We start from the raw sequence: 264168 nt of genomic DNA, 5'->3' as shown, positions 1-264168 counted from the left end.
GTCTGCCCAGCTAGCAAACTGGGGGAGGGACGCAGATGGGGGTCAGGGCTCGGCACCGGCCGGCACAGCCCCCCCCCCAGCCCCCAGCCCTAAGGTACCTTGGCGTCCGGGGCCCCTCCTTCCTCCCGGATGAGCAGGAGGTGGCTCTGGCCATCGACCATCACCTCGCGCTTGAACTGACCACCTGGAGCCGGGGGGGAGGAGAGGGGCAGGGTCCTGTGGCTGTGCCTCACCCCACGGCCTTGAACGTCCCATGGCCATGCCCAGCACCATGGCCTTGACCATCCCCGTGGCCATGTCCAACACCATGGACCTGCCCACCCTACGGCCATGCCCAACCCTATGGCTTGTCCATCCCCGTGGCCATGCCCAGCACCGTTGCCCTGTCCATCCCCATGGCCATGGCCATGCCCAACCCTATGCCCTTGACCATCCCCATGGCCATACCCAAGACTGTGGCCCTGTCCAACCTGTGGCCATGACCAACCCTATGGCTTGTCCACCCCACAGCCATGAACAACCCTATGGCCTTGACCATCCCTGTGGCCATGCCCAGCACCATTGCCCTGTCCACTCTGTGGCCATGCCCAACTCTATGGCCATGCCCAGCACCGTGGCCCTGTCCACCCCCATGGCCATGACCAATCCTATGGCCTTGACCATCCCCATGACCATGCCTAGCACCGTTGCCCTGTCCACCCTGTAGCCATGACCAACCCTATGGCCTTGACCATCCCCATGGCCATGACCAACCCCATGGCCTTGACCATCGCTGTGGCCATGTCCAACACCATGGCCCCGTCCACCCCATGGCCATACCCAACCCTATGGCCTTGTCCACCCCATGGCCATGCCCATCCCCATGGCCATGACCAACCCTATGGCCTGTCCATCCCCATGGCCATGCCCAGCACCGTGGCCAGGCCCAGCATCATGGTCCTGTCCATCCCACGGCCAAGCTCAGGCCCATGGTCATGCCCAACCCTATGGCCATGCCCAACCCTATGGCCATGCCCAGCCCCACAGCCATGACCACTCACTCTCGGTGGGCTCCAGGCCCACATAGGAGCCGGTGAGGAAGCGGTGGACGAGCGCTGACTTCCCGCTCTTGCTGCTGCCCAGGACTCCCTGGGGAGAGGGCAGAGGGGGCATCAGGGTGGCCGAGGACAGGAGGACACGGGGCAGGAGGACACGGGGACATGGTACCCACCAGGCGGATCTCGGGGACGGAGCGGCCCAGGGTCCATTCCTGGCTGTTTACCAAGGCCTCTGTGGGGAGGAGAGGGGTGAGACCATACCCGGGCACCCCCGGCACCCCCCAGCACCCCAGCCTAGGGTGGGACACGGCCGCCCCCAGCCCTGCGGCAGCGCCACCGGCAACATCCTGCGTGGGCGGCCACGAGCCGTCACCAAGCAACGGCACCGCACGGAGCCCGGCGGGGGCGGCGGGAGGGACGCGGAGACACGACGTGGCGGGGACCGGGACGTGGCGCCATGGGGCCCCGCTCGCCGTGGGCACGAGGACGCAGTGGACACAGGGACGTGGCAGGCACGAGGATGAAGCATGGCAGGAGGACGTGGCGCAGCGTGGGGACAATATGGGATCCAGGATGTGATGGGCAGCAGGACGCAGCGTGGCACGAGGACATGGTGTGGCACAGGGACACGATGGGCACCAGGATGCGGCACGGCAAGAGGACGTGGCACGGCACGAGGACACGATGGATTCCAGGATATGACGGGCACAAGGACACGTCGTGGCACACGATGGGCACGAGGATGCGATAGAGGTGGCGCACGACAACATGGCAGGCACGAGGCTGCAGCGTGGCACAAGAACGTGGTATGGCACAGGGACATGACGGCCACCAGGACACGACGGGCACCAAGGCACAGCGTGGCACACGATGGGCACGAGGATGGGATGGACGTGGTACACAAGAGCGTGGCGAGCACCAGCACGCGTGGGGCACGTGGACGGAGCACGGCACGAGGACACGGCGCGCGTGGGGACACAACAGCGCGGTACGAGGATGCGGCGTGGCACGGAGACGTGATGGGCACCAGGATGCAGCGTGGCACGAGCACCCGGCGTGGCGCACGATGGACCCCACGACGTGATGGACGTGGGGCACGAGAACGTGGCAAGCAGCAGCGCGCGTGGGGCACGAGGACGTGACGTGGCACAAGCACACGGCATGGCACGAGGACGTGGCGTGGCACAAGGACATTTCCTGCGCCCCCCACGCACCCTCCTGGCACCCCCAGCCCCCCTCCAGCAGCGCAGCATCTCCCCTCCTGCACCGTGAGAAGGGGAAACTGAGGCAGGGCAGAGACAGAGCCCCCCCCCCCCCCTCCCCGTGCCTCAGTTTCCCCCGTGCCAGCGCAGGGCTGCCCCCGACAGGTGCGCGGCAGGCGAGGGGTTAATGCTGCTGCCTGTCACCCCGCACATCGTCACCGAGCTGCCACCCCCGGGTGTCCCCGCTGCCACCCCTGGGTCCCCAGCCGGGCTCTGCCCCCGCAGCACCGGCGGGTCGGGGCTGGGAACGGGGCGGCCGCAGAGGGACGGACGGACACGGGGCGGCCGGACAGATGGACGTGGGGCGAGTGGGACAGAAGGACGGACGGAGGTGTGACGCACGGACGGAGGAGCGGACGGACGGACGGACGGATGCCGGGATGGGAGGACGGGTGAGGGGTCGGCCCTGAGCCCGACGGAACCGACCCCGACAGGGAAACTGAGGCACGGCAGTCCCCGGCGCCTCAGGACCCCCATGGCGGCCGCCCCACGGGCCAGGACACCTGGGGCCCCCCGTGCGGTGGGGGGGCCCTGCCTGGGGGGTCACAAGTCCCCAACCAGCCCCCCCACGTGCTCCAGCACCCCTCCCCCCGAATCCTTCTGCCCCACACAGGTCCCAGCCCCACACGGGCACCGTGGGCAAGTGGACTCAGGCGGCTGGGAGCCCCCCCCCCCCCCGCAGGCACTGGGAAACTGAGGCACAGCACAACACCCCCCCCAGCACCCAACGTGGGCAGCCAGCGGCACCCACCACCCCCCCCCATCCCTCCCACATCCAGGTCACCGAGGGAAACTGAGGCACGACACGGCGGCTCCCCGCTGCCCCCTCCCCTCCGTGTCCCCCCCCCCGCCCCGGCCTGGTACTCACTGGGGGAGGCGCCTCTGCCCAGGTCGGTGCTGAGCAGGGCCCAGGGGGGTGCGGGGTGCGTGGGGGTGGCCGCGGGGCTCTTGGCGAAGATCCCGCTGATGAACTTGAGCATCTTGCGGTCGCGGGTGGAGGCTCGGCCGCCCTCGCGCCCCCGTTTCAACCCCGTCTCGGCGAGGAGGGGAGCGGGTGCCGGCACCAAACCCCCCGGTCCTGGGTGCAAATCGCTGTAATCCAGGGTCTTGCTCTTGCCTTTGTGGGGGGAAAGCCGAGCTCGCGCCGGCGGCCGGGGGCCCCCCTCGGCACCCGCTTTGCCCCCCGGTTTGGGGCGCCCTTTGCCTTCGCCCTCGGGCCAGGAGAGGCGGCTGCCGGCCGTTTTGTGGGTGCCTTTGCCCGTCTTGGCGTCGGGGCCCACCTTGGCCCCGGTGGTGGTCACCGTCTTGAAGGGTTTGGTGCCGGCCAAGCGCAACCGGCGGGCGCCGGCGGCCGGGTGCGGGGAGGACACACCGGGGGCCGGGTGGGACGGGGGTCTGCCCCCCTCCGGGGCACCTTCGGGGTGACCCCAACTGGCCTGGCCCAACAGCGGGCGACGAGGGGGTGCCGAGGGCTGGGGGCACTCTTGGGGTGCCCGACCCCGCTCCCCCGCCACCTCCAAGGTGCCCTTGGCCCCCCGGGCGAGGGCGTCGGGTTTGGGGGGCACGGCGGGGGGTAACAAGGCCGGGTCGGGTTTAGGGGGCACGGCCGGGGGTGGGGGCAGCAAGGCCGGGTCGGGTTTGGGGGGCACGGCTGGGGGTGGGGGCAACAACGCCGGGTCGGGTTTGGGGGGGACGGCGGGGGGTAACAAGGCCGGGTCGGGTTTGGGGGGGACGGCGGGCGGGCCGGCGGCGGGCGTCGAGGCGGGCGAGCGGGGGCGGTTGGCGCCATGCCCGCCGCGGGGCTCGGCGAGCCGGGGGGCAACCGGACCTTCGGCCGTCGGTTTTGGGCCGGGACTGGGGGTCCGGGGGCTGCCGGGGGGCACCGGGGCGTCGGTGGGGCCGGAGCCGGCGGTACTTATCCAGAGAGCGTCCTGGCGCTGGAAAAGCCGCTCGGGCCTCTTGGTTTTGCCGCCGCCGCCGCCGGGTTCCTCGGCGCGGGCAGCATCCGCCGCCTGCCCGGGGTGGGGGGCTCCATCGCCGCCCCCCCCCGCCTGCTCCGGCTCCCCTGGGGCTGCCACCGACTCGAGCTTGACCAGGGTGAGGGAGATGAGGTAGGTGGTCCGGCGCTGGAGGCCGGTGGTCCTGCTCATGGGTGCGGGCAGGGCAAACCCCCCCTTCCCCGAGCCGGGCAGGCAGGCAGAGCCCCCCCCCCTCCCTGGGGGGTGTGTGTGTGTGTGTGTGTGTGTCCCCCCCTTTTTTTTTTTCTCCCCTCGCCGGCTCCGCGTCCGCCGGTGCCGGGAGGATGCTCGGCGCGGTCCCCACCCCCGGCCCTGCCTCCCCGAAGCCTTCCCCGCTCGCCCGCCCCCGGAGGGGTTGGCACCGCCGCGCCCCCCCCCCCCACCCCTTTCCCAAATCCACCACCCCCCCCCCCACCCCCCCCACCCCCCCCCCCCGCCTCGCCGGGATCGGGGCCGCCCCCCCCCCACTCACCCCAACCCCGGGTTAGCGACCGGGGGGCATCGTGGGGGGCTCCCCCCCGCTCCCCAGCGCTGGGGGGGGGGGAATGGAGGGATGGGGGGGGTGGGGGGGTGGAGCGGAGGGGGGGGGGGGATAGGGTTGGGGGGTGGGGGGGTTATGGGGTGGGGGAGGATGGGAGGGGTGATGGGGCTGGAGGTTTTGGGGATGGGGGGGGAAGGGGGGGTTATGGGGGGCTGAGGGGTCTATGGGGCTGGGGGGCTTATGGGGAGGGGGGTGGAGAGGGGGGTTATGGGGCGCGGGGTGATGGAGGGGATGGGGGGTTATGGGGCGGGGGGGGCCATGCCCGGGACCCCCCGGGACCGGGGCTCACGGCAGCGCCCCGATGGGTTCGTCCTTGGCGGCGGCGGCGGCGGCGGGGGGGGGGCCGGGGCCCGGCGGGGGGGGCCCTGCGCGGCCGGGGGGGGCCGGGGCCGCCGCTCTCCGCCATGCGCCGCTCCCGGGGCCGGGCCGGGGGCGGGGGCGGGCGGCGGCCCCGCCGCTACCGGGCAGGCGCGAGCGCTCCCGTGCGCCCCCCCCCGCATCCCACCCCCCCCCCCCCCCACCCCCCCCCCCGGCCCTGGCACCTGCCTGCGCTGCCCGATGCAACCCCCCTGCCCCCCCCCCCCGCCTGCCCCTGCACCCCCCCCCGGCCCCTCATCCCTTCACTGTGCCCCCCCCGACCCTCCGGCCTCCCCCTACCCCCTGACCCCCCCCCAGCCTCCACCCGCCCCGGTGTCTCCCCCCCGCTCCATCCCCCGCCCCGGGCAGCCCTCCAGCCCTCTCCCCATCCCTGCACCATCCCTCCAGCCCCCCCCCTCCCTCTGTTCCCCCTTCCCAGCCCCCTGCGCCCCCCCCCCAGTCCCCTGGGGCAGCAGGGGGGGGCAGGGGGGGGGCCGTGGGGACCAGGGGAGATGTGGGGGACCGTGGGGAGCCATGGGGGGCCTGGGCGGCTGGGGGGGGGGGAGGCATGAGGGGCTGTGGAAGCCATGGGGGGCCGTGGGGGGCAGTGGGAGGTCAAGGGGGGGCTGTGGGGAGGTGGGGGGGGGGACGGGGGGGGCCGCAGAGACAGGGCAGGCCCCAGCCGCCCGTTTTCCAGCATTTTTAGCGGCGGCGGCGCAGAAACCCTCCGCATCCCGTTGCCACGGCAACGGCGGGGCTGGCGATGGGGGACCAGCCGTGGCACCCGCCGGTGGCACCCAACCACCTCCCCGGCCTCTGTGTGTCCCCCCCCCCCGCCTCCGTCAGCGTCACCCACCGGCCACACACGCTGCCACACCGGGGTGTCCCCGGGGCGGGGGGGGGGGGTGGAGGGGGGGAGACACACAGGGCCTGGGGTGTCCGTGGGACCCTGGGGACAGGCTCGGGGACAGGGACAAGGCCCGGGGACAGACGCGGCGCTGGGGGACGGACGCAGCATTTGGGGACACCGGGACGGACACGGTGCTCGGGGACAGATTGGGGGGGGCGGGGGGGGGGGGCTTGGGGACAGACACAGCATTTGGGGACAGGCGCAAGGTTTGGGGACAGACACCGCCCTTGGGGACACGCCACTTGCTCCAGCTCAGCAGGGCAGGACCCCCCCCACCCCACCCCACTCCCCCCCCCACCCCTCTGTGCCCACCCCAGGGTGCCCAAGAGGTGGGTGCTGGCACCCAGCGGGCAAAGACGGGGGGACGCGGCCCTGTGACCCCCCACGGGAAAGAAGCCCCCGGGGCTGAGGGGACACGGGTGGCTCGTGGGGCTGGGGGCCACATGTGTGTGTGTGTGTGTGTCCCCCGCGCAGGGTCCCTGGGGAGCTGGCACGTCTCCGGTGCTCGTGACAGAGCCGGGTGCGTCGTCCCAGCAACCCGCCCACGGCCCACGACGAGCCACCACGGCGTGTCCCCCCCCCCAGCACCTGCCAAGGATGGGGGGGGGGCACCCCCTGAACCCCCCCGCCTTGTCCCCTCCCTGTCACCCCAGACCCATGGCCCCGGGAGTGGGGTGGGGGGGCACGCTGGCCTCAGCTGGACCATGTCCCCACACCAGGCTTGGGGGGGGGGGCGGGTGTCTGACCCCTCTCAGCCCCCCCCCCCGGTGGCAGTTTAAGCCCCTCCCAGTACAACCCAGTCCCTCCCAGTGCCCCCCAGTAGCCCCCGGGGGAGGGGCGCTGTGCCCCCCCCATCTCTCAGGGGTGGCCTTCATGGCACCATGTCCCACACTACTGAGGGGGGGGGTCACGCCAGGTCTGCCCCCACCCTGGGACAGCCACGTCCCCATCCCATGTCACCAGGCCCTGCTGCCCCCCCTCCCCGTGCCACACCCCCCCCCCTTGGATTTGGGGGGGCTGGGGAGGGGCGAGTGCACCCCTGGGGTGGGGGGCACAGCGGGCAGCACCCCCCGGGCATGGGCCGGGCTCTGGGGGACACTGGAGGGGGGGGGGGGGGGGCTGGAAGGGGGGGGGGGGTGTCTTGTGCCCCCCCCATCAGTGCTGGTGGTGGGTACCACTTTGCAGGCGCTTAGCAACAAGGCATCCCCCTGCTTCCCGTCGCCACGGCAACCGCGCTGGGGAGATGCCAGCGCACAAGGGGGGGGGGCACAGGGATGCGAGGGGGGGGCACAGGGATGCGGGGGTTCAGCACTGGGGGGGGGGGTTGTACTGTCCCCCCTGTGATACCATCTCGCCACACACCCACCAGGGGGGACCATGGGGTGGGAGACACCCCCCCTCCTCTCAAAACTCCGTGGGGCCCCCCCAAAACAGCGCACACCTCCCCCCCAGCTCCCGGCAGCAGGGCCCCCCCTCAGCGACCGCCGGAGGTGAGGAAACGGCCCCACGTCACCAACCGCAGCACCGGGGCTGTTGCACCGGAAACCACCCGACGGCACAACCGTGGCAAGGGGGGGGGCAGCGACCCCCCAGCCCCCCCCCCCGGCGGGTCCCTGTGCCCCCCCCCCCGGTGTCCCCACATGGGGCCCCACGGCAGGGCTGGTGCTGCTGGGCCCAGCTGGGTCCCTGACACAGCACCGGGCAGGATCGGGCCTCAGCCGCCCCCGGGGTGCCGGTGCCCCACAATGGGGGGGACCCCGTTGGAATTTGGGGCCCCAGGGACCCCCCCCCGGGCTGGGGCAGCCCCCCCAGCGTGGCCACGGGCACGGGCCAGGGAGGACCCACGTCATGTCCTGTCCGTCTGTCCATCATCCCTCCCTCCCTCCCCCGGGCGTCTGTCCATCCCTTCAGCAGCCAGCGGCCTGTCTGTCCGTCTGTCTGTCCATCCATCATTCCTCCCTCCCTCCCCCTGTCTGTCTGTCCATCCCTTCAGCCAGCCTGTGGCCTGTCTGTCCATCTGTCCATCCATCCATCTATCCCTCCGTCTGTCCGTCCATCCATCCACCATCTATCCCTCCTTCCCCCTGTCTGTCTGTCCATCCCTTCAGCCTGTCTGTCCAGCCATCCATCTGTCCACCCACCCATCATCCATCCATCCCTCTGTCTGTCCATCTGTCCGTCCATCCATCGTCCATCCCTCCCCCTGTCCATCTGTCCATCCCTTCAGCCAGCCAGTGGCCTGTTTGTCCATCCATCCATCCATCTGTCCGTCCGTCCATCCATCCACACATCATCTATCCCTCCTCCTGTCCGTCTGTCCATCCCTTCAGCCATCCTGCAGCCTGTCTGTCCATCTGTCCGTCCATCCATCAGCCCTCCCTCCCTCCCCCTGTCTGTCCATCCCTTCATCCAGCCAGTGACCTGTCTGTCCATCTGTCCATCCATCCATCCGTCCATCCATCCATCCATCCATCCATCCATCTGTCCGTCCATCCCTCTGTCAATCTGTCCATCCCTTCAGCCAACCAGTGGCCTGTCTGTCCATCTGTCCATCCATCCACCCATCCACACGTCATCCATCCCTTGTCTGTCTGTCCATCCATCCTCCATCCATCCATCTGTCTGTCTCCCTCCCCCTGTCCATCTGTCCATCCCTTCAGCCAACCAGTGGCCTGTCTGTCCATCTGTCCATCCATCCATCCTCCATCCGTCCGTCCGTCCATCCACACATCATTCCTCCCTCCCCCTGTCCGTCTGTCCATCCCTTTGGCCAGCCAGTGCCCTGTCCGTCCATCCATCCATCCATCCGTCCGTCCGTCCGTCCGTCTGTCCCTCCCCCTGTCCATCTGTCCATCCCTTCAGCCAACCAGTGGCCTGTCTGTCCATCCATCCATCCATCCATCCGTCCGTCCGTCCATCCCTCTGTCCATCTGTCCATCCCTTCAGCCAACCAGTGGCCTGTCTGTCCATCTGTCCATCCATCCATCCATCCCTCCATCCATCCCTCCATCCATCCATCCATCCATCCATCCGTCCGTCCCTCTGTCCATCCATCCATCCATCCCTCCATCCATCCATCCGTCCGTCCGTCCGTCCCTCTGTCCATCCATCCATCCATCCATCCTCCATCCATCCATCCGTCCGTCCGTCCGTCCGTCCGTCCACTCTCCCCGTCCCGCCCCCCCCGCCCGCTCCCAGCCGGTACCTTGCACCACGCCGAGGGACGCGCTCAGGCTGGCCCGCAGCCGCGGATCCGGCACCGTCTCCACCAACCGGATCAACTTATTCACGTGTTTCTTGGCCCCCTCGTGCCTCTTCACCTCGGCGCGGATGGCGGCCAGCACCTGCTGCCGGGGGGGGCTCATGGCACCCTTAGGTGCGGGCGGGGTCCCGCCGGGTCCCCGGGGTCATGGCTTGGCCCCGCTCGCCGTCGTCTCCCCGTCGGTTCATCCGGCCCCGCTGGGCCACGCTTCCTGGCTGGCGTCACCCCGGGGGGGTTGGCGTCACCCCGGGGAGGGCGGCGGGAGGTGTGTTGGGTGGGGGGGGGGTGACACGGGCACCCGCCGGCGGGCGCAGGGTTGGGCCTGGGAACCCAAGGGAGCAGCGGGGCGGCGTGGCGGTGCCCAGCCCCGTCATGGGCGCGTCGGGACACGCCGGAGCCCGTGGGACGGCACAGCCCGGCACGCCCGCCGCCGCCACGACGGCCGGGAGGGACACGCGGCTGCTGGGACACACCAGGGACCTGGACGTGAGGGGACACGCAGGCGGGTGCAGGTTGGGGACGTGCCAGGGACACGCATGTGCTGGGGACGCAACGGGGCGCTGAGAGCTGCACCCCCGGGAGTCTTGTGCAGCCCCAGACACGCTGGGGACACGTGTGCAGCCACACGGACACGCTAAGGACGGGTGTGCGGTGACATGGACACACCAGGGACACATGTGCAGCCACAGAGACACGCTAGGGACATGTGTGCGGTGACAAGGACACACTAGGGACATGTGTGTGGTGACAAGGACACGCTAGGGACATGTGTGCGGTGACATGGACACACTAGGGACATGTGTGTGGTGACGAGGACATGTTAGGGACATGTGTGTGGTGATGGGGACATGCTAGGGACATGTGTGTGGTGACGAGGACACGCTAGGGACATGTGTGCGGTGACAAGGACACACTAGGGACATGTGTGTGGTGACGAGGACATGTTAGGGACATGTGTGTGGTGATGGGGACACACTAGGGACATGTGTGCAGTGACAAGGACATGTTAGGGACATGTGTGTAGCCACACAGACACGCTAAGGACACACGTGCAGTGACAAGGACACACTGGAGACACATGTGCAGTCACAGAGACACAGTAGGGACATTTGTGCAGCCACATGGACATGCTCAGGATGGGTGACATGGACACACTAGGGACACATGTGCAGCCGCAGAGACACGCTAGGGACATGTGTGTGGTGACAAGGACATGGTAGGGACATGTGTGCAGCCACACAGACATGCTAAGGACACACATGCAGTGACAAGGACACACTGGAGACACGTGTGCAGCCACAGAGACACGCTAGGGACATGTGTGCAGCCACATGGACACGCTAAGGACGGGTGTGCGGTGACATGGACACACTAGGGACACATGAGCAGCTGCAGAGACACGCTAGGGACATGTGTGCAGTGACAAGGACACACTAGGGACATGTGTGGTGATGTGGACACACTGGGGACATGTGAGCAGTGACAAGGACACGGTAGGGACACGTGTGCAGCCACACGGACACGCTAAGGCCACGCGTGTGGTGACAAGGACACACTAAAGCCACGTGTGTGGTGACAAGGACACGTTAAGACCATGTGTGTGGTGACAAGGACACGCTAAGGCTATGTGTGTGGTGACAAGGACACGCTAAGGCCACGCATGTGGTGACAAGGACACGTTAAGGCCATGTGTGAGGTGACAAGGACACGCTAAGGCCACGCGTGCAGTGACAAGGACATGCTAAGGCCACGTGTGCGGTGACAAGGACATGCTAAGGCCACGCGTGTGGTGACAAGGACACGTTAAGGCCACGTGTGTGGTGACAAGGACACACTAAAGCCACGTGTGTGGTGACAAGGACACGCTAAGGCCACGTGTGCGGTGACAAGGACACGCTAAGGCCACACGTGTGGTGACAAGGACACGCTAAGACCATGTGTGCGGTGACAAGGACACGCTAAGGCCCCGCGTGCGGTGCACATGCAGCCACGCGCCCCCCAGGGCCACGCTCACCCCAAAGCCCACGACCCCCCCCCCATGTCGGGCTCCTGCGGGGGGGGGGGGGGACACGGGGGCACCGGGGGCCCCTTGGGGACATTCCTGTCCCCCAGCCCCCCCCCGGGGCCAGGCTCAGGGTGCAGCCCCGGGGGGGGCAGGAGGAAACACCCCCCCTCCCCCCCCAGCGTCCCACCACCCTGACGTGACCGAGGACCCGGGGCGGGGGGGTCCCAGCACCCATCGGGGGGGGGGGGGACAGCAGCAGTGTCACTGTCCCCTGCGCCACCCCCCGGGCAGAGGCGGGGAGATGGGGGGGGGGAGGGGGGCAGGTCAAATTTGGGGCTGGGGGGACACGCGGGGGGACGGAGGGACGGACAGAGGGACGGCTGGGGACATGTGGGGGGACAGAGGACGGACAGACGGACATGGGGACGACTGGGGCACACGTGGGGGGGGGACAGATGGACAGAGGGACGGAGGGACAGAGGGATGGACACAGGGAGGGCTGGGGGACACGCGGGGGGACAGAGGGACAGACACACGGACAGACGGACACGGGGACAGACGGACACAGGGACAGCTGGGGGACACGCGGGGGGACGGACACAGGGACAGATGGACAGAGGGACAGACATGGGGACAGCTGGGGGGATGCGGGGGCACGGACAGACGGACACAGGGATGGATGGACAGAGGGACGGACATGGGGACGGCTGGGGGACATGGGGGGGACAGAGGACGGACAGACGGACACGGGGATGACTGGGGCACACATGGGGGGGGACGGATGGACAGAGGGACGGACGCACGGACAGATGGACACGGGGACAGACAGATATGGGGACGGCTGGGGGGACACGCGGGGGGACAGGACAGACGCACGGACAGACGGACACAGGGACAGATGGACACAGGGACAGCTGGGGGACACGTGGGGACACGGACAGACAGACACAGGGATGGATGGACAGAGGGACAGACACGGGGACAGCTGGGGGACACGCGGGGGGACAGGACAGACGCACGGACAGACGGACACGGGGACAGTTGGGGACACGCGGGGGGACGGACACACAGCCCCCCTTTTACCCCAGCCCCTCGTGGCCGTGCAGGGCCCCCCCGGGGGGGGAAATGTCCCCCCCAGCCCCCCCGGAACCAACTCTGGGGCGGACTGGGAGTATCTTGGGGTCCGGGGGGGCTGTGGGGGGTGTGGGAAGGGGGTAGGTTGGGGGGGGGGGGGTCTGGGGGGGTTGTGGGGAGCCCTGGGAGAATGAGGGGGGGGGCTATGGGGTACCTGGGGGGGGCTATAGGGGAGCGTGGCGCAGACTGGAGAAGTTTGGGGGGGCCATGGGGGTGCCCAGGGGTGGGGGGGGGGGCATGGGCAGCCTGGGGGGGGGGCACAGGGGTCAGGGGAATTTTGGGGGGTCTATGGGTCTGGGGGGTAGAGGGGGGGTCTGGGGGGAGTAATGGGGGGGGGGGGCTATGGGACCAGGGGGGGCTGTGGGAGGTCATGGGCGGCCCCAAAGGACCTGGAGGGGCCATGGGGGTCCTGGGGGGCTCGGGGGGGGGGGCTCGGGGGGACCAGGGTGCACATTGGAGAAGTTTTGGGGGGTCCCAGAGGCACCTGGGAGCTATAGGGGGCCATGGGGGGGCCCAGGGGTATGTGGGGGGGCCATGGGGGGGCCCAGGGAGGTGTGTGGAACCTGGGGGGTACAGGGGGCTATAGGGGGCTATGGGGGTCCTGGGGGGCCCGATGTAACCCGGCACCTATGCGGGACCTGGGGGGGGTGAGGGGGTCCCTGGGGCACCGGGTGCAGTTACGGGGTCCCGGGAAGGGCTATAGGGGTCCAGAGAGGGGCTATAGGGGCCCTGGCGGGGGCTATAGGGTCCTGGGGGGGGGCTATAGGGGTCCTGAGTGGGGCTATAGGGGCCCGGAGGCGGGGGGGGGGCGCTATAGGGGCCCGGGGGGGGGGTATAGGGGCCCTGAGTGGGGGCTATATGGGCCGGGGGAGGGGGCTATAGGGGGCCGGGAGGGGGGGGCTATAGGGGCCCTGAGCGGGGCTATAGGAGCCCTGGGGGGGGGCTATAGGGGTCCTGAGGGGGGCTATAGGGGCCCTGGGGGGGGTACCGCCCCCCCCCGACTTTTCCCGTCCCCTCCATCCGGGCATTCACCCCGGCCGCGGCCTCAGGACGCGCCGTGCGCATGCGCCGCCCCCTGGGGAGCGCTTCCGCCCTTTTTCCGCGCTGTGCGCATGCGCGGGAGGCGTGACGCGCGCAGGCGCGTGGCGGTGGGCGGGGCTAGAGGCGATGGGCGTGGTTACCAAGCGGTGGGCGGGGCGTGACGGCGCGCAGGCGCGCGGCGGTGGGCGTGGCGGCGGGCGTGGCTCCCGGCGGTGGGCGGGGCCATCGGCGCGGTGCGGCGCTGGGCGCGGGGCCGCGATTTAAAGGGGCCGGAGCGGCTGGGGCGGCGCTGCCCCCCCCCCGGGACCCCCCCCCCGCCATGGTCTGCGGAGGCTTCGCCTGTTCCCGCAACGCCCTCTGCGCCCTCAACGTGGTTTACGTGGTGAGCGGGGCCGGAGGGGCTGGGGAGGGCCCTTCTGGGCTGGGCATGGGGCCTGCAAGGGGGAACAACCCCCCCCCCTCGGGATTTGGGGCTGGGGGGGCCTGTGCCCCCCCCTGTGGGATTTGAGGTCCCCCTGCTCTGGGGGTGCTGGGATCCCCCTGATTTTAGGGGGTGGAGAGGCGCTGTTGGGTTCCCCCTCAAAGGGTGAGGGTGGGGGGCACCTGCAGGGGGGGGACCCCGCACATTTTGGGGCTGGGGGGCCTGTGACGCCCACCCCGGGGGATTTGGGGGTCCCGGCCCCGCTCTGGGGGTGCTCCTGCTGCCGGGACCCCCCCAGCCTAGGGGGGTGGGGTGACACTACTTCCCCCTTCCAAAGGGGGAGCCTGGGACCCCCGGGGGGGGGTCAGGCCTTACTGGGGAGGGGGGGGGGGTCCCCTGTGGTCGCTGGTGTGGGGCAGGGGATGTCCCACACCCACAAGTGGGGAGTGAGGTCAAAGGTCACACACACACACACCCCCCCCCGTGTCACTGTGCCAGCCCCAGCCTTGTGTGTCCCCCCCCCCCCCCTCCATGGACCCCGACTGGCCTGTGGGGGCACCCGGCCCCCCCCGATCTGGGGGGTGGTGGCAGCAGGGCTGGGGCAGGCCCCCCCCCCCCCCCCCATGGCCACGGGGACTTTGGGCTGTGCCCCCCCCCCCGTCCCTGGGGACCTCACCCTGCACACACACCCCCCCCCCCCATGGCCATGGGGACCTTGGGTTGTGCCCCCCCCCCCCCCCCCCCACTGGCCTTGGGGACCTCACCCTGCCCCCCCCAGGCTGGGTGTCCCCATCTCTGGTGGCCTTGGGGACCTTGGGCTGCGCCCCCCCCCCCCCCCCATGTCCCCAACCTCTAGAGCAGCACTGGGGGGGGTAAATGACACACAGGGGACGCCCCCCCTCTGCACTCCCCAGCACCGGGGGGGGGGGACACGGGACCCTCCTGTGAGCCCAGTTCCTCCCAGAACTGGGGGAAACTGAGGCAGGGTGACACTGGGGCGCCCCCTCCCTCACTCTAAGGTGGGGGTCCCCAAGTGACACCCCCCCCCCGCAGCTCGTGGGGCTGCTGCTGATCGGGGTGGCCGCCTGGGGCAAAGGCTTCGGCATCGTCTCCAGCATCCACCTCATCGGCGGCGTCATCGCCGTCGGCGTCTTCCTCCTCCTCATCGCCATCGTGGGGCTGGTGGGGGCCGTCCACCACCACCAGGTCATGCTCTTCTTCGTATCCTTTAATTTGAGGGGGGGGGCACACCTGTCACCCCCCCCCCCAACCCCTTCAGTGTCCCCAACCCCTTCGGTGTCCCCTCCATGGAGATGCTGGGGTGGGGTGGGGGACACACACACAGGCGGGGGGGGGGGGGGGCGCTGAGCACTCTGGCACAGCTCCAGCCCTGCCCTGGAAATATTGGGGGGGGGGCGCTGGGTACCCCTGTTTGGGGGGGGGGGGGGGGGGCGCTGGGTACCCCTGTTTGGGGGGGGGGGGCACAGGGGGGGTCCTGGAAGTGCCACCGCCAGGGACAGGAGGGGCGTCAGCCTCCGCTTCACGGGCAGAGGGACCCCTGGGGGGGCAGCGGGGTGATGTGGAGATGTGGGGGGGCACCGTCCTGTGTCCCTCCTGCCCCCCCCTCGATGTGTCCACGCCCCCCCCCTTGACTCCAGCCCCCCCCAGTACATGATCATCCTGGGCCTCGTCTTCGTCTTCCAGTTTGGGGTCTCCTGCTCCTGCCTGGCCATCAACCGGAGCAGGCAGGTGAGTCCTGCCCCGGGGGGGGGGGCACACTGACACCCCCCCAGCCCCACACAGGCCCTGGGGGGGCGCCCCCACCCCCCCCGGGGCGAGCACAGGGATGAGGTGGGGCTGCCCCCCCCCCCCCCCCCCACCCCTTGGTGGCATCTCACTGCCGGGGCAGGGGGGGGGGTGCGGGGTGTCCCCATGGTGGGGAGGGGGATGGATGGGATTGGTGAGGGGGGCGGGGGGGTCACTGACTGAATTTTGGGGGGTGTCTCTGCCCCCCCCCCGGGCACAGGAGGGGCTTTTCAGCTCAGCTTGGCCCATCCTGAGCAACGAGACGAAGACGGAGCTGGAGCGGCGGCTGGACTGCTGCGGGCTGCTGAACCGCAGCGCCGACCCCCCCGCGGCCCGCGCCTTCCAGGCCGACTTCCACGGCTGCCCCGCTGTGAGTCTGCGAGGAGCTGGGGGGGCCCCAAAACCCCTCTGTGCCCCCCCCGCCCCCAACCACTCACCCGTTTCTCCCCCCCCCCCCCTTGCAGAAGTGCAAGACCCTCCTGGGCAAAGACCCCCGCGCCAAGTGCCTGACCTGCGGCGAGAAGATGCTGCAGCACTCGGACGAAGCGCTGAAGATTTTGGGGGGGGTCGGACTCTTCTTCAGCTTCACGGAGGTAACGGAGGGGCCCGGGGGGGGGGCTCACGTATATTTGGAGGAGGGGAGGGGCCTGCAGTGACCCCCCGCCCCCCCCCCATCACCTCTCTTGCAGATCCTGGGAGTGTGGCTGGCCATGCGCTACCGCAACCAGAAGGACCCCCGGGCCAACCCCAGCGCCTTCCTATAGCCGCGGGGGGGGGGCCACGACCCTGCTGGGGGGAGGGTGGGGTGGGGGACACCCCCCCCCGCCACCACGTCCCCCAGCCACTGATTGTCCCCCAGCTGCCGATCGGCCACCCCCACCCCCCCCTCCACGGTGGCCGCATGAAGCCTTGGGCGCGTGGCAGCACCCCCCCTCCTTGTGTGTGTGTGTGTGTGTGTGTGTGTGTGTGTGTGTGTGTGTCCCAGGGCAGACAGTGGCTGGTGGCCACCCCAGGGTGGGCTGTGGCCACCCCCACGCCACGAAGGGCCACTGTGCCCAAGGAGGAGCCACCCCCCTGCCCCCTCCCCCACCAAAGTCCAGGGCACAGCACAGCCCCCCCCCAGCCAACAGTACCGCCCCCCCCATCCCAGTCCCATCCTCCCCAAACTGGTGCATACTGGTTATTTATACACCGGGAAGGGGACCAGCCCCCCCCCCCCCAGCCCCCCCCACCCCCCCCAGTGTGTCCCCTCCCACCCAGCCTGGCCCTGGGAGGGCACCCAGTGCCCCCCCCCCCCCCCCACGCTGCCACTGCTGGGGTGTCCCCACGGCCCCGTTCAATAAACACCCGACAGCGACTCTGGCTCCGGCTCTCTGTGGGGCAGCAGCCCCCCCCTCACTGCCCCCCCCCACCATGGGGCAGCACCCCCCATGTCATAATCTCCCCCCCCCCATGTCGTGATATTCCCCCCCCCCCGCCATGAGGCACAAGAGGCAGCCGAGGAGGTGGGTGGGGGGTCGGGGTGCTGCCCGTGCTCCTTTATTAGCAGAGAAGTGGGGCGCGTGTGCCCCCCCCACCCCCCCAAATCCCCCCCCCCATTGCACAAGGGCTCTGTGTTGTGTGTGTGCCCCCCCCCGGCCCCCCCTGGCTCCCTCACGCGAGCAGAGCACCAGTGCGGGGAAGCATCATCCTCCCTTGCACGTGACTCGCACGAGGATGGGGGGGGGGCCACGTCCTTTTTGCACAAGGATTGAGGGGGGGGGGGGCACGTCCTTTTTGCACGAGGATGGGGCGGGGGGGCACGTCTTTTTTGCACGAGGCGGGGGGGCCCACATCCTTTTGCCATGAGTCTGGGGGGGGGGGGGGCACGTCCCTCCAGCTTGCACGAGAATGTGGAGAGGGGGGGCTGCATCCTTCTTGCACGAGGATGGGGGGGCTGGGGGGGGGCACCTCCTTCCAGCACCCGCCTCACACGAGGATTGGGGGGGGGGGCATGTCCTGCTTGCAAAAGGGGGGGGCTCCACCTCTCGTGCGAGGTGGGGGGGTCCCAGGCACAGGGACCCTGCGAGCCCCTCGCACACCCCCAGGGCTGGGAAGTGTCTGTAACCACGGGGGGGGGGGTGGGGGGGTGGGTGCAGTCCTGGGTGCCCCCCCCGCCCCGGGGTGGCCGCTACCCCTCGCCTGCCCCCCCCCGGTCCTGGAGGTAGAGGTGCCGCAGGGCGTCGTAGGCCGAGATCCGCTTGTAGGGGTTGAAGGTCAACATGTCCTGGGGGGGACAGGGGACACACGAGCGTCAGGGGACATCGGGGGGGGGCGGTCAGCATCCTCCCCCCCCGCCCCCGCGGGTGTCTGCAGAGCTCAGGGTGCAACGTGGGTCCCATTGTCCCCTGTGTCCCCCCCACCCAGCGTCCTGCGTGTTTGTGGGTGTCCCCTGCTGTGTCCCCCCCCCCGGGTGTCGTGTGTGTGTGTGTCCCCCCCCCCCATCATCTCACCAGCAGCAACTGGGTCCCCAGCGGCTCCATCTCGGGGACGAAGCCCTCGACGGGCTGGGGGGGGCGGGCGGGGAAGGCGCAGCGGGGCAGGGCCACGTCCAGGGGCCAGTCGTCCTCCACGGGGAGCCCGATCATGCTGGGGGGGGGACACACACACGCAGGGGGACGGGGTAAGCGCCAGGGGACCCCCCCCAAACCACCACCCCCACCCCCCCCAACAGCCACCCCTTGGGACGCTGGGTCCCATCCTGCCCCTTCCACCCACCCAGGACCCCCAACCCCATCTCAGGCCTCTCCCTGACCCCCCCCCCCCCCCCCGCCCCCCCCCCAACTTACTCAAAAATCTTGCCCAGCTGATCAGCCTCCGAGTTACCACAGAAAAGTGGCCTGGGGGGGGGGGACACACACAAAAATGGGGGTCACCAGCGTGGGGGGACATGGGGACACACACACACCCCCCCCCTGCAGCTGCTGGTACCCCCACGTGAGGGGCCACCGGGCCAGCAGCACCCTGGGGACCCAGCTGTGTGTGTGTCCCCGCCCCGGGGCGGTGTGTCCCCCCCCCCCAGCTCACTTCCTCCGGAACATCTCGGCGAAGATGCAGCCCACGCTCCACATGTCCACGGGCGTCGCGTAGGTCGACTGCAGCAGCACCTCAGGCGCCCGGTACCACAGTGTCACCACCTGCCGTGGCACCTGCTCAGCTGGCCCCATGGCCACCCGGACCCACGGCCACCCGGACCCACGGCGTCCCACCTTCACAGCCACATCAGCCCCATGGCCACCCAGATCTGTGCCCACTTGGAACTCGCAGCTCTCTGGGGTCATGGCCAACCCAACCCAACCCATGGCCACCAAGACCCATAACCACCTAGATCTGAGCCCACCTGGGACCCACAGCTCCTTGGGGTCATGGCCAACCCAACCCATGGCCACCAAGACACAGGGCCACCTAGATCTGAGCCCACCTGGGACCCACAGCTCCTTGAGTTCATGGCCAACCCAACCCATGGCCACCAAGACACAGGGCCACCTAGATCTGAGCCCACCTGGGACCCACAGCTCCTTGGGTTCATGGCCAACCCAACCCATGGCCACCAAGAGCCAGGGCCACTCAGCCCCACCCTCAGTAGCCACCCAGATTGGTAGCCACCCGGTTCTAGAGCCACCCAGACCCACAGCTGCACAGATTCGCAGCCAAACCCGACCCACGGCCACCAGGACCCACAGCCACCCACATCCGTGCCCACCTCAGACCCCAAACTCTGTGGTCACCCAACTCCACGGCCACTGGGCTCTGGGGCTGCTCAGAACCCACAGCTCCTTGGCTTCACGGCCAACCCAATTCGTGGCCACCAGGAGCCAAAGGCCACCTCAATCTGTGCCAACCTGGGCCCCACAGCTCCCGCAGACTTATGGCCACCCAAATCTGGGGCCACCTGGCCCCATAGCTCCCTGGATTCACAGCCACGTGCTAAAGCCACCTGCGACCCACAGCTCCACCAAGTTCCCAGCCACCCAGACCTGTGGCACCCAACACCATGGCCACCTGGCTCTATGGCCACCCAGGACCCACAGCTCCTTGGATTTATAGCCAACCTGACCTGTAGTCACTAGGAGCCAGGGCCACCTAGATCTGAGCCTACCTGGGACCCACAGCTCCTTGGGTTCATGGCCAACACAACCTATGGCCACTAGGACCCATAACCACCTATATCTAAGCCCACCTGGGACCCACAGCTCCTTGGGTTGATGGCCAACACAACCCATGGCCACCAAGACCCATAACCACCTATATCTAAGCCCACCTGGGACCCACAGCTCCTTGGGTTGATGGCCAACCCAACCCATGGCCGCCAAGACCCATAACCACCTAGATCTGAGCCCACCTGGGACCCACAGCTCCTTGGGGTCATGGCCAACCCAACCCATGGCCACCAAGACACAGGGCCACCTAGATCTGAGCCTGCCTGGGACCCACAGCTTCTTGGGTTCATGGCCAACCCAACCCATGGCCACCAGGACCCATAACCACCTAGATCTGAGCCTGCCTGGGACCCACAGCTCCTTGGGTTCATGGCCAACCCAACCTACAGCCACTAGGACCCATAACCACCTAGATCTGAGCCCACCTGGGACCCACAGCTCTCTGGGGTCATGGCCAACCCAACCCATGGCCACCAGCACCCAGGGCCACCTAGATCTGAGCCTGCCTGGGACCCACAGCTCCTTGGGTTCATGGCCAACCCAACCCATGGCCACCAGGACTCAGGGCCACCTAGATCTGAGCCTGCCTGGGACCCACAGCTCCTGCCACCCCGCCCCCCAGCCCCTGGGACCCACACCCCCCTCAGCCACGCACCACAGGGGTCAGGGCCATCTGGCAACTGTAGATGCGGGCCAGGCCGAAGTCGGCCAACTTGACCTGCCCGTTGCTGGTCACCAGGATGTTCTCGGGCTTGAGGTCCCGGTGCACGATGCAGTTTGAGTGGAGGAAGTCGAGGCCACGCAGGAACTGACGCATCAAGTCCTGGGGGGTGACAGCGCCAGCGTGAGCAGCCCCACCCCCCCACAGCCCCTCCCCACAAGTCCTTGGCCCCCCCAGACCCACCTTGATGGTGTCGAGGGGCAGCCCGGGCGCGGGCGCCTTGTCCAAGTAGGTCTTCAGGTCCTGGTCCACGTGCTCGAAGACCAACGTCACCTTGGTCTCACGCTCCGTCCGCGCGGTGGCACAGACGTCCATCAGCCTGGGGACAGGGGGGCAGCGGGGTCACGGCTCCCCCAGGACCCCCCCGCGCTGTTCCCTGACCCCCCCCCCCCCAGTTCAGGCGACGCAAGGTCCTGGCTCGTCCCCACGGCCTGTCCCTTGTCCCTCACCCCACCACCTTGGGGCACGGCGACGCGGGAGGAGGCCACCGCTGGGCCGCGCCGTGGGGCCGCGCCGTGGGTCTCACCGGACGATGTTGGGGTGGTCGAAGTGCTCGAGGCGCTTGAGCAGGGCCACCTCGCGGACGGTGCTGAGGGGGAGCCCGTTCTCCGTCGTCTGCACCCGCACGTTCTTCAGCGCCACGAACTTGCCGCTCTGCCGGTCCCGCGCCTTGTACACGGTGCCGTAGGCGCCCACGCCGATCTCCGCCACCGGCTCGTACTGCGCCCGCCCCTCCTGCGCCATCCTGCCGCGGCCCTGCGCCCCCGGCACCCGCCGCCCGTCACCCGCAGACGGACCCGGCACCCCACAGCTCCGGCACCCCACAGCTCCGGCACCCCACACCCCTCTGGCACCCCCCAGCCGCACCCCACACCCCCAGCACCCACTGCCCTGCATCCCTCCGGCACCCACCAGCCAGCACCCAGCACCCCACAACGCCCAGCACCCAGTGCCCCGCACCCCTCTGGCACCCACCAGCCAGCACCCAGCACCCCACAACCCCCAGCACCCAGTGCCCCACACCCCTCTGGCACCCCCCAGCCGCACCCATCACCCCACATCCCCAGCACCCCACGCTCCTGGCACCCCACAGCTCCAGCACCCCACAACACCCAGCACCCAGTGCCTCACACCCCTCTGGCACCCACCAGCCAGCACCCAGCACCCTACAACCCCCAGCACCCCACACCCCCGGCACCCACTGCCCTGCACCCCTCTGGCACCCCCCAGCTGCACCCATCACCCCACATCCCCAGCACCCCACACCCTCCAGCACCCCACAGCTCTGGCACCCCACAACGCCCAGCACCCAGTGCCCCGCACCCCTCTGGCACCCACCAGCCAGCACCCATCATCCCACAACGCCCAGCACCCCACACCCCCGGCACCCACTGCCCCACACCCCTCTGGCACCCCCCAGCCGCACCCATCACCCCACATCCCCCAGCACCCCGCAAGGCCCCTGGCACCCAGCGCCCCACACCCCCCGGTACACCACACCAGCCCGCACCCAACGGGCCCCCCAGCACCCCCCATCCCCTGGCACACCACATCCCCCTGCACCCCCAAACCAGCCTGTGCCCGCACAGGCCGGCACCCAGCCCCCTGTGACCCCCAGCACCCCCAAACCAGCCCCCCCCCCCCAACCAGCATCCTCCACCCAGCACCAACCCCCACCCAGCACCCTGCGACCCCCCCCCCACCTGACAGCCAGCCCCCTGCCCCCCGCAGCTCCAACCCCCCCCAACCCCCAGCACCCCCCACTCAGCACCCAGCACCCCCGACCCCCAGCACCCACTGACCAACCCCCCCCTCCCTCAGCACCCCCCACCCCCCGACCCCCAGCACCCCCCAATCCCCGGGACGCGGCTCCTCCCCCCCCCCGCGACCCTACAATAACAACCCCGGGGTCGCCCCCTCCCCCACTGACACGCGTGGAAACGGGCAGGGACCCCCCGGGGGGGGGGGGGCGAGGGGGAGGGGCAGCACCCGCGTGGGGCGACCACGTGCACGGGAGGGGGGAGGGGCGGGGGGGGGGAGGGGGGGCCCCGGGACTCACCGCGCGCGGGACTCAGCGGCGCGGGCGGGGGGGGGCGGGGCTGGAGGACCGGAACCAACGAGACGGGGCGGCCGGAAGGGTCGGGGGGGGGGGGAGGGGGGGGAGGGGCACTCGGACGCCTCGGTCCCTCCCGGGGGGGGGCGGGGGGGGCGGGAGTCGCCCCAGGCCGGGCTCGAACCCGCGGCCCCCCCGGGAGGGACACGCGGGACCCGCGGACAGGCGCTGCCGGGGGGGGTTGGGGGGGGACACACACACAGGACACGCGTGTTTAGGCCGTGTCCCCCCCCCACCCCCCCAGCGCCGTGTCCTCCCCCGTGGGGTGGGGGGGGACACGGGGAGACACGGGAGGGGGCGGGGGATGGGGGGGGGGGGGCGGGATCCCGGGACCCCCCCGGGCTCTGTCCGTGGTGCTGAAACGGTCCCACGAGGGCAGCGGGATCACGGGGGGGGGATGGGAGTCACGGGGAGACCCGGGTCCGGGGGGGGCACACGACGCGTGGGCACGGCCCCCAGCCCCCCCCCCCCCCCGCTGTGCCCAGCCCAACCCGGGGGGGGAGGGTGGAAGAGGGGGGGGGGCCTCGGTGCCCCCCCGCGGTTGGTGTCACCGCGCCCGGCTGCCACGAGGGTCCAGAGTCCCCGGTGCTGGCGTCAGCCCTGTCCCCACGGGGGACATTGACCCCCCCACCCCCCCCGTGGGAGGCACCACCTGCGTTAACCCCCCCCCGGGGGTCCCTGTGCTCCCCCCCCCCCCCCCCCGTGACCCCACGGGAGAGCTGGGACATGGGGGGGGGCGGTGACGTGGGTCACGGGGGGGGCACAGCAAGGTCACGGGGGGGTGACGTGGGTCATGGGGGTGACAGGAGGGTCACGGGGCCCCCCCACGGGGGTGGACACCTGTGGGGGGGACACACGCTTTGGTGCTGGGACCCCACTCAGGACCCCCCACACCCCCCCAATCCCCTGTGCCCCCCCCCCGCAGTGGGGGCGCGGGGGGGCCCACGCCAGATCCAGCCGACGGCAGCGGGGCCACGTCACCCCTGGGTGCTGCCACCCCTGGGTGCTGCCGGCACGTCGAGGCAGGCACCCACCCACCCACCCACCCACCGGCACCCCGCGGCGCGGCGGGGGGGGCGCGGGGGGGGCTGAGTCACCCCGAAAAGCCGCCGGCGGGAGGAGGGGGCAGGAGCACCCCGGCAGCAACGCCCCCCCCCCAAAAAAAAAACCCAAAACCCTTTATTATCCAATAAATAAAGTTTTAAATAGAGCCCGCGGGTGTGACATAGAGCCGGGGCCACCACGAGGGCCAGAGCCACCCCGGGGGGGGACACGCGTGTCCCTCGTGGGTCCCCCCCCTCATCGGCTGAGGAGCTGCAGGTTGATGGTGGCCTCGGGGACCAGCAGCGTCCGGGTCATGGGGCGCACGCGGCCACCGCCGGGCTCGGGCCGCACCTCGAAACGCAGCAGGATCTGCCGGAGGGTCGGGGGGTTGGGGACGGTTGGGGACACGGTTGGGGACACAGGGGGTGGCTCTCACCTGCGCCAGTACCGGGTGGACACAGAGTTGGGGACACAGTTGGGGACACGTTTGGGCACATGTCTGGGGACACGTTTGGGGACACGTTTGGGGACACGTTTGGGGACACGTCTGGGGACAGGTCTGGGGACAGGTCTGGGGACAGGGTGGCTCACCTGTGCCAGCGCCAGGTGGACACAGAGTTGAGGACACATTTGGGGACATGTTTGGGGACACCTTTGGGGACACATCTCGGGATACGTCTGAGAACATGGTTGGGGACACGGCTGGGGACACATCTGGGGACACGGTTGGGGACACATTTGGGTACACATTTGGGGACACATTCGAGGACACATTCGAGGACACGGTTGGGGACAGGGTGACTCACCTGCGCCAGTGCCAGGTGGACACAGAGTTGAGGACACATTTGGGCACATGTTTGGGGACACATTTGGGGACATGTTTGGGGACATGTTTGGGGACATGGTTGGGGACACATCTGGGGACACAGTTGGGGGGACACAGTTGGGGGGACACAGTTGGGGACACAGGGGGTGGCTCTCACATGCACCAGCCCCAGGCAGACACAGAGTTGGGGACATAGTTGGGGACACAGGGTTGGGGACATAGGGGGTGGCTCTCACCTGTGTGAGCTGGACACAGAGTTGGGGACACAGGGTTGGGGACACAGTTGGGGACACAGGGAGTGGCTCTCACCTGTGCCAGTGCCAGGCAGACACAGAGTTGGGGACACGGTTGGGGACACATTTTGGGGACAGGGTAGCTCACCTGTGCCAGCACCAGGTGGACACAGAGTTGGGGACACACTTGGGGACACATTTTGGGACACTTTAGGGGACACATCTGGGGACAGGTCTGGGGACAGGGTGGCTCACTGTGCCAGCGCCAGGTGGACACAGAGTTGGGGACACCTTTGGGGACACGTTTGGGGACACGGCTGGGGACACGGTTGGGGACACAGGGGGGCTCACCTGTGCCAGCACCAGGTGGACACAGAGTTGGGGACACATTTGGGGACACGTTTGGGGACACGTCTGGGGACACAGTTGGGGACACAGTTGGGGACACGTCTGGGGACACGTCTGGGGACAGGGTGGCTCACCTGTGCCAGTGCCAGGTGGGCACAGAGTTGGGGACACATTTGGGGACATGTTTGGGGACACGTTTGGGGACACGTCTGGGAACATGGTTGGGGACACGGTTGGGGACACATTCGAGGACACATTCGAGGTCATGGTTGGGGACACATTTGGGGACACGGTTGGGGACACGGTGACTCACCTGTGCCAGCGCCAGCCGTACCTCCAGCTCCGCCAGGCGCCGCCCCACGCAGCTGCGCTTGCCGAGGCCGAAGGGCAGCGACGCGAAGGGGTGGGGGGCCCCGGAGGCGGGGGGGTCCCCAGAGGCGGGGGGGTCCCCGGAGTGGGGGGGGGCCCCGTCCCGGCGCAGCCACCGCTCGGGGCGGAAGGAGTCGGGGGCTGGGAAGACGCGGCCGTCCCGGGAGGTGGCGTAGTGACAGAGGGTGATGAGGGTCTGGGGGGGGGACACGAACACATCGGGGGGGTCAGCGGGGACCCGCGGGGGGGGCGGGGGGGGGGGACACGTCTCGGGGCTCACCTTGCGCGGCACCAGGTAGTCACCGACGCGGATGTCGCGGTCGGGGACGACGCGGGCGTTGGCGGGGATGACGGGGTACAGCCTGAGGGGGGGGGACACGGGGGGGCTGTCACCATCCCTGTCCGGGGGGGGGCGGGGGGCTGGGGGGTGTGGAGGGGGGGGGGCTGGAGGGGGGGGCGGGGGGGCTGGGGGCTGCACATGGGGTCTAGGGGCTGGGTTGGGGGGCTCTGGGTGGGGGTCGGGGGGGTGTTTGTGGGGTCTAGGGACTGGGGGGGGGTTGGGGGGCTCGGGGGGGGGTCAGGGGGGCTGTTTGTGGGGTCTAGGGGGTGGGAGGGGGGTTGGGGGGCCCTGGGTGGGGGTCAGGGGGGCTATTTGTGGGGTCTAGGTGCTGGGGGGGGTTGGGGGGCTCTGGGGGGGTGAGGGGGGCTGTTTGTGGGGTCTAAGGGCTGGGGTGGCCTGGGGGGGGCTGGGGGGCTCTGGGTGGGAGTCAGGGGGCTGTTTGTGGGATCTGGGGGCTGGGGGGGGCTGGGGGGCTCAGGGTGGGGGGCTCAGGGTGGGGGTTGGGGGGCTGTTTGTGGGATCTGGGGGCTGGGGGGGGGCTGGGGAGGGGTTGGGGGGCTCTGGGTGAGGGTACAAATGGGGCTGTGGGCCCCGTCCGGGGGGGGCTGGGGGCTGCCTGTGGGATCCGGGGGGTCGCCCAGGGGGTCAGGGGGGTGTGCAGGGGGCTGGGGGGGGGCTGGGGGCTGCCCGTGGGGTCAGGGGTTGTGCACGCGGCCTTCACCCCCCCCCCCCATCCCTCTCCTCCTCCTCATCCCCGTGTCCCCACCTCAGGGTCTCCTTCACCACGGCCCTCAGCAGGGGGACCCTGCCCAGCGCGGTGGCCCAGGGGCCGCTGCCGGTAGCCGAGGGGTCACAGCCAGTGGCCAAGGGGCCACCACCGGTGGCCAGCGCCGCCGCCAGCTCACGGTGCAGCGCCGCCTGCACCCCGGGGTGCCGCGCCAGCTCGTACAGGCTCCACGACAAGGTGCTGGAGATCTGCGGCCGGGAGGAGGAGGAGGAGGAGGAGGAGGAGGAGGAGGAGGCCGCGTCAGCGGGACCCCACAGAGCCGGGGACGCCCCCCCCGTGTCCCCTCCTCACCGTGTCCACCCCGGCCAGCAGCAGCTCGGTGACGTTGCCGTAAATGACCCTCATGGGGACCCTCTCCCGGGCCAGGTGGTCGGTGAGACACGTCCCCGGCGGCAGCTCCTGGGCCACGCGCCGGTCGATGTGACCCTTGGCTGAAGAAGACGAAGCCCCGTGAGCGTCCCCCAGCCCGTGGCTGAGGTGCCACCAGCTGTCCCCGTGTCCCCTCGGTGTCCCCTCACCGAAGGCGAACATGTAGTCCCAGGCCTCGCAGAAGCTGCGCCAGGGCCCGGGGAAGAGGCGGTGCAGGGCCTTGGGCATGGCCATGGTGAGCAGCGTCGTGACGAACATGGTGTTGATGGAGCGGATGAAGGTCTCCGTGTCCTGCGGCATCTCCTGCTCCAGGCAGCCCAGGCGGGAGGCGAAGAGGACGGAGGAGATGGCTGGGGGGGGGACGGCAGGGGGGGAAGGGGGTGAGTCAGGGGACAAGGGGCACCTTGGGGACAAGGAGGACCTTGGGGACAAGGAGGGGCACCATGGGGAGCCCTCGGAGACACTGGGGTGCTTGGGGATGGGAGGGGGAAAAGGAGCATCCTGGAGACCATGGGGAGCCCCATGGGGGACATCAGGCATCCTTGGGGACATGGTGGGGACACGGTGGGGACAAGGGGCACCTTGGGGACAAGGAGGACCTTGGGGAAGAGGAGGGGCACCATGGGGAGCCCTTGGGGATGGGGGGGGGGGACAAGGGGCATCCTGGAGACCATGGGGAGCCCCAGGGGGGACATCAGGAGTCCTTGGGGACATCAGGAGTCCTTGGGGACATGGTGGGGACAAGGGGCACCTTGGGAACAAGGAGGACCTTGGGGACAAGGAGGGGCACCATGGGGAGCCCTCGGAGACACTGGGGTGCCTGGGGATGGGGGGAGAAGGGGCATCCTGGAGACCATGGGGAGCCCCAGGGGGGACATCAGGCATCCTTGGGGACATGGTGGGGACAAGGGGCACCTTGGGGACATGGAGGGGCACCGTGAGGAACATGGGGAGCCCTGGAGGGACACAGGAGTCCTTGGGGACATTGGGGGACAGAGGGTGCCCTGGGGGACACGGGGAGACCTGGGGGGGACACAAGGAGACCCTGGAGGGGGGGACATGAAAGTCATAGAGCCCCGAGGTGGGGGGGGGTGTCCCCCAGCCCCAGCGCCCCCCCCGCCCCCCCCCACCTTCCAAGCCGAACTTGTAGAACTCGGTGGCGATGTCGGGGACCAGGTGCTGGGGGTGCCGGTCCCGCTGGCGCTGCAGCCGCCGCACCAGGTCGCCCACCACGGTGGCCACTGGCCCCACGTAGCCCTCGGCCGCCCGTGGCCGCAGCAGCAGCCGCCCCAGCAGCCTCCGCAGCCGCTGCCACTCCTCACCCTCCCTGGGGGACGGGGGACACGGGTGACACGGGGCGGGGGGGGGACACACACACACAGGGAACGGGGCCCCCTCAGAGGAAGAGGCTGACGCACCCCAGGTGCGAGCGTGGGCACCCGACGGGCCCGTGCACGTCCCCGGTGCCCACGGGCAGCCCCGGGGGGGGGAGGGGGGGGCGGGGAGCTGTGGATGAGGTGGGGGGGCTGAGCACTGGGGGGGGAGGGCTCTGCGTGGAGTTGGGGGGGGCTGCGCATGGGGTCAGGGGCTGTATGTGGGGTTGGGGGGGCTGTATGGGGGTTGGGGGGCTGCGCATGGTGGCGGGGGGGCTGGATGGGGAGCGGGGGGGCTGTAGCAGGGTTGGGGGGGCTGTGCATGGAGCTGGGGGGTGGCACATGGGGTTGGGGGGTGTATGGGGGGTTGGGGGGCTGTACACAGGGTTGGGGGGCTGCGCATGGAGCTGGGGGGTGGCATGTGGGGTTGGGGGGGCTGTATGGGGGGTTGGGGGGCTGTACACAGGGTTGGGGGGCTGCGCATGGAGCTGGGGGGTGGCATGTGGGGTTGGGGGGGCTGTATGGGGGGTTGGGGGCTGCGCATGGGGTGAGGGGCTGTATGGGGGGTTGGGGGGGCTGTAGTGGGGTTGGGGGGGCCTGTGCATAGAGCTGGGGGGTGGCACATGGGTCTGGGGGGGCTGTATGTGGGGTCGGGGGCTGTGCATGGAGCTGGGGGGCTGTATGCGAGGTTGGGGGTGTATGTGGGGTCGGGGAGGCTGTCTGGGGGGTTGGGGGGCTGCGCCCGGGGATTTGGGGGTCCCGGGCTCCCCGCCCCGTCGCCCCAAGCCCACGCAGGGGCCGTGACGCTCCCCGGGCAGTTACTCACATCCTGCGCGGGGGCCGGGGAGCGGCCGGGGGGGGGGCCGGGAGTGGCTGGCGGCGGGGTTGGGGGGCTGGGGGGGGGCCCTGAATCACGCCTGAGTCACCCCGGGCTCGCCGGGCCCTTCCCGCGCCCGCCCCGGCGGCTGCAGCCCCGCGGGAGGCTCTTCCCGGAACGGGTGTGTGGGCACGGGGGGGCGGGGGGGGGGCTGGGAGCCCCTCGGGGCACAGACACCCCGTAACCCCCCAGGGAACCCCCAGTCCCATGCGCAGCCCCATGGCTCCGTGCACAGCCCCCCCCCGACCCCTGGGCAGCCCCCCAGCGCCCTGCAGACCCCCCTGACCCCCTGGACAACCCCCCGAATCCCACAGGCAGCCCCCAGCGCCCCCCCCCCGCCCCGGACAGGCCCCACAGCCCCATTTGTGCCCCCCAGCCCCCCCTGCACAGCCCCCAGCCCTCGGCCACAACCCCTGATCCCCACGTGCAGCCCCTGGCCCACCTGTGGGCAGCCCCCAGCTCCCCCCTGCAGCCCCCAGTCCCCCCATGGCAGCCCCCAGCCCCCTCCCCACCCCCTGATCCCCATGTGCAGCCCCCAGCCCCCTGTAGCAGCCCCCAGCCCCCTGTAGCAGCCCCCAGTCGTCCCCCCCCAGCCCCCCATGGCAGCCCCCAGCTGCCCCCCCCCCCAACCCCTGATCCCCATGTGCAGCCCCCCATGGCAGCCCCCAGCCCCCCCAGCAGCCCCCCCCAACCCCTGATCCCTATGTGCAGCCCCCAGCCCCGCCCCCGCCAATCCCCTCGTGCAGCCCCCAGCCACCCATGGCAGCCCCCAGCCCCCCCCCCCAACCCCCTGATCCCCACATGCAGCCCCCAGCCCCCCCCCCCCCGATCCCCACGTGCAGCCCCCAGGCCCCTGCAGCAGCCCCCAGCCCCCCATGGCAGCCCCCAGCCCCCCATCGCCACCCCCTGATCCCCACTTGCAGCCCCAGCCCCCCATGGCAGCCCCAGGCCCCCCAGCAGCCCCCAGCCCCCCATGGCACCCCCCAGCCCCCCATGGCAGCCCCCAGGCCCCCCCGGCAGCCCCCAGCCCCACTCACGCGGTGAGCAGCCCGCAGGCGTGCCCGCGGCAGCGCCGATGATCCTTCCAGGAGAAAGGTGGGAGCGGACGGGGAATTCGCCCTCCTGGCGCAGCACCTGCTCGATCAGCTCGGCCTCCGCCACGTGCACGGTCAGGATGGGCCCGAAGCTCGCCTTCCACACCGGCCCGTAGCGCGCCCGGCCCTCCACCTGCGGGGGACACGGGGACACCTCGCTGGGGCGACCCCGGGGTGTCCCCGGCAAAGAGACCCGGAGCCTCGGGGAGACGCCGGGTAGGGGAGGACTGGTCGTGGCGCGGGGCGGGGGGTGCTGCTGGTGTCCCGGTGCTCCCAGCCCCGTTTTGCCCACCCGTGGGTGGCCCCGTCCTGGGTGCTGCTGCCCACCCGTGCCCGGAGCCCGCCCGGGGCACAGCGCGCCCAGGGAGGGGTGAGGCATCAGCACCCGCCACTTGGCGAGAGCCCAGGGCTGGTCCTGTCCCCTCCAAGCCCCAGGGATCGAGGTTGGGGTCCCCCGTCCCTACCAAGTCCTGAAGGGGGGTGGGAGCGGGGTCCCCTTGTCCCCTCTGAGCCCCAGGGATTGAGATCGGGGTCCCCTTGTCCCCTCCAAGCCCCGAGGGGGGGGTGGGAGCAGGGTCCCCTTGTTCCCTCTGAGCCCCAGGGATTGAGATCAAGGTCCCCCCTGTCCCCCTCCAAGCCCCAGAGTGGTGGCACCGGGGTCCCTCCTGTCCCCTCCAAGCCCCAGGGATCGAGGTTGGGGTCCCCTGTCCCTTACTAAGCCCTGAGGAGGTGTGGGAGCGGGGTCCTCTTGTCCCCTCTGAGCCCCAGGGATTGAGATCAGGGTCCCCTTGTCCCCTCCAAGCCCCAGAGTGGTGGCACCGGGGTCCCCCCTGTCCCCTCCAAGCCCCAGCGATCGAGGTTGGGGACCCCTGTCCCTTACTAAGCCCTGAGGGGGGGTGGCAGCGGGGTCCCCTTGTCCCCTCTGAGCCCCAGGGATTGAGATCAGGGTCCCTCCACCCCCTCCAAGCCCCAGGGCAGTGAGACAGGGACCCCCTTGTCCCCTCTGAGCCCCACGGCAGCAGGATCCAGGTCCCCACTGTCCCCTCCAAGCCCCCGGGACTGAGATCGGGCTCCCTTTGTCCCCTCCAAGTCCCAGGGTGGTGGCACCAGGGTCGCCCTCGTCCCCTCCAAGCCCCGGCGTGTGGGATCGGAGTCCCCCTGTCCCCTCCAAGTCCCAGGACAGTGAGAACTAGCTCCTGTCTGTCCCCTCCAAGCCCCAGGGTGGTGGCACCAGGGTCCTCTCTGTCCCCTCCAAGTCCAGGGATCGAGCTCGGGTTCTCCTTGTCCCCTCTATGCCCCAGGGTGGTGGGACCAGGATCCTGCTGTCCCCACCAAGCCCCAGAGTGGTGAGAACGGGTCCCCCCCTGTCCCCCACCGAGTCCCAGGGCAGCAAGACCAGGGTCCCCCCGTCCCCTCCATGTCCCAGGGTGGAAGGAACGTGTCCCCCCCGCCCGCTCCATGCCCCAGTGCGGGAGGACCGGAGTCCTCCTCATCTCTCTCAAGCCCCGAGGCAATTGGACCAGGGTCCCGCTGTCCCCTCCAAGCCCCAGGGAGGGGGGACCGAGGTCCCCTTGTCCCCTCCAAGCCCCAGAGCAGTGGCAATGGCGTCCCCCTGTCCCCTCCATGCCCTCAGACAGTGGGAACAGGGTCCCCAGGTCCCCCCCCAAGCCCCGTGGGAGTGAGATTTGGGTCCCCCGTGCCCCCAGCCCCAGCCGGGGGGGGACACATCAGGTTAACCCACCCCCCCACCCCGTTACCTGCAGCTCGTGCAGCCTCCGCAGGCCCCCGCGGCAGAGGAGGTTGTAGAGGAAGGCGGCGGGGCTGGGCCCCGGCATCTCGGCCAGGCCGCGGGGAGCCCGGGTGGTGGCGGGGGGGGGCGGGGGCCGCGGGGAGACCCCCAGCTCGGGCAGGCAGCGGGACAGCAGGGCCGCCCGGGCAGGCAGGCGCAGGCTCTGCGGCATGGCGGGGCCGGGGGGGGGGCCGTGGGGACACGGGGGGCGGCGGGGACGCGCCTCGACTGAGCCGCGGGCATCGGCCGGACCCTTATAAACACCCACGTGCAGCGGGGAAAGCCCCGCCCCCTCGGCAGGTGGTCACGCCCCCCTGCGGGCCAAGCCCCGCCCCTTCGGCCACACCCCCTGTGGGCCAAGCCCCCCCCATGGTGGCCACACCCCTTGTGCCATCAAACCCCACCCCCTCCACCTGTGGCCACACCCCTTTCAGCCCTAAGCCCCGCCCCCTCCCACATCAATTTGCATAAGGGCCCCCCCGGGCCAGCCACAGGCACCATCCCCCTCCCCACGGGCACCCCCCACCCCCCCTCCCAGTTCCACACTGGTTCCCAACACCCCCAAACTGGGAGGGGGGGGGTGATGGTGTTGGCCCCACGGGGGACAGTGGGGGGGGGGAGGGGGGGAAACAACCACACAGGCCACACGCAGCCCCCCCTCACCCCCCCCATTCTCAGCAGCCTGCTGAGCCCCAACCCCCCCCCCTCCCAGTTCAACCAGTGTCCCCAGTCCCACGGGAAGCCTGGCTAGCCCGATTCTTCCGGGGGGGGGGGGGGGGGACAGACGACGGGGGGAGGGACGGACAACAGGACAGACACACAGCGCCCCCCCCCGCCCCCCCCCCCGCCCAATTCTCGGGAATTACCGGCTTTCGACACCGGAAGCACCGGCTGTGCCAGTGGAAACCCCCCACCCGTGGCGGGGGGGGGCGGAACTGGGGGCCCCCACTCCCCCCCAAACCAAAAGGGGAGGGGGGGCGCCTCACCCCCAACGGGGGTTTTTCCTTCCCCAAGCTGCGATTTCCCTGGGGAAATTGAGGCAGAAACCGCCCCCCCCCCCAATTACCCCGAGGGGGGCAATTCCAGACACCCCCCCATGGGGGGGGATTTGGGGGGTCGCAGTGATGACGCAGCAGCGGACGAGGTTTGGGGACACGCTGGTGGTTTTATTGTGAACCGGGGGGGGGGCACGGAGGGACCCCACACCCCCCCCCAGGGAGGGGGGGGGGGGGGGGGCGCAGCTGAGACCTGCCCCCCTCGTGTCCCCTCAGGTGCCCCCCCCCAGGGCCGGGTCCTGCAGGCGGCGGAAGACGGCGGGAAAGATCCGGCGGCCACCGCGCTGAACCTTGCGGCCCTCCTCGGTGGAGGTGCCCAGCCGGGCCACGATGGGGTCGGCAGCCTGGGGGGGGGGGGAGCCCAGTGAGCCCCCAGTTTGCTCCCAGTGAGCTCCCAGTGCCCCCCCCCGCCAGTTCGGCCAGCGGCACCTCCTCGAACAGCGGGTGCTCCCCGAAATGCTTCACCATCCACTCGTGGACCTCCGCCACGTCTGTCACCGTGTACACCAGCCCCTGGGGACAGCCCCGGTGTCACCGAGGGGGGGTGGGGGGGTCCCCAACACCGCTCCCCCCCCCCCGCCCCCCCCCCCGCCACCCCTTGTGATCCCTGAAGAATCTGGTGCTTCCCGGTGTCCCCAGGGCAGGGAAATCCAGGTGGAGGAGGGGGTGGGGGGGCAGCGAGGGGGAGGTGGGGACATTGGGGGGTCGCAGGGACATTGTGGGGGGGTCGTGGACACATCGGGGGGGCCCCGGCGCTCACCCCGGGGCGCAGGACGTAGCCGTACTCAGCCAGCAGCGTGGGGCTGATGATTCGCCATTTGTGCTTGGTCCGCTTGAAGTGGGGGGTCGGGGAAGAGGAAGAACATCTTGCTGAGCTGGGGGGGGGGCAAAAATATCGGGGGGGGCGGGGTGTCAGCCCCCCACTTTGCACTGACACTCTCCCCGCCCCCTTCCCGTGCTGAGGAGGGGAAAGGAGGGGGGGGGGGGATGGCGAGGGCAGCGCTGGGTGCTGGCACCCAGGGGGTGGGGGGGTGCTGAGGCTTGGGGGGGGGGCCCGGGGGGTTGGGGTTGGTTTTTTTTTTTTGGGGTGGGGGGGTCCCCACCTGAGCTTTGCGGAAGAAGTGGGGGAGGTGTTTCATGGCGTTGGCCCGCACACAGGCCACGTTGCCGAAGCGGCCGGGCTGGGCCGCCCGCAGCGCCCGGATCCGCTCCCCGGCGAAGGCGGCGACCTTGACCCTGAGCTCCAGCCCCAGCACCAGCGTGTGCGGGAAGAGGGGGGAGAGTTCCACTGGGGGGGGACAGGGACAGCTCCAGTGGGGGGGGGACAGGGACAGCTCCAGTGGGGGGGGACAGGGACAGCTCCAGTGGGGGGGGGACAGGGACAGCTCCAGTGGGGGGGACAGACGATGACAACACAGGGGCAGTTCCACTGGGGGGGGGGGAAACAGGGGACGGGGACACGGGACAGGGACAGCTCCAGTGGGGGGGTGACAGGGGTGACACGGGGACAGCTCCACTGGGGACACACACACACAGAGGGAGCCCCAGCACCCCCACACCCACTGGCCCCCTCCTCACCAGCAGCCCCCCCCCCCCACCACAGCCCTCCCGTGCCCCCCCGACCCTGCCAGCCCCACAGCGACCCCCTGATGCCCCCCAGCCCCACTCATCCAACCCCCCCCCCGGTACCCACAGACCCCCCAGTACCCCCCCAGCTCACCCAGCAGCCCCCCAGTGGCCCCCCCAGCTCACCCAGCAGCCCCCCAGCGCCCCCCCCAGCTCACCCAGCAGCCCCCCAGTGCCCCCCCAGATCACCCAGCAGCCCCCCAGTGCCCCCCAGCAGCCCCCCAGTGCCCCCCCCAGATCACCCAGCAGCCCCCCAGTGCCCCCCCAGCTCCCCCACCCGCCCCCCAGTGCCCCCCCAGCTCACCCAGCAGCCCCCCGTAGCCGCAGCCCACGTCGGCGAACTCCACGCGGGGGGGCGGCTGCCCGGGGGGGGGCGGCGGGCGGGAAGAAGGCCGGGAAGAGCGGGGCCCAGTCCATGTCCTGCGGCCTGGCGGGGCTGCGGGACCGGCGTCACGCGTGGGTGGGGGGGGGGGGGCACCGGGAACAAGGCGGGGGGGGGGGTCCCGGTGCTCCCGGGGCGGGCGGGGGGCGCTTCCCGGTGGCGCCAGAGCACGCTGTGAGGGGGAGAGCTGCGGCCGGTGGGCCCGGGAAGGGGGGGGGGGTTACCGGGGGTGTGAGGGGGTCCCGGGGGGGGGGCTGAGGGGTCCCGGGGGGCCGCACTCACTAGCGCAGCGTGTGGTCGGCCAGCGGGTTGGCGTGTGCCCGCTGCCGGTAAAACCGCTTCTGCGGCGCCGCCGCCTCCTCCGCCGCCGCCGCTTCCTCCATGGCGGCCCCGCGGCGCGAGCGCCGGGCGCGGTCAATAGACGTCACCGCACGGCGCCGACAATGACGTCACTGCCGCACCTGCCGCCCGGGGGGGCGGGGCTTGTATAAGCCACGCCCCCCGCCCCCCCCAGTGCCGCTCCCCCCCCCCCCCAGTGCCCCCCAGTGCCTCCTGTCATGCCCCAGGGCCCCCCTCACCCCCAGTTCCCCCCAGTGCTCCCAGTCCCCACCCCACTGCCCCCCCCCCACTGCTCTTCCCAGAGGCGGGACCAGTGCCCCCCAGTGCCCCCCAGTGCCCCTCAGTGCCCCCCAGTGCCCCCCAGTGCCCCCCAGTGCTGCCCAGTGCTGCCCAGTGCTGCCCAGTGCCGCCCAGTGCTCCCAGTGCCCCCCAGTGCCCCCAGACCCCACCCCACTGCCCCCCCACTGCTCCCCAGCTCTTCCCAGAGCCAGGCCCAGTGCCCCCCAGTGCTCCCAGTGCTGCCCAGTGCCCCCCAGTGCTGCCCAGTGCTCCCAGGGCCCCCCAGTGCTCCCAGGGCCCCCCAGTGGTGCCCAGTGCTCCCAGTGGCCCCCAGTGCTGCCCAGTGCTCCCAATGCTGCCCAGTGCCTCCCAGTGCTGCTCAGTGCTGCCCAGTGCCCCCCAGTGCTCCCAGTGCCCCCCAGTGCTGCCCAGTGCCCCCCAGTCCCCACTCCACTGCCCCCCAGCTCTTCCCAGAGCCAGGCCCAGTGCTCCCAGTGCTCCCAGTCCCCACCCTGCTGCCCCCCCCCACTGTCCCTCAGCTCTTCCCAGAGCCAGACCCAGTTCCCCCCAGTGCTCCCTGTGCTCCCCAGTGCTGCCCAGTGCTCCCAGTCCCCACCCCACTTCCCCCCCTACTGCTCCTCAGCCCTTCCCAGAGCCAGGCCCAGTGCCCCCCAGTGCTGCCCAGTGTCCCCCAGTGCCCCCCAGTATCCTGAACTTCACACCACCCAAGTGGTCTCCAGTGTCCCCCAGTGCCCCCCAGTGCTGCCCAGTGCCCTCACACTGTCCCAGTACACCCAGTTGCCCCCAGTCCCCCCAACCCTTCCCAGTGCCCCCCAGTGCCCCCATTACATCTCCCCAGCCCCCCCCCCAGTCCCTCCCAGTGCTCCCAGTCCCCCCAGCCCCCCAGCACTGGGCCCTTCCCGGCACGGGGGCGGTTGGGGAATTCGGGCTGCGGTGAAACCGGGGGCGATTTCTGAGAAAGCCCCGGGGGGGGGGGGCGGGGGGGAGGGGGGGGGGCTGGGGGGGGGCCGGGGGGGGGGGCGTTGAGCAACATGGGGCTGGATCCGTCCGTCCGTCCCGTCCGTCCTTCCAGGAACGGCGACCGCGGGTGACTCAGGGAGGGAAGTCACGGGGCTGTGGCGGGGGGGGGGGACACAGGGATCAAGCCCCCCCCCTCCCCCTCCTTGCCACCCCCCCAGGGTGCCCCCGACCCCCCCCCCAGGCCCCCTGAGGCCACTGTCCCCCCGCTGCGGCCACAAGCATTAACCCGGTGACGCGCAGCGGTGACGCAGGTGGCCGGGGGGGGTCCCAGCGGGGTCCCGGGGGGGTGGCTCAGGGCAGGTTGTTCATTAGCCCCGTGAGCCCCCCGGTGGGGTCACCCCCCCCCCCACCCCGGTTACTGTTTATCCGGGTTGTCCCGGCTCACGCGGCACCGGGCTGGGCTGGGGGTGTGGGGACAGGGAGGGGACGTGCGTGTGTGTGTGTGTGTGTGTCCCCCATCACTGGGGGCTGTCCCGGTGCTGGGACAGCCGGGGTCAGGACAGGGGGGACAAGGGGACAGGGACAACTGGGGAAGAGGTGCAAGGGCAGGGACGGGGGGCCAGGGACAAGCAGGGGCCAGGGACATCGTGGCCAAGGCCACCGTGAGCAGGGACAATGAGGCCAGGGATGCTGGGACCAAGGACACCGGGGACAGGGACACCATGGGCAAGGCCACCGCGAGCAGTGACACCGTGACTAGAGACAGTGGGGACAGGGACACCGGGGCCAAGGGCACCAGGGTCAGGCACATGGGGCTGGGGACACCAGGGCTGGGGACACCACAAACGGGGACACCAGGGCTGGGGACACCATGACCAAGGCCACCGGGGCTGGGGACACCATGACCGAGGCCACTGAGGCCAGGGACACCAGGGGCAGGGACACCAGGGGTGGGGACACCATGACTGAGGCCACTGGGGCCAAGGACACCGGGGCTGGGGACACCGGGGCTGGGGACACCACGACTGGGGACACCACGACTGGGGACACCATGACCAAGGCCACCGGGGCTGGGGACACCACGACTGGGGACACCATGACCAAGGCCACTGAGGCCAGGGACACCGGGGGCAGGGGACACCGGGGCTGGGGACACCACGACTGAGGCCACTGGGGCTGAGGCCACTGGGGCTGGGCCAGGGCTGTGGTGGTGGCACTGGTGTTGATGGGACAGGGACAGGAGCAGGAGGGGACAGGGGATGACACCAGGGTGAAACCCCAGGACAAGGACTGGGACGGGGTCAGGGATGGGACTGGGCTGGCTGGGAGCAGGGTGACACGAGGACAGGACCAGGGAAGGATGGGGACAGGAAGGGGGCTGGGACTGGCAGAGCGGGACCAGGATTGTCCTGGGGACATCAGGAATGGAGCAGGGGACACTGGGATGGGGTAGGGGACACTGGGGACCAGCCTAGGGACACTGGGGATGAGAAAGGGGACACTAGGAGGGGGGCAGGGGACAGCGGGGACCAGGTTGGGGACTGCAGACATGGAGCAGGGGACACCAGGGACGGGACAGGTGACACTGGGAGGGGGCAGGTGACACTGGGAGGGGGGAAGGGGACAATGGAAGGGGGGCAGGGGACACTGGGGTGAGGAAGGGGACACTGGGATGGGGTAGGGGACAGCGGGGACCAGGCTGGGGACAGCAGAGATGGAGCAGGGGACACCGGGGAGGGGACGGGGGACCCTGGGGTGAGGAAGGGGACAGTGGGAGGAGGCAGGTGGCACTGGGAGGAGGCAGGGGACACCGGGAGGGGACAGGGGACACCGGTGCAGGACCCCGCAGGGCGCCGTGGGCGGAGCTCCAGGCCACGCCCCCATGGGGCGGGGCCGTCCCCGCTCTGACCAATCGCGAGCGGGCGCGCGGCTCGGCCCCGCCCCTCCGCCAAAATGGCGGCGCCCGGTCGCCACGTGGGGGCCGGTGCGCGGCGGGAGACGGCGGGGGGGGGGGCCCGGGGGAGAGGCGGAGGGGGAGGAGGAGGAGGAGGAGGAAGCGGAAGAGGAAGCGGAAGCGGAAGCGGAGGAGCCCGGGGCCGGGGCGCTGCGGTCCGTGTTCCCCCGCGACCCCGCGCTTCTTCGCCGACGCCTTCCCGGTGCAGCGGCGCTACCGGCTGTGCGGGCGCGTCCTCCGCATCGCGCAGCACCACGGGCCGCGGCTGGGGCTGGCGGCGTCCGTCTGGGAGGCGGTGCGTGGGGCGGGGGGGGGGCCAGAGAGCGGGGGGCACCCGGTGATGGGGGGGGCGGGACGGAGACACCCCGAGAGAACGGGACTGGGGAGATCCCGGGGGGCATTGAGGGGGGTGGGGGGATCCCGGGGGGTGCGGGAGACCCTGGGGGGGGCATTGGGAGACGGGGGGCACCGGGGTGGGGAGTCCCGGGGATCCTGAGGATGGGGGTGACCCGGGGGGGGGATCCCTAAGGATCACCGGTCACACGGGCAGGGGAATGGGGGGTATCCCGGGGGGTGCGGGGGGCACTGGGAGATGGGGGGGCACCGGGGTGGGGAGTCCCGGGGGTGGTGGGTGATTGTGGGGGGGTCAACAGAGCGGGGGGGCACCCGGTGATTGAGGGGGGGGAGACCCCGAGAGAACGGGACTGGGGAGATCCCGGGGGGGCATTGAGGGGGGGTGGGGGGGGATCCCGGGGGGTGCGGGAGACCCTGGGGGGGCATTGGGGAGACGGGGGGCACCGGGGTGGGGATTCCCGGGGATCCTGGGGCTGGGGGTGACCCGGGGCAGGGAGGGGGGGGGATCCCTAAGGATCACCGGGCAGTGGGGGGGGATCCTCTGGCGGCGGGGGGGGGGGGCTCTCCCGGTGCCCCAGGCAGGGTGGTGCCGGGGAGGGGGGCTGTTCCCACGCCCCCCCCCCCAGACCCCCCCCCCGGTGTCGTGTCCCCCCCCCCGCCCCCCCCCAGGCCCTGTCCCTGTGCCGGTACCTGGAGGAGCAGCGCTTCGATTTCCGAGGCCGGACGGTGATCGAGCTGGGTGCCGGCACCGGCATCGTCGGCATCCTCGCGGCCTTGCTGGGTGTGTGCTGGGGCTGGGGGGGCACCCATAGGGTGGGGGGAACACCCACAGGGCTGGGGGAGGGCGGGGGAGCACCAAACCCCCTCCCTGTTCATCTCCCCATTCCCCTGCCCAGTATGGAACTGGAACCGCAGCAGCGCTCACTGGTGTGAGCAGCCCTGGTGGTTATTGGGCCATGGGGGGGTTTAGGGGGCCGGGGAGTGGGGCACTGGGGGTGACTCTTCCTCTGAGCCCCCCCCCCCCTCTTTAGGAGGGGACGTCACCATCACGGACCAACCGGTGGCGTTAGAACAAATCCGGGAAAACATCCGGCTGAACTTCCCGGCGGCGGCAGCGGCTCGGCCGCGGGTGCGAGCGCTGGTCTGGGGCCAGGACGAAGGCGCCTTCCCTGGGGGGTACGAGGTGGTTTTGGGCTCGGACATCGTGTACCACCCCCCCTCCTTCCCTCACCTCCTGGGGACCCTGCGGCACCTCTGCGGCCCCCGCTCCCTCGCCCTCCTCTGTGCCAAGATGCGGGGGGGGGACGGTGGCGCCCGTCGCTTCTTCCGACAGATGTTGCCGCCGTATTTTCGCATCCAGCTGTTGCGGCGGGAGCCGGAGGAGGAGATTGAGATCTATCGCTTGACCCGGAGGGGTGGGGGGGACCCTCGAGAAGAGGGGAGAGGCGCCCCCTGATCTCAGTGTCGCTCAGGGAGGGGGCTGTCCCCACGCTGGGGGTGCCCTGAGAGGGATTAAACAGTCACCAGAGGCCTCGGATCACCTGGCTGTGTCGCATTTGGGGGGGTCGGGGGGGGCTGTTGGGATGGGGGGGGCTGGGGGGCCATGGCCAAGGCAGGCAGGGCCATATCAAGGTTTGGGGGGGGCTCTGAAGTCCCTGGGGGGTTTGGTCAAGGCTGGGAGGGCGCTGAGGGTTCTGCTCAAAACTGAGAGGGGTCTGGTCAGGGGTGGGGGGGCTCTGGGGGTTCTGCTCAAAGCTGAGAGGGGTCTGGGGGGGTCTGGTCAGGGGTGGGGGGGCTCTAGAGCTGAGGGGGAGCTGGCCAAGTCATGGAGGGCTCTAGAAGGGCCCTGGGCTGCTGAGGGGGGTCTGTAAGGGGTCGGGGGAGCCAGTCAAGGCTCAGGGGGTCTCTGTAACGGACTGGGGGGGCTCTATAGGGCACGGCGGGGACTGGCCGGGGCCAGCGGGGCTCTAGAGGAGCAGGAGGGTCTGTAGGACCCGGGGGGCTCCATAGGCCCGGGGCTCCGCCCCCTTCCCAGCCAATGGCGTGGTCTCGTCGCGCCGGGAGTAACGTCACGAGCGGCAGCCAATCCGTGTCCTGGGCTCGGCCAGGCGCATGCGCTGTGAGCGCGCCCGGGCCACTCTGACCCCCGGCGGCACCCGTAGACCGGCGACGTGACGTCATCGGTGTGCGCCGCGGGCCGGAATGCAGCGGGCGGCGCTGAGGGCGCTGTGCGGGGCGGCGCGGGTGAGCGGCGGGACCCTCCCGGGACCCCCTGGGCTTCCCCCTCCCCCCCGGACCCTTCCGGGAGCGTCCCGGGGCTCCTCCCCGCAGGCCGGGGCCCTCCCCACACACCCCGGGGCCCTGCCGGGCTCCTCCTCCGCCCTCGGGGCTGCCCCCCCCCAACCGGGCCCCTCCCGAGGCTCCTCCTCCCGCACCGGGATCCCCCCCGGGGCCTCTCCCCACCACTCGGGGTCCTCCCGGGGCTCCCCCGCCGCCCTCCAGGTCATGGGGGGGGTGGGTCCCGGTGCCGGCTCACGCCCTTCCCCCCGCAGGCCCCCCCGGCCCGGTTCTTCCGCGCTGCCCTCCCGGTGCTGGCGGCGGACAAGGAGTCGCTGCTGCAGCTGCGGCGGCGAACGGGGCTGCCGTTCCTGCGGTGCCAGGAGGCGCTGCTGCGCTGCGGGGGGGACATGGGGCAGGTGGGGGCTCGGGGGGGCGGGGGGAGAACCGGGAGGGAGCCAAGGGGGGGCCCTGAGGGCAATGGCGGAGGGGAGGGGCTGGGGAGCTGGGGGGGGGACACAGGAATCGAGGGTGGGGACGGGAGTTGGGGGATGATGGTCCGGGGGGGGGCACATGGGGACCAGGAAGGGGGAATGGGGGGGGGGGGGGGGACAGGGAGCTGAGGGGGGGAGGGGATGGAACCCAGGGGGGAGGGAACACCAGGAGGGGGTAAGGAAGGGGAATGGTGGGGGAGGAAGCGGGGGGGTGGATGTGGGGGGGAACCGTGGGGAAAATGGGGGCCTGGGGGGGGATCGGGGGGGGGGGGGGGGACGACACCAGGAGGGGGCAAGGGAAAGGGGATGGGGGGGAGGGAAGGAAGGGGGAGGGAGAGACGGGGGGTGAAGCGCGGGGAAGATGGGGGGGGGGGGGGGGGAGCAGAGACCGCGGGGGGGTCCCACGGGGCAGCTGAGCCAAAGCAGCGCTGTCCGTGGGTGGGTGCGGTCTGTGCCCCCACTGCAAGGGGATCCCACCTCCCCCCCCCATTTCTGTGCGTGTCCTCCGTGTGCCCCCCCCCGTGTGTGTGTGTCCCCCCCCCCGCAGGCAGAGGCCTGGCTGCAGGAGCAGGCGCGGCAGCAGGGCTGGAGCAAAGCCACGCAAGTGGGGGGCCGCCGGACGCGGGAGGGGCTGGTGGGGCTCCTGCGGGAGGGGCCAGCGGCCGTCATGGTGGAGGTGAGTGACACGGGGAGGGGGACACACACACGACCCCCCCCCCGCGGCTCTTCTGATGTCCCTGTCACTCCCGCAGGTGAACTGCGAGACGGATTTTGTGGCCAGAACCCCCGAATTCCAGCGGCTGGTGGAGGAGGCGGCGCTGGGCACCATGGCCCACTGCCGGGCTGCTGCCGCCCCCCCCGCCGCCTGCACCAAGGTGGGGGGGCAAAGGGGGGGCAAAGGGGGGAGTGGGCCAACCCAGCACCCCCCCAGCCCCCCCCAAAACCCCCCTTTTCCCTCTCTCCCAGCACATGCTGCAGGCGGATGAACTGGCCCAGCTCCGGACGGGGGCCGGGGGGGGGCCACTCAGGGACCACCTTGCGCTGGCTATAGGTGAGTGCTGGGGGGCCCCAAAATCCCAGTTTGGGGGGGGGCGGAGAAACCCCTGGAGAGGGACAAAAAACCCTTGGGGGGGGTGAGAAACCCTTGGGGGGGGGAGAAAACTTGGGCGGTGACTGGAGCTGGGGACGCAGCTCAGGAAGGGGGGTGCTGGGGTAGCCCCCCCGCCCCCCAACCCCGACCCCTTTTTTTAGGGAAATTAGGTGAAAATCTGACCCTGCGCCGCGCCGCGTGGCTGAGGGTGCCGGAGGGGGACGGTTACATCGCTGCTTACACCCACGGGTGGCTGCCGGCGCCAGTGGCCACGGGGCCACCGGTGGCCATGGGCACGTACGGGGCGCTGGTGGCCTGTCAGGTGCCAGAGCCTCGGCCCTCAGTGGCCACCTTGGAGGAGGTGGGGCGAAAGGTGGCCCAGCACGTGGTGGGGATGGCCCCCACGGCCGTGGGGACCCCCCAGGACCAACCCCGGGGGGGGGGCGAGGAGGAGGAGGAGGAGGAGACGCGGCTGCTGGCGCAAAGTTTCCTGCTGGAGCCCGGCCTGACCGTGGGGCAGTTCCTGGGGGCGCGGGGGGGGCCACTGGCCGTGCGGGATTTTCTCCGCTTTCACTGCGGTGAGGAGACCCCCCCCTCGGCGGGGTAGGGCGGGGGGGGTCACCCCCACAAGCCCTGGGTCAGGATTAAGCCCCCCCCCCCCCCCCCCTCGAGCTCAGCCTAACGCCCCTGGGTCAGGATTAAACCCACACAGAGCTCAAACCGCCCCCCCCCGGGTCAGGATCAGGCCCCAGCAGTGGGGGGGGGGTGTGTGTGTGTGGAACTGTGGTACCCTGACACCCCTGAGCCGGTTTGGGGGGGGGGGGGGGGCAGTGTGAGCCCCCCCCCAGCATCTCGGGGGGGGCGGGGGGGGGGATGAGGCGGAATAAAGCTGTGGAGGAACCAACCCCCCCGTGTTCTGTGGGGTGGGGATGTGGTGGGGGCCCCATTTCCCACCCTGTGTGTGCCCCCCCCCCCCACGACAGCTCCCCAACATCCCTGTGCCCCCCCCCGCCCCCAACACCCCACAGAAAACACTTTTTTTCTGTTTTTTTTAATGGCAAATCGGTACAAAAGGTCTCAAACCATGCGGGGGGGGGTAGAGGAAAGGGGTGCAATGGCCGGGGGGGGGCTGTGCCCAGGAGCCCCCCCAAAGGGAGGGGGACACACACACTGGGGGTGTTTGGGGGGGGCACTTTCTTGTACCCCTTGAGCTGGGTTGGGGGGTGACACTGGGGGGGGGGGGGGTGTCACACCCCTGGGTGCTGCGGGAGGGTCCAGCCGCAGTCCTGGAACTGGGGGGGGGGGAGGGGGGGGCGATGACACATGACAGTGGTGGCCTCGGGCTGGGGGTGACATGGGGGGAGGGCACAGGGGGGTCCCCACAACCCCAGCTCCTTCATGCCCCCCCCACGCAGACACATGAGCACCCCGTGCCCCCACAGGGGGGTGGTGACAGGAACGGTGGGGGGGGGGGGGACACAGGGTCCATGGAGCCCCCCCCCCCCGCCCAATCCTGTCCCTGCTCCCCTTGGCTGGGGGTGAGGGGACTGGGGGGGGGGGGGGGGCGAGGACAGGAGGGGGACAAGGGACTGAGGTGGGGGGGGGGGGGGGGAAGGGACAGAAGTAGCGGGGGGGGGGTGACAGTAGCGGGGGGGGGGGGGGTGTGGTGGGACACTGGGGCTCTGCACCCCCAACCCCCTTCCCCCCCCCCCCCCCGCTGTCCCCAGCACTGCCAGACCCGGGGCCGCCCCCCCCCCCCGTGTCTCCCCCCCCCCGCCCCGGTCCCGGTGTCGTCACCGGCCGCCTCCCGGGACAAGTAACCGGGAACAGGCCGGGCTGGAACAGCCTATCCTGGATTACTTGAACCGGGCCGCGGCCGCGCTCCGCTGCCCCCCCCCCGCGGCCCCCCCCCGTGTCCCCGCGTCCCCTCCAGCCGCTGCATCACCGGGCAGGTCCCGGGGGGGCCACGCGTGTCGCGTGTGTGTCCCCCCCCTTGGTGACGGTGTCCCTGGGGGGGTGACACGGGGCTGGGGGGGGGGGGTTGGGGGGTTCCTGGGTGTCGTCCCCCCCCCCCCCGCGCGGGTCCCGGCAGTGACGGGGGGGGCGGGGCCCCGGCTGGGTGGGGGCGGGGGGGAGACGCGACAGTAATGGGGGGGGACACACACACACGCGTCGCCCCGGCCCCGCACCCCGGCACCTCCCGGTGTCCCCCCGCCCCCCTCCCCGCGCCGCCGCCACCGGGGACTCGCCCCCGCCCCTCCCCCTCCCCGGTACCTGCCGCCTCCCGCCGCCGTCGGGCCCGGGGGGGGGGGGGAGGGGAGGGGGGGACCCCACACGGGGGGGGGGGGGAGGGGGGGGGCCGCGCCGCCCCGCACGCGCCCGCCGGAGGAAACGGGGCCGCGGCGGTTTCCAGGCCCCCCCCGGCCGGGCCGGGATCGGGGGGGTGGGGGGGGAGGGGCGGGGCGGGGGGCGGGGGGGAGGGGCGGGGTGGGGGAGGGGCGGCCGCGTCCGGCGCTTTGTTATTTTGTTATCGACGGCGGGAGAAGGGGGGGGGGGCGGGGGGGGGGGGCCTTGAAACGGCCGCCGGGCACTGATTGGTCGGGCGGCAGGCGGGGGCGGAGCCGCTGCGCGGGGATTGGTGGGGAGCCGCGGGGGGGCGGGGCCAGCCCGTGTTTACCTCCAAACATTCCAGGCCCGCGGGAGGGGGCGGGGCGGCGCGCGCAGGACACGCCCCCTCCGCCGGGGGGAGGGGCTGGGGGCGCCCCACGGCCACAGCGCGTCCTGCCCCTCCCCCCACCGACCCCCCCACGCTGGGCCCCACGGGGGGGGGAGGGGCAAATTTCACCGCCTCCCCCCACCCCCCCCCCAAAAGGGCCGAATTCAGCCCCGCGGCCGCGCCCCGGCGGGGGCCCCCAGTGCCCCCCAGTAACCCCAGTGCCCCCCAGTATCCCCAGTGCCCCCAGTGACCCCAGTATCCCCTATTATCCCCAGTATCCCCAGTATCCCCCAGTATCCCCAGCACCCCCAGTGCCCCCCAGTATCCCCAGTGACCCCAGTATCTTCAGTGCCCCCAGTACCCCCCAGCATCCCCCAGTGCACCCAGTATCCACCATTATCCCCAGTGCTCCCAGTTTCCCCCAGTGCACCCAGTATCCCCCAGCATCCCCAGCATCACCCAGTGCCCCCAGTACCCTCCAGTATCCCCAGTGCTCCCAGTATCCCCAGTACCCCCCAGTATCCCCAGTGCCCCCAGTATTCCCCAGCATCCCCCAGTGCCCCCAATATCTCCAGTGCCCCCAGTATCCTGAGTCTCCCAGTATCCCCAGTCTTCCAGCATCCCCCAGTGCTCCCAGTATCCCCAGTGCTCCCAGTATCCCCAGCATCACCCAGTATCTCCAGTGCCCCCAGTATCCCCCAGTATCCCCAGTGCTCCCAGTATGCCCCAGTGCTCCCAGTATCCCCAGCATCACCCAGTATCTCCAGTGCCCCCAGTATCCCCCATTATCCCCAGTGCTCCCAGTATCCCCCAGTGCCCCCAGTATCCCTCAGCATCCCCCAGTGCCCTCAGTATCCCCAGTGCTCCCAGTATACCCCAGTATCCCCAGTATCCCCCAGCATCCCCCAGCATCCCCAGTGCTCCCAGTATCCCCCAGTATCCCCAGTGCTCCCAGTATCCCCCAGCATCCCCAGTATCCCCCAGTATCCCCAGTGCTCCCAGTATACCCCAGTATCCCTGGTGCTCCCAGTATCCCCCAGTATCCCCAGTATCCCCAGTATCCCCCAGTATCCCCAGTGCTCCCAGTATCCCCAGTATCCCCAGTGCTCCCAGTATCCCCCAGCGCTCCCAGTATCCCCCAGCATCCCCCAGTGTCCCCCAATATCCCCCATTGTCCGCAGTGCTCCCATTATCCCCAGTGCTCCCAGTATCCCCAGTATCCCCCAGTATCCCCAGTGCCCCCATTCAGGCCCTGCAGGGGGGGACGATAATGATGATTTTTAGAACCCACTGAGCCGTTTTGCTGAAATTTCAGCCCCTTTTCAGATTTAAAAACTATAAAAATACTATTTTTTGTTTAACAAGAAGCAAAACGACCCGTTTTCACATTTATTTATAGAGGGAAGGCTGACACCCCCCCCCCCGATTTTGGGGCTAATTACCCCAGAATTGGGGGTTTGATGACTCCAGAATTTGGGGATAATTACCCCAGAATTGGGGGTTTAATGACCTGAGAATTTGGGGATAATTATGGCAGAATTTGGGGACAAATAACCCAGAATTAGAAATTCCAGAATTGGGGGTTTAATGACCCCAGAATTTGGGGATAATTACCCCAGAATTGGGGGTGTGATGACCTCAGAATTTGGGGATAATTACGGCAGAATTTGGGATTTAATGACCCCAGAATTTGGGGTTCAATGACCTCAGAATTTGGGGATAATTATGGCAGAGTTTGGGGACAAATAACCCAGAATTTGGAATTCCAGAATTGGGGGTTTAATGACCCCAGAATTTGGGGATAATTACGGCAGAATTTGGGGACAAATACCCCATATTTAGGAATTTAATTATTCCAGAATTGGGGGTTTAATGACCCCAGAATTTGGGGTTCAATGACCTGAGAATTTGGGGATAATTATGGCAGAATTGGGGATTTAATGACCCCAGAATTTGGGGTTCAATTATCTCAGAATTTGGGGATTATCACCCAGAATTGGGGGTTTAATTACCGCAGAATTTGGGGATAATTATCCCAGAATTGGGGGTTTAATGACTCCAGAATTTGGGGATAATTACGGCAGAATTTGGGGACAAATACCCCAGAATTTGGAATTCCAGAACTGGGGGTTTGAGGAAAATCGGGGGGGGGGGGGGGGGGGGGGAAGGGTAAAATGGTGTTTTTTAACCTGTTGCTGAAATAAATAGGGGAAAAAAAGTGTTTTTTGGGTCCCTCGCGGGTGCTGGGGGGTCAGAGCCAAGTCCCGGGGGGGGGAAATTTAATTCCTCCTCAATTAATCCCCAAAACCCGCCCGCGGGAGCGGCCCCGACCTCGTTTCTGGGAAGAAATGGGACAAAGTGGGATTTTTTTGCCCCAAAAGGAGGAGCCGGCCCTGCCGGAGGCGCCCGCTTGGGGCAAATTTGACGGTTTTTGGGGCATTTTCTGGCTCCCGGGGATGGGGCAGGTAAAGGAGACGCTGGAAATGGAAACGCTAAAAATAGAAAAAAAACCATAAAAATGAGTAAAAATCAGCGTCGGCCGCGGGTTTGTCGGGCGGGACGAGCCCCGGGCCGGGCCCAGCGCAGCCGCGGCCCCTCGTTAATTAGTTAATTAACAGGCTGCGGGGTAACGAGGCTTTGGTTCGTCATGGTGAGGGGGCGGACACGCACCAGTCACCGGACTGGGAGCGGACTGGGGTGGGACTGGGAGCGTCCCACTGGCAGACTGGGAGCACCCCAGTACCAAACTGGGAGCAGACTGAGGCCAACCCCACGGCAAACTGGGAGTAGACTGGGAGCACCCTACAGCAGACTGGGAGCATCCCACTAACAAACTGGGAGTGTCCCACGAACAGACTGGGAGCACCCCACTGGCAGACTGGGAGTGTCCCACCAGCAGACTGGGAACAAGCTGGGAGCAGACTGGGAGCAGCCTACAGCAGACTGGGAGCGTCCCACTACCAAACTGGGAGCAGACTGGGAGCAGCCCACCGGGAGACTGGGAACAGACTGGGATCACCGTGTGGCAGACTGGGAGCTGACTGGGAGTGCCCCACTACCAAACTGGGAGCAGACTGGGAGCACCCTACAGCAGACTGGGAGCACCCTATGGCAGACTGGGAGTGTCCCACTACCAAACTGGGAGCAGACTGGGAGCACCCCACTGGCAGACTGGGAGCGTCCCACCAGCAGACTGGGAGCAGACTGGGAGCAGACTGGGATCCCCCTGTGGCAGACTGGGAGCTGACTGGGAGCACCCCGCTACCAAACTGGGAGCAGACTGAGGCCAACCCCACGGCAAACTGGGAGCAGACTGGGAGCACCCCACTGGGAGCCTGGGAACAGACTGGGATCCCCCTGTGGCAGACTGGGAGCACCCCAGTACCAAACTGGGAGCAGACTGGGAGCAGCCTACAGCAGACTGGGGGCATCCCACTACCAAACTGGGAGCAGACTGGGAGCAGCCCACTGGCAGACTGGAAACAGACTGGGATCACCCCAGTACCAAACTGGGAGCAGACTGGGATCCCCCTGTGGCACACCGGGAGCTGACTGGGAGCACCCCGACACCCCCCCCTCCCCCATACTGGTGGCTCGAGCCACCGCCCCGCCCATCCCATTCTCCCTCCCCATTGGCTGTTCGCTCCGTGACGTCATTGATGGACGGGGAGGGGGCGGGGCCAGGCATGGGCGGGATGGGGGGGGCAGGAGGGGGCAGGAAATGGGGCCAGAGGGGGACGGGGGCGAGAGGGGGCAAAAGTACGGGGGGGCAGAACGGGGCTGAGAGTGGGGGACGGGGGAGGAGGGGCTGGAGGGGATGGGGGGGCAGTGGTGGGGGGCAGGATGGGGGGGCAGTGGTGGGGGCAGGATGAGGTGGGGGGCAGAGGGGGGCAGTGATGGGGCAGGATGAGGTGGGGGGCAGTGGTGGGGGCAGGATGAGGTGGGGGGCAGAGGGGGGCAGCAGACCCCTCCCCAAGGGGCTTCCAGACCCAAATCCCCCCCCCCACCCCGCTCCACGCCCCAGCCCCCCCCTCGCCCCTGGTTCTCACCTGGGGACCCTCCCCAGGAGCAGGGGGGGGGCTGGGGCTGAGCCCCACATGTCCCCTGGCTGGGCCCCCCCCAGCGAGTCCCCCCCAGCCCGAGGGGACAACGGCGGGAACAGGGGCGAGGGGGGACCCCCGGCCCCTCCCCAGCGGGTCCCTCCTGGGGGACACACGGACCCTCCCCCCCTCCTGACCACAGCGGGGACCCCCCCCAGCCCCGTCACACCGGCAGACGGCGCAGCTTTGGGTCCCCTTTGGGGCCGCCCCTTCAACAAACTGCAACTAAACCCCCAGCTTAGTTAAACCCAGTTTAAGCCACCGATCGCTGACGGCATTAAACCTCGTTTCCTTCCAAAGCCAATTCCCCGACCGCGGCCCCCAAAAATAACCCCCCCGGACCCAATTTCCCCGCGAATCCGAGGCCGGATCCCGGCAGCTCTGAGCCCCCGCGGGGGTTTAGGCCTCACCCGCGTCCCCCGTCCTCGATTTACTCACCTGAAATACACGTTACCGTGTGCCGACGGCGCGATTGGATTACGGGAAAATTAGGATTATAGTGAATTCCTCCCGGAAAAAGGGGCCGGGAACATCGGTTTTATTTCTAAAACGGGCTGAAAGTTGAACAGAAAAGGTTAAATCGAGGCTTTTCCTGGAAAAGTCTGGCCCTCGGGTGCCGCCTTCGGGAGCCGCGGTTGGGGCGTTGGGTGAAGCGCCAAGGACATCGAAACAAAAAAAAGGCTTAAATGGGAAAATATTTAATTAAACCAGAAGATTTAATTAAAGAAAAGGTGAAATATGATGTTTGAAATAATTCGCTGTGGCTCGAATCGATCAGACGGAGGGGGAGGGGTGGGGAGTAAAAAGTGCGTCGCCGGTGGAGCCTGTTGGCTTTAAGCTCGGTTTAAGGATTAGGTTGAGGTTTTTGGAGGGTCCCAGCAGCACCTAAAATGTCTTGAAATGGCAGAAAACCAGCCCCGGGGCGGGTGCGCGGACCCTGCCCGGCTCCGAGCAGGAGGGACAGAGCCTGGCGGGCAAATTAATTAAAATCCGGAAAATTCACCGTGGCTCCGGGAAAAACGCGCGTGGGAAGGGGAAGGCGGCGCCGCCTCGGAGGGAGGGGGGGGAAGGTTGGACGTGGGGAGGTTTTAGGGCAAAATCAGCCGTAATTGGGTGTAGGGAGGGCCGGGGGATCGTCCCGCTGGGCGCAAAACCCAGGTTTCTCGGTGGCTTCTCCTCGTGGTCTCGCTCGTTCTCCCTCTGTAAAATCACTAATAACGAAATTCGGCCCCTGCTCAGTTTTCCAAGCCTGGGATTTTCTCTGAATTAGTTAAAAAAAAACCAAAAAAAAGGGATTAGCGTCACACCAGCTCTACCAACCAGGCAGAAAAAATTTGAATTGAAATCAGAAAAATCTCAGCGGATCCCTCTCCCAGATCAGATCGACTATTCGGGGGGAAAAAAAAAGGGGAAAAATTGTGGCAAAAAGCAAAACCCCCGCGAGCGGCGCCGGGGCGGGGCGGGGCCGGGACGAGCCCCGTGGCCGAGGCTCCGCGGCTCTTCTGGCCGCTCGCGGGACAGTCGGACCCCGGCGCCCTTCCGCTCGCCGTCCCCAGCCCGGCTCTGGGCTAAGCTCGAGGGACGGAGGAGAGTTTTCTGCAGCACGAGAAGGGTTTCTGTTAAAACCGGGTCTATCCTTACGACCGCGGCGGCCGGAGTCATCTGGTGACGAGCATGTCTGTGTCGACGTTGTTGAGGAGGAAGAGTTCGGGGTGAGCGGCGAATCCCAGGCGGCGCTGGAAGAGGCAAAGGAGAAGAGTTAGAGCTGGGAACAGCCCAAGTTGAGCAGGGTTTAACAAAGCTCGAGTCGAGCAGGGTTTAACAAAGCTCGAGTTGAGCAGGGTTTAACAAAGCTCGAGCTGAGCAGGGTTTAAGAAAGCCCAAGTTGAGCAGGGTTTAAGAAAGCTCGAGTTGAGCAGGGTTTAACAAAGCTCGAGTCGAGCAGGGTTTAACAAAGCTCGAGCTGAGCAGGGTTTAACAAAGCTTGAGTCGAGCAGGGTTTAACAAAGCTCAAGCTGAGCAGAGTTTAACAAAGCCCAAGTCGAGCAGGGTTTAACAAAGCTCGAGTCGAGCAGGGTTTAACAAAGCTCAAGTCGAGCAGGGTTTAAGAAAGCTCGAGTCGAGCAGGGTTTAACAAAGCTCGAGCTGAGCAGGGTTTAACAAAGCTTGAGTCGAGCAGGGTTTAACAAAGCTCGAGCTGAGCAGGGTTTAACAAAGCTTGAGTCGAGCAGGGTTTAACAAAGCTCAAGCTGAGCAGAGTTTAACAAAGCCCAAGTCGAGCAGGGTTTAACAAAGCTCGAGTCGAGCAGGGTTTAACAAAGCTCAAGTTGAGCAGGGTTTCATCGAGTCGAGCAGGGTTTCATCGAGTCGAGCAGGGTTTAACAAAGCCCGAGTGGGGCTCCCCCGCTCCTGGCCCGCTCACCGGCACGTTTCCACCTGCAGAACCCAAAGTTTTGGGGTTTCTCGCTTTCCCCCGCTTAGGCAGGCAAGTGACATCAATCAGTACTTGAGCTCTTCTGAAATTAACGGCGCTGCGTAATTAAGAACTTAATTAAGCCGCAGGGAGCACCCCGGGAATCGGCGGCCGCTGGCGGCGAGGGGAAGGCGACGCTGCGCTCAGACCCAGCCGGGGCGGAGCCATCGCTCAGGGTGTCAGCTCGTGCCACACCTTCGTTAATTAGGGGTTAATTAGGGTTAATTAGGGGTTATTAAGCGACGGAACTCTACGCTGCACAAATCTTATTTATTAGTGAATCGATTCACTGTACGGCCCGACCCACCGCGACGCTCCCGAGCAGCCGAGCATCAATTTCCTTCTCAATTTGGATGCGATTTGGGGCGCAGACGAGCCCTAATTAGCACTAACTGATTACACACGTTGGTTAATTAAGAGAACACGCTGCGGCCCGGCTCCGCCCCGAGGCGAAGGCAGCCGCTGCCCATCGGGGGTTTAGCAGAGCCCGACTTACCCCGAGCGCTCCTCAGCGGGTAGAAACAAACCCTAAAGCGCTTCCCTCCTCCCCGAGCCCCGCGGCAGCTTAAAATTGATAAAATCGGGATAAAATACCCCAAAAGAGAGAGCCAAGGCTCTGGCAGCCATGGGAGCGGGAAGCTCGCGGGGGAGGCGGCGAGGCAGCGACTTCTGCTGCCCCCAGCACCTTCCGCGAAGATTTTTAAGCCACGAGCGAGAATTATTTCATCCTCCGACCTCCCTGAGGAACCCACCGGGTCAGGTGAGCTTATCTCGAAATACACAGGGCTGCGCCTAAACTCGGGCTTAGCTGCAGCTCAAGGAAAGGCTCAGGAGAGGATAAAAATCAGCCAGATTTGGTATTTTTGTTTCAGCGCGGCGGAGAGTTTGGCCAAGGAGCAGACGGGAGCGACGCGCTGCCGGGGGGGGGGGAAAGCTGCTCCAGCGCAGGGCAGGAGGGGGGTGCAGTGTCCTGGATCCCAGCAAGGAAACCCCAGCGGGGACGGTGCCGAGGGAGGGGACGGAATCCCAGAATCATCCCGGTTGGAAAAGCCCTTGAAGCTCCTCCAGCCCCACCATGAACCTTCCCCTGACCGTTCCCAACTCCACCAGATCCCTCAGCGCTGGCTCAACCCGACTCTTCAACCCCTCCAGGGATGGGGACTCCCCCCCTGCCCTGGGCAGCCCATTCCAACGCCCAACAGCCCCTTCTGCAAAGAAATCCTTCCTAAGAGCCAGTCTGACCCTGCCCTGGCGCAGCTTGAGGCCATTCCCTCTTGGCCTGCCGCTGGCTCCTTGGCTCAAGAGACTCCTCCCCCCTCTCTGCACCCTCCTTTCAGGGAGTTGCAGAGGGCCAGGAGGTCTCCCCTCAGCCTCCTCTTCTCCACACTAAACCCCCCCAGTTCCCTCAGCCGCTCCCCATCAGACCTGTGCTCCAGACCCTGCACCAGCTCCGTTGCCCTTCTCTGGACACGCTCGAGTCATTCAAGGGCCTTTTTGGGGTGAGGGGCCCAAAACTGAACCCACTCATCGAGGGGCGGCCTCACCAGTGCCGAGCCCAGGGGTCAGACCCCTCCCCTGTCCCTGCTGGCCACGCTGGTGCTGGTACAAGCCAGGATGCCACTGGCCTTCTTGGCCACCTGGGCACACTGCTGGCTCATTACCAATCCCCCCCAGGTCCCTCTCTGACCGGCAGCTCTCCAGCCACTCCTCCCCAGGCCTGGAGCGCTGCTGGGGGTTGTTGTGGCCCAAGGGCAGCACCCGGCATTTGCCCTTATTGAAACTCCCCCAGCTGGGCTCAGCCCATCGCTCCAGCCTGCCCAGGTCTCTCTGCAGACCCTCCCCACCCTCGAGATGGTCCCCGCAGGGAAACCAGGAGCAACTAAACCGGGGGCCGGAGGGTTCGGACCCCGGGGGGTCGAGGAAAGCGCCAGCACGGCACCGCACACCCCTCCAGGGGCTCGTCCCAGCGGCCTGCGGGCACCAGACCTGTCAGGGGTCTCCGTTAGAAGCATCAGCGATTCAGAGCAACCCCCCCCCCCCCAAAAAAAAAACCAGACCCAAGAAGCCAAGTTGAAAAAGTATCTGTCTTTTAATCGAAAAGGTAGTTTGTACAAACTGGTTCAAAGGCAGATACGGGGGGAAAAAAATAAAATCAGTTTCACGAGGAGCAGAAGAGTGAGAACTCGATATCCAGAGGCTCCGGCGCAGAGCTACTGTCTTAAAGTTACTATTTGAGCAGAGCAGCCAGGAGAATCTCCTCTGACACCTTCCACATCAAAAAAATCCCAAATCCAGGAAAACTGGAGGGATCGCTACAGATGACAGAGCCCCTGGGCCGAGGCCGGGCGGCCACAAAGGCGCCTCCGGTCCAACACCCCCCAATTCCCACTGGCAACGCACCCACTGGGGCTTTTGGCTTGTGGAAATCGGTGTAAAACCTACAAATGTGACAATAAAGGGGTTAAATCCCGCTGGAATTTCTGAACTTGGAAACTAGAAATACGCCGTTTTCACGCTGGCTCAGCGCGAGGGGGGGACACGCAAAGTTCAGCTGGTTTGGTGACAGGTGGGAAGAGCGGAAACGCTCCTGCCCGTAATGAAAATGGAGTTTTCACGCTGTGCTTTGAGGTTTGTCACCTACGTTTAAGAAACGTGTCCCTGGCATCGTGAAATCCCCCCAAAACCTCGGGCAGAGATGGGTAAAACGCTCCTGAGAGCGCAGAAGGGGAGCGCGCGGCCCCTGACCCTGCTGCTCGCTCCCCGCGAGCCAACGGCACACTCGGGGCTTGTTCGTACCAGAAAATAAACCCCAGTTTGAACCAACCCCCCAAAATGTCTCCGAGGATTTGAAGGCTGCGGCGGGGGGGGGTGTTTGAGAGAGCAGTTCCCTGCCTGGGACTAGAGGGAGGAACGCGGAGGAAGGGGATGGATTTCCTGAGAAAGTGTCGATGAGGGCTGGACCCCGCGCGGGGCGTCCGGACCCAAAATAAATCCCTGCTGGGGGCGGGGGGGAAGGGGGCGAAGCAGCAGCAGGAGCAGCAGAGCCTGGCAAAGCCCGAGCTGGCACCGGCAGCGCCTGGTCCTGAGCCCTGGCTGCAGCCGGGACCCGGCTCCGAGCCAGCAGAGGTTGGTGGGGACGCACCAAACCACCCGCTCCCGGCCCTTCAGACCCACAAAAGCATTTCAGTACCTTAAAAAAAAAAAAAAAATCTTTGTGGAGCTGTGCCTCAACCGTGCCGAGAAGGGAAACCTCGCGAATTAACCCCCCGGGGTTAGAGCTTCTGACACCCGATTTTCAGGGTGACAAGACGAGAACCCCCGCCCCCCGCGGGACGTGACCTCAGCGCTCGCCGCACGCTGGGAGAAACGACAAACGACCTTTTCTAAGGAAAATGTATCGTTCCCCCCACGCTCTCTATGGTTATTCGCTACCAGCGGGCTCAGGGCGCCGTCCAGGTGAAGGCTTCTCCCCCAGGGAAACTCATGAAATGAAAAAACCCCCCAAGAAGGGCGATGAGGAAGGTTTTGTAGTGACTGAGAAGCGGGGCCGAGCACGTTTGGCAAATAAAAACCTGAAGTTGTGTCACAGCGGTGACTCCCCCGCAGGAGGCTCTTGGCATCCTCTGCACGGTGACATTTTGAGCCATAAAATGGGGTTTTGAGAACTATAGTGTTTCTATTAATCACATACATAGGGAATAAACTCACAAGACCATAAATAACCAGGAATATTAGAACGTGTTTCCTTTGCTGAGCACCAAAATCACATCCCAGGCGAGGAAAAAAAAAACCCAAAACAACCCCAGTTCTACCGCTGAGGTTCCCCGTCCTCACGGCATCCCGCCCCCGTGGAAGCTGCACATCGCGGCCAGCCCTGAGAAGTATTTTCAAGTGAGGAAAAAAAAAAAAAAAAAATCAAATCCAGTCAAACCCAGCTGCCCGCAGAGGTAGACTCTGGATGCAGCGTCACCGCGTGGCCGAGCGTCAGCGGCCGCAGCGTCCTTCAAGCGTCGCCCAAAAGGTGCATTTTGAATTTTCTAGCTTATTTTTCTCCAGTTCAGTGCAGGAGCAGCAGTTCCCTGGAGCTTTAGTGTTTCTGCTACATGGATCAAAACGCTCTGGGGGGGGAGAGTCTGCCAGTTTTAATGCAAAAAAAAGAGGCTGGAGGCCCAGGGGAGGCGGGAGGAGGAGCCAGCGCTTCCCTCCGCGCCACAAAACGTGTCGGTGGCTGCGAACAGGCAGCTCCTGGGCTGCACGACCGACACAGCGCTCGCCCTGACCAGCGTGATTAGAGGCGCTCAGCAAAGGAAACATCCACCTTTTAAAGTATTTCAGCAGCAACACGTTTCCCAATAGGTACATCTGATTTTTTCTTTCTTGCACGCGCGTGTTTCGTGCGCAAACCGCACACGCGTCTGTCTCTGTTCACACGGGGACCCACAGACACGCACGGGCTCTGAGGGCTACTCCTGTGCAGGGACCCCGTGGCTACTTAGCGGGGTGAGAAGGTGACTCCTCGGTGAGCAGAGTCCGGGTGACGCTTACCGTTTTCCCGCAGGCCAGGAAGGAGACGCCCAGAGCAATGAGACACAGCCAGCTCTGCAAGAGAGAAGGTGCCGGGGATTAGAAACGCTGCAGCACCGCAGAGACCCGGGCTCTGCTCGTGTCAGTGTGATCAGGCTCTTGGTGAGGCCGCCCCTCGATGAGTGGGTTCAGTTTTGGGCCCCTCACCCCAAAAAGGCCCTTGAATGACTCGAGCGTGTCCAGAGAAGGGCAACGGAGCTGGTGCAGGGTCTGGAGCACAGGTCTGATGGGGAGCGGCTGAGGGAACTGGGGGGGTTTAGTGTGGAGAAGAGGAGGCTGAGGGGAGACCTCCTGGCCCTCTGCAACTCCCTGAAAGGAGGGTGCAGAGAGGGGGGAGGAGTCTCTGGAGCCAAGGAGCCAGCGGCAGGCCAAGAGGGAATGGCCTCAAGCTGCGCCAGGGCAGGGTCAGACTGGCTCTTAGGAAGGATTTCTTTGCAGAAGGGGCTGTTGGGCGTTGGAATGGGCTGCCCAGGGCAGGGGGGGAGTCCCCATCCCTGGAGGGGTTGAAGAGTCGGGTTGAGCCAGCGCTGAGGGATCTGGTGGAGTTGGGAACGGTCAGGGGGAGGTTCATGGTGGGGCTGGAGGAGCTTCAAGGCTTTTCCAACCTAGACAATTCTGTGATATCTTCTGTGAAATAAATCCAGCAGCTTATCCTGCCTGCAAGGAGTCTCAGCTTGAGCCAGACTTACCAAATACGCCACAAAGGACAGGTAGATCACGCTGAGAACCGCAGCCCCAACATACAAAGCCACATGGTTCAGGGCCCGGACATAGTCCACCACGAAGTACATGTTAACGCTGCAGATGAGGAGGATCAGCACGCCGCCAGCGACCTTCCAGAACCTGCCAGCCAAAGCGAAGCAAAACAGGGTGAGGCGGGGAGGGAAACGTGTGCCTGAGGCCAGCGAGACGCCGTCTCCTGCTCGGAGGCGATTCCCTTCGTACTTACAGTCCGTTGGCAAAATCATTCATGACACTGGGCAGGCTGGTGAATGTCAGGACGGGGATCAAAGCGAACGGAAGCTGGAATAAGCAAGAAAACACAGAAGAATAAAGACTGGAAATTGTTCTGATGACCTCAGCACAGCCAAACATCCGAGGTTTGCTCATATCTGACAGCATTTCCCCAAAGCCATTGTAACGTGTGTCAGAGGGACTTCCCCTGGCTGGCAGGAGGAAGCAATTCCAGACCCTGGCTGAGCCTCCCCACCTCTCCCCAGCAGATCAACATCTGACAGTAACTCGCTCTGCTCAGCTGCTCCTGCAAACCCTCAGGCACCAGAAGCTGAAATATTCAGTGTCGGATGTTTTTCTCTGAGACCTGACCTCCAAACCGGGCGCTGCTGCTCACCTGGAGGCTCATGAGAACGTTTAAGAAGTCGTTCATGCCCGTCAGGTGTTCGACGTCCTGAAAGATGGCGACGAAGAGGGTGGGGGTGATGGCGATGGAGCGGGTCAGCAGCACCCGGGCAAAACGGGACCACCGCAGGTTCAGGAAGCCCTGCAGGAGAAAAAAAAAAGCAGAGCAGCTGCTGGGTGAAAACACTACGGAGCCTCCAATGGCAGCAGGAAGAGGCAGGACCGAGAGCTGATTCGGTTGAAAGGCACATCAGGGAGTTTTATGGAGCTTCCAGCAAGAGCTGCATGTCCACGGAAGGGGCATCATCAACAAGAGCTTTAAAGGCTCAGGAATAGAGAGAACGGGGCCGCAGGCAGCCGCTAAAAGTGCTAATTACCTCCATAACGAACTGCCCGGAGTACGTCCCCGTCATGGTTGAGCTCTGGCCGGCAGCGAGGATCCCGATTGCCCAGATATAGAGAGCGGCAGGGCCGAAGTAACAGCCCAGAACGACGCCCTGGAACAGAGAGTCGCAGCCTCACATCTGAGAGCAGGAACAAGAGCGAGCAGGTGAATTCCCTTGGGACCAGATTAATCACGGATGTTGAGTTGAAAGAGAAGGAATAATCCACTTGTAGGAGAGGGAAGAGCATCCCCTGCGCTGGCAGCAGAGAGGCGAGACCTCACGGGCTGCGGTTTTACCAAAGCAGATTCAGGATCAGCAAGGAAAAACTTTGTCAGGGCCAAACTAATGAAAGAGGGAACAGAGAGCTGGGGAGAGTGGGGTCGGGTTAGATGCAGCACAGTTAGCAAAGGGATAGCAGAATCCCAGAATCATCCCGGTTGGAAAAGCCCTTGAAGCTCCTCCAGCCCCACCATGAACCTCACCCTGACCGTTCCCAACTCCACCAGATCCCTCAGCGCTGGCTCAACCCGACTCTTCAACCCCTCCAGGGATGGGGACTCCCCCCCTGCCCTGGGCAGCCCATTCCAACGCCCAACAGCCCCTTCTGCAAAGAAATCCTTCCTAAGAGCCAGTCTGACCCTGCCCTGGCGCAGCTTGAGGCCATTCCCTCTTGGCCTGCCGCTGGGTCCTTGGCTCCAGAAACTCCTCCCCCCTCTCTGCACCCTCCTTTCAGGGAGTTGCAGAGGGCCAGGAGGTCTCCCCTCAGCCTCCTCTTCTCCACACTAAACCCCCCCAGTTCCCTCAGCCGCTCCCCATCAGACCTGTGCTCCAGACCCTGCACCAGCTCCGTTGCCCTTCTCTGGACACGCTCGAGTCATTCAAGGGCCTTTTTGGGGTGAGGGGCCCAAAACTGAACCCACTCATCGAGGGGCGGCCTCACCAGTGCCGAGCCCAGGGGTCAGATCCCTTCCCTGTCCCTGCTGGCCACGCTGGTGCTGGTACAAGCCAGGATGCCACTGGCCTTCTTGGCCACCTGGGCACACTGCTGGCTCATTACCAATCCCCCCCAGGTCCCTCTCTGACCGGCAGCTCTCCAGCCACTCCTCCCCAGGCCTGGAGCGCTGCTGGGGGTTGTTGTGAACAGTCAATCCATAATAATAATTTTGCTGGTCCAAGGGCTGGGCTCAAGGATCCCCAGGGTTTTCCTCCAGCTCCGTTTCTGACGACCCCACTGCAGGCCCCGGCCTTCCACACTCTCAGAAGAAGCAGCCGCTCCCAGACAAGGCCACTGGGCTGCCGGAGACGAGGCCACCCCGGCCCGCGGGTCACTCACCCCTTTGTAGATATCCACTTCCAGTGTCTTGTTGTTGCTTGGGAAGAGCGAGGAGTGCGGGCTGCTGGTGTTCACACAGACGCTGCTCTGCAACGACACGAAGGGGCAGGCGCTTGGGTTTGCTCCCAGAAGTGAGGACAAGCAGAAAAGGCTCCACGTGAGGAGCTGGAGGTCGCAGGGTGCTGGGTTCAGACTGGTTTCAATATCAGCACCCCTGTTCGTTTTTCTCCCTTTTACACCCAGAATATAGAGGCTGTGCTTGACCCAGCTGCCCCTGGTTTGGTGGCAGCCAAGTGCCAGCCCCGACTCACCACATCCGCGTTGGTCTTTTCAAAGAAAGCCTCGGCGAAGACGGTCACCACGAAGATGTTAATGATGAAGGAGACAAAGAGCGCGATGCAGGACTCGATGAAGAAATACTTATTGGCTTCTCGTACTTCTCTCTTGTTCGCACGGTTCACTTGCCGGGACTGAAAAGGGGGTGGTGACAACAGCAGGCTTGAGAAACAGGAATTCACTATTATATTACTTATATCTGTAATTACACTTGATTAAACTGACAGTGGGACTCAGGTCACTGGATGGGAAGAGAATGTGCTGGAGGGAAGACAAAGCGAACGCCACCATCTGCACAACAAACAGCGGCCGTGCTGGCCACGAGACACACCCACGGGAAGGACACGTGTCCCAAAGCTCCCACGGCTCTCCCAGTGCCAGGGGCCCAACCAGCCTCCTGGGGGGGGGTTGCTACGTCCCCACCGTAGTAAATGCTTAAAGCAGAATTCCAGAGGGTGTGACTGCTCCAGTCCAGGAGTTCCCCTGTGCTGGGCACTGGTGGGGCCGCCCCTCGATGAGTGGGTTCAGTTTTGGGCCCCTCACCCCAAAAAGGCCCTTGAATGACTCGAGCGTGTCCAGAGAAGGGCAACGGAGCTGGTGCAGGGTCTGGAGCACAGGTCTGATGGGGAGCGGCTGAGGGAACTGGGGGGGTTTAGTGTGGAGAAGAGGAGGCTGAGGGGAGACCTCCTGGCCCTCTGCAACTCCCTGAAAGGAGGGTGCAGAGAGGGGGGTTGAGTCTCTTGAGCCAAGGACCCAGCGGCAGGCCAAGAGGGAATGGCCTCAAGCTGCGCCAGGGCAGGGTCAGACTGGCTCTTAGGAAGGATTTCTTTGCAGAAGGGGCTGTTGGGCGTTGGAATGGGCTGCCCAGGGCAGGGGGGGAGTCCCCATCCCTGGAGGGGTTGAAGAGTCGGGTTGAGCCAGCGCTGAGGGATCTGGTGGAGTTGGGAACGGTCAGGGGGAGGTTCATGGTGGGGCTGGAGGAGCTTCAAGGGCTTTTCCAACCCAGGTGATTCTGGGATTCTGTGATTCTGAGGGTTTCAGGCCTTCCAGCCTGCCATCCCTGTCCGTGCCTTCTACACGAACCAGCACAGCCGCTTACCTTGACCAAGGCAGAGTGCAGGTACATGTTGTGTGGCATGATCACGGCGCCCACGATCCCCACGGCCTGCTCCAGCTGGGGGGTGCCGCAGTTCTGGCAGTAGGGGATGAACAGCCCCTTCAGCAGCTTCTCCTGGTTGGGTTTTACTGTGATATACTGGGCACAGAGACAGAAGAAACATGGGTGTTTTTAGCATCGCCCGGTCGCTTAGGCTGCCCTTTTGAAGACACTCGAAAGCCAAAGCTTTGCTAAAATGCAAAACCACGACCTGGCCACCCTCTGGTGTTTACTGAAGCGGGGATGCTGCGCTGCACAGGACGTGCCGGTCTCCAGAGGAGGCAGCGTTCAGGACAGCCCACGCTGCAGCCCCGGGGCTGAGCCAGACGACCCATCAGAAAACACAGACCCAGCTTCAAACATTTTAAGTGTTTGCCGCCGTGTTTTGGTGCTGTTTGGGCACAGGGGCAGCGGTGGGGGGAGAGGGAACGCGTCGCCCAAGAGCTCTGGGGGAGGCGCAGAGGTGGCGGAGGTACCTCGTATCCAAACGTCAGAGCCATGATGGTGATCAGGAACCCAAAGAACGCTTCCAGTTTGCGCAAGCCTGGGAGAAGAACGAGGACCATCAGCAAATTGAGAAATGCTGAATCTCCCCATTTAGTTTCCAGAATTCAAAAGGAGAAATTACCATATTTGTCCAGGAAGAGAAAGACGAAGGTGTCAGCGATGGTGATGAGCACGCCGCCCCACAGCGGGACCCTGCGAGAGACGGGCACCAGCAGACACCAGCTTACAAAACACTTCAACCTCCTCCTCCAGTCTCAACAATCAGACTCCAAAATCTTTTTTTTTATTTAGGGCGCTTGTTTGGGGACAGAACCACATTGTCCAAGGGTTTGTTTACAGTCTGAGAAGACATTTGGCTGCACAGGGCAAGGGACCGGAGGTTTGGTTTTTGCACAGACAGCTCCCTCCCCAAATCTCCAGGGCAAATCCCGTGTCCACACTGAGAATGACAGGAGTGAGCAAGACCTTTAACAGCTACTGGGTACAAAATTGCAGCTTCCTTTTACATCTGCATTTCCAACCCAGGGCAGGGGGGGAGTCCCCATCCCTGGAGGGGTTGAAGAGTCGGGTTGAGCCAGCGCTGAGGGATCTGGTGGGGTTGGGAACGGTCAGGGGGAGGTTCATGGTGGGGCTGGAGGAGCTCCAAGGGCTTTCTGGTAGTACTTTATTAGGACTGTAAAATTCTCCAGGAAAGCTGCAGCTGAATTCTGGTGTGTATCAGTTATAGCTAAAACAAAAGCCAGAACTCACTGTTCTCCTTATAGCCAGAAAAAAAAGAAACAGGCACCAAAGGCTGAGTCATCTCAGCGAGCTAGCACAGCTTAGATGAATCACCCTCTACAAAGAGCTTATTTTGGAAGATTTATAGGAAATAAATGAGTCTCTTTTGGCACAGACAGTGTCACTTTCTTAATCTTAGAAAGGAGCACTCATTTCCTGCTGCCCTCTGATGACAAACCCAACTTACTTCCCCACAGACAGCAGGTTAATCGCGATCGCCGAGCCAATGACTTCCTGCATGTCGGATCCAATGATCGCGAGTTCGACCATCAGCCACAGGATAATCCGAGGAACCTGGTAAAGAAATATCCAAGACCATTAAAAAGAGGGAAAATGCCTTCTCCCTTTCATCTCCCGGGTGAGCACAGGGGCGTGGCGGTCGCGCGCTCAGGAATGGTCTCCTCTCCCTGGCGATGGCCACTGGATGGCTGGTCCGGAGCAGGATTCCAGGTTACCTGTGGCAATCGCTGGAGGAGGCTCCCGGGTCACTTATATAATCTAAATTACTCGCCTCGCTACATTTTGCTCGTTGTGAGAGTGAGACTGGAGGTTTCCATGTACCGAGGCGCTGGGAAAGGAGCATCGGAAGATATTTCACGTGGTCAGAGCAGTGACAAAGTCTCAGGTGTTGGATGAGACACAGCAAAGTGCCCAGGGCTGGGGACAACACGACAGCCCCACTCATCTTCAGCTGAACGAGAGGCAGAGCCCTCTCTTACACAAGCAGGGAAATTTAACAGCCTGGTCTCATTCTAAAGGACCCTTTCCCTCCTCATGATTCCTTGAGCTCACTTAACCGACAAGTATTTCAGCTTTGGGAGGCAGCAGGCCAAACCGAAAAGCTGAAATCCTGGGTTTTATCCCTGACTCTGTCTGCAATTCACTGGCAAATGCCAGGACACTCACTCCACCTCCCTCTTTCTGTTTTCCTTTTTCCAAGATGGGGAGGACACCAACGGGACCTGAAGCGTCCCCCATCTGCTCTCCTAACAGCCCAGGTTCTGAACGAGCCCTTCGCTGGTGCTGCTTCAGGGCTACAATTAAAATCGTCCTCGAAATTTGCTTTTCTTCCAACTGTGAGCCAAACCAGAAGAAACCAACTTAATCCCCCAGCTTCTGGGACAGTAAAGCAAGATGTGACGATGAAAATATATTTGGGCACCCGCAACGCTTTCTCCTGAGGAGGATCTGGCACTTAACGGGCAGCAGTGACAGCTCACGAGTGACAGAATCCCAGAACCATCTGGGTTGGAAAAGCCCTTGAAGCTCCTCCAGCCCCACCATGAACCTCCCCCTGACCGTTCCCAACTCCACCAGATCCCTCAGCGCTGGCTCAACCCGACTCTTCAACCCCTCCAGGGATGGGGACTCCCCCCCTGCCCTGGGCAGCCCATTCCAACGCCCAACAGCCCCTTCTGCAAAGAAATCCTTCCTAAGAGCCAGTCTGACCCTGCCCTGGCGCAGCTTGAGGCCATTCCCTCTTGGCCTGCCGCTGGCTCCTTGGCTCCAGAGACTCATCCCCCCTCTCTGCACCCTCCTTTCAGGGAGTTGCAGAGGGCCAGGAGGTCTCCCCTCAGCCTCCTCTTCTCCACACTAAACCCCCCCAGTTCCCTCAGCCGCTCCCCATCACACCTGTGCTCCAGACCCTGCACCAGCTCCGTTGCCCTTCTCTGGACACGCTCGAGTCATTCAAGGGCCTTTTTGGGGTGAGGGGCCCAAAACTGAACCCACTCATCGAGGGGTGGCCAGACCTGTGACAGAACCGCACTGACCCAGCCCAGGCGCTCCCCAAAGAGCCCCCCTGTACCTGCCCTGTACCGCCGCGGAGCAGGAGCTCACCCACCTTCTGGTACTGCCGGTTGCAGACTTCGGCGAGGTGCAGCCCCGTCACCACCCCCAGCCTGGCAGCCAGGCGCTGCAGGAGCAGCCCGATGATCGTCGCCAGCATCAGCACCCAGAGCAGCTGAGGGAGACACGAGGGTGGGAGTGGGTGCACGGGGGCAGCAAGAAACAACAGCCCTGCACAAGGTCCCAGGTCCCCGAGGACGCCTACGCCCCGCACACACCTTTAGGAATCCCAGGCTTTTTAAAATACACATTATTGACATTGAGAGGGTGTTTTATGTGCCTGGAACTGGCACGGAAAGGACCCAATGCATATAAAGGCAGGAGTCACTGCTGGGGAGGGCACACGAGAGCCTCACTCTCCCCTTCTCCTTCTCTGGGGTGTTTTCAGCTCAGCAGCAACAACAGCACTATCAGTACTCCTGCCCTAGAGTGCGGATGGGTATGTGCTTTGCACAACTTACAGCACTTCATCTGGAGGTTTCTGCACTGACCTTAAATCCTGCGACAGCCCCGGACTGTAAATCCGACTCGATGTTGCCCGGATCCAGGTAGGCAATGCTCATCAGAAAGCCCGGCCCAGTGAAAGCCCAGAGCTTGCGGAAACTAAAACACGAGTGCTACGGAGGGGGAGAGAGGATGGAGACATCAGCAGTCAGCCCTCTCCCAAAGCAGGGGACACCCCAGCTACCAGGCGTAAAAACCGGCAAGAGACAACCAGGGTTTGATTTTGATTTCCTCACTGCCTCGACAGATAAGATCAGCCCGTTCTTTCACCTGATCTGAGACTCTCCAGCAATCTCTGGTCCTCATCTAAAGAGTTTAAGGCCAGACTCTGGGACAGCCAAGGACACACTCATGTAAATCTGGGTGGGAGATGAATCCCCCTGTGTCTGCAGCCGAAAATGCTGCCTTGTTGCTTAATCAAAAGCCAAGAGGGCACCTATCCCCCCTGCAAAGGGGACAATGCTGGGACAAAGGCCAGTGAAGGGCGCGTGCTCCCTTGATAAGGGAAGGGAGCCAAGGTCCTCTCCCCTGGGGCTACAAACAAGACATTTCTCTTGCTCTTTCACAGATCTTGCTGCTCCAGGCTTCTCAGGAGACAAATCCTGCGTGACGAATCATTAACTCCACAGCAAGCGCAGGAGACCCTGCACCCCCTTCACCCCCAGGGGAACGACTCACGTGGGTACCGAGCGCTCGCAGATTTTTTCCGATGGGATTTTCCTACCGGAGCGAGCGCAGGGAGGGCCCAGCCCCACTCACCGTTTCATCTTCGGGAATCGGGATCTTGCTGTCGAAGTAGGTGGTAAAAGGCTCCTCTGAGGAGGCGTCCGGCGGCTGCAGCGGGTTCCTGCTGCTGGAAATGGTGCTGACGACCTCCCCGTGCTCCCCGGAGGGATCCTCTGCAGTGGAGAGAGAAGTGGAAAAGGAAGGAGGAGTGAGTGAGGGTCCCTGCAAACACAGGAAAACGTGGCAGGGGCCTGGCGAGACCCACAGGCAGAGCAAAGTGAGCGTGTTCTGCCCTCACAGCTAATGCTAATGAGGCTATTAAGAGATAATCAAATGAAAATAGTATCTGCTGCTGTAAACACACCCCAGGAGACCACATTGACTTGCCCAAACACTCCTCCTCCCCCACGGTGAGAGGAGGCTGCCTAGCTGGCAGTTTATTTATTCAGATTAATTTAAAAAGAGCCGTCACGGGGCACTGTGCGACGTAATGGCAGCCCCAGTATCACCATAATGATTAACTGGGACTGACCACGCCAGATCCAAGAGAAACCCGTGGTTGTCTCCGCACCACTTCAGAGAGCGTGACCCCAAACTCTCCTGCCCGAACAGACCATCGGCGAGAAGTTTAGTCCTGGAAGGACCCTGCAGCTCCTGCTCCTGTCCAGGAAACGCACAATGCAGCGCTTGTTCGGGAGCGAGCGGCACTCAGGAGACAGTTTTCTCCTAAAGCACGACAGGCAGAAGGTGGAGCCAGCCCCGATGGATTTTCACAACAGTTTCTAAATTTAACTCGTGAGGAAGGTGCCGGGTCGCTGCAACGCACGTTCCCACAGGTGAGGTGTTAAGCCTTGGAACGCCACGCGATTCCTCCCCTGCCCACCTCCAGGAAAAACCCCCAATACTCACTTCTGCTCTCCTTTCGTGGCATTTGGCTCCAGGAGCCGAAGAGCAGCGTGCGGTCCTGAGCACCCAGCTCCTTTGTGAAAGGAGGATTAAAACCAAGGCCAGCTCTTTTACCAAGTTTCCTATTGCATCATCAGAGTAAACTGAAGTTGCTTGCTCCTCCTTCTTCCCTGCCTCCCAAATATCTCGCAGGGCTGCCTGCCCTGCCAGCAGACCCGTTTACATAATGGATTTAGAGCGACCTGTGGCAGGAGAGATGGGTCTGCACAAGACAGGCTTGTTCATCTGGTTAAGCAAGGCTGAGCGAGCCCCAGGAACTGTAAATCTCCTGCTGGGCTCCTCTCAAAAGCCTGAGGGTTTGCGTCCACGGTAGCGGATGGGGTGGGAAACAGGCAGGCTGAAGCCTTGGGGTGGTGTTTGCAGGACAAAGGAATTAATTAAACGGAAGGTGGATGTATGAGAGCAGATCTGCTGGGCCACAGAGGGGGTCTTACCGTGGGACGCCTTCTGGGCCGTGTCGGAGCTCCCCATGGTGGAACCCTTCCAGTGGCCTGGAAACTGGTTTAGATTGGCCACGTTGCCTGCAAAGGAGAGGGGAAAAAACCTGTCAAGAGGAGAATAAAACCTACAGGAGAGGCGACAGAACCAACAGCTCCTGGCCGGGACAGATTTACTTCCGCAGCCCTTTTCCAGCTTTGAAGAACCTTGCAGGGCCAGGGGGGGAGTGATTTGCCCAGGACCTGCTTGGAAACTCCTGCTGCAGCGACACGAAGGAGGGTGAGTGGACTGACCGGGCACACCAAGGCGGCAGCAGCCAGGCTTAGGACAGAGCCTGTTGTGAAACTCCAGATAAGGAAACAAGAGTGGAATTTCCTTTATGTGTAAAAATTACATACCATCCCTCCCCTTCCAGGCACAACTATTACATCGATGCTGCATCCTCTACGGGGCAACTGAAGTTTCTTTTAAGGGCGTGCTGTACCTCTTTCACCACGGTGTGTTTTTAAACCTGACCCACGCAGGGAGGAACTGGTATCAGGCACAGGACTTTGGATGAAGCTGGAGCCCTCCGGGCTTTAAAAGGTCAAACCCCCCAAACCCCTCAAGGACAAGTCAAAGCACCACCAATATATATGTTTGGTATGTAAAGCACTTAATCTTCCCTAAAGCCTCTTGCATATTAACGGGAGATTTCCTTATAACAAGGCAACACTGGTTCAGTGAAGACATAAAAGGAAAGCATTAGCCAGGAATTCATTTTAAGTGATTTGAACCAATTTTAGGTTTTCATAGATTAATTCCCCAGTTCCATAACCAGCTCCAAAGGTGGTTTGGAACCAAGCCAGGCATGCTAAAATAATTCAGAGAGGGTTACTTTACGCAAGGCTGGAGCGACACTGTTTGTTGTAGGCAGGGTACAGTTGTTATTTATCTACGCAAACAGACTCCAGATCTGGAAGTGTTGACTCGAGGGCAACAAGATGAATAAAACACGCCACAGGAGCTGCACAACTCGCCGCTCGCTCCCACCAACAAACCTGTCAAGGCTTATTCCTGCTTATTCTGCCACTTTGCAAATAACCCGGAGTGTTTGCTCCGGACGAGCGTGCAGGAGGATTCATCTGCGCCGGTGCGGAGCTCGGCGATGAACCGTAAGATTTTCCCATCCTGCTTTTTTTTTGGCTGCACCCGGCCAGCTCTGCCTCTGCTGAACTCAGCGGCTCCACCGGCCTCATCGGGGCAGCAGAAAGCGGCTCGAGGTGCTCGCCCGGGGACAGGGGGGCTGGGGAGGACCCCGGGCTGCCCGGTCATGGCTCCTCGAGCACAACTCGAAGGAAGCGGGACGCGGCCAGACGCCACCGCGGAGAGCAGTGACAGCGCTGGCCTACGCACGGCAGGGCCCCACACAGCCCCTGCTCCTCCCAGGGTTTAATTGCCACCGACTCGCTACACACTGTGGGGAGAAACAGTGAGTAAATACCTCCTGCCACCTCGGCCCACGGAGAGGAGAAGTGCCACCTCTGCAGCCTCTGCAGCGACGGCGCTTCTGCCTCAGACTTCTCCCTCCAGCAGCTCCCACTGGGACGGGGACAACCGCAAGGCTGGAGTAAAGCTTTTCTCTGTCACACACACTATATTCACAGAGTCACGGAATCACTCAGGTTGGGAAAGTCCCTCGGGATCATCGAGTCCAACCCTCAGCCCGACTCTACAAAGTTCTCCCCTACCCCACATCCCCCCACAGCTCATCCAAACGGCCCTTAAACCCCCCCAGGGGTGGGGACTCCACCCCCTCCCTGGGCAGCCTGTTCCACTCTCTGACCACTCTGCCGGGGAAACATTTTTCCCTCCTGTCCAGCCTGACAGTTCAAAGCCGTTCCCTCTCGTTCTGTCACTAATTCCCTGGGAGCAGAGACCAGCACCAACCTCTCCACAACGTCCTTTCAGGGAGCTGCAGAGAGTGATGAGGTCTCCCCTCCCCTTCTCCTCCTCACACTGAACAGCCCCAGCTCCTTCCATCGCTCCTCACAGGATTTATTCTCCAGCCCCTTCCCCAGCTCGTTGCCCTCCTCTGCCCTCGCTCCAGCCCCTCGAGATCTCTCTGGGATTGAGGTGCCCAAACCTGGACACAACCCTCCAGGTGTGGCCTCACCAGTGCAGAGCACAGGGGGACTGTCACCTCCCTGCTTCTGCTGGTCACACTGGTGCTGGTACAAGCCAGGATGCCGTTGGCTTTCTTGGCCACCTGGGCACATGCTGGCTCCTGGTCAGCTCTTCCTTTACAGGCTCCTTTTTAAAGCACGAAGCACTAATGCTGAAGTTTAGCAATAAGCCATCTTTTCCCCGAAATCTACTTCCTTCAGGAGGAACAGCAAGTCCCACGAAACACTCACTTCATTAATAGAGGCGAGGAGGAAGAAGCTCACATGGTGAACACTTGTTATAGTGCGAGACTGACCTAAATATCTCCTGGCAAAACACACCCCAGCTTGGGCGGGAGCAAAATTGGTTCCTCTATCTCCATCGGCAGCTGCCGAGCTCGTGACACGCTCATTCACCACCCGACGCAGGAAACGCTTTCCCACGCGGGCCGGCTTGGAAACGCTGCCCACGGACCCTTCTCCCACAGAGCTCCCAGAAAAGCAGCCACTGGCTGTAGCCAGATGCGGGTGTTTCACCCGCTTCCAGCCCAGCTGCGAACCCGGGAGCTGTCAAGAGAATGATGGTGCAAAGGCATCAGAGGGATGTTTTTTGCCGGCTCTGTCTCCACGCCTGGGTGCTTTCCTAAAAGAACGGCTCTAGTGACACCCTGCTGCTGCTCTCAACACAGGTGAAAGTAGAGGATAAAGAAATTGCAGGGTAAAAAAATGTTTATTGCTCCTTCTACCCATAACCTCTGTGAACATCTTCAAGCAATTCCTCAGCACCAGGAGCGGGCCCACTGGCCACGTTCTGCCTCCTGGAGGTAAAACACTCACCGTGACCACGGCTGGGTTTGACCTTCACAGAATCCCAGAATCATCCCGGTTGGAAAAGCCCTTGAAGCTCCTCCAGCCCCACCATGAACCTCCCCCTGACCGTTCCCAACTCCACCAGATCCCTCAGCGCTGGCTCAACCCGACTCTTCAACCCCTCCAGGGATGGGGACTCCCCCCCTGCCCTGGGCAGCCCATTCCAACGCCCAACAGCCCCTTCTGCAAAGAAATCCTTCCTAAGAGCCAGTCTGACCCTGCCCTGGCGCAGCTTGAGGCCATTCCCTCTTGGCCTGCCGCTGGCTCCTTGGCTCAAGAGACTCCTCCCCCCTCTCTGCACCCTCCTTTCAGGGAGTTGCAGAGGGCCAGGAGGTCTCCCCTCAGCCTCCTCTTCTCCACACTAAACCCCCCCAGTTCCCTCAGCCGCTCCCCATCAGACCTGTGCTCCAGACCCTGCACCAGCTCCGTTGCCCTTCTCTGGACACGCTCGACTCATTCAATATTTATACACCATATTCACACTCAGGCAAGGCAGCTGCCTTCCCAGGAGTAATATTCCTGAGAATAAGGCAAAAAACCAAGAGCAGAGCATCATGAGGTTGCTCTAATCAAAACAGCAAAGACACTGGTGCTGTTGTCCAGACCGTCAACCCCCGCCGAGCGAACAGCGGATCACTCTTCCATGCGCACCCGCCCTTTTCACTGATGAAACCACGAGCCTTGGTCCAACGGGTCTTTTCTTTCCGACAGCCGGACGGGCAGCGAAGCCAAGGGGGAAGCTGAGGAGCCACCGGCTCATCCTCAGCGTGGAGACACGGGGGTTTGTTGGACAAGTCGTGTCTCACGCTGGGAGCGGTTCCTGCGATTGAGATTTCTGCGTTTGATGTCGGGCTTTGAACTCGTCTGGGCGCGCCACGATCGTTAACTCTTTTGGAGCAGTTTCAGGGCCGATGGCTCGTTAGTGTGGCATTTTGTTCACACCCAGGCACCCGCACTGGGCAGCCCTTTACACCATCACACCAAAGGGTGTTACACACGTGGCACAGGCCCAGCCCCGAGCGCAACGCACCCGCCGCGGCCGGAGCAGACGACCCCGTTCGCCAACTGCCGTCCCAAAAGGGTAACTCCTTGCCCGCACACCCAGGTCACCCCTCACCTGCTTTCCAGACACCCACACCGCTCTGCCAGCGCCGGCACTGCCAGGTCCCAGCCTGGAAAACCCTTTTCCTCCGCGGGGAGCCGGCGGAGAGTCACCCCAGGGCGGCAGCACGGCGGGTTTGTCCCCGCGGGATTCCTCCCCGCTCTCTCGCCCCGCGCTCCTGCTGATGCCCAGAGGTGATAAAAGCAGGTTGTGACATCGGCGTCGCCGTCACCGCTGAGGTCCCTGCTTGGCTGTGCCGAGGCAGGTCCGCTGGCTGACTCCTAAATGGGTCAGAAAGCTCGTTTCTTGCTAATTGCTCACCCCGTACCGCGCACCCGGTCTCCCAGGATGCAGGAGGGCCCCGAGCTGAGGCGTGGGGGGACAAGCCCACCGTGCTGAGCCACAGGGGCTCCTCGAGAGACACGGCGGGACGTGTTGAGTTCTACGGAAGGACAACACCTGGGGAACAACAGCCTGGAAGCGAGGGGCAGCTCTCCTCCCCGCCTGCTCGATCCGAAGGCTCCTGGATTTAGGAGCCAGCCCCTGCAGCTGCTCCCCATCTGCTTTTTGTCCACACGGAAAGGGGGGGGCTGACGCACACCTGAGACTTCCAAGTGTTTTCACAACTCATCAATCAAACCGATGGCAAAGTTCTACTCTAGCACCAGCCGGGAGGTTTGAGGATTAAAAACGCCCTCAAAAAACATAAGGCAGCGCCTGAGACTGCGGGAACTTTGGTTAAGAAGTGCTGTAAAGTGGGGGAAAAAAAAAAAAGAGACGAGCAGTGAGGCTGAGCCGTGGGACCACCACGCCCGCACCGGGTGCCCCAGGCCTCGTCCCACATCACACACGGAGCCGTTACGCAGCGTCCCGCTCTCCCAACGCGCTCCCACGCTCAAGAGCTCGTTTGACACCTCTCACCGCCCGTGTCTGGAGCTGTGCTCACCACAGCACAGACCAGACCCCTCCTCTGAGGAGCCTCTGCCTCGCAGTCCTGCGTGGCCTTTGGTCAGGGGGCTCAGCCCAGCATCAGCCCCCCCGGCAGAGCCGCACCAGGAGCCGCCGCTGCCCGGCCGCATCCTCCCCAGCGCAATAACCGGAGGCAGGCGCCGGAGTTTGGACCCCGAGGATGCTCGATGCGGCTCTGCAGAGGTAACAGGAGGTGAAGCACCTGGCCTGGACCCCGCAGCTCCACAGGGCAGCGGCCGAGTGAGCCGAGGCCTCGAGCCACCCTCTCAGAATCCCAGAATCGTTCCGGTTGGAAAAGCCCCTCGGGATCAGCGAGTCCAACCCTCAGCCCGACTCCACAAAGTTCTCCCCTACCCCACATCCCCCCACAGCTCATCCAAACGGCCCTTAAACCCCCCCAGGGGTGGGGACTCCACCCCCTCCCTGGGCAGCCCATTCCACTCTCTGACCTCTCCTCGCACCCCCGAGCCCCATACGAAGTCCATGGCGCGTCGCACCCTTGGGTGCGTGAGGGCCAAGGCTGGGGAGACGCGGGGCGGTTGCACCCCAAACCCCCAGGGGAGGGGATCGCGCCGGAGGCCTCACGCCAGAGCCAGCCTGCGGGAGGAAGGCAGAGGAGGGGATTTGGGGGTGTCCCACCCCCCCGCAGCCAAGCGGCAGCGCATTGGCAGGGCCAGCAGTGCCCGGCCTCGCCGAGCGCCCCCCCCCCAGGGCCAGGGGACACCCCAAGGTCACCGAGCACTCAGGGAGCCCCGGCGATGCGGGGTGGGGGCAGCGCCTGGGGTGCTCCATGGCAGCACCCCCTCGCGAAACCGACCGGGGGATCCTGCAGCACTCCCAGGGGACCCCCCCCGAGGGAGGATCTGCCACCCCAGCGCATGCAACGGACCCCCCCCCCCCCCACGGATCAACACCCCCCATCCCCAGGGATCCCTCAGTGGGGGGGATCCCCCTCAGAACACTCAGGGGACCCCCCCCGGGATCACCTGAGAGCGGGATCTCCCCCCCCAGCCCGCTCAGGGGGACCCCCCCCGCCACTCCCTGACCCCCAGGGGACCCCCCCGCCCCACTCACCGCCTCGGCCGCCCCCCGCCGGCCCCGCCGCCGCCTCATGCCCCGGCCCCGCGTTGCCGCCGCCGCCGCCAGCGCGGCCCCGCCCGAGCCGTGACGCAGCTCGGTGCGACCGGGGACACCGGGCTGGGGAGCGGGGGACGGGCCCCGGTGCGGGGGACACACACACACACACACCCCGACCGTCCCCTGACCCCCACGCCAACCCGCACCCCGCTCCTGCGCCAAAATCGGCTTATTCCACCCCAAAACGTGGGTGTGTCAGGAGCCAGGAAGCTGCACCAGGACCTCGCTGACCCCCGCAGCGCTTTTCATGGCAAACCCTCAAATTTCTCGATTTTTGGTGGCGGGCAAACAGCTGCAGACACAGTTACGCGTTAATTATTTCTGAATGCCGCCGTATCTCACCAACATTCCGTGTTTTGGGGGAGAAGAGTCTTGATTTGGCTTTTGTTTGGGTGTTTTGGTTTTTTTTTTCCAGCGAGGAATGCTGCGCTTTCGCAGAACTCCTCTTACTCTGCACATTCCCTTGAAAATTTAAGATTTTTTAAAATTTTTTTTTTTAAGCAACCCCTTCCTGAGAACTAAACCAACAGATTTAATCGGTGACACACACAAGAAACCCGCCAGCCTGGGAGGCGGCACGTGGCAGGAGCAGCACACTCTGCTCTTTATCTCCACCATCCCGACCTTTTAATTTCTTGGTAGATCACCGGGAGCGCTCGCTGGGAAGCACGACCTGCCCGTGAACAGCGAGGAGAGCGTGTGGGGATCCGGGCTCAGGGAGCAGGACACCCCAACCCACGCAGGAGAAGCCGCTCGTTAAAAATCAGACCCTTGGCTGAGCAAAGCTGCCGGCGCCGGGGAAGGCAGCTCCTCGCTCTCCCCAAACGCGGAGGTTTTGCAACGCACATTCCTTATGGCTTAAACACAAAAAAACCATGGGATGTTGTTGAAACAACCGAAACCTGGAAAAATAAAGAGGAAAAATCTGGGAGATGGGAGGCTCTGCTGTTGCAGATTTAACCTGGGGCATTGGAGAGGGAAATCAAACCCAAAGTGCGCACGGGAACGCGAGCGCAGCACCCGCGCCGCGCCGAAAGGTGCAAGAACCCCCGCAGGAGGTGGTTTGCCAACAGCTTTTGGCCTGAAGCTGGAAAATGTACATTATTCCCCAAATCCTGGGGTATTTGGGGATGAGGGTGAGGGCGCCCATTAGCAAGACCACCCGGCGGGGCCGGCGAACTCGCCAGGACCAGCGTTTGCAGGACTCACCCAATTCACAACCGGGCGAGCTCTGCCGGAGGGTGTATTTCTTGGGCATGGTGATCCTGCTTCTCGCGCGGGTGGTTTCGGGGAGCAGACAGCCTGCTCAGGGAGCCTCTCTCTATATAAGAGGTGTCCCCACCCTTCCCCGCCGGCTCCCCTCCCTCCCACCTCCGCCCGCAGCACCCACACCGATCCAGCACCGAGGGGAGCTCAGGGGACAATTCAAAGTCTCCTGAAAACAACCGCATCTGCCTCAACCTTATCGTTTATTAAAGAACGATAAAACCCGCCGAGTTAAGGGGGGGTGACAGCCCAGCCGGCCGCTTTGACGTGGAGCCTCGTCCCCACGGCGAGCAGCAGCGTCGGGCTTGGGGGGAAAGGTGGGTTACGCGCTGTCTGGGGCACGTTATCAACCAGGAGGCTCAATTAAAAGGCCGTTTGGTTGAGCATCAGACGAGCTCCGATAATTAGAACATGAGGCGGCCTGGACTCTGCTCCACCGGAGCTATTTGACAAATTAGAGGCCAAACTGGCACTAAAAAGGCATTTTCCAGCTGCCGGTACGTGCAGCGCTGATAAGACACGATCCCTTCCCGGGTTGGATCAATACAATCTATTATCAGCGATCCCCGCTGCTCTGAAACCCGCCGAAGCAGAGCGATAACCCTGGGGTTTGTCCTTTTTTTTTTCCCTCCCTTTTTTCTCTGCAAAAGGGCCCCCGCTGCCTTTTTCTGATAAGCAACAGCTGAATGCGCAACGCTTCAAGATTCACCAGGCAGGAGGGAAAAGGCAAAGGCGTGCGTGACCAGTGCCACGTGCTCCAGCTTCCCAGGGGCTGCTGGAGGGGAGCAGCGGGGTTTTGGGGTCCAGCTGGGGGGGGGGAGAGGGGCCTTGGCTGGGAAAAGCATCCCCAGGGATTCAAGGGAGGTGGAGAAGCTGCCAGAGACCTGGAAAGGGGCAACACAGCGCTTGGTTTTAGCGATGCCTGGGGGGAAGGGAGCGGGTAGACCTCAGGGCCAGGGGCAGAAGCAGTGGTTGTTTCCCGCAACACCATTTCTTCTGGCATTTAGAAAACAAACATGACCCAGATGAAACTCCCCGGGGGCAGCTGCAGAACTGGTTCAGCCGCTCAGCGCGTGGGTTGGCTGAGGGAGGGACACGGACAGACCGAGGTGTCCTGCGTGGCAGCAGTGTCCGGACCAGGGAAGCTGAGGCAGAGCAGGGGGAGCCACGGCGGGGCTCGGGGCACCCCACGGCCCCGCTGCTCCACGCCGGCCCTCACTGGGAGCCGCGGGCGGGGATTGGGGCGCCCCGCCATGGCCAGGGCAGGGCAGTGGCCGCCCAGGGGCGAGTTGCAGCCCCGCCATGGGGCAGGGGCTCCCCTCGAAGGGCCAGGGAAGGGGTTTAACCCCCAGCTCCGCTGTCAACCACCCGCTGCGGCGGGTAAAGGGGGAGAGGGGCCCCGCCTCACCTCGCCTGCTTTCCCCGGCGGCCCTAACGGAGAACCACCGGGCGCCGCTGGGGCGCCACGGGCCGGGAAGGGGAGGGGAGGGGCAGCCCGCGACAGCGCCGCGGCCCGCCCGGGCTCCCCTGGGAGCCTCAGAGCAGCGCTGGGGACGGGGAACCCCGGCGGGGGCCCGCGGCGCCGGTCCCGGGGGTTGGGGCGGGGGGCTCGGCCCGGTCCAACCCTCCCTCCCACTTCGCGCCCCGGCGGCCCCGAGGAGCCGCTTCCGCCTACGGTCACATGACCGGTCACGCGGCGCTTCTGCCGCCGTCACGCGGGCGCCGGCGTGGCAGCCAATCAGCGCTCACGCCGCCCGCTCGCACGCGCTCTCGCCCCACCCCTCGCCGTGACCTTCGCCCTTTGACCCCGCCAAGATGGCGCTGTACGGGGCTGCCGGCCGCGGGCTGCTGCGGCGCCTCGGCCCCGGCCCCGCCGCCGACCTGAGCCGCGCCTGGGGGCTGCGCCCCGCCCGGGGGGCGCCGAGGTGAGCGGGGACCCGTTTACTGCCGCTGGGGCCGGCCGTGACCCCCCCGCCATAGCCCCGACCGCCCCCTCCGCCCCCCCCAGTTACCGGCCTTGTCCCCCCCCGCTGCACCCCCCGGTACTGGCCACAGCACCCACCCGGTTCCCCCCATTTCCCCCAGACACCGCCCCCTCCCCGTTACTTACCGCAGAGCCGTTCCCCCGCCCCGTGCCCCCCTGAACTCCCCACCCACCTCCCCAGCGCCAGGCGCGCCCCCCCCATCACCGACCCTGCCCCCCCCCCGCCTGTGCCACCTTGTCCCCCTCCCAGCGCCAAGCACAACCCCCCCGGGCACTGCGGGAGCCCCCAACCCGCCCCCCCGGGCCCTGCTCCTGATCCCCACCCCCGGTGCTGCCCCCCCTGGGGCCGGCCAGGGCTGCCTGTGCGGGGCAGGGGGGGTTCCCCGCACCTTGTTCCCTCTCTGGGGGCTTTGGGAACCCCCCAGCCCAGCGTCCTGCTTCTCTGGGGGCCAACCCCCGCTTTCCTCAGAGCCTTTTCAGCAAAACACTGACAGAAATAATCGTGGGGGTGGATTTGGCTGCAGGTCCGCGGTGTGCTGCCTCTCCACAAAAGCCAGCTCCAGGTCTGTCCTCGCCGCCCTGGCGTCGACAGCGAAGCGCATCAACGGGAGGTACGAGAGGTTTTTGGAAAGGACGTTCCCCCGTTTCTACGTGCTGTACGTGACTTTCACGAAAGGTGGGTCCCAGGGAGGAGAGGACGTTTCTGCTTCTCTGGGGAGAAGGGAGGCAGCTGGATGCGCTGCCTGTTCCCTTCCCGGGGCTAAAAACTGCATTGCCAGAGGCATTTGCCTGAGAATCAGGGACCTGAAGGTGCTCTCTGTTCCGACAGGAATCCAAGCGCTCTTCCTGGAAGCCAAAGAAATAAGAAAAATCAAATCTAAAATGTCCCGTCAGAGACTGAGCGTTCAGCAGCTTCCTTACCGGGAGATGGAGAGGCTGCGGCAGGTACCGTAATGCCCGGCTCTGCCTCCCCCCTGCCACTGGGGACGGCTCCTCCTCTCAAAAAGGGGCTTGAATTCACAGAGTCACAGAATCGTTGGAAAAGCCCCTCGGGATCATCGAGTCCAACCCTCAGCCCGACTCTACAAAGTTCTCCCCTACCCCACATCCCCCCACAGCTCATCCAAACGGCCCTTAAACACCCCCAGGGGTGGGGACTCCACCCCCTCCCTGGGCAGCCTGTTCCACTCTCTGACCACTCTGCCGGGGAAACATTTTTCCCTCCTGTCCAGCCTGACCCTCCCCTGTTGCAGTTCAAAGCCGTTCCCTCTCGTTCTGTCACTAATTCCCTGGGAGCAGAGACCAGCACCAACCTCTCCACAGCGTCCTTTCAGGGAGCTGCAGAGAGTGATGAGGTCTCCCCTCCCCTTCTCCTCCTCACACTGAACAGCCCCAGCTCCTTCCATCGCTCCTCACAGGATTTATTCTCCAGGCCCTTCCCCAGCTCGTTGCCCTCCTCTGCCCTCGCTCCAGCCCCTCGAGATCTCTCTGGGATTGAGGTGCCCAAACCTGGACACAACCCTCCAGGTGTGGCCTCACCAGTGCAGAGCACAGGGGGACTGTCACCTCCCTGCTTCTGCTGGCCACACTAGTGCTGGTACAAGCCAGGATGCCGTTGGCTTTCTTGGCCACCTGGGCACACTGCTGGCTCCTGTTCAGCCACCTGTCAATGAGAACCCCCAGACCCTTCTCTTCCAGACAGCTCCAGCCACACCTCCCTGAGCCTGTAGCCACGCAGGGGGTTGTTGTGGCCCAAGGGCAGGACCTGGCACTTGGCCTTGTTGAAGCCCGGTCCCATTGGCCACCGACCCGATCTATCCGAGTCAATTCACGCGTAAGGCTTTGGCAGTGATTTGGAGAGGCCGATTCCCCTGGGCGAGGCACCTTCCCTGCCTAAAAGCGGTCTGGAAGCTGCGGCCGGGGCTGGTAATTTTGAGGGAATGCGGGGAGCGTGGCCTCAGACCCTGATTGTCTCTTCTCGTTTCGAGGCAGTTCCGCAGGGACGTGCTCAAGGCCCTTCCCATCGCAGCGATCGCCATCCCGCCCTTCGCCAACTTCTTGGTCATCGTCCTGATGTGAGTACTGGCGTCGTGGCCCCGATCTTTGCGCTCCCTGATACCTTAAATTTCACAAAACCGGGTGTTTTTTAGAGTTACAAATGCAGCCAGACGATCTCCCGTCCTCGCTCCACCTCTCACTGGAATGAAGAATGCCCGTAGCCTGACGAGCCCAGTGATTGTTTCGCAATTCCGGCTCCCGCGTGCCAGGAACCCGCCCGGGCTCTCGAACGCAGAGAAATAATCCCCGGCATGCAGGGAACAGCCCTGTGTGTGCTCGGCTGGAGAAACCTCCTTGCACAATTCCCTCCCAGCTGTCTGCAGTCCTTTGAACGTCCCTCTCCCTGCCAGCTGTCCTGAGGCCGGTGCTAAATCCCAGTTAAATCCCTGGATTTTTCAATTCTGCTCCCTGGCTTTTGTGTGCGGTGGGTGGGTGAGAGCCCGGCGCGGGGCAGAGATCTCCGGGTTGTGTTGAGCCTCGGCCTCAGTGGAGAAGCTCCAGCTGGGCACAGCGGGGACCTGATTGCCCAGAGAGCCCCATCCTGAGCTCACCCCGGCTTTGCATGAGCAGATCTGTCTCCTTCCAGGACGAGGTGACCCGCTTAACGGAGGAGGGAGAGGCTGCGGGTGTCCTTTACCTTCCCAGATCTGACTGATTCATTCATCTGCTGGATTTATTGAGCTGCTGGAGGGTGGGAAGGTTCTGCAGAGGGATCTGCACAGGCCGGATCGATGGGCCGAGGCCAATTCTGGGAGGTTTAACAAAGCTCAGTGTCAGGTCTTGCACTTGGGGCACAACAGCCCCACGTAATGCTGCAGGCGTGGGGCAGAGCGGCTGGAGAACTGCCTGGCAGGAAGAGACCGGGGGGGGTTGGTCCACAGCCGGCTGGGTATGAGCCAGCAGTGTGCCCAGGTGGCCAAGAAGGCCAGTGGCATCCTGGCTTGTATCAGCACCAGCGTGGCCAGCAGGGACAGGGAAGGGATCTTACCCCTGTGCTCGGCGCTGGGGAGGCCGCCCCTCGATGAGTGGGTTCAGTTTTGGGCCCCTCACCCCAAAAAGGCCCTTGAATGACTCGAGCGTGTCCAGAGAAGGGCAACGGAGCTGGTGCAGGGTCTGGAGCACAGGTCTGATGGGGAGCGGCTGAGGGAACTGGGGGGGTTTAGTGTGGAGAAGAGGAGGCTGAGGGGAGACCTCCTGGCCCTCTGCAACTCCCTGAAAGGAGGGTGCAGAGAGGGGGGAGGAGTCTCTTGAGCCAAGGAGCCAGCGGCAGGCCAAGAGGGAATGGCCTCAAGCTGCGCCAGGGCAGGGTTAGGTTGAATATCAGAAAAAATTTCTTCACTGAAAGGGTTGTCAAGCCCAGGAACAGGCTGCCCAGGGAAGCGGTTGAGTCACCCTGGAGGTATTTAAAAGCCATGTAAATGTGGCACTTGGGGACACGGTTGAGTGGTGGCCTTGGCAGTGTCGGGTTAACGGCCGGGCTCGATGATCTCAGGGTCTTTTCCAGCCTCAGTGATTCTCTGATTCCTGAGCTCACCCCGTTGAAGGACTGAGCGTCAGCAGCTCCTTGGGGCCAGATGTGCTGCCCCTGCTTGTGCCTCTTTTCCAGCAGCACAAAACCCGACTGCCCTGGCTCGCATGCACGGTTTTCCTTCCCTGACTCCCCGTCTCCTCTTCTCCCCAAGGTATTTCTTCCCCCGCCAGCTCCTGATCCGCTACTTCTGGACCCCCAAGCAGCAGGTTGAGTTCCTGGACGCCTACGACGCCATCCGGAGAGACTCGTACCTGGATGTGGTGGAGAGTTTAACCCTGGCAGCGCGTTCCCTGCCTGAGCTGCAGCTCCAGCAGCGCCTGCGGGAGCTCTGCGCCGAGGTACGGCGACGCTGCGGCCGGTACAGCCCGTCCTGCCTGTGCTGCCGCCGCCCCGGCCCTGCCTGCTGCTGCCTGACACCCGTGGGAGGTGTTGGCAGCACGTGCCGTGGCTCTTGCAGGTGCAGAGAGGCTCCCAGCCGCGCGTGGCTGAACTCTACGCCGTGAGAAGTTTGTTTTCGGGCTCCCCGCTGGGTCTGAACAAGCTCCGGGTGTCTCACGTGGTGAGTGCAGCTTTTACTGAAGAGTGCTGGGGTGCTAATCCACTCGATTGTGCCCCAAGCAGGGGGCTGTGCCCTAAAACCAGTTGGAGATGAAAAGCTGAATGTCAGTGGGCTCACGGCATATCCTGGGCTGCACCCAGAGCAGTGTGGGCAGCAGGGCGAGGGGGGGGATTCTCCCCCTCTGCTCCGCTCTGGGGAGACCCCCCTGCAGTGCTGGGTCCAGCTCTGGGCCCCCAGGGGGGGTCCCCCAGCTCAAGCGGGGCCAGAGGAGGCCACGAAGATGCTCGGGGGGCTGGAGCACCCCCCTGTGAGGACAGGCTGAGAGAGTTGGGAGGTTCAGCTGGAGAAGGGAAGGCTCCGGGGAGACCTTAGAGTGGCCTCCCAGGGCTGAAAGGGGCTACAGGAAAGGGGGGAGGGACTCGTTATCAGGAGTGTAGGGATAGGATGAGGGGTGATGGTTTTAAACTGAAAGAGGGGAGATTTAGATGAGATAAAAGGCAGAAATTCTTCCCTGTGAGGGGGGTGAGGCCCTGGCACAGGTTGCCCAGAGAAGCTGTGGCTGCCCCCTCCCTGGAAGGGTTCAAGGCCAGGTTGGACGGGGCTTTGGGCAACCTGGGCTAGTGGAAGGTGGCCCTGCCCATGACACGGGGGTGGCACTGGATGGGCTTTGAGGTCCTTTCCAACCCTGTGATTCTGTGAAAACAGCCCCAGAATGAGCCTGTTTGTCCGTCCTTGCTGCAGGTCCCTGACTCTGGGACCATTGGCCACACCTGAGCCACCCTACATGCCCGAACTTGCCCCGGACACCCATGTCCAGCCCAGGACAGAGCTCGTATCTCTGGACACCCGCTCCCTGCCCCGCTCGCTGGGCGTAACGAGAACTGCCGGGAGCAGCTCAGGGTTTCAGTATGGGCAGGACAATAAGCCAGATAATTAAAGGGGAACAAAATACAGGGCATGTCTGGAACAGGAGAGGCTCTGTCTGATTAAATTACACAGAATCCCAGAATCATCTCAGTTGAAAATGACCTTGAAGCTCCTCCAGCCCCACCATGAACCTCCCCCTGACCGTTCCCAACTCCACCAGATCCCTCAGCGCTGGCTCAACCCGACTCTTCAACCCCTCCAGGGATGGGGACTCCCCCCCTGCCCTGGGCAGCCCATTCCAACGCCCAACAGCCCCTTCTGCAAAGAAATCCTTCCTAAGAGCCAGTCTGACCCTGCCCTGGCGCAGCTTGAGGCCATTCCCTCTTGGCCTGCCGCTGGCTCCTTGGCTCAAGAGACTCACCCCCCTCTCTGCACCCTCCTTTCAGGGAGTTGCAGAGGGCCAGGAGGTCTCCCCTCAGCCTCCTCTTCTCCACACTAAACCCCCCCAGTTCCCTCAGCCGCTCCCCATCAGACCTGTGCTCCAGACCCTGCACCAGCTCCGTTGCCCTTCTCTGGACACGCTCGAGTCATTCAAGGGCCTTTTTGGGGTGAGGGGCCCAAAACTGAACCCACTCATCGAGGGGCGGCCTCACCAGTGCCCAGCACAGGGGTCAGATCCCTTCCCTGTCCCTGCTGGCCACGTTGGTGCTGGTACAAGCCAGGATGCCACTGGCCTTCTTGGCCACCTGGGCACACTGCTGGCTCATTACCAATCCCCCCCAGGTCCCTCTCTGACCGGCAGCTCTCCAGCCACTCCTCCCCAGGCCTGGAGCGCTGCTGGGGGTTGTTGTGGCCCAAGGGCAGAACATTCGGCCTTAGTGAAACTCCCCCAGTTGTCTCATTGTGCCTGAATGGGTCCGACCCCCATTTTTGGAGGGGTTGGACGTCCCCACCGCTGACCCTGCCCTTGTTTTCCCTCCCAGAAAGCCCTGAGCCAGGTCCTGTTTCTGACCACCCACTTACCAGCCTTTTTCCTGAGGCATCGCCTGCGGAGCCACATCCTGGAGATCCGGCACCTGGACCGGGCGATGCTGCGCCTGGGCCTGGGCCAACTCTCCGAGGAGGAGCTGAGAGCGGTGAGGCCTCCCCCAGCCCCTGTGCTGACGTTCTCCCGGCCCTCAGCGACGCTGTGTCGGGGCACGGCACCTCCTTCCTGCAGACCCCCCACCAGGCGGATCGCGGCCGCTCCCCGGGACGGGGATCTCTGAGCCCCTTTTCCCACGGGACACGATTCGCCATTGCTCAGCCCCGTGTCGCGCCGAGGAAGGATCCCGGTGCGATCCCTGGCGTTTCGTGTCACCTGGACTGCCCATCCCTGAACGTTTCCTTATTTTTTTTCCTCTCCCCTCCTCCGCAGGCTTGTTACCTCCGTGGCCTGAACTCCACTCGCCTCGGCACGTCCGAGTGCAGAGCGTGGCTGGAGCAGTGGCTGGGGCTCTCCTGCAAGCTCCAAGGTAACGGCGGCCGAGGGGCAGCTCCTGGTGGGGCGAGGGGGGGGCCCAGGGAACGTCGCCTCTGGGGAAATTTGGGGCAAACGGTGGCTTTATCCCCCTCTGGGCTGCCCCGAGGCCTCGTCCCTGAGAGGAAGCGTGACGGAACGCGCTGGCTCTCTCCAGGGCCGTGTCCGTGCAGAAGCCAGCCCGTGCCTGTGGTGGTGGATTCGAGCCCCACAGCAGCAAAACGGCAGCAGGAGGGAAACGGGGGGGCCCAGAGCAGAGCAAAAATCCCCAGGAGAGAGAGGCCGGGGGGTGAGGGGGGGACCCGCAGCCTCTGGTGCTGCGCTGGCAGCTCGGGATGAGCACGTTGGGCCGCAGCAGCGCTGCTCTGAGCCCACTCTCCTATTTTTCCAGCTTCCGAAGCTTCTCTCCTGGCCAACAGCATGGTCCTGCTGTCCCTCAACTACCCCAGGGCCAAGGCGTGAGGGCCGAGCCGCCGGCTGCGCGCCCCCACCCCCGGCCACTGCGCCCCCCATCGGGCAATGGGATCCCACGACCCGGAGTCGCCGAGAGGGGCCTCGCCGCTGCCGCGGGGGCCAGGACACGATTCCCTCCCTCCTGCGCCGGAGGTTTGCGCCGCTGCCAGCTCTTCTCTTCCCCTCGGTGTTGTCGGAGCGGGTCGGTGACTCCCCGGGGCCCGCGGGAGGTGACTTGGCTCAAACTGTGTCACTTGAACTTGGGGAGGGGAGAACCAGCGGCTCCGCTGCAGCCCCCCGGGTCTCGTCGTAGCGGGCTCCGTTCACTTTGGGTTTTGCTGCTCTCTGCCTCACCCAGAGGGTTTAGTTTCTTTCCTTACTCCACTGAGCAGTCTTAAATCTAGAAATCTCCCTGAGGGGCCAAGAAAAACCTCTACACGCCCTGTGAGTTCTTACCAGGAGCCTCGGGGTGGGGGTCCCGTGTTTTCATTCAGCTGCAGCCGCCTCCCGGAGCGTCCCTGCGGCCGCCCCTCGCCGCTGCCACCACGAAGGGGGTCGGAAAGGCAGCGCTGGACGGCACCGACGCCTTCAGCCTTCGTTAAGTTCTGCCTAATTAGCTCTTAGCCCGGCGCTTTCTGCTCGGCGGAGGGCGGTTTTGGGGCCTTTCGGGGCAGCTCCCCGCCGCAGGCTGCGCTCAGGGGTGAAAACCCGCCGCGTCGCGCCTCGCCCTGTCACTGCATGAGAAATATCCAGCTGTTGAGTGAATTTTAAACCAACTTTAAGTGTTTTATTAAAAAGACAAAAGCAAGCGCGCGGCTCCGGCGTCTCCCTGGAGGCCCCACGGCGCCTCCTGCGCTGTGAATACTCCGTGTGTCGTCCCCCCCCACCCCACACACCTCCTCCACCTGCGGATGGGGCACGTGAACGCCTGGAAAATTTCCTTTTTTAAGCGTTATTTGGGTATAAAGGAGGGGTAGAAATCACCCACCCATGCGCCAGGCCAGCTCTGAGCTCCTCCCTCACCTCTTGAGGGGGAAACCCTTCCCCTAACCACCTGCCCTCGCTATTTTTGCAGGAATTTGAGCCCCCCCCCCAGCAAGAGGAATTCACCAGGGCGGCTGTAACCCCCTTTAAAACGCAACTCACCATGCAAGTTCGAACATTTCTTTTATTTTTACACTTAAATATTCTCTTTAAATACAGCGTTATCACCATGAAAAGAACAGAAAAGGTCCGGGGAGGGGGTGGGAATAAAAGAAAAATACTCGGAGGACAAGCTTTGGATTCACACTGGAAAATTAAAAATAAAAAGCCACCTTAGACAGTGTGAGACGGGGAGGTTTAGGAGTCGCAGAGTCACTGTTTAAATAGGAGGAGGAGCCGGGGGACGCTGGGGGGGGCGGCGCTGCGGGGGGGCCGGGGGCTCCCGCCGCAGCCCGGTAGCACCAGAGAGGAGATGATGGGCTGTTTGGTTTCGTACACGGCGACGAATCGAGCAGGAGCCAGCGTTAGTGTCGGTGAGTACGTTTAAACCCAACAAAAAAATAATGATAAAAGGCAGAAATGCACTTTCATTGCACTATTAACAGCATAGTTATCTTTGTAAAAATAGAATAAATCCTATTAGTTCTTTGCTTATTGTGAAAGCACCCATCCTGGCCAGCGTCGTAGGATTCATTCTGTCAGTTGAAGGAGCCTCCACTCAGCCGGGACACGGAGCGCCGAGTCCGTTGAAAAGAAAAAAAGGGGGAAAATAAAGACTTTAACCCATTCAGGTGTCACTATTTGCTCCGGTTTTGCAGCTCGGAGTTGCTCCGTTTTGTGCGGGAGCTGGAAAAAAAAAAAAATAAAATCGCCCCCTCCGGCCGAAGCAGGGGCTGGGGAAGCGCCCGGCGAGGGGTGAGGCCTCGTCCTCCCGAGTTTAGCCCTTGGGTGCCGGCTGAGGGCAGGGGGAGCTGCCCCAGGGCTCAGCACCAGCTGGTCCCCCTCCCCGGACTGGAAACCAGCCCCTTCCCCTCCGCTCTGCCCCAGGGGGGGCTTGGTCCTGGCGGGGAGCGGGGTTAAGCCAGGCTTAAGGCTCAGCTGGAAGCGCCCCCCGAGGTGGTGGGAGCAGCAAAGGGCTTTTGAACCCCTTTAAACAACCTTTCGACAGAGGGAGGCGCTGGCCAGGAGCACAAGAAGGGCCTTAAACCACCACAAACCGCCCCCAAACAATTAATGCACTTCAGCAGACCACAGCTCCCCCCTCCCCAGTTTCCCTGCTCTCCGTTTCCCCTGGGAGCAGCGTTCCCTGCGCAGCTCCGGGGGGGGTTTTCCCAGGAGAGGGGAGGGCGGGGGGGGGGGTTGGATTGAACCCTCCGGCCGAGGAAGCCCGCGGGCAGCAGAGGGTCTTCGCTCCCCCTTCTCCATCGGATTCTCTCCATAAAAAGCCCAGATTTGCTCGTCCGGAGTCCGGAGGGGAGACGCTTCCCCTCGGCTGGAATAAGGCTGGAGCCGGGGGGAGGTTAAAGCTGCTGGGGAGGGGGAAGGGGAGCTCGGAGAAGCGTCCCCCCAGGTCCTGCCCCTCGCGACGCCGCGCAGAGACCTTCAACGGGGCCTGTTGCGGCAGGAGGCAAAAAGGGGGGGTCCCGGCCCGGCGCTGGGGGAGCCGGGGGGGTGGAAAGTGCTTTTACTGCCTGGCCGGGCAGTTGGTTGCCTTGACCATTCCTCGGGGCCGGCGTGGAGCACGGGGACGGACAGACAGACACGGTTCTCCATCGCAGCCGTGCCCTGAAGGGCTCAAGCTCTTCAAATCCAGGTGGTTAAAACTTGCCCAAATTTTCTTGGTGTTTGCAGGCCCCGGTCTTGCCTCTCTTGTGCGATTGGAGCCTCCGCACCGGCTGCGGGTCCCTCCCGATCCGTCGTGGCCGGTGGCTGCTAGGGCAGCGCCGTAGGGCAGGGGGAAGAGCCCTCGGAGGCGCTGGTAAACATTCATCAAAGGAAAAAAAAAAAAAAAGATGGAAAAAAGGTCTTTTTTCCTTAAAAAACAAAGAGGGCAAGAGGTCTTCCGGCAGCCCGGGGCTGCGGTGGGGGCAGCGCGGAGGATGGAGGACGAGAAGGAGCTGCCGGGGGAAGCGGGAGGCTCCAGGTCAGGCGTGGCCGGGTGGCAACCGAGCGGCCGCTGGCATCGGCCGAGCTGTGGAAACCGTCTCTGCCGGGCAAGCGAAAGGCTCCAGGCACCGGGCGAGGGGACGCGTTTAAAATCCTCTGTACAAAGCAGCCCCTGCTCTCCCCCCCCCTCCCACCCACCCCCCTCCCCGCAATTAAATAACCACCGGTGGCCGCTGCCAGTCCATAAAATATTAAAGTCAATAAATAAATGAGCGCCGAGGAGGGGCCGGGGCGGCTCACACGGGCTCCTCGGCCTGGGGGGGGTCGTGCGCCCGCGCCGGGGCTTGCTCCGGCGGCAGGGGGGGGGACGGGGAGCGCGGGCAGCGGGGAGCCGCCGCCGTTCGGGAGCCCTGGGGGGACTCCGGGGAGGAGGGAGGGGGTTTGGGTGCTTCCCCCTTGCTCGCAGCAGCGGCGGCTCGGCTGCAAGTCCCGGCGGGGAGAGGGAGGACGCCGAGGTCCTTCTCGGCCGGGCAGGGGGACGGTGGCGGTGGCTCCGCGGGGCTGCTGCCCCCCTTGGCCCCCAGCACCGGTCTCTGCTCCACCTGGTAGTAGAGCACAGGCCCATCGTTCAAGTAGGGCTGGTCGCCCGCCGCAGAGGCCGCCGGCTCCGAGCTGTCGGCGAAGCAGAGGACGGACGAGCCTGGAGGTAACTGGGCTTGGATGAGGATGGGGGAGGCGAGAGCTGGGCACAAACCCTCCGGCACGGCCAGGGGCTCCTCCAGGATGCAAACGCCCAAACTCTCCATGCTGGAGCCGTTGCTGGAGTCTTCCTCAGCCTTCAGCCTTTCCAACTCCTCGGCCGTTTGCAGGTGCATGACGGCCGTCTCGTTCTCGGCCATGAACTCCTGGAAGTCCTGCGTTTCGGCCGGCTGCGGCCCCAGCCAGTCGCCAGCGGCGCCGGGAGCAGCCGCCGCCTCCTCCTCCGGCGCCGGCGGGCGCCCGCCCTGACGCTTGTTCTCCAGCTCCAGCTTCATGATGGTGTGGAGGTAGTGAGTCCGCACGCGGATGGGGTTGAATTCGATCCGCCCGGCCATGTTACCGCAACCGTCCCGGGAGCAGCCGCAGGGGAAGGACATGCGATCCACCTGCCAGGGAGACGCAAACATGGCAGCTCCAGGATCCCACAGGATCCCTCCCCACAGCCTAAAATCCGCCCCGGCGCTGCCTGACATTGGCGATTTGGCGCTGGGGGAAGCTTTTCCCCCGCGAGAAGTCCCCAAAACAAGGCTGGAGCTGCACCACGGCCCCTCCAGGAGCAGCAGGCACCCGAGGGGAGCACGGGCACGGGATGAGCCCGGTTTTCCCCCCCTTCCCCAACTCACCTGGCATTTAATCCCCGCCTGGCTGCAGGCGCAGGCCTCGGGGTCGCAGTAGAGGCGGCAGTCGCAGCCGCACTCCTCCCGGGACAGGCGGATGGCCCGCAGCTCCTGCTTCTCCTCGGCGTCGATGCGGTGAACGCCGGAGGCTCGCAGCAGAGCTCGGCGGCGTTTGGTGGGCAGCGGCTGCAGGAAGAAATAGTCGTCCACTTCCACGTTCTCCACGTCGATGTCGTCGTCCGAGACGTCCTCCAGCGTCAGGCCGTCCGCCTCCTCCGACTCCACCGTGCCGTTCTTGGTGAGCTGGGGGGCAGGGGGGCAGAGTCAGCGCCCACCCGGGGGATGCCGAAGCCCGGCGATGAGGCAGGAAGGAGGGTGCTCGTTCCTCCATCCAGCTCCTGGTCCCCCAGCGACCACCCAGCACCCGGCTCAGAGCCCCGCCTTGTCCCCCAGCTCCGAGCAGGGTCCAGCACAGCGAGCTGAGACCCCCCCAGAGCCATCCCCGTGCGATTCCCCCCCAGCCAGGCTGCAGGTGGGCTGGCAGCAGTTTGTAGAAGGGAAGGGAAAAAAAAAATAATATTAAAAGAAGAATTCAGAGCAGAGAATCCCTTTTCTGTCTTCTCTCCACCACAGCGCCCTGCTAATAGTGAGAAAAAGGGAGGTTGCAGCTACTTAAAATACCAGAGTGTGGGGAAAGTGGCAGCAGCAGCGGAGCTGCAGAGCATCCCGCCGGGGAAAATGAGGTTTGAAAGCAACAGAGGGACAACGGAGGGACAACGGAGGGACAACGGAGGGACAACGGAGGGACAACGCGCCTCCCTGCTCTGGCCCTTCCTCCCCACGCACTCAAATACCCCCAAATCTTGGCACTGAGGGTAAATGGGGGTCCCCAGCCCCCTGAAAGCCGGCAGAGGCAGAGGCAGCAGACGGAGAGGTCCACAGCCTCCTGAGGAGCTGCTGGAAAAGCCTGTGTTTAAAAAAAAATGTGAAAAAATAAAGAAAATAAAGAGGCAGCCGGCTGGATTTGCATCCCTTTGCCCAGGAGCCGGGATCACAGGCTCTGCAGAGCATCCACGAGCAGAGCTCAGCCTCCGGGCACAGCCTGAGGCACAGCCCCAGCCCGAGGAGGGGCTGGAAAACAGGCAGAGCCGCCCAGATCCTGCTCGGAGACCCTGGGCTGCCCCCGCCAGCCCGGCCGCCTCCTCCCAGACTGGAATTTCTACCAGCGCAGACCTGGCTTTGGCCAACAGCTCCAAGCCCAGCACAGGCTGATGCTGCCCGGCCGGCCCTGCCCAGGGGCACAGAACCGACACCAAAAAGAGGTAAAAGAAATAAAAAGGAAGAATTGAGCGGTGCCAAATCCATCCACAGCTGATCTCAGAGTCACTCAGGTTGGAAAAGCCCCTCGGGATCATCGAGTCCAACCCTCAGCCCGACTCTACAAAGTTCTCCCCTACCCCACATCCCCCCACAGCTCATCCAAACGGCCCTTAAACACCCCCAGGGGTTGGGGACTCCACCCCCTCCCTGGGCAGCCTGTTCCACTCTCTGACCACTCTGGCGGGGAAACATTTTTCCCTCCTGTCCAGCCTGACCCTCCCCTGTTGCAGTTCAAAGCCGTTCCCTCTCGTTCTGTCACTAATTCCCTGGGAGCAGAGACCAGCCCCAACCTCTCCACAACGTCCTTTCAGGGAGCTGCAGAGAGTGATGAGGTCTCCCCTCCCCTTCTCCTCCTCACACTGAACAGCCCCAGCTCCTTCCATCGCTCCTCACAGGATTTATTCTCCAGCCCCTTCCCCAGCTCGTTGCCCTCCTCTGCCCTCGCTCCAGCCCCTCGAGATCTCTCTGGGATTGAGGTGCCCAAACCTGGACACAACCCTCCAGGTGTGGCCTCACCAGTGCAGAGCACAGGGGGACTGTCACCTCCCTGCTTCTGCTGGCCACACTAGTGCTGGTACAAGCCAGGATGCCGTTGGCTTTCTTGGCCACCTGGGCACATGCTGGCTCGTTATCAATCCCCCCAGGTCCCTCTCTGACTGGCAGCTCCAGCCACTCCTCCCCGAGCCTGTAGCCGCGCAGGGGGTTGTTGTGGCCCAAGGGCAGGACCTGGCACTTGGCCTCGTTGAAGCCCGTTCCCATTGACGTTGGCCACTGATCCAACCTGTCCAAGTCTCTCTGTGGAGCCTCCCTGCCCTCGTGCAGATCAACACTCCCGCTTCACTCGGTGTCATCTGCAAATTCACTGACACACCCTGCTGTGAGGTGGCAGCCTGGATCTCTCTCCTCCCACCTTACCCCAAGCTCCACCAAAGCTCAGCGCGGCGTTTCCCGACCGTGCCTTTCACCGGCCACACCCCCCTTCCCCGGCAATACCTTCATTTTCTTGGCGTGGAGTTTCTCCTCCTTGAGGTGCTCCCGGAGGATCTCCCGGTGATTCACCTCCTGCTCCTGGGCGAACTCGCAGAGCGTGTAGCGGCGGACGGAGTTGTGGCGCTGGGCCATGCCCAGGGAGCTGCCGCCCTGGCTGGGGACGCTGGTGAAACCCTGGCGCCGGGCGAAGTAGTAGACGGTGACTTGGTCGAAGCGGACGCTCTTCCTGCGGAGCTGCTTCTGCCGCTTCAGGATGGAGGTGGCTGCGGTGGGGGAAGCCAGAGAGGGGCTCTTAGGAGCAAAAAAATACCCTCGGGGGGTGCCACAGCCCACCCGCCCCACTGGGAAGTGGCTCTGCTGCTCCCAGGGGAAGGTTGGGCACGTGCTGGTGGCCTCCAGTGGCACCTGTAGCAAGCCCAGACGCCCCCTTCGGCCACCAAAATACCTCAGCAGGGGCCAACGCAGGATGGGGGGAGGAACGGTCCAGGCTGGGCCTTGGACAATCAATGTGGGGTCAATATCTGAATTCCCCGGGGTCTGCAACAACCTGGACTGAGAGGACTGGGGAGATCATCCGGATTGTGACCCAGAGCGGGAACAGGGGATGGGCAGGGGAGGGGCAGAACCAGCCCCACACTGGGGAAGGGCAGAACCAGCCCCACATTGGGGAAGGGCAGAGCCAGCCCCACACTGGGGAGGGGAAGAACCAGCCCCACACTGGGTGAGGGGAAGAACCAGCCCCACACTGGGTGAGGGGAAGAACCAGCCCCACACTGCGGAAGGGCAGAACCAGCCCCACACCCAGGTCCCTGGTGCTCGGGTCAGAGGCCCCCGGGGCCGGGGCTGGGGCCGGGCCCTTCCCCACCACTCACGTATGAAGCCGCTGGAGCTGGAGGGGTTGACGCTGTCGCAGCTGTCGGCGCTGTCGCTGTTGGAGATCTCGTCGTCCGAGTTGGAGCCGGGCGAGCCCACGTCCGCATCCTCAAACTTCCTCTTGAGGCCGGCGCTGGCGATCGCATCCATTGGGCCGCGGTTCGCATGGAGAGGCGCCGGGTGCCGAGGCGGGGCCGCTCTGCCCCCCACTGCCGCTGCCGGCCCCCGGAGCTGCTGGCGGGTCACCGCGTCCCTGCGGGGGGGCGAGAAGCCGTCACAGCGTTTGGGACGAGCCCCCGTCCCTCGGGACAACCCGGGAAGCTTTTCCCTGGCTCTTAGAGCGGCTTCCCCACCCCTGCCCTCCCCACCCCGCGGAAAACCTCCGACCCCCGACACGTCCCTGCGGTTCTCGGAGGCGAGCGCATCCTCCCCGCTGCAGGAGGCAGCCGCTCACCCTCATTTTATATTATTTAATTTTATTTAATGCTCGCTTTCAGTTTTGGGCAGCCCTGGAGGGGTCGGGTGGTTGGGCAGGGTGGCGGCTGCAGCTCCCACCACCCAAACTCTTCCCGAATGACCCGCCAGCGAAAGGAGACGCAGGTTTCTAAAGCAAAGGGCTCGTGTCGCCCTCGCCGCGCTTCACCATGAAACACCCGTGAAACACCCGTGAAACAACCTGCACCGGCGCCTCGGCGCTCCACGGTAAAAAAAATAAAGTTTAGAAGAGCTCGGGACACACCAGGGGTTATTCACCCATCGCTGACGTTGGGTCAGCGGCTCCGTCCGAGCTACAGGAAGGGAACAAACCCCCGTAGGATTTTGCTGTGAGTGTCTCTGGCATTTTCCTGCCCCCTCGCTGGTGCCTACGTGCTCCAAAACCGGCGCTTGGCCCACGGGAAGCCGGGAAAAACACTCGGCTCCAGCTTGGGTGAGGAATTTCTGGGAGCTGATCCTGCCGTGGGAAGAGCAGCGTCGCTCCGCGCCCGCCCGATGCCGTCGGGTCGCCCCAACCCCAGCGGCTCCCGGGGCCGCCCTCGCCCCCCCCCCCCCCCCCGGAATTCTCCCGGGATGCCCCGGCCCGGCCCGGGGAGCCCAGCACCCACCGCTGGAGCCTCCTCTCTGCTTTGTGTTTCCTCTGCTCCAACCGCCGTTCTCATGGCAACGGAACAACCGGCTTCGAAAAAAAGCATGTCAGCCAACGGCAACCGGGGTACGGCAACCGGGGTACGGCAGCCCCGGGGGGTACCAGGGGGTTTTTGGGTGCGATTCGGGGGTAAATGGGCAAAGGGAAGCTCTGCCCGCACCCGCATGCAGCTCAGGGACGGGCTCTGCGCCGCCTCCAGCGTCCTTAAAGCCAAAAGGGCAACGCTGGTGCCCTTCTTCCCCCCAAAAAGGTTTCACCGGGGCCAGGGCGAAGCCCCCGAGCAGGATGCAGTTCCCTGCCCCACAGATGTCACAGCTTGGGTTTAAACACAGCTTTTCGGGGTGGTTTGGGTTTTTTTTTTTTTTGTGGGCAAATTGTTTAATCCTGCTGCTAAAGGAGGGGGGGGAAAGCAGCTGTTGAACCAGTGTAACATCAGCCCAATTAAGGAGCTGATTTAACGACACCGATTGCACTCACGATCCGAGGGGAGAAGCAGAGGCGGAAAACACCCACTTGAGCATCGTTGGCACCATGTGTGTCCCCCCCCCCTTGTTTTACCACCTTCAATCGCCCCAAAACGGCCCCGTTTCTGTGCTCAGGAGGTCCCTGGTTGGGCTCCTGTGGGTGCTGCTTGTCCCAGGGCTCAGGCGTCTTCGTCGGCCTCGTTTAAGGAAGAAGATAATTAATGAGGAGAGTCTCCGTGGTTTCTCCCATTCCCTCCAACGCAAATCTTCAAAATATCATCTAAAACCCCTTCACTTACGGTGAGAAAAATCAGTGACGGTGTCCAGGTGGAGACCCCCACCAGCAGCATCCAACTCCGGTCGGGGACGGATCCACCGGGAGATGGTTCCTATTAATTGTGTTTCTCATAAAGCACCGACTCGCCGCGCTGGGGGGTCAGAACTGCCCCAGAGCTGGGGGAAGAGAAGCCAAACCCAGCGAGGTGGGCACCCACCCAGGGGTGCTGCCTCGAGGGACAGCTGGGGCTGAGGACGGGGAACCAGGAGCAGCGAGGAGCTTGGGGAGATGTTGTGGGGATGAAGCAGCCGGAAAATGAAGTTTTCATCTCATTTCTCCACGGTAGAAGCTCCCCTGTCCATGCGGGCATCCTCTTCCTCCTCTTCCTCCTCCATCAGCGTGGTGGCAGCAGCCCCCGTGCGACGCAAAGGCCAGTTTAATTCATTTATTATCTCAAATTACCCTTTTTTCAAAATAAAAAAATCCACTTTTGAAAATACCCAGGGCACGGAGACAAGCCCGGCAGCTCAGAAGCCCCCGGGACCCAGCACAGAGCAGGGGGTTGGGTGCCCAGAGACGTCCCCAGAGCCTCTCCGAGGAGGATGGGAGACCCCCACCCTCGCGTGGGATCGGGCTCTGCAGCAGCGTGAGGATTTTCGGCCCTGAGGTCAGGGTCTGGCTTAAGCGAAGGTTTAAGGAGAGAGAGGGCAAAGAGCTGGCTCATCCCAGGCTTATCCTGCAGGGGAAGCCTCTCCTCCTCCCTCCTCGCCTCCTGAGCCAAAGAAAAAAATAATAAATCTATTAACGACGGTGGGAAGAGTCAGGGTGGGGGAGAAAATGAAAATAGGCCGTTTGCAGGTTGTGTTCGGTTTTTAAATGGAGGCAAAGCCCCGAGGAGGGGATTGGGAAGGGCAAAGAAAAACCGTGACTCAAATACCGTGAGGAAGGGGCCACGCAACCCCAATTCCCCTTCTTTCCACTCTTAAACCACGCTGAAAAGAGCCCAACTAAAAATATTCTTTTTTTCCATGTCAGCTGTTGCTGGAATTGTCTTTGGCAGCGGGGAGGGGTTCAGGACAGAGACGGAACTTGCGTGACCAGGGATGCAAAGAGCCTCCCGAGGCAGAGCCGCTGCAGCCACGGGGCTCCAAGAGCCCGTCAGGGAAACTCGCCGGCTCGAAGCTCATCCAAGGCCTAACGAGCGCGGCCCCTCACGAGGAATTAACGCCGGCACGCTGCAAAAAACCCACGCTCCCGGTTTGCCAGTTGCTGGCTTTCAGGAGAGGAGGAAGGGCGGGAGATGCTCCGTGGTCCCCAAAATTCATTTCTTGACGCCAAGGGACGCGCCGCCCTCGGGCCAGGACCCACCAACCAGCTCCGTTTCGCCTCCGGTGACTCCGGCGCCGCCTCCGATGAGCCTCGCTCCACGCTGGACGCGCTGCCGGGCTGCTCCTCCATCGTGTTGCCCGGGTGGAGACCAAAAGAGCAATTCCTGAGCGGTTTTATTTCCAGATATTCCGAGTAATTAGTAATTACCAGGTGGAGACCCTCTGAGCATCCTGTGATCCTCCGGATTTTGTGATGGCTCCCAAAAATTCACCCATGGATCAGGACCGGGTAACTTGGAGGATGCTCAAGCTTTTTCCTCCTCGTATTTACTTCCCTCTACAAACTGCTTTAACTGCATCCCTCGAACATCAATTTTGGGGGGTTTAAGTAAGTTTCCTGTAAGAAGGAAGAGCCAAAAGTGGATCCTGACAAAGCTTCCCAGGATTTCAAGGCGTCAAATACGGGGATGGGGGATTATTTCAGCAGCCAGACAAGGAGCGGGCGGGAATGATGTGCAAGAAGGAAGAAAATAAAAATATCTATGTGTACAGGGAGAGACCCCCGGGCTAAGCAGCAGCCCAACGGACACTGGAGAAGCATCCCAGCCCCGATAACAGGCGTATTTAAGACGGGATCACAGCACGCAGGATAAAATCTAACAGAGGAATAACCGAGGGAGCCCATTTTATTCCGTTGCAGCGCTCGGCGTCTCCCAGGAGCGCAAAGGCAGAGCCAGGGGCTGGAAGGAGCCAGGCTGCAATTTCGTATTCCTCCCACCCCTGAGCTAAGGACGGCTCTCGGCAGCGATTTCAACTGGAAAACGTCTCACCCCTGGGTGAAACCCCCCCAAAAAGGGGCTTCCCCTCCGGCAGTCACCCCCCGGCTCGGCTCTCTCCCTCGTTACCAATTATGCAGCAGGATTAACATTGCTGGGGATGACACGGCAGCATCACTGCAGAGCATCACGCCGTGACGTTGAGGGGGGGGAATGCGTGAGGTGCCGAGCACCCCCCGCTCGCCGCCAGCCCCGAAAGCAACCACAGCCCCGCAGCTTTGCGGTCGTGCAGAATAAAACACCCTTCAGTGCCCCCCGGGAAGCGGAAAAGCAGCTCCCACCATCTCGCCATGGCCCCACCGGGTCGTACGGCAAAGCCCCGAGCCCACCGAGGACAAGGAAACGGGCGTTTATTGCCGAGGGAAAGCAAACGGGAACCCACGGGGGGGTCAAACCCCCGCCCCGCGCTTCCTCCAGAGAGCAAAGCAAGCAGCTCACCTCCTCAGGGACGGCCAACGGGACGGGGACCCCCCGGCGCGGCAGAAGGGCTCTGCTTTAGCTTTGGCACCGCTTGGGAAGGGTCCGGCGTGCTCGAGCGTGCGGCCAGACACAGCGGAGCACGTCAGTCCCCCTCCGAGGGGGGAAATAATTAATCTCCGGCTTGATAATTGCTGCAGAATTAAGCGAGGAGCCGGAAAAATGCTCAGATCGGGGGACGCCTCCACCCGCCCAACACCCAGCGCACGTCGCTCCCGGCCCGTGGTCTGTCAAATCCAGGTGTTATCCCAGGGCAGGAATTAGGGCAGAATCTCGTATGGACGAGCCTAGAAATGAGATTAAATAATTTCCACCTCGGTGGGGACAGAAGGGACTGGCCGCTTGGCCACCGTGAGGAGCTCAGGTCGGAGGCTTTCCCCGAGGACGCGCCTGGGAGGTGGGTGGATTCGCTGGGCTGAGCTTCAGCCGGGTTCAGCCTGAGCCCGTCCTAACGCCACCAGCACTTCGGCGAGCGCCTGGCTTCCAATTTTTCCAACAAACGGCAGAAGATTCAGCGTCTTCCTCTATGCTGCCGCTAACGAACGCAGCTAACGAGGAAATCTAGGCTACGTCTCCCACAGCTCAAGCGCTGGAGCCTGCGCTTACGCAACCGGCATCACAATCAGCGGCGATGGGTCGGGGTTGTCCTCGAGCCCCCGAATCACCCCGGGGTGCTGCCTGAGGGGGGGCAGGTCTTCCCCCGCTGCAGCCCGGCCTCCCGGGGAGGGTCAGGCGGGTGCTGCGGAAAAGGCCAGGCCCAAAAAAACCCGACTCTGGTCCCTTTTCCCGTCACCAGAACCAAGTTGTAAAGGTGGGTCCAGCCCACATGGCGCATGGTGGCTCCACGGGGCACCTTGATCCAAAGAGCCTGAAGGTTGGGGAGACCCTGGAGGTTGGGGAGACCCTGACAAGGCCAAGGGAGACCCTGAAGGCGAGGGCAGGGCTGCAGAAGGTCGCCACAGTTGCCCCACTGGTCCAACTCCTCCCAAGGGCGAGCGGGGGGTAGCTGAGCTCAGCCCTGGCTCCTGGGTGCTCTTCTCAGAGGGACAAGCCCTCACGCGTTGGCTGACACGGGCTCCTGGACTCCCTCCAGACAGTGGCCACGGCCACGGATGGCTGGAGGCAGCTGGCCCTGGCTACTGCCCCACGAGGAGACGCGGAGCACCTGAGTCCGGGGGCTCCAGAGCACTGGGGGGGGGGGTCCACTCCCGCGCAGACCCCGGCTCCCACCGCAGGAAGCTCAAGGAGCGGCGGGGCAAAGGGCGACCTTCTCCATGTGGGGGCTAGTGGAGGTCCCACCACCGGCCACCAATATCCCAGCCCCCTCCTCACCTCCCAGCACCTGTGACGGGACAAGTGCCTCGTGCAATGACCCCTCCCCACCTTCAGGGACACTGGACCAGGCCACCCCAGGACGGCTCCTCCTCCACACCACCGTGTCCCACCATCACCACCGGCTCCTTCCCACCACCCCGCGGGCCCCCCCCCCCAGCCCTGGCTCCGCCCTAATGTGACCCCCATATCCCCTGCACTGGGTGGCCCCCACCTGTAAGGTCCCCCCACACCCTCTACAGGGCCCCAGCTAGAGGACAAAGCAGCTCTAAGGGCACCCCGTGTCCTCCATAGGGCCCTTGGATATAAAAGCCCCCCCACAGCCCCCCCAGGTACAGGACAGCCCCAGCCACAAGCCCCCCCACATCCCCCCCAAACACAAGTATGTGCCCAATTCCGTACAGGCCCCCAAAACACAGCAGAGGGGAGGCCCCGGCTATAAGGGCCCCTACGTCCTCTATAGCTCCCCCCCGCCCCAGGCCCTCAGCTGTACGGGTCCCCCATATCACCTACAGGTTCTCCAGCTGGGAGGCCCCCATACCCTATAGGCCCCTGCATCCTCTAGAGCGTCCCCTCCCTCAGCTAGAAAAGCCCCCCCCCCATATGTCCCCCAGCTAGAAAAGGCCCCCCATCCCTATAGGCCCCCCACCCTCTATATGTCCCCCAGCTAGAAAAAGCCCCCCCATCCCCTATAGGCCCCTGCATCTTCCCTACGTCCCCCAGCTAGAACCCCCCCCCATCCCCTATAGGCCCCTGCATCCTCAATATGTCCCCCAGCTAGAAACCCCCCCCATCCCCTATAGGCCCCCCACCCTCTATATGTCCCCCAGCTAGAAAAAGCCCCCCCATCCCCTATAGGCCTCTCACCCTCAATATGTCCCCCAGCTAGAAAATGACCCCCATCCCCTACAGGCCCCCCACCCTCTATATGTCCCCCCAGCTAGAAAAGGCCCCCCCATCCCCTATAGGTCCCCCCACCTTCTCAAGGTCCCCCAGCTAGAAAATGACCCCCATCCCCTACATGTCCCCCCACCCTCTGTATGTCCCCTAGCTAGAAAAAGCCCCCCCATCCCCTATAGGCCCCTGCATCTTCCCTACATCCCCCAGCTAGAAAACCCCCCACTCATCCCCTATAGGCTCCTGCATCCTCAATATGTCCCCCAGCTAGAAAAGGCCCCTCCATCCCCTATAGGCCTCCCACCCTCTATATGTCCCCTCAGCTAGAAAAGGCCCCCCCATCCCCTATAGGCCCCCACACCTTCTCTATGTCCCCCAGCTAGAAGATGACCCCCATCCCCTACATGTCCCCCCACCCTCTATATGCCTCCCAGCTAGAAAAGCCCCCCCCATCCCCTATATGTCCCCCAGCTAGAAAAAGCCCCTCATCCCCTATAGGCCCCTGCATCTTCCCTACATCCCCCAGCTAGAAAATGCCCCCCCATCCCCTATAGTCCCCCCATCTTCTCTATGTCCCCCAGCTAGAAAATGACCCCCATCCCCTATAGGCCCCCCACTCTCTATACGTCCCCCCAGCTAGAAAAGCCCCCCCATCCCCTACATGTCCCCCCACCCTCTATATGCCCCCCAGCTAGAAAAGGCCCCCCCATCCCTATAGGCCCCCGCACCCTCTATATGTCCTCTAGCTAGAGAAGGCCCCTCATCCCCATAGGCCCCTGCATCCTCTACAGGCCCCCAGCTGGAAAAGGCCCCCGTCCCCTATAGGCCCCCCCATCCCCATAGGCCCCTGCATCCCCTACAGCCCCCCCAGCCGAAGAAGCCCCCCCATCCCCTATAGCCCCTCCCCAGCTGCACCCCCCATCCCCACAAGCCCCCGGCTGCAAGAGGAAGAAGAGGCCGCACCCCCCCTCCCCCCAGCCCCTCTGCGCCCCCCCAGCCCGCCGGGGCGGGGGAGGGGCAGCGCAGGGGGACCCCCCCACCCCCCCTCCACTCACCGGGTGCCCCGGGGCGGGGCGGGGCCGGGCGGGGGCGGCTCCCGGGGGCGGCTGGGCGCGTGGGGCTGCGGCCCGCGGACCCGCCCCGCCGCCGCTCGCCGACAACAATGGGGCCGCCGGCGCTGCGCCGCCCCTTATATACCCCGCGTCACGTGACGGGCCCGCCCCTGCGCGCCGCGGGGCACCCTGGGAACGCGAGTCCGGCGGCGGGAGATGGCGGCGCGGGCGCGGGGCACGCCGGGACATGGAGTGCGGGAGCGGGGGGACACCGCGGCCCCTCAGCGCCCCCTCAGCGCCTGCCCAGCGCCCGCGGGGGCTCCACCGCCTCCAGGGCTGCGGAAAGGGGCTGGAGGGGGGCAGGGGGAGCACCCCAAAGCCTCCGCCGGGGGCGCTCCAGCCCGCCGCCCCCCCCACACCCAGCCGGAGGAGAAGGGGCAGCCGAACGCTGCCCAGGGGAGTCTAGACAAGAGATTAGCGAGACTGGGAACAGCGCGAAGAGGCCCAAAGCGCCTTATTTTGGCCTCAAGCTGCCCCAGGGCAGGGTCAGACTGGCTCTTAGGAAGGATTTCTTTGCAGAAGGGGTTGTTGGGCGTTGGAAGGGGCTGCCCAGGGCAGGGGGGGAGTCCCCATCCCTGGAGGGGTTGAAGAGTCGGGTTGAGCCAGCGCTGAGGGATCTGGTGGAGTTGGGAACGGTCAGGGGGAGGTTCATGGTGGGGCTGGAGGAGCTTCAAGGGCTTTTCCAACCGGGATGATTCTGGGATTCTATAATTTTAGCAGTAACAGACCAGCTGCAGCCCCAGCAGCTTGTGCCTCACCCCGGGGGGGCTCCGGCAGCTCGGGGGCACACGGGCCTGGCCGCAGCCTGTCCCCAGCCCTCCCGGCTCGGGGGGCACCGCGGCCACTGGCTGACCCCCCTCAGAGGCAGCATTTGCCCCGCTCCATCTTCGGCCGCAGGCTCTGGGGGGGCTGCAGGCCCCAAGGAGCCGGACCAGCTCCACGGGGAGCTCCCCGCTTCAGCCTCCCGCCCTCCCTGAGACCCCCGCGCTCACCTCAACAGCCCCTCCGCCACGCTGCTCCCGGGGAGCTCAGCGAGCGGCCGCGGCTCTTCCCCCCTGGATTAGGGATTAGTTGAGTTATTAACTAATAAGCAGGTCAAGTTATAGGATTAAAAAAATCCTCTTCATTCCCCCCACTCCGAACCCTTCATCTCCCCCCTTGTTTCCAGCCAGCAACCAGGGGCTTCCACTCTCCTCCCAGAGCTGCCACGCACAACAAATCACTTTGCCGCCGTTTTCCTCATTCAACAGATCAGAATCGGCCGCACACACCCAGCAACACCAACACAGAAAGTTTACCGAGCCCACGTCACGACCGTCCAAGTCCATCGCACTTCTGGCGTATTAATGGAAAAAACAGGATTAAAAAACGCCATCGTCTCAATCACCAGAGGTACCAAACCGCGTACAGAAGGTGAGCAGCTGAACACGAGGCCCTCCAGCTGCAGAGCTCGCAGTCCGGCCGCTCCCCAGCGTTCATAAACGAGCAGAATTATTCAGTTTTTAAATGTTTTTTTTCTTGGCATCTTTATCCTTGACCGATTTATGAGACGTTGGCAGGTCAGGGCAGGACCCGTGGCTTGGGGCACGCTCACCTCTCTGCTCCAGGGTTAGGGAAGCGAGCTGTCGCAAAGCCAGGGGAGGAGATGAAGCGGCTGCCGCCTCCTCCCCGCTGGAATCACCAGCTGGTACCTTTGGCCCCCACTTTGGCCCCCGGTGCTGGGTGAACAAGGCGGGAGGATCCCGGACACCCGCTGCCAGCTGGATTAACCCTCCGGCTCCTCCGGTTCGTCTCCAGCCCCGATGCTACCCAGCCCTGGACGGGGATCTCCCGGGAGGTGATTTTGGGGGCAAGGGGGAGCTGCCACAGCCCTGAACAATGGTTTTGGGGAGCTGCTGCCCTACATCGTGCCTCCAGCGCCGGGGCGAGCAGGCGCGGAGCAGCATCACACGCGCCGGGGAAGGGAGACGGGGACACTACGGGGCCCTTTGCACCAGGACCGAGTCACAGGCAGTGGCCACGGGAGCTCGGCCAGTGCAAGCAAAGATTTGGCCAGGTCTGACCCAGCTCTAATTCGTGTTAGGTATTTTGACTGCAGCTCCAAGACAATGACAGCTGGCCAAGGAAGATGGGAACAGAATCTTTTATGGCTTACAAACACAGAGGAGCAGCTGGCATTGTAGCAGCAGGGATGTGGCCGTCACAACTCACCCCACAGCCCTCCCTGGCCTGAGCCAGGACCTGCATCGCCTGCCTGGGGCTGCATCTCGTTGCAGCTTTATTTAAAAATAAGAGTCCTGCTTTACATTGTATTTTTTCCCCCAATTTTTTGGTTCAAAATGTCCTAGGGTAGTGCTGATGGCTCGAGGCAGGCGTTACCCCGGGCATCTCAGCCTCTACTGGGGGATCTTACAGACGGGGAGTAGGATCCATCACCAGATCCTTCACCCCAGACACCTCACTGCTGTCCCGGAAGCCTGCACGGAGGCACTTTTGTCATCAGCAAGTCCAGTGGCTTTCAAAAACCCCTTTGACCCTGCTGTCTGCGTCCCCCTTCGTGCAGGCAGGGCTACGCCAGCGCTGGGGCAGCCTCGGAGGCTGGGCAGGGGGACGCAGGGGCAGAGCACGAGGCAGCAGGTAGACATCACTCGAAATTTTCACCAGGTAGCGAATTTTTTTTCCCCCTCCCTAAAACATGCAGAAAAGAATCCCACAGACCAAGCTAGTCAGCTATTTCTTTATCCAACTCTGCTTCACGTTTTGCTCCAGCTTTATACAACTAAATCTGTATACGAAGACCTTACACGCGCAGGGAAGGGCGGCACCACAACCGCACCCGCTCACACAGTCACCACCATTTTCGGGCTGGGGGGAGAGGAGAAAAACGAAGTCACCAATGTTGTCTAACAGATGCATTGTAATATTAAATGAAAGCTTAACAAAATCTTTTAAGAAAATCCCAGCCCTAGCCTACCACTCCATCAGCACAGTACACAGCGTATGCGAGACCTGCTCAGCTCAGCACGTGCCTGAGGGCTAGCTGGCTTTGCTGGGCCAGTTGAATTCATGCTCTCTTGCCAGCCTGTGAGCATCACGGGAGCTGATGCCTCTCAGAAAAGCCGAGCACGCCTGCCACAGAAAAAGCCCTCACGCAGGTCTTAGGTCCCAATGGCAAATTTCTACCGAGCGCTACACAAGAGTGCGACCTGGCAACTTCAGCCTCAGAGCTCCAGCAATTAAGCAGCACGTGACCATCAACGGCCGTTTAGATGCCACCAGAGGAAGGAGGTGCCCTGCAAGAAAGACAGCCGGGCAACCACCAGCTCGGGGTCTTTCCAGAGGGTGCCCAGGAGTTTCCAGATCTCTGCTCGTGTCCTTGTGCTGGAAGTGAAGGGTCTTCATGCGCGACGAGAGGATGGCGGGTGCTCCTCACCGCGTCCCCTCCTATTTTAAGATGATGTGGTAGCTATCATTGGTTTCAGCTGCAAAAGAAGCAAAGCTCGTGAGCCACCTGCAACAGCCAAGGAATCCGCTGGGTTGAGCGGATCCGACAAGAGCTCCCCAAAAACGTACGGAAGGGAAATACAAGACGGAGCCCGGGCATTTACACACCTTTCATGGTGTCCAGAACGAAACAGGATTCGTCTTGGAAGTTCTGTATCATCTGAAAGAAGCCACAAAAGCCAGCTCAGGCTGAGGCTGTTTTCAAACACAGCAGAAGTGCTTCACAGCCCTAAGTGAAGGCTTCGCGCTCCGCCACTCAGCGATGAGCAGAGATCTGGAGTACAAAAGGGCCAGAAGCTTCTCAGGCAGGAGCTCAGTGCTCTGGGAGGTAGGAAAGGCACCAGCCATAAATATTTATTCCTTCCTCCAGCTCTCCAGTACTGAAGGTCCGAACCAGCAAACCGAGAGAGAAACCATTGGGTTCTGGGATGCAGGTCTGGAAGCAAAGTCCGCCCGCAGCAATTCCCCTCCCTGTTTCATAGCAAAGCTAGAAGAAACCCAAGCACGAAGGAGGGTGTGCCCGCAGCCTGGACTTGCTCAGGGAGAGCCGTTCACACTTGATAGACCTCAGGGGTTTAAGCGAGGTGCCCCTGGCAGCAGAGCTGCATCCCCGAGCACCAACATCCTTGGCCCTACAGGCTTCAACGATTAACTCTGACTCTTTGGAAGCCAGAGGTGACCGAGCAGGGCCCTTCCTGAAGACCTGCCCCGGGGTCCTGCACAACCTCCACAGTGCAGCTCAGAGCACAGACACGAACCAGCTGAAGCAACACGGCGCAAGAGGTTGAAAATAAGGAGCAGCCAGAGGCTGTTACCTCATCACTGATCAGCACGTGTATCCCTGTTGGACCTTGCTTGTAAATCTGGCTGATCTGTTGGGAGGAGATGCTGAAGAGCTGGGCCAGCTTTTCCGTCAGCTCCACCGCCGTCAGTTCCTCCAGATAAATGGCGTGGTACACTGCAAGGAGAACAACTCTTACAGCCAAGAGCGGCTTGGATGCCTACAACACGGATGCAGAGGTGCTTCAGCTGGTGCCACGCACCCCAGCCCGGGGAGCAGGGGCTCAGAGGAGCGCCGCGACCCGCCTGCGCTCTGCCCGGGACCACCGCAGCCCCTCGGGACGGGACCAAGCACAACCTGCCTGTCGAGGGTTAAACACCCGCTCTGCTGCGCCCGACTCTTCCCAAGCCCAAGCACTAACTCTACGTGCAGCTGCAGCATGGCTGGGGGCTGCTCTTGCTACACGGCTGCCGCACACCCTGAGCTACACAAGCAGCAGCTCCGCAGTAACTTGGCTGTCATCAACGTCCTGCAACGCTCTGTATTTACGCAGTCCTTGCCCCAAAAAGCTTCTATTTCAACTAGCATCAGGCGAGCAGCGTTTTGTACCATTCCCAGTGGTTTTCAATCCCAGCAGGATGGAAATGCCGCCCCAGCACCGCCCCAGCGCCCTGTTCCCCCACTCCCACAAGGCAGGTCCTGGGGGGGAAGCAGGAGGATCCGAATTGGAGCAGGGCAAGGAAAGGCTGAGCTGTTTGCTCTTGCACTTGCCGCTCCAATCACAGAGGTGGATAAACCGGCGCCTGGCTGCTCCACAAATGTAGGTCACTCATTGTTGTCTGAGCAGTGCTGGATTCTCGCAGAAGCTATCATTTGTCGGCTCAGAGCAGGCAACATGCTGACAGTCAGATTCTGCAGCTGCCCATTTGGTGGGCAAGGAGATAAAAATTGGCTGGGTAGGATCAGGGCAAGTCAAAAGGGTTTGCCACAACCTTTTGGCACCTTTGCCAAGGGAGAGCGTGCAGAACCCCTCGGTTCGCGGGCAGAGCCTGCGTTAGGTAGCGGGTGAGCTCGCAGGTGAGCTCGCAGCCTCCTTGCAGTGGAGAGACAAGAATATCAGCAGCCAACACCAGGTGTAGGAGCTGAAAACAGAAGCCACAGACCCTCTCGGAGCTGCTGTGCAGGCTCAGGGGGGCTCTGGTATCGTGAGCAGCCCTGGCTGCAAGAGGGGCCTTTCGCCAGCCCAAAACCCACAGGGCAGTGGTGTGGGGACACGGGGCAGTGGTGTGGGGACACACGGTGCTGAGTGCCCACGGGCAGCAGCAGCGGGGCTGGAACCAGCCCCCACCGCATCTCCGTTTGCTGAACCCCCCCGAGCTGTTATTTTCCCCCTCGCCCTGTCGGCAGCAACCCAAGCCCGCGTACCCCCAGCCAGGCTTGGAAGCCCTTACCAAAAAAAGTACTGGTTACTGTGTCCCTGTCCTCGTGCTTCTGCTGCAGGTCCCTCAGCTGCTGGGACTCTTGACACACGTAGATGGTCAGTCTGGGCCGCACCATCCTACGGACAGAGCAGTGAGTGAACGCCACGGCATTTACTCAAGGACACCTCTAGTTCCTGACCCTCTGCTGGCGCTCTTCCCTCCCCAGCATCCTCAGAAAGAAAAGAGGAGATGGACGGACTCATCCCGAAGCAAAACCATCGTGGTTGTCCCCACCTTGCTGATGCAGCAAAGGTTTTTGTGAGAAGGGGATGAAATCGGCACGGGGACACGGTGCCAGCTGGCTACCGAGCAGCTAAATCGGACAGTTGACTCCTGAGGACAGAGCAGCCCCAGTTCAGAGCGAGCTCTGCCGGCAACACGCCGGCTCCTCCTCATTCAGAGCCTCACTCTGCAGCACAAAAGCCGGTGGCGTCTCCCGTCCTTCGTGCCCTTCTCCCCAGCACAGCGCGGCTGTTTCACAGAATCCCAGAATCATCCCGGTTGGAAAAGCCCTTGAAGCTCCTCCAGCCCCACCATGAACCTCCCCCTGACCGTTCCCAACTCCACCAGATCCCTCAGCGCTGGCTCAACCCGACTCTTCAACCCCTCCAGGGATGGGGACTCCCCCCCTGCCCTGGGCAGCCCATTCCAACGCCCAACAGCCCCTTCTGCAAAGAAATCCTTCCTAAGAGCCAGTCTGACCCTGCCCTGGCGCAGCTTGAGGCCATTCCCTCTTGGCCTGCTGCTGGGTCCTTGGCTCCAGAAACTCCTCCCCCCTCTCTGCACCCTCCTTTCAGGGAGTTGCAGAGGGCCAGGAGGTCTCCCCTCAGCCTCCTCTTCTCCACACTAAACCCCCCCAGTTCCCTCAGCCGCTCCCCATCAGACCTGTGCTCCAGACCCTGCACCAGCTCCGTTGCCCTTCTCTGGACACGCTCGAGTCATTCAAGGGCCTTTTTGGGGTGAGGGGCCCAAAACTGAACCCACTCATCGAGGGGCGGCCTCACCAGTGCCGAGCCCAGGGGTCAGATCCCTTCCCTGTCCCTGCTGGCCACGCTGGTGCTGGTACAAGCCCCACTGGCCTTCTTGGCCACCTGGGCACACTGCTGGCTCATTACCAATCCCCCCCAGGTCCCTCTCTGACCGGCAGCTCTCCAGCCACTCCTCCCCAGGCCTGGAGCGCTGCTGGGGGTTGTTGTGGCCCAAGGGCAGCACCCGGCATTTGCCCTTAGTGAAACTCCCCCAGCTGGGCTCAGCCCATCGCTCCAGCCTGCCCAGGTCTCTCTGCAGACCCTCCCCATCCTCGAGCAGACCAACACCCCCACCCAACTGGGTGTCGTCTGCAAACTGACTGAGGGGGCACTCGATCCCCTCGTCTAGAGCATCAATGAAGATGTTAAACAGGAGTGGCCCCAAAACCCAGCCCTGGGGGACACCACTCGTGACCGGCCGCCAACTGGATTTAACTCCCTTCCCCACAACTCTTTGGGCCCGGCCATCAGCCAGTTTTTGACCCAGCAAAGCCACAAGCCATCCAAGCCACAAGCAGCCAGTTTCGCCAGGTGAATGCTGTGGGAAATGGTGTCAAAGGCCTTTCCCTGCTATCTCTGGAGCCATTGGCAGCACATTAACCCCCTGAACGCTCCCCACCCCGCGCCGATGCCTCCCCGGATCCTCCCTCTGGGACACAGCCCACCCCGTGCCTCTGCCCGGCGGCAGCGGCACCTTCTGCAACGCCCCAGCTCAGATGGGGGCAGTTAAACACCAGTCCCTGCTTCTTCAGGGAAAGGTGCAAAGGGATATTCCCCTTCCGGGAAGGAAATTCCTCTGAGGTGGTTCCGAGGACCGAGGACATAAGTACTGTATCACCAGGACCTTCTGGCTTGTGGCTCGGTTCTCTGACACCCAACGAGTGAGATCATTTCTAATGCTTCTCCCCCACATGGATTTTCTTCCTCAAATTGTCTCTGGAGCAGTTGCCCTGCTGGCTAACTTATCAAATTTGACTGAAAGAGGTTCAGGAAGGTTAATGAAATGCTGTTCTCTCTAATAGCAAGAGCCAAGCAAACAGGCTAAAACAAATACAATTTACCTCCCATCCACCATCAGCTTTTAGCAAACAACGTACCGTCCCTTTAGCGCGTTGAAGAGCCTGATGCCGTCCGCAGGGCCGCAGATCTGGATAACGTCTTCTCTGGTCAGCTTCAGTAAATCTGCACCTACAGTTTTAAACATCAAAAAGGAGAGAGTCACACAATCCAGCCCAAAATGTCCAGGATGGGGTGGCTCTGGGCTGTGCCGGGTCCCCCTCCTCCCGCTCGCAGAGCTCACCCCGTTCCCAAATTGCTTCTGCCGACAACCTCCCCAAGAAGGACACTTGCAAGATTTTTTTCCAGACTGGTTTCGCAAGAGTGTGTCTGGGTACAACCCTGTGTCCTGTATTATCATTTACAGCCGGCTGCCCGGTGCCTTGGTGACCCTGGATAACAGAGGCCGTGTCACCAGGGAAGGCGAGGAAAAGAAACGCAAAGTGTTTCTTTACACACAGCTCCTTCCCCCAGATCAGCACTTCTCAGCTTGTTTTAAGATCAGGGGTTGCTGCGAGCTTTTGGAAGAGAAACCACCCCAGTCCCCACTATTTTGCCAGTTGAGAGCGAGGTGAGAAACAAAGACGACAGCTTTCAGGGAGCCACATTTTATTGTGTTACAAAAAAATACCAGATTTTTAAAAGCATTTAGATTTGCGTTTAAAAACATTTATATTTGCGTTTAAAAACATTTATATTTGCAACAGTAACACGAAGTTGGCCTCAGGAGCAAGAGGAGGCCGAACGACTTGGCACGGAGAAGGAGCAGCCACGGAGGGGATGTCGTAACCTACCTGAGAAGTTTCTGAAAAGCCGAGAAAAAGTGGAGAAGCGGTTTCGGTGCAGCCACTGCTGGGCCTCCTGGGGTGTGCTGGTGGGCAAGAGGTTCTGCAATGGAGGAAAAGAAGGGTCACAGCCTCGGAGGTGACACGGAAGCGTCTCCACTGAGGAACGAGCACAGGTCAGCTCAGTCAGTGTTTATAATCACAGCCTTAAATCGAGACCCCAGTGAGCCAGGCTCACAGCACACGCACAAGAAAGGCCGCAGCCTGGACAGGTTTTGATTTAAAAGGCTTCAGAGGGACAGAGAAAGAGGAAGGAAGCAAAGGGGAAAGGCACAGTGGAGATCAAGGCAATAAGTAAAGGTCACAGCGAGCTACAAAAAGCTTGCTCACAGCTCTGCATTGCTGTACTGGACAATTTTCACCCCATCACCTCTTTTTCCAACTAGGAGTCAAAAAGAAGTTATATCTCCCCCAAGATGTTAAGCCAGAGCAGTCCCTTCCCCAGCAAACTACAACCACCCACAAACCCGCCCCCGCTCCACCCCCAAAGCCCGTTTTCTGACCTGTGCACTGTCCTTACCACAAGCATAAGCTCTGAGGTGTGACTTACATCTGCGATTGGAGGGGGTGGCTCGGGCTGATGGTTCGGAGAGCCATTGCTGGGGGGAAGAGCCAGAGAGAGCAGAACACGAGGTGAGGGCTGCTCCTCCCCCGCCGGGCAGCACCCTCCCACCTGCCAAGCCCCAGGACCAAGATCACCGAAACAAGGACACGCAGCTACGTGGCTGCAGCAACACCGTCGTCGTTGCAGAGCAGAGCAACACTTTGCAAGAACGAAGGGCTTACGCTGGAGTGTTCAAGCGACGGGGGAATCCCAGAATGGTCTGGGTTGGAAAAGACCTCGAAGATCATCTAGTCCAACCCTTAACCTAACACTGACAGCTCCCAACTCCACCAGATCCCTCAGTGCTATGTGAACCTGACTCTTCAACCCCTCCAGGGATGGGGACTCCCCCCCTGCCCTGGGCAGCCCATTCCAACGCCCAACAGCCCCTTCTGCAAAGAAATCCTTCCTAAGAGCCAGTCTGAGCCTGCCCTGGCGCAGCTTGAGGCCATTCCCTCTTGGCCTGCCGCTGGCTCCTTGGCTCAAGAGACTCCTCCCCCCTCTCTGCACCCTCCTTTCAGGGAGTTGCAGAGGGCCAGGAGGTCTCCCCTCAGCCTCCTCTTCTCCACACTAAACCCCCCCAGTTCCCTCAGCCGCTCCCCATCAGACCTGTGCTCCAGACCCTGCACCAGCTCCGTTGCCCTTCTCTGGACACGCTCGAGTCATTCAAGGGCCTTTTTGGGGTGAGGGGCCCAAAACTGAACCCACTCATCGAGGGGCGGCCTCCCCAGCGCCAAGCACAGGGGTAAGATCCCTCCCCTGTCCCTGCTGGCCACGCTGGTGCTGATACAAGCCAGGATGCCACTGGCCTTCTTGGCCACTGGGCACACTGCTGGCTGGGAAGGCAAAGCCAAGCAGGCTGGGAGCTGAACTGCCGCTCAAAACGCAGGCAGGCTCCTCGTGCAAGAGCCCAGCTTTGCCTCAGCCAGGATTGGTAACAGTGCTCAGCTTCAAAGGGCTTTAATTTGATTTTCCCCCACTGACGCAGCCTCTTGGCTGCTCCCACCCCGCTGTACACCCCAGAACCGGGCCTGCCCCTTTCACTGCCAGCTCAGACACACCAATCGCCCGCGCGAGGCACAACTCGACAGCCGGCCTCTCCCCCACACTCACCCTTCGCCAATGGAGAAGCTGCTGTGGGAACTGTTGAAGCCAGGGGACGGCGCGTTATTGACGTACGTTATCTCCGGCCAGGGAGAACACTAGGAAGAAAAACCCAGAAGAGTCACAGGATTGCGCTGAACAAAGACAGCACAGGTTAACAGCTATTTGCTGACCGACAACCAGCTATGAAACAGAATTGAAGAGTAAAGTAGGGGATTAAAAGAAGCCAGGCCAATTCACTGCAGATGGTCGTGAAGCTTAGATTTAGTGATTCTTAATCTCAAAAGGCTGAAAAATAATCACAAAAATCAAACACAGTGAGATCTGGGATCTAAACGATTCCTCTGGCACGGGGCTGACACACAGCGCCCGCCAGCCCAGGCACCTCCCTGCAGCAAGTCCCGCCGCAGCTCCAGCCCGACTCGGGCACTGACCAGCGTCCCCAGCTTCCCCCGGGGCAGGACGAGGGCTCCCTCCCCAGGGCTGCTCAGCACCAACCCCTCAGACGGTCGCATTTTAACAGACCGACACTTTCCACTCGCACAGGGAGGAAACAACGGGGTTTTCTGCCAGCTCACAACCTCGGTGGCCAGTTGCCACGTGGGCAAAATGAAGCTTACAGGGAGAGGTAAAAATCTTTTATTAGACGATCTATTACAGTGGGGGAAAAACCATCCCGTTCCCAGGCACATGAGCCCTTTCTCAGGTCTAGTACAAAACACCTCCTCTGCCTACAAAAATTTATCTTGCTTTTGTCTTGCAGCTATCAACAACTTGGCCAAAGGTTTCACAGCAGAACAGCCAGTTCCTCGGCACCTGCGAGCGAGGTAAACCACGTCTCATGGAAAGAACGATGCCAGCCGCTGCATGAAAGAGCACCCCACCTCTGTGAGTATCGTGGTTTCGTAGGAGGGCTGGTACTTCTCCTTCTCGTGAGGTGTTCGCTTCTCCATCTTCTCCCTGTCTGTCTTCTGCTTCCGGTCAGCTCCTTTGGGCTGCAAGGGAGATATTCCTGTTAGAAGAGCAGCGTGGAAGGGCAGCAGCAGGCGGCTGGATAGATGTGCAAGAAATGCAAGAACCAGAAAAGGTGACTCATCCTTCCACTCACCCACTTGTTGCTTTACAGAGGGAAAAGGAAGAGGGCTGGGACTATCTGCACAGAGAATGTGTGGTGACAGCATCACTTCTGTAACAACCCCAATGTCCTGATCTACCCACGCCCCTAAAACAGGGCCCAGAACAAGGAGGTGAAACACTTTTCAGAAGAAACTTCTCCCGACAGCAAACGCTGGCTCTGAGGGCACAAAGGCCAGTTTCTGGTGTCACGTACCTGAGCTGCATCTCACAGAAACCCAGAACCATCTGGGTTGGAAAAGCCCTTGAAGCTCCTCCAGCCCCACCATGAACCTCCCCCTGACCATTCCCAGCTCCACCAGATCCCTCAGCGCTGGCTCAACCCGACTCTTCAACCCCTCCAGGGATGGGGACTCCCCCCCTGCCCTGGGCAGCCCATTCCAACGCCCAACAGCCCCTTCTGCAAAGAAATCCTTCCTAAGAGCCAGTCTGACCCTGCCCTGGCGCAGCTTGAGGCCATTCCCTCTTGGCCTGCCGCTGGCTCCTTGGCTCAAGAGACTCCTCCCCCCTCTCTGCACCCTCCTTTCAGGGAGTTGCAGAGGGCCAGGAGGTCTCCCCTCAGCCTCCTCTTCTCCACACTAAACCCCCCCAGTTCCCTCAGCCGCTCCCCATCAGACCTGTGCTCCAGACCCTGCACCAGCTCCGTTGCCCTTCTCTGGACACGCTCGAGTCATTCAAGGGCCTTTTTGGGGTGAGGGGCCCAAAACTGAACCCACTCATCGAGGGGCGGCCTCACCAGTGCCCAGCACAGGGGTCAGATCCCTTCCCTGTCCCTGCTGGCCACGCTGGTGCTGGTACAAGCCAGGATACCATTGGATGCCATCTCCTGCACTTTCATCAACCACTTTGAGACGCGGCCCTTCAGTGGCACAAACTGCAGCAGAACAGGAGAGCGCTCAATTATGTCCTTGCCTTTGCCATGACCTTGAAAAACCCGGCACTTTCTCATACGTAAGATGAAGATTTGACTTGCTGCCTTTATCAAATGCTCACAGCCCCAGGGAAAGCAGCGAGTGTGCCACTATAACCACCAAAGCTATCCCAGAGCTCCCCTCAGCAGAACCCGAAAGAAATTCCCTTAAAACTTGGCTGTGCACAGGCTCTGCCTGCACGCACACGTGGAAGGAACTTGGCCTTGGTGGACCAACACAGCTGCCTGCCAACATGCAGGTGCCTCCCGAGCGGATGAGCGCACCCACGGCACCGCGGGGATGCGTTAGGACTGACCACAGCCCTCCTGCTCCCCTCAGCTCCAAATCTCTTTTCCTCTGGACAGCAAAGCTGAGGCCTGAACAAGCCACCGCCACGCTCCCAGCTGGGTGAGGAGGTGCTGCTTAGCTGGGGCTGGATTAGCCAGTTTCTGCCATGAAAGTCTAATGGTTGCTCTTATCTTTCCATGGTCAGAGCTTCCGGGGGCTAGGAAGGGTCTGTGCGCTCCAGACACCGACGAGTGTGGGTAAGGGCCCCTCGGTAGCTCTTTTGAAAGCACCGAAACGCTCCCAGCTTTGAGGGGCTGAGGGGAGAAAGGAAAGAGCAGGGCAGGAGCCTGAATCATGTTAAACCCACAAAGGGCACCCTGCAGCAAACAGATCACAGAATCACAGAATCGTCTGGGTTGGAAAAGACCTTGAAGATCATCCAGTCCAACCATCAACCCAACACTGACAGTTCCCAACTACACCATGTCCCTCAGCGCTAACTCAACTTTACTCTTAAACCCCTCCAGGGATGGGGACTCCACCACCTCCCTGGGCAGCACATTCCAACGCCTAACCACCCGTTCTGTAAAGAAATGTTTCCTAATATCCTAAGATCTCTCCTAATTCCTAAGATCTCACACAGGCACAGGGAAACACAGGCCCGGTGACAAGTCTGTCACCCAAAGAGCAGCACTGACCCCAGGAGAGCGTCAGGCGAGCCCCAGGAACGGCTGAGAGCATCCTCTGCAGGGAGATCATGCCCTGCTGCCACAGCTTCACCACGTTGGGTTTTCCTGGTTCAAGGGCAGAGCCAGAAAAAAAGAAAACCCACACCCGGGCACAGAGCTGAAGCTCAGGAGAAACGCAGCAGCAGGCGCCTCGCAACCTCACGATCCTCCAGGTGCTTGTTTGGGACCAGCCTCATCCCTGAGCTCCCAACTCCGCAGCTTCAGCTATCTTGAGACACCAGCCAGAGCTCAAACAAGCCCCAACAAATCACGCTCCTGCCTTCAACACGTTATAATCAAAGAGGCGAAAGAGAAGAGAGGGAAGGGGAAAGGTGCCAAGTCACCAGCAGCGGGGGACGCTGCCTGACGCCCCGCAGCCACTTCATGGCAGAGGCGCCCGGCCAGGCAACTGACCCCGCCACGTGCCAAACACCCCCGGAGGGCGAAGAAAAGAGGAGCCCCAGACACAAATTTGGGGAGGACGGGGTAACGGAGGCAACCTCAGCGTCCCAGACAGCGTGGGCACAGCGTGTCCCCACTTATTCCCCGTGGAGCCACCCCGCGGCGCTGCTGCAGCCACGACCCTCCTCAGCCACCCACGGCAGCACAGCGCCGTCACGGCTTTGGGCTTCTGCAAACGATCTGCAACAGGGCCCGGGCGCCTGCGCCGCTGCAGGGGCTGGATGCAGACGGAGCTGCAGATGCAGACGGAGCATCAGCAACAGGTAATAATCAAGCGAGGAGTCCAGACAGACACCAAAGCTCCTTGGAGGATCTCCCAAGCTGATAAGACTCAAGACTAAACGTGGGAGGTTTTAGAGGCAACGCAACCCATGTTCTCCCTGTTCTTGGCTTACTGGTTTTGTAGCCTCAACAGCATCCAGACTTGATCGACAGAGGGGAACCAGGGAGACAGCGGCAACGCGAGACCAGAAGGACCGAGAGGCCCTTTTGTGGGCAAGCTCAGCCACGGCCCTGCACCCACGACGTCCACTGTGGCTGCAGCGCGAACTGGGACTGACTCCCAGTTTGGTTCCCAGCGGGAAGAGGCCACCAAGGGGCCGAGGTACCTTGAAGACCTTGATCTGGCAGCTGGCAGAGTGCAGGTGCTCCGTGTACTCCCCGTTCTCGTTCTCCTTGAACGTGTCTATCTGGACCCGAAAGGGAACCCCCTTCTCTCCTCCATGCTTCCGCATGGTGAACTCCGTGCTGATACAGTGCACCTGGGGGAAGGGAAGGCATCCCACCGTCAGGAATTCTGCCACGTCTGACCGACCACAAACTGCCCATTCCCCTCGTGGGAGCCGGGACAGCGCTGATGGGAAGGGCAGCCTGGTGAGAAGGGTGAAATGCAGAGCTGGGACGGGATCACAGCAAGTACCCCCAGCACTAAGGGGTTAAGGGGATGCCACAGCAGAGGTGGAGCCACATTCCTTCAACAAGTTTTGCAACCTCTTAATGTCAGGAGCAAGCCCCGGATCAGCTCCCAGCCTCCGCACGCCGCAGCCTGTTACTCCAGGCGGGAGGGCCAGACTTCTAAGAGGTATTTTAGGCAGTTGGCGAGATGTGCAAAATCATCTAAGCAAGATGGAGACCCAAATCATGAAACCAGCGGGGCACAAATGACCACAAAACGTGTAAAACAACTTATTGGTGGTCAGCTGTGCCTGTGCCTTGCCAACGCATGAACTGCTGCTCTCTTGCATTGCTTGAGGCAGGAGCTCGGGTGTATTTTAGCTGACACCCTTCTACCACTGTGGCGTCTGGCGGCTACTTCAGTGCTCTGAGTTCAAAAAAGCATCTTCTTTCCCCTCGGAAAACTTATTTTCTCCCCTAGACCCCCACAACAGGAGTTTGCCCACTTCTCTTTTACCTGGATAAACACCGAAGTCCTCTTTGAAGGATCCCATAGAAACTCCACCGTATTGAGCTGGGTTGGGTTTGCTCGAGGGTCAATGATGCCCACGGACATTGGGATATCTGTAGGGGCACATCCAAGAACAAGCTGCGGTTTGTAGAAGGAAGAGATTCACAGGGAACATACGGAAGAACCAGCCGTGTCTCTCAAAGCTCAGAATCGTGAGGGTTTGTCCCTTCAAGTCACTGGACCAGGAGCTCAGCTGGAGGCACCTCAGGCACCCACATCTCCTGCAGCCCCGGCCCCGGCGCTGCCACCGGGACTCACCTATGTCCAGTATCCTGTCCCCAGGCCTGTTCCAGCGCCAGCCCTCCAGCTGCTGGTGCTCCGTGTACTGCAGCCGCCGGTCGTGAAACACCACCCGGAAAATGCTCTAGAGGGAAGAAATGGTCAGTGCCTGGAGCTGCCCCAGGAAACCTGCCAGTCTGCAAGCTGCGAGGCATTTCCCAGTCACAGCGGGCAGCAGGGGGGCCTGAAGGCTTCGTGGAGGAGCCAAAGCAATAGAAGAAAGCTCAGACGGACCCTTGGGCAGAAGCGTGAAGGCGGCAGCTCATCCCTCCGAACGCCAAGCGATCAGCAATCGCCTCTTGGCTTGACCCCAGCCCCCACGAGACTGGCTGGACCCCACCAGCCAGGCTGGTCTCACCGAGGTGGGAGAAGGGGAAAGGGAAAGTAAAGCCCCAACCAAGCCAGACCTAACCCACACGCTGGCACAGCGGCTGCTGCAGGAACGCACGGCGAGACCTCGCTGCTGGCTCCCCAGGGCAGGGGATGGCCCCGGCCGGACACGCGTCCCCACGCATCTGCTCACCTTTACCAGTTTCCCATTGATCTCCGGCAGCTCCCCGATTTTCCTGTTGTCCAGCATCCGGATTTCATAGGACTGTCCTGAGGGAAAGACAAGGCCCCCCCCCGATTAGTCAGGGATGAACCTTCGCTGCCGCCCTTCCTCTGGCATTTTGGCATCTTTTCGTGCCACACTGGACACGCCGCTTGATCTTCCTGCCATGTTTCAGTGTGCGTGGGGGGGTCGTACGAGCCATTAGAGCCACAGCTCTGACGCCCCTCTCCAGGAAGAGACAACCCCCCCCGCCTTCCCGCAGCAGTACTTTCCAGGAATTGCCCTTATTAAGAACAAGGGAAGAAATCGATTACACAAGCTTCATCTGGCTTTGGTCGCTAACCCTGATCTTCCAGTTCTACCTGAAAGCAGCGGGTACAGCTGTAACCCCCCCCTGCAGAGCACCCCAGCACAGACACACCAGTGAACCACCTTACACCAGGCAGATTTTAATTAAATTAAATCCTACAGCTGAAGGAGGTGGCACTTCCAAAGAGGAGCTTTACCATCAAGGCATTTTCCATTTCCAAGGGGAAATTTCCAAGGGCAGAATTTTAATTTTTAAGGTGTTTACACGAGGAGCACACAGCCCGTGGAGGGCACGGGGCTTCTCTCACCCTGGTTGAGATAGGTGAGTGTTTCGTCATGGAGCTTTACGGCGGGTGAAGTGGCGGCACACAGCACGTACTGGAAGGGCAGAATTTTATTCTCGTTTTCAGGAGGCAAACTTGATTCTTCTTGCTTGAAGATGGGCAGGGCAAGGACGTCGCTGCAAAGAGATTTGTCAGACAGATTCATTTCAGCTCTGGCTACAGAGAGATGATGCGTTTGGTATTTAGTTCCTCCTCCTAGGAAGAGCTTTGAGCTTTTTTTAGTTAAAAAAAAAAAAGAACACAGACCCTGACATCTCTCTGCAGAACTGCAAAGGAGCGTTAAAGCAGACCAGGCAGTCTGTGAAGAGCACCTGACACCCGCTCTTGCGACAGCTTTTCTCAGGTTAGCCTCGCTATCCACCCAAAACACACACATTTCCTGCTTCAAAGCTAAGAGACAACAGAGTTTGTGTTTCAGACCGAAGCCCAGCTCCTCCGGCAGCGCAACTCCTGCGCCACTTGTGCGGCAGCGCAGAGCTGCTGCAGAGACAGACACATGCAGAATGACATCTGTGTCGTGCCGACAAACGCCCGTCCTCTTCCTCCTGGTACCAGCCCGCTCACCTCCACCACCAAACCGGCCCCCAACCCTCTCCCCTGCTCCAAGCAGAGCGGCCAGGAGCTCGTTTTCCCTCCACGAGAGGCTTGGCAGGAATTTCAAGTCTTGCTCAGGTCAAGGTTGCCAGTTTTTTCACCATCGCCTTCTGTGTGTTTATAAAAGCCCCCCACCGCCCCAGCGAACAGGGCTGTCACCCGAAGCGGAGGCTGAGACCTCGGGGCACACCGAACAGGGGGGACGCAGGGCCAGAGCACCAAACCCTCCCTCCCGCAGCCGTAACCTGCTGCACGACACACGTGAGCATCTCGCTGGAGCAAATCCTGCGGGCTCCGACAGGGAAAGAGCCCTTCCGGCATGAAGGCAGCAGGAGGTGCACCCCCAGCTTTCTCCAAACTCATCGACAAGCCCCAGATCCGAGAGCCCTTTGTGCCAGGCACCACGCGACCAGCCAGCCCTGACCCAAACCAAGCGCCTGGGATGGCCACGGGGGTCAGAAGAGGCTGCATGTCACGGGTGGCACAGCCCACGCTGCAGGACAAACCAGACCCAGGTTTCTGATCTGCCTCCTGCCAAAAGCCGCTGCGATTCCTGCCCGGCCGACGTTTAAGGACAGTAGGAACTGCCCTGGGTGGCCTCACCACACACCGTTAACCTGCAGCAGCCCAAGCACCCTCCGGGCTGTCAGGTTGTAGCAGATGAGTTACACGGGAGCTCCACGTGGCACGAGGCTGGGCTCAGCACCCTCTGGATGTCATCACGCTGCTCCTGGCGTTGGCTGGGAAAAGCAAGAGTGTTCAAGCCCCGTGCTAACGACTCTCCCCTGGAGAAGGATGTCTCCAGGTCTTTGAGATTACACAAAAAGCTCGCTGTCTCCACTCCCCTGCGATCAGACACTTTTCCATACTCAAAAAGCCACGTGGCAACAAGAACCTGCTGAATAACGTTAATTTAAAAACCATCAGCGATACCCCTGAGCCTATGGACATGTATTTAACAGAAATTGTTTCAGAAGCTGACTCTCAGCAGTTGTTTTGAGCCATAACAATGGCCAAGAGCAATCGCTCCGTAGCGCGCAAACCAGAACATCCTCCCACTCATCCACACGAGCAGAGCCCGGAGCAAAAGCAGAGCCTGGGCAAACGCTTCGGCACGGATGCGACCGCAGAGCTGCGGATCAGCTGTCAGGGCCACCCAGTGCCACCCCACCGCCCCGAGGTGAAGCGTGGGGACAGAGCTGTTCGGGTCCCTTCCAAGGGTGGAGCACCAAGCCCTGATGAAGTCAGGTCGCCTGCCCCTCCCTGTTACAGGCTCACAGAAGTGCAAGGAAGGAGTTAAATCAGGTTTTTTTTTTTCCTCTTTAGTTGAACATTAAAAACCTTTCCCAAGGAAAAACTGGACTTATCTGGCCAAATACCAGCTCCCACCCTAACAGGGCTTTAACCCTTCGGCCACAAGAGACTAAATACCCACCCTTCCTCCACCGCTGTGCAAGTAACCCCCATCACCGCTGCCCAGACCCGAGCAGGAGAGCCCTTCCCTGCCCAGACCCCAACGTACAGGACATTACACGGAGCTGCGCAGACACCCCGGTCTTTGCATCAAGGCACGTGTACACAATTAGGCAAATTACACAACCCGGAGGATGAACTTCCCTGCAGCTCCATCTCATTCGTCAAGGAACAGCGTTTCCTCCCACAGAAGGGTTCCTCATGCGAGCCGGCTGCCGAGGCAGGACAAAGCACGGATGCTACCGCTCGCTGTAAGAAAGCACGAGGAGGGGGCAGACCAGCACTAACCTGCTGCACCCAGAGAGACAGGAAAATTCATCTACAGGCTACGCCCTGCACAAATTCTCCCAGCAGCTGGAGAAACGCAGGATGCTCTCCTCCCGCACGCACGAGCGCTCGTTCCCCTTGCGGGCTTTGACACGGCCATACTTCAATCCCACTTCTGCAGCCTCGGGACACCCCGGTTTTTGCTCTTTCTTTTGCTTTGCGTCACACAAACACAGTCTGGGTGAGAAAGAGGCAAAGCTCGGCTGTGACCTCCCCGCGTGCAAAGCCAGCGTATCACAAACATCACTGATTTCTCCTGTGTGTGCGGAGCGCTCGGGCGATGCTGGATCTGCGTTACGCAGCGCAGCCGTCTGCTCCAACGTCCCAAAGCTGCTTTGCAGGGCTCCAGAAGCTCCACGTGGCCACTGACACCATCCTGTTGAGGACAGCAGCGCCGTCCCCGCAAAACCTCCCCAAACCCAGCTCTAGATTTTGCCAAGACCCTGCACAACCACGACACAAACCCCACATTTTATTGCAAGCTGCAAAAGGGGAAAAAAAACCTTAGGGTAGTCGCATCCCTGTCTTTCTGGAACAAGAGTCCAACCCAATTAATCAGGAACAATCACCAAGCAAACGATGGTTTGCTTTTGCCAGCAGCTGCTGGGGAAGCAGCGCTGCTTTGGGTGCCCCCCTGCAGGCACAGATGGGTTGGCAGAGCAGCGCTGCAATGTCCCTGCGCGCGGGGAGTGATCCTTCGCCGTCCCTGCGATCCTTCGCCGTCGCAACAGCCTCGGGTTTCGCCAGGAGCCCCTCGGCTGGGCCCTCCGGGCGTTCAGACGCCGTAACGTGTCCGTGCAATAGCACCCAGGTAATCGGGTCAGCTTTATGCGTTGGAGGGTGCCATAAAAAAATTAAATATTTATAGAGACAACACAGTTATAAAACAGCAAGGGAAACCTCGGCAGCTCCCGGGCCTGGTGTCTTCGTGACATCTCCTGGGGAGAGACAACCTGCAAATGGCAGCAAAACGCCGCAGCCACGGCCCGCAGGGCGATTCACAGCGGCACATATTTTGCCTCCTGCTGGTCTCCCACCCTGCTATTGCCCACCAAGTTCTAGAGATTTTGGGGGTTGTTTGGGGAGAGCCGGGAAGCTGCGAGTCCTTCAGGTACCGACATCCCACGAGCAATATCCCTGCGATGCCCAGCGTGGTCACACCCAGCTGCCATCAGATCTTTTCTTTAGACAAACTCACGCACGGTCCTGCCTGCTCCAAAGGCACCTGGAGAAGTTCCTGCAACGCCTGGGGACATCACTTGCCTTTAAAAAAAAGCAATATTTCACTGTGCAATTTAACATGCTTTTGGGGAAAGACACTGCACTTAAGGCCTCTGGTTCTGGGGTGGGAGAGAATCTCCTGGAAAAGAGGAAAAAAAGTAATTACAGGAACACTCTGCGGATGGAAGTATTCAGCCAGTGCCCTCCAAAAGTCTCCAAAGCCACCTCTGCTCTCCTAAAAAACCTAATTCCAGGGAACAACAGTAACGCCAAGAACTCAGGTTTGTTAACAAACGCAAAGCACAATCCCACCGCGCAACTCAAACGAGAAAAAGCTTCCAGCCAAGCAGCAACCCTCGTCATCCTCCACCACCTACCAGCGCTCGTTCCCGAGGTAGTAACGTGCCTCTTCCATAAGGAAAGGGGATGAAAGCAGAAAACCCCCACGGGGCAAGCACAGAAAAGCCACAAACACGCTCAAAACCTGAGGTGCCTGTTGAAACGTTTCCCCCCTTCCCGCGACACGGAAAGAAAATGTCAGATGTCAGGACAGGAAGGTCGTGGCGCTCACCTACGGGGGCACACGCTCTATTTACGGGCAGCGCAGGTCAAGAGAAGTCTCCGAAAAAGAGAGTCGGGTTTCAGGCGGCTGCAGCTCGGCGGCAGGTCAGGCTCAGAGCGGCGGCACAGCCACCGTGCTGCTGACACGCAGCTCGAAGCCCTTTTGCGGGGTGGAAAAGCTTTGCAGCCGGTTTGGTGCACGGCACGAGGGCGCGCAGAGCCGCGGGCTTGGGAAACTTTCCCTCAAACCTCCGGCGCTGAAAACCAGTGCCCAGCTGGGTCAGTTGTGGTAGGGAAAGGATGTAAACACTTTGAAGCTCGCCGCTGCAAGGTTTCCCTGGGCAATTAAAACTCTGATGCGCGGCCAAGGGGTTGAGCTCAAAAGAGGCAAGTCCGCACGTTAAGATGATCCACGACACCTTCGCTCACCCCTCGCCCAAAACAAAGGGGAAAGGGGAGGAAAAGCTTTGAAGCTTCACAACTCCCCCTCTCAAAGCGAAGCTGGACCTCCCCTGCACACGTTGGAAACTCATTCCCTCCCCCTGCGCAGGTAACGAAGCTCCTCTGGAGCTGCTGGTCACAGCACCCGGCGCTGCTCCTGCCGGGAGGGGCGATGGACGCGCTCGCTCCGAGCTCACGCACCTTTGGGACTTGGGGTTTTCCTCCAAACACTCCAATTAAACAAATCCCAAAGGTTGTGACAGATCCTAAGAGTGGTCAGGGATAATTTTGGGAAAGTGCTGTCTCTCCTCAGCCCTGGAAGGAAGGAGAGACAGAGGCTGGCTCGCAAGAGCTGCTTTTCCACTTCTCCTGGAAAAGTTTTACCCTGAACAATCTTTTTTATTTCTGACTTTAACCATTTCCAATTGCAGTCCCCTCAGAAAGCCCCAGTCTTGCATCAGTGCGTCCTCCTGGGGCATTTTCCTCCTCCTGGCTGGCTGAACTTCAGCCCCCAACCTCCAGACCTTTCCCTGCCACCTGCCTGCGTGTCCAGCTCCCGCCTCGGGGCTGCGGGGAGGGACCCATCTCATCCTCCCTCCCCCCTTCCAGCTGAGGGGGATCCCAGGATGAAAACAAGAGGAACAGAAGTCGCATTTCAACTACTAAAGCTCTCACCCCAAATTACAGCAAGGCAGCTCTCTCGCAGATGGCACTGGATCTGCACCAGCCCACGACGGAGCTAATTAATCAAGGACGGTGGCAGGGAAGCGCGTGGCCGCTCGCAGACTGGCTCGGCAGACCCTGCCCAGTCCCACACCTCATCCACGGGCTGCGCTTCCCCGCGGTAACTCACGCAGCCAGAAACGAGGCGTTGGCGGCTCTCGGACGGGGAGCACGACGCAGCACTTCGGCCTCGCCGGAGCCGGGATCGGGAGGGCAGAGCGGCGAAGCGAGCTGGGACCCATCTCCAGAGCACGGGCCGCGTCCTCGTGTAACACGGTTGGAGCATTCAACGCTACGAGGTCCCGATCCCGATCGCTGCGCTCACGCACAGGGTGTCTCACCCCATGCGGGTCCTGCTCCTCTCCTTTGCTCTCAGTTTAGCTCAGTCAGAAGGACAGAGCTAGTCTGACCTGAAAATAACATGCCGGTGCTCCTCAGGGAGGGTAATTAATTAGGGCAAAGTACTGCTCCTGGGGTGATCGCTCTGTGCTACACAAAACCAAAGCAACTGCTCATGGGCTCTTCCAACCAGCAGCAACGAAGCACAGGACTAACACAGGATCGTTCAGGCTGGAAAAGCGCCTCGGGATCATCGAGTCCAACCATCAGCTCGACTCTACAAAGTTCTCCCCTACCCCACATCCCCCACTGGATGATTTCCCTGCAGTTTGAGGGCATCAGGAGGCCAAAGACCAAGAGCACCGCAGGAGCCGCGCAGCCCCAGGCCCTCAAGCGCATCCACTCTCCGAAGCGGCTGCCCAGCGACCCCCCAAAGCCCTGAGCGCCCCACGGGCTCCTCGCAACCGCGACTCCACCCCAACTTCCAGCGGGCAGCACCACGTCCCAGGGCGGCTGCTGGAGCCCAGCACCCCGCTCCCTTCTGAACTGTCCCCTGGTGCGACGCTGCGGCCACCAAACGCGCCGGCAAGCAGCACTCCCCCATCTTTAGGCGCCTTTTGGGGCTCTTCAGCCCACCCCGAGCCCCCCGAGGTGGTCAGCCCCTCTCCCAGGTGCAGGATGGAGCCTTTCGGCACACCCCACCTACCTCATGCTGTAGGCCCCAGCGCCCAGCTCCTGGCCGATGCCCGACAGGCTGGCGTCGAAGTCCTGCACCAGCCCAGACTCGATCACCTCGTCCGCCAGCGGCAGCTTCAGAGCCCAGGCCATCCTCACCCAGAGGCGTGGGGCGCAAGCCCCGGGCGAGGGGGCCGCGTCCCCCGTGGAGGAGGGCAGCGGGGGGGCTCCTCGGCGGGCGCCCCGGTGCGTCGCCCTTCTCAGCGGAGAGGTAAGCTCGCTCCCCGGCGGGGCTCAGCTGCGCTCCCCCCTTCTCCTGGGGGCACCGAGCCCCCCCCCCCACCCCTTGGGGGACCCTCTCCTGGCGTGGCTAACTCAGGGACCCCCAAGACCTTGCTGCAGGGGACTCAACCCCAAGCCCACGGCCACCCCCCGGCCCCTCAGACCCCTCCCAAGGGGCCACACTAGCCCTGAGCACCCCAAGGCCTACAGACGCCCCCGAGGGCGCCTCGCCCTCCAGGGACCCCCAAACCCCTCAGACCCCCCCCAAGAGACTGCACCGCCGGGGGACCCCGAGCCGTGCCGGGAGCCCCCCCCCTGCGAGGGGCTGCGCCCCCAGGGGATTCCCCCGGCCCCACACCCCAAGGGGCCGCCCCCCGCGGGACACCCCAGGCCCTGCCGCCCCCCCGAACCCCGCCGGGGCCGCCCTGGCCCCAGACCCCCTCAAAGGCCAAACCTGTCCCCGGGGCTGCCTGCGGCCGCCCCCAAGGCCCCGAGCGGCCCCCAGAGCCGCCTTCCCGGTGGCTGCACCCCCCGACCCCACTGCAGAGCACCCCCCACCGCGCCCGCCCCACCGAGGGCCCCGGGCCGCGGCCCCCGCAAGATGGAGGCGGTGGCGCCGCGGACCCCCCGCCCCCCCGCCAGCGGGGCGGAGGCCACGCCCCTCCGCCACGCCCAGCCAATGGGAACCGCGCGCTGCCGGGTGACGCGCGCAGAGCGACAGCCAATGGAAAGCTTCGCGCCGGGCCCGCCGCGCGGGGATTGGTCGGCGGGCGGGGCGCGAGCGGCGCAGCGTGAAGCGCTCGGGGCCGTGCGGCGCCTCCCGGAGGATCGCGGGTTCGCGCCCCGGACCTGGCTCACGCGTGCGCTGAGTTGCGCGGGTCTCAGCCGGCAGCGGCCCGGGGGACGGCGCCCGGGAGGTGTTTTCCTCCCTCCCGGGGCTGCAGCGGGGATGGAGGGAACGTTGCCGGCCCGGCTCCATCCTCGGAGCCGCTTCCCTGAAACCTGGTGGTGTGGGGAGCCAGGGCAGGGTGCCAGGAGCAGCCCCTCCCTCCACACCCCCAGGGTTTGGGACCGGGCAGGGTGAGTAGGGACCCCCCCCCTCCCCGAAAAAAAGGGGAAAGGAAAAGAAAAAAGAAAAATACTGTTTATTTCACACCACTACATCAAGTGCATCAGTCTGCCGTGACCCCGGCGGGGCGACCCGGCGTCCCGTCCCCGCCAACCTCCCCCCCTCCAGCCGTCACCTCTCCCCATCGCTCCCCGGGTGAGAGGGTGGGGAGCAACGTAGCCCCCCCCCAACCCGCCTGGCCCCCGGGCTCGGCGTGGGGGGAGACAGGGAGGGGGTGCTGCCTCCGTTATGGGGTTCGTGCCCCCCCCGCCTCCCCCCAAACCCCTCTCGGGACGGTGGGGAGCCTGGTGAACCCCCAACCCACGGCGATGGCCCCACTGTGGGGGGGTCGCACTGAGAGGTCCCTCGCGCTGGCGGGCATGAGGCGGGGGACCGCCAAAATCAAAGGGGGGGTGAAATTAAATTGGGGCTCACCCCTAGTGAGCCATGACGCTACCTCAGAAACACGGGAAAACGGCCAAAAAATGAAAATCACTCCTTTTTTTCGGTGGGGTGGGGGGGTATGACACTTGGGGGGCGGGAGAGGCGGTGCGTGCAGGCAGGGGGGGTCCATCACCACGCACGGTACAGGCAGGAGGAGGCAGGAGGCAGGCGTGACACCCGCCTTCGGTCGTGTGTGATGTGTGGGGAAGGGGGGGACAGACACACGGACACACCTACGGGCGCGGGGGGGTGGTGGTGGTGGGGAGACCCCAGCCCCCAACCGCGGGGCCAGGGGACGAAGTCGGTGGCAAAAGTGCTGATGGCAGGAGGCCGGGGTGGGGCTGGGCGGGGGGGGGGATGTCCCTGTCCCCATCCCGGTTTAGGGGATCTGAAAGACGTTGAGTTTACTGGTGTTTTTGAGCGTCTGCCGGCGGTTGCAGAACCAGACGCGCACGACTTCGCGGTCGTAGTTGAGCTCCTTGGCGATCTCGGTGATCTCCTGGCCCGTGGGCAAGGCGTTCTTCTCGAAGTAGGCGTTGAGCGCCTCGATGGCCTGCGGCGTGAAGGAGGTTCGGCGCTTCCGTTTTTTAGACGGTTCCCCCCCGACAAATTCCATCAGGTTTTGTTGCCCCTCTTGGTTCCGGAGCTCGGCTTCGCTCAACCACTTCTCCAGCACCGGTTTCAGCTTCTGGGCGCTCTTGGGGGTGATGTCCAGCTTCTCGAACCTGCGGCGGGCACCCAGAGACCCTCAGGGACACGGCGAGGATGGGGGGGGGGGGGACGACACCGGGACGGGGCTGGGGGCGCCACTGCCTTCAGCGGGTGAGACCACAGCGGGGAGGGATGTGGGCAGCGACCCCACCCACCCTCCTTTTCTCCCGTTTTCCTCCTTTTCTCCCGTTTTCCTCCTTTCCTTCAATTTTCCTCCTTTTCCCTAATTTTCCCCTTCTCCAGTTTTTCTACTTTTCTCCAATTTTCCTCCTTTTCTCCAAATCTCCCTTCTTCCAGCTTTCCTCTTTAATTTTCCTCCCATTTTCCTCCTGTTCTCTAGTTCTCCTTTTCTCCATTTTTCCTCCTGTTCTCTGATTTCCCCTCTTCTCCAGTTTTCCTCCTTTTACCCTTTTTTCCTCCCTTTACCTTTTTTCCTCCTTTTATCCATTTTTCCTCCTTTTATCCATTTTTCCTTTTCTCCAACTTTCCTTTCCTCCCCTTCCCTATTTTCCTTCTACTTTTCCTTCTTTTCTCCCATTTCCCTCCCTTTCTCCCATTTTCCTTTTGTCTCATTTTCCAATTTTCCTCCTTCTCTCCATTTTGCTTCTTCTGACTTCATTTCCTCCAATTTTCCTCCCTTTCTCCAATTCTCCTCCCCTTCTCTAATTTTCCTCCTTTCCCTCAATTTTCCCTCTTTTCTCCAACTTTACTCCTTTCTCTAATTCTCCTCCCTTTCCCCACTTTGCCCCCACGGACGCAGCCCTTGCCCCCCCCGTACCTGCAAATGGCCGACTGGCTGTAGGCGGGTCCCTCGGTGGCCGTTAGGGCCTGTCCCACCTGCGTCTGCGTCAGCCCGAGGGACAAGCGTCGGATCTTGAAGTTCTTGGCAAATTCCCGGATCTCCTCCAGGTTAATCCCGTCCTCCTCCGCGCTGCTGTTGGGAGCCGGGGGCTCTGCCGGCAGAGGGATGCGGGGGCTGCTGTGAAGCGGCCTCGGAGCCGTTTCCCCCCCCCAGTAAGAAGCACCCCCTTCGTCAGGCTCCATAACGAAGTCTGGGGGTGCCAGCGGTCACCCCACGGACCAAGGATGCAATCCTCTCCCCATCCCAGGGGAGCCGAGTTCCCAGCAGCCCCCAATTTCCCCCCGGTATCCCCCGCATCCTCTCCCCATCCCAGGGGATCCCAGCCCCCAGTATCCCTCTTCCCAGGGGATCCCAGTCCCCAGTGTCCCCCCGGTATCCCCCGCTGTGACTCACTGGAGACCAGCTGGCTGACGGTGGGGGTCTCCGAGCAGGTGATGGGGACGGGGGTGGAGGAAGCCTTCGCTGCCGGCGCAGGGTTTGCCACCACCACGGCCGGCTGGGAGAGAGCCGGGGCCGGCTGGATGGGCTGGACCTGGGGCAGAGGGGAGGGTCAGCACCCCCAGAGCGGGGGGGGGGGTCCCCTCTCCCAGCGCCAACGGCCGCGCCGCTCCCCGCCCACCGGCTCCATCCGTGCGGCCGCAGCAGAGCGGCCGCTGTGTTGCTTTTGCTGACAGAGAAGCTGGGACAGAGAGGTGACACTGGAAACCACCCAGCTCCATGCTGGGAACGGGGCCAGGACAATTCTGTACTGGGTTTGGGGTGTCCCACCACGTGGGTTTGGGGACAACCAGCACCTCTGCTCATGCCAAGGCTGGTCACGTCCCATCCCCACTGGGAAATCTGGTGGGCAGAGAGGGCGGGGTGCCCCATGGGGCAGGAGGGGACCCGTCCTGAAGATGCTCAGGGGGTCCCAAAGCAACGTGGTTGGGTCCCAAATCTATCCAGCTGGGTCCCAAAGATGTTCTCGTGCTTCCAGAGCAATGTGGCCAGGTCTCAGAAATGCTCACGTCCTCCCAAAGCAACGTGGCCAGGTCCCAAAGCCACACAGCCACAGTTTGGAGCTCAGGTGCTCCCAAAGCAACGTGGCCACATCCCAAAGATGCTCAGGGCTCCCAAAGCAACACAGTTGGGTCCCAAAACCACGCGTCTGGGTCCCAAAGATGCTCAAGGTTCCCAAAGCACCATGGCTGAGTCCCAGAGCCACCTGTCTGGGTCCCAAGGACACTCACGTGCTCCCAAAGCAACACAGTTGGGTGCCAGAGCCACGGGTCTGGGTCCCAAAGATGCTCTGGGGCTCCCAAAGCACCATGACCAGGTCCCAAAACCACATGTCTGGGTGCCAAGGACACTCATGTGCTCCCACAGCAACACAGTTGGGTCCCAAAACCACATGTCTGGGACCCAAAGATGCTCTGGGGCTCCCAAAGCACCATGGTCAGATCCCAGAGCCACGCATCTGGGTCCCAAAGACACTCAGGGCTCCCAAAGCACCATGGCTGCATCCCAAAGGTGCTCACACGCTCCCAGAGCAACGTGGCCGGGTCCCGAAGCCACGCCGCCGTGTCCCAGAGATGCCCACGTGCTCCCAAGGGCACGCAGCTGGGGACGCTGGTAGCCCTCTGGCCCCGCGGCTGTCAGCCCCGTGCCCGTCGCTCACCTCGTTCTTGGCGGGGGGCTCGGGGGTGCCGGTTTTCTTGATGGTGGCCGCCTGGATGGCGCTGCCGGCCAGCGTGGCGATGACCTGGCCCTGGGCATTGAGCAGCAGCTGCGGTGTCACCGTCTGTACCTGCAGGTTCGGGGCCGGCAGAGTGGCCGGGGCGGGGCCGGCTGCCGCCATCCCGGGGGGGTTCACCACCCACGGCAGCGTCCCGATCACCTGGGCGAAGGGAGGAGAGCCGGGGCTGGGGGGGTCGCACCCTGCAAACACCCTTCGCCGGGGCGCGGGGGACACGCTGGGCGTTTGTCCCCTCCGTCCCCAGGAGAAGCAGCCCCGGGGCGGGCAGGCGGTGGGTTTGGGAGGGGGGGGCAGGTCCCTCCCCAGCGGTACCTGGCCCTGGGCGTTGGTCAGGATCTGGCCCGTGATGCCCTGCACGCTGGAGATGGTGTTTGCGATCACGGGGGCGGCTGCCAAGGAGCCGAGGAGCTGGGTTTGGCCCCCGAGAGACGCCGCGCTGATCTGCGGGGAACCGAAAGCCGGGGGTCAGAGACGTGGGGGGCACCCCGGGCCGCCACGTCCCCCCGCGCGCAGCCGGCCACCCCCTTCCCCGTGGCAGGGCGAGTCCTGCCTCGCCACCGTGATGGGCTGGAGTCCCTTGACGTCCTTAAATCCATCCTTTAGACTTGGCCTAAAGCAGAGCCGCCCGCTCTGTCGCTCGTTGATCGCTGGGGACAGGGAAACTGAGGCCGGGGTCTCGCAGGATCCCCCGGGAGACGATGGCTGAACCGCAGCGCGTTGTCCCCGGGGAGACACGACTTCTCGCGGCTCCACGTGGCCCCGGAAGGCTCCAGATAAAGGGCGGCGGGTGCCAAACTCGCCCGGCTCCACGCCGCGGGCTGCCAGGCTCCTTACTATGCCAGGGTTAAAGGCAAATCCGGCGGGCTGGATGGTGATCTGAGTCTGCGTCTCCAAGGGCTTGGCCACGGGTGGCGTGGGCGCTGCGGCGGGCTGTGGCAGGATGGGGGGCTGGCCGGGCGCGGCGGGGAACACGCCGGGGGGCTGGAGGGGGGGCCGGGGCTGGACCGCAGCCGGCAGCGGCTGGGCAGGCTGCACCGGCGCTTGGATGGTGGTTGTGTTCAGCACAGCGGCAGCTGCGAAGCAAAGAGACAGAGCGTGAGCTGAGGGGGAGGCAGGGACGCCGGGGACACGCTGAGCTCGGGGTCCCCCCACTGCTCACTGTCCCCTCCCAAAGGGAACCGAGTCACCCGGTGATTCATCTCCACACGCTCGTGTTACGGCAGCGAAAGGTCCCCCCAGCTCCTGTGTAACGGGCAGGGCCAAGCGCCCCCGCTACAGCAGGACTCATCCTGCCCGGCCGGGGTGCGGGGTCTGACCCACAGCGGGTGCTGCCGCCAGCGCGGAGGGTGAGGGGCACCTCCGGGTCCCCTTCTCTCCCCTTCCGCGACTCGGGCCAGGCTCCTTCCCTCGCGGGCGCTGAAGAGGAGGCGATTCCCTCTGACGGGGGGACACAAGCCCTGCCCCGGGCACGGCCGGAGGGACACGGATCCCCCCGCTCTCCTGCCCGCAGGCAGAACCACACCCACGGCAACGGGGCGCTGCACCAGGAGCCCCAAACCTAACCTGGACCTCACAACCTACTCCTGTGCGCGGCCTTCCTCCCTGTCACCATCCTCATCCTCCCCTGCCTTCCTCCCTGTCACCATCCTCATCCTCCCCTGCCTTCCTCCCTGTTGCCATCCTCATCCAGCCCTGCCTTCCTCCCTGTCGCCATCCTCATCCTCCCCTGCCTTCCTCCCTGTCACCATCCTCATCCTCCCCTGCCTTCCTCCCTGTCACCATCCTCATCCTGCCCTGCCTTCCTCCCTGTCACCATCCTCATCCTCCCCTGCCTTCCTCCCTGTCACCATCCTCATCCTCCCCTGCCTTCCTCCCTGTTGCCATCCTCATCCAGCCCTGCCTTCCTCCCTGTCGCCATCCTCATCCTCCCCTGCCTTCCTCCCTGTCACCATCCTCATCCTCCCCTGCCTTCCTCCCTGTCACCATCCTCATCCTGCCCTGCCTTCCTCCCTGTCACCATCCTCATCCAGCCCTGCCTTCCTCCCTGTTGCCATCCTCATCCTCCCCTGCCTTCCTCCCTGTCACCATCCTCATCCAGCCCTGCCTTCCTCCCTGTCACCATCCTCATCCAGCCCTGCCTTCCTCCCTGTTGCCATCCTCATCCTCCCCTGCCTTCCTCCCTGTTGCCATCCTCATCCTCCCCTGCCTTCCTCCCTGTCACCATCCTCATCCAGCCCTGCCTTCCTCCCTGTCACCATCCTCATCCTCCCCTGCCTTCCTCCCTGTTGCCATCCTCATCCTCCCCTGCCTTCCTCCCTGTCGCCATCCTCATCCTCCCCTGCCTTCCTCCCTGTCGCCATCCTCATCCTCCCCTGCCTTCCTCCCTGTCACCATCCTCATCCTGCCCTGCCTTCCTCCCTGTCGCCATCCTCATCCTGCCCTGCCTTCCTCCCTGTCACCATCCTCATCCTCCCCTGCCTTCCTCCCTGTCACCATCCTCATCCTGCCCTGCCTTCCTCCCTGTCACCATCCTCATCCAGTCCTGCCTTCCTCCCTGTCACCATCCTCATCCTACCCTGCCTTTCTCGTGAACTCCTGACACGTGGGGAGCCACAAACTTAAAACCTCGTTTCAGACCCCTCCTGGAGAGGACGGTCTGGGTTCGGCACGAGCTGGGGGAGGATGAATTAAGGAGGCTACAAAGCAGACGAGCACCGGTTACCTTGCAAATTGGCTATAGGCGGTTTGAAAATTCCCCCTGTAGGAGAAGCAGCCGTCAGTCCGGGAAGGGCAGCGACCGTTGCTGTAGGAAATGTCCACACAGCCAGCCCCTGCTGACCTGCCACTTGACCTGCAATACTGATGGGGATAAGAAGAGGTTGAGTAACTGTCCCTGCTGGAACCATTACTCCTGTCACAACTGTTGCTAAGTTTTCCTGAGTCAAGACCTGCAAAAGTAAACAAGATTTAAAAAAGAACAAAAATCAACGCCACTGCAGATAGCATCAGCGGAGCATAAGTCTTTGATAAGGGGCGCACAGACCCGGCGGCCGGGCGGCCCGGGGTCCCTCCCCTCTCAGCAGCTGGGTTCCCAGCTCCGCGGAGCCCCCTCTCCGTGGGGAGACGGGGATCCCCCCCCTCCGCAAACCGCCCGACGCGTCTCTGGCAGCACCTCGGCAGCGCAAGGCCCCGGGCGAGGGTGCCAAGCAGAGGGGAACCGCCTTGGTTCGGGGCGTAGGTCCTACACCCCGCGCCACCAGCCGTCGCCTCCGCCCTCGGGGTTCGCCTACAGCAAGCGGACGCCTCCCCGGGGGTCCCCACCTTGTCCCCCCCGACGCCGCCCGGGCCCTCTCCCCGCTCTCCCATCCCGCTCCGCGGCTGCGGGGTAGTTACCTGCGGGGTGGCCTGCAGGGCCAGCGGGGCCAACATCTGCGGCTGCTGGCTCGTGGCGTGGCTGAAGGTGCCGACGGAGGGGACGGTGCCGGGGGACGCTCCGGCCGCTGCTTTGGCTTTGCCTGGAGAAGGGCAAGAGGAGACGGGTTGGAAAGATGCTGCTGGTTGAGCGATAGCAGCTCGTCTGCACAAAGGATGGGGGTGAGGGTGGGGGGCACCCAAATTATGCACACCCGGGGAATGAACATCCCCCCACGGGTGTCCCGGGGCAGCCGCAGCCCCATGGAGCCGGCGTGGAACCCAGCGTGGGGCATCCTCGGGAGCAGGCGGGTCCCCCAGGGTGGGGTCGCTGCCCAGGTTATGGGGCGCAGAGGAAGAGCATTTGGGGCTTCTCACGGGATGTTTTGGCGAGGAGGCAAAGGAGGGCGAAGGGAGAAGTTTGGGCGATTTGGGGAGGAATGAGCGTGCGAAATAGGGGGGTTAAGGGGATAAAAAGGCGCGGTCGTGTGTAAGTGCTTTGCGGGGCTTTGTGTGCCTCTCTCGGGCTGTCGGATCCGGCAGGAGATATTTTCCTCCGTCAGCTGCCGGCTCCAAAATTAGCAGCAATTAAAGTGGTGTCAGCCCCCGAACCGTTCACCCGGGAAGGGGGAGCTGGAAAGGGAAGGGACCGCGATCGCCCGGCCAGCGCCCGGCAGAGGGGCTGTCCCCCTCTTCCAACCCTCCGCCCGAATTCACCGAACACATTCATATTTCTGAGTTATCGTGAACATCCAAGCAAGAGGAAACCTTGCTCCTAATCCATATTTATTACTTGCAAAAGACCTACTTGTTTTTTGAGCAACATCTTGTATTTATTCTGCTCAACTTCTAATAATGGCAACTCTTGTGTATGAAATCCACTTAATCCTCTTCTATTTTTGTAAAAAGAAAAACACCCTTTTCCTGCCTTTTCCTTTGGCAGAAAAAAAAGTTTTACCAAATAAATACTTTCCTCAGCGGAGAGCCAGGCATTTCTTGGGTTTGGTTCCTTGCCCAGAAATAACTACAGGTCTGCAAGATTTAAAAAAGCCTTTTTTTAAGAAATTCCCTACCAAACCCAAGTGTCACGGCCTGCTCAGAAGAGGGAGAACAGTGACTTACGCTCACAGATCCCCAACGGGGTGGACAACGGTGAGGTAAGTCTCAAAGTCCTTACATAAACATTTATTAATTTCCCACGGTGTATTAATTGGATACAGGATAATTGACTAAGCATATAACCAGTTATGGCAAGCGGTACGATATGCCTCGTGTGCCTGAATGATAACAAGGAAAGGGGGGAAAAGAGAAGAGAGAGAGACGGGAATAGAGACTGAGGTCACCGCTCCGGGTTCCCGCGCTGGTCCCCGCCAACGAGGGTTCAAGGGTGCATCCGCCTTCTGCCTGCTGTTATCCTCACCCCCCTCCATTTATACCCCTTCCTTGGGGCCCTCCCCCGGGGCACAACCCCCATCCCTACGTGGCCCATGGACGGGGAGGAGTAAAGGCGCTTCAGGGGATGGTGCAACGAGCGAGATCTTGTTAATCTTCATTAGCATATGCAGGGGTGTCAACTTTAATATGCATTTGGTGGATAATGAGGCGAAGGTCGTTCACCGGGCAGACGGCCCTGAAACCACAAGCTGCACCGGAGCAGAACCGTCCTGTCTCCACAGGGCTCCCTCCTCCAGCCCGTCCTGCGCTACCCAGGAGTTTCCTCACCCCAGAGATAAGCCAGCGCCAGCTTCAGCAGCTCATCGAGCTCAGAGCCTGAGTTATCCAGACCCCACGTTATCCACGTGTTTGAGACATTCCTCAGCAAGGCCGGGAGGGCCTTGGCCCCCCCCATCCCTTATCGTTCGCTCAGGTTTTGTTTTGGGGAGTTACAAGTCTCCTACCCCGAGCACAGACAACGCCCAGCACTTCCCAGATTTCAAAGACGGTGCTACGGGGCAGCGACGGGTTTTGTGCAGCTGCCGTGCCTCTGCTCCCCTCCAGCCTGCAGGGTCAGAGCATCCCCCAGCACGCAGAGACACTCGCCTCCTCCTCTTATCCCGGAGTCACAGAGTCGTTCAGGTTGGAAAAGCCCCTCGGGATCAGCGAGTCCAACCCTCAGCCCGACTCTGCAAAGTTCTCCCCTACCCCACATCCCCCCACAGCTCATCAACCAGCCTCAAACAAGCTACAATCCTGCCCACTTTTTTTTGGCAAAAACACGGGGATCTGGCCATGCTCTGAGTACAGCACAGAGGTGACAACCAGAGAAAAATCTTATTTTCTTTACAAGAGTGGCAGGAGAGGGGACGGGACGGGGCGCTTGCAGGCGGATCCGGGATGGACCTGCGGGAGGATTGGGGTGCTGGCCAAAAAGCAGCGAGGAATAAAGTGGGATCTCTCTCCCCGGAGGCTGATTTCCAGAGCTGCATTCCTGTGCCAGGAGGGCTGCGCCCGCAGCCAGCTCGGGGCAAGGGGGAGAGGAAACCCAAGCCTGGCTGCGGGAAAACTGAGCTCCCCAGCAAAACACCTCACGGACAAATGTCCTCCCTGCTTTAAGGACGTGTTCGAGCGCTGTCCTCCATGCAGGATGCTTTTCCCCACCAGCTCCTGAGGAGGAATCATTTCGCTGACTCCTAACCCAGCTGGGCACAGGGATGCTCGGGAGCAGGGTCTCTGCCTGCGCCGCCAGGCGCAGCTCGTCCTCCCGGCCCCGACCCGGCGGGTCCTGAGCTCAACTGCGCTCACAGGGACGGAGGGACGGGGCAGCCACGGAACGAGCCCCAGGGCAGGACGGTGTCTTACCGGCCGCCTCCCCGCTGCAGGAGCTCTGGGTGCTGGGGGGGTTGTTGTCCTCTCTGCCCGGGTGGCTGGTCTCTCTCGGGGAGCCCCGTGCTACCTCCCCGGGGGGTATTTCCAAAGCTTTCCGGTCCTCCTCGGCCGGGAGCGGGGTGTCCACGCCGACCTCCAGCACTCGGATGGTTTCATGGCTGGACATGACAATAACCTGCAAATGTGCCCCAAAATGTCCATCAGCTCTGGGTACCCAACCCTGCAGCGGTGTCCCCCACCCCCCAGGACATGCTGGGAGCGAAGTGGCTCCCCCCCACCCCACAGGACATGTTTTAGGGTGACCCTCAGAACAAACCAAGATGAGCCCACCCCATCCCCTCGAGGAGGGATCGCAGCCCCCCCAGCACCTCGCTGCTTTCATTAACCAGCAGCGTCTGGGCTCTGATGGCCCCGGCAGCACGTGACACCTTCCGCAGGGAACACACGGCTGCCGGTGGCCGCAGCACCCCGGGCAGAGCCGGCCCTGGCGCAGAGCGAGCGCGGAGCTACAGCCCCGTGGCTCTGACCCGGGATGGCGCGAACCCTCCGAACCACGACACGATTTCTCCCGTATCAGGGAGACACAGAGCGTGAGGAGCAGAGACACACGAAACTCAGGAGCAAAGATCTCTTGGGAACAGTGAGGCTGTGGGACGAGGACCTCACACCTCTGTGTTGTTAAAAAAACCCCAGACGAGGCAGCCAAGCTCCAGAAGATGGGGCTGAACATCTGCGTGCCCAAGCGTGGGGGCAAACGGGGTGCTCGTGAGCACGAGGCAGGAGGGAGAAGGTTTCTCACCCCGTGTCGGGGCACACAGTGGCGCTCCAAACCCCAACTCCCCCCGCCCCGGGGCCCTCCCGGTTGTGGGGTGCGAAGGGGATGGAGCTGGGATGCCCGTACCTGCTCGTTGACCGTCAGCGAGGCCTCCTGGGGCTGCACGGCTTCGGTGTCCATGGTGTCCCGGCGAAGGTGGGAGAGGGCTCAGACCTTCCACATGCTGCAAGGAGGGGACATGGGAGGGTCTGTCACCACCCCCGCCAGGGCACAGAGCAAACCTGGGCTCTCCCACCCCCCCTCCTGCTCTGTGCTGGCTCTGGCTGCGATTCGGGGCAGCGCAGAGCTTGGTAACGTCCCGCTGCCCCGTGCCGCGGGGACACACGCTCCTCCAGGGGAGGCGTTGGTGTCTCAGGTACCTCCCACCACCTCCAGGCCTCCTGGTAAAGAGGTCACAGCCATGGGGCAGTGTAATTTATTGCACGAGCATCAAATACACGAGCAGCAGAGCAAGGGAAGGTTATTCCAAGGGCCAAGCCTTTCCCCCTCTTCTCTCCCTTTGGGAAATGAGGATGCAATTCCTTCAGCTTCCTTGGAAAACCCCAAAAAACCAGGCACGGACCACGTGAAGCCACCTGTGCCTCCTATTTGAAGCCCAGAGCAGGTCCCCAGAGTCCCCGCGCGACACCGCAGCTCTCCCAAACCGCTGCAAGGAGCGGGAGAGACAATTTGCTCGTTTCTGAGGGGACCTAAATTGACGGGGATACTTCATTAAACTGGTGAAATGAGTCGTTCATGGAGGGAAGGGGCTCGGCACACCTGTTGGAAGGCAACTCTTCCTCTTCCAACGCCCTTCATTAACTCATTTGATCACGTATTGTCCCCTCGCTGCCTTGCAGAAGCATAATTGCCTTTATAAGAGGCTTATGAATTTTTTATTAGGAACGTCTCGGGGATGCATTTAACCAGCCAGCCTGGATGACATTCAAAATTATTCGATGCATGTGCAAAGGTGTCCTTGTTTGTGTAAGTGCTGGGGAGCCTGGGGGCATGTTGGTGTTGGGGGGTGCAGGCAGCGCCCAGCTCCCCCTGCTCGGGCTGTCCCAGACCGCTGGGCTGCGCCTGCCCCCCCCCAGCGCCACCCGCCTCTGCGCGGGGCCCGATCCTGTCCCTGCCCCCCCGAGGGACGTTGCCCGCTCAGCCCTCGGCAGCCTCTGCAAAGCTTGGAGGAGGCAGAGCTCGGGCAGAGCATCCCCGGGGCTCACAACTCATCCAAAAGGGAATTTCAGCCCCAAACCTGCGTTAGTGTGTTTCATCCATCGGTTTTTACTTCTGCCAGGGCAACCGGCGTGGTGCGGGCATCCCCTGCTGCTCTGCTCGCTGGCATCCATCGGCCTGTCACGTCAGCCCAGGAGGCACTTCCAGGATCCGGGAAACATCTCCCGGCACCGTTTTACAAGCCCTTTATCGTTTCTCTGCGTCTCAGAAGCCACCAGGCTCCTGCTGAGGCCACCGAGCGTATCCTGAGCCGGAGCCGGCATTTGTATGCAATTAGTAAACATAGTTATTGGGATCCTGTTGATCCGAAGGGGCCTAAATTGAATTAAGAGTCAAATTCTCATTTGATACTCAACAGGCGCCACGCATCTAATTCCCTCAGGCTGGCTTTTGTACACACCACTTATTATTTATTATCTGCAGTGAAGCGACGCTTGGGGTCCCAGCAGAGACGGGGCTATTTCCCTCATCAGCCGCTCGTCCCAGCTCTCCCCCTTCCTCGGCCCTGCCAGGCTCAACCCAAACATTCATGCAGGACCCAGAACCAGCCCCGCTGTCAGATTCACTGAGGACTTTTAGAGCAGCCGGTGACTGATCTCCAGTCGCTGCTGTGAATTTTTAAACCTGGCCTTAGCTTTAGAGCAGACAAACACCTTGGGATGCCGGTGCACAGTTTAATTAACAATTTATTCTAGTGCAACAGAGAACGGAGCAAGGGATGAGCGAGTGGCTTGTGCAGGCAGCTGGCATTATTAAAAGTTAATGAGCTCTCCAACAGCCACAGCCCGGCGAACGGCGAGGAGGCCCGAGCACGGGCTCCCTGTGCTGGCTGCGAGGGGCAGGCAGCGCGGGCAGAGCAGCAGAGCAGAGGTGCAAAGTGTCCTGCTGCAAGAAGAGCGAGCAAGGGCAGGAAAACGCTCCCGAGGAGCTTTCTGAACCTCCCCAGAGAGCGGCTGGCGATGGGGAGAGTTGCTGGGGGTACAGGGGGGGCTCTGGCCTGGTGTCCTAATGAATTCACCCCCCGGGCTGTGATCCACTTGCTCCAGGCAGCTGCTCTACATCACTTCTCCTTCTCTCTGCATCACCAGACCACGCCGGCCTGGATGGAGCCCGGCACAAGCAGAGCAGCCCTGGGGGGTCTGCTAACGAGGAGCAACCCCCAGCATGTTGTGGCAGCTTTTTCCTACACCTGAGCCTGGAAGAGGTGGGGAAGGTTCCTGCTGACGCCCCATCACCTCCCTGGCACCGCAGCTGTCCCAGGGATCCCCCCCCAGCTCCCCGCTACGCCTGGCACACCAGGGTCTTCACTAGAGCGGGTGGCTGAGTCCAAACTGGGATCCCAAACGGGCAGGCGAGGGCACAGAGACGGCAGTTGGAAGGGAAGGGGTGGCCGGGGGCTGTTCGGTCTGTGGGGAGACCCCTCCTGCACAACCGGGGCACAGCCAAAACCCAAAACCACTTGTGGAGCCGCCACAGAGCAGGGCCCGGAGTGGATGGGGAGCACCGGTGCTGTGTGGGGACTATGGAGCCAAAACCCCGTGGGATGGCTGCAGCGACCCCCAGGGCAGCGCGGGGAGAGGCGGCAGCCCCGGGTACTCACTGTTTGCTCTGGGGTGAAAGGACCCTCCGGGCAGGAGACGGGGCTGGCTGCTTCGTCCTGCTCCTCGGCGCGGGCCGCTGGGCTGCGGCACTCCGGCTTCAGGCTGCAGGGAAAGAAAAACCAGAGCTGTCTCTGTGCCGAGCTCTGCCTGCTCCCGCGCTCCCGGAAAGCCACGAGGAGCAGCAGGACCCCGTGCGCCAGCTCTTGGCGAGAGGGGACGACTCAAAAGCATCCCCATCCTCGCAAGTTAATTCTGCTTCGTTGCTCCTCATCGAGGAGCTCTGGGAACTGGAGCTGAAGCGGCGAGCTGCCCCTAAAGCAGCAGTTCCCAAAACTTAACGCACGTGTTGGCTCTTCTCGGAGTTTGCCCACGGAAGGAGCACCGAACCCGCTGCAACCGCCAGACCTCGCTGTCATCCACCCCCGTCCATCCCAGCCTAAGCCAAAAAGCCTCTCTCAGAACCGCAGATTTATTCTGGCCCAAGTGGGATGGCAAAAGGCTGCAGAAGGTACAACATCCCTGCTCCGACCACCGTATTTATCTCCGTGCGAACCGTCGATCTGTTCAGGCCTGCCCATGGGGAAGACTCAAATAACGTGGAGAGAAGAGGAGAGAGAGGTTTTTTTCCTCGGTGCCGTGCAAAGAGACCAATTAGTGCGCTAGACGATTAAACAGACATTTCATAATGTCAGGCTCGATGCAGTTTGGCGGCGTGCTTCAGCTTTCGGAGTGGGCTGCTTCTCCTGTGGCAGACGTTCGGCAGGTCGGCAGTACCATTTCATTTGGTTTCTTCACACTTTTTTTTTTTTTTTTTTGCAATTAATGGGACAAATAATTTGTCCAGATGGTGGTGTTAAGTGCACGCAGCAAGAAGACAGCCATTTCGCAACAGATGGTGGCAAGGAAATGAAATGCACAAAATAATAATAATAATAATATTTAAAAAAAAAAAAGAAGGGGGGGGGGAAAAGGGAAGGATAATTTAAGATGCTCCGAGTCTCACTGTGAATATAATTGCCGTGTTAATTACAAGCGCTGATGAGTCAGAGATGTAGCCACTTGGATCCCAAGTGGGTGGAAATCCAAGTTTGAACAAACTTGCCACAGGTGAGAAACCCTAAGAGGTTAATTAAACCAGAAGACATTTTGGACACGGCTACAGCTCGCTAATTACTCGCTGTCATTATCCTGGATTAATTCCTGTGGATGGACGCTCTGATCGCAGGCTGAGCAGCCCGAACGCGCCACAAGCAGACACCAGCTTCAGGCCAAGCCCGAAAGCCGGCGCTGACACCGGGTCTGAGACTCACACCCCGACGGGGCAAATGCCCCCAGACACCCCGGCACGGGCGCGGAGCGGGACAGGGCCGGGTCGTGCTCCCGCTCCCTGGAACTGAAGCGTGAGGGTAAGGGGCAGCCCCAAGCGTCCCTCGCCACCGTCTCACCAGCCTGCGTGATTTCCTTCGTCCCGTTTGGAGTGGGAAGCTCCAGGCTGGAAATGATGCCGTCAGCGGGAATTATTTGTCAAAGCATACTTGCCGGTGTCACCGCGGTGGAGAGCCGGACCCAAGCAGTTTGCAAGGTTTTTTTTTCCCTCCTCACAAATCAGCTTCCCTCTCAAAATGCCTTTTTATCCTTCTGAACTTTATGACTTTGAAGACTTTACTGCGTTTACCGATGGGGAAACTGAGGCAGGGGACGAGAGGTGACACGTTGCGGCCGGCAGACCTCGAACCCACCTGCCTCCGGCCAAGTCACTGAGCATCCCTGCGCCGGAGCTCCCCCTCCACGAGCCCGGAGGAAAAAGAAAACCAGGTGTTTTCTTCTGGTGGGGCAGGAGCCGAACCAGCCAACCCCGACTCAAACCCGTTCTGCCAAGCAGCAAAACGATGTAAATCTAATTTCTACCCCATCCTCCCCCTCTTCTTTGGTTCTGCACCAACCCCCCCGGCGTGGTACCACGGTCCCGGCACAGGACGAGGCTCCACATCGCTGAGCAGTTTTACAGCCAGCTGTGAAATTCCTGAACATCGGGGCTGTAAGGAAGAGCTGGTGGTGAATTTTTAAGACAGAGGGTTTTTTTTCCGCTGGGAGGCTTTTGGAGGAGACATGGCAGCTCCCCAGCGTTCCTCATCCACAGTGTTGAGTCAACTTCATGCCTGGAAAACCCCGTGCCAGGGCTGGGGCTGCCGAATCCCAAAGGAGAATCAGGGAAAAATCATCCACCGGCCCAACTCGTCTTCCAACCCCAGCGAGAAGGCGCAGCGGAGGCACCCGGGGGCGATCAGAAAGTTGATGAAGCAAACCGAGGGGCTGCGCTGCGCCCGGACGCGCGGCCCTGGGGAGCCTGTCGGGGCAGGAGCCAGCTCGGGAATTTGCGTTGGCGGAGAAAATGTCGCTGCCGACGCGCAGCGGGCGCTTCCCAGCCTGGATTACCCGGCTGCAGCGGGCAAACGGCACGGGAGCCGCAGGAGGAGAGGTTGGTGGGCAGCGATTTGGCCCCAACCTGCGTAAAGCTGCCGGGGACGAGCCCTGGTGCGAGCGCCGCTGGCTCCGGCACCCCGATCCCAACCTGAAATCCAGGTGATGCTTTAATCGCTTCATCCCAGCATCTGCCGCCCGGGCTGGGGGGGAGCAAATACCCGGCGGAGGGTCATGAAACCTGCTTCAAAAAAAGGGGAAAACCCAAAACCAGTTGACCAGGCTTCCCTGCCAGTCTGGCGGTTTAACTCCGTTATTTGCAAAACCCTCTTTGCACCGTTCAAGGGGAACATTTTCCTCCCAGCCATGGGGCGGGTTGCATCCTGCTCTGCCACTGCTGGGCTGCGTGGCCTTGGTTGAATCTCTTAATTTTTTGCTTTGCTTCCCACTTCCACGGGGTTTTTGGGGGCAAAAGCCTGATCCTGGATGAACCCCCCCGCCTGCGTGGCCGTGCCGAGGGTGACGGCGTTCCCCCTCTGCAGCACAAACCCTGCCTGGCTCGTCCCGCCAGCTGCCCTGGGGTGCCCGATCAGCTTACGGTGACTTCCCAGGAATCTGCTCCTTTCTCCGGAGAGACGGGGAAGTATTTTTATTCCCACTACACACAGACAGAGGAGATGACGGGGATTAAGTTCACCTCCCAAGGTCAGGCCAGAGGAACGTGGCAAAACCAGGAGCAGATTTTGGATCTCCCAAGCTGGCGCACTCAGAGCTCCCATCTGCCTCCCCCAAAACAGCGCCCGGAGCGTCAATCACTCTCTGTCCTGCCAGCGCCCCGGGACTGGAAGCTACTTCGAGGGTGCAGGACATCTCAGAGGGACAGGACGGCCGGTTTGGGGGGCACAGGACCCCCCCACTGAGCCTACAGTCCCATGAAACGCAGTGTGGGGGGCAGCGCTCTGACCCTCATCGCCCCTTCAGGGCGGGGTTCATCGGCTGAAGACCAAGCCTGACCCCGAGATGGCCGTGGCTGCGGGTGCTGGGGATGGGTGTAAGGGGGGGGGGGGGGGGGGCAGCCCCTCTCCCCCCCCCCCAGCAAAGAGGCAAACGCAGCCCCCTCATTGCATTTCTTGTCCCCCCTGATGATCAGGATCCACCGCGCCCCGTACAGGCCCCCCCACTCCTCTGCCACCAGGGCTCTGCAGCACCCAGGGAAGGTGTCATGTGTCCCCCCCCCCCAAACCGCAAACCAAGGGGCTCACGGGGGCCGTGGGAGCTGCCCCCGGGGCAGTGACCCCCCTGCAGGGGTGCACAGCCCCCCCAAACCTCACAGCACCCCATGCCCTGCCCCACACTGTGCTGGAGCACCCCAAAATGACCTTATACCCCCCCAGCCCTACTCTCCATTCACCTCCCCAGCCGCAGCAGCTCCCGCCCCACCCCCCCGGGGGTTTGCTCCCCCCCTGCAGCGCCTGGGCACCCTGCCTGGCACCTGCACCCCCCCTGCACCGCACCCCAAGGGCAGGGCCACTCCCTCATCTCCCACCCCGGGGGGGCCTTTGCCCTCCCCCAGCAGGACCCCAACGCTCTCCTCCTGTCTTACCCTCCCCAGCCCTATTTCTCCTTTCCTGCACCCCAAAACCCGCCTCCCACAGCCCCCAATTTCTCCTACTCCCCCCACCCCGAGCCCTCCCCAGGGCAGTCACCCCCTTTCCCTGCCCCGGGGCTCACCAGCCCCCTCTTTCCCCCTTTCCTGGACACCCCCAGCTCCGAGGTCCCTCCCAGGGGACCCCCACCTCGCCGTGGTCTCCCCTGGAATCCTTTAATCCACCCCCCCCACTCGGGTGCCCCCCATCTACACCCCCACTCTTAGCGTGTGCGTGTCCCCACTTCTCCCCAATTTACACCCCCCCAAACCCACTTGACCCCCCTCCAATCCTCACTGCCCCCCCCCAATCCCGATGCCCCCCCAATCCTCACTGACTTGTCTTCCTCCCCCCCAACCCGCGCATCCCCCCCTCCCCAAATCCCGGTGCCCCCCCCCCTTCCCAAAGCGCTGCACCCCGCTCTCCGCCGTTTTCCCCTCCGCGCCGGTTTCCCCCCCCATCACTCTTTATCATAAATATATAAATTATGCTAATTACGGCATTGCATATTCACCGCGGCGGGGCCCGCCGCCCCCCGCCCGGCCCCGGCCCCGCTCCGGCCCCGCACTCACCGCGCTGGGCGCTCGCCGGGGGGGTGCGGGGGGGGGGTGCCGGGGAAGGGGGGGTGGGGGGGGGGGATCCGCGCCGCTCCGCACCGCTCCGCGCTGCTCCGCGCCTTCCCCTCTGCCGGGGAATAATTAAAAATTCATCTCACAGCGGCGGCGGCGGCGGCACAAAGGGGAGGGAGGCAGCGAGGGGGGCGGCGGGAGGCGGGGAGCGGCCCCGGGACCCCCGTGCCTTGGGGGGGGGCTCCTGGGGGGGAGAGGTTTTGGGGGGTGGCGGGAGGGGAGGATGGGTTGCGGGGTGTTTTTTTTTTTCCGTGGGGTTGAGTGGGTTTGGGTTTTTTTTGGACTCCTCCGGGGGGATTTTTTAGCTGCTGCGTCATGAACATAATTTATGCGCAGGCCTTTGCCGCATCCGCGGGGCTGCCGCGCTGCCCGCCGCCGCCGGGGGCGCACGGGGCCCCCCACCCCCGGACCAGAGACCCCCCAGACCCCAGAGGCAGAGCCCCCAGCACCGAGAACCCCCAGCCCCCTGAACCAGACACCCCCTCAAACCCCAAAGTCTGAGCCCTGAGACCCTCGAATCAGAGACGCCCCAGACCCAAATACAGAGCCCCCCAAACCAGAGACACGCCCCCAGCCCCCCAAACCAGAGACCCCTCTAGCCCCCTGGCACCTGAACCAAAGTCCCCCCAAAACAGAGCCCCTTCCAGCCCCGAGACCCCCAAACCAGAGCTCCCCAGCCCCAAGATCCCCAAACTAAACCTCCCTCCAGCCCCCAGCCCTGAGACCCCCAAACCAGAGCCCCCCCAGACCTCAAAGTCACAGCCCCCAGACCCTGAAACCAGAGCCCCCCCTAAACCTCAAAGCCAGAGCCTCCTCCAGCTCCAAGATCCCCTCTCCAGCCCCCAGCCCCCAAAACTAAAGTCCATGAGACCCCCAAAGTCAGAGCTCCACAGCCCGAGACTCCCCAAAACCAAAGCCCAGCCCCTCTCCAGCTCAGAGTCTCCCAAATCCAAAGTTCCCAAACCTGGAGCCCCCCAGCTCAGAGCCCCCCAAAATCAGAGCCCCCCCCTCAACTCAGAGCCCCCCCAAATCCCAAGCTCCCCAAAGCAAGTGCACGCCAAGCCTGGAGACCCTCCACAGTCACTTCAGCCCAGAGCCCCCCAAACTGGAGGCACAGCCAGCCTGGAGCCCCTATAACAGGAGCACCCCCCAGCCTGGAGCCCCTATAACAGGAGCACCCCCCAGCCTGGAGACCCCCCAACCCAGAGCATCTCAAATCCAGAGCACTCCCAAACCCAGAGCCCCCCAAAACTGGGAGCCCCCTCCCCAAACCTAGAACTTCCCCAAACTCAGAGCCAAAATCCCAGACATCCTCAATCCCATCTGGAACACCCAGAAACTCCCAAAAGTCAAACACTGGAGCCCAAATCAGTGCCCCCCTCCAAGAGCCAGAGCCCCCAGACCCCCACAAGACTCAGATCCCCCAAATCCCCAATGTGCCCAATCCCAGACTCATCCCCCCCAGACCCCGAAGTGCCAGGACGCCCCCAAACCCCCAGCCTCCGCAGCCCGCTTAAACCCCTGACTCTCCCAACCCCGCCCCGCCGAACTTTGGGGTCACCCTTTGCAAACCCCAGGCAGCTGTGTCCCCAATTTGCCAGGGTGGGTGCTGGGGGGAGCCCCCGGCTCTGCACCATCCCCCAAGATCACGCCTGGAGCAGCCCTCCTGACCCCAGCTCCGAGCCGGCCCATCAAAACCCTAATACAGCATTTCATCATCATAAATTAATACATTAATCATCACATTAACGTGAACCACCCCGGGGCAGCACAAAGGATTCAATTTGTTGCCCTTCAACCCCCCCGTTATCCACATTCCTCCGGGGCCACGGCTTGGGATAGAGCCCCGGTGCGAACCCGCTGCCTGCCAGGGCTCGGGGCGTTACTTGGAGCGATCAAACCACCCTAAAAACCTTCCTGAGGGTTTTACAGCGGGAGCTGGAGGCAGGGGCCTGGGCGGGAACAGCGCCTGCCTTCGCCCGGGGAAGCCACAGTAATAATTCAAGACGCTCCATCTTCCCGGCATAGCATTAGCTGCAGATCCAGCCTCCCAGCATAATGTGCAGGAGGCTGAGCTCCGCGCCGGCCGCCGGCACCCCGCTCCCTGCCGCAGCGCGGGGGCCTCCGACCCTCTGCGGCCGCTCGGCCACGGGGGCCAGCGTGGCCACGGGCTCCTGCCCTCCTCAGGGCTCCAAAAAGTCCGGGAAGCTTCGGACCCCCCGCTCAGAGCTGCTCTGAAAAGGAGATTTATTTAGCAGAGGAGCTGACAGCTCCCTCACCGACACGTACCGGAGCCCGGGGCGCCCGCGGAGTCCCACGAGGGTGCACGTGGCTGCTGGCACCCACCTTGTCCGCAGCAGCGCCGTCCCGCAGGGTGACGGGGTGCGCCGCAGGGTGACGGGGTACGCAGGGACCCGGGGTACGCCGCAGGGTGACGGGGATCCCACCAGCTTCCCGCGCTCGTGGTCACCCTGAACTCGTGCTCGTTCCCCGACGGTGCCGTCTGAACGTCAAGCTGGGAGGCTGCAGGGCTGCTCTGGGGGTGAAGCAATAAACAGACAATAATAGTTCACAAGACGAGGACGTGATTTGCTTCTGGGTGTCTCCGAGAGGGAATACGCTGCCGAGGCTCTCCGAGTCCTACTGGTAATTTTAATTTCCAGGCGTGATCACACAGGCTCGGTCCCCGCGACTCGTCTGCCAGCTCCGAGGGGCTTTTTTTTGGTGGACTGGATGAAGGAGTGAGGAAATAAGCGCCGTAAAGAGAACTCAGGTGCAACTTTAACCTTGTCACTACGTAATTAAAAGAAGGAAGAAAACTATTTCTGTAATTGCAAAGCTCATTAGAAGTGCAGGTGCAATTCTGCGGCTTTTCAAGCCAACTTATGGACCAATTATAGCTTGTTTGGCATCGTTAAAAAGAAAGGAACCAGAGTATATTACTATCTTCCATTCTGTATCTTTTACAATTTTAAAATTGTAACTTCCTTCTTATCTCTTGGCAGGAAAAAAGGAGGGGAAAAAAGGACAAAACCACCAACATAACATCTCTGTTATTGACACCTCTTAAAAACAAGTGTGGCTCGATAAAGCCAAATTATTTTTCCTTCTTTCCCATCCCTATTAGCTGGAAAGAATTGCACCATCCGTCTCTCTCTGCAGAAAACGGACTAATTTAAATCCTTGCCTCATAACACACCTTTTTTGGAGTTCATCGTCAGATATTCACAACCCCACTGCGCTCTTCCGCTCAGCCGGGAGTGAATAGAACATGAGCAGGGACGTAACGGGCATCCCTGTTAAAAAAGTGCAAATCCCACGTGTGGTTCTTCCGAGGCTGAACCCATCCCACGCCCTCTCCTGCGCACACAGAAAGCTTTCTGGAATTAACGTCACTTAGACTAGCCTAGCCTCTTAGTACCGACTTAATATGATACTATTTAGTTCTGATTAGCACCCACCGCCGCAGCCTACGCTCAGATTCAACAGGAATTAAGCGAGGGCTTAACGTCTGGCCGAGGCTAACGCCGAGGAGCGAATATCAACGAACACGCAGCCAGTGCCGAGCACATTTTCATTAATAATCGAATTAGATATGTTAAAGCATCTTTGCCCCAGTACAGCTGTTATTTGAGACTGCGGCGCAATTCTGCTGAGAGCCTGGTTTGCATATGCTGTACTGTGATTATGAATATTTAAATACTTCCAGCTAGTTGAATTTCAGGCTCATTTACATACATTGGCATATTGGTTAATATAATGCATATGGGGAGAAGGGTGCGCAGTGCATTTTTAATTTTTCTTGAAGAGGAATTGATTTTATGAGTGCTGAAAAGCTTTTTGTTTTCTTCAGGAAAATAGCTTGTTTGGAGGGGTGGGGGGGGGGGATTTTTAATTAATTAACTGTTTGACAGGAATAGCTGGCAAAACCAAAACGCTGACTGCAAGAACGTGTCCTTTGTTGCAGAGCTTGCTCTGTCGGCGAGGGCTCTTGGTAGGTGATCAAATTAATATTGCAGCTTCTTGTCGGCGCTTCTTTCGCTGACTCGGCTGCTCTAATCCCAGGCAGCAGCGGGTCAGAGGAGCGTTTGCACCTGACCCTGAGCTTTCTGGCACGTCTGATTTGCCCTGCAAGGAACCTATATGCCACAAACCAGCTTATTCCAGCTGTTCCAAGAACTTAAACGGCTGAAAGTGCAGGGAAAAGCGAGCCAGGACTTTATGTCGTCTCCCGTGCTGCAAAGCAACTCCAGTGGCTCGCCAACTTCCCTGAGCCTGAGCTCAAGCACGTGCTTTTTTAAAGCCTGCAGGGGGGTTTAATGCAGGTTTGTTGGTGCTACGATAGATCCGGCCTTTGCCTCGCTTCTCCCCTTAAGGCTGGAAACAGGCTCTAAAATTTTTGTGGGATTTTTCAGGCCACTTTGTGGCGTTGGGTGAAATTCGGTCCTGGCAAAGCCAAGGACAGAACCTCCTCGATTTCAGTGGTGGGAGAAGGAAGGAGAGCGTTTTCCCTAAGTGGAAGAAATCATTGAGTAATTAACAACTGCTTATAATTATTTTTATGTAATTGATTATAGCCTTACACCCATAGGGTGCTCTCTGCCTCGAAGTCCCTCTCGATGCTGATTACTCACACAAGTAAAGTTTCACAAACATGTCTCCGCTCTTAAGGCCACTGGTATCAGCTGAATTTTTACTACTACTTTATTTTTGCCACTTTAAGTAGCAAACAACAGGTATTATCCCAGCCAGCTCTGCTTCTAATCAGGGTTCAACAAGCCCGTGTTGTGTAAATAAGGACTTTCAGCGTGGGCCCTTCGCTCACCCAAAAACACAGACTCGGCCATTTACGCTTTTATCTAGTTTGCGCGTTATGGGCGCGCCAGGCTCTCTGCAGACCGACCCCCTTTGCCTTTCAGAAGCGTCCGGCGTGGGAAGCAAAGTCCGCTGGCACACAGCCAGGCATCCAGAAACTGCCTCGACTCTCCCAGGTTTCCATTTCAGGGCCGCACAGCGCGAGACAACTCATGAGCGGATTTTTCAGAGGGTTTGACGTTTACTGGAGTTTTTTTTTTTTCTCCTCTTGGGAGTCCCAAGAGGCCCTTGAAGGAGGTAATCAGTGATAAAAACACAAATAAAAACAACCCCAAGGGATTTGAAGGCAGGTGCCTTCTGAAGCGCCCGGCTCCACCGGATGGAAACGCTTTCTCCTTGCCTTTCCCACCTCACACAGCGCTTCCACTCTTCCTTTGCAAAGAACTCTTCTGTGTGATGGTAACAGGAGAGGGGAAAAAGGCACAAACCAGGGGCTGAAGCCAGGAGCTGCTGAACAAGCTCAAGCCTGAGCAGCTGCAGCGAGCTCTGGGACTTCGCGAGGTTGGGTTTGTGAAGACATCGGGGCTCGGTCGCTCAGAAATCACCTTCCCCTTCCTGGGGCTGCTCTTCCCTTCGCTTACTTTCACCACACTTAATTACAACCCACCTCACTCCATGTTTCCGTGGGCAGATTTCAAGCCATCTTCTGTCCCACTTTAAAGGGTAAATATTTTTTTTACAGTTCCTGTACAGTTGCAAGGTGAAGAACATTTTCTAGGCATGAATTATTGATGAAGCCCTCCCAGGCACACCAGCCAACGTGCATATTCATCAGGCAGCCGGTACATTATTCATGAGGAGTTCACTTAAATAGGGACGAGAACAATGATATTGTTGATTGAGATGCCTGAAAATGAGCTTGAAAAAGAGTTGTGCCCTCAAACTCCGGCCAAAATGCAGCCTGAAAGTTTATCAAAATCACACAAAGAAAAAAAAAAAAGGAGGAGTTTTACACTTTAAGGGGGTATCTTTATTGTGGCCATCCTTATACATTATTTTTTTAAACAAGACTTTACACACAGAACTACTTGATTCCATCGTACCTTCTCCATGCACAGCTCCAGACCTCGGCCTGCATCTTCTGCTGGTGCATCGATCTTCGGCGGGTGACACCTGCAACAGATTTTTATAACAGTATTTAGGCCCCATAACTCATCAGAAATTCATTAAAGATTATCATGAAAAACCTCACTCCCTTCCTTTAACCCCACGATGTTTTTAAGCTGAGGTACATGCCAGAGCTTTGTTGAACTAAGAAGAGTGGGGACTGCCCGCTCTTGCAAATGCAGCTTAAATACAGGCAAAAAAGTGCTTGAATCAAAGAGGTGTTTTATTTTCATAAATCTACTGAGGTCTCTCAGCTTTTTGGCAGTGTTTTGGCTACACTTATGGCAAGAAGGGGAGACCACGGTCACTTCAGAGAGGAGCCAGCTCTTTATGTGCCCCATCTGTGTTGGGGGAGACCACGCTAAAGCCAGTGGGTCCCGTGGCAGGATGCTGCCCCCCAAAAGGAGGGTCTCTGAGGGCTCCCTGCTTCAGGGAGGCAGAAAGTGGGGTCCTGTGGAGGGCCCCAGGAAGGACTCAGGGCTTGTAACAACAACCACAAGGACTCGGTTTAGAAGAACCAACATAACCCGGAGCTCGGGCTGCAGTCACCAACTGTTAGCACAGTCACCGTGCTAACGAGCAGCTCTGCCTGCTGAAGCTTCACACAGTCCTTAAGGCTTAATTAAGCTTAACAATATTTGGAGGTTACCAACCATTTCCATTGATCTTTTATGCATGAACTCAGAGGCAGCTTCTTTCTCTGGGTGCAATTCAGGAGGAAGCAGGGAGAGAGCTGGGGGCTCCCTCACCCACCAGTTTCCCCAGAGCTGTCCCAGGCCCCGGGAAGGCTCTTGCCTGACAGAACAGGCAGCTGGGCTGGGTCCTGCTGGGGGCTGGGGCACCCTGCACTGCCCTTGGGCCATGCTGGGGGACCCCCACCTCACCTATGGGTCTGGAAGGGCACCCCCCTCTCCCTGGACCCTGCTTATGTCCCTCCTCAATGCTAGGGTGTATATGGGGACACCCCCCCCCCCCCCCACCCCGAGGCCCTGCCCAGGGACATCCACCTCCTCTTACACCCTGCACAGGGCCCCCTCTCAGGTCTACCCACTACAGACCCTCATTATTCCCCTCCCCAGCCCTACTTAGAGGTCCCCTCACCCCTGGGGACCCCACCACTACACTAGGCCCTACCTGGTGACACCCCCGCCCCCCCCCCGGCCCTACTCAAGGTCCCCCTCACCCCTGGGGCCTACCTTCAGGTCCCACCCAGGCCTTGCTTGAGGCGCCCCCCCCACCTCAGCCCTAGGCCCCCCTTGCCCTGCCTCAGGCCCTGGAGACCTGTACCCACCCCCCCAGGGCCCTGCCCCACACCCGCACCCTCGGGGTCTCCCCGAGCTCCCTCCCAGGACAACCCCAACCCCCCGGCCAAGCGTCACTCCCAGCCTCCCGCGGCCCCTTTAAGAACGCGCGGCCCCGCCCCCGCGCGCGATGACGTCACGGCGCGCGCCTGCGCGCGGCCCCCGCTTCCTGCCCCCCCCCGCCCCCCCCCGCGGCCCTCCCCGTCCCGCAGCGCCGCGGTGACACCGAGCAGGGAGCGCGCGGCGCGGGCAGAGCGGGAGGAGCCGCCGCCGGAGCCAGCGCCGCCCCGCCGCGCCGCCGCCATGAACGGCAAAGGCAAGGACCGGGGCGCGTCCCCCGCTCCCCCCCCCCACCATTTCACCGGCAGCCCCCCCCCCCCGCCCCCCCCCCCCCAGGGCCGGACGCGGCGCCTTTAAGGGCGGCGCCGCATCGCGTGACTGCTGGAGCGGGCGCCCAATGGGAGCGGGGCGGGGGGGCGGGCGGCCAATAGGAGCGGGGCGGGGGGGCGGGCGCGCGGGTCGCTATGGAGCCACGCGCCTCGGGCTGACCTTAACCCTGTGAGTGCCGGGCGCAGGGGGGGGGCGAGACCCCCCCCCCCCCCCCCTTCCGTGACGTAGGGGGCGGCCGTTGCCGCGGGGGGGGACCCGCGCGTGACGTGGGGGGTCCCTGGGGCGCGCGGGGAGGGCGAGCTGAGGTGGGGGAGCCCCCCCTGCTGACGGAGGGGATTCCCCCGGTGACGTAGCGGGGACCCCGGTGGGTGTCGGGGGGAGCCGGGGTGAGGGGGATTCCCCACGCGTGACGCGGGGGGGCTCATGAGGTGGGGAGCCCCCCCCCCCGCTGACATAGGGGATCCCTGGGATGACGTCAGACGGGACCCCATGTTACGGCAGGGTGCGGGAGACCCCCCCGGGTGACCCTGCACCGCGGGGGGGGACCCCGCTGCCGTGGGGGCAGCTTTGGGGGTGCCCCTGGGTGACACCGTCTGAGGCCGGGGGGGGGTGTTCATCACGGGGGGGCTGGGTCAGGGGACCCCCCAGGGGACAACAGCGGGGACAGCTGGAGGGGCTGAGACCCCCCGACAGGCCCAGGCTGGGGGGGGGGGGGCGCTGCTGTGGCCTAGCGGGCTCCATCCCGGCGGCGGGAGGGGCCAGGCCGGGGCCGGGGGGGTCTGGGGTGACGGATCCCGGAGGAAGGGGATGAACTTGGGGCTCGTTGGGCCCCCTCGGCTTCCTCAGAGCAGAGGGGGAGCCCCCCCACCCCCCCACCTCACCTTTGCCCCCCCAAACCGCACCAGGCCCCGGCCTGGGGCGGGGGGGGGAGGCATTGGGTTTGGTTTGTTTTGGTTTCAATTTAAGAATTTACCAGTTTGAGCACTGGCTGCGACCCAGAATAATTTGGTTTATTATTACTTCTTTTTTTTTTTTCCGGCCTTCCTGCCTTCTCATTGCTCCCAGTTCCGGCAAAGGATTTTTTAACTCAGGGTTTGGTTTTGCCATGAACTGCTGAAGTCTGGGCAGGGACGTCGGGGGGTCTGTGCTCGGCAGGGACGGGGGGGTTGATCACTCCTAGAGCTGATCCTCCCTTCTGCTCTGTGATAATTAAGAAACAGGGCTTTCAAAAAAAAAAAAAAAAGCTTCTCAATGTCCTGTCTGGCTTGGTTTCTGCTTGGGGCTGAATTGTTGCTTTTCTCGCAGGACAATACCCCACCCAGCCGTCCTACCCCGTCCAGTCCCCCGCCAACCCCGCCGTGTACCCCCAGACTGTGCCCCTCCCGCAGCCGCCGCCCTACACCGATGCACCTCCTGCTTATTCCGAGGTAGGCGGGACGCTGCTCCCAAGCCTTCATTTTCTTCTGGGACCCCTCCCTGCCCTAAATCTCTGAATAAGTTTATAGCTGCAATTATTATTATTTTTTTTGTGGCGGACTTGTTTGCTGCTCATATCACCGGGCAGCGGTCGGTGCCCAGATTCTCTTTATGAGCTCTGAATCATCCGCTCCAAGTTACAAAAGGTCAAAGCTTCCCCTTGAGTTAAGATGACAAATGTAGCTCACCTGTAAAACACATCTACGATGATCTGTTAGTTGGATTCTTTCAGGCACGGGGGGAAAACTGTCTCCAGCAGTGGGAAAAATGTCTTTTTGCCATACCCCAAAGTAAACGCTCAGGGAAGGGGATGGCCTTGTGCAAGTGGGGGGGTGAAAGTCTACGTGGGGGCTCGTGCTTTGAGAGCAAGGCTGGATAGCAGCTGGATACGAGCCAGCAGGTGGCCAAGAAAGCCAACGGCATCCTGGCTTGTAGCAGCACTAGTGTGGCCAGCAGAAGCAGGGAGGTGACAGTCCCCCTGTGCTCTGCACTGGTGAGGCCACACCTGGAGGGTTGTGTCCAGGTTTGGGCACCTCAATCCCAGAGAGATCTCGAGGGGCTGGAGCGAGGGCAGAGGAGGGCAACGAGCTGGGGAAGGGCCTGGAGAATAAATCCTGTGAGGAGCGATGGAAGGAGCTGGGGCTGTTCAGTGTGAGGAGGAGAAGGGGAGGGGAGACCTCATCACTCTCTGCAGCTCCCTGAAAGGATGTTGTGGAGAGGTTGGTGCTGGTCTCTGCTCCCAGGGAATTAGTGACAGAACGAGAGGGAACGGCTTTGAACTGCAACAGGGGAGGGTCAGGCTGGACAGGAGGGAAAAATGTTTCCCCGCCAGAGTGGTCAGAGAGTGGAACAGGCTGCCCAGGGAGGGGGTGGAGTCCCCACCCCTGGGTGTGTTTAAGGGCCGTTTGGATGAGCTGTGGGGGGATGTGGGGTAGGGGAGAACTTTGTAGAGTCGGGCTGAGGGTTGGACTCGCTGATCCCGAGGGGCTTTTCCAACCTGAACGATTCTGTGACTCTGTGATAAACAACTGGGTGTGGGGAATAACAAGTCTCTAAACTTGCTTGCACGGCTTTTTTCTCCCAGCTTTACCGTCCCAGCTTCGTGCCTCTGGGAGCTGCCACTGTCCCTACGATGTCTGCGGCGTATCCGGGCGCTTCCGTCTTCCTGCCCATGGCCCAGTCTGTGGCCGTGGGGCCGCTCGGCTCGTCGGTCCCGATGGCGTATTACCCCGTGGGACCGGTTTATCCTCCAGGCTCCACAGTCCTTGTTGAAGGTGGCTTTGATGCTGGAGCGAGGTTTGGGGCTGGTGGAACAGCCAGCATCCCTGTAAGTATAAATGTATCCCCAAAACCCCGTGTGCTTCAGCGTTAGAGGTTTGTAGACAGTTGTAGGGGAGAAGATGTCCTTTGGTTTCTGAGAAAAACATATTTCTTACCCAATCCATCGTCTGGCAGAAGAGTAGGCTCTTACTTTCATGCTGAGGGTTTGCTGTCTCGGACCAACCTGTGGCTCTGGAGCCACGCAGTCTGGCTGGTGGCTCTGACTCACAGCAAAACCACTGCGTGGCCAGTGCTAGCCCTGATGGGGCCTGGGGGTCTGGGGGAAGGCAAGTAGGGCTGCTTAGCGACCTGACTTTTCCTGGCCCCAAGTGCAGACTTGACCTTTTTCCAAGCTGTGGTGGAGCTGTGGGAGCTTCCTGCTCCCCCAGACTTGCCACCCGTGGCTCGTGGCCACGTGAAGATCTTGTTCCGCAGCTCACAGGCTCCTCTGCGCGGGCGAAGAGCCGGGGCCGGCCATAGGGGCTGCGGGCTCCAGAAAGAGGAAGCAGGGGTGGACGGGGAAGTGAGTGTTTCCCATCAGCCGCCGGGCTGTCGCGCAGCCTTTGCTCGGTGGCAGGTGACGGGGACATCGACTGGGAGGTTTCAGGGTCCCTGCAGCCCACGGTGGCTTTGTGCCCGCTCCCATTATGGCACTGACCTCAGCTCTCCCCCTCTCCTTTCTCTGCCTTCCAGCCCCCCCCTCCAGGCTGCCCCCCCAACGCCGCCCAGCTGGCCGTCATGCAGGGAGCCAACGTCTTGGTGACGCAACGGAAGGGAAACTTCTTCCTGGGAGGCTCAGACGGCGGCTACACTATCTGGTGAAGAAGGAAGGGGAACGGGGGGAGAGGGGGGGCTACATTTGTGTAAGGAAAGACATCACATACTGTCAGCACTTCTCACGATGTAACTGCTTTAGTCCATATTAACCTGAAGTTGCAGATCAGACACACAGCGGTGAGGTGTCTTCCTGGTTCGGTGCCCGGCCCCGCAGGCGCTTCCAAGCGAAACCAGAAACCCTGTTAATGAGAGCGGTGCCTCTGTTCGGGCGGGAAGGGGGGGAGTTAATTCACGACATGAATGTGAGCTCAGCAGCCCTGCCTCTTCCTTCCATTTCACTGGAGTAACACCGCAGCGCTGAGCTTTAGTAGCGGGCTGGGGGGGGCCAGGGAGCGGGCCCGGTGTTGCCTTCCCTTGGCGCTCGTACGGGTCCGCTGGACCCAGAGCCGCAACCCCCCGCCTTTCCCTTCCATCAACGCGAGGTGCTGGATGGAACAGCGAGGCGGGGAGGGCACCTTGGCACTCTTCTCTTCCCGCCCTCCCTCTAGAACGGATCCCTCGAAGCGCCCCGCGCTCACATTCGCCCATCGGTTTCCTCCAGGAAGGTATGCAGCTGGCGTCTGTCATGGGATTTTTTTTTATACACTCCAAGAAATCTTGGATTTCTTTGCACATTAGATCTAATCAAAGCCATGCTTTGGTGCCAGAAACACAATGCAACTCATGTTTGAACATTTCATTCAATGCTAACTAAGCTTTTAGAATGACGCTTAATAAACAAACTCCTTTTTTTTTTTTTAAACTCAACCTGGTGTCTTGACACCAAAACTCCTTAAGGCTGTTGTTCCAGCAGAGAGGCTGGTTTCCATCTGTCCGAGGGTGTGTAGCAACTGTCAATCAACACACAAATTAGCTTGGTTAATGGGTTGTTTTATGAACGCATACTTTAAAAATGACTTGGGTGTAATGAAGTCTTATTAGGGTTAAGAAGAATATTTCAGGGATCCTCAATGTTTTGGTTTTTTTTGTTTTGTTTTATGAAGAAAATTATCAGATTCAAATATATTTTATCTTGAGGTTTCAGTTTAATCTAAATCCGTGTCTTGTATATGTTGTGTTTAACCATACAACTGACTGTTATGAAAGTTCAGCATTACGTCTCTCTCTGTACACACTGTGGTGCACTTAACTTGTGGATTTTTTTATACTAAAAAAAAAGTAGAATAAAGACTATTTTGAAAATTTGAATAAAGTAGCAAATTTGCGTTAGACCCCAAATAAAACCCCTTGGCTCCTGCCCATCGCAAGCCGTAGGGTTTCTTCACTTATTTCCTCTTTGCTGCTATTTTGTGAACTTCCTCATTTGTTTGGGGTTTGGTGGTTTTGTTTTTTTTTTTTTTTCCGGGTTCGATGTAAAGGAGGAACTGCCCTTGAGAAGGGAGCGGAGGGGGAATGTCTGGAGCCGCTCCTCGCCGCGTCTTTGTGCAGAGCAGAAGCAGAGGAAAGGCAGCGTCTGGGCCGGCGTGGGGGGGCCGAGGACACAAACCTGCTCCCCAAGCCCCCTGAGCCCCCCGAGCTCAGGCGCCTCTCGGGGCCGGGACCAGCTTCCCACCTTTGGGGGCTACAATGGGGCTTTGTGCCGCTCGCGTGCCCCGTCAGCCTGTTTTACGTGCGCGCTTAAGCTGAGCCTCCGAATCAGCCATGCTGATCACCCCACCCCTCAATCATCGGCAGAATAACTTAATTGTGTGAGATAAGGAGAAAGAAAAGAGCGACTCCTGGAGTGTTTTTCACTGGGCTGTATTAGAAAGCACCGAAGAGAGGAGCTGGGGGGGGGCGAGCAGCCGGAGCGTGGCCGTGCCTGCTCCGCTCCTGCTGAAGTACCCCCTGCCCTGGCTCTGCCACGGGCAAAGCTCTGACACGCACTTTTTTATTTTTCCTTCCGTGGTTGGCTTAATAAATTAAGGGAAAAAAACAAAAAAAAGCAGCTTGTAGGTTCCCAACTCCAGGAAATTTAGGCAACTTGGACCTGAGTGCATCAGAGAGGTGTGTCTGGGCCCGGTGGCTTAGATAAAATACTCTTCCTTCTCCTTGGATGGAGCATCCTCCATCTGCACCGACACGTCGGTCTCTGCCGCTGGCTGCTCGTAGGTGAGGTAGCTGCCCTTGTTTCTGTACAGGTAGATGATGATCACCACCAGCACTGTCAGCAGCGTGAGGAACACCAGCGTGATGACAACTGCCGGGGGGAGAGGAGCAGGGTTTAGCCCCGGGTGGTCGGTACCGAGCTGCTCCTCGGTAGCTGGGGTGGAGCCGGCGAGGAGAGCCCCTACCTGTGATGACCACGGTGTTGGCGTCCTCGTGGAGCGGTGGGGTGTGAGCCTTCTTCAGGAAGGGGGTTGTCAGCTCTCCTTCATCAAACCGGGAGAGAGGGAGAGAGGAGGAGGTGAGCGAGGCTGGTCCTGGCCCAGCTCTGAGCCAGACTTAGCTGGATGGGGCAGGCGGTGGCCCCGGGCGAGGTCCTGCCGAGGACAAAGCTGTGCCGGGGCGCTCACCTGCAGTCAGAGGGGGCTGATCTCCTTCCATCGCATCGGCTCCTTCCAGGCGAAGGTCTGGGGTCCCTTCAGAACTACTAAAAAAGGAATAAAAGTGCTAAATTCACATGCACCACCCCGAAAGGCACGGCCGCGGGTGCAGCGCTAATCAAAGCAAAGGTTTTATTCGGGCTGATGGCAAGGAGCGGGCCGGGGCATGCCGGGCTCGCGGGAAGGTGGCGAAGCTGGTGAAGGCAGGAAAAAACCAGCCACCGACTCTGCAATTCGCTCTCAAACTTTGCAAATCCTCTGGTCGGGCCCGAGGTTGATGCTGCAGCCGTAACGATTCGCCCGCAGCCTCTAAACCGCCCCGGGCGGCTCTGCCCGAGGTGGATGGACCTTTGTGATGCCTCCCAAAAAATGTTCTGCAATGGCTCTGGCGCTTGGGCGCGAGTGACTCAGCGGCTCTGCGGAGATGTGCCGCTAGATGTCAGGAGCAAATAAAATTATTTATTTTTTTTTTTTTTAAAAAAAAGAGGAAGTTTAACTGCAGGAATGTAGACACGGGCCAGGAGCGGGGAGTCGGGAGCGCGGCTGTGCTGGCGCATCTCACGAGGACAGGGCGATGCTAATCCTGCCGACCACCTCCTGGGTTTTGGAAAACGGGGTGAATTTCTCAGGATCTGGCCCTGCCCTGGTTGTCCCACTGTGCCCTTGTGACTCACAGCGCTGTTGGGTGTTTGCAAAACATCCCTTACAACAGCAGGTTTTGCTTTTGAGCGGCGCTACCAGAGTGCAAACGTTCGGGCTTACAGAGTCACAGGAATTTGGGAAAACAATTTTCCCCCTTCCCAGCGGCGTGCATGGACGGTCGTGGGACCCCCCCCTCCCACCGGCCGGGGACCGGGACCAGCAGCTCTCACCAAGCACGACAACTTCCCCCTGGGCTCAAGCTCATGCTGGCACAAGCCACCAACTCATTAAACCCAGCTTTGTATTAAATCTGGTTTTGCTTTAAACACAGCTTTGCTTTAAACCCAGCTTTGCATTAAACCTGGCTTTGCATTAAACCTGGCTTTCCTTTGAAGCTCATTGGGCTCCTCTGGCAGCGATGTCTGGGTATTGAGCTACACGAGCTTTCCAAAGCCAACCACAACCTTCCCACAGAGCAGCTTGGGTGGCTTCAGAGCAAAAAATGGGTAAAATTTCCCCTAAAACGTAAGACTGCGATTTAAGGGAAAAGAAGAAAAGGTGCTGCTTGATGGAAAGGGAGCCGGCACAAGCCAGGTGCCTGCAGGACAGAGCTTCTTGGGAAGCGTTCGACACGGCAGTGGGAAGCACAAACCAGTTTTGTGCCCACAGCACCTGCAAAGTGGAGTCCTGGGACCCACCAAAGGTTTAAACCAAATTTTAGGTGGGGGAAAGACTTGCTTTAGCATCGAAGCAGTCACGAAAGCGAAGCTCCCCGTGCTGCATCCCCGGGCGGGGGGGATACAGCCTCGCCACTCCTGATTGGGATGGTGGGGAGCTGCTGGCCAAACCCAGCCGGGAAGGAGCCCCGTGCCCCACGGCCGGCAGACCGCGGGGGGTTTCGCAGCGCCGGGGTTACCTTGCTGGGCCGGGATCCCGCCGCTGCACGGTCGGAGCCTCCGGGCGTCCGCGGCGGCTGTGCCGGGGGGCTGATGGAGGGGGGTGACTCACTTCCCCAGCACGCTGGATCCGTACGGATCTCCATGTGTTTTTTAAAGCGACGCAGGGGTTGTAAAAAAAAAACCACCAAAACCCCATAATCTTCCTCATTCTTGCTCCCAGGCCAAGTTGCTCAAGAGCCGTTCCCACAGCAAAACCCTCCCCGCCCCCCAGTTTTGCTCCCAAAAAGCTCCGCCGAGTGCAGCTTTGGGGGATGCTCAGCAGTGCCTCTGCACCCCCCAGTCCCGTTCCCAGCGGATCCAGTAGGGGATGAGCAAACCGCCCCTGCAGCCTGCTCAGCCCCGATTCTCCTCCGACACCCCAGGACGGGTCCCCGGGGAGCGGTGGAGCTTTCCTTCTGGGCTTTCTGCTTTCTGCTTCTTGCCGGAGCAGGATCAGGCCTTTTCCCTCCCCACCCCCCCGACATCCAGCTGGAGAACACCCAGCTGAGAGCCGACATTTCAGCTTCTCCCCAAAACCAGCCACATTTCGGCGGCCCTCATGGCACGACTCCATTGCCTCCCCATGCAAACCCACATGCCTGACGCAGCCAAATCCCTCCACACCTCCCTGGGAACGGTGAATTTTTTGGGGGGGTCACCCCAGGAGTCGTGTCTCCCCCACCCCAGCTCTTACCTGCGCCCGCGGTGCCGGGGCGAGCGGCTGCCAGCACCATGTGCGGCTCCGAGTCTCGCCCAGGCGAAGGCGTTGCCCTTTTCCTGCCTCACCTTTCCAGTCTGGCTGCAACGATTATAAAAACCCAGAAATACCTCCCCCATTAACCCCTCGCTCGCTGGGGAGCCAGCCCATCACCGGGCACTGGGGCGGCAACACAAGCTCTTGCACCGGGGCCATGACTGGCAACGGGGTTTTGCTTAGATAAAGGGACATTTTGCAGCACGGGGAGGGTAAAACTAGGGGATTTTTTTTTTTTTTTTTTTGGCACAGCCCCACATTTTCTGGGAGCTGGTGAAACCGGCTCGACGCCTTTTTCCTGAGTCTCAGCGGTGCTGGGTGCCGGGGGGAGAACGGGGAGATGAATCCCTCCCGCACCCGGCTTCGGACGCTGTAAACCCACAGGCGGGGCCCCCCCAGCACCCCCGTGGCCCACCCAGCCCAGCCCAGCCTGTGATGGGCTTTTGCAGGACGGAGATTTGGCCCTTGCCGGCGTCGTTGCCCTCTTCTCGCCACCTTTTCTGCCCTCTGCCTTTATTTCAGACGGGGTGGGGGGTGGGAAGCGCGTTACGGGTGCAGTGGAACAGGGTTATCTGCTGGTGGCACCATGAGACGCCCGTTTCCCGCTGGGTGCCAGGCTCACAGGGAGGTGAGAGTCTCGGTGGGGTCCTGGGAGGGGGTTGCTGCTGGTGGGGGGTCCCGACTCACATCCTGGCTTGTGTCCTGCTCCTGTGCCCTGGAACAGCCTCGCTCCTGGGAGAGACGCGGAGGGGACGCTGAGCTGGGTGGGATGGAGCCCTCGTGCTTCCATTAAACCGCACCCAGGAGGGACCGAGTCCAGCCGGGGGGGCTGGGACGGCGTCTCCCCCCGCAGCACCACTGCACCCACCTGGGCTGGGGAGCTGGAGGGGGAACCACCGCCCTTGGTGCAGCCGCTTGATGCCACATCGAGGGCCAGATCCAGCCCCATCTGCCAGCAGAGGAGCGTCACACCGGGCTGGGTTTGTCCCCTACACCCCTCTGGCCTCATGTCCCCGCACCCCCCAGCACGGGCCGGGTCTCTGACCAAGCCGAGCATCCCCCCACCATCGTGGGCGCGGATACAGCCCCCACCACAGCGTCTCCCCTCCCGGCACTGCAACTTTCTCACCTGAGTTTTGGCCACCTTTGGCTGGACATCCACCACCTCCACGCTCTCCTTGGAGTCGCTGTGTCCGCCTGTGGCCCCGCCGAGCCCGCTCGGCTCCCGCCCGCCGCCCGGGGACGGACACGCCGGTGCCTCGGCTGCAGGGCTGGGGGGTGCCAGGGCTGGTGGCTCCCTGGGACGCGCCTGGCCCTCGCCGTTGGGGACTGCGCCGTCTGGCTGACGGGGGTCCCCTGCGGTGGCCGGGGCCTTGCTCGCCTCCAGCCCTGCCGTGGCTCTTTCTGGCTCCGGTGGCGCGGTGCTGGTGGCCTGGGCAATGGCCTCGGCTAAAATCAGCGATGCCAGGGAGGTGGCGATGCCCTCGGCCTCCGCCTGTGCCCCGCTGGCCACCCCCGCCGGCTCCCGACCCTGGCTGTCAGCGAGCCCGGGGAAGTCGGCGCCCGGCTCCGTGGCTGCCACCGACGTCCCTTGCTCATGGGACAGAGCTTCGGGGCCAGGGCCGAGCTCTGGGGCCTCCTCGCTGGACACTGACGCCGTCTCCGACAGGGACCCACCGCTGGCGGGCGAAGCCGGTGGCGGGCTGGGGATGGTGGCACCCAGTTCCCCGTTGGAGGTGGCGTCGATGGCACCGCTGCCCATCCCGGGGGGCCCCGCCGTTGCCTCCGCTTCCACCACGGGCTGCCAGTCTGGAGCCTTCCCTGGGCAGGGGAACATGGCCGGGGGGCTCACGGGTGAGGAGATGACCAGGGAGCGCCGGTTGCTGTGTGGGGGGAGGACACAGGAGGTTAACCCCCCCTCCTGCAAGTGTCATCCTTGGGGACACGTGGCGCTGTGGCATCGCAGCTCCGGCTTGTGGGTGATGCTTCCCAGTCCGGCACGGTCGGCAAATGACCCAAATTAATTAACCTGGCACCACCAAAGCGCCCTCAGCCCAGCGTGGGGAGGTGCTCACCCATGCCAGGGCTGGGGACTGCGTCGCCCCTCTGCTTCTCGGGGTGTTGGGGGCGATTCGGCCACTTGAAGCGCCCCCCCCCCCCCCCCCCCCCCCGCCGGAGCTCACCCGCTCGTTTACCTGGAGACGCCTTTAACGATGAAGACTTTGCTGGAGTGCTGCTTGTCCAGTTTGCTCATCACCTCGTAGAGGTCGCGGTTGAGCTGCGAGGAGAGGGGAGGGGGGAGAGAAACACATCAGAGGGCCCCCCCCCCCCCCGGTGCCACCCATCACCCAGCAGCACCATGAACATCCTTGAGCTGCTCTAAATTATTAAATTAAATGAAGAGCAGCAAGGACTCAGGGTGGGTGGCCAGCACCGACGTAGCCAGAGCACCCAGGGACGGCTACAGGACTGCGGGGGGGGCAAGGGGTGAGGTGTTTTGGGGTGCTGCCTCCCCCCCACCTTGCTCATCTCCTTGTAGAAGACGTCGCGGAGGTTGGAGATGTTCTGGAAGATGGTCACGTAGCAGGCGATGCGGCTGCGGGAGGGAAAACACGGCGGGGGCGGGGGGTTGGGGTGCTGAGCACCCAGCCGGTGAGCACCCATCATCCGGGGTCCCCGTGGAGGTGGGGGACGGCGAATAAACCCTCGGGGTGAGGACGAAGTGGCCCTGGACGTTTGTCCCTGCTGCAGCGGTGGTGCTGCCACCTCCCGGCTGTCACAGCCACCCGTGGCCGATGTCCCTCGGGGCCACCGTTGTGTCACCGCTGGGGCCTTTTGGGAGAAATCCCCACTTCTTCCCACCATGGGGGGCGGGGAAACGTCACCCACCCACTGGCGCCAGCACCCAGCCGTGTCCCGGGGCTCAGCGACCGATTTTTAGGGACCTTTTGCTCAGATTCTGTTTTTTCGAGGGGACCCCCGAGGGGGTTGGGAGGGGCTGCCTTTGCCTCCCCCCTTGCAAACGGGGGGGGGCTGTGGATGCCGTTGGCTTCTGGGCAGGATCATACCCCGGGGCCACGTGCCTGCCCCAGCCCCGTGATGTCCCCCAGTCCCTGCGACAGCCCCAGCCCTGTGATGGCCCCCAGCCCCCTCGATGTCCCCCAGCCCCTGAAACGTCCCCTGGCTCCTGTGACTGCCCCACCTCCTGTGACTCCCCCAGCCCCGCAGTGCCCCCCCGCCCATGCAATACCCTCCAGCCCCCCGATGTCCCCCAGCTGCTGTGACACCCCCGGTACCTGCCGTACAGAACCGGCAGCTCCTCCCGAAGGTCCCTATTCAGGTCTTCAAACACCGCTTGGGCTTTATTAAACTCTTCCTCAGCCTGTGGGGAGGGAAGGGGGGGCCGTGGCTTTGCCAGCACTGCCGGGGCATGGGGGGGCTGTGCCGGGCAGGGGTCCTGTGGAAGGTTTGACCTTGGCAATTTTCGCCTCGTCCTTTTTCTTGGCGCTTTGCAGAGCTTCCAGGTGATGCCGGGCGCTGTCGTAGTCCACCAGCTTACGGCCCCTCTTGGCAATGCGCTCCTGTGCCGGGGGGGGGGGAAGGTGAGCCAGGATCTGGCCCCCGCATCCCCATCTCCCCCCCCGGGCACCGACACTACGCACGGGGGGTACCTTAAAGTCACCAAACTGAGCCAGGTAGTTCTCCATCAACCGCAGGGCTTGGTCAGCCAGCTTCGCCTCGTAGTCGTCCCACAGGAGGTCATTGCTCTGCGGGGTGGAAAAAGGGGGGACAGGGGTATAACGCCCAGATTCTGCCCCCCCTCAGCCTCCCCTCCGGCTGTACGTGCTGGGCTGCATCCCCTGGGACCCCCTTGGCTCAGCTCGCTGGCCCCCCCGATGCTCGAAGGGGACCCTTGGGGACGGTGGGAGCATGTCAAGGGGCTCACATCTGCGATGGCTCTCAGCTCCTCGTGACCGTCCCAGTCGGTGCTGTAAATCTCCTGCAGTGTTTCGGCCACTTTCCGGGAGCTCTCGTGCATCACTGCAGCCCGGCCGGGGGATGCAAAAATATTATTTATTATTCATTAATTTTTGTTATTTTAAATTATTATTATTTACTATCCTGGGTAAGAAAACACAACGATGCTCAACCCCCTCCCGGCTCCTCCGTGGGTGGTGCCCCCAGGTTTCTCCCGGTGTATTTACGGGGAGGGGGGCCGTACCTTTCACCGCGCCGAGGAAAGCCTTGAGGTCTTTGTAGAGTTTATTGCCTTCATTCTGCAAAGCAACGCGGGGAGGGGACACCTCAGGGTCACCCCGTGGAAATCACCCCGAGCCCAGCAGGGACCGAGGGACCCCGGGAGGCAGCGGGGCCAAGGGGTGGTGCAGGCATGTCCCCGTGCCCCCACTTTCCCGCTCCCCTGTGTGACCTGCTGCAGATGGAAGTTGTAGGCGCTTTGCTCGAACTGCTCATCTTTGGTTTCTACCGTTTTGCCCAATTTCTGCAAAACCTGGGATGAAGAGAGATGGAGACGTGGGGAAACTCGTCAGCCCCAGGCTCGGCGCTGCCCCCCGGGCTCTACCTCCCGGGGTCGTCCCTGGCAAAAGCCCCTCTCGGGGGATGCTGAGGATCTGGCAGAGCCGACGCCGAGCAGGGATTTGGATGGGGGGGTGCAAAATTTTGGCGCATCCCTTGGTGCTTTTATTTTTTAGAGGAGGACAGTGACTTTTTGGGTACTAACCCATCACCCTACCCTATAAAACCCTATCAGTGCAGCCCCGCGTACCCCAAAACATCCCCGCACATGACTACGGGTGCAGGCAAAGCCCTGGGTGCTGCCTCGCCGGGCACTGCTGACACCGTGCTGAGGATGAGGATGGTCTGCGGCCGAAGGCTCCCTCCGGAACCACCATCACAGGAGCGTGGTGAGGCCGGGGGCATGCGGGAGGGAGCTTTGGGGTGTCCAGGAAGAGGTTGACCCCCCCGGGAAGCAACTGGAGCCTGACTCAGGCTGATACAGCCACGGGAGAACTGAATTTAGCCCTGAGCCCCAGCCAGGAAACCCGGGAGTCTGTGGGTCTGGTGGGGGGGGGGGGGGGGGGGGGGCTTCACATCGTCCCCCAAATTGGAGTCGCTGCCTGCTTTTTTTGGGGAGAAAAAGGAAAGAGATGCCCCGAACTGCCCCAAACCAGCTGAGAATCGCCCCGTTTCTGCCAGCTTCCGCAGCCCTTCCCCCTCGCTTCCTGCACGGCTGGTGTGGGTGACACCAGCCTTCCTGGGACCATCCCCACGCTGGGTCCTGCTGGCGACCGTCACCTCCTGCCAGGCCGAGGGACCCCGTGCCAGCAGCACACAGGCCCCCCAGAACCTGTGGAAGGCGTTTTGGGTGGAAAAATCCCACTTTTAGAGAACGCAGTGGCTGCCAAGGCAGCTTGGGGGACCCTGGGGAGATGCCACTGAGCCTAAAGCGATGCAGCAACAATGACGTTGACCCAGAAACGCCCAAATGAACACCGTGTGAGCACCCATGGGTGCCAAGCAGTGCCCGTTGTGCTGTCCCCTCACCGCTGCAGTGAAAAGAAATTAAAGAATAAAATAAACCAAGGGATTTTGGGGCTGGATGTTGCGGGTGGGCATCGCACCGTACCTTCTCCTGTGCCCGGCTGAAGCGTTTCTGGACCTGCTTGGCGAAAAGCCCGGCTCCCCCGCTCTTGCCCTCTGCCATGGCTGCAGCTCGTTCCTGCTCGCGGCCGCGCGCTGCGGTTTGATGTTTGCTACGGAGGAAGTTCGAGGCGAGGCAGCTGCCGGCATCCGCCGAGCACCCGGGCACCCTCTGCCACGCTCCCCCCCGGAAAGGCTCCCCCGAGCACCCAGCGACATGGGTGGGCCAAAGGGGTGACGGGGAACCTACACCCGCCTCTTAATTCTTCCACAAGCGTCTGGTTTGGGGTTTGAATTTGGCTTTTGGTGCAATTTTGGTGCTGGTGTTTTATCCCCACGCACAGTTGACACTCCGGGATGCAGCCAGGGGACGAGACAGTAACAGTCACCAAATCTGACAAACTCTCACTGCAAAGGGGGTTGGATTTGGAGGAGAAATGGAGCTAGTGACAGGGAAAAATCCCGACTGTGTTCCCCCACACCCTTCTGTATCCCCTCCGTGTTCCCAAGGAGCCGCGTTGCTGCCCATGAAGCTGATTTGCAGCCTTTTCCCCTTTTCCATTCTCCCCAGGACTTTCTGGCTGCCTCGGAAGCACAGAGCTTTTCCCCGCAGCTCTTTCCTAAGGTTCGAGGAAGAGGAGGGATGCGGCCAAAGGGATGGTCTGGAAGATGGGAGGGGAAAAGGATGCTGAGGGTTGGAGGAGAAAGGATTGCAAGGAAAGCATCCACCAGAGTGCCAGAGAGGAACAGATTTTATTGACACCAGCTACGGGTCTTAAACCCCTCCGACCAAAACACGGGGGAAGATGACGTCCATCACCCGAGCCGGGGACTGGGCTCGTCTCCTGCCACAGCTCAGTTCTGGGCTATCACCTGGAAGCAGAAGAAAGGCACCGGTTGAGCCGAGCCGGGATAGAGCTGGTACATCGGTGCAACGACAGTGCCAGGTCTCAGCCCGCGGCCGCCCAAGCCCCGCCGTCGCCTTACGTTGTTTATCCAGGAGATGTAGGCAGAGACGCGGGTGAAGACGGTGGGTTTGCGTGCGACGTTGCAGCCCAGGCTGGAGACAAAGCTGGTGACGCCGTGGACCTGGTACTGCCCGTTCACCGCGCAGTGGAGGGGACCGCCCGAATCACCCTGCCAGACCGGGGAACCCGCGTGAGATGGGGCAACGGGGACGCTGGCGGGATGCCAGGGGGGAAAGGGGGATGCCGCGGCCGTACCTGGCAGCCGGAGCGTACGCCGTCACCGCCGGCACAGACCATGGTGGGCTTGACGGTGGAGCCCCAGTAAGAGGGGCTGGAGCAGATCTGGTAGTCCACCACGGGCAGGTACGCCTGCAGCAAGACGCTGGAGAGCTGCCCGTTGGCTGCACGCAACCGAGCACCGGTTAATGCCACGTGGGCAAAGACCTGCGAGACCCACGGCCAGAAACACGGCAACAGCCCCCCCTCCCCGCCCAGCAGAGCCTGCAGCCGCCACCCAGGGCCCCCCCAGACCAACCCCATGTCGGGCATCTCCATCCCCAGAGCGAAGCCCTGTGCGATGCCTCCTGGGACCTCAAAGAGCTTAAAAATATCATTCAGGTCCCCACGTTTCCCACATTTTTGGGGTGATTTAGGGCGGGGACGACCCGCCGGCACTCACTGCGGGTGAGCCCCCAGCCTGTGATGTAGCAGGGGTAGTCGTTGGGCAGGATGGATCCCTGCTGGGGCAGGACTGCCAGCTGCACGTAACTGTTCAAGGTGGCGTAGCTGGCCAGGCGGAGCAGGGCGATGTCGTAGCTGGCAAGAGGAGGGAGAGGATGTTGCAAGGCCCCCCCATTCCCGGCGATGCTCCCCCCAGATCCCGCTCCCCACGTGCGTTACCCCGCGGCGGCGTTGTTGCTGTTCCAGGAGGGATTGATGATGATCTTGCTCACGCTGAAGACCTGCTCGCTGCCGTCGTTCCTGTTGAGGTTGTGCTCGCCGGCCACAACGCGGAAGTTCATGTTACTGCCAGAAAGGTGAAAAAACAGAGGATTAGGCCCTGAATTGTGATTATTTCAGGAGTGAGTTGATACAGAAAGATTCAGTGCGAGAAGATGCTGACAGAGATGGTCCAGGTAACCCCTTAATGGAGGACCAGCAAAGACCTTAAAAGACCGTTGCTCTCTGGGTTGGGACAGCCACAATTCCTCCTTGGAAAGGTTTTTGGTGGAAAATGGCTTTTCCAGAAGAGGAAGGTGGGGTCCCTGCTCCCACTCACCGATCCACGCAATGGGCTGCGGTCATCACCCAGTTTCTCTGGATGAGGGACCCTCCGCAGGTGTGATGCCAGCTGCCACCAGAGTAATACTGGAGGGAGATCTGAGGGGGGGGGAGGAGGGGGTATGAGACATGGGGGGGGCTCACAGCATGGTCCCGGGGGGCTGAGACCCCCACGGGATTTGCTGTCTGACCGCGGGAAGGACCCACCTGGGAAGGCCAGGCGTGTGAGCGCGCCTCGGTCCCACCGACCACCCGTTGCACCCCATCGAGATCCTGCTCGGAGCAGCGTCCTGCGGGAGAGAGGGTGCAGGGGGGGGTCAATCCCAACTGGGGGGTTGTCATCAGCCAACGAGGCCGGTGGCTTCCCGCGGAGACGCACCGCAGAGGGCGAGGGCGGCGAGGAGCACGAGCTGCAGCATCATCCTGGAGCACGGCAGCGCTTCGGCTGTGGCGAGGGCTGCGCCGCCAGCGGCTTTAAAGGGGATGGAGAAGGAGCGACGGGAAGAAAACCAGGTGACACGGCCCTATCAAGCAGCCTTGGTCCCTCTTCCAAAACACACACGGCCCCAAAGGTCAGGGCAGAAAAAACCCTGGGCGCACCCTAAATGTCCCTTGGCTCTGGACAGGCAGCCCAAATCCCCGGGGAGACGATGTCCTGCTCCTGTGTCTTCCTCTTCTGCGCATCTCAGGCAACGCTGTCATGAGCTTCTCCTGGTCTCGAGCCCTGTGGATGCCCCAGCTGTGGCTCTCACATCATGTTTATTTATGGGATGCCTCCAAGAGTTTTGTCTGGCACACGAGCAGTGCCCACATCGCCCCTGGGACAGGGAAATCGAGGCAAACACAGGGCAAGACCTTCACCCCCTCCAAAAAAACCCACCCAGGACAGCCAGCACTGGGGCAGGGACCAGACACAACTTCCATAGGACATTACAGAGTCACAGAATCCCAGAATCATCTCGGTTGGAAAAGCCCTTGAAGCTCCTCCAGCCCCACCATGAACCTCCCCCTGACCGTTCCCAACTCCACCAGATCCCTCAGCGCTGGCTCAACCCGACTCTTCAACCCCTCCAGGGATGGGGACTCCCCCCCTGCCCTGGGCAGCCCATTCCAACGCCCAACAGCCCCTTCTGCAAAGAAATCCTTCCTAAGAGCCAGTCTGACCCTGCCCTGGCGCAGCTTGAGGCCATTCCCTCTTGGCCTGCCGCTGGCTCCTTGGCTCAAGAGACTCCTCCCCCCTCTCTGCACCCTCCTTTCAGGGAGTTGCAGAGGGCCAGGAGGTCTCCCCTCAGCCTCCTCTTCTCCACACTAAACCCCCCCAGTTCCCTCAGCCGCTCCTTAGTTGGAAGTTGGAACTTCCATTAGTTGGAAGTTAAATGAGACACCAACATGGTTCGTAATAAAAGGCTGATTTCTGGCCAAAAGAGTTTTATTTTTTCCCCCTCTAAAAAGAAATTGAGGCTGTTCTTTGGGGTGAACTTGCAGCATCAAGTTTTTCGCTCCGCTGATGGAGCAGTTGCTGGAAAACAGCATTGGTGATAGCGATGATTATCGGTTCACCCTGTCAAAAAAAAATATGGAAAGAAAAAAAAAGCAGCTGCTGCATTTCTGCTCTTATCTCTAAGGAAAACATGAGATTTCATGGGGAAAATGGTCTCCAAATAATCACTTATTTGTTTTGTCAGCACAGAAGGTAACACAGTGAGGGACGGCAGCGAAGCCTCCGCCCCAGCACAAGGACAACCCAACCCAAATTTGAGCCACTTTTGGCTGTGAGGTGTCATATTTAGGGTGCAAAAGGGAGTTTCCAGGGCAAGAAGAGGGAGGGAAATTAAATCAGAGGAGGGGTGGGAGCTCAGAAGAAGCCAGAGATGGAATGTCTGTAAAATAAATCATCTCTTTATTTGAGGTTGTGTATCCAAAGACAGGTTCTCCCACCCCCATGCCACTTCCAGGGGGGGTCTGGTCCCCACTATAAATGAAATGGCAATGGAAGTGGCAGCTACAGTAGTTGGGCTTGAAGAAAACCAGGGGAGGGAGGAGATCTCGTGCCCGGGCGCTGGCAAGAGCCTCTCTGGGAGGATGCCGTGGTGTGTTCGAGCTGTGCCATCCGCGGAAAAACCCTCCTCCAGATCAGCACGAGGACGAGCAGAATCACACCCAGGAATCATCATCACATAATAATGATAAAAAAAAAAAAATCTAACTTCCCCTTCCCAAATGAAGCCTGGTATCTAAGGCAGACAGTCCAACTTCTCCCAGCCTGGCAGCAGCGACGCACGATGGCTGCAGTGCCGCGGCGGGCGAGGGCCGAGTCCTGGCACCCCCCTGGCAGTACTGGGGGGGGTTCTCTCACCCACACGGGGCCACGACGAACCACGATCCGCCCCCCCACGGGATGAGCCGCACGGCCAGTCACCATCCTCCTCCTCGCTGGCAGGTGTTTCCCACCCAGCTTTCAGGTGCGAGGCGGCGCGGCTGCGTTTCCAAAGGCCTGATGTGAATTTAAGAGTCTGTGGCTGGAGCCGTGGAGGGGAGGACGAGCAGCAGCCAGGGACCGAAGAGTGTCCTCGGGCATCTCCACGACCGCCACGTCTCAGGCTCCGTGGGGCATCGCTGGCCGAGCTCGGCTCCCTGGGTTTCCCCACTCCAAAGGCACAGGACTGAGTTCAAGGCAACTGTGAAATGCAGCATATTTAAGGCTTTTGCTTCTTAAATAAAAAGAAAAAACAGGAAGTTTTTTTGGATTCTGGTTTCCTGAGCGTGGTTAGGGACAGCCGGGGGCTCGGGCCGCTCTGCTGCCGGCCTAAGTGAAGGACCAGAGCTGGTGGGGGTCCGCCGGGTCGCAGGGAACCATCGCCGGGTGCTTCCCTCGTGCCGTCAGGCACGTACCGGAGGCCGGGTTTTTAATCAGCCGGTCCTGCCGAAAAATAAAGGCGGCATCAGCTCAGCGATGCTGGTGGGATGAAGGAAGGATGCGACTGAGGGGGAGCGGCAGAGAAGTGTCATCATGGCGGGGGATGATGGCAGCAGCCCCCTGGGTGACTCCCGGGACGGAGCTGATCTCCTCACCTGCACCAGGTCCCACTCCTCGCTGGCTGGCACCCGGCCGGGCTTCCCTCGGTACTGGCAGTCCCCCAGCTCGGCCGAGCCTGAGCCCGCCCGCAGGCAGAGCTCCTTCCCGATGTTGTGCCGCAGCTCCCGCTGGCTCGTGTACTCGAAATACTGGGGGGCAAGACCAGAGAGGGGACGTCGCACAGCTGCGCCCCGAGAGAGCAACCTCCAGGGGAAAAACAGGGGGGGTGCCCGAGGGGGAAATGCCGCGGGTCGACAGGTGCCCACCTGGTTGCCCCCCATCCCGTGGCAGGGGTACATGATGAGAGGTTTCCCGCCATGGTTGTTCTCACCGACATCCAAGCAGCTCTTGGTGCCCTCGTTTTTTATCTGGGGGGGAGAGAGGAGGGGGAGAAAGGGGGCAGGGGTGTGAGCTGGGCTCCGAGATCCCGGGGTAGGGACCCACCCTGGGTTTGGGCTTTGCGGGGCACTTAATTATCACTGTACAAACACGGTCCCAGCACCGGGCGCCGTGTCCGGGTCCCCTGACCTTTCCAGGACGTGAGGAACGCCCGCGCCAACGCCTCCGTCCCACCGAGTCAAAGGTGAGAGCCGCCCGCGATGAGGTTTCAGGAAACAAAGGTGAATTAAAACCCGGATGGGAGGCAGCGCCCAGCCCTCGCCCTGGATGTCACCACGTCTGCCGGCTGCTTTCACATCGCCCCGGCTGAGGAAGGTCCGACTCAGACCCCAGCACCCAGCTCGGAGGAAAGGGACCTTTTTTGGCAGCTCCGTCCTCAGGGATGGAGCCGTCGCTCCGTGTCCTGCCCGGCCCCAGCTCAGTTTGTCAAGTCCACCCTGTGCCTGCCAACGCCTGCACGGTGCCGGTGGAAGTTTTCAGATCTTTCGCCCGATTTAACCCAATGCCACCTCCCCACCGGTCCCCCACCCCGTAACTCGCCCCAAACCAGCTCTGCCGGATTCCAGCTCTTTCACTGTCAGCCAGAGCCCAAACCAGCCCCGCCAGGGCCCCGCCAGCCGGTGACGGATGCAGTGACGGACGTGGCGGCTGCACCAAAACCCTCCAGCACGCCGGTTTAAATACAAAACCCCCAAACCCAACGTTTCGGGGACTTCCCTGCCATGGCTGCTTCTAGCCGAGGACTGAGCCCAGCGGGATGCTCTGGGCACCCCTGTACTTACTGCTCCATAAAAAGTTGGAGTCAGGTCAGGGACAAACATCTCTGGGTAGATGGTCTGGAGGTACCAGGTGAAGTTCTTGCAGTGGAGCTGCTCCCTCAGCTTGTGCCGGTCTGTAATGTCACCATACGTCTTCTATCGACAAAGTCACGTGAGAAAATTAAACTAACCTCTGAAGCCAGCAAGGAAAAACAAGAAATCCCTCCTGAAGCCAGGGCTCAGAGCTGAGGGGTCCTCCTGGCTTTGTCACCGTCCGTCACCCCATGCCCACGACTGAGACCAGTGGTGGGGTCTGGCAAGACGTCCCCGGGACCTGGCAGGTACCCTCAGGCTCTGGGTGCTCACCGAGGGCTGGGACATTTTGACAGCACAAGGTTTTGGTGTTGTAAAAAAAAACTTAATTTTTTTTTTAAAATCAGTGGTTTTCTACTAGAAAACATTATGGCCGAATAGGAAAAAAAAAAAAATAGCTTTTTGGCTACATTTTTCCACGTGCATTTGCTTTCCCACCTCCAGACTGAGTCCACCTCCTCCTCTGCTCAGGCCTGAGCTCCCAGCAGGATTAGCCCTCCCGGGAAGAACTAGAAGCCGGGGTGTGCCTGGTACCTCTCTGGCCATCTGCGCCGCTTGCTGGTTCCTCCTGTAGAAGATCTCCTTGTAGTCGTCCATCCAGACCTCGGCCAGGCGGACCAGGTTCCTGGAGATGACCTGGGTGCCCTTGGGGAAGGTGTGGGGGCTCTTGGAGCGGAAGACATGACCCACGACGGAGCAAGGGATGATCTCGACTTGACCCCCACACTGCCAGACCTATGGGGAGGCAACGGCTGAGACGTGGGGGGTCCAACCCCCCCCATACCCCAACAAGGAGCATCCCTGAAGATGCCCTTTGAAGATGGCACCGACCCATCCTTACCCTGAAGGACATCTCCACGTTCTCACCCCCCCAGATCTCCATCTGATCGTCGTAGGAGCCGATGTGCTCAAAGTAGGACCTGGAGATGGCAAAGAGGCCACCGGCAAAGGTCGGGGACCTACGGGGGAGGGAGAAGGGGGGTCAAATAGGGTTAAAATAAAAATAGGAAGGAAGAAGTCTGAGTTCTGGGGACATTGTGGCCCTCACGGTGGGTGGGAGCACTTTGCAGCTGTGTCCCCCCATCTCCCTGCCCCATCCAGCTGTGCCCCAGATGTGGTGGCTTTGGTGGAGGGGCTGGACCCGGCTGCCAGGGGGGGACAGAGGCAGCAGTGGCAGCGTGACACCGAGGGGCCCCGCCGCCAGCTCTCGACCCAGAGCGAGAGGGGGATATTGTTACCAAAAACCTATCGCCGAAAAGAAGGGGGGAGATTAGAGCTCCGCGGCCAGCGCCCCATTCACTCCTCCGGCTTCTCTAATCTTTTCCATCTGATCTTTAGAAGAGGCTGGAACAGAAACTTGCTTTTATTCAGGAAAAATAGAAAAAAAAAAGGATTCACTGAGCTGCTGCGTTCCTGCCAAGCGGAGATGAGACGCTGCCGGGAGCCAAACCGCCGGCCTGTGGTAAAAGGGACCTTTATTGGGACAGGGACGTCTCCCGGGTGACCTGTGCACAAAGGCAGCCCTGCTGCCGGCCGGGGGACGGGACGCAGACGGGGCCAGCCAGGGTGTCCGGTATCTCCCGGAGGGAGCACCCGGCTTATCGTGGGGCACGGATGGAGAGGTGCAGTGGGAAAAACAGTTCAAGGTTTTTCTGCATGCAAAATAAGGGGATAAAAATGGGGTTTTTGGTGCGGTCTGATCTGCAGGTGACATATTCTTGCTGCTGTGCCAGCGCAGGTGCCCACCCTGTGCCCAGGTAGCTGAGTATCCAAGAGCGAGAAGATACAAGTCAGGGATTAAACCCTTAACAAGAGACTTGGCAGGAGCAGAGAGGTGGCTGGAGGCAACTGAAAGGTGTTTTTGCAAAAGGTCCTTTATGGCTCCACAATTCACCAGACCCCAGGGCAGGTTTCTCCTCTGCCAGTCCCACGGCCCTGACTGTGCCTGGGCGTCCTCTCCTGGGCACAAACCACCCGAGATCCCTCAAGCCGAGCATCCCACGGGGAAGGGACAGCATCACCTGCCCGGAGGCACCAAAACCAACAGGGAAAGCACCAATTTGTTGGAAAAAGGAGCAAAAACAGCTGGAGGAAGGGGCACAGGGTACCCAGCTCTTTGCCACCCCTGGCTGTCTCTCCCTAAGCTCCTGCAGCAGCCACACACGCTCAGCTGGGTCCGGACACGGTGTTCCCAGGGCTCATCCTACCTTTGCCACCATCACCCCAGCTCCGAAGGGGATAAAAATCCGCTGTTGCGATGGCTTACTTGATGGGGAAGGTCTCATCCTTCCTTCGCTGCCTCTCCCGGGGTGGAACAACCTCCCAGCCGAAGGTCAGGCTCCAGTCAAAGTTGCCCCGGCTGTGCTGTTTGCCGTTCTGGACGGGCTTGGAGAACTCAAAGGTGTTGAGATCGATGGTGGCGATGTCGGGGCTGACCACGGCCGTGGGCTCTTCGGCGATGCGGGATAAGAGGGGCTCCAGCCAGCCGTGGAAACACTCACCTGCGGCACGGGGAAGGGTTGGCCATTGAGTGGAGAAAACTTCCCTTCCCCCCAGGCCCCTGAGGCCCCCCCCGGAGGTGGTGGGTACTCACAGTGAGCGTCCAGGAAGGTCAAGACCTCCCCGCTGGCCACGCTGGCCCCCAGCAGCCGCGCCGTGATCAGCCCTTTCCGCTCATCCTGCCGCACGACTCGCACGATCTGGAGCTGCTCCACGTAGCGATCCAGCTTGTCCTTCAGGTAGTCTGGGGGAGGGGGGAAGAGCAACCAGCTGGGTGGGAGGCAGGTAGATGCTGGTTCCTGCCCCTCACAGGAGCAGCTGCTCAGACCCTGCACCCGGGTTCAGATCCGGGGACACACAGAGCCTCCTTGCCCCCAAATCCAAGAGTGATTTTGGCTAAAGAAAGTGAGTTTTGCAAAGGAGCTGGGCACCCGCCCTGCCTAATCCCCCACTAGAGAGGGATTAGGGGAACGACGGGGTGAGAGGGTCTCGTGCCCTGCAGCTGAAGTGCCACCAGGACCGAGCGGACGAGCTGTCACTGAAGGGAGGGACAGCGGGCAGGGTGTCGCTGAAGGACATTGGGATTTCTCTCCTTCCTTGGCAGATGCAGCCAAGCCCAAAGCTGCGAACGGCCAAGTGAGAGCTGACACGTCCGGAGACCTGCCCTGGGAAGGGACCCAGAGCCTGACCCGCATCCCTGCTGCAGCGGCAGCTCCTGGGCGATAAAAGCCCTGCACCGCCCTGAGGTTTCTGCTCCTCGGGAGCCCACACAGACACTGTGGGCGGAAAGGGAGCATTTATCTCTGGGGCGAGGGCAAAGTCCGCTCCTCCCCAGTGCCCCGACGCTGAACCACATCATTAATTTGCTCTAGGTGTAGCTAATGAGGATTGCAGCCTGGCAGGCAAGCCGGCGGGCGGCCGAGGTGTTTGCAGGATACGGGAGGAGCGCCTGGTTTTTCTCCAGGGCTGGGTTAACAGCGCTGCCAGGAAGGGAAAAACCCCGACGGCGCTCCCGGGCAGATGCAAAACAACGTGGAAGAGCTGTTGGATGCATCCCGGGCTGCTCGGAGACTCAGCGTGAGCTGCTTCTCCTCTGCGTGTCCCCGAGCTGCTGCTCCCGGGGATGGAAAGGCGTTTGGCATCCCCCTGCGTCCCGGCACGGCTCCCACCCACCATCCGTGCTGGCGTCGTCCACCAGGATGATCTCCTTGAGCAGGAGGGCCGGCGAGGCGTGCAGAACGCTGTACACCGTCCGCAGCAGCGTTGACCACGCTTCGTTATGGAAGACGATGACGACGCTGGTGGTGGGCAGGGGGGGGCACCGCTTGAATTTCTGGTCGATGCACCTCCGAGAGAGAAAAGCAGCGGTCTAAGCAAGACGGGGGTCGGGGGGGGAGCGTGACAGCGATGAACCACCGCTCGTCCCCCCCAAACCCCACGGCAGGAGGGCGGCTCCCACCCCTGGCAGCTCTCAGCTCAGCGCCACTTTGATCTCGACTGATTTCTACCTCTCCCTCCGCCCCCCCGCCGCTGGTTGAGTGAATCACATTCCTGCCGCCTGCCCGGCCCCGGTGTCCCCCTCATTGTCACCGCTACACCTGCTAAGCACGGATAATCGCCTGCCAGCGCAGAGGGGGCTGGTTTCCACACCAGGGCTGGGTTTCTACCTCCTATTCAAGCCTCTTTTCCACCCCAAAATCCCCCCCCAAGCCTCCCCCAGCCCACCCTCCCTGAGCAGACAGGGCTGGGGGGGTCACGCTTTAATCTGGCAGCCCACAGCCGGAGGGCGGGCGAGGAAATCTCTTGAGTTTACGCAGCTTCCTTCGCCCCCCCTACCCCAGCGGGGGCTGAGGCTGTTCCACTCGGCTAAGAAAAGAAAAAGTCCGATTACTGGAGCCAGCTGAAATGAAAGAGGGAGAGGAGGGAAAGCGGGGGGAGAGGCTGGAGCCACCCAGCCGCGAGCAGGTATGCGGAGACACAAAGAGCTGCCGCTGGCTTTTCCCCATTAAAAACCAACCCCAAGGGGACAAAAATGAGAGGGAAAAAAAAAAAAAAGAAAGTACTTTTTCAGCCCTCCCTCTGTTCGATGCCCTGTCAATGCTCGGTGACATCCCGTCCCCAATCTGCTTTTATTTCCCCTTAAATTTCCCCGTCGAGGGATCAAGAGGACCCACGGGGCTCCCTGGGCGACGGCTCTTACTCCGGCGGGCGGCTGTCGGGCCCCAGCGCGCGCTGGAGGGAGATGCGGTCGCTGGCGAAGGCGTTGAAGCAATGCTTCTCGTAACCTCGCTCCTTCTCCTTCGTCTCCTCCGGTGTCCATCGATCCTTCTTGAAGGCTTTGCCGTCGGCTCCGGGGCTGGCGGGGTCTTGGGGGGGTCTCTCCATCAGGGGCCGGAGCTCGGCCGCTGTGTAGACGCCGGGCAGGCAGGAGCGAGCGCCGGGGGCTGGTTCCTCCTGCCGAACCGGAGCTCTGATCTGCAGCTTCGGCATCGAGTCTCGGATGTTGTTGACCGCCCCCAGCATCAGGTCAAGGACTTGGTCCTTCCCCTGGACGATGTTCTTTAACCAGGGTTCCTCACTCCGGTCCTTGTTCCCCACGTCCTTCTGCAGGATGAAGAGGAAGATGACGAAAACGGCGCCTGCCAACGCCACCTTCAAGGGGCTGTAGCGTCTCCGGAAAAGCCTCATTTTTTTTTTTTTCGTGTGGTTTCTGGAGGGTCCTCCCTGCGGTGATGGGTGTTTCAGGGATGTGGGGTCTCAGGGTGCTCCATGATGATCTGCTCTGCTCCACTAACCTGCGGAGAAGAAGAAACACCCACAGGTTAATTCACAGACTGGATGCACCCAAAGTGCATCCCCTTGATATTAACATATCAATAAAATATTCATTATATATTAATATAAAGTTCACTTCCTGCAAGGGGGGAGTGAGACCTGGAAAATTCACTCCCTCTGTGGCCCTTTCAGCCCCTAAATCTGTGCTAAAAATAAAACATCAGGAAAAAAGCGAGGTTTGAAAAATGCCACAAGATGTGCTGGATCCGGCCACCACGAGCACGGGACGTCCCAAGCAGTTTCTCCTGCGACCGAGCCAGTTGCTGCTGCTGCAACACCCCCCCCCGCGACCTCCCTGTGCACGCCGGCGGAACGAAGCTCAAAGCAAGCTGCAAAATTTGCCGAAATATTTTTGGCCGCGTGGAAAAAGCCTTTCCCCGGGTTTTTTTCCTGCCTGAGGCATCGCTGGGAAGGAAAACACGTGCAAGACCCCGCGGCGCTTCGTTTTTGGCTGAATTGGAGCAGCAGATTCAGCGTTTGGTGCCCAGCCCGGCGCGGCGGCCACCGAGAGCTCAGCGCCAGCAGCAAATCCTCCGCCAGGACCCGGCGAAAACACCGTGACCGGCCGAGCGTTCCCACGGTGAGGAAACCTCCCGCGGCTGCTCTTTGTGAGCTGCTGCTGCCGGAGCATGGACAAGCTCCGTGGGAGCCATTCACCAGCATCTCCTCCTCCTCCACTTCGGGGTGTCTCCCCCTCCTTTATTTCTTTTTTCCTTTTCTTTTTATTGCCTTGGAAATGGTGCAGCCCCGGAGCGGAGAAAGGCACCTGCCAGCAACTTCAAGGGCGAGGAAGCTTCAGCTTGTAAAGGAGGAGGGACGAGGCGGTCCCTGGGGTCGCCGCTTTCAGCGCTGCCGGGGATCAAAGCCGGTGGCCAGACCACGCTTCACTGCCAAGGGCACCCAGCCCCGAGCCTCAGCGGGACCGGGAGGCACCAAAAGCAGAATTACGGAAAAAACAATAAATCCACATCAATTTCTGCTCGTATCTGAGCAAAGATGCTCCCACTCCACTTGTGTTCCTGAGTCCCGATGCTTTCGTTGCACGGTGCAAGCCACTGCTGTGCGAGGAGGCGAGTGGTGAAGAGCAACCCATTTTGGGGAGGAAAAGCCCATTTCCACTATCTCCTCATCTCTCTGAGAGTCTCCTTCCTGCCACCTTGCTGTGACCACGTTAATGAAGCACGCTCATTAGCCGTGCGATGCTAATAAACCCCGAGGCGGCACTCGGGCACGCAGGGAGAGGGTTTGTGCACAACAGCGGCGCTGCAGCTCCTGAGGGGGGTCCCACCCCAAACCCCCTCCCCAATCCCTGACCAAAAAGCAAAATAAAACCCACCAAAATCCCCCCCCAAAAGTGCTGGGGTGGCTTTTGCAGCGAGCTGTGGCGCGAGCCCCCGGCGCGCTTGCGCTCTCTGCTACCAGCCCTGCAAACCCCCGGGCTCTGCGCTGCTCCGTCCCATCCAGCCACCCCGAAACCCCCGTGTCGGGGTGGGGCTCGTCCTGCTCCCGGGAAAACCGATGCCCAAACTATCACCCACCGGGTTTGCAAGAGGGGGAAAAGGGGTTTGGTGGAAATTTGGTGGCAGCTGGAGCATCCTCTGTGGTGTGGGAGGGAGGAAACGTGGGGAGAGGTGGAAATCGAGAGGTGCTCCCTTGGCAGAGGGGACTAAAAAAAAAATGGGAAAAGAAATAAAATAAAAGCAAATCAACACCGACACGACGCCACGAGCAAACAGGGCGGCTGCGGCCGACGTGGCTACGCACTCCACGTGGCAGCGGGCCGGTGGCCACGACTGCGACGTCGGAAGCCGCCGGGATGGCAAAGAGCCACCAGCGGGCAGCGGGGTGCGACCCTGCGGCACCCTGAGACCCCGCCGGGACGGCCCCGGGGGACCGAGAAACGACGGCGGGTGCCGGTGGGATTCGGCTCCTCGCGCCGCAGCACGGCTCCGGCTGTAGGACCCGGTGATGCCGGGGGGTGTGAGGGGAAAGGGGGGGCTGCTCGGCACGGAGGGGGGGTCCCACGGGCCTCCCGCCGCCCAGCCGCTGGCCTCACCCCGGTTGGGACGAGCCCTCGGGGTCCCGGACCCGCTCCCGGTGTGGGGGGCCAGGACCCCCGGGGATGGGCGGGGTGGCAGCTCTGCCCCGCCGAGGGGTGCTGGGGTGCCCCGCGGGGTGAAAGGGCCCGATTCTGCCCACGGCGGCGCACGGGGCTACAGAGCCCCGGGGACCCGCTGGGCTGCCCCGGGGGGGCTCCCTCCCGGCCCCCCGGACCCTTCCCCCGCGGGGTTGCTCCACACCGGCCCCCCCCGGCCCCTTTGTGACCCGGAGGACCCCATCACCCGGCCACCCCCGCCCCTTCCCCGGTGGCGGGGGGAAGCTCCGCACCGGGCCCACCCCGGCCCCTCTTCCCCGGGGATGGGCTCCGCACGGGACCCCCCTTCCCCCGCTCCCCCCGCCCGGGGGTCCCCCCCCCTCACCGGCTCGGCGGCGGCGGCGGGCGCGGGGCCGCGGGCGGGTCCCGGCGGGGCGGGACCGGCGCGGGGGGGCGGGGCCAGCGCCGCCACCTGCCGCCGCCCCGGGGTACAGGTGCACGGGGCGGCGCCGCCGCGGTCCTAGTGCCGCCCGCCGCGGGGAAGGACGCGGCGGTCCTAGCGCCGCCGGCCGGGGCTGTAGGGGCTCTATGGGCTGAGCACGGCGGCTGCCGGCAGTGGCTGGGGCCCATAGGGGCTATAGGGGCCTGGCACCGCAGGGGCAGGGGGTGGCTGGGGCTTACAGGGGCCACAAGGGCCGGGCACCGGGGGTGCTGGGAGCCACAGGAGCCTATAGAAGCCGTAGGGGCTACAAGGGCTTGGGAGTGCTGGGAGCCACAGGGGCCTATAGAGGCCATAGGGGTTACAAGGTCCTGGGGGTGCTGGGAGCCACAGGGGCCTATAGAAGCCATAGGGGCATGACCCCAGGTGTGCTGGGGACCAGTAAAGGCCTGGCACTGGGGTGCTGCCAGGAGCTATAGGTCCTGTACTGCCCGACTGCCGGCTGGCAGGGAGAGAGCCACCGACATGGTGCGAAAGCCCTTCCAACCGCGCTTCTTCCCCCGTTCGTGCCATGTTTGTTGTTATTATTATTATTTATTAATTACTCTGCGGGCAGCGTGGAGCCTCCTGAGCTTCCCAGCTCGGGGCAGCGGTTCCCTGTGGTTGGGAGTTTATTTACTGGTGGTTTTACCGGGATGAAATAATTGCTGGTAATATTTTTGGTGATCACACTGGTCGCTATAAAGACTATCAATGCGGGGACTTGCTAATTATTCCCATCCCTTATTAGTCTGTCTCTACACATCGACCCGCTGGTTGCGCCAGCTGGCTGCTCTCCACCCGCACCCCCAGCCCGTGCTTGGGGACGAGGCCGCGATCAGCCAAACGGGAAGCAGCCCCCAAACGGCGAGCCCCCCGCTCCGAGCACCCCGTTTCCCACGTCCTCAAGACCCGTGTTTAACACTAGATGGTGATATCTTCATAAAGCTTCAGCCTGAGGATCAGCAGCTGCTAGACACTGGCATGAAAACCCCCCGGAAAAGCCAGGTGAGATACTGGGGCTGTGAAAGAGCAACTCAAAGCCCCTTCAGGGATGATGTGACAGGTACGAGCCCATTGGCGAGGGAATCGTGCGCTTGCATGGGAGGGCACAAGCAGCCCCCAAACCTGTGCACCCCAGGGGAGGCTGCCGTTGAGACATGCGGGAGGGCAGAGAAGCAGGAGGGTGATGGGGAAACCCCAGCGGCTTCGGGATGCCGGAGGGATGAGCCCTGAGTGGGTTTTACAGAATCCCAGAGCCATCTGGGTTGGAAAAGCCCTTGAAGCTCCTCCAGCCCCACCATGAACCTCCCCCTGACCGTTCCCAACTCCACCAGATCCCTCAGCGCTGGCTCAACCCGACTCTTCAACCCCTCCAGGGATGGGGACTCCCGCCCTGCCCTGGGCAGCCCATTCCAACGCCCAACAGCCCCTTCTGCAAAGAAATCCTTCCTAAGAGCCAGTCTGACCCTGCCCTGGCGCAGCTTGAGGCCATTCCCTCTTGGCCTGCCGCTGGCTCCTTGGCTCAAGAGACTCCTCCCCCCTCTCTGCACCCTCCTTTCAGGGAGTTGCAGAGGGCCAGGAGGTCTCCCCTCAGCCTCCTCTTCTCCAGACTAAACCCCCCCAGTTCCCTCAGCCGCTCCCCATCAGACCTGTGCTCCAGACCCTGCACCAGCTCCGTTGCCCTTCTCTGGACACGCTCGAGTCATTCAAGGGCCTTTTTGGGGTGAGGGGCCCAAAACTGAACCCCCTCGTTGAGAGGCGGTGATTTTAATCACCCAGCTGAGGATTTTGCTTTGGCTCCTGCGCTGTGTGGAGGATTTGGGGGATTTGAGCTGGAGCAGAGTGAGTATTAATTTGGATTATTGGGATATTAGCTTGAATATTAGCTGCCTTACAGGGGATAAGTCGGGCAGGGCACTGCAGATGCACAAAGACCCAGCAGCCTCCACATTAAAGCACTAACAGGTTGATAGAGAAAGTCAGGGGGAAACTGAGTCACAGAAAAGGTACCTTCCTCGCTCGGCGCGGCGCAGAGAGGAGCCAACACTCACCCGCCATGAGGCCACCCTTGGCCTTCATAATCGTCTCCTGTGCTTTTCAGAGCTAAATTTAAACCCTGGGTTTGCACAGCGGCTGCCTGTAATTCACTGCCGCTTTGTTTCCTGCCTCGCCGCCGTGCAGAGGTTTCGCTCTTAGCACAAAAACTGAAGGGGAAATTCCCTACCCCAAAGTTTGCTGCTGCTGAACTTTTTTCTCAGCTGTGACTCGCCAAGCCTGATGTTGCGCTGTGGACGCCCGGCCAGGGGAAGGAGGGCCCCCCTCCAGAGTAAGTGCGCTTCTGCGGAAAATGGAGCTTTTTTAGCTTCACAGGGTCCACGCTGGGCTGTGTTGCGGGGGGGTGGAGTGGGGACGGGCTTTTCACGGCGTTAAACCAGCCCCGTTCCCTGTCACCAAGGGAGAACGCGGCTGAAGGCAGGTCCTGCCCCTCGAGTCACTCGGTGAACCCCCAGCATCTGATTTCCCCAGGATTTTTGTGTTCTTGGATTGCTTCCTTTAATTGCAATTTGTGAAATGCTTTTCAGGTTACGCAGGAGATTAAAATCTCCCAGTGCACCGTCCTTCTAGTGTCACAAAAGTAATTTGCGGGAAATGAAGAAGCAGTTAGCTCCTGAAAAAACCAGCAGGGATCGTACAAAATCAATACAGGCTTGCTTGGGAATGACAGCTCCAAATCACACGCTTCTTAATAATTAATTGGCATAGTTATATATAACTCTCAGGCAAAATACATCCTCTTAATCTTTAATTCGATATGTTAGCTCCGGAGCTAGCTGCTTTGGAGGATGCAAAATGTTTATCCTTGGTTTTTAAGAGTCGGTGGGATCCCAACGGCTGAAAGTACAAGGCAGTTACCATCACGGCTTGTTTGTGGTGGGAGAGGCGCAGAAATACCTGCCCTGGCAGTGAACCTTACCATTTTGTCCGCAGCTTTCCTTGTGCTGGGTGCGTTCCCTTCGGGTCAGTTGGGATTTCTGCCCTTTGCTCCTACCGGGGAATCCACATCGCCCCGAGCGCCAGAGGAGGCTCCATCAGACTGATCAGTCGAGCCCCTAATTACAGAGCCGGAGCTTAAATTTGCAGCGCTGAGCAGCAGCGAACCTGGAAAATATGACAGGAAGCAAAACCCCATTTGCATATTTATGCTAATCGAGATTGCACAAATCTTTCAGATTAAAATGTACGTTGCAGATGGCTTGCAGATTTGTACTGAGCTTTGGTTTTATTTATTATCTTTCAGACTGGTAATAATTGGTGCAATATGGTAAAACTGGAAAGTCTAATCCACAATACAGCTGTTGAAGCAAGGAGAAATGTGTTGAACACAATGCAGAGAGATTTTTCTTTGTAGTAACAATATTTAGTTAACGCATACCGTGTGGGCATGAGCTAGGTTTTAATTTGCAGAGTATTTTTGAGAGCAGAAGGGGCAGCTCAGGGCTGAACATCTCAAGAAAGGGGAATTGTGCCCTCATGCTTGGACGTCCTTCCCTGTATGGGTTTAGTTGTCAGGAGTTTGCTTTCATGCCACCGCACAAAAAATTCGATCCCCGGGTACTAAGTGAATGGGAAAGGCAACTTTTCCCAGTAGCTTTTTCAATAAATGGGACTTTTTGGGTGTTTGGAGTTGAGCTCGCGGCAGCTGTGGGCTGAGAGGTGGAAAAGCCCAGCTTGTCTGTTCAGTTATCCCCTGACTCAGAAAGAATCACTTCTCCTTTCAGTTTTTTTCTGAGTAAGTTGTAAGGGAACTGGGAGTGCTTCTTTCTTTGCAGTTCCGTGTGCATGAGCACGTGGGATCTCCAGGGATCCTGCAGCACGACCGAGCCTGGTCGTCCCCATCCCACCAGCTCAGGGTAACCTCGGTGGCTCCTTGCTGCCTTTGGATAACACACAGCTGGGCATTTCCTCTTGCTTTTCTCCTGATCAGGCACCACGGAGATGGAAGCAATATTCCTCCAGCTCTGTGAGGAAGTCGCCAGGCTGCAGGATCTGTGCACCAAGCAGGGGAAGCTGCTCCAGAAGCTGACTGCCAGGAAGGGACCCGTCCCCGGTAAGCAGCGGGGCCGGCGAGGGAGCTGCTCAAACTGCAGATCCAGGCTGGCAAGTGGAATTTGAACCTTTGTCCTGATGCTGGCAAGAAGTTTGCTGTGGGAAGTGGGGGTCACGTGCGGCTGGTTTAAGGCAGAAACGTGCTCCACAACCCGTGCTGGCTGTCACAGCTTTTTGGCTTCGCCTTCTCCATCAAACGCAGAGTAACGTGTGTCTGTGTCTGCTTAGAGCCACGCTAAAACCGCCGCAGGCTGCTGCTGCTTATCCACACATCTTGCCCCTGGGGAGAGGGGGAAGGAGCGTGGGGCAGGTGGTACTCGTTGCCTAGAGTGGCTGTGGGATGCAGGGGTGGTGATGGAGCCTCCACAGCCTGGAAAGCACCCGGGGAAATGTTCTGGCCCTCCCCAGCAGCCTTCCTGGTTTTCCAAGAAATCTCCCTCCTGGTGCCCTGACTGTGGTCCTTGTCCGTCCCCCCCAGCAGTCACATCACTCCTGCAGGATGTTCCCGACCTTAAAGGGTGTTTTTTGTGGTCAGGAGGGATTGGCTGGGGCAAACAGCTGCCCCGTGCTGTGAAACCAGCAGCCTTGTGTGCGTCCCACCTCTGGTCTCGCCTCCTTTCCCCACAGCTCTGCCGTCTGTGTGTCCTTCTGGGGCTGCCACGCAAATAAATGGCTCCAGACGGGGCCTAAACCAAAGCCATTAGTGGGATCAGCCTGGCTTCTGGGGACGCAGCGACGTCTTAACGTCTCCTAAGGGAGCTGATGCTCCTCCGACTCCGTCCTCAGACACTTTCTTTGCTGGTCCAGCCTCGTATTTAATCAAGTGTGGGGACAGGCGAGTTGTTTCACAAGCAAAAAGGAAAACCAGGCAGTGGGAAAGGAAAACACAAAACGCCGTTAAAGTCCCAGGAGTGACCGCTCTGGTTTGCTTGCTTTCAAAGATATCCCCACGTCGCTGCCCATCCAGTGCACGGAGGATACGGTCACAGAGGAGAGAGAAAGGCCCCCGGACAGCCCCCAGAAGCGCTCGGAGGCGCCGGCCCCCGCCGAGGCAGGGAGCTCGCACGCGGCCAGCGCGGTGCCCGGCTTCGACGGCAAGTACCCGCCCAGCGCCGGCGTCTGCGGCGGTGGGACCGGAGGAGCGGCTCCTGCCGTAGTTTTTGGCAGCAGCAAGGCAGAGAGGAGCGGGAAGGTGGACGTAGACGTGTGGCTGAAAACCTGTAGGATGTTTCCTACCAGGGAAGAAGTGAGGGCTTGCTGCAGCCCGCAGGAATTGACGGCACCAAACCCAGCTGTCGGGGACTCCTTCCTGACCCTTCTGGACCTCTATGAAGCCCCAGAAACCCTTCGGAGGGAAGATGCTCCCGGGAAAAGTGCTCTGCCTGCTGAGGCTAAAGTCCCGGTAGAGATCCGGGGACCCGTGAAGGTAAATTGTGAAGCTGATGGGGACTTTTGTTGGTGACTTTTGCGTGCTCTTCCCAGCGTAATGGCATCTGTCCATCTTCAGCATCCTCTCCATCAGCCCTGCTGTAACACCTGGGAAGCTGTGGCAGAGTGAAGGTTTAGGGTTATGTCCTGAAAAAGTCTCTAGGCACCGGATTCTCTGGTTTCCAGGGGAGTTAGGTACCTCAGAGCCCCCGGGATCTGGCTGCCAAGCAGCACCTGATGCACTTTTGGAGAAGTCCCTCCCGTGATCCCTTCTGAGGCACCGAGGAACTCCTGAAGTACTCGATTGAGTCTTGGGGGGCCAAAACTGTATCGACCTCCTTTGGGTCTGCAAATTAAATGAGCTCTTGAATATTTCCTTTATGCCCTCAAAAGGATGATTTCTAAAGACATCCTAAACCCTGGCCCCTCAGACATCCTGGCAGCCCTTCGCAACGTGTGTTACGAGTGGGACACCAACCCTGGGCTTAGCAGCGAGGGTCGCTGTAATGCCAAGCCCATTTCCTTTCATTCCTTCTTCCAAATGAGACTCTTAAAAATTATTTCATGACTGCCATGGCTACATATTCATGGGGAAAGACATCGATTTTGAGCCTGGGCTATATTTAGAAGCTAGTTTCTTTTTAGGAAGAAGGAGAAAAAAGAAAGAAGTGGAAGAGGTGTCTGTCTGGTAAAGCCTTAATGTGCCTTATCAGCACTTAAATGATAATGGCACAAAAAGGAAATTACACATGCGCTCCAGTTTGCTTCTTGCGAAAGCACTTTTCTCATGTTCTGCCTTGGATAGTGATTGTAGCTGCTGAGGGGTAAGAGATGGGTGATGGGGGATGCTAGGTTGCCATACAGAGACAGGATCCTCTGCTGGGTTTTGGCGAGGATGAAGTGAGGGGGGGGCTCAGACTCCCTCAGACTCCAGCACGAGGGAGCAGCCCTTAGCCCAGCCTTTCTGCAGGCACAAAACCACAGTGTCTGCTTTTGGAAGCTGCGCTTCGGCGTGGCAGACCCTGGGCTGGAGGCTGGACACAGCTGGGGGCTTGGAAAGAGGTTGCTCTGCTGTTCCCACTGACCGCTTTTCCCCTTCGCTCCCCGCAGACGTCCTGGACGCCGGGCTGGGTGCTGGAGGATGGCACGCTGGGGCAAGGCGCCGTGCTCGCCGCTGAGGATGCTCAGACTTGTGACATTTGCCAGGAGATTTTCCCCTCGGGCGCGGCGGGCCAAGTGGACTATTTAAAGCACGTCTTAGCCCATCTGAAGTAGGACTTGTCTTTGAGAGCAGAAATTCGCATATTTGTACCTCCGTCAATGTGATGGGCTCTGGGCCTTCACAAGATCCTGCCGCTGGCTTTGACTGGAGCCCACTCAGGCCGTGGTCCCCTTCTGTGGAATCCAGTGGCCTCCCAAATGCGGTCCCTGGTGCGCTGCTTGATGCACTGGTTGAGGACTCTGGGTGTGTTTTGGCTTGTTGAGCTTTGTGGATATCAAAGCTGCTTCTGTCCTGGGGTCCGGATGCGTGTGGGGCTGGGCAGGGGAGCTGTAACTCAATGGGAAATGGAAATTTTTTAAAATTCACCTTTAACTGGATGGAAATGAATTTTCCATAAATAGTTGGGGCTGTTTGAGAAGTTGCATTGGCTTTTTCCAAGAACGTGGAAGGTTGGGTGGGAGAATCACAACGTTTTCATGGTCACTGAACCTTTTGAGAGAGGCTCAGCGGCATGATGCACCGATCGGATCGCGCCTTCCACGTGTGTTACTGGGAAGGGCATAACCGAGAGCTCTTCTCACTCATTAAAACCTCATCAGCTCCAGCTCAGTGACTTACGGGAGTTTAATTGATCCCTCTCCAGGTGGGAAGAGGCTTATCAGCACCGGTCGGCATGGGCTGGGCTCTCCTGGCTGGGGTCCCACTGTGTTTAGAGAGCAGCAGAGGGGAGAGGGGCCCCTCCAGCGCAGGGATCGACTGACACGCGTGTTACTGTCCTGGCTTTCTATCTGGTCTCTTGGGGAAACCGTCTTCTGAACGAACGGCTCGGGGAGGCGGTGGGTGGCTGTGACGGGGCAATACAGAGGGGGCAGCGTCTGGTCCTGCAGCTGGTTCTTCGCCAGAGCCTGGGTGAACCTCGCTGGGCTGTGGTTTGCCCTCAAGCAAGGTTTTGATCTTGCCCTGAATAGCAGGAGCAAGTAACGTGAGGGTGTCATCCATGCGACCAGGATTAAGATTATATTTGTTCGGTAACAGCACCTGCAGTTAGTTATATAGCACTCTCTGTCAGTGGCTGTCCGGGTGTTTTGCAAAAGAATTCACCTGCAGAGGTGGGGAAACTGAGGCACGAAGCATGGATTAGCCCCAAATCCCCAAATAGGCCCTTTTTTTTTGGGAAGGGGGGGGAACCTCATCCCAGGCCTTTGTGTTTTGCGAGTTGCTTCTGAAATGGGTTTGGCATCCCATGTTTGAGGCAACCTGCATTGAAATCAACGGCCAGATTCTCCTCTGCTTCCACGGATCAGGACTAACTGCAATCTCCAGCTCCAACATCTCGTCTTCAGCAGATAATAGTCATGAGTCAAGTCTCTTCCCAGAAATAGAGCGGTGTTTATGAATGTGCTGTGACCACGGCAGAGCTGATGACAAACATCTGTGTGTCCCGAGGATCCTGCCCTTTCAGCCAAGACGTGCACAGGGCAGGGCACTGGGCTGACAGCACCATGGGCCCTGGCTAACCCAGGGTTTGTGGGGGGCAAAGCCATTTCTCTGAGAACTTTTTTCCAAGACAAATCCTACAACTTCTTTCTTCAGAACCACAGCTTTGAGCTTGGTTCCTCCATTCACACAGATATTGGAGCTGCTTTCTGCCCTGGGGCAGAAGCGAGACCTTTATTTCGCTGAAGGTCAAAGTGGGTTTTCTCATGTCATGGTGCAACTTTCCCATTGGCATCTTCAGCTCCAAGTTTCCTCCTGTGGCTCCTCAAATTAATTAGGCGGTGGGATGATTTTATAGTGTTTTGTGCTCCTCTACAGGGCCTGGAAGAAAATCTGTTTTCCCAGCATGCTGATTTACTGGAAGCGCCGGATCAGAAAGCAAACTGGAACAAGAAGAGCCATAAATTTATTTGGTATAAAACTGTAACAGCCATCCAGAATGCCGGAAGGAAGAAAAGCAGCCCAGTGGTTCTTGCTTTGAAAGCACATCCGGTAAATTTAATTTAATAATCACAAGCACAGATGTCTTTTTTCAGGAGTCAAAGCAACCGTGGTGCAGGTTGGTCTCCATGAGCGGCCGTGCCGAGGCAGCTGCGCTGCTGCACCGTATCGCACTGAGGCACCGGATTGCCCAAAACGATGTGAAAAACCACACCAGGTGCGTTTGGGGTCACCCGTGATGAAATTTTCACCTGATGTTCACAGAACCACAGAAATGTCTAGGTTGGAAAAGCCCTTGAAGCTCCTCCAGCCCCACCATGAACCTCCCCCTGACCGTTCCCAACTCCACCAGATCCCTCAGCGCTGGCTCAACCCGACTCTTCAACCCCTCCAGGGATGGGGACTCCCCCCCTGCCCTGGGCAGCCCCTTCCAATGCCCAACAACCCCTTCTGGAAAGATGTTCCATCCCTGGTGACTCGGAATGATTGAGCAATTGAAGTTCATCAAACTTAACTTCGCTGCTTGGCCTTTCTCAACGTGCTTCGTTATATTTTTAGATGTTGCTTTGTGCGGTGCAATTAGTCACCCCCTTCCCAGCCAGATGGTCCACAATGACACAGGAGCTTCTTTTTTTAATCCAGCACTTTCCACTGGCATGAATGTGCCTCTGCTTCCTAAATAACCTTAAGTATAGGGTGCTTGTCTTAACTGCGGAGAGTGGGTGGCGTGTTATTGTTTTTGCCCAGGTTCGACTCACCGGTGGGTGTCATTCTGGAAAAGGCAGGAGCTGGGTGAGGGCACTTTCCCGTAAGGACAAATTAGAAAATCAAGCCTGGATTAAACCTGCGTTAATTCTCGCTGCTGGGCGTGTGCGTCGGGCAAACATGGGAGAAGTCCTTTGGCTCTTGTTCTCAGACCAAGGCTTGAAAAAGCTGGAGCCGCCAATAATGCTCCAAGAGAAACCCAAGCCAGCAAAAATGCAGCTGAAAACCAGATTTGGGTGGAAAATATGCAGTTGTTGGGTGTTTTAATCGGGGTATGGTGAGGGAGAAGGGGCTGCCCAGGTGCTGGGGGGAGCATGAGTGTCCTGGCAATGTGCACGTGCCCACGCACACACGTGTGCACACGTGCTCTGTGCATCACCCCGTGTACGAATGCCCCCAAACTCCAATATCAGACTCTGTTGGGGCCACGTTTTCAGAGGAGCCAAAAGAAATGGGGATCCTATGGGGCAGGAAGGGGAGATTTAATCCCTCTAATGGGAGAGTGATGAAAAATTTAAATTTCCTGCAGCAAGAACAATATTTCTTGGAGGAAAAACCCTCTGACTGCTGTGGCTGTCTCCAGTCTCTGGATGGTTCTGGGAAATGTCATCGGAAATAAGGGAAAGTGGGATCATCTCCCCCCGACCTGCAGCAGGAACTCGTCAGTGCCACCAGCAAGGATGGGAAGTCACTAATGGCTCTGTTAATTAATAACTGACCCTCTATTTTCACCTCCTATTAATGGAAGAGAAATGTTTCTTGATCCCATTGCGTTTGGACGTGAGCTCAAAGAGGCAGAAACTGGAAGATGGAGCAAAGAATGGACGTTTTCAGGCAATTCAATAATTTTCAAGAATTGTTTTTGGAAGAGATTTAGCTGACAGCAATATCTTGGGTCGGTGGTTTTGGGAGGGGATTTTACATTTCATTTAAGATTTTTGCCAAAGGCCTTTCTTGGAGAAAAACAGGCAACTGGGGCTAGTGGGAAGGGCTAAGGGGGCAACTGGTGCAGCGGGGCGAGCCTTGCTGCCAGTCCCCTGGGCGAGTGATTGAGGGGGTTTTTTGAGCTCAGTTTCTCTTGAAAATATTAAATACTTTTGGCGTTGTGGAGGACACAAAACTGAAGTGGCTGAGCCCATCCAGAGCCCTCAACTGCTCGGGCACAGCAGCGTTTCAAGTGTTTGCCAAGAGTTTTGTAAAATGCCCATTGGAGGGGGGGAAAATCCATCCCCGCTCTGTTTCTGACCCTTTCCTGCTGGGGCAGGATCTCTGTGGGATCTTTGGGGGAGAAAAGAGCCGGGTTTGCCCTGAGCTGGAGCGTGGGGGTGTGGGGGGCAGCGCTGGCTGCAGCTTGGGGGGGGGCAGGTTGGGGGGGAGGATGCTGGAGGAGGCCAGGAGGGATGCTGGGGGCAGTTGGGGGGATGCCAGGGGGAACTGGGGGGGGGATGCTGGAGGGGGATCAGGGTGATGCTGGGGGGGTGATACTGGAGGGGACCTGGGGATGGTGCTGGAGGGGGATTGGGAGGGTGATGCTGGAGGGGGATTGGGGGGGTGATGGTGGAGGGGGATTAGGGGGGTGATGGTGGAGGGGGATTAGGGGGGTGATGCTGGTGGGGGATTGGGGGGGTGATGCTGGTGGGGGATTGGGGGGGTGATGCTGGAGGGGGATGGGGGGTGATGCTAGAGGGAGATTGGGGGGGTGATGCTGGTGGGGGATGGGGGGGATGATGGTGGAGGGGGATTAGGGGGGTGATGCTGGTGGGGTATTGGGGGGATGATGCTGGTGGGGGATTGGGGGGGTGATGCTGGAGGGGGATTGGGGGGGTGATGCTGGAGGGAGATTGGGGGGGTGATGCTGGTGGGGGATTGGGGGGGTGATGCTGGAGGGAGATTGGGGGGGTGATGCTGGTGGGGGATTGGGGGGATGATGCTGGAGGGGGATTGGGGGGGTGATGCTGGAGGGGGATTGGGGGGGTGATGCTGGAGGGGGATTGGGGGGGTGATGCTGGTGGGGGATGGGGGGGATGATGCTGGAGGGGGATTGGGGGGGTGATGCTGGAGGGAGATTGGGGGGGTGATGCTGGAGGGGGATTGGGGGGGTGATGCTGGAGGGGGATTGGGGGGGTGATGCTGGTGGGGGATGGGGGGGATGATGCTGGAGGGGGATTGGGGGGGTGATGCTGGAGGGGGATTGGGGGGGTGATGCTGGAGGGAGATTGGGGGGGTGATGCTGGAGGGGGATTGGGGGGGTGATGCTGGTGGGGGATTGGGGGGGTGATGCTGGAGGGGGATTAGGGGGATGATGCTGGTGGGGGATGGGGGGGATGATGCTGGAGGGGGATTGGGGGAGGATGATTCTGGAGAGGGCCACTAAGATGCTGGTGGGGTTCGAGGTGGGGGGGTGGTGCCGGAGGGGCCAGGGGGATGATGCTGGAGGAGGCCGGGGGGAAGGCGCTGGCGGGGGCCCGGGGTGGGGGTGGGGCTGCCGAAGGGGGGCCGCGGTGCCCTCGCCGGGCGCTGCCCCCCAGCCCCCCCGACCCCCCCGGCCCTGCCTCCTCCCTCCCTCCGCCCGCCGCCTCCTCCCGGCCCTGGGCGGGGTTTGGCCCCGGCTCCGGGAGATGGTGGAGCCGGTGTGAACGGCACCGGGGCTGCAGCCGGCTGCGGCCCCCCCCTGGCCCCCAGCCCCGGGGGGGTGCCCGGGCCCCCCCCGGCCCAGCCATGCCCGCCGGCAGCAACGAGCCCGATGGGATCCTCAGCTATCAGGTGGGGGGCAGCGGCACCGGGGGCGGGGTACCCGGTACCCCCGGGCGGGCCGTGCCGCCGGTGAGGCCGGAGGATGCTCCGTGGCTGCTCACTGCGGCATTTCCGATGGCGGGGGGGGAGCGGCAGGGGGAGCAGGGGGGTGGGGGTGCATGGGGGGGCAAGGCGGCTGCAAGGGGGGTGCATGGGGGGGCCCGTTAGGGGCGTGCAAAGGGGGGTGAAGGGCATCTGTAAGGTGGGGGGTGTAAGGGGGGTGGTGGGTATCTGTGAAATGGGCTGCCGGGGATGTGCGTGGGGGTGCCACGCCTCTGAAGGGGGGTACAAGGCATCAGCAAGGCGTCTGCAAGGCGGAGGGGCGGGGGTGCGGGGGGGGGCGAGTGGCGCTCAAGGTAGGTGCAGGAGGGATGTGAGGAGGGGAGGAAGGCACCGCTGAGCCCCCCCTGTCCCCTCCTCTGCATCTAGATGTGACCCCTGGTGATGCTGCGGGGCCTGTGGAGAGGGGACAAAGGCCACTATCCCCGCAGAGCCACATGCCACTCAGTCACCCGAGGGGGGGGCTCAGCTATTGTCCCCACCAGGCCCTCGCATGGATGCGCCCGGTGCTGGGGTGCAGGCAGGAGGCAGCTGAGTGCGTCCCCCTCTTTCAGCACCTCCTTGGCCTGGGGAGGGCCTGTCTGACCCCCCGCTGCACCCATGGGACCCGGCTGGAGGAGCTGCTCTTGGTGGCAGGCGAGAGGTGGGGAAGGAATTAATCTGCCCTGGAATTACAGCTCATGGGAAAGGGTGAAAGGAATTTACATCTCCCCCAGCAAGGGATGACGGTCACGTCCTGGTGATGCTCGGCCGTGACCTGCACACCCTCCCTGCCCCCGCAGCCCCACTTTGGGGCTCTGGAGACCTGTCCCCTCCTCTTGCGAGTACTCGGGTCCAGTCGCCAGCACAGCTCAAATCCTGGCCCAGGAGCCGGAGGGGTCCCCGCAGGGGACGATAGCAAAGGAGGGAGCTGTGGGGACGGTGGCTTCATCTGGGGGAGATGGAAATGGAGATGGGGGAGGAGAAGGTCTCCTGCTCCACCTCCAGAGCAGCCCCCCGGTTTGTCCCCATGCATGCTGGTAGCCTCATCCCATAATAACACCGGGATCAGTGTTAGTAATAACACTTTGGGCAAGATTAATGACATTAATCCTCCCTCCTGCTGCTGGTGGCTGGTCCTGCTTGCGTGTGATGGGCCGAGGGGGCCGGGACGTGAGGTTTGCCTGCTGGCGCGATGCTTTCGGCTCCCCCGGCACCAGGAGGACTCAAAGCTGGAGCTCAGCCTCTGCTTTGTGCTTTTCCATGTCCTCACTTACACCAAAGCTTCTCCAGGGAAAGACTTTTCTTCCTTAACCAGAGGAGTTGCACTGAGACAGGTAAACTGAGGCAGAACACTCAAAAATCCCTCTCTCTCCTGCTGGGACAAAAACAATGGCAGCAAAATACTCTAGAGAAATTTTCTTGAGGTGGATGCAGGGAGAGGACGCACCGAGCTGATGACACGAAGGGGTTCACTGCAGCCGTGTCGAAACAGGCTTTCTTCCTTTGCTCCAGTGAGTTCTGATTTCATTTTTACAAGCAATAATTACTTTCAGCCTCCCAATAAAACCAGCTTCGAAGCAGCCAGCCGGAGCTTTGCGCTTAGAAAATAGTGAAGTGGAACAACTCGGGTTGCTTCAAAATTCAGAAGTGAGCGATGCAAAGCTTGACGTCCCCTTCCCCGGCCCAGTTTCAATGATCTGATGTTTTCCAGGCACCTGCCAGCAGTGGAGGAGGACAGAGAGGGAAGGCAAAGCACCTGCGAGTGCTGGTACCCCTGCTGGGAGGGGAGAACTTGCTTTCCAGAGGCATCTGTCCTTCCTGCTCCATCCCGTGCCAAGCCCTCGGGTCCACAGCCCCGCAGCTCTATTAAATCCTTCACTCCTCCAGCAGTTTCCTCAATGAAATAACCACTCTAAATCCATTTGAGTGGCCTAAGAGAGTGCTGAGTGGGGCCATTTCCTTTGGTGGCATCTCCATGCAAGGCTTTCCATGATTTTGGGGATGCTGCAATGGCCAGGGAAGGGCGATGGGATGCTCAGAGCATTTTGCCACAGAACCGGAGGTGCCCACTTGTCCTGTTTCCTCCTATTTTTGCTCCTGAAGCTTTAACACTAAATAATAAAAAAGCAGTGGGGATCCGAGCTTGGATCATGATGGGATTTTAACTGATTAGACCTTGGTGTCACCTTCCTTTGCCGTGTTATGTTACACCCCGTGTCGCCTTTCAGGGCAAGCCGGGCAGTTAACCTTTGTGCCGAGCGGCGCCAGGGAGGAAGTTCATTAGAGCAAATGAATTTGTAGGATGGAAATGATGGATTAGCTCAGCTCAGAAAATAAAGTAGAGCTGGAGATAGCTGGAGGAATCACAGGATCACAGGATGGTTTGGGTTGGAAAGAACCTTAAAGATCATCCAGTTCCACCCCCCTGCCACGGGCAGGGCCACCTTCCACTAGCCCAGGTTGCCCAAAGCCCCGTCCAACCTGGCCTTGAACCCTTCCAGGGAGGGGGCAGCCACAGCTTCTCTGGGCAACCTGTGCCAGGGCCTCCCCACCCTCACAGGGAAGAATTTCTGCCTTTTATCTCATCTAAATCTCCCCTCTTTCAGTTTAAAACATCACCCCTCATCCTATCCCTACACTCCTGATAACGAGTCCCTCCCCCCTTTCCTGTAGCCCCTTTCAGCCCTGGGAGGCCACTCTAAGGTCTCCCCGGAGCCTTCCCTTCTCCAGCTGAACCTCCCAACTCTCTCAGCCTGTCCTCACAGGGGGGTGCTCCAGCCCCCCGAGCATCTTCGTGGCCTCCTCTGGCCCCGCTTGAGCTGGGGGACCCCCTCTGGGGGCCCAGAGCTGGACCCAGCACTGCAGGGGGGTCTCCCCAGAGTGGAGCAGAGGGGGAGAATCCCCTCCCTCGCCCTGCTGCCCACACTGCTCTGGGTGCAGCCCAGCACACGGGTGGCTTTCTGGGCTGTGAGCACACGTTGCTGGCTCACAGGCAGTTTTGCACCCCCCAACCCCCCCAAGTCCTTCTCCTTGGGGCTGCTCTCCATCCCCTCCTCGCCCAGCCTGGATTTGTGCTGGGGGTTGACCCGACCCACGTGCAGTTCCTTGCACTTGGCCTTGCTGAACTTCATGAGGTTTGCCCGTCCCCCCTCTCCAGCCTGTCCAGGTCCCTCAGGATGGATCCCTCCCCTCCAGCGTGTCACCGCACCACACAGCTCGGTGTCGTTGGTGAACAGAGGGTGCACTGGGTCCCGCCATCCATGTCCCCAACAAAGATGTTAAACAGCACCAGTCCCAACCCCGACCCCTGAGGAACACACTCGTCACCGCTCTGCACTTGGACATGGAGCCATTGACCACAACTCTTTGAGTGTGACCGTCCAGCCAATTCCTGATCCACCAAGTGCTCCATCCGTCAAATCCACGTCTCTCCAATTTAGAGACAAGGATGTCGTGTGAGGCAGTGTAAAGGCTTTGCACAAGCCCAGGCAGATGATGTCAGTTGCTCTTCCCTTATCCACCAGCGCTGTAACCCCGTCATAGAAGGCCACCAAATTTGTCAGGGATGATTTGCCCTTAGTGAAGCCGTGTTGGCTGTCACCAGTCACCCCCTTATTTTCCATGTGCCCCAGCACAGTTTCCAGGAGGATTCACTCCATGATCTTGCCGGGCACAGAGGTGAGACTCAGTGGCCTGTAGTTCCCTGGCTCTTCCTTTTTTCCCTTTTTAAAAATGTGGGTTATGTTTCCCCTTTTCCCAGTCAGCAGGAACTTCACCAGACTGCCAGAGCTTCTCAAGCATGATGGACAGTGGCTGAGCCACTTCACCTGCCAGTTCCCTCAGGACCCGCGGGTGCGTCTCATCAGGTCCCACGGACTTGTGCACCTTCAGGTTCCAGAGATGGTCTCGAACCTGCTCTCCTGTGGTGGGCAGTTCTTCATTCTCCCAGTCCCTGCCTTTGCCTTCTGCATCTTGGGCGGTGTGGCTGGAGCACTTGCCGGTGAAGACTGAGGCAAAAAAGTCGTTAAGTACCTCAGTCTTCTCCATATCCCAGGTAGCCAGGTCTCCTGTTTCCTTCCAGAGAGGGCCCACATTTTCCCTAATTTTCCTTTTATCATTGACGTACCTATAGAAGATTTTCTTGTTGCCCTTGATGTCCCTGGCCAGATTTAATTCTATCAAGGCTTTGGCCTTCCTAACCTGATCCCTGACTGCTCAGACACAGTTTCTTTGTGTTCCTTCCAAGTTACCTGCCCTTGCTTCCACCCTCTGTAGACTTCCTATTTGTGTTTGCGTTTGTCCAGGAGCTCCTTGTTCATCTGTGTGGGCCTCCAGGTGTTTCCTCTTTGCTGGGCTGCATCACTCCTCAGCTTGGAGGACGTGATCCTTGAATACCAACCAGTTTTCTTGGGCCCCTCTTCCCGCCAGGGCTTTATCCCATGCTACTCTGCCAAGCAGATCCCTGAAGAGGCCGAAGGCTGCTCTCCTGAAGTCCAGGGCAGTGAGCTTGCTGTGCTCCCTCCTCGCTGCTCTAAGGATGTTGAACTCCACCATTCCATGGTCACTGCAGCCAAGGCTGCTCTTGAGCTTCACACTCCCCACCAGCCCCTCCTTGCTGGTGAGAACAAGGTCCAGCACAGCACCTCTTCTTGTTGGCTCCTCTATCCCTTGGATTGCTTGTGCCCTGCTGGGTTGTCCCTCCAACAGATATCGGGGTGGTTGAAGTCCCTCATGAGGACCAGGGTCTGTGAACATGAGGCTGCTCCCATCTGTCTAGGGAGGGCCTCATCCAGTTGGTCTTCCTGGTTGGGTGGCCTCTAGCAGAGCCCCACTATAATGTCCCCTGTCCCTGCCTTCCCTTTAATCCTGACCCATAAGCTCTCGGTGGGTTCCTCATCCATCCCCAGGCAGATCTCCACGCGCTCCAGCTGTCACCGACTCAGAGGGCAACGCCTGGGCAGCAGGACTGTCACTGGACTGCCATGACTTCTCAAATCGCTTCGTTTAACCAAGTAATAAGCGATAGAACAAGAGGGAATGGCCCCAAGCTGCACCAGGGCAGGCTCAGACTGGCTCTTAGGAAGGATTTCTTTGCAGAAGGGGCTGTTGGGCGTTGGAATGGGCTGCCCAGGGCAGGGGGGGAGTCCCCATCCCTGGAGGGGTTGAAGAGTCGGGTTGAGCCAGCGCTGAGGGATCTGGTGGAGTTGGGAACGGTCAGGGGGAGGTTCATGGTGGGGCTGGAGGAGCTTCAAGGGCTTTTCCAACCTCGATGATTCTGGGATTCTGATTCTGTTTATTCCCACTCCGACACCCACGTAACATGCTCAAGCTTGCGATTTTATTTCAATTGTGATTTTATTAAGCCCTTTTATCCCGTGATCTTTCCAAGGTTGGGGTTTGGGATTTTTTTTGACAGGGGAGCAGGACGTGGTGCTCAGAAGGGACGGAGGGTGGTGGAAGCTGTCATTGGAGAGAGGATGGGAAAGCCATAGGCGCACGATAATCTGGGTGCTGGGTAACATGGGCACGTCCCGGGAGCTGGTGGGGAGGTAGCAACAAGTTTGCTCTGAAATTAGTACTTGGGGACCAGCAAATTCATCTCCAGACAGGAGCGTTTGTTCCTCTTGCTTGTCAAATTAACCAGTGACCGGGAGGCGTCCCCTTTCCCAAGCATTGCTGCTGCATGGTGACAACTGATACTATTCAGTTGAAGCAGCAGTTTGGGGTATAAAAAGCAGATTTCACATTAGTGCTTGCAGCTTATATTATAATAAGTTATTTATTCTGTATTTTTTAATAAGTCCTCTTGGTTAATGCATCATTACTAGTACAACGGGCAGCGTATGCCAGCGTGGCATTTGAAGTTTTACTTGAAAATTACAACTTTGGTTGTTTAGGGCTGTTTCCCAGTGCATGGTGCAGCTCTTGCTTCTTGAATTTAATCCAGCTGCCCTGCTGGTTCGCCCAGGTTTCTTGGTATTTTGCTCTTCTTCAAACTTCAGTTTCAGAAATCAAGCAAGTGGGTGTGAATCTTGGCGTATTTTTTTGTTTGAATAGTTTTTGGTCGCTGTGATGATGCAACGGGCTTGCAGGGACAAAGCTCAGCAAATCAGTAGTCCCAAACCTTCCCCTTTGTGCCTTTCATAAAGGAATAATCTGAAAACCAATGAAAACTAAATGGTATTTGGGCATTGCAGAGTTTTTCTTAGCATGGGTGAACAGATTTTGGTTTTCTTGGATTAGTTGCTGTCCATGGAGGCAGGGAAGGAGAAACCGAGTGGCGGTGAAATATTTTCTTTAGTGTTTAAGACATTCATAGTGATTAAAAGTGCAGCCTAAAGAGGGGAAAAAAGACATCAAGTGCTTCCAGGAGGCCCTTTCACAGTCGCAGTTGTGACCCAAGTGTGAGACCCAGTGGCTGGGATTTTCTTGCTTTGAACACAGTAATCCTGGCAATGCCCTTCCGCAGCCCCGGTGGCAAGGGGAAAAGAGAAGCCAAAGGACTTTTTTCTGTTTGCCCCTGTAGTTCTCCTTCGGCTTTTAAGGCACAGCTGCTCTTGGTGCAGCGCCGGCGGTGGTACTTCAGGCGAGGAGGGCGTCAGCTCTCAGCCCTTGGCTTTTGCAAGGAGAAAAACGGTGTGTTTGGTGGGAAGTGCCCTTGCACCAAGGGAAGCTGGAGCCTGGAAGGGCTGAAGATGAAGCTTTGCCCTTGCAGGCTGCTGAGGGCCTTTGGAGGTTGTTGGTGGCCATGTCTTGTGGCCAAGTGCCATCTAGTGAGTCCTGCAGGTATCGCGTTTGGAGACCGAAACTGGCTGTGATAAGAAGTGCAGGGTTTGTTTTTTTTTTTTTCCTCACCCAGTTTAGAAATCCCTCTTCGTTTTTAGAAAGGAACAACAGGAAGGAAGCAGGAGGTTTGTTTTTCTGGTCTGAAACCCTCATCTCTCTCTCCCTGTAGTAAATACTTCCCACCTCACGTTGTGTACAATATAGGTGATGTTATGAGCTGTTTTATTTGGGTATGGGAAGAAAAAGCTCCTACAAGTCCGTGTTTTTAGGGCCATGCCTGGAGGAGGAGGCACACAGAGGCCTCGTGGGCTTGCGTGGAGGCCGGGGTGGATGGTGGGTGGGAGGACATAAGGGAGCTCCACACACCCAGCCCCAACTCGTACCTTTTCATTGCTGTCAGAGACACGACGAGGAGGCAGTGATTGACCGGGGAAGAGTGAGCAACGTTGTCAACATTCACTATGAGAAGGAGGAGCTGGAAGGTGAGTCTCTGCTGAGAGCCTGGTAGAGGGGCCACCAGCCCAGCGCCTTTTCCTGTTGCACAAAGTCCCTACAATGTCCCTTGCTCGGTGTCACCTCGTGTGCAGCAAAACGTGCTGTGCTTCTGAATAAAGCAGCACAGTTCTTTTCACATCGTTTACTATTATGGCTTTTTAAACAGGGGGAAAAAGCCCCCACGGAGGCCACAGTGTGAGTTTTAGCCACAGGGCTGGATAATTCCTGGCTTGTTTTCTCACAGCAGCTGCTCCTGGCTTGGAGAGGTCAGGAGAATAATTTGACGGCTGCAGACGTAGGGCTGTGATTTATCGCGGGACTGATCTGATCTTCTTTTGTTGCATTGTGCCATACAAAGATTTTAAAAATAATTACCTTCTGTTGCTGCTTAATGAGTAAGTCTGAGTGTTGTCCAGCCAAAGCTGGAATTTGAGAAGAAATTTGATATTTTCAGGACACTTTTAGATGACCCAGAGCCATCACTTGTTGGTGCTTTGTTGTTGCAAAGCTCGAGTAAAATAAACCTTGATAAAAGGGCAGGTCTGTGACGTTCAGGGATCCAGTAAAAATAAAATTAAGAGAAATTGGTTTTTCCTCCTGAGATGGCTGCACTGATTTAACCGTGGTGTCCGCGTCAACCATCCCACAGTAGTGAGAGCGCTGCCAATGCTGCTTTTCCTCAGGCCACCGGACCCTGTACGTGGGCGTACGGATGCCGCTGGTGAGGCAGAGCCACCGGCATCACCGACCCCACAGCCAGAAGCATCGGAAACGGGATCGGGAGAAGGACTCTGCCCCGACGGAGCCAGGCTACCACTGTAAGTCCCGCCGCGGCCTTCACTAAACTCCTCAGGGCTACGTGGGCGCTGGGTCCATGTGGGTAGCTGGAGTGACTTGCTGTTCTTCCGAGGGAAAGGGGCATTGTTTAGCAAGACCCCCTTTTTCCACTTTGCTCAGATTTTTTTCTCTTTGAGGCAGTTAAATGCATAATGGCATTAGGCTCGCCTTCCTTAGAGGGATCCTGGCTTTAAAAACAGAAATGTGGGGAAGGAAAGCTGCCCATCCCTCTGCAGAGGTGGAATCGATGCTTCTCCTCCTCTGAGGTGCTGTGCAAGCCTGGCCAGAGCCAGGGGAGGGGCCCAGACCAATATTTGTGGCTGAACTGGTGCCGAGCCGATGGACAGTTGGCACATGAGAGTGACGAGCCGTATTCCAGTGCTGTAATGGGACGGGGCTTTGTCTTCTGCCCCCAGACACCCCGTCCCAGCGGGTGCAGTTCATCCTGGGGACTGAGGAGGATGAGCAGCACGTCCCCCATGACTTGTTCACCGAGCTGGATGAGATCTGCGCGAAAGAGGGTGAAGGTGCTGAGTGGAAGGAAACAGCGAGGTAAGTTGTACCGCCAGCGCCCGCGGGCTCTGCTTTCTGCTCCCTGGGAGGCGAGGCTTTGCAGCTGCAGGTGCTGCTGTGGCGAGCCTTCCGCTCTCGGCACCCCACAGCTCGGTCCCAGGGGCTGCAGAGCTGGGGCTGTTCTCTTGCAATGGGGCTGATGGGGCCCGATGTCCGCAGGTGGCTGAAGTTTGAGGAGGACGTGGAAGATGGTGGTGAGCGCTGGAGCAAGCCCTACGTGGCCACGCTGTCCTTGCACAGCCTCTTTGAGCTGAGGAGCTGCATCCTCAATGGCACGGTGCTGCTGGACATTTGTGCCAACAGCATCGAAGAAATCGCAGGTACCGTGGGCACCACATCCCTCTGGGAATGGCTGAGCTCGGTATGCTGTGGTGCCCTTCACTCCTGAATCACAGAATCCCAGAGTCGTCTCAGTTGGAAAAGCCCTTGAAGCTCCTCCAGCCCCACCATGAACCTCCCCCTGACCATTCCCAACTCCACCAGATCCCTCAGCGCTGGCTCAACCCGACTCTTCAACCCCTCCAGGGATGGGGACTCCCCCCCTGCCCTGGGCAGCCCATTCCAACGCCCAACAGCCCCTTCTGCAAAGAAATCCTTCCTAAGAGCCAGTCTGACCCTGCCCTGGCGCAGCTTGAGGCCATTCCCTCTTGGCCTGCCGCTGGGTCCTTGGCTCAAGAGACTCCTCCCCCCTCTCTGCACCCTCCTTTCAGGGAGTTGCAGAGGGCCAGGAGGTCTCCCCTCAGCCTCCTCTTCTCCACACTAAACCCCCCCAGGTCCCTCAGCCGCTCCCCATCAGACCTGTGCTCCAGACCCTGCACCAGCTCCGTTGCCCTTCTCTGGACACGCTCGAGTCATTCAAGGGCCTTTTTGGGGTGAGGGGCCCAAAACTGAACCCACTCATCGAGGGGCGGCCTCACCAGTGCCGAGCCCAGGGGTCAGATCCCTCCCCTGTCCCTGCTGGCCACGCTGGTGCTGGTACAAGCCAGGATGCCACTGGCCTTCTTGGCCACCTGGGCACACTGCTGGCTCATTACCAATCCCCCCCAGGTCCCTCTCTGACCGGCAGCTCTCCAGCCACTCCTCCCCAGGCCTGGAGCGCTGCTGGGGGTTGTTGTGGCCCAAGGGCAGAACATTTGGCCTTAGTGAAACTCCCCCAGTTAATCAACCCCTGCCCTGATGGCACGTCCTTTTCCAGAGGTCCCGTTGTGTTATTAAGTCGTGAGTTGGTTTTGGATGTAGACTGGGTGTGCAACAGTCACACCAGCTTTTTCTTATGACATGGGATCCTTTTGAAAGTAGTTTGTGGGGTTAGAGAAGTGATTAGAGAATTAGTGTGTCAGGGCTCAGCAGGCTGCTCTTAGAAATACAGAGTCTGTGTAAGAGCTGAACCTCCTTAAATAAACTATTTATTACAAGCCATTTCCTCACATTCTTTTTTTTCCTTCTGCCTTAACATCCAGCATTTAAGAGCTTTAAAGGCAGAGTTTATCTGGCAGATCACCAAGCAGTGTATTTCTGTGGGGAAGTGTGTTTCTCCCTGGGCTTGGCAAATTGCAGCCAATCAGCCAAGGAAACTCTGGCAAAGTCTGTGCTGTAGATTGCTTATAATTTCGTTAAATGTGTAGAGTCAGACAGAAAGGTCAGATCCAGCAAGAAAATTGCATTATTTAGAATAGGAAATAATTACCTTAGCAGAACGATGAATAAGCACTTTTAATGATGTTTTTTAGCAAAAGAAAACTCTTGCTTTCACTGCAAAGGCTGAACTGTGTTAAAACCTCTTGCTAAGCAAGGCTGAGCCCGCGTTAGGGTATCCTGCGTGGCACGGCCCTCCCTGGGGGCTTCGGGGGTCGGGACTCGTGGGGGTTTCTGCTCTGAGGGCTTCATTTCCCTTTGCCGTCCCCAGACATGATCCTGGGCCAGCAGGAACAGTCCACGGAGTTTGACGAGCGCACGCGGGCGAAGGTTCGAGAAGTTCTTTTGAAGAAGCATCACCATCAGAATGAGAAGAAGAGAAACAACCTCCTCCCCATTGTCCGCTCATTTGCTGATGTGAGCAAGAAGCAGCCAGACCTGCACGTCCTCGACAAGCCGGGTGAGGGTTCCTGCAGGGCTTCGGCCCCATTAGACTATTCCTGGCAAAGAAGCATCCCAGTTGGTCTTTGTTCATCTTTCTGACTGGTTTATTTTTTCCGACCAGCCCAAACACTCACCCCTCATCCTTCTCCCACCACTGCAGAAGCTAAAAATGGGGTGAACCATGAGACCGGCGCAATGGATTTAAGCAAGGTGAGACACTCGTAGCTTTGTTACGGTTTTGGGGCCAGATTTGCTCTTGCAAACTTGGCTGCAGAGTTCTGTGGGCTTTGCTTTTGGTGTAATTGCCTGAAAATTGCTTGTGGTGCCCAGGCGGAGCTGCACTTCATGAAGAAAATCCCCATCGGGGCTGAAGCATCCAACGTGCTCGTAGGAGAGCTGGATTTCCTTCAGCAGCCCATCGTGGCATTTATCCGCCTGACCCCGGCTGTCCTCCTCTCGGGCATGACGGAAGTTCCCATCCCAACAAGGTCTGAATGAGAAGCACAGTATTTTTGTTTTAAGAAAACTCCAGCAAAACAACATCGGATTGTGTGCATCAGTTTGGTGTCCCAGGGTAATGAGGCCAGCGGGAGCAAGCATGGTTCCCCCCGCACATCTCCTCGCTGTTGTTTCTCTGTTCACTGCTGTATCTTTTAAACCCACTGGCCAATTTTAATGAAAGTTGGCCCACAAAATTAGATTTGTGATGGCTTTTGGTGAATTTCAAATTCACCACAGAGTCAGTGAGCCTATGAGTCCCCTCTCGAGCCGTGCTCTGGGCTGGGAGCTCCCGGGGATTTCCTTGGGTGCCCTTTGAACAAGGGCACGTTCTTCTCTCTCATGTTGTTTTTCTTGCCCAGGTTCCTGTTTGTTTTGCTCGGACCAGAAGGAAAAGGCCATCAGTACCATGAGATCGGCAGGTCCATGGCTACTCTCATGACAGATGAGGTGCGATGAGATAAGAGAGATCTCCGGGTCATTTTTGGCTTTCTTCACCTCTCCCTGTCTCTGTAGTAGTGAGGAAGGATTCGCCCGCAGCTCTCCAAATAGCCCACCCCTCATTCTCACCCCAAAGCAAACACGCGCATTTGCATCACCCCACATCCTGGAGGCTGAAATCCCACCCGGGGTGCATCCTGCACCTCATCCTTCTCCCCGGGGTCCCCAGCATGCTGTCCCCAGTGCTGGCATCGCGAGGGCCAGGAAAACTTGCCTTGTTCTCGAAGGAAAAGGCTCTGGTGTGCCGTGGGGGACGGGGCCTTGTGCAGATGAGAGCAGATAGCAGGATACACAGATTTTTCCTTTTGGGGGAATATTTCCTGCCATTTGCAGCAGGAAATGTGGAGAAAATGATCTTGCATTTAGCCAAGAGCATATTGCACTGCTCAGGCTGTCTGAGATGGGTTGTCCTCTCACCAGGTTGTCTCCTGTTGGCAGGTCTTCCATGATGTGGCCTATAAAGCCAAGAACCGGGCTGACCTTGTGGCCGGCATCGACGAGTTCCTGGATCAGGTCACGGTCTTGCCACCGGGAGAGTGGGATCCATCGATCCGAATCGAGCCCCCGAAAAACGTCCCTTCGCAGGTGGGTGCTGCAGCGCAGGGAGGTGCGAGGGGGCCGGGCAGGACGGCAGCCCGGCTGGGGATGCTGCTCAGGGCCCGAATTCCCAGGGTCCGGTTTGACACAGTCACATTCCCAGAGCAGAAGCAAGGCAAGACAGGGCTTGCAAATCCATACCTTTATCCTACTTCCATTTCAACAGCAAAAAAGGAAGATGCCAGGAGCTCCTGATGACAGTGCTTCTCACAGCAAGCCGGAGAAACACAGCGGTCCTGAACTGGAGCGAACGGGAAGGTGTGAGCTTTAACAGTTTGGGGGTTTAGTATCAACAGTTTGGGACTGTTCAGTGTGAGGAGGAGAAGGGGAGGGGAGACCTCATCACTCTCTGCAGCTCCCTGAAAGGACGTTGTGGAGAGGTTGGTGCTGGTCTCTGCTCCCAGGGAATTAGTGACAGAACGAGAGGGAACGGCTTTGAACTGCAACAGGGGAGGGTCAGGCTGGACAGGAGGGAAAAATGTTTCCCCGCCAGAGTGGTCAGAGAGTGGAATGGGCTGCCCAGGGAGGGGGTGGAGTCCCCACCCCTGGGGGTGTTTAAGGGCCGTTTGGATGAGCTGTGGGGGGATGTGGGGTAGGGGAGAACTTTGTAGAGTCGGGCTGAGGGTTGGACTCGGTGATCCCGAGGGGCTTTTCCAACCTGAACGATTCTGGGATTCTGTGATTCTGTTTTTTTCTGTTTGCATCTCAAATCTGAGCAGGCACCTTCCCTTCTAGCAGGTTTCTGGGGTTAGTTGGTTGAGTGAAGGGGCTCCACGTTACCAGCTTGGTCCCCTGGGCTGGGCAGGTGGAAGATCTGGGCAGCTGGGCTCAGCCACAGCATCACTGCACACAGGTTTTCCTGATTTGGGGTGGAAAGAGATGTGTAAGTGCCTCCAGGTAGAGCTCTGCTGCTTCCCAAAGCAAGGGACTGTTGCAGTGAGAGGGGAGAGGCTCTCTGGTTGGGTCCTTTTTCTTTTGGTTGGAGGGGTGTGTTTGTGGGCCTCAGTTTCTACTGGGTATGAAATGGGAGGAGGTGAGCGCTTCTGTGGAGCAGCGCTTGTGAGAGCCCTTCTGCAGCAGAGCAAACTCCATGGTTCTTCCATGAGAACAGTCTATTTTTATTGTCCGTTCCTCCAGGCTCTTTGGAGGTTTGATCCGGGATGTGAAGCGGAAAGCCCCGTGGTTCTGGAGCGACTTTCGGGATGGTCTGAGGCTGCAGTGTCTGGCGTCCTTCCTCTTCCTCTACTGTGCCTGCATGTCCCCCGTCATCACCTTCGGGGGGCTGCTGGGAGAGGCGACCGATGGCCACATCGTGAGCACCTCTTTCTGTTGGGTGGCACGGGGGAGGGTTACACTCGTGCAAAAGTCCTTGCTGCAGTGAATTTGCTTTGGTTTTGGATTTTTCCCTCATGATTTATTCCCTGACCTGCCTCTCTTCCCCGGACAGAGTGCCATGGAGTCGCTGCTGGGCGCATCCATGACCGGCGTGGTGTATTCCCTCTTTGCTGGACAACCTCTCACCATCCTCGGCAGCACCGGACCCGTCCTTGTCTTCGAGAAGATCCTCTACAAATTCTGCAAGTAAGGCTGCCTGCCGCGGCTGGGTGCTGCCGGAGCTGCCACAAGGCAGCAGCGATGGAGAAAAGATGTTTTTCTTCTATATTTTTTGGTGGTAGTTGTTAGATTTAAGTTGTCTTCTGTGTCCGAGATGTTGCCCGCTGCTGCTTTAGTACGTGATGGCGCAAGAGCCCTCGACCTCTGAAGGATGGATGGGGGGTTTGGGGTTTCTAGGGTTGAAGGGCAGCAGCAGGAGGAGGAGAAGCCACAAGAGTGTGGATGCCCAAGATGGGCTGCACAAGGAAGATGAGACAAATCAGTCTGGTTTGGGAAGGAGGGAAGACTTGCTTTTCTCTGAGTACAAAAGCAGGCACTTTTTAGCCCTGATTTTGCTGGGAGATGGAAGATATTTTGCCCAATATCCAAATAGTTTTCTGATTAGACTTTGAGTTTTGATGATTTTATTGAAAAAGTAGGAGCTTTCCATCTGAAATGGCTATTTCCATGACGGTCCTTCTGTTGTGATGACTTTAACATGAGATGTACCACTCTTACTGCAATTAAGTTTATTATTAAGCCCCAGCTTGCTGGTAGCAGGTGACTGGGCACAGAACCGGCTGGTTTCAGTGTTGGGGCATCAGGGTGATGGGGGAGAACACCACCTTCCACACCAGCTACCTGACCTCAATTAGCCTCCATTAGATAATTGCTAAATGATGATAATGAAATAACTGGCCTCTGCTCCTGCAGGCCCCCACCCTGCCCCGCAGCCCCGAGGCTGGCTGTGGTAGTACACGGCAACTGCCTTTACCCTCCGCAGCCTTGACGGGCTCCTAAATTGCTCCCAGTTTCGCCCTTCGCGGGAAGGCCCAGCTCGGAGCCTCGTGCTGGCCTTCCCACCCTTGGTGTCATTTTGGTTTCCCAGGGAGTACGCGCTCTCCTATCTCTCTCTGCGGGCGTGCATCGGGCTGTGGACCGCCTTCTTCTGCATAGTGCTGGTGGCTACCGACGCCAGCTCTCTGGTGTGCTACATCACCCGCTTCACCGAAGAAGCCTTCGCCTCCCTCATCTGCCTCATCTTCATCTACGAGGCTCTGGAGAAGCTGAGTCACCTGCGGGAGATCTACCCTGTGCACATGCACAGCAAGCTCGACTTGCTCACCACCTACTAGTGGGTTTTTCCTCCTAAAACACCGCTGAGCCTTGGCAGGAGCTCAGGGCTGCACCTCCACCGTCTTCCCCTGACCCCTCTCTTGGCTTCTCTCCTCCCAGCTGTAAGTGTGAGGCACCGACACATCCCAGCAACGAAACCCTGCGCTTCTGGGACAGCAACAAGATCAACGTGTCTGGCATCGCCTGGGAAAACCTCACGGTGACTGTAAGTGCCTCAAGCCACTGCTTCCTCGTCCCGCGGCCATGGGGTCCAGGGGAATTTGAATGGTGCAAAAGTCAGAGTCGTTCAGGTGATGATGGGCTTCAAACTGGGCTAGTACTGCTCTGAAAAGTCATTGCTTAAATCTCATGTGTGGTTTTAAGCCGCTTGGTCCTGGAAAGGAGAGTTCAGCTATTCCAGTCCACCTTGTCCCCAGCAGAGTGGGAAATAAGTGTCCTCCTCAACCCTGTTGCCAGACAATATTTTTGACAGGGAGCAAGGTTAAGTGGGTGCTTTAATTCTTGTGGCAGTTGGAGGACTTAAGTTCAATCTTGAAGGTAGTAACTGACTTCCTTAATTGGTTCCTAATATCTCCAGGGCTTGCTCCCTTATTCAGTGCTGTCTGCAAGTATGTGCATAAACCTTCATGTCTGAGCAGCCTCTTGGGCTGTTGCTGATGGAAGCTGAGCCCAGGCATAGGATGGGAGGCTCTTCTGGACATCTACATCCTCTCTTGGCCAGGTTCTGCAAGGCCTCCACTGGAAAGGGACGATTTGTCTCTCCTTTCCCACCATGGTTGTCTTAGAGCTCCTTCCCCGTTCCCTCTTTCTCTGCCCCCAAGTGTTTCCAGCGTTTCCTTCCCCTCTGGTGTCTTCTCCAGCCACGGCTACCTGCCGTTCTGGGGGAGGATGTGCCGTGGCTCTGCGTTATGGTGTCCCATCACATCCCATCTCTCCGCTCTCCTCTCTGCAGTTCCATGTGTCACTCGTTCAGCTGCTGCTGCTCATTCACTATAAATCTCCAGCAGTCACGGGGTCATGGACCTTGGACCACGATCCTCCAATCCCGCTCGTTACCCGAGGTTTCCGTGCCACATGTGCACTGCCTTTGTGCCTGACGCTCTGTTTCTCCAGGAATGTCGGTATTTGCACGGAGAGTTTCAAGGACCTGCCTGTGGACACAACGGCCCCTACGCGCCCAATGTCCTCTTCTGGTGCTGCATCCTCTTCTTCTCCACCTTTGTGCTGTCGAGCTTCTTGAAGAAGTTTAAAACCAGCCGTTACTTCCCAACCAGAGTAAGCAGAAGCTGGTGGCCCGCAGCATCTCCATGCTCATTGCCCAAAATGGCTTTCCTGGAGCACTGAGCAGTGTTTGCCACCAGTTGGTCAAGCTGGGAAACACTGACCTTGGAGACCGAGCTCTCCATCAGCTGCCGCGTCCCTCGCTCATTCCCAGGAGCGCAAAGCCATTGTAGCATTTCCCACCTGCCTCGTGACCTGCCCCGGAGCGATTTTTTGCTCAGGCAGCGGGAAATTGGGTCTTCCAAAGTGTTGGGTTTTTTCCCACCTTCTGTGCGTCATGTCTCAAGGAGAAAGTTGGTTCAAATGAGGAACAAGCGGTGCCTCGGTGCCTTATTCCCATTTTAGCGGGGAGCGTGGCTGTAGTGGCAGACATCTGTTTCCTTATTTCTTAATTTAGTTTTTTAAAGGTCTGAATCCAAACAGCCCTTTTCCACCCAATTAAACGCCAGATCTCCCAGGGACAAGCACAGCAGCAGCACCTGACCAAGGGATTTGGCTGCATGTCTGCAGAGGGGGGGGGGGTTTGTTAACCAGCCCTCACGTTGTTGATGTCCCCAACTCTTCCACCTCATGTTAGGGCCCCGTTTGTGATGCCCCTCTCAGCTCTGGTTTCTTGCCCCAGGTACGGTCCACAGTAAGTGACTTTGCTGTTTTCCTCACCATCGTCGTCATGGTGCTCATGGACTTCATGGTTGGGATCCCGTCCCCGAAGCTCCACGTTCCCCATATGTTCAAGGTAACGGGGGGGTTTGGCACGGAGCTGGTTTCAGCTCTTGGGGATGCCCCAAGGGGATGTCGGGGCAGGACAGGGCTGAGTCTGGAGGAGGTGCTGGTGGTGTGACCATCTCTTCTTCCACCCCCGAACGCATCGTTTCCTTCTGGAAATAAGAAGACATCCCCAGACTAGATACCTACAGCAGAAGTATCTGTAGGTGCTTGCACAGCAGAGGACGCTGGCGCTGCTGAACCCCCCGGGAGAGGGTGACGTGAAGCCAGGGCTGGGAGATGCTCTGACACAGGCAGGGAGGGAAAATCAAAGCCAGCGAAGGGGCTGGGCTGGGAGATGATGCTGAGGTGTGAGCTTTGTTGCAGCCTACCAGAGACGACCGTGGGTGGTTCATCAACCCCATAGGACCCAACCCTTGGTGGACGGTGTTGGCTGCGCTCATCCCAGCTCTGCTCTGCACCATCTTGATCTTCATGGACCAGCAGATCACTGCTGTTATTGTGAACAGGAAGGAGCACAGGCTGAAGGTAAGGGGCTGCAAGAGATGACCCCACCCCCAGCCCACTCTGGGCTGCAGGGATGGGAGAAGCTCCTATTCCAAATGCTTTGTGAAGGCCTTGCTTTGGGACAACGTCAGGCTGCGGGGCAGGATGCTCTCCTGAATTCATGATGATGCAGGGAGAGAATGACAGGGGAGTTCAGATGAGCAATCTTTTGGAGCCCCAAAGAAATCTTAGAGCAATATAGAAGCGCGTTTTTGTTGCTTTTTGTTTTAAAATGTCGGCAGCGGCTGGGGGAAGGAATTGTTTTGATGCGCTGCCGGGGGTAACTCAGAGTCACATCGTACTTGCAAGTGGCGGAAATTTCTTTATGAATGAAAAAACCAGTCTCTCCAAACCCACTTTGTCTGAACTCCTGCCAGATCTGGCTGCAAGGTGCTTGCGCAGAGGCTGGCTACATCCTTAGTGGTTTCCAATTCTTGTTTTAAACTTTCAAGCAGTTGGCTTGTGCTCAAGTAGGGTTTGAGCCTGACTTGCGATGTTGTCCTGGCTCTTGTGCCGCGGGATGCTGTATCTCTTGTTTTGCTCCCTGCAGAAAGGATGCGGGTACCACCTGGACCTTTTCATCGTGGCCGTGATGCTCGGGGTCTGCTCCGTGATGGGGCTGCCCTGGTTTGTGGCTGCGACCGTCCTGTCCATCACCCACGTGAACAGCCTCAAAGTAGAGTCCGAGTGCTCAGCTCCGGGAGAACAACCCAAGTTTCTGGGGATACGAGAGCAGAGGGTCACAGGCTTGATGATCTTTGTGCTCATGGGCTGCTCCGTCTTCTTCACTTCTCTGTTAAAGGTGAGAGGAAAACGCAAAACACCCAACGACCGCGAGCTTTTTGGAGGTTATGCACAAGTAGTCCCCTCTCTGCAGGGCTGAGTGGTTGTGGAGCCGAGAAGGGGGGTATCCCAAACCTTGGGGCTTGACCCACGGTGGGAACCAGCCTCGGTCAGGCTTTCCAGCCCTTCAGAGCCCCATCTGCTGTGCTCGAGGCAAGCGAGCAACGCAACGGCTTTAACTTTCAGGCGTCTTTCAGGCCCACCCGTGTTGATGGATTGCAGCTGAATGTATTCAGAGCAGGACATCTGCTCTCTTTCGAACAGGCAGCACTTCACTGGTTGCAGTTTGCTGCCCCCAATGCCCCAGAACTGCTGTTCCCAGTAGCTGAACACACTGACATCGTCCCCATGGGCTTCCTCACACAAAGTGATCTCCTCTCTAGGCTGAAAGGAGGCACGTCGCCTTTGCACGTTGCCGCAGGAATATGTAGAAACAGAACATGGCATATGGTAGCATGGGTGAAATCCCCTCTTCTCCTCCAAACTTGCCGGAAAAGAGGATTATTCTGATGGAAGGGAACTCCAAGGTTCAGCCTAAAGCAGAGCATTAGCTCACTCGCACACACAGAATCTCTCAGGGGGAGAATCCGACACACCTCTAACCCTGTGGAAAGTGGAAAGCTTTAGCAATTTTAGGCAGTGCCTGTAGAAGAGAGGGGTAATACTGAAAATGCAATTTAAACCCCCAAATGACTGCATTCTTTGTTTTCAGTTTATACCAATGCCGGTGCTTTATGGCGTCTTTCTCTACATGGGTGTGTCGTCGCTCAGAGGAATTCAGGTACGGACTCTTGTGCGGTGTGTCGGCTCCCTGGTATTTCACCTCCGTGAAAATGGGGGAATTCAGTGCAAAGGGAAGGCAGTTTCTCCCACTGGTGGAAATCCTTGCTGGGGGGGATTCCGTGGGCTGTTAATAGACCAGCGTGGAATAATGGCAATTTGGTGGGCAGCCCTCATGGGAAGCTGGTTTATAGATGGAGTGAAGGGGAAGTGGGTGCTGCTCCCAGGAGGAACATAGTGGGATCCAGGATTTCTCATGGCACGCGAGGTCCTGAAAACTGCCCCCACATCTCAACAGGGCCAGAAACTTCCCGCAGTCCCAAGGTGGCCACTTCTCACTTTTATTTTGCAGTTCTTTGACCGCCTGAAGCTGTTTTGGATGCCGGCAAAACACCAGCCGGATTTCATCTACCTGCGGCACGTCCCCTTGCGAAAGGTGCATTTATTCACCGTGATCCAGCTGATCTGCCTCGTCCTGCTCTGGGCCATCAAGGTGTCCCGTGCCGCCATCATCTTCCCCATGATGGTAAGAGCCAGTGCCGCTTGGCAGCGGGATGTTTGCAGCGCTGGAGGGAGATGTAGCCTCATCTCTGGCCTCACCGCATCTTCCCTCTTCCTCGTGAAGGTTTTGGCTCTCGTTTTTGTCCGGAAAGTGATGGATTTCTGCTTCTCGAAGCGGGAGCTCAGCTTTCTGGATGACCTTATGCCAGAAAGCAAGAAGAAGAAGTTGGATGATGCCAAAAATGAAGCCAAAGAAGAAGAGGTAACGCTTGCTGGGGGCTCGGGGCTGGACATCACCCTTGGGCTGTGAGATCGCCTGTTTCTATCACAGCTTGTCTTGAAATGTTGGGGGAAAGTCAGGACTCAGGAGAAATCCTAATAGCCTGGATCCCACACTGCAACCGTTTTTCCTAAATTAGGAGGGAGCTTAACCCTTGAGTATAATCTTTAAAATGAGTTATTTAGAACAATGATGATGGAAACAATTATTAGGGAAAGCTTTGCCCACAGTGGTTTGTTTAACCCCTCCCTGCAGTGTTTGGAGGTCTTCACCCTGCTGCACTCACAGCCAGAGCTGCCGCGGGTCAGAAGGAGAGGGCAGCAGGCAATGTTTTTGCTGGGTGTTTAGTTTACCTCCGCTTGGGTCAAAGAGAGAGAACTTGATTTGTCCCTTTCCCATCAGGAGTCCCAGAAGATGATGGAAGCTGCTGCTGCGAATTCAGTTCAGCTGAAGCTGGGGAAGAGCAGCAGCTCGGATACCCCAAAGCAGAGCAGCGACAGGTAAAGCCCCACCCAGCGCCAGCACCCGCAGCAAGATTAGTTTGAGGGGGTTTGGCAGAGTTTTCTCCCCTTGCACCTTTATGGAGCATCCCATAGAAACCAGCAGTCAGCCTGGTGGGAAATGCCAGTGTAGGGGCAGGGCTGCAGGAGGTGATCGCAGGGCTCTGACCCCAAGCAGAGTGGCTGCCCAAGTCACGTTTGACCCCAAAACTGGCCTCATCGGTGACCTGATGATGGCTGGAGATCCTCACGCTTAACAGTGAGGAGTTGCAGGCACGATCCGTTCCGGCGGTGGCTTAGGAGCCCACTGCAGGGCGAAACACCAGCAAAAGCTGCTGCTCTGCAGCTCTCAGGTTTGCCTCCCAAAACTCCTCAGCCAGCACAACCTCCCGTGCTTACGCTGAGCTTTGGTTCCCCGGCCCCCCTGTGCCTCGTGCTGGTGCGCTTGGTGGCATCAGCTCCCGTGCTCACGGGTTGCGGTGTGAAATGTTTCTTGCAGGACTGATCCTTCTGAAATTAATATCTCGGACGAAATGTCGAAAACAACCGTATGGAAGGCTCTCACTATGAACACAGAAACACACTGAATGCGGGGAGGAAAGAGGTGAAGGGCTGCATGTGAACATGACCGTGTTCCTCCGCGAGCCATGGCGCGTGCCGACGGTTTTCCCGTGCTTTGGCCGGCAAGGCCACGCAAACGGCCCGTCCCTGGGAACAGGCAGCGAGGACCGTGGCATGCAGACCAGCTCCTCTCTGCTGGGGCCGTCCCATGAACGGGGCTGGATCTGCAGCAGGTCTTCCACTGATGGTGCTTTCCCTCTGTTTCTCTTTTTTCCCCCACTTTTCACGTTTAGGCATCTTGACTTTGGAGGACAGGAGTGAGAACGTGACTCAGGGATGTGCCAACGCAGACACCGGGAGAAACGGCTTTGTTTCAGTTGGAGGGTTCCCATTAAAGCCATGCAGATGTTCTCAGTTATCTTGGTGTGCTTCAGGCATTCAGTATCTCTAGACCAGCAAACTGAGGTGCACATCACAGTCAGTGGGAGTTCGGTGTTGTTAAACCTCCGTGTGTACGTGTGCGTGTTGTTGCGGTTTTGTAGTGGTAGAGGGGCTGCTACCGCTTTATCATTCAGTGCTATTTTTTTAATATCTAATTCCTCCTCTCCTTTCTCTTTTTTTCCAAATACAAACTCTGAATGTACAAAATCATTTTCTGTTATATTTGATGTATTTTCCACTTTCTTCCTCATTGCAACCAGGTTTTTGGTCTGGTTTGTGGTCCTGGTTTAATTTACTCTTCTGTCTCTTACCGGTACGAGATGGACGCCCCCCGTGACGGGGCAATGTAGAGCAGTTGGGCTCAGGCAAAGGAAAAGCATTTGCTCCCTGCACTCCAGTTTTACCTTTTTTTTTTTTTCTTTTCTTTGGCTCTGCAATCAGCCTGGAAGCTGCAAGCTGCAGAAATGCCACCTTCTTGTCCCCTGGTTGTAAACTGAATGTAAGGGAGCACTTAAAGTCAAACCCTTTGAACACACTGTGTGGTCCTGGGAGAGGCCTGGTGAGACCTGGGGCTCTGTGCCCCTGGGCTGCCCCCTCTGTTGTTCCTCCACTTTCCTTCCTTTTACCTCCCCAGGACTCTGCGTAGTTTTTTCTTCACCCCTGTCCTTGTAAAGTCTCTTCTCTCGCAGGGTGGGACGAGCCGGGAGTTAAAGGACAAGATGCCTTTTCCTTCTCCTTTCCTCTGCCGCTTTGCAGGAAGAAGCTGTTAAGCAGAGATGGTTCTTGCTCTCTCTCTTCACATTCTGGGGGGTCGTTGGGCTGCGGTGTCATCCCAGGCACATGCGGTTGAGTCGGGCGGCCATGGAGCCTGGGAGGAGAGGACAGCCCAGGAGAAAAGGTCCCCGTGCAGCCCTCCACCTCGCTGGGGGCTCAGCACGGCTCCAGGCTCCTGGCAACTGGTGCCCATTGCCCAGCTGGGGCCGGTGCACGAACCCTCCTGCCATCGGCTTCTGCCAGCGCTGTGGGAGCCCTTTCGGGCATCCAACCAACCCACATGGCAACGGCAAGTTGTTGCTCCTTGCAAACGGGTGGGGAAAAGAAAATGTAAGCTTGCTCTGTAAGGATGAAAGTTGCACAGCCCCAAGTGGGGCTAAAATCAGACAGCTTTTACGGGATGGGGTTTTGGAAACTGTAGTTGGACTGTTGCCAGCGTGGCATGGGGACTGTCGGGGGGGGAGACTGGTTTAGCTCTTTAAAAAGGAGGGGAGGCAAAAACAAAAGGCTTGGAGGAAGGGAAAGGTGCCAAGCCTGGGTTTTCTTGCTGCTGTTCCTCTGTGATGCCCCTGTACGTCCCGTCCACGCTGCCTTCCCGTGCCTGGCCCTGAGCATGGGCCTGTGCTTGCTGCTCCAACGTGCCGTCTCCTCCTCCCCAGAGAGAAAATGTCCCAGTGGAGGAGAGCCCCGACCTCCCCATTGAAAATAAACTTTGATTCCCGTGGAGGTATAAGCATTAAGCCAGTGAACCGCAATGGGTGTGGAGCTGGGTGGCTGTGGTACCAGTCCTATTGCTGCCCTGCCCCTAAAATGCAATTATTTGCCTTCTAATACAGGACAAGTTTGGTTTTTTCCTTTTTATTTTCCTCTATGTGAGAGGAGAGAGCCGGGCTGGACTCCACGGCCTCCTGGCAGGGACCAGGACCAGGGGCTGGGGTTGTTTTCAGCACGTGCCTGGCATCTCTCCAGTTTAGAAAGAAAGAAAGAAACCCACCCTGGGAGGAAAATGGTGCCAGGTTTAATGAAGAGGGGCTGGGTCCCACTCCACGGGGCTCTGCGTCTCCCCTGGCCTCGGGGAGCTGCAAAATGTTGGCAGCTGCCTTGTCAGCAAACCAGGCTTCCCCAGCGTGCCCCAGCACAGCCGTCTTCTCCCTTTGAAGCTTTGTTTTGGCTATTTACAGGGCTAGCATTTTTAATTTGTTTATTTATTTAAAAAATTAAAGGCAAGCTGAAGTCTTGCTCAGTACCGTGCCTGCGGGCCATCTAAAAGGTATTTGTACCCCCTGGGGCTGGCGGGGAGACCCAGCGCTTGGCTGCCCCCTTCACCCACCAGAAACCCACGGCTGGCTCCTTATTTTGGGAGGATTTAGTATTTCCCTGTGCAGAGGAAAATTCTGTTGGGGGAAACCCCCAGTGCCTGGCGCTGCTTTAGGACTCAAACCCAAACTGTCCTTGCAGTGACCTGCGCTGCTTTAGTGGGCAGCAACCCCCCTTCCCAGCGATGCGGGATGGGTGCTGGGTGTTTTCCTCATCTTTGGTGCCTTAAAACAGCTCCCCCAGTCTCCCGTGGGCCCCTTCCAAAAGTGCATGGGAATCCCAAAGGGGTGTAAAAGGATAATAAATAAGGTGCTGGCCCATTTTTTTTTAATTATTATTTTATTTTCTCCCAGTGCGCTACATTTAGAAATATAGGAATTATTTTTGTTTTGGAGATGCTGAAATAAATATATTTTATTGTAAGAGATGATCTAGTTTGGAAATGCTCCATGTTGTAAATAAAACTGAGGGGAAAAAAAAAAAATCCGTTAAGCAAACCTGTGTTATTTATCACTTTGAATCTTTGTGTGAGTTTTTTTGGTTGGGTTTGTTGTTGGTTTTTTTTTTTTGTAAATTGATTTATTGTGGGTTCATTCTGTGGAACTCAAATAACATAAATTGGTGTCGTCACCTCGTGGGTCCTGACCGTGAAGTGTTGCTGTTGACTGACGGGTTCCACCCGCCACAGCCGTGACTGTCTGATTTCTCTCTTGTCACCATTGACCATAATTGGAAAATAAAACAATAAAAGTCTTTGTTTGTCTCGCTGTGCCACTCCGGTGTCTTTTGAAGGGTGGAGTCGGAGGCATTTTTGGAGCTTTTGAAGGGGGTTTTGGAGGTGCTGCTGTGGGGTCATTCATCTCCCTGGGGTCTGGGTCAGGAACTCCGCTCGGGGGAGAGGAGGTTTGGGGAAGAAAACGTGGTTTCAGGCAGAGGGCGGCATCCCGGACCCTCCCGGCTGCAGGTGCCCAGAGCTGGGGCTGTGTCCCGGGTGAAATGTCGCCAGCAGCCGCACGGCCGGCGCTGCCCTGTCACAGGGACCCCCGGCGGCGGGAGCGAAGGGCTGAGGGGGGACGGGCGCGGGACCGGGCTCCTCTGAGGGCAATGGCGCATCCCGACGGTTTTCCCGCCTGGGCCGGCAAGGCCGAGCAACCGACACCCGGGGCCGGGGGGTTCCCGCGGGGAGGGAGGGCCCTTGTGACAACCACCCCTCGCACGAGGGTCCTGCACAGCCACCCCCGTCCCCCGGGTCCCCGCACACCCGCCGCCATAACACGGCGGTCCCCGCTCGGCCCCGCCTGGCGGGAGGCGCCGTGCGCATGCGCGCACCGAGGCGGGACTACAACTCCCGGCGTGCCCCGCGCGGGCGGCCAGTGGAGCCGCGCGCTGATTGGCCGCGGCGAATATTTGAAAAGGGCGGGAACCGCCCCCAGGCGGTGGCCGCGGAGCAGCGTGAGGGTGAGTGCTGGGGGCTCTGAGGGGATCGGGGAGTGGGATTGGGGGGGCTGTGGGCACTGAGGGGATCGGGAAGTGGGGCTGGAGGGGCTGTGAACCTTGAGGGGATTGGGGGGGGGCTGTGGGCTCTGAGGGGATCGGGGAGTCGGGCCGGGGGGGGCCTGCGAACCTTGAGGGGATCGGGGAGTGGAGCTGGGGGGGCTGTGAGCCTTGCGTGGATTGGGGAGTGGGGCTGGGGGGGGCTGTGAGCCTTGAGGGGATCGGGGAGTGGGATTGGGGGGGCTGTGGCCTCTGAGGGGATCGGGGAGTGGAGCTGGGGGGGCTGTGAGCCTTGCGGGGATTGGGGAGTGGGGCTGGGGGGGGGCTGTGAGCCCTGAGGGGATCGGGGAGTGGGATTGGGGGCGCTGTGGTCTCTGAGGGAATCGGGGTGTGGGGCTGGGGGCCGCTGTGAGCCTTGAGGGGATTGGGGAGTCGGGTTGGGGGGGTGCTGTGAGCCTTGAGGTGATTGGGGAGTGTGGCTGGGGGGGCTGCGAACCTTGAGAGAATCGAGGTGTGGGGCTGGGGGGAGCTGTGAGCCTTGAGGGAATCGAGGTGTGGGGCTGGGGGGAGCTGTGAGCCTTGAGGGGATCGGGGAGTGGGCCCGGGGGGGGCTGTGAGCCCTGAGGGGATCGGGGAGTGGGCCCGGGGGGGGCTGTGAGCCTTGAGGGGATCGGGGAGGGGGGCTGGGGGGGGCTGTGAGCCCTGAGGGGAGTGGGGCTGGGGGGAGCTGTGAGCCTTGCGGGGGTTGGGGAGTGGGGCTGGGGGGGGCTGTGAGCCTTGAGGGGATCGAGGAATGGGGCTGGGGGGCGCTGTGAGCCTTGAGGGGATGGGGGAGTGGGGTTGGGGGCGCTGTGAGCCTTGAGGGGATGGGGGAGTGGGATTGGGGGGGCTGTGAGCCTTGAGGGGATCAGGGAGTGGGGCCGGGGGGGGCTGTGAGCCCTGAGGGGATCGGGAAGTGGGACTGGGGGGGCTGTGGCCTCTGAGGGGATCGGGGAGTGGGGCTGGGGGGGCTGTGAGCCTTGTGGGGATCGAGGAGTGGGATTGGGGGGGCTGTGGTCTCTGAGGGAATCGGGGTGTGGGGCTGGGGGCCACTGTGAGCCTTGAGGGGACTGGGGAGTCGGGTTGGGGGGGTGCTGTGAGCCTTGAGGTGATTGGGGAGTGGGGCTGGGGGGGGCTGTGAGCCCTGAGGGGATTGGGGAGTGGGGCGGGGGGGGGCTGCGAACCTTGAGGGAATCGAGGTGTGGGGCTGGGGGGAGCTGTGAGCCTTGAGGGAATCGGGGAGTGGGCCTGGGGGTTGCTGTGAGCCCTGAGGGGATCGGGGAGTGGGCCCGGGGGGGGGGCTGTGAGCCTTGAGGGGATCAGGGAGTGGGACTGGGGGGGGCTCTGGTCCCTCTCGGGGTTGGGGAGTGGATCTTCGGGTCCTGGGTGCACTGGGGAGTGGGGCTGGGGGTTCCCAGGGAGCTGGAGAATGGGGGGGGGGGCACGCTGTGAGCACTGAGGGGGAGCCTGGGGAGTGGCTCTGGGAGTTTCCTGTGAGCTGTGGGGGGGGGGTCTCACACCTTTCCCTTCCTGCCCCAGTCGCCAGCCTGGTGTCACACCTGAAGCTCCTCTGAGGAGCTGATTTTGCTGCTGCGATGCAGAGCTGGGAGGGCACAGAGGAGCTGCTGGCCGAGCTGGGGGTGAGCCGGGGACCGGGGGGGAGCTCTGCTGGGGGGGGGGAATCCCTCCCCCGGGGCGCCCTGACACCCTCCCCTCCCCAGGAACACCTCTCGTGCTCCCTGGAAGATGCCTCCGACAGCAGCCAGGCCTCCCGCCTGCGGAAGAGCCAGGTCTGTGACCAAGTCCTGCGGATTTGCATCGAGCAGATGGCCCAGCCCGGGGGCTGCCCGCCCCAGGTCACCAGCCTGGTGGCCGTAGCCGAGGCAGCATGCCAGGGCTACCTGAGAGCCGTGCCACAGCCTGCTCCCTTCTGTCTGGAGAAGATCCGCTACCACCTGCTGAGGACCACGGCCGGCCAGGGCAGCGGCGATGCCTGCTGGAGCAGCAGGTACCAGAGCTTGGGTTGAGCTCCCCTGCGACCCCTTCCCTCCCTGCCAGACCTCCCTGGGTGTAGCTGGGGCCCTGCAGCTGAAACTGCAGCTCGGTGACCTGGCCCAGGGCACCGGCCGTGCCCAGGCTGTCCCCCAGCGCTGCACAGGGCTCTGCCCAGGAGGCAGCTCTCCAGGGCTGGCAAGGGAGCATTGAGGGGGTTGGGACAGGGGGATGCTCCGGGATGTGCTGGGGAAGGCCGGGGGAGCTGTCCCCGGGCGCCCTGGGGAGGGGGGGGGGCAGGCAGTGGGGTGGGGATGGGGGATGTCCTGGGGGTATTGGGGTGGGGGCTGGGGGATGCACTGGGGACACTGGGGAGGGGGCCGGGGATGAGCCCAGCAGATGCTGGAGGAAGCAGCGAGGATGCACTGGGGGGGCACTGGGAGGGTCTGGGTGGTTCCTCCCCTGTGCACCTTGGAATGTCCCCTGGTCCCTGTCCCAGTGTGTCCCTGTGCTGTCATCGTTCCTGGGTGCTGGCCCTGCCTGGCCCCTGGCCCTGCAGCGGTGATGAGCTTCAGGCCACTGCTGGGGACCCTCCTGGTCACCCTCCCCCTGTGCTGGCTGCCACCAGGGACAGGGACATCTCCCCCATGCACAGGGGGGTGCAGGTCCACAGGCCACCCCCCTCAGGGGACACAGGCAGTCCCCAGCCCTGTCCCCGTGTGGCCGTGGGTCGCTTCTGCCACTGCCTGGCCAGGGGCCAGGAGGCCACAGCTCACACCAGGGGGGACCTGGCAGCCTGGGGACCCCCGGGAAGGGTGGCAGGGGTGGGGGATCACCCCCTCAGGGCCTGCAGCACCCCAGAGACCCTACAACAAGGTGTAGCATCAACTGTTTTATTACTGGTGCGGTGTCTGTGGGTGTGTCCCCATCATCCCCATCCTGCTCCCCCGGCCGGTCAGGGTCCTGCCTGCCCCTGGGGATGTAACATGGTTGTTTCCAACGTCTCATCCCAGGTATCAAATCCAGAAGGAGCTGGCCTGCAAGAAACATTTCACACAGCAACCCGTGAGGACAGGAACTGATGCCACCAAGCGCACCAGCACAAGGCACAGGGGGGCCGGGGAACCAAAGCTCAGCGTAAGCACGAGAGGTTGTGCTGGCTGATGAGTTTTGGGAGGCAAACCTGAGAGCTGCAGAGCAACAGCTCCAAGCAAAGGCTCCTGATGGTGCTTCCAGCCCCGAGCCCCCAGCAAGCGTTACCTCTTCCCCTTCGGCTTCATTCTTGGCACCGTCCAAGAACTTCCCTTCTGGCATAAGGTCATCCAGAAAGCTGAGCTCCCGCTTCGAGAAGCAGAAATCCATCACTTTCCGGACAAAAACGAGAGCCAAAACCTTCACGAGGAAGAGGGAAGATGCGGTGAGGCCAGAGATGAGGCTACATCTCCCTCCAGCGCTGCAAACATCCCGCTGCCAAGCGGCACTGGCTCTTACCATCATGGGGAAGATGATGGCGGCACGGGACACCTTGATGGCCCAGAGCAGGACGAGGCAGATCAGCTGGATCACGGTGAATAAATGCACCTTTCGCAAGGGGACGTGCCGCAGGTAGATGAAATCCGGCTGGTGTTTTGCCGGCATCCAAAACAGCTTCAGGCGGTCAAAGAACTGCAAAATAAAAGTGAGAAGTGGCCACCTTGGGACTGCGGGAAGTTTCTGGCCCTGTTGAGATGTGGGGGCAGTTTTCAGGACCTCGCGTGCCATGAGAAATCCTGGATCCCACTATGTTCCTCCTGGGAGCAGCACCCACTTCCCCTTCACTCCATCTATAAACCAGCTTCCCATGAGGGCTGCCCACCAAATTGCCATTATTCCACGCTGGTCTATTAACAGCCTTTTGTGGCCCACGGAATCCCCCCCAGCAAGGATTTCCACCAGTGGGAGAAACTGCCTTCCCTTTGCACTGAATTCCCCCATTTTCACGGAGGTGAAATACCAGGGAGCCGACACGCCGCACAAGAGTCCGTACCTGAATTCCTCTGAGCGACGACACACCCATGTAGAGAAAGACGCCATAAAGCACCGGCATTGGTATAAACTGAAAACAAAGAATGCAGTCATTTGGGGGTTTAAATTGCATTTTCAGTATTACCCCTCTCTTCTACAGGCACTGCCTAAAATTGCCTAAAGCTTTCCACTTTCCACAGGGTTAGAGGTGTGTCGGATTCTCCCCATCGGATCACAAAGATCATCAAGCCCGTGACCCTCTGCTCTCGTATCCCCAGAAACTTGGGTTGTTCTCCCGGAGCTGAGCACTCGGACTCTACTTTGAGGCTGTTCACGTGGGTGATGGACAGGACGGTCGCAGCCACAAACCAGGGCAGCCCCATCACGGAGCAGACCCCGAGCATCACGGCCACGATGAAAAGGTCCAGGTGGTACCCGCATCCTTTCTGCAGGGAGCAAAACAAGAGATACAGCATCCCGCGGCACAAGAGCCAGGACAACATCGCAAGTCAGGCTCAAACCCTACTTGAGCACAAGCCAACTGCTTGAAAGTTTAAAACAAGAATTGGAAACCACTAAGGATGTAGCCAGCCTCTGCGCAAGCACCTTGCAGCCAGATCTGGCAGGAGTTCAGACAAAGTGGGTTTGGAGAGACTGGTTTTTTCATTCATAAAGAAATTTCCGCCACTTGCAAGTACGATGTGACTCTGAGTTACCCCCAGCAGCGCATCAAAACAATTCCTTCCCCCAGCCGCTGCCGACATTTTAAAACAAAAACGCGCTTCTATATTGCTCTAAGATTTCTTTGGGGCTCCTAAAGATTGCTCATCTGAACTCCCCTGTCATCCTCTCCCTGCGTCATCATGAATTCAGGAGAGCATCCTGCCCCGCAGCCTGACGTTGTCCCAAAGCAAGGCCTTCACAAAGCATTTGGAATAGGAGCTTCTCCCATCCCTGCAGCCCAGAGTGGGCTGGGGGTGGGGTCATCTCTTGCAGCCCCTTACCTTCAGCGTGTGCTCCTTCCTGTTCACAATAACAGCAGTGATCTGCTGGTCCATGAAGATCAAGATGGTGCAGAGCAGAGCTGGGATGAGCGCAGCCAACACCGTCCACCAAGGGTTGGGTCCTATGGGGTTGATGAACCACCCACGGTCGTCTCTGGTAGGCTGCAACAAAGCTCACACCTCAGCATCATCTCCCAGCCCAGCCCCTTCGCTGGCTTTGATTTTCCCTCCCTGCCTGTGTCAGAGCATCTCCCAGCCCTGGCTTCACGTCACCCTCTCCCGGGGGGTTCAGCAGCGCCAGCGTCCTCTGCTGTGCAAGCACCTACAGATACTTCTGCTGTAGGTATCTAGTCTGGGGATGTCTTCTCATTTCCAGAAGGAAACGATGCGTTCGGGGGTGGAAGAAGAGATGGTCACACCACCAGCACCTCCTCCAGACTCAGCCCTGTCCTGCCCCGACATCCCCTTGGGGCATCCCCAAGAGCTGAAACCAGCTCCGTGCCAAACCCCCCCGTTACCTTGAACATATGGGGAACGTGGAGCTTCGGGGACGGGATCCCAACCATGAAGTCCATGAGCACCATGACGACGATGGTGAGGAAAACAGCAAAGTCACTTACTGTGGACCGTACCTGGGGCAAGAAACCAGAGCTGAGAGAGGCATCGCAAATGGGGCCCTAACACGAGGTGGAAGAGTTGGGGACATCAACAACGTGAGGGCTGGTTAACAAACCCCCCCCCTCTGCAGACATGCAGCCAAATCCCTTGGTCAGGTGCTGCTGCTGTGCTTGTCCCTGGGAGATCTGGCGTTTAATTGGGTGGAAAAGGGCTGTTTGGATTCAGACCTTTAAAAAACTAAATTAAGAAATAAGGAAACAGATGTCTGCCACTACAGCCACGCTCACTGCTAAAATGGGAATAAGGCACCGAGGCACCGCTTGTTCCTCATTTGAACCAACTTTCCCCTTGAGCATATGATGTACAGAAGCAGATCTCCTGCAGGTGACTCAGCTTCTCCAGAGCCTTGTAGATGAAGATGAGGCAGATGAGGGAGGCGAAGGCTTCATCGGTGAAGCGGGTGATGTAGCACACCAGAGAGCTGGTGTCAGTGGCCACCAGCACTATGCAGAAGAGGCCTCTGTGTGCTGCCTCCTCCAGGCATGGCCCTAAAAACACGGACTTGTAGGAGCTTTTTCTTCCCATACCCAAATAAAACAGCTCATAACATCACCTATATTGTACACAACGTGAGGCGGGAAGTATTTACTACAGGGAGAGAGAGATGAGGGTTTCAGACCAGAAAAACAAACCTCCTGCTTCCTTCCTGTTGTTCCTTTCTAAAAAAAACCAAAGAGGGATTTCCAAACTGGGTGAGGAAAAAAAAACCCAAACCCTGCACTTTTATCACAGCCAGTTTCGGTCTCCAAACGCGATACCTGCAGGACTCACTAGATGGCACTTGGCCACAAGACATGGCCACCAACAACCTCCAAAGGCCCTCAGCAGCCTGCAAGGGCAAAGCTTCATCTTCAGCCCTTCCAGGCTCCAGCTTCCCTTGGTGCAAGGGCACTTCCCACCAAACACACCGTTTTTCTCCTTGCAAAAGCCAAGGGCTGAGAGCTGACGCCCTCCTCGCCTGAAGTACCACCGCCGGCGCTGCACCAAGAGCAGCTGTGCCTTAAAAGCCGAAGGAGAACTACAGGGGCAAACAGAAAAAAGTCCTTTGGCTTCTCTTTTCCCCTTGCCACCGGGGCTGCGGAAGGGCATTGCCAGGATTACTGTGTTCAAAGCAAGAAAATCCCAGCCACTGGGTCTCACACTTGGGTCACAACTGCGACTGTGAAAGGGCCTCCTGGAAGCACTTGGTGGCACCGGTTAACTTGGTGGGCAAGAGGATAAAATGCTCCTGTCTGGAGATGAGTTTGCTGGTCCCCGAGTACTCATTTCAGACTGTGCACTAGATTCACAGACTTTAATCATTATATCTCCTTTAAAACAAAATAGGCCCCCAGGTGACTTGTGCGGGCAGAGATGATTACAGCTACAGCACAGACACAGCGCTGAGGTCAGAGAAACGACAGCCCATCTCTGCTCTACCCAGTCTGACTCAACCGGTGAATTTACACCTCCCTCATGCCCAGAACAGCTCCTGTAACCCCCAGAAGAAGGGAAATGGCAGATTCACCTGTTAAAGCTCTTCCCCTTCCTGTGAGCAATGGGACCAGTCACTGGACCAGAGACAGAGAGCCTGTCCCTGCTGCAGCCCCCAGCTCCTGAAGGTCATCTAAGGAGACCTGGGGGTCCAAATTTTGCCTCTTCTGAATCACAAGTACCGAGGGATTTCTGCCAGGCCGAGCAGCTCCCACCGCATCTCCTGGCTGTGCTGGGTCCATTGACCTAACTGGGAGGGACTGTTCAAAACCTGCCCCAGGGACCCAGAGATTCCCCAGCGGGCAGGGGCGGGGCTGTGCAAATGAGGGACCCCAACAGCTGCTGTCACCCCGCTGCCATCCCTCAGCCCTCACAGCACCGACTGCTGCAACACACCAACCCCTTGCGGGGTGACGCCCCTCCCTGCTCACCTCGAGGACACGAGCTCTGGGGACAGCATGGGCTGGAACCTGGATGTGGCGTCCTGGCTCCTAGAGGGTGAGATGTGCACGGTCATCTCTGCTGAGAGAGAAAAAAACGGCATTAGAAACCCTCCACCTGACACAACAAGAGCTTTAACTCAGTTAAACCAGACACAGATGCTTCTATGAACTTCTGACCGTAGGTTTTAAGAACAATACACACTTTACACTGCTATGATTAATTGGAAGAAATCACACTAGATAATCTGAATGGCACTTGAAAGAGGGTTTAATGTTTAAGCAAGCTGGGAGGGGATTTTGTCAGCCAGGAATCCATCAGCAAGCATGTGGATCTTCAAGGGAACCCCTTTTTGTAACATTGAATGGAGATTTTTAATTATAAAGCCATTCACTCCAAAAAGGAGGAGATTATTCACTGTATCTAGCACACAGCTATTCACACACATCCTATTTTTTAATTTTTCTTTTTAATTAAAAAAACCCCAAGTGCCACTGAACAGTATTCCAGATGGAAGGCAAGTGTGGGTAATCCTTCCAGAAATACTGGCAGCTCAAAGCAATTGTCCTCCTGCCTCACAGAGCATCCCCAAAGAAGACTGAGCTCCCCAACAGGTCTTGCCCGGCTGCAGTCCCTCCCCAGGAAGCCCAAAGACAAACATGATGCTGTGATGACACACAGGGACACCGTGGGACACGGGGGGGACATGGGGACGGCCTCACATGGGGACACTGGGAGAGCTGGGGGCTCCCGACGCATGTTGTGATGATGGGGATGAGCTGGTGGAGACTGGGGACATGGAGGGACACAGAGAAGGACACAGGGGGTTTACAGCAGCCCTGGGTGACCAGGACAGGCTGGTGACATCCCCCAGAGGAAGGGACACCACCCCCCAGACTCACATATTTCTCCAGGGAGAGGGTGGGGTTGTCCATCAGAGCCTTCACCATCCCCATGAGGTAGATGAGCAGCACCAGGTTGTTCTGCACTATGTTAACATGGACCTGGGGGAAAGGGGGGCACCAAAAAGTGTGTGTGGGTGTCACAAGGGCCACCCCACCTTTGGGACACACCTGTGTCACCCTACATGTTGGGGACACCCCTGGGACTCACCCCCTACCAGATGAAGGTGCTGAAACGTGGAAGCATCCGATAGAGACCGGGGTCAGCGGCGATGCTCTGGAGGAGAGCTTGATGGGGGGGGGGGGGACACATGGGGATGTCACCCCAAGGGACAAGGGGACACCCCAAGTGACGAGGCAGGGGGGTGGGGACATGGTGGGGGGGCAACAGGGATCCATAAATACGATATTGAAGGTGGGAGGAGAGCGAGAGGCCACCAACCCAAGAGGTCAGTGTTCAGTTGGGGACACCAGGATGTCCCCAAAAAAGGGGTTGGGGACCCCCTGAGATTTTGGGGACACGGGGGGGGACACTGATGGCGCGTTTGGCCTGGCAGGAGCCCACGCAGGCCTCGGGGATCTCCTTGTAGCAGAGCTGCTGCTCTACCCAGAGCTCGTGGGCTCGGGGCTTGGGGTTTGAGGCGCAGCGGGGTCCCCTCCAGCAAGGGCCCCTCCTTCTCCTGCCCTGCAGTACGGCTCGGCCAGCGGTGAGTGAGGCCGGCGGGGGGGAAGGCTGGGCCGGACAAGGGCCGGGGCAGAAGCTCTGGCTCCTGAGGGGGGTTTCTACAGCCGGGGCGAGGGCACAGCTGCTGCGGGGAGCGCCTGGGGCAGGGCAGGTGCTGCCCTCGGGGCTGGGCACAGGGGTGTCGGGGCTGCCAGCCACGGCCAGTGCCCGGGGGCTGTGGGGAGATGTCCCTGTCCCTGCAGCGCTCACCACCCTCCCCCTTACTGCCTCTCAGCTCCCTTGGCCCCTTTCCCACCCGGCCCCAGCCCTGGCATATTCTCCCCTGCTGCTCCAGCCACCACCTCCCTCCCACCCAGCCCCACTGAGCCCCTCTCCCCCTCCTCCTCCAGACCATGGTTGTGGGACTCACACGCATCCTGACCCTGCTGAGCATCGCGCAATACGCCCTGAGAGCTGGTGACCGGGAAGATGCGGCCACACAAGAGCTCCTGCGGCAGCGCAAGGAGCAGCAGGAGATGACCTGGCTGATGGAGAAGATGGAGCAGAGCAGCCAGGAGCGGCGCGGCCTCGCTCCGGAAGGCCTGCTCCTCGCTGCCTGCCAGCACTGGTGGTTCTGGGCCTCTGCCGACGCCCTGCTCGTGCTTTTTGGGCTCTACTGGCTGCCCAGGCAGAGCAGCGCTGACGGTGACAGCGGCAGCCAGTGGGGAAGCTCCAGCGGTGCCGAGGAGCAGAGAGAGGAGGATGAGGCCTGGGAGGGCAAAGCAGAGCCCAGTGACACCTTGGGTGGAGACAAGCCTCTGGATAAGGCAGGGACCTCTGCTGCACCTGCCAAGCCCTCCCCAAGAACCTTCTGACGGGGCCGCATCCAGCCTTGGGACAGGGCAGCGCCTACGAGTGCCCCCAGAACAACATCCCCAAGCGCCTCCTGCTCGCGCCCCTGAGACCACCCCTCGGGCACCCCACGCTCACAGTTGTGGTGCTCCTCCTGCTTGGAGGCGCAGGATCTACCCCAAGTAAATACCCAATAAATGAGCTTGTTTTAAGAAATCCTGTGTCTGTGAGCATCCGGGCAGCACTTTGTTGGGGAATGTCACCCCTTGGCTCCATCTCTGCTCTGTAACAAACAGATGAAGTTTGTTCTTGAACTTACGTTTGCAGTGGTTACACTTAGACATTTAGTGCCTCCTTCTCTTCTCTCTCTTCTGGTGGTCTCCACATCCCCTCCTCCCCACTTCCTTTCTCACGGTGCCAACCACCCCTGTCCTTGCTCCAAAGGCCGCCGCTGAAATCAGCTGTTCCATCCCTGGGTCTGGCTTTTTCTGGCTGCCGGGCATCTGGCTGAGATCAGCCCACCACAAGTGGTTCCCTTCTTTTCCTCAGGGAAAGAGCACAGAAGGCACAAACAAAAGTAATCGTATTAGTAGTGAGCAGAGTACCAGTAGGCAAGGATCTCTGAAATTCCGTGATGTGCTGAGAATCTAGAAAATGTCTCTTCATCCTCAAAAAGAGAATTAATGAGCTGTGTAGTGCTGGAGGGACAGGACAAAGCCTGCAGAAGCACCTTCCACTGCCTTGGGCTGCAGCAGGGGTGACAGCTCGGCACCCACAGGCTCTTCGTCCTCACACCCGGAGAGGCAGGTGATGGAGATGGCTTGTGCCAGCTTCAGCGATCTCTGCCTGGAGGGGACAGTCTGTGACGTGACCATCAGTATGGACGGCGTCGAGTCCGAGGCTCACAAGATTGTCCCCTGTAGCTGCAGCGACTATTTCAGGCCAGTGCTGGACGCAGGAGGTGATGGGGACAGACGGCATTTCCTGGCCTGGGTCACAGTGCCTGGGGGTATCTCCAGCGCTTCCCCCAGCACTAAGCTCTCACCCAGCAGCTCCCGTGGTCCTGGTCCCTCCCTGGGCACCAGAATTCATCCCAGCCCAGGACCTCCCAGCAGCTCTGAGGCAGTGCCTGACGAGCCCCGAGGCGGTGCCGGGCTCACCCGCCCTCGGGCTCCAGGTTTTCCTTCCCCACACGACGCCGTTACTCGCTGCTGCTCTTGCTGAAGTGAGGGGACCCCTTGCCCTGTCGCTCTCTGGCCGCAGCTGGACGTTGTGACTCCTTTTTCAGCCCCCAGCTCGTCAAACAGGCACTAACCCACTCCCCGGCCTCCAGCATGGCTACATTGCCCACGCTGGTGCCCAGGGAAGGCAGCTCAGGGGATCATGGGGTCCAGGCTTAACCCAGCAAAGCTGTTTTTTCCCCCATCGCTGCTTTGGTTTTTCAGGGCTTTGTTCAACGCCGAGAAGACAGTATATAAAATCCCCGGCACATCACCCGACACGATGAGGCTCATCATCGCCTACGCCTACACCGGGACAGCGCCGGTCACGGCCGACAGCATGGAAGCTTTGCTGATCGCAGCAGAGCGGTTCAATGACACGGGCATCGTCGGGCTGTGCTGCGAGTTCCTCCAATCCCAGCTCTGCTTGGAAAATTGCATCAGCATCTGGAGGCTCACGGGGTGTTACCGCTGCCCCGCCCTGCGAGACGCGGCTGACGTGTTCATCCTCTGTCACTTCGCGGAGATGACCCGGGGGTCCGCGGAGCTGCTCGACCTCTCCGTCCCCGGGATCAGGCTCCTCGTCGAGCAGGCCGAGCGCGGCAGGACACGAGCCGAGGCTGTCGAGAGGTGGGTCGCTCACGACCCGCCGAGCCGCCGGCAGTGCTGCACACCGCCACAGCGCCGCTCCCCAGTGCTGCCATAACGTGGCAGCGATCCCAGACAACGTCTTTTCTCCTGTTTTTCTCTACTTTGCTGAATTTCACCTCTTTGACCCACACTGGAACATGACATGATAAGTCCATATGGTGGTTTCTGTTGTGTGGGATTTTTTTCCCTTCTTTTAAATCAACTAGAACACACCCCATGAGAGGAATAATTGCTTGGAGGTTTGGTAGGTTGTTCTTGTGTATTTGTGCCATGACGAGCAGCACCTTCCACTAACAGGTTACAGCCCTTTCTCCACTGGTGCCTCTGGTAGCAACCACAGCAATCCTCACTGCACACAGCCTGAGCTTTCTCCTGAAAAGCCCGTGGGGTAACACAGGGAAAACACAACGATAACGGCTTGAACACTCCTCACTGGCCGAGAATCCGGTCGCAGTCTCAAGAGATGGTCTGTATTTCCTTTTCTCAGAGTGTTTACAAACCCCTGAATCTCCAGTGTCGCCGTCAGTCAAAGCCGGCGAGAGGCCCCACTGCCGGCCCTTGGAGAAAGCCAGAGCAGGGACCAAACCCAGCCCAGGTCAGCAGGGGAAGCCCAGGAGATCACAACAGACCCAGATGCCGAGTTACTAACAGACCTGGCAAACCCATCACTGCCCTGTCATAGAGTCATAGGGTGGTTTGGGCTGGAAGGGACCTCAAAGCCCATCCAGTCCCACCCCCTGCCCCGGGCAGGGCCACCTTCCACTAGCCCAGGTTGCCCAAAGCCCCGTCCAACCTGGCCTTGAACCCTTCCAGGGAGGGGGCAGCCACAGCTTCTCTGGGCAACCTGTGCCAGGGCCTCCCCACCCTCACAGGGAAGAATTTCTGCCTTAGATCTCATCTAAATCTCCCCTCTTTCAGTTTAAAACTGTCACCCCTCATCCTATCCCTACACTCCTGATAACGAGTCCCTCCCCCCTTTCCTGTAGCCCCTTTCAGCCCTGGGAGGCCGCTCTAAGGTCTCCCCGGAGCCTTCCCTTCTCCAGCTGAACCCCCCAACTCTCTCAGCCTGTCCTCACAGGGGGGTGCTCCAGCCCCCCCGAGCATCTTCGTGGCCTCCTCTGGCCCCACTTGAGCTGGGGTACCCCTTCTGGGGGCCCAGAGCTGGACCCAGCACTGCAGGGGGGTCTCCCCAGAGCAGAGCAGAGGGGGAGAATCCCTCCCCTTGCCCCTGCTGCCCACACTGCTCTGGGTGCAGCCCAGCACACGGGTGGCTTTCTGGGCTGCGAGTGCACATTGCTGGCTCACAGTCACTGTCCATGACAAGCTCGGTTTCTTACATGAAATGTGTCTTTAAGTCATTTAATCTTTCTATAGTCATTTCCCCATCTACAAAGGCACATAACAAACCTTACTGTCCTTTATAAAGTGCTTTGCCCTCTATGGATGAGAAGGACTGTATGAAAAAAGTCACATTTTTATCACTATTTTTCCTATTAACCTAAGATCAGCAAGACGATTTGTCAAATGATGTGTTTAATGACACATACTTATCAAAAGTAAGTAGTGCCGCTGGCAGAAAAGCCCCGTATACTGCTTGCTACAGTTGATCATACTGACAAAAACAAGGCTTGTTTAATACAGAAATGTTCCTGATAAATTCTGGAACTTCCCCACAGAGCAAAAGCTTTGTATAATCCCTTAAGGAGGAGCAGAAGAGCAACCCAGGACGGACACTACCCAATTTAAAGTTGATACGATTCAGGGCTCACCCATCACGAGCGTGAAAACACATCCGACACGTTTTCCCCGCAGGAGCTCCATGAGCACAGACAGCACCAACAACCTCTTCCACTGCTTTCAGCACGTGGAGAAAGAAACACCCAGATTTGGATAAATCCATCAGCAGCCCGGCTGTTCAGGAAAAGCCAGGCTGCCAAACTCACTGTCGAGAGAAGCAACGGGCTAAGGCAGTCAGAGGGTGAGCGTGGACGTTACAAACTGCTGCTATGAACCGCTCCGCTGTGAAATCCAGTCGATGTACAGCCTGTGACTGGGTTCATCATGCTGTGTTTGTGCCACATCGAAGAGAGGAGCTGAGAAGATGTAAAACCAAGGGAGGAGGTGTTGCTTTCACAGCTAAGCTGCTGAATTGGGGAAGATACATGGACCTTCGGTGCCCTTAATCTGTGAGCAGAGCAAATTTTTACACTTACTGAATCAAACCGTACACACCACACAGCTTTATACCTTGAGCTCAGTTTCTGACCGAGTCATGTTCACCACTAAGTGCAGCCAGATTTCTTTATCATCAGGCACAATGGACAGCACTTGCCATCTTCAAAGCACACACCGATGTGAAGGGATGTTGCCTGCAGGAAACGAGACCAGGGACACCCAGCACAGTGACTGCAACGCCAAAACAAGCAGTGACACGGGGTGGGAACAGCTGGCCAGGGAGCAGCCCTGCAGGAACAGGCCTGGGAGCTGCAGGGAATCAGGAGCTGGGTGTACACCGTGTCTCATTAAATGACAGCAAAGGTCCACGGGATGTCCGAGCCGGTGCAGAGCCTCCAAGGCACGAGCAGCCACCCCTCAGCTCTGCCCAGCACTGAGGAGGCCGCTGGGCACTCGGCTCCACAGGAGCGAGCTCACGGGCTGAATGACCAGCAATCTAGGAAGTACCATGGACACGTAGAAGTTTGGAGCCAACGGAGCCATCCAGCCTTTGGAGGAACTGGGCTCTGCATTTCTGCAGCAGAGGACCAAAGAGATGGAACACAGCACAAAGACAGCCAGAAAGCTGAGGAGCAGCAGCTCTGCTGAACGTCAGCCATGAGCAAGACGGGAAACAGCAGATTTCAACAGCAGCAGGGATGCTGCAGGTTAGAGCTCAGGGCAAACTTTCTGGTGTAAAGGCTGATGAGGCACTGGCAGAGGGTGCTTACAGGAGAGGTGGAGACTTTTGAGGATTTAACAACACCTTGCAAGAACACGAGCAGATCTGACCCTGCTTGAGGCCAGGAGGCCAGACGAGGGGACAGCCCACGGCCCCGTCCAAGCCCACGGAGCTGCGTGTGGCAGCCCTGAGCCTCCCCACGGGGCCCTGCAGAGACACTGCAGAAGGACAGAGCTCAGATTTTGCCAGCACGCTGGAAGAATGTTCTGTCCTTCATACAGTGATCTCTTTGCTGTCTTCCCAGTGGTTTCTCAAGGATGAGGGAATGGCCTGTTCATCACATCACGGGCCTCGTGCCTCCCTCTGCTGCGCAACCCAGAGAAAGGCACGGGTGTGCAGAAACCGTTTCCCGAGATCCTGCTGCTCTGAAACATTCCTGTGGGCTGACCTGGAGTACTGCCCTAGCATCCATACTGTTTATAAGACAGAACTTATAAAGAGATTCATTTCAGGTGGATGAGACAATTACTACTGAAGAAAAGCCCAACCTGATGGTGACTGAGGCAGCGATGTTTTGGGAGAGGCCCCTGCCGTGAGCTGGAGGCGTCTGGGGAAGGAACGAAGAGTATGGACAGAGTGACGCCCTGCAGCCTCTCCCCGCTGCTCCAGTGCCCGTGGACAGTCAGCAGCAGGCGGGGGCCACCACGGTGGGGCACAGGGTGGGGCAGGGAAAGGCACCAGGAGAAGGGGGAGAAAGCAGCACCTGGAGACAGGGTCAGGGAAACAGGAATTTATTTTCTTGGACTTGAATAAAGCCCTGCTGCAGCCCTGCTAGTGCTGCCGGCGGGGCGGCCTCTTGCAGGGCTGGGGAGAGTCCTGGGGGCCAGGGGCCCTCCTCTTCAGGGGACGCCTGGGCCTCCCGCTCGAGCAGTTCCTGCGCTGCCTGGGAGCAGAGGGACCTGCCGCCACCGCCTGCCCCGGCTCCTCCTGGGGCTGCTCCTGCTCTGCCGGGACGGGCGCAGATGGGGGGCGGCCGGGACCCCCACAGAGGGTGGCTTCCTCCTCCCTGTCAGATCTCTCAGGGCTGCTGGAGGAGGTCGCGTAGGTGTTGGCAGTCCCGCAGCGGGAGCTGCTGCAGCCAGAGTTGGTGGCGCTGGAGCTGCCCTCGGAGCTGTCGTCCTCCTCCCCCAGAGCCGGGGAGCACGGCAGGGTCCAGATGTCCTCGCTGCAGCTCTCGATGGCGTCGATGATGCCACGGACCAGAGGGGCTGCGTGTTCCCCGAGGACAGGCTGCAGCTCCCGGACCATGGCCTCCGCAGCCGGGCCGTGGACGCACAGGGCGTGCAGGATGTTGCCCTCTGCACGCTGTACCTGCCACCACTGGGACCCATAGATCGCCTCCAGCTCCCGGCGCAGCCAGAACAGCACGGGATCGAGGAAATATTCTTGCGTTTGGAAGAATCCTGCCCAGCCCTCGGGCAGGATGCCACCCACGGCCTCTGGCTCTGCAGCGTCCTGCTCATCTGGGGACAGTGTCCCCTGCGGAGAGGATGGAGGGGAAGCCACAGGGCGATGGGGGCTGTTTTCGGCCAGGCGGCTGGGAGCTGTGTCGGCCTGGCTGCTGGCTTCGGGCGATCCTTGGAGGAGCGTGATGGCACACTCTCGATAGCCATTGCCTCCCGGCACAGCGAACCGCACCGACTCTACCGGTCCCCTGCAGAGCGGGCACTCTGCCTTCACATCTGCCCACTGCAGGATGCAGCCCAGGCAGAACCGGTGGCAGCAGGGAATCACATAAGCGGCGTCATCTCGCTCATCGCGGCAGATGGGGCAGATCTGCTCTGACTCCATGGCCACGTTCACGTGCTGCAGCGGGGTGGGGAGTGCTGAGGATGAGGAGCTGCTCCCGCTCACTGGCGCCGGCGCCGCCAAAAGGTGTCCTGTGCTGCCAAAGTGAGAGTGGCCCCGGTCACTGGCTGTCCCAGAGAGGGGAGGGAGGGGAGGAAGAAATGCCCAGGCCCCTGGCGAAGGACACCCTCCCGGCTCCCCAAGTCCAATCACCTGCCCCAGGGCCGCCCCGGGGGGACGCTCCCCCACACAGCTCACCTCCGCTGCCGCGAGCGCGCCCGGCGGTGCCCGGCTGCCTGACCCAGGCAGGGCTGGGGAAACACAGGGGATGGCTCCGGGACGGGCACTGAGAGCTGCCGCCGGCAGCCCCCAGAGCACAACCCAGCACCCGGAGCAGCCTGGCTCGACCCTCCAGACCTCGCAGACACGCTCGGCAGGAGTCCAGGCAGGAGCCAGACTGGGCCGGGCGCAGGCAGAGCCTGCAGGGAGGGATGTGAGGTCACATTCCATTGCTTGCTGACGTCACAGCCCACTGCACAGTGACGTGACAGTGGGTTGCCTGCCAGTATTCTGGAAGAATACTTTTTTTAAAAAAATGGTGGATTTGAACAGGATTATTGGATTGGCCAAGTTATGCCAAGCTTTGAAAAACAGTTAAAGCCTGGCTTTAACACCCTGCTTTGTGCATTTCCAACCTCTGACCCGTGGATCACACCACCCACCTCCAGCTCGCAGAGGGAGAGATCCTGGTGCTCCTTTTTGTGATAACACTGGCTACGAAACCAGTGCTGGCACCTGTGAGATCTGAAACCTTGCCACGGTACCACATTCAATAAACAGATTAAAGTCTTTGTTTAACCAGGCAGCAACGCTTCGACTTACCATTTCCCCCACACCTCGAATTAACCCCCTCCAGAATTTGCTCTGCTTTCCTGCATTTTCTGCATTGGTCACGATTTGCTCCTGTCCCAGAGCAGGCAGAAACCCCCAGCAGAGACACAGTCCCGGTGCTGTGAGCTAACGGCATGCCAGCCGGGCCAGGAACGTTTGGATCACAGATTTCCCCGAACGGCCCGCGCCTCCGCTCCCTTTCTCCCCACGCGCTGCCCTCTGACCCACACTCGCTGCTGCCGCGTCTCCCACACGTGGCACTTGCCTCACCTCAGCCACCTACGGCCGATTCGGCTTTCCCGTGTGGGCCAAAACGCAGCGCGCAGAGTAATGAGGTGAAGGACAGCACGAGTGTGTGCACCTGGAGTCGTGTGCCACAGCAGCTCTGAGCTGATATGCCAGCAGATGTCACAGCCTCCCCTAACATTCTTGGTCATCCCCAGGATTTTCCTCCAACTTCTCCTTCCTTTAGCTTCCATTTCTTTGCTCTTAGAAAAACACTTTGTGCAGCACAACCAGAGCTCCTGACTAGTTTTTCCTTTATTCGACCTATATCACTCTACAGGAGATCAACCCTGACTTCTGAGCTCTCCTTACCTTCGTGAAGACCCACAGTAAGAACGTCGTTGTCTGAACAGGGAAAAGTGCTCCACAATGACACATCCTTTGCAATGCTGTGAAAGAGTTGGGTTCAGCCAGAGCATTTGTGAGCACCAAAGGACACTGCAGTATAGAAAATGTCCTTCTAGGTAATAAGGAAATAATAGAAGAGTTATTTCCTTACGGGGGAGCCGTGTTCCCCCATCTGGCTGTGCCTGCAGCACCCCCAGCTTACCCCAGCGATGTGCGCACCCACAGCTCCTTCAGCGCCCGGGAGCTGCAGCAAGAGAAGAAACAGCGTCAGGCCCCGCTGCCCCCCAGCCCCTGGGCAGAGGCAGGTGCCTGCACAGTGTGGAGCAGTTTGCTAACAACTGGCTACGTGAGAAAGGGCACAGCACCGCTGACAACGGCGACGTGATGGGAAAATACCGAAAAGTATCAAAGAAGAACAAAGAACAGAAGCAAGACTATGTAGAAGGCCTTGCAGAAATCATAAGGGGTGGGATTGGTATTTAACCTTAGCAACCAAGGTATCTAACCTTAGCAACCTATAGGGAGCTCGCTTTTGCAATATGTATGAACTGATTATTGTAGATATAAAAGAAGTGTGAGTACTAATAAAGTTGAGCCTTTGTGCATTAAATGATGGCTGGGCTCCCTCTGCGTTCTTTCAACAAATGGTGACCCCGACGTGATACGTGCCAAAGGACGTATAAGGCGCCACGAAGGATAAAGACCAGTGAAGGTGGTTCAGGTCCTTAAGCAGCGAGGACGGCGAAAGGCGACTGAAATAAGAGAAAAGGCCCGCGCCCTGGGTGTCATAAGAGGTGAACCCTGCTGATACGTGCTGCCGAGACCTGGAAAGGCTGCAACGGAAAAAATTCAGGTATGGACAGGCAAGCAGCATATGATTTATTTGCATCCTGGCTGACACAACGCCAGGTTGAGGGAATAGATGTAAAAAAGGATCTTCAGGGGCTTTTAGCTTATGGGGTAGAGCAAGGTTGTTTTATTAATCCACATGCAGTTCATGAGTTATCGGAATGGCGAAAATTTGGAGATAAATTATGGGAATTAACATTGAACGATGATAAGACAGCAAAAAGGTTGGGAAAGTTATGGAGGGTGGTTCATAATGAATTGCTAAGGTATCAGGCTGAAAAAAGAGCTGCACAGGGCGCAGTTGCGGCAAAAGAGAAAAACACCAGATATGGGGAGGAGGAAACTAGGTGGCCATTTCGGGCATCCAACCAACCCACATGGCAACGGCAAGTTGTTGCTCCTTGCAAACGGGTGGGGAAAAGAAAATGTAAGCTTGCTCTGTAAGGATGAAAGTTGCACAGCCCCAAGTGGGGCTAAAATCAGACAGCTTTTACGGGATGGGGTTTTGGAAACTGTAGTTGGACTGTTGCCAGCGTGGCATGGGGACTGTCGGGGGGGGAGACTGGTTTAGCTCTTTAAAAAGGAGGGGAGGCAGAAACAAAAGGCTTGGAGGAAGGGAAAGGTGCCAAGCCTGGGTTTTCTTGCTGCTGTTCCTCTGTGATGCCCCTGTACGTCCCGTCCACGCTGCCTTCCCGTGCCTGGCCCTGAGCATGGGCCTGTGCTTGCTGCTCCAACGTGCCGTCTCCTCCTCCCCAGAGAGAAAATGTCCCAGTGGAGGAGAGCCCCGACCTCCCCATTGAAAATAAACTTTGATTCCCGTGGAGGTATAAGCATTAAGCCAGTGAACCGCAATGGGTGTGGAGCTGGGTGGCTGTGGTACCAGTCCTATTGCTGCCCTGCCCCTAAAATGCAATTATTTGCCTTCTAATACAGGACAAGTTTGGTTTTTTCCTTTTTATTTTCCTCTATGTGAGAGGAGAGAGCCGGGCTGGACTCCACGGCCTCCTGGCAGGGACCAGGACCAGGGGCTGGGGTTGTTTTCAGCACGTGCCTGGCATCTCTCCAGTTTAGAAAGAAAGAAAGAAACCCACCCTGGGAGGAAAATGGTGCCAGGTTTAATGAAGAGGGGCTGGGTCCCACTCCACGGGGCTCTGCGTCTCCCCTGGCCTCGGGGAGCTGCAAAATGTTGGCAGCTGCCTTGTCAGCAAACCAGGCTTCCCCAGCGTGCCCCAGCACAGCCGTCTTCTCCCTTTGAAGCTTTGTTTTGGCTATTTACAGGGCTAGCATTTTTAATTTGTTTATTTATTTAAAAAATTAAAGGCAAGCTGAAGTCTTGCTCAGTACCGTGCCTGCGGGCCATCTAAAAGGTATTTGTACCCCCTGGGGCTGGCGGGGAGACCCAGCGCTTGGCTGCCCCCTTCACCCACCAGAAACCCACGGCTGGCTCCTTATTTTGGGAGGATTTAGTATTTCCCTGTGCAGAGGAAAATTCTGTTGGGGGAAACCCCCAGTGCCTGGCGCTGCTTTAGGACTCAAACCCAAACTGTCCTTGCAGTGACCTGCGCTGCTTTAGTGGGCAGCAACCCCCCTTCCCAGCGATGCGGGATGGGTGCTGGGTGTTTTCCTCATCTTTGGTGCCTTAAAACAGCTCCCCCAGTCTCCCGTGGGCCCCTTCCAAAAGTGCATGGGAATCCCAAAGGGGTGTAAAAGGATAATAAATAAGGTGCTGGCCCATTTTTTTTTAATTATTATTTTATTTTCTCCCAGTGCGCTACATTTAGAAATATAGGAATTATTTTTGTTTTGGAGATGCTGAAATAAATATATTTTATTGTAAGAGATGATCTAGTTTGGAAATGCTCCATGTTGTAAATAAAACTGAGGGGAAAAAAAAAAATCCGTTAAGCAAACCTGTGTTATTTATCACTTTGAATCTTTGTGTGAGTTTTTTTGGTTGGGTTTGTTGTTGTTTTTTTTTTTTTGTAAATTGATTTATTTTGGGTTCATTCTGTGGAACTCAAATAACATAAATTGGTGTCGTCACCTCGTGGGTCCTGACCGTGAAGTGTTGCTGTTGACTGACGGGTTCCACCCGCCACAGCCGTGACTGTCTGATTTCTCTCTTGTCACCATTGACCATAATTGGAAAATAAAACAATAAAAGTCTTTGTTTGTCTCGCTGTGCCGCTCCGGTGTCTTTTGAAGGGTGGAGTCGGAGGCATTTTTGGAGCTTTTGAAGGGGGTTTTGGAGGTGCTGCTGTGGGGTCATTCATCTCCCTGGGGTCTGGGTCAGGAACTCCGCTCGGGGGAGAGGAGGTTTGGGGAAGAAAACGTGGTTTCAGGCAGAGGGCGGCATCCCGGACCCTCCCGGCTGCAGGTGCCCAGAGCTGGGGCTGTGTCCCGGGTGAAATGTCGCCAGCAGCCGCACGGCCGGCGCTGCCCTGTCACAGGGACCCCCGGCGGCGGGAGCGAAGGGCTGAGGGGGGACGGGCGCGGGACCGGGCTCCTCTGAGGGCAATGGCGCATCCCGACGGTTTTCCCGCCTGGGCCGGCAAGGCCGAGCAACCGACACCCGGGGCCGGGGGGTTCCCGCGGGGAGGGAGGGCCCTTGTGACAACCACCCCTCGCACGAGGGTCCTGCACAGCCACCCCCGTCCCCCGGGTCCCCGCACACCCGCCGCCATAACACGGCGGTCCCCGCTCGGCCCCGCCTGGCGGGAGGCGCCGTGCGCATGCGCGCCCCGAGGCGGGACTACAACTCCCGGCGTGCCCCGCGCGGGCGGCCAGTGGAGCCGCGCGCTGATTGGCCGCGGCGAATATTTGAAAAGGGCGGGAACCGCCCCCAGGCGGTGGCCGCGGAGCAGCGTGAGGGTGAGTGCTGGGGGCTCTGAGGGGATCGGGGAGTGGGATTGGGGGGGCTGTGGGCACTGAGGGGATCGGGAAGTGGGGCTGGAGGGGCTGTGAACCTTGAGGGGATTGGGGGGGGGCTGTGGGCTCTGAGGGGATCGGGGAGTCGGGCCGGGGGGGGCCTGCGAACCTTGAGGGGATCGGGGAGTGGAGCTGGGGGGGCTGTGAGCCTTGCGTGGATTGGGGAGTGGGGCTGGGGGGGGCTGTGAGCCTTGAGGGGATCGGGGAGTGGGATTGGGGGGGCTGTGGCCTCTGAGGGGATCGGGGAGTGGAGCTGGGGGGGCTGTGAGCCTTGCGGGGATTGGGGAGTGGGGCTGGGGGGGGGGCTGTGAGCCCTGAGGGGATCGGGGAGTGGGATTGGGGGCGCTGTGGTCTCTGAGGGAATCGGGGTGTGGGGCTGGGGGCCGCTGTGAGCCTTGAGGGGATTGGGGAGTCGGGTTGGGGGGGTGCTGTGAGCCTTGAGGTGATTGGGGAGTGTGGCTGGGGGGGCTGCGAACCTTGAGAGAATCGAGGTGTGGGGCTGGGGGGAGCTGTGAGCCTTGAGGGAATCGAGGTGTGGGGCTGGGGGGAGCTGTGAGCCCTGAGGGGATCGGGGAGTGGGCCCGGGGGGGGCTGTGAGCCCTGAGGGGATCGGGGAGTGGGACTGGGGGGGGCTGTGAGCCCTGAGGGGATCGGGGAGTGGGCCCGGGGGGGGCTGTGAGCCCTGAGGGGATCGGGGAGTGGGACTGGGGGGGCTGTGGCCTCTGAGGGGATTGGGGAGTGGGGCTGGGGGGGGCTGTGAGCCTTGTGGGGATCGAGGAGTGGGATTGGGGGGGCTGTGGTCTCTGAGGGAATCGGGGTGTGGGGCTGGGGGCCACTGTGAGCCTTGAGGGGACTGGGGAGTCGGGTTGGGGGGGTGCTGTGAGCCTTGAGGTGATTGGGGAGTGGGGCTGGGGGGGGCTGTGAGCCCTGAGGGGATTGGGGAGTGGGGCGGGGGGGGGCTGCGAACCTTGAGGGAATCGAGGTGTGGGGCTGGGGGGAGCTGTGAGCCTTGAGGGAATCGGGGAGTGGGCCTGGGGGTTGCTGTGAGCCCTGAGGGGATCGGGGAGTGGGCCCGGGGGCGGGCTGTGAGCCTTGAGGGGATCAGGGAGTGGGACTGGGGGGGGCTCTGGTCCCTCTCGGGGTTGGGGAGTGGATCTTCGGGTCCTGGGTGCACTGGGGAGTGGGGCTGGGGGTTCCCAGGGAGCTGGAGAATGGGGGGGGGGGGGCACGCTGTGAGCACTGAGGGGGAGCCTGGGGAGTGGCTCTGGGAGTTTCCTGTGAGCTGTGGGGGGGGGGTCTCACACCTTTCCCTTCCTGCCCCAGTCGCCAGCCTGGTGTCACACCTGAAGCTCCTCTGAGGAGCTGATTTTGCTGCTGCGATGCAGAGCTGGGAGGGCACAGAGGAGCTGCTGGCCGAGCTGGGGGTGAGCCGGGGACCGGGGGGGAGCTCTGCTGGGGGGGGGGAATCCCTCCCCCGGGGCGCCCTGACACCCTCCCCTCCCCAGGAACGCCTCTCGTGCTCCCTGGAAGATGCCTCCGACAGCAGCCAGGCCTCCCGCCTGCGGAAGAGCCAGGTCTGTGACCAAGTCCTGCGGATTTGCATCGAGCAGATGGCCCAGCCCGGGGGCTGCCCGCCCCAGGTCACCAGCCTGGTGGCCGTAGCCGAGGCAGCATGCCAGGGCTACCTGAGAGCCGTGCCACAGCCTGCTCCCTTCTGTCTGGAGAAGATCCGCTACCACCTGCTGAGGACCACGGCCGGCCAGGGCAGCGGCGATGCCTGCTGGAGCAGCAGGTACCAGAGCTTGGGTTGAGCTCCCCTGCGACCCCTTCCCTCCCTGCCAGACCTCCCTGGGTGTAGCTGGGGCCCTGCAGCTGAAACTGCAGCTCGGTGACCTGGCCCAGGGCACCGGCCGTGCCCAGGCTGTCCCCCAGCGCTGCACAGGGCTCTGCCCAGGAGGCAGCTCTCCAGGGCTGGCAAGGGAGCATTGAGGGGGTTGGGACAGGGGGATGCTCCGGGATGTGCTGGGGAAGGCCGGGGGAGCTGTCCCCGGGCGCCCTGGGGAGGGGGGGGGGGCAGGCAGTGGGGTGGGGATGGGGGATGTCCTGGCGGTATTGGGGTGGGGGCTGGGGGATGCACTGGGGACACTGGGGAGGGGGCCGGGGATGAGCCCAGCAGATGCTGGAGGAAGCAGCGAGGATGCACTGGGGGGGCACTGGGAGGGTCTGGGTGGTTCCTCCCCTGTGCACCTTGGAATGTCCCCTGGTCCCTGTCCCAGTGTGTCCCTGTGCTGTCATCGTTCCTGGGTGCTGGCCCTGCCTGGCCCCTGGCCCTGCAGCGGTGATGAGCTTCAGGCCACTGCTGGGGACCCTCCTGGTCACCCTCCCCCTGTGCTGGCTGCCACCAGGGACAGGGACATCTCCCCCCATGCACAGGGGGGTGCAGGTCCACAGGCCACCCCCCTCAGGGGACACAGGCAGTCCCCAGCCCTGTCCCCGTGTGGCCGTGGGTCGCTTCTGCCACTGCCTGGCCAGGGGCCAGGAGGCCACAGCTCACACCAGGGGGGACCTGGCAGCCTGGGGACCCCCGGGAAGGGTGGCAGGGGTGGGGGATCACCCCCTCAGGGCCTGCAGCACCCCAGAGACCCTACAACAAGGTGTAGCATCAACTGTTTTATTACTGGTGCGGTGTCTGTGGGTGTGTCCCCATCATCCCCATCCTGCTCCCCCGGCCGGTCAGGGTCCTGCCTGCCCCTGGGGATGTAACATGGTTGTTTCCAACGTCTCATCCCAGGTATCAAATCCAGAAGGAGCTGGCCTGCAAGAAACATTTCACACAGCAACCCGTGAGGACAGGAACTGATGCCACCAAGCGCACCAGCACAAGGCACAGGGGGGCCGGGGAACCAAAGCTCAGCGTAAGCACGAGAGGTTGTGCTGGCTGATGAGTTTTGGGAGGCAAACCTGAGAGCTGCAGAGCAACAGCTCCAAGCAAAGGCTCCTGATGGTGCTTCCAGCCCCGAGCCCCCAGCAAGCGTTACCTCTTCCCCTTCGGCTTCATTCTTGGCACCGTCCAAGAACTTCCCTTCTGGCATAAGGTCATCCAGAAAGCTGAGCTCCCGCTTCGAGAAGCAGAAATCCATCACTTTCCGGACAAAAACGAGAGCCAAAACCTTCACGAGGAAGAGGGAAGATGCGGTGAGGCCAGAGATGAGGCTACATCTCCCTCCAGCGCTGCAAACATCCCGCTGCCAAGCGGCACTGGCTCTTACCATCATGGGGAAGATGATGGCGGCACGGGACACCTTGATGGCCCAGAGCAGGACGAGGCAGATCAGCTGGATCACGGTGAATAAATGCACCTTTCGCAAGGGGACGTGCCGCAGGTAGATGAAATCCGGCTGGTGTTTTGCCGGCATCCAAAACAGCTTCAGGCGGTCAAAGAACTGCAAAATAAAAGTGAGAAGTGGCCACCTTGGGACTGCGGGAAGTTTCTGGCCCTGTTGAGATGTGGGGGCAGTTTTCAGGACCTCGCGTGCCATGAGAAATCCTGGATCCCACTATGTTCCTCCTGGGAGCAGCACCCACTTCCCCTTCACTCCATCTATAAACCAGCTTCCCATGAGGGCTGCCCACCAAATTGCCATTATTCCACGCTGGTCTATTAACAGCCTTTTGTGGCCCACGGAATCCCCCCCAGCAAGGATTTCCACCAGTGGGAGAAACTGCCTTCCCTTTGCACTGAATTCCCCCATGTTCACGGAGGTGAAATACCAGGGAGCCGACACGCCGCACAAGAGTCCGTACCTGAATTCCTCTGAGCGACGACACACCCATGTAGAGAAAGACGCCATAAAGCACCGGCATTGGTATAAACTGAAAACAAAGAATGCAGTCATTTGGGGGTTTAAATTGCATTTTCAGTATTACCCCTCTCTTCTACAGGCACTGCCTAAAATTGCCTAAAGCTTTCCACTTTCCACAGGGTTAGAGGTGTGTCGGATTCTCCCCATCGGATCACAAAGATCATCAAGCCCGTGACCCTCTGCTCTCGTATCCCCAGAAACTTGGGTTGTTCTCCCGGAGCTGAGCACTCGGACTCTACTTTGAGGCTGTTCACGTGGGTGATGGACAGGACGGTCGCAGCCACAAACCAGGGCAGCCCCATCACGGAGCAGACCCCGAGCATCACGGCCACGATGAAAAGGTCCAGGTGGTACCCGCATCCTTTCTGCAGGGAGCAAAACAAGAGATACAGCATCCCGCGGCACAAGAGCCAGGACAACATCGCAAGTCAGGCTCAAACCCTACTTGAGCACAAGCCAACTGCTTGAAAGTTTAAAACAAGAATTGGAAACCACTAAGGATGTAGCCAGCCTCTGCGCAAGCACCTTGCAGCCAGATCTGGCAGGAGTTCAGACAAAGTGGGTTTGGAGAGACTGTTTTTTTCATTCATAAAGAAATTTCCGCCACTTGCAAGTACGATGTGACTCTGAGTTACCCCCGGCAGCGCATCAAAACAATTCCTTCCCCCAGCCGCTGCCGACATTTTAAAACAAAAACGCGCTTCTATATTGCTCTAAGATTTCTTTGGGGCTCCAAAAGATTGCTCATCTGAACTCCCCTGTCATTCTCTCCCTGCATCATCATGAATTCAGGAGAGCATCCTGCCCCGCAGCCTGACGTTGTCCCAAAGCAAGGCCTTCACAAAGCATTTGGAATAGGAGCTTCTCCCATCCCTGCAGCCCAGAGTGGGCTGGGGGTGGGGTCATCTCTTGCAGCCCCTTACCTTCAGCCTGTGCTCCTTCCTGTTCACAATAACAGCAGTGATCTGCTGGTCCATGAAGATCAAGATGGTGCAGAGCAGAGCTGGGATGAGCGCAGCCAACACCGTCCACCAAGGGTTGGGTCCTATGGGGTTGATGAACCACCCACGGTCGTCTCTGGTAGGCTGCAACAAAGCTCACACCTCAGCATCATCTCCCAGCCCAGCCCCTTCGCTGGCTTTGATTTTCCCTCCCTGCCTGTGTCAGAGCATCTCCCAGCCCTGGCTTCACGTCACCCTCTCCCGGGGGGTTCAGCAGCGCCAGCGTCCTCTGCTGTGCAAGCACCTACAGATACTTCTGCTGTAGGTATCTAGTCTGGGGATGTCTTCTCATTTCCAGAAGGAAACGATGCGTTCGGGGGTGGAAGAAGAGATGGTCACACCACCAGCACCTCCTCCAGACTCAGCCCTGTCCTGCCCCGACATCCCCTTGGGGCATCCCCAAGAGCTGAAACCAGCTCCGTGCCAAACCCCCCCGTTACCTTGAACATATGGGGAACGTGGAGCTTCGGGGACGGGATCCCAACCATGAAGTCCATGAGCACCATGACGACGATGGTGAGGAAAACAGCAAAGTCACTTACTGTGGACCGTACCTGGGGCAAGAAACCAGAGCTGAGAGAGGCATCGCAAACGGGGCCCTAACACGAGGTGGAAGAGTTGGGGACATCAACAACGTGAGGGCTGGTTAACAAACCCCCCCCCTCTGCAGACATGCAGCCAAATCCCTTGGTCAGGTGCTGCTGCTGTGCTTGTCCCTGGGAGATCTGGCGTTTAATTGGGTGGAAAAGGGCTGTTTGGATTCAGACCTTTAAAAAACTAAATTAAGAAATAAGGAAACAGATGTCTGCCACTACAGCCACGCTCACTGCTAAAATGGGAATAAGGCACCGAGGCACCGCTTGTTCCTCATTTGAACCAACTTTCCCCTTGAGCATATGATGTACAGAAGCAGATCTCCTGCAGGTGACTCAGCTTCTCCAGAGCCTTGTAGATGAAGATGAGGCAGATGAGGGAGGCGAAGGCTTCATCGGTGAAGCGGGTGATGTAGCACACCAGAGAGCTGGTGTCAGTGGCCACCAGCGCTATGCAGAAGAGGCCTCTGTGTGCTGCCTCCTCCAGGCATGGCCCTAAAAACACGGACTTGTAGGAGCTTTTTCTTCCCATACCCAAATAAAACAGCTCATAACATCACCTATATTGTACACAACGTGAGGCGGGAAGTATTTACTACAGGGAGAGAGAGATGAGGGTTTCAGACCAGAAAAACAAACCTCCTGCTTCCTTCCTGTTGTTCCTTTCTAAAAAAAACCAAAGAGGGATTTCCAAACTGGGTGAGGAAAAAAAAACCCAAACCCTGCACTTCTTATCACAGCCAGTTTCGGTCTCCAAACGCGATACCTGCAGGACTCACTAGATGGCACTTGGCCACAAGACATGGCCACCAACAACCTCCAAAGGCCCTCAGCAGCCTGCAAGAGCAAAGCTTCATCTTCAGCCCTTCCAGGCTCCAGCTTCCCTTGGTGCAAGGGCACTTCCCACCAAACACACCGTTTTTCTCCTTGCAAAAGCCAAGGGCTGAGAGCTGACGCCCTCCTCGCCTGAAGTACCACCGCCGGCGCTGCACCAAGAGCAGCTGTGCCTTAAAAGCCGAAGGAGAACTACAGGGGCAAACAGAAAAAAGTCCTTTGGCTTCTCTTTTCCCCTTGCCACCGGGGCTGCGGAAGGGCATTGCCAGGATTACTGTGTTCAAAGCAAGAAAATCCCAGCCACTGGGTCTCACACTTGGGTCACAACTGCGACTGTGAAAGGGCCTCCTGGAAGCACTTGGTGGCACCGGTTAACTTGGTGGGCAAGAGGATAAAATGCTCCTGTCTGGAGATGAGTTTGCTGGTCCCCGAGTACTCATTTCAGACTGTGCACTAGATTCACAGACTTTAATCATTATATCTCCTTTAAAACAAAATAGGCCCCCAGGTGACTTGTGCGGGCAGAGATGATTACAGCTACAGCACAGACACAGCGCTGAGGTCAGAGAAACGACAGCCCATCTCTGCTCTACCCAGTCTGACTCAACCGGTGAATTTACACCTCCCTCATGCCCAGAACAGCTCCTGTAACCCCCAGAAGAAGGGAAATGGCAGATTCACCTGTTAAAGCTCTTCCCCTTCCTGTGAGCAATGGGACCAGTCACTGGACCAGAGACAGAGAGCCTGTCCCTGCTGCAGCCCCCAGCTCCTGAAGGTCATCTAAGGAGACCTGGGGGTCCAAATTTTGCCTCTTCTGAATCACAAGTACCGAGGGATTTCTGCCAGGCCGAGCAGCTCCCACCGCATCTCCTGGCTGTGCTGGGTCCATTGACCTAACTGGGAGGGACTGTTCAAAACCTGCCCCAGGGACCCAGAGATTCCCCAGCGGGCAGGGGCGGGGCTGTGCAAATGAGGGACCCCAACAGCTGCTGTCACCCCGCTGCCATCCCTCAGCCCTCACAGCACCGACTGCTGCAACACACCAACCCCTTGCGGGGTGACGCCCCTCCCTGCTCACCTCGAGGACACGAGCTCTGGGGACAGCATGGGCTGGAACCTGGATGTGGCGTCCTGGCTCCTAGAGGGTGAGATGTGCACGGTCATCTCTGCTGAGAGAGAAAAAAACGGCATTAGAAACCCTCCACCTGACACAACAAGAGCTTTAACTCAGTTAAACCAGACACAGATGCTTCTATGAACTTCTGACCGTAGGTTTTAAGAACAATACACACTTTACACTGCTATGATTAATTGGAAGAAATCACACTAGATAATCTGAATGGCACTTGAAAGAGGGTTTAATGTTTAAGCAAGCTGGGAGGGGATTTTGTCAGCCAGGAATCCATCAGCAAGCATGTGGATCTTCAAGGGAACCCCTTTTTGTAACATTGAATGGAGATTTTTAATTATAAAGCCATTCACTCCAAAAAGGAGGAGATTATTCACTGTATCTAGCACACAGCTATTCACACACATCCTATTTTTTAATTTTTCTTTTTAATTAAAAAAACCCCAAGTGCCACTGAACAGTATTCCAGATGGAAGGCAAGTGTGGGTAATCCTTCCAGAAATACTGGCAGCTCAAAGCAATTGTCCTCCTGCCTCACAGAGCATCCCCAAAGAAGACTGAGCTCCCCAACAGGTCTTGCCCGGCTGCAGTCCCTCCCCAGGAAGCCCAAAGACAAACATGATGCTGTGATGACACACAGGGACACCGTGGGACACGGGGGGGACATGGGGACGGCCTCACATGGGGACACTGGGAGAGCTGGGGGCTCCCGACGCATGTTGTGATGATGGGGATGAGCTGGTGGAGACTGGGGACATGGAGGGACACAGAGAAGGACACAGGGGGTTTACAGCAGCCCTGGGTGACCAGGACAGGCTGGTGACATCCCCCAGAGGAAGGGACACCACCCCCCAGACTCACATATTTCTCCAGGGAGAGGGTGGGGTTGTCCATCAGAGCCTTCACCATCCCCATGAGGTAGATGAGCAGCACCAGGTTGTTCTGCACTATGTTAACATGGACCTGGGGGAAAGGGGGGCACCAAAAAGTGTGTGTGGGTGTCACAAGGGCCACCCCACCTTTGGGACACACCTGTGTCACCCTACATGTTGGGGACACCCCTGGGACTCACCCCCTACCAGATGAAGGTGCTGAAACGTGGAAGCATCCGATAGAGACCGGGGTCAGCGGCGATGCTCTGGAGGAGAGCTTGATGGGGGGGGGGGGGACACATGGGGATGTCACCCCAAGGGACAAGGGGACACCCCAAGTGACGAGGCAGGGGGGTGGGGACATGGTGGGGGGGCAACAGGGATCCATAAATACGATATTGAAGGTGGGAGGAGAGCGAGAGGCCACCAACCCAAGAGGTCAGTGTTCAGTTGGGGACACCAGGATGTCCCCAAAAAAGGGGTTGGGGACCCCCTGAGATTTTGGGGACACGGGGGGGGACACTGATGGCGCGTTTGGCCTGGCAGGAGCCCACGCAGGCCTCGGGGATCTCCTTGTAGCAGAGCTGCTGCTCTACCCAGAGCTCGTGGGCTCGGGGCTTGGGGTTTGAGGCGCAGCGGGGTCCCCTCCAGCAAGGGCCCCTCCTTCTCCTGCCCTGCAGTACGGCTCGGCCAGCGGTGAGTGAGGCCGGCGGGGGGGAAGGCTGGGCCGGACAAGGGCCGGGGCAGAAGCTCTGGCTCCTGAGGGGGGTTTCTACAGCCGGGGCGAGGGCACAGCTGCTGCGGGGAGCGCCTGGGGCAGGGCAGGTGCTGCCCTCGGGGCTGGGCACAGGGGTGTCGGGGCTGCCAGCCACGGCCAGTGCCCGGGGGCTGTGGGGAGATGTCCCTGTCCCTGCAGCGCTCACCACCCTCCCCCTTACTGCCTCTCAGCTCCCTTGGCCCCTTTCCCACCGGGCCCCAGCCCTGGCATATTCTCCCCTGCTGCTCCAGCCACCACCTCCCTCCCACCCAGCCCCACTGAGCCCCTCTCCCCCTCCTCCTCCAGACCATGGTTGTGGGACTCACACGCATCCTGACCCTGCTGAGCATCGCGCAATACGCCCTGAGAGCTGGTGACCGGGAAGATGCGGCCACACAAGAGCTCCTGCGGCAGCGCAAGGAGCAGCAGGAGATGACCTGGCTGATGGAGAAGATGGAGCAGAGCAGCCAGGAGCGGCGCGGCCTCGCTCCGGAAGGCCTGCTCCTCGCTGCCTGCCAGCACTGGTGGTTCTGGGCCTCTGCCGACGCCCTGCTCGTGCTTTTTGGGCTCTACTGGCTGCCCAGGCAGAGCAGCGCTGACGGTGACAGCGGCAGCCAGTGGGGAAGCTCCAGCGGTGCCGAGGAGCAGAGAGAGGAGGATGAGGCCTGGGAGGGCAAAGCAGAGCCCAGTGACACCTTGGGTGGAGACAAGCCTCTGGATAAGGCAGGGACCTCTGCTGCACCTGCCAAGCCCTCCCCAAGAACTTTCTGACGGGGCCGCATCCAGCCTTGGGACAGGGCAGCGCCTACGAGTGCCCCCAGAACAACATCCCCAAGTGCCTCCTGCTCGCGCCCCTGAGACCACCCCTCGGGCACCCCACGCTCACAGTTGTGGTGCTCCTCCTGCTTGGAGGCGCAGGATCTACCCCAAGTAAATACCGAATAAATGAGCTTGTTTTAAGAAATCCTGTGTCTGTGAGCATCCGGGCAGCACTTTGTTGGGGAATGTCACCCCTTGGCTCCATCTCTGCTCTGTAACAAACAGATGAAGTTTGTTCTTGAACTTACGTTTGCAGTGGTTACACTTAGACATTTAGTGCCTCCTTCTCTTCTCTCTCTTCTGGTGGTCTCCACATCCCCTCCTCCCCACTTCCTTTCTCACGGTGCCAACCACCCCTGTCCTTGCTCCAAAGGCCGCCGCTGAAATCAGCTGTTCCATCCCTGGGTCTGGCTTTTTCTGGCTGCCGGGCATCTGGCTGAGATCAGCCCACCACAAGTGGTTCCCTTCTTTTCCTCAGGGAAAGAGCACAGAAGGCACAAACAAAAGTAATCGTATTAGTAGTGAGCAGAGTACCAGTAGGCAAGGATCTCTGAAATTCCGTGATGTGCTGAGAATCTAGAAAATGTCTCTTCATCCTCAAAAAGAGAATTAATGAGCTGTGTAGTGCTGGAGGGACAGGACAAAGCCTGCAGAAGCACCTTCCACTGCCTCGGGCTGCAGCAGGGGTGACAGCTCGGCACCCACAGGCTCTTCGTCCTCACACCCGGAGAGGCAGGTGATGGAGATGGCTTGTGCCAGCTTCAGCGATCTCTGCCTGGAGGGGACAGTCTGTGACGTGACCATCAGTATGGACGGCGTCGAGTCCGAGGCTCACAAGATTGTCCCCTGTAGCTGCAGCGACTATTTCAGGCCAGTGCTGGACGCAGGAGGTGATGGGGACAGACGGCATTTCCTGGCCTGGGTCACAGTGCCTGGGGGTATCTCCAGCGCTTCCCCCAGCACTAAGCTCTCACCCAGCAGCTCCCGTGGTCCTGGTCCCTCCCTGGGCACCAGAATTCATCCCAGCCCAGGACCTCCCAGCAGCTCTGAGGCAGTGCCTGACGAGCCCCGAGGCGGTGCCGGGCTCACCCGCCCTCGGGCTCCAGGTTTTCCTTCCCCACACGACGCCGTTACTCGCTGCTGCTCTTGCTGAAGTGAGGGGACCCCTTGCCCTGTCGCTCTCTGGCCGCAGCTGGACGTTGTGACTCCTTTTTCAGCCCCCAGCTCGTCAAACAGGCACTAACCCACTCCCCGGCCTCCAGCATGGCTACATTGCCCACGCTGGTGCCCAGGGAAGGCAGCTCAGGGGATCATGGGGTCCAGGCTTAACCCAGCAAAGCTGTTTTTTCCCCCATCGCTGCTTTGGTTTTTCAGGGCTTTGTTCAACGCCGAGAAGACAGTATATAAAATCCCCGGCACATCACCCGACACGATGAGGCTCATCATCGCCTACGCCTACACCGGGACAGCGCCGGTCACGGCCGACAGCATGGAAGCTTTGCTGATCGCAGCAGAGCGGTTCAATGACACGGGCATCGTCGGGCTGTGCTGCGAGTTCCTCCAATCCCAGCTCTGCTTGGAAAATTGCATCAGCATCTGGAGGCTCACGGGGTGTTACCGCTGCCCCGCCCTGCGAGACGCGGCTGACGTGTTCATCCTCTGTCACTTCGCGGAGATGACCCGGGGGTCCGCGGAGCTGCTCGACCTCTCCGTCCCCGGGATCAGGCTCCTCGTCGAGCAGGCCGAGCGCGGCAGGACACGAGCCGAGGCTGTCGAGAGGTGGGTCGCTCACGACCCGCCGAGCCGCCGGCAGTGCTGCACACCGCCACAGCGCCGCTCCCCAGTGCTGCCATAACGTGGCAGCGATCCCAGACAACGTCTTTTCTCCTGTTTTTCTCTACTTTGCTGAATTTCACCTCTTTGACCCACACTGGAACATGACATGATAAGTCCATATGGTGGTTTCTGTTGTGTGGGATTTTTTTCCCTTCTTTTAAATCAACTAGAACACACCCCATGAGAGGAATAATTGCTTGGAGGTTTGGTAGGTTGTTCTTGTGTATTTGTGCCATGACGAGCAGCACCTTCCACTAACAGGTTACAGCCCTTTCTCCACTGGTGCCTCTGGTAGCAACCACAGCAATCCTCACTGCACACAGCCTGAGCTTTCTCCTGAAAAGCCCGTGGGGTAACACAGGGAAAACACAACGATAACGGCTTGAACACTCCTCACTGGCCGAGAATCCGGTCGCAGTCTCAAGAGATGGTCTGTATTTCCTTTTCTCAGAGTGTTTACAAACCCCTGAATCTCCAGTGTCGCCGTCAGTCAAAGCCGGCGAGAGGCCCCACTGCCGGCCCTTGGAGAAAGCCAGAGCAGGGACCAAACCCAGCCCAGGTCAGCAGGGGAAGCCCAGGAGATCACAACAGACCCAGATGCCGAGTTACTAACAGACCTGGCAAACCCATCACTGCCCTGTCATAGAGTCACAGGGTGGTTTGGGCTGGAAGGGACCTCAAAGCCCATCCAGTCCCACCCCCTGCCCCGGGCAGGGCCACCTTCCACTAGCCCAGGTTGCCCAAAGCCCCGTCCAACCTGGCCTTGAACCCTTCCAGGGAGGGGGCAGCCACAGCTTCTCTGGGCAACCTGTGCCAGGGCCTCCCCACCCTCACAGGGAAGAATTTCTGCCTTAGATCTCATCTAAATCTCCCCTCTTTCAGTTTAAAACTGTCACCCCTCATCCTATCCCTACACTCCTGATAACGAGTCCCTCCCCCCTTTCCTGTAGCCCCTTTCAGCCCTGGGAGGCCGCTCTAAGGTCTCCCCGGAGCCTTCCCTTCTCCAGCTGAACCCCCCAACTCTCTCAGCCTGTCCTCACAGGGGGGTGCTCCAGCCCCCCCGAGCATCTTCGTGGCCTCCTCTGGCCCCACTTGAGCTGGGGTACCCCTTCTGGGGGCCCAGAGCTGGACCCAGCACTGCAGGGGGGTCTCCCCAGAGCAGAGCAGAGGGGGAGAATCCCTCCCCTCGCCCCTGCTGCCCACACTGCTCTGGGTGCAGCCCAGCACACGGGTGGCTTTCTGGGCTGCGAGTGCACATTGCTGGCTCACAGTCACTGTCCATGACAAGCTCGGTTTCTTACATGAAATGTGTCTTTAAGTCATTTAATCTTTCTATAGTCATTTCCCCATCTACAAAGGCACATAACAAACCTTACTGTCCTTTATAAAGTGCTTTGCCCTCTATGGATGAGAAGGACTGTATGAAAAAAGTCACATTTTTATCACTATTTTTCCTATTAACCTAAGATCAGCAAGACGATTTGTCAAATGATGTGTTTAATGACACATACTTATCAAAAGTAAGTAGTGCCGCTGGCAGAAAAGCCCCGTATACTGCTTGCTACAGTTGATCATACTGACAAAAACAAGGCTTGTTTAATACAGAAATGTTCCTGATAAATTCTGGAACTTCCCCACAGAGCAAAAGCTTTGTATAATCCCTTAAGGAGGAGCAGAAGAGCAACCCAGGACGGACACTACCCAATTTAAAGTTGATACGATTCAGGGCTCACCCATCACGAGCGTGAAAACACATCCGACACGTTTTCCCCGCAGGAGCTCCATGAGCACAGACAGCACCAACAACCTCTTCCACTGCTTTCAGCACGTGGAGAAAGAAACACCCAGATTTGGATAAATCCATCAGCAGCCCGGCTGTTCAGGAAAAGCCAGGCTGCCAAACTCACTGTCAAGAGAAGCAACGGGCTAAGGCAGTCAGAGGGTGAGCGTGGACGTTACAAACTGCTGCTATGAACCGCTCCGCTGTGAAATCCAGTCGATGTACAGCCTGTGACTGGGTTCATCACGCTGTGTTTGTGCCACATCGAAGAGAGGAGCTGAGAAGATGTAAAACCAAGGGAGGAGGTGTTGCTTTCACAGCTAAGCTGCTGAATTGGGGAAGATACATGGACCTTCGGTGCCCTTAATCTGTGAGCAGAGCAAATTTTTACACTTACTGAATCAAACCGTACACACCACACAGCTTTATACCTTGAGCTCAGTTTCTGACCGAGTCATGTTCACCACTAAGTGCAGCCAGATTTCTTTATCATCAGGCACGATGGACAGCACTTGCCATCTTCAAAGCACACACCGATGTGAAGGGATGTTGCCTGCAGGAAACGAGACCAGGGACACCCAGCACAGTGACTGCAACGCCAAAACAAGCAGTGACACGGGGTGGGAACAGCTGGCCAGGGAGCAGCCCTGCAGGAACAGGCCTGGGAGCTGCAGGGAATCAGGAGCTGGGTGTACACCGTGTCTCATTAAATGACAGCAAAGGTCCACGGGATGTCCGAGCCGGTGCAGAGCCTCCAAGGCACGAGCAGCCACCCCTCAGCTCTGCCCAGCACTGAGGAGGCCGCTGGGCACTCGGCTCCACAGGAGCGAGCTCACGGGCTGAATGACCAGCAATCTAGGAAGTACCATGGACATGTAGAAGTTTGGAGCCAACGGAGCCATCCAGCCTTTGGAGGAACTGGGCTCTGCATTTCTGCAGCAGAGGACCAAAGAGATGGAACACAGCACAAAGACAGCCAGAAAGCTGAGGAGCAGCAGCTCTGCTGAACGTCGGCCGTGAGCGAGACGGGAAACAGCAGATTTCAACAGCAGCAGGGATGCTGCAGGTTAGAGCTCAGGGCAAACTTTCTGGTGTAAAGGCTGATGAAGCACTGGCAGAGGGTGCTTACAGGAGAGGTGGAGACTTTTGAGGATTTAACAACACCTTGCAAGAACACGAGCAGATCTGACCCTGCTTGAGGCCAGGAGGCCAGACGAGGGGACAGCCCACGGCCCCGTCCAAGCCCACGGAGCTGCGTGTGGCAGCCCTGAGCCTCCCCACGGGGCCCTGCAGAGACACTGCAGAAGGACAGAGCTCAGATTTTGCCAGCACGCTGGAAGAATGTTCTGTCCTTCATACAGTGATCTCTTTGCTGTCTTCCCAGTGGTTTCTCAAGGATGAGGGAAGGGCCTGTTCATCACATCACGGGCCTCGTGCCTCCCTCTGCTGCGCAACCCAGAGAAAGGCACGGGTGTGCAGAAACCGTTTCCCGAGATCCTGCTGCTCTGAAACATTCCTGTGGGCTGACCTGGAGTACTGCCCTAGCATCCATACTGTTTATAAGACAGAACTTATAAAGAGATTCATTTCAGGTGGATGAGACAATTACTACTGAAGAAAAGCCCAACCTGATGGTGACTGAGGCAGCGATGTTTTGGGAGAGGCCCCTGCCGTGAGCTGGAGGCGTCTGGGGAAGGAACGAAGGGTATGGACAGAGTGACGCCCTGCAGCCTCTCCCCGCTGCTCCAGTGCCCGTGGGCAGTCAGCAGCAGGCGGGGGCCACCACGGTGGGGCACAGGGTGGGGCAGGGAAAGGCACCAGGAGAAGGGGGAGAAAGCAGCACCTGGAGACAGGGTCAGGGAAACAGGAATTTATTTTCTTGGACTTGAATAAAGCCCTGCTGCAGCCCTGCTAGTGCTGCCGGCGGGGCGGCCTCTTGCAGGGCTGGGGAGAGTCCTGGGGGCCAGGGGCCCTCCTCTTCAGGGGACGCCTGGGCCTCCCGCTCGAGCAGTTCCTGCGCTGCCTGGGAGCAGAGGGACCTGCCGCCACCGCCTGCCCCGGCTCCTCCTGGGGCTGCTCCTGCTCTGCCGGGACGGGCGCAGATGGGGGGCGGCCAGGACCCCCACAGAGGGTGGCTTCCTCCTCCCTGTCAGATCTCTCAGGGCTGCTGGAGGAGGTCGCGTAGGTGTTGGCAGTCCCGCAGCGGGAGCTGCTGCAGCCAGAGTTGGTGGCGCTGGAGCTGCCCTCGGAGCTGTCGTCCTCCTCCCCCAGAGCCGGGGAGCACGGCAGGGTCCAGATGTCCTCGCTGCAGCTCTCGATGGCGTCGATGATGCCACGGACCAGAGGGGCTGCGTGTTCCCCGAGGACAGGCTGCAGCTCCCGGACCATGGCCTCCGCAGCCGGGCCGTGGACGCACAGGGCGTGCAGGATGTTGCCCTCTGCACGCTGTACCTGCCACCACTGGGACCCATAGATCGCCTCCAGCTCCCGGCGCAGCCAGAACAGCACGGGATCGAGGAAATATTCTTGTGTTTGGAAGAATCCTGCCCAGCCCTCGGGCAGGATGCCACCCACGGCCTCTGGCTCTGCAGCGTCCTGCTCATCTGGGGACAGTGTCCCCTGCGGAGAGGATGGAGGGGAAGCCACAGGGCGATGGGGGCTGTTTTCGGCCAGGCGGCTGGGAGCTGTGTCGGCCTGGCTGCTGGCTTCGGGCGATCCTTGGAGGAGCGTGATGGCACACTCTCGATAGCCATTGCCTCCCGGCACAGCGAACCGCACCGACTCTACCGGTCCCCTGCAGAGCGGGCACTCTGCCTTCACATCTGCCCACTGCAGGATGCAGCCCAGGCAGAACCGGTGGCAGCAGGGAATCACATAAGCGGCGTCATCTCGCTCATCGCGGCAGATGGGGCAGATCTGCTCTGACTCCATGGCCACGTTCACGTGCTGCAGCGGGGTGGGGAGTGCTGAGGACGAGGAGCTGCTCCCGCTCACTGGTGCCGGCGCCGCCAAAAGGTGTCCTGTGCTGCCAAAGTGAGAGTGGCCCCGGTCACTGGCTGTCCCAGCGAGGGGAGGGAGGGGAGGAAGAAATGCCCAGGCCCCTGGCGAAGGACACCCTCCCGGCTCCCCAAGTCCAATCACCTGCCCCAGGGCCGCCCCGGGGGGACGCTCCCCCACACAGCTCACCTCCGCTGCCGCGAGCGCGCCCGGCGGTGCCCGGCTGCCTGACCCAGGCAGGGCTGGGGAAACACAGGGGATGGCTCCGGGACGGGCACTGAGAGCTGCCGCCGGCAGCCCCCAGAGCACAACCCAGCACCCGGAGCAGCCTGGCTCGACCCTCCAGACCTCGCAGACACGCTCGGCAGGAGTCCAGGCAGGAGCCAGACTGGGCCGGGCGCAGGCAGAGCCTGCAGGGAGGGATGTGAGGTCACATTCCATTGCTTGCTGACGTCACAGCCCACTGCACAGTGACGTGACAGTGGGTTGCCTGCCAGTATTCTGGAAGAATACTTTTTTTAAAAAAATGGTGGATTTGAACAGGATTATTGGATTGGCCAAGTTATGCCAAGCTTTGAAAAACAGTTAAAGCCTGGCTTTAACACCCTGCTTTGTGCATTTCCAACCTCTGACCTGTGGATCACACCACCCACCTCCAGCTCGCAGAGGGAGAGATCCTGGTGCTCCTTTTTGTGATAACACTGGCTACGAAACCAGTGCTGGCACCTGTGAGATCTGAAACCTTGCCACGGTACCACATTCAATAAACAGATTAAAGTCTTTGTTTAACCAGGCAGCAACGCTTCGACTTACCATTTCCCCCACACCTCGAATTAACCCCCTCCAGAATTTGCTCTGCTTTCCTGCATTTTCTGCATTGGTCACGATTTGCTCCTGTCCCAGAGCAGGCAGAAACCCCCAGCAGAGACACAGTCCCAGTGCTGTGAGCTAACGGCATGCCAGCCGGGCCAGGAACGTTTGGATCACAGATTTCCCCGAACGGCCCGCGCCTCCGCTCCCTTTCTCCCCACGCGCTGCCCTCTGACCCACACTCGCTGCTGCCGCGTCTCCCACACGTGGCACTTGCCTCACCTCAGCCACCTACGGCCGATTCGGCTTTCCCGTGTGGGCCAAAACGCAGCGCGCAGAGTAATGAGGTGAAGGACAGCACGAGTGTGTGCACCTGGAGTCGTGTGCCACAGCAGCTCTGAGCTGATATGCCAGCAGATGTCACAGCCTCCCCTAACATTCTTGGTCATCCCCAGGATTTTCCTCCAACTTCTCCTTCCTTTAGCTTCCATTTCTTTGCTCTTAGAAAAACACTTTGTGCAGCACAACCAGAGCTCCTGACTAGTTTTTCCTTTATTCGACCTATATCACTCTACAGGAGATCAACCCTGACTTCTGAGCTCTCCTTACCTTCGTGAAGACCCACAGTAAGAACGTCGTTGTCTGAACAGGGAAAAGTGCTCCACAATGACACATCCTTTGCAATGCTGTGAAAGAGTTGGGTTCAGCCAGAGCATTTGTGAGCACCAAAGGACACTGCAGTATAGAAAATGTCCTTCTAGGTAATAAGGAAAGAGTTATTTCCTTACGGGGGAGCCGTGTTCCCCCATCTGGCTGTGCCTGCAGCACCCCCAGCTTACCCCAGCGATGTGCGCACCCACAGCTCCTTCAGCGCCCGGGAGCTGCAGCAAGAGAAGAAACAGCGTCAGGCCCCGCTGCCCCCCAGCCCCTGGGCAGAGGCAGGTGCCTGCACAGTGTGGAGCAGTTTGCTAACAACTGGCTACGTGAGAAAGGGCACAGCACCGCTGACAACGGCGACGTGATGGGAAAATACCGAAAAGTATCAAAGAAGAACAAAGAACAGAAGCAAGACTATGTAGAAGGCCTTGCAGAAATCATAAGGGGTGGGATTGGTATTTAACCTTAGCAACCAAGGTATCTAACCTTAGCAACCTATAGGGAGCTCGCTTTTGCAATATGTATGAACTGATTATTGTAGATATAAAAGAAGTGTGAGTACTAATAAAGTTGAGCCTTTGTGCATTAAATGATGGCTGGGCTCCCTCTGCGTTCTTTCAACAAATGGTGACCCCGACGTGATACGTGCCAAAGGACGTATAAGGCGCCACGAAGGATAAAGACCAGTGAAGGTGGTTCAGGTCCTTAAGCAGCGAGGACGGCGAAAGGCGACTGAAATAAGAGAAAAGGCCCGCGCCCTGGGTGTCATAAGAGGTGAACCCTGCTGATACGTGCTGCCGAGACCTGGAAAGGCTGCAACGGAAAAAATTCAGGTATGGACAGGCAAGCAGCATATGATTTATTTGCATCCTGGCTGACACAACGCCGGGTTGAGGGAATAGATGTAAAAAAGGATCTTCAGGGGCTTTTAGCTTATGGGGTAGAGCAAGGTTGTTTTATTAATCCACATGCAGTTCATGAGTTATCGGAATGGCGAAAATTTGGAGATAAATTATGGGAATTAACATTGAACGATGATAAGACAGCAAAAAGGTTGGGAAAGTTATGGAGGGTGGTTCATAATGAATTGCTAAGGTATCAGGCTGAAAAAAGAGCTGCACAGGGCGCAGTTGCGGCAAAAGAGAAAAACACCAGATATGGGGAGGAGGAAACTAGGTGGCCATTTCGGGCATCCAACCAACCCACATGGCAACGGCAAGTTGTTGCTCCTTGCAAACGGGTGGGGAAAAGAAAATGTAAGCTTGCTCTGTAAGGATGAAAGTTGCACAGCCCCAAGTGGGGCTAAAATCAGACAGCTTTTACGGGATGGGGTTTTGGAAACTGTAGTTGGACTGTTGCCAGCGTGGCATGGGGACTGTCGGGGGGGGAGACTGGTTTAGCTCTTTAAAAAGGAGGGGAGGCAGAAACAAAAGGCTTGGAGGAAGGGAAAGGTGCCAAGCCTGGGTTTTCTTGCTGCTGTTCCTCTGTGATGCCCCTGTACGTCCCGTCCACGCTGCCTTCCCGTGCCTGGCCCTGAGCATGGGCCTGTGCTTGCTGCTCCAACGTGCCGTCTCCTCCTCCCCAGAGAGAAAATGTCCCAGTGGAGGAGAGCCCCGACCTCCCCATTGGAAATAAACTTTGATTCCCGTGGAGGTATAAGCATTAAGCCAGTGAACCGCAATGGGTGTGGAGCTGGGTGGCTGTGGTACCAGTCCTATTGCTGCCCTGCCCCTAAAATGCAATTATTTGCCTTCTAATACAGGACAAGTTTGGTTTTTTCCTTTTTATTTTCCTCTATGTGAGAGGAGAGAGCCGGGCTGGACTCCACGGCCTCCTGGCAGGGACCAGGACCAGGGGCTGGGGTTGTTTTCAGCACGTGCCTGGCATCTCTCCAGTTTAGAAAGAAAGAAAGAAACCCACCCTGGGAGGAAAATGGTGCCAGGTTTAATGAAGAGGGGCTGGGTCCCACTCCACGGGGCTCTGCGTCTCCCCTGGCCTCGGGGAGCTGCAAAATGTTGGCAGCTGCCTTGTCAGCAAACCAGGCTTCCCCAGCGTGCCCCAGCACAGCCGTCTTCTCCCTTTGAAGCTTTGTTTTGGCTATTTACAGGGCTAGCATTTTTAATTTGTTTATTTATTTAAAAAATTAAAGGCAAGCTGAAGTCTTGCTCAGTACCGTGCCTGCGGGCCATCTAAAAGGTATTTGTACCCCCTGGGGCTGGCGGGGAGACCCAGCGCTTGGCTGCCCCCTTCACCCACCAGAAACCCACGGCTGGCTCCTTATTTTGGGAGGATTTAGTATTTCCCTGTGCAGAGGAAAATTCTGTTGGGGGAAACCCCCAGTGCCTGGCGCTGCTTTAGGACTCAAACCCAAACTGTCCTTGCAGTGACCTGCGCTGCTTTAGTGGGCAGCAACCCCCCTTCCCAGCGATGCGGGATGGGTGCTGGGTGTTTTCCTCATCTTTGGTGCCTTAAAACAGCTCCCCCAGTCTCCCGTGGGCCCCTTCCCAAAGTGCATGGGAATCCCAAAGGGGTGTAAAAGGATAATAAATAAGGTGCTGGCCCATTTTTTTTTAATTATTATTTTATTTTCTCCCAGTGCGCTACATTTAGAAATATAGGAATTATTTTTGTTTTGGAGATGCTGAAATAAATATATTTTATTGTAAGAGATGATCTAGTTTGGAAATGCTCCATGTTGTAAATAAAACTGAGGGGAAAAAAAAAAATCCGTTAAGCAAACCTGTGTTATTTATCACTTTGAATCTTTGTGTGAGTTTTTTTGGTTGGGTTTGTTGTTGGTTTTTTTTTTTTGTAAATTGATTTATTTTGGGTTCATTCTGTGGAACTCAAATAACATAAATTGGTGTCGTCACCTCGTGGGTCCTGACCGTGAAGTGTTGCTGTTGACTGACGGGTTCCACCCGCCACAGCCGTGACTGTCTGATTTCTCTCTTGTCACCATTGACCATAATTGGAAAATAAAACAATAAAAGTCTTTGTTTGTCTCGCTGTGCCGCTCCGGTGTCTTTTGAAGGGTGGAGTCGGAGGCATTTTTGGAGCTTTTGAAGGGGGTTTTGGAGGTGCTGCTGTGGGGTCATTCATCTCCCTGGGGTCTGGGTCAGGAACTCCGCTCGGGGGAGAGGAGGTTTGGGGAAGAAAACGTGGTTTCAGGCAGAGGGCGGCATCCCGGACCCTCCCGGCTGCAGGTGCCCAGAGCTGGGGCTGTGTCCCGGGTGAAATGTCGCCAGCAGCCGCACGGCCGGCGCTGCCCTGTCACAGGGACCCCCGGCGGCGGGAGCGAAGGGCTGAGGGGGGACGGGCGCGGGACCGGGCTCCTCTGAGGGCAATGGCGCATCCCGACGGTTTTCCCGCCTGGGCCGGCAAGGCCGAGCAACCGACACCCGGGGCCGGGGGGTTCCCGCGGGGAGGGAGGGCCCTTGTGACAACCACCCCTCGCACGAGGGTCCTGCACAGCCACCCCCGTCCCCCGGGTCCCCGCACACCCGCCGCCATAACACGGCGGTCCCCGCTCGGCCCCGCCTGGCGGGAGGCGCCGTGCGCATGCGCGCCCCGAGGCGGGACTACAACTCCCGGCGTGCCCCGCGCGGGCGGCCAGTGGAGCCGCGCGCTGATTGGCCGCGGCGAATATTTGAAAAGGGCGGGAACCGCCCCCAGGCGGTGGCCGCGGAGCAGCGTGAGGGTGAGTGCTGGGGGCTGTGGGCTCTGAGGGGATCGGGGAGTGGGATTGGGGGGGCTGTGGGCACTGAGGGGATCGGGAAGTGGGGCTGGAGGGGCTGTGAACCTTGAGGGGATTGGGGGGGGGCTGTGGGCTCTGAGGGGATCGGGGAGTCGGGCCGGGGGGGGCCTGCGAACCTTGAGGGGATCGGGGAGTGGAGCTGGGGGGGCTGTGAGCCTTGCGTGGATTGGGGAGTGGGGCTGGGGGGGGCTGTGAGCCTTGAGGGGATCGGGGAGTGGGATTGGGGGGGCTGTGGCCTCTGAGGGGATCGGGGAGTGGAGCTGGGGGGGCTGTGAGCCTTGCGGGGATTGGGGAGTGGGGCTGGGGGGGGGCTGTGAGCCCTGAGGGGATCGGGGAGTGGGATTGGGGGCGCTGTGGTCTCTGAGGGAATCGGGGTGTGGGGCTGGGGGCCGCTGTGAGCCTTGAGGGGATTGGGGAGTCGGGTTGGGGGGGTGCTGTGAGCCTTGAGGTGATTGGGGAGTGTGGCTGGGGGGGCTGCGAACCTTGAGAGAATCGAGGTGTGGGGCTGGGGGGAGCTGTGAGCCTTGAGGGAATCGAGGTGTGGGGCTGGGGGGAGCTGTGAGCCTTGAGGGGATCGGGGAGTGGGCCCGGGGGGGACTGTGAGCCCTGAGGGGATCGGGGAGTGGGCCCGGGGGGGGCTGTGAGCCTTGAGGGGATCGGGGAGGGGGGCTGGGGGGGGCTGTGAGCCCTGAGGGGAGTGGGGCTGGGGGGGGCTGTGAGCCTTGAGGGGATCGAGGAATGGGGCTGGGGGGCGCTGTGAGCCTTGAGGGGATCGGGGAGTGGGGTTGGGGGCGCTGTGAGCCTTGAGGGGATGGGGGAGTGGGATTGGGGGGGCTGTGAGCCTTGAGGGGATCAGGGAGTGGGGCTGGGGGGGGCTGTGAGCCCTGAGGGGATCGGGGAGTGGGACTGGGGGGGCTGTGGCCTCTGAGGGGATCGGGGAGTGGGGCTGGGGGGGCTGTGAGCCTTGTGGGGATCGAGGAGTGGGATTGGGGGGGCTGTGGTCTCTGAGGGAATCGGGGTGTGGGGCTGGGGGCCACTGTGAGCCTTGAGGGGACTGGGGAGTCGGGTTGGGGGGGTGCTGTGAGCCCTGAGGGGATTGGGGAGTGGGGCTGGGGGGGGCTGTGAGCCCTGAGGGGATTGGGGAGTGGGGCGGGGGGGGGCTGCGAACCTTGAGGGAATCGAGGTGTGGGGCTGGGGGGAGCTGTGAGCCTTGAGGGAATCGGGGAGTGGGCCTGGGGGTTGCTGTGAGCCCTGAGGGGATCGGGGAGTGGGCCCGGGGGGGGGGGCTGTGAGCCTTGAGGGGATCAGGGAGTGGGATTGGGGGGGGCTCTGGTCCCTCTCGGGGTTGGGGAGTGGATCTTCGGGTCCTGGGTGCACTGGGGAGTGGGGCTGGGGGTTCCCAGGGAGCTGGAGAATGGGGGGGGGGGCACGCTGTGAGCATTGAGGGGGAGCCTGGGGAGTGGCTCTGGGAGTTTCCTGTGAGCTGTGGGGGGGGGTCTCACACCTTTCCCTTCCTGCCCCAGTCGCCAGCCTGGTGTCACACCTGAAGCTCCTCTGAGGAGCTGATTTTGCTGCTGCGATGCAGAGCTGGGAGGGCACAGAGGAGCTGCTGGCCGAGCTGAGGGTGAGCCGGGGACCGGGGGGGAGCTCTGCTGGGGGGGGGGAATCCCTCCCCCGGGGCGCCCTGACACCCTCCCCTCCCCAGGAACGCCTCTCGTGCTCCCTGGAAGATGCCTCCGACAGCAGCCAGGCCTCCCGCCTGCGGAAGAGCCAGGTCTGTGACCAAGTCCTGCGGATTTGCATCGAGCAGATGGCCCAGCCCGGGGGCTGCCCGCCCCAGGTCACCAGCCTGGTGGCCGTAGCCGAGGCAGCATGCCAGGGCTACCTGAGAGCCGTGCCACAGCCTGCTCCCTTCTGTCTGGAGAAGATCCGCTACCACCTGCTGAGGACCACGGCCGGCCAGGGCAGCGGCGATGCCTGCTGGAGCAGCAGGTACCAGAGCTTGGGTTGAGCTCCCCTGCGACCCCTTCCCTCCCTGCCAGACCTCCCTGGGTGTAGCTGGGGCCCTGCAGCTGAAACTGCAGCTCGGTGACCTGGCCCAGGGCACCGGCCGTGCCCAGGCTGTCCCCCAGCGCTGCACAGGGCTCTGCCCAGGAGGCAGCTCTCCAGGGCTGGCAAGGGAGCATTGAGGGGGTTGGGACAGGGGGATGCTCCGGGATGTGCTGGGGAAGGCCGGGGGAGCTGTCCCCGGGCGCCCTGGGGAGGGGGGGGGGCAGGCAGTGGGGTGGGGATGGGGGATGTCCTGGGGGTATTGGGGTGGGGGCTGGGGGATGCACTGGGGACACTGGGGAGGGGGCCGGGGATGAGCCCAGCAGATGCTGGAGGAAGCAGCGAGGATGCACTGGGGGGGCACTGGGAGGGTCTGGGTGGTTCCTCCCCCGTGCACCTTGGAATGTCCCCTGGTCCCTGTCCCAGTGTGTCCCTGTGCTGTCATCGTTCCTGGGTGCTGGCCCTGCCTGGCCCCTGGCCCTGCAGCGGTGATGAGCTTCAGGCCACTGCTGGGGACCCTCCTGGTCACCCTCCCCCTGTGCTGGCTGCCACCAGGGACAGGGACATCTCCCCCCATGCACAGGGGGGTGCAGGTCCACAGGCCACCCCCCTCAGGGGACACAGGCAGTCCCCAGCCCTGTCCCCGTGTGGCCGTGGGTCGCTTCTGCCACTGCCTGGCCAGGGGCCAGGAGGCCACAGCTCACACCAGGGGGGACCTGGCAGCCTGGGGACCCCCGGGAAGGGTGGCAGGGGTGGGGGATCACCCCCTCAGGGCCTGCAGCACCCCAGAGACCCTACAACAAGGTGTAGCATCAACTGTTTTATTACTGGTGCGGTGTCTGTGGGTGTGTCCCCATCATCCCCATCCTGCTCCCCCGGCCGGTCAGGGTCCTGCCTGCCCCTGGGGATGTAACATGGTTGTTTCCAACGTCTCATCCCAGGTATCAAATCCAGAAGGAGCTGGCCTGCAAGAAACATTTCACACAGCAACCCGTGAGGACAGGAACTGATGCCACCAAGCGCACCAGCACAAGGCACAGGGGGGCCGGGGAACCAAAGCTCAGCGTAAGCACGAGAGGTTGTGCTGGCTGATGAGTTTTGGGAGGCAAACCTGAGAGCTGCAGAGCAACAGCTCCAAGCAAAGGCTCCTGATGGTGCTTCCAGCCCCGAGCCCCCAGCAAGCGTTACCTCTTCCCCTTCGGCTTCATTCTTGGCACCGTCCAAGAACTTCCCTTCTGGCATAAGGTCATCCAGAAAGCTGAGCTCCCGCTTCGAGAAGCAGAAATCCATCACTTTCCGGACAAAAACGAGAGCCAAAACCTTCACGAGGAAGAGGGAAGATGCGGTGAGGCCAGAGATGAGGCTACATCTCCCTCCAGCGCTGCAAACATCCCGCTGCCAAGCGGCACCGGCTCTTACCATCATGGGGAAGATGATGGCGGCACGGGACACCTTGATGGCCCAGAGCAGGACGAGGCAGATCAGCTGGATCACGGTGAATAAATGCACCTTTCGCAAGGGGACGTGCCGCAGGTAGATGAAATCCGGCTGGTGTTTTGCCGGCATCCAAAACAGCTTCAGGCGGTCAAAGAACTGCAAAATAAAAGTGAGAAGTGGCCACCTTGGGACTGCGGGAAGTTTCTGGCCCTGTTGAGATGTGGGGGCAGTTTTCAGGACCTCACGTGCCATGAGAAATCCTGGATCCCACTATGTTCCTCCTGGGAGCAGCACCCACTTCCCCTTCACTCCATCTATAAACCAGCTTCCCATGAGGGCTGCCCACCAAATTGCCATTATTCCACGCTGGTCTATTAACAGCCTTTTGTGGCCCACGGAATCCCCCCCAGCAAGGATTTCCACCAGTGGGAGAAACTGCCTTCCCTTTGCACTGAATTCCCCCATTTTCACGGAGGTGAAATACCAGGGAGCCGACACGCCGCACAAGAGTCCGTACCTGAATTCCTCTGAGCGACGACACACCCATGTAGAGAAAGACGCCATAAAGCACCGGCATTGGTATAAACTGAAAACAAAGAATGCAGTCATTTGGGGGTTTAAATTGCATTTTCAGTATTACCCCTCTCTTCTACAGGCACTGCCTAAAATTGCCTAAAGCTTTCCACTTTCCACAGGGTTAGAGGTGTGTCGGATTCTCCCCATCGGATCACAAAGATCATCAAGCCCGTGACCCTCTGCTCTCGTATCCCCAGAAACTTGGGTTGTTCTCCCGGAGCTGAGCACTCGGACTCTACTTTGAGGCTGTTCACGTGGGTGATGGACAGGACGGTCGCAGCCACAAACCAGGGCAGCCCCATCACGGAGCAGACCCCGAGCATCACGGCCACAATGAAAAGGTCCAGGTGGTACCCGCATCCTTTCTGCAGGGAGCA

At 60.6% G+C, this 264168-nt stretch overlaps 24 protein-coding genes and 1 long non-coding RNA gene across 49 annotated transcripts in view; 8 read left to right on the top strand and 17 right to left on the bottom strand.

The window, feature by feature from the left end:
- Nucleotides 1–9584, bottom strand: part of AGAP2 (ArfGAP with GTPase domain, ankyrin repeat and PH domain 2) — a 17316-nt gene extending 7732 nt beyond the window's left edge. For 2 of the 4 annotated variants that reach the window (XM_074853771.1, XM_074853773.1), the window contains exons 1-5: nucleotides 9331–9584; nucleotides 1211–1269; nucleotides 1041–1128; nucleotides 99–184; nucleotides 1–18 (exon numbers count right to left, since the gene is read on the bottom strand). The exon at nucleotides 1–18 is cut by the window's left edge and continues 124 nt beyond it. In XM_074853771.1, coding sequence (XP_074709872.1) covers nucleotides 1–18; nucleotides 99–184; nucleotides 1041–1128; nucleotides 1211–1269; nucleotides 9331–9490 — 411 coding nt within the window. In that variant the 5' untranslated portion in view covers nucleotides 9491–9584. Of the gene's footprint in view, nucleotides 19–98; nucleotides 185–1040; nucleotides 1129–1210; nucleotides 1270–3167; nucleotides 4741–9330 lie in introns of those variants that run through there. The other 2 variants (XM_074853769.1, XM_074853770.1) reach the window with 2 other exon arrangements.
- A 4182-nt stretch (nucleotides 9585–13766) lies between these two features.
- Nucleotides 13767–17151, top strand: TSPAN31 (tetraspanin 31). The gene is made up of 6 exons (XM_074853622.1): nucleotides 13767–13949; nucleotides 15042–15209; nucleotides 15657–15737; nucleotides 16015–16164; nucleotides 16259–16387; nucleotides 16484–17151. The coding sequence occupies exons 1-6, from the start codon at nucleotides 13887–13889 to the stop codon at nucleotides 16556–16558; spliced, it is 666 nt and encodes a 221-aa protein (XP_074709723.1). The 5' UTR covers nucleotides 13767–13886; the 3' UTR covers nucleotides 16559–17151.
- A 149-nt stretch (nucleotides 17152–17300) lies between these two features.
- CDK4 (cyclin dependent kinase 4) lies at nucleotides 17301–22822 on the bottom strand. The gene is made up of 8 exons (XM_074853626.1): nucleotides 22774–22822; nucleotides 21241–21470; nucleotides 20898–21033; nucleotides 20649–20816; nucleotides 18861–18970; nucleotides 18623–18673; nucleotides 18287–18422; nucleotides 17301–18060 (listed from the first exon to the last, which is right to left on the bottom strand). Exons 2-8 carry the CDS (start codon nucleotides 21456–21458, stop codon nucleotides 17965–17967), a joined length of 915 nt encoding a protein of 304 aa, XP_074709727.1. The 5' UTR covers nucleotides 21459–21470; nucleotides 22774–22822; the 3' UTR covers nucleotides 17301–17964.
- A 1304-nt stretch (nucleotides 22823–24126) lies between these two features.
- CYP27B1 (cytochrome P450 family 27 subfamily B member 1) lies at nucleotides 24127–32448 on the bottom strand. The gene is given in 10 exon segments (XM_074853782.1): nucleotides 24127–24240; nucleotides 25592–25843; nucleotides 25928–26009; nucleotides 26754–26962; nucleotides 27066–27205; nucleotides 27293–27493; nucleotides 28274–28470; nucleotides 30431–30485; nucleotides 30488–30620; nucleotides 32245–32448. Coding segments are annotated over 10 exon segments (1587 nt in total).
- Nucleotides 32449–33421: 973 nt separating this feature from the next.
- Nucleotides 33422–35813, bottom strand: METTL1 (methyltransferase 1, tRNA methylguanosine). Its single transcript, XM_074853696.1, is given in 8 exon segments — nucleotides 33422–33675; nucleotides 33743–33844; nucleotides 34092–34175; nucleotides 34177–34206; nucleotides 34435–34619; nucleotides 35262–35305; nucleotides 35307–35393; nucleotides 35622–35813. Coding segments are annotated over 8 exon segments (765 nt in total). The 5' UTR covers nucleotides 35723–35813; the 3' UTR covers nucleotides 33422–33543.
- A 3007-nt stretch (nucleotides 35814–38820) lies between these two features.
- Nucleotides 38821–40783, top strand: EEF1AKMT3 (EEF1A lysine methyltransferase 3). The gene is given in 4 exon segments (XM_074853590.1): nucleotides 38821–39075; nucleotides 39077–39187; nucleotides 39916–40027; nucleotides 40278–40783. Coding segments are annotated over 4 exon segments (903 nt in total). The 3' UTR covers nucleotides 40703–40783.
- Nucleotides 40784–41396: 613 nt separating this feature from the next.
- On the top strand, nucleotides 41397–44011 carry TSFM (Ts translation elongation factor, mitochondrial). The gene is made up of 6 exons (XM_074853635.1): nucleotides 41397–41490; nucleotides 41799–41942; nucleotides 42565–42693; nucleotides 42770–42892; nucleotides 42984–43068; nucleotides 43269–44011. Exons 1-6 carry the CDS (start codon nucleotides 41449–41451, stop codon nucleotides 43712–43714), a joined length of 969 nt encoding a protein of 322 aa, XP_074709736.1. The 5' UTR covers nucleotides 41397–41448; the 3' UTR covers nucleotides 43715–44011.
- Nucleotides 44012–50605: 6594 nt separating this feature from the next.
- On the bottom strand, nucleotides 50606–74852 carry SLC11A2 (solute carrier family 11 member 2). 5 transcript variants are annotated; one of them, XM_074853682.1, is made up of 17 exons: nucleotides 74751–74852; nucleotides 67316–67402; nucleotides 65949–66088; nucleotides 65177–65302; nucleotides 64681–64800; nucleotides 63025–63131; nucleotides 62179–62249; nucleotides 62027–62094; nucleotides 61494–61649; nucleotides 60370–60528; nucleotides 60059–60145; nucleotides 58717–58836; nucleotides 58332–58481; nucleotides 57930–58003; nucleotides 57670–57823; nucleotides 56942–56995; nucleotides 50606–51659 (listed from the first exon to the last, which is right to left on the bottom strand). In XM_074853682.1, the coding sequence occupies exons 1-17, from the start codon at nucleotides 74797–74799 to the stop codon at nucleotides 51582–51584; spliced, it is 1800 nt and encodes a 599-aa protein (XP_074709783.1). In that variant the 5' UTR covers nucleotides 74800–74852; the 3' UTR covers nucleotides 50606–51581. The 5 variants fall into 5 exon arrangements, with proteins under 5 accessions (XP_074709783.1, XP_074709784.1, XP_074709787.1 ...); XM_074853683.1 differs by lacking the exon at nucleotides 74751–74852 and adding an exon at nucleotides 73479–73578; XM_074853686.1 differs by lacking the exon at nucleotides 74751–74852 and adding an exon at nucleotides 69716–70285.
- A 1763-nt stretch (nucleotides 74853–76615) lies between these two features.
- On the top strand, nucleotides 76616–84586 carry LETMD1 (LETM1 domain containing 1). Its single transcript, XM_074853695.1, has 9 exons — nucleotides 76616–76732; nucleotides 77316–77467; nucleotides 77621–77736; nucleotides 78784–78866; nucleotides 80532–80718; nucleotides 80838–80939; nucleotides 82790–82942; nucleotides 83224–83320; nucleotides 83717–84586. Exons 1-9 carry the CDS (start codon nucleotides 76623–76625, stop codon nucleotides 83785–83787), a joined length of 1071 nt encoding a protein of 356 aa, XP_074709796.1. The 5' UTR covers nucleotides 76616–76622; the 3' UTR covers nucleotides 83788–84586.
- A 342-nt stretch (nucleotides 84587–84928) lies between these two features.
- CSRNP2 (cysteine and serine rich nuclear protein 2) lies at nucleotides 84929–99387 on the bottom strand. Of its 7 annotated transcripts, none has more exons than XM_074853692.1 (7): nucleotides 99298–99387; nucleotides 93395–96300; nucleotides 92227–93292; nucleotides 91487–91740; nucleotides 90618–90877; nucleotides 88251–88547; nucleotides 84929–88013 (listed from the first exon to the last, which is right to left on the bottom strand). In XM_074853692.1, the coding sequence occupies exons 4-7, from the start codon at nucleotides 91635–91637 to the stop codon at nucleotides 87165–87167; spliced, it is 1557 nt and encodes a 518-aa protein (XP_074709793.1). In that variant the 5' UTR covers nucleotides 91638–91740; nucleotides 92227–93292; nucleotides 93395–96300; nucleotides 99298–99387; the 3' UTR covers nucleotides 84929–87164. The 7 variants fall into 7 exon arrangements, with proteins under 7 accessions (XP_074709793.1, XP_074709790.1, XP_074709789.1 ...); XM_074853689.1 differs by lacking the exon at nucleotides 99298–99387 and having other exon boundaries at nucleotides 93395–95097; nucleotides 95975–97491; XM_074853688.1 differs by lacking the exon at nucleotides 99298–99387 and having other exon boundaries at nucleotides 93395–97491.
- Nucleotides 99388–102077: 2690 nt separating this feature from the next.
- Nucleotides 102078–123051, bottom strand: TFCP2 (transcription factor CP2). 2 transcript variants are annotated; one of them, XM_074853569.1, is made up of 15 exons: nucleotides 122616–123051; nucleotides 116195–116346; nucleotides 115548–115624; nucleotides 115004–115109; nucleotides 114692–114798; nucleotides 113889–114041; nucleotides 110642–110752; nucleotides 109767–109855; nucleotides 108570–108648; nucleotides 107999–108092; nucleotides 107246–107336; nucleotides 105091–105197; nucleotides 103674–103816; nucleotides 102967–103018; nucleotides 102078–102836 (listed from the first exon to the last, which is right to left on the bottom strand). In XM_074853569.1, the coding sequence occupies exons 1-15, from the start codon at nucleotides 122735–122737 to the stop codon at nucleotides 102799–102801; spliced, it is 1521 nt and encodes a 506-aa protein (XP_074709670.1). In that variant the 5' UTR covers nucleotides 122738–123051; the 3' UTR covers nucleotides 102078–102798. The 2 variants fall into 2 exon arrangements, with proteins under 2 accessions (XP_074709670.1, XP_074709671.1); XM_074853570.1 differs by having other exon boundaries at nucleotides 108600–108648.
- Nucleotides 123052–123997: 946 nt separating this feature from the next.
- On the bottom strand, nucleotides 123998–142307 carry POU6F1 (POU class 6 homeobox 1). Of its 3 annotated transcripts, none has more exons than XM_074853567.1 (12): nucleotides 142257–142307; nucleotides 137617–137719; nucleotides 134865–134961; nucleotides 133937–134138; nucleotides 131120–131241; nucleotides 130449–130674; nucleotides 128561–128799; nucleotides 128039–128167; nucleotides 127649–127867; nucleotides 126385–126523; nucleotides 125908–126082; nucleotides 123998–125143 (listed from the first exon to the last, which is right to left on the bottom strand). In XM_074853567.1, exons 3-12 carry the CDS (start codon nucleotides 134916–134918, stop codon nucleotides 124798–124800), a joined length of 1851 nt encoding a protein of 616 aa, XP_074709668.1. In that variant the 5' UTR covers nucleotides 134919–134961; nucleotides 137617–137719; nucleotides 142257–142307; the 3' UTR covers nucleotides 123998–124797. The 3 variants fall into 3 exon arrangements, with proteins under 3 accessions (XP_074709668.1, XP_074709669.1, XP_074709667.1); XM_074853568.1 differs by lacking the exon at nucleotides 142257–142307 and adding an exon at nucleotides 142183–142211; XM_074853566.1 differs by lacking the exons at nucleotides 137617–137719; nucleotides 142257–142307 and adding an exon at nucleotides 136036–136168.
- A 1989-nt stretch (nucleotides 142308–144296) lies between these two features.
- On the bottom strand, nucleotides 144297–149258 carry LOC141936588 (uncharacterized). Of its 2 annotated transcripts, XR_012626760.1 has the most exons (4): nucleotides 148949–149258; nucleotides 148232–148301; nucleotides 144660–144849; nucleotides 144297–144542 (listed from the first exon to the last, which is right to left on the bottom strand). It is a non-coding gene; the product is annotated as an uncharacterized LOC141936588 (long non-coding RNA). The 2 variants fall into 2 exon arrangements; XR_012626759.1 differs by lacking the exon at nucleotides 144297–144542 and having other exon boundaries at nucleotides 144547–144849.
- Nucleotides 149259–149776: 518 nt separating this feature from the next.
- On the top strand, nucleotides 149777–154887 carry DAZAP2 (DAZ associated protein 2). The gene is made up of 4 exons (XM_074854063.1): nucleotides 149777–149912; nucleotides 151292–151413; nucleotides 152547–152789; nucleotides 153476–154887. The coding sequence occupies exons 1-4, from the start codon at nucleotides 149900–149902 to the stop codon at nucleotides 153602–153604; spliced, it is 507 nt and encodes a 168-aa protein (XP_074710164.1). The 5' UTR covers nucleotides 149777–149899; the 3' UTR covers nucleotides 153605–154887.
- A 456-nt stretch (nucleotides 154888–155343) lies between these two features.
- On the bottom strand, nucleotides 155344–158876 carry SMAGP (small cell adhesion glycoprotein). 6 transcript variants are annotated; one of them, XM_074854057.1, is made up of 5 exons: nucleotides 158419–158876; nucleotides 157703–157822; nucleotides 156115–156191; nucleotides 155893–155970; nucleotides 155344–155798 (listed from the first exon to the last, which is right to left on the bottom strand). In XM_074854057.1, the coding sequence occupies exons 1-5, from the start codon at nucleotides 158559–158561 to the stop codon at nucleotides 155626–155628; spliced, it is 591 nt and encodes a 196-aa protein (XP_074710158.1). In that variant the 5' UTR covers nucleotides 158562–158876; the 3' UTR covers nucleotides 155344–155625. The 6 variants fall into 6 exon arrangements, with proteins under 6 accessions (XP_074710158.1, XP_074710161.1, XP_074710160.1 ...); XM_074854060.1 differs by having other exon boundaries at nucleotides 157703–157806; nucleotides 158419–158479; XM_074854059.1 differs by lacking the exon at nucleotides 157703–157822 and having other exon boundaries at nucleotides 156115–156188; nucleotides 158419–158723.
- A 66-nt stretch (nucleotides 158877–158942) lies between these two features.
- On the bottom strand, nucleotides 158943–164239 carry BIN2 (bridging integrator 2). The gene is made up of 12 exons (XM_074854054.1): nucleotides 164126–164239; nucleotides 162908–162988; nucleotides 162701–162755; nucleotides 162425–162519; nucleotides 162150–162245; nucleotides 161952–162059; nucleotides 161775–161860; nucleotides 160999–161074; nucleotides 160674–160756; nucleotides 159608–160361; nucleotides 159347–159427; nucleotides 158943–159210 (listed from the first exon to the last, which is right to left on the bottom strand). Exons 1-12 carry the CDS (start codon nucleotides 164201–164203, stop codon nucleotides 159097–159099), a joined length of 1707 nt encoding a protein of 568 aa, XP_074710155.1. The 5' UTR covers nucleotides 164204–164239; the 3' UTR covers nucleotides 158943–159096.
- A 330-nt stretch (nucleotides 164240–164569) lies between these two features.
- On the bottom strand, nucleotides 164570–168220 carry CELA1 (chymotrypsin like elastase 1). Its single transcript, XM_074854062.1, has 6 exons — nucleotides 166596–168220; nucleotides 166387–166487; nucleotides 166008–166133; nucleotides 165787–165923; nucleotides 165363–165508; nucleotides 164570–165276 (listed from the first exon to the last, which is right to left on the bottom strand). The coding sequence occupies exons 1-6, from the start codon at nucleotides 166728–166730 to the stop codon at nucleotides 164995–164997; spliced, it is 927 nt and encodes a 308-aa protein (XP_074710163.1). The 5' UTR covers nucleotides 166731–168220; the 3' UTR covers nucleotides 164570–164994.
- A 47-nt stretch (nucleotides 168221–168267) lies between these two features.
- On the bottom strand, nucleotides 168268–180740 carry GALNT6 (polypeptide N-acetylgalactosaminyltransferase 6). 2 transcript variants are annotated; one of them, XM_074854051.1, is made up of 11 exons: nucleotides 180676–180740; nucleotides 175414–176008; nucleotides 174387–174559; nucleotides 173308–173457; nucleotides 172981–173215; nucleotides 171556–171673; nucleotides 171249–171449; nucleotides 170646–170777; nucleotides 169731–169832; nucleotides 169461–169613; nucleotides 168268–169308 (listed from the first exon to the last, which is right to left on the bottom strand). In XM_074854051.1, exons 2-11 carry the CDS (start codon nucleotides 175899–175901, stop codon nucleotides 169195–169197), a joined length of 1866 nt encoding a protein of 621 aa, XP_074710152.1. In that variant the 5' UTR covers nucleotides 175902–176008; nucleotides 180676–180740; the 3' UTR covers nucleotides 168268–169194. The 2 variants fall into 2 exon arrangements, with proteins under 2 accessions (XP_074710152.1, XP_074710154.1); XM_074854053.1 differs by lacking the exons at nucleotides 168268–169308; nucleotides 169461–169613; nucleotides 169731–169832; nucleotides 180676–180740 and adding an exon at nucleotides 170181–170316 and having other exon boundaries at nucleotides 175414–176135.
- Nucleotides 180741–180901: 161 nt separating this feature from the next.
- Nucleotides 180902–185985, top strand: LOC141936785 (uncharacterized). The gene is made up of 4 exons (XM_074854061.1): nucleotides 180902–180950; nucleotides 182610–182732; nucleotides 183673–184157; nucleotides 185270–185985. The coding sequence occupies exons 1-4, from the start codon at nucleotides 180902–180904 to the stop codon at nucleotides 185432–185434; spliced, it is 822 nt and encodes a 273-aa protein (XP_074710162.1). The 3' UTR covers nucleotides 185435–185985.
- A 4716-nt stretch (nucleotides 185986–190701) lies between these two features.
- Nucleotides 190702–212683, top strand: LOC141936577 (electroneutral sodium bicarbonate exchanger 1-like). Its single transcript, XM_074853642.1, has 25 exons — nucleotides 190702–190847; nucleotides 198106–198187; nucleotides 198884–199018; nucleotides 199454–199589; nucleotides 199770–199930; nucleotides 201517–201705; nucleotides 201811–201899; nucleotides 202020–202177; nucleotides 202550–202637; nucleotides 203127–203273; nucleotides 203452–203543; nucleotides 204423–204597; nucleotides 204733–204866; nucleotides 205768–206013; nucleotides 206115–206220; nucleotides 207129–207290; nucleotides 207919–208032; nucleotides 208389–208550; nucleotides 209119–209370; nucleotides 210124–210192; nucleotides 210544–210717; nucleotides 210817–210954; nucleotides 211375–211472; nucleotides 211972–212076; nucleotides 212327–212683. Exons 1-24 carry the CDS (start codon nucleotides 190803–190805, stop codon nucleotides 212057–212059), a joined length of 3240 nt encoding a protein of 1079 aa, XP_074709743.1. The 5' UTR covers nucleotides 190702–190802; the 3' UTR covers nucleotides 212060–212076; nucleotides 212327–212683.
- Nucleotides 212684–219022: 6339 nt separating this feature from the next.
- Nucleotides 219023–220540, bottom strand: LOC141936616 (sodium-driven chloride bicarbonate exchanger-like). Its single transcript, XM_074853741.1, has 3 exons — nucleotides 220117–220540; nucleotides 219351–219755; nucleotides 219023–219127 (listed from the first exon to the last, which is right to left on the bottom strand). The coding sequence occupies exons 1-3, from the start codon at nucleotides 220225–220227 to the stop codon at nucleotides 219107–219109; spliced, it is 537 nt and encodes a 178-aa protein (XP_074709842.1). The 5' UTR covers nucleotides 220228–220540; the 3' UTR covers nucleotides 219023–219106.
- An 18809-nt stretch (nucleotides 220541–239349) lies between these two features.
- Nucleotides 239350–240966, top strand: LOC141936585 (separin-like). Its single transcript, XM_074853653.1, has 3 exons — nucleotides 239350–239448; nucleotides 239530–239816; nucleotides 240816–240966. The coding sequence occupies exons 1-3, from the start codon at nucleotides 239404–239406 to the stop codon at nucleotides 240964–240966; spliced, it is 483 nt and encodes a 160-aa protein (XP_074709754.1). The 5' UTR covers nucleotides 239350–239403.
- Nucleotides 240735–241739, bottom strand: LOC141936583 (sodium-driven chloride bicarbonate exchanger-like). Its single transcript, XM_074853650.1, has 2 exons — nucleotides 241063–241739; nucleotides 240735–240839 (listed from the first exon to the last, which is right to left on the bottom strand). Exons 1-2 carry the CDS (start codon nucleotides 241561–241563, stop codon nucleotides 240819–240821), a joined length of 522 nt encoding a protein of 173 aa, XP_074709751.1. The 5' UTR covers nucleotides 241564–241739; the 3' UTR covers nucleotides 240735–240818.
- Nucleotides 241337–245595, bottom strand: LOC141936584 (electroneutral sodium bicarbonate exchanger 1-like). Of its 2 annotated transcripts, XM_074853652.1 has the most exons (5): nucleotides 245394–245595; nucleotides 243329–243442; nucleotides 242811–242972; nucleotides 241829–242252; nucleotides 241337–241467 (listed from the first exon to the last, which is right to left on the bottom strand). In XM_074853652.1, the coding sequence occupies exons 2-4, from the start codon at nucleotides 243392–243394 to the stop codon at nucleotides 241974–241976; spliced, it is 507 nt and encodes a 168-aa protein (XP_074709753.1). In that variant the 5' UTR covers nucleotides 243395–243442; nucleotides 245394–245595; the 3' UTR covers nucleotides 241337–241467; nucleotides 241829–241973. The 2 variants fall into 2 exon arrangements, with proteins under 2 accessions (XP_074709753.1, XP_074709752.1); XM_074853651.1 differs by lacking the exon at nucleotides 245394–245595 and having other exon boundaries at nucleotides 243329–244123.
- A 17043-nt stretch (nucleotides 245596–262638) lies between these two features.
- LOC141936637 (sodium-driven chloride bicarbonate exchanger-like) lies at nucleotides 262639–264105 on the bottom strand. Its single transcript, XM_074853774.1, has 4 exons — nucleotides 263733–264105; nucleotides 263198–263371; nucleotides 262967–263098; nucleotides 262639–262743 (listed from the first exon to the last, which is right to left on the bottom strand). The coding sequence occupies exons 1-4, from the start codon at nucleotides 263841–263843 to the stop codon at nucleotides 262723–262725; spliced, it is 438 nt and encodes a 145-aa protein (XP_074709875.1). The 5' UTR covers nucleotides 263844–264105; the 3' UTR covers nucleotides 262639–262722.
- Between the last annotated feature and the right edge of the window lie 63 nt (nucleotides 264106–264168).

This window comes from Strix uralensis, chromosome 33 (genome assembly GCF_047716275.1).
Source record: "Strix uralensis isolate ZFMK-TIS-50842 chromosome 33, bStrUra1, whole genome shotgun sequence".
NCBI lineage: Eukaryota > Metazoa > Chordata > Aves > Strigiformes > Strigidae > Strix > Strix uralensis.
The sequence above is the reverse complement of the archived record's forward strand: the minus strand, read 5'-3'. Positions and strand labels throughout refer to the sequence as shown.

Coding starts and splice junctions, on each gene's coding strand:
- TSPAN31 (XM_074853622.1), top strand. CDS start 13,887: ATGGTCTGCGGAGGCTTCGCCTGTTCCCGCAACGCCCTCTGCGCCCTC. Junction 13,950..15,041: donor CCCTCAACGTGGTTTACGTG/GTGAGCGGGGCC, acceptor CCCCCCCCGCAG/CTCGTGGGGCTGCTGCTGAT. Junction 15,210..15,656: donor ACCAGGTCATGCTCTTCTTC/GTATCCTTTAAT, acceptor AGCCCCCCCCAG/TACATGATCATCCTGGGCCT.
- CDK4 (XM_074853626.1), bottom strand. CDS start 21,458: ATGGCGCAGGAGGGGCGGGCGCAGTACGAGCCGGTGGCGGAGATCGGC. Junction 21,034..21,240: donor GACCACCCCAACATCGTCCG/GTGAGACCCACG, acceptor CCCTGTCCCCAG/GCTGATGGACGTCTGTGCCA. Junction 18,674..18,860: donor GCCGAGATGTTCCGGAGGAA/GTGAGCTGGGGG, acceptor CCCCCCCCCCAG/GCCACTTTTCTGTGGTAACT.
- TSFM (XM_074853635.1), top strand. CDS start 41,449: ATGCAGCGGGCGGCGCTGAGGGCGCTGTGCGGGGCGGCGCGG. Junction 41,491..41,798: donor CGCTGTGCGGGGCGGCGCGG/GTGAGCGGCGGG, acceptor TTCCCCCCGCAG/GCCCCCCCGGCCCGGTTCTT. Junction 42,694..42,769: donor CAGCGGCCGTCATGGTGGAG/GTGAGTGACACG, acceptor TCACTCCCGCAG/GTGAACTGCGAGACGGATTT.
- SLC11A2 (XM_074853682.1), bottom strand. CDS start 74,799: ATGCCCAAGAAATACACCCTCCGGCAGAGCTCGCCCGGTTGTGAATTG. Junction 57,824..57,929: donor AATGATTTTGCCAACGGACT/GTAAGTACGAAG, acceptor TTTGGCTGGCAG/GTTCTGGAAGGTCGCTGGCG. Junction 51,660..56,941: donor TCCTGGCCTGCGGGAAAACG/GTAAGCGTCACC, acceptor TGCCTCTTCCAG/CGCCGCCTGGGATTCGCCGC.
- LETMD1 (XM_074853695.1), top strand. CDS start 76,623: ATGGCGCTGTACGGGGCTGCCGGCCGCGGGCTGCTGCGGCGCCTCGGC. Junction 76,733..77,315: donor CCCGCCCGGGGGGCGCCGAG/GTGAGCGGGGAC, acceptor ATTTGGCTGCAG/GTCCGCGGTGTGCTGCCTCT. Junction 80,940..82,789: donor AGCTCCGGGTGTCTCACGTG/GTGAGTGCAGCT, acceptor TTTCCCTCCCAG/AAAGCCCTGAGCCAGGTCCT.
- CSRNP2 (XM_074853692.1), bottom strand. CDS start 91,637: ATGGATGCGATCGCCAGCGCCGGCCTCAAGAGGAAGTTTGAGGATGCG. Junction 88,548..90,617: donor TCCACGCCAAGAAAATGAAG/GTATTGCCGGGG, acceptor CCTGCCCCCCAG/CTCACCAAGAACGGCACGGT. Junction 88,014..88,250: donor AGGCGGGGATTAAATGCCAG/GTGAGTTGGGGA, acceptor TCTCCCTGGCAG/GTGGATCGCATGTCCTTCCC.
- TFCP2 (XM_074853569.1), bottom strand. CDS start 122,737: ATGGCCTGGGCTCTGAAGCTGCCGCTGGCGGACGAGGTGATCGAGTCT. Junction 115,625..116,194: donor ACTCACCTATCTCAACCAGG/GTGAGAGAAGCC, acceptor TCTTTCCCTCAG/GACAGTCCTATGAAATCCGG. Junction 107,337..107,998: donor GCTTTTCAGAAACTTCTCAG/GTAGGTTACGAC, acceptor TTAAAACTGTAG/GTGCAGATTTACTGAAGCTG.
- POU6F1 (XM_074853567.1), bottom strand. CDS start 134,918: ATGGACACCGAAGCCGTGCAGCCCCAGGAGGCCTCGCTGACGGTCAAC. Junction 131,242..133,936: donor CTGCAGCGGGGAGGCGGCCG/GTAAGACACCGT, acceptor GCCCTTCTCCAG/GCAAAGCCAAAGCAGCGGCC. Junction 127,868..128,038: donor TGACCAACGCCCAGGGCCAG/GTACCGCTGGGG, acceptor CCCTTCGCCCAG/GTGATCGGGACGCTGCCGTG.
- DAZAP2 (XM_074854063.1), top strand. Junction 151,414..152,546: donor CACCTCCTGCTTATTCCGAG/GTAGGCGGGACG, acceptor TTTTTCTCCCAG/CTTTACCGTCCCAGCTTCGT. Junction 152,790..153,475: donor GTGGAACAGCCAGCATCCCT/GTAAGTATAAAT, acceptor TCTGCCTTCCAG/CCCCCCCCTCCAGGCTGCCC.
- SMAGP (XM_074854055.1), bottom strand. CDS start 158,298: ATGGAGTCGTGCCATGAGGGCCGCCGAAATGTGGCTGGTTTTGGGGAG. Junction 156,192..157,702: donor CGGGATCCCGGCCCAGCAAG/GTAACCCCGGCG, acceptor TTCCTTTTTTAG/TAGTTCTGAAGGGACCCCAG. Junction 155,799..155,892: donor CAACACCGTGGTCATCACAG/GTAGGGGCTCTC, acceptor TCCCCCCGGCAG/TTGTCATCACGCTGGTGTTC.
- BIN2 (XM_074854054.1), bottom strand. CDS start 164,203: ATGGCAGAGGGCAAGAGCGGGGGAGCCGGGCTTTTCGCCAAGCAGGTC. Junction 161,861..161,951: donor ACGAGGCGAAAATTGCCAAG/GTCAAACCTTCC, acceptor CCCTCCCCACAG/GCTGAGGAAGAGTTTAATAA. Junction 160,757..160,998: donor TCTACAAGGAGATGAGCAAG/GTGGGGGGGAGG, acceptor CTCTCCTCGCAG/CTCAACCGCGACCTCTACGA.
- CELA1 (XM_074854062.1), bottom strand. CDS start 166,730: ATGACAACCCCCCAGTTGGGATTGACCCCCCCCTGCACCCTCTCTCCC. Junction 166,488..166,595: donor CACACGCCTGGCCTTCCCAG/GTGGGTCCTTCC, acceptor CCCCCCCCTCAG/ATCTCCCTCCAGTATTACTC. Junction 166,134..166,386: donor GCAGCCCATTGCGTGGATCG/GTGAGTGGGAGC, acceptor CCTTTCTGGCAG/TAACATGAACTTCCGCGTTG.
- GALNT6 (XM_074854051.1), bottom strand. CDS start 175,901: ATGAGGCTTTTCCGGAGACGCTACAGCCCCTTGAAGGTGGCGTTGGCA. Junction 173,216..173,307: donor GACCTTCCTGGACGCTCACT/GTGAGTACCCAC, acceptor CCCGTGCCGCAG/GTGAGTGTTTCCACGGCTGG. Junction 171,674..172,980: donor GATGAGACCTTCCCCATCAA/GTAAGCCATCGC, acceptor CCTCCCCCGTAG/GTCCCCGACCTTTGCCGGTG.
- LOC141936785 (XM_074854061.1), top strand. CDS start 180,902: ATGTTGCGCTGTGGACGCCCGGCCAGGGGAAGGAGGGCCCCCCTCCAG. Junction 180,951..182,609: donor AAGGAGGGCCCCCCTCCAGA/GTAAGTGCGCTT, acceptor TCTCCTGATCAG/GCACCACGGAGATGGAAGCA. Junction 184,158..185,269: donor AGATCCGGGGACCCGTGAAG/GTAAATTGTGAA, acceptor CGCTCCCCGCAG/ACGTCCTGGACGCCGGGCTG.
- LOC141936577 (XM_074853642.1), top strand. CDS start 190,803: ATGCCCGCCGGCAGCAACGAGCCCGATGGGATCCTCAGCTATCAG. Junction 210,193..210,543: donor CGTCGCTCAGAGGAATTCAG/GTACGGACTCTT, acceptor TTTATTTTGCAG/TTCTTTGACCGCCTGAAGCT. Junction 210,718..210,816: donor CCATCATCTTCCCCATGATG/GTAAGAGCCAGT, acceptor TTCCTCGTGAAG/GTTTTGGCTCTCGTTTTTGT.
- LOC141936616 (XM_074853741.1), bottom strand. CDS start 220,227: ATGCAATTTAAACCCCCAAATGACTGCATTCTTTGTTTTCAGTTTATA. Junction 219,756..220,116: donor CGTCGCTCAGAGGAATTCAG/GTACGGACTCTT, acceptor TTTATTTTGCAG/TTCTTTGACCGCCTGAAGCT. Junction 219,128..219,350: donor ATGAAGCCGAAGGGGAAGAG/GTAACGCTTGCT, acceptor TGTTTCTTGCAG/GCCAGCTCCTTCTGGATTTG.
- LOC141936585 (XM_074853653.1), top strand. CDS start 239,404: ATGCAGAGCTGGGAGGGCACAGAGGAGCTGCTGGCCGAGCTGGGG. Junction 239,449..239,529: donor AGCTGCTGGCCGAGCTGGGG/GTGAGCCGGGGA, acceptor TCCCCTCCCCAG/GAACGCCTCTCGTGCTCCCT. Junction 239,817..240,815: donor GATGCCTGCTGGAGCAGCAG/GTACCAGAGCTT, acceptor GTCTCATCCCAG/GTATCAAATCCAGAAGGAGC.
- LOC141936583 (XM_074853650.1), bottom strand. CDS start 241,563: ATGGCACGCGAGGTCCTGAAAACTGCCCCCACATCTCAACAGGGCCAG. Junction 240,840..241,062: donor ATGAAGCCGAAGGGGAAGAG/GTAACGCTTGCT, acceptor TGTTTCTTGCAG/GCCAGCTCCTTCTGGATTTG.
- LOC141936584 (XM_074853652.1), bottom strand. CDS start 243,394: ATGGTGCTCATGGACTTCATGGTTGGGATCCCGTCCCCGAAGCTCCAC. Junction 242,973..243,328: donor ACGTTCCCCATATGTTCAAG/GTAACGGGGGGG, acceptor GCTTTGTTGCAG/CCTACCAGAGACGACCGTGG. Junction 242,253..242,810: donor GGAAGGAGCACAGGCTGAAG/GTAAGGGGCTGC, acceptor TGCTCCCTGCAG/AAAGGATGCGGGTACCACCT.
- LOC141936637 (XM_074853774.1), bottom strand. CDS start 263,843: ATGCAATTTAAACCCCCAAATGACTGCATTCTTTGTTTTCAGTTTATA. Junction 263,372..263,732: donor CGTCGCTCAGAGGAATTCAG/GTACGGACTCTT, acceptor TTTATTTTGCAG/TTCTTTGACCGCCTGAAGCT. Junction 262,744..262,966: donor ATGAAGCCGAAGGGGAAGAG/GTAACGCTTGCT, acceptor TGTTTCTTGCAG/GCCAGCTCCTTCTGGATTTG.